This window comes from Nycticebus coucang, chromosome X (assembly GCF_027406575.1).
Source record: "Nycticebus coucang isolate mNycCou1 chromosome X, mNycCou1.pri, whole genome shotgun sequence".
Taxonomy (NCBI): Eukaryota; Metazoa; Chordata; class Mammalia; order Primates; family Lorisidae; genus Nycticebus; species Nycticebus coucang.
Genome location: NC_069804.1, coordinates 93112665 through 93401022, shown reverse-complemented (window position 1 = coordinate 93401022; position 288358 = coordinate 93112665). Strand labels below are relative to the sequence as shown.

At 37.0% G+C, this 288358-nt stretch overlaps 2 protein-coding genes across 4 annotated transcripts; one reads left to right on the top strand and one right to left on the bottom strand.

Moving 5' to 3' along the window:
• Positions 1-49455: 49455 nt before the first annotated feature.
• Positions 49456-198284, bottom strand: SH3BGRL (SH3 domain binding glutamate rich protein like). 2 transcript variants are annotated; one of them, XM_053580191.1, is made up of 4 exons: positions 198015-198283; positions 120241-120426; positions 119813-119893; positions 49456-49654 (listed from the first exon to the last, which is right to left on the bottom strand). In XM_053580191.1, the coding sequence occupies exons 1-4, from the start codon at positions 198057-198059 to the stop codon at positions 49589-49591; spliced, it is 378 nt and encodes a 125-aa protein (XP_053436166.1). In that variant the 5' UTR covers positions 198060-198283; the 3' UTR covers positions 49456-49588. The 2 variants fall into 2 exon arrangements, with proteins under 2 accessions (XP_053436166.1, XP_053436168.1); XM_053580193.1 differs by lacking the exon at positions 49456-49654 and adding an exon at positions 93696-95040 and having other exon boundaries at positions 198015-198284.
• A 57806-nt stretch (positions 198285-256090) lies between these two features.
• HMGN5 (high mobility group nucleosome binding domain 5) lies at positions 256091-264584 on the top strand. Of its 2 annotated transcripts, XM_053579968.1 has the most exons (6): positions 256091-256290; positions 258019-258048; positions 258599-258628; positions 259196-259249; positions 261465-261596; positions 262826-264584. In XM_053579968.1, exons 1-6 carry the CDS (start codon positions 256276-256278, stop codon positions 263483-263485), a joined length of 921 nt encoding a protein of 306 aa, XP_053435943.1. In that variant the 5' UTR covers positions 256091-256275; the 3' UTR covers positions 263486-264584. The 2 variants fall into 2 exon arrangements, with proteins under 2 accessions (XP_053435943.1, XP_053435944.1); XM_053579969.1 differs by lacking the exons at positions 258019-258048; positions 258599-258628 and having other exon boundaries at positions 262826-264583.
• The last annotated feature ends 23774 nt before the right edge of the window (positions 264585-288358 follow it).

The following is a 288358-nucleotide window of genomic DNA, read 5'->3' as shown; positions in this document are numbered from 1 at the left end:
CAGAGCCCTGCAACTTCATTTCAGTAAGAATGCGTTCCAAACTTTCCAATGTCTCCTGTAAGAATAAATGAAAGCCACCAAAATGAGAACAATCAAAAACTATTGATTTAGAGTTTGCTATAATAAGGGAGTGAGACCATAATTTTCATTTTTCAGAGACTCAAAGTCAAGCAGAAGAGTGGGGGAAAGTTATAATGGAAAAAATGGAAGGCTTCCTGTATGCTCTCATTGGAATCTTTGCTCATGGGGAAACAAGAGGAACATAACTATAAGTAGGGCATCCTATGTGATCAGTTAGGGGAGGATATTTGGCTTTCTCCAATTATTCCTATAATGGAAATAGCAAAAATTTGGGAATCTGGAAATTATTTATCAAGTATTGATCAAATCTTAGCAGTTTGAGGATGACTGCTAATAGGTTGTGGTTTGAATTCCTGGACAGTTTGTTACATGGGTTAAGGTTTGGCTTCCAGGTTAGATGTTTCAGTTTATGAATCAGAGCTTTATTATTATATAACAATTGGTTATGAAGCATATATATATTCAGTTTTTCACTTGGCTCTCAGAGATGCTGAAAATTAACTAAGTGTGACCCAGCAAATATGGAAGCTTTTAAATTCAGAAAATGAATTATGAGAGAACTTTGTGAACTAGATGACCAATAAGTAGATAGATATAAACTTATCAGTCACAGTTTAAAATGAATTTATTTTCAAAAATAGAGGCAAAACGGGCATTGCCTGTGGCTCAAAGGAGTAGGGTGCCAGCCTCATATGCTGGAAGTGGTGGGTTCAAACCCAGCCCCAGCCAAAAACTGCAAAAAAAAAAAAAAAAGAAATAGAGGCAATATATATAACATGCAAATATTTTTCTCTTTAACACATTCTTTCTCCAGCTTTCAGGCACTATGAAAACTAAAGATTGTCACTTAACAGAACAATGTTTACTGGAGTTGCCCATAGGGTTTTTAATCTGGTTATTATAAAATGTGTACTAATTTTGCAGATACATCATCCTGACAGCCACCCAATGAGTGCCTTTATCTCACTTCCCCTCCTAAATTCTATTTTATGGATAGGTGACTCCGATATAGATTCTCCAACTAAATCCCTGTAACCTATGAATGTTAGCTTATATGAAAAAAGGATCATCACAGATACAATTAAGGAATTAATTTAAGATGAAGCAATCATCCTGAATTATCCAGATGAGCCCCAAATCCAATAACAAGTATCCTTATAAAGGAAAGGCAGAGAAAGTTTAAACAGAGAGAGAAAGAGGCACTAGGACCATAGAGACAGAGACTGGAGTGATGTAGCCACATGCCTGGGGCTATATGGAACCAAAAGAAGATGAAACAGTCAAATAAATTGGCTATCTCCAGAGGAAAACCAGACTTGCTGACACCGTGATTTTAAACTTCTGGCCTCTAGTACTGTGAGAGATAAAAGTCTATTGCCTTAAGCCACCCAATTTGTCGTAACTTGTTATGAGATTCATACAAAACTAATACAACCATTCAGTATATCCTCTATGAGGCATTTGCACAAATGAAAACAGAAGAGATTGAATGGCAGGTCTATTTTTAGATATCTAAGTGTTCTACAAACATCTTTCCAAAACGAATATATTAATTTGCATTCCCACCAGCAGTGTAGAAGTGTTCCCTTACCTCCACATGCATGCCAACATCTCTGGTCTTGGGATTTTGTGATATGGGCTAATCTTACTGGAGTTAGATGATATCTCAAAGTAGTTTTGATTTGCATTTATCTGATGATTAAGGATTATGAGCATTTTTTCATATATCTGTAGGCCGTGTACCTGTCTTCTTCAGAGAAGTTTCTCTTTGGCGGCACCTGTGGCTCAAGGAGTAGGGCGCCGGTCCCATATGCCGGAGGTGGCGGGTTCAAACCTAGCCCCGGCCAAAAACCACAAAAAAAAAAAAAAAGAAAGAAAAGTTTCTCTTCAAGTCCCTTGCCCAGCCTGCGATGGGATCACTTGTTCTTTTTTTGCTTATACATTTGAGTTCTCTGTGGATTCTGGTTATTAAACCTTTGTCGGAGACATCACCTGCAAATATCTTCTACCATTCCGAGGGCTGTCTGCTTGCTTTATGTACTGTGTTCTAGAACACTTAGAGATCTAAAAATAGACCTGCCATTCAATCCTATAATTCCTCTACTAGGTATATACCCAGAAGACCAAAATCACATTATAACAAAGATATTTGCACCAGAATGTTTATTGCAGCCCAATTCATAATTGCTAAGTCATGGAAAAAGCCCAAGTGCCCATCGATCCACGAATGGATTAATAAATTGTGGTATATGTACACCATGGAATATTATGCAGCCTTAAAGAAAGATGGAGACTTTACCTCTTTCACGTTTACATGGATGGAGCTGGAACATATTCTTCTTAGTAAAGTATCTGAAGAATGGAAGAAGAAGTATCCAATGTACTCAGCCCTACTATGAAAGTAATTTATGACTTTCACATGAAAGCTATAACCCAGTTATAACCTAAGAATATGGGGAAGGGGGAGAGGGAGGGAGGGAGGGGGGAGGATGGACAGAGGGAGGGTGATTGGCGGGATTACACCTGCAGTGCATCTTTCAAAGGTACATGTGAAACTTAGTAAATGTAGAATATAAATGTCTTAACACAATAACTAAGAAAATGCCAGGAAGGCTATGTTAACCAGTGTGACGAAAATATGTCGAATGGTCTATAAAACCAGTGTATGGTGCCCCATGATCACATTAATATACACAGCTATAATTTAATTTAAAAAAAAAGAAAGAAAACAGAAGAGAATACAAATATCTGGTAGCACGGTTGAGGTAAAAAGAGAAAGAGAGATAAATGGGATAAATGTTTTGTTTTGTATATGTTTGTTTTAACTGCTTCTTACATTTAAGAAAATTTCTGAAAACACCAGTTGAGCAAAAGCTGATAGGACAGCAACTGCAGCCAATACATGTACAGGGAATACAGTCTTTGTAAAAAATAGAAACAATAGAAAAATTGACAACGGCAGCCTTCAAAAATTAAGAACAGTAAACGCTGAGGAAAAGGAAGAATATGATTTTCAAGGTAACAGCATTATAATATTCAAATATCAGTATCAAAATAAAATCATGAGAATACAAATAAATAATAAAGTATAGCCATTTGAAAGAAAAAAAATAAACTATACCCAAGAAAGACCAGACATTGGTCTTATTAGAAAATGACTTTAAATCAATTAGACACAAAAAGAGAGAGAGAATTAAAATGCATTCAAATTGGAAAGGATAAAAGAAAAGTCTCTTCATTAACAGATTACATAAGCATAAATGGAAAATGTAAAGAACTCCACAAAATGAATCATCTAGAGCTTAAGTTAATTTTGCAACATTGAAGGGTAACAGGTCAATACACGCACTCACAAAAACACTTGTGTTCCTATATGCTGGCAATAAGCAACTTGAAAAGGAAATTAAAAAAAAAATTCCACTTCCAATATCATCCAAAAGAATAACATACGTAGGAGTTAAGTTAACTTAGGAGGTAAAATACTTCTACAAGCATTCCAAATTGTATATGAAATCAGCACATAGTACCCCATAAATGCATTACTGTATACATGATCTACCTCTTTGTGACTGAATAAAAATAATAAAAAATAAAAAATAAAAAAATACTTATACACTAAGAACTCCCAATTTTGCCTGAAAAAAAAAAATTAAAGAAGACCTAAATAAATGGACATGCATTCTATATACATGGATTAGCAGAATCAATATTGTTTTTTGTTTGTTTTTTAATTTCAGATTAATATGAGGGTACAAATGTTTAGGTTACGTCATTTTCATTTCTAAAGTAAAGTTCAAGGTATTAGTTGAGCCCTTCACCAAGGGGGCAGGCTGAACACCCTCACATTGTACACATTAGGTTACATCTTGCTAATTACCCTCCCTCCTACGCCCTCTGGTCCCCTCTACTCCCTCCCCTCCCCCATGCTAGAATGTACTTGTGTTTTTCTTATATGTGGGCATACAGTTGTTTATATATTGGTATCACATTAGTATTGAGTATGTTTGATACTTCTTTTTTTATTATACTGATACTTTCTTAAGAAGAATGTGTTTCAACTCCAACAAGGTAAATGCAAAAGATGTAAAGTCTCCATCTTTTCTCATTGCTGAATAGTACTCCATGTTATACAAATGCCATACTTTGTTAATCCATGCATGGATTAATGGGCACTTGGATTACTTCTACATCTTGGCAACTGTGAAATGAGCTGTAATAAATATTTTAGTTCAAATGTCCTTGTGGTAATTTTTTTTTTCTTCTGGATAGATACCTAGTAATGAGATTTTGGAATCAAATGGAAGACCCACTTTTAGTTCTTTGAGAAGTCTTCATATTTCTTTTCATGGAGGTTGTATTAGTTTGCAATCCCAAAAGAAGTGCAGAAGTGCTCTCTTCTCTCTGAGTCCATGCCAGCATGTGCAGTTTCAAAATTTTGTGATGTGGGCTGATCTCACTGGAGTTAGGTGATACCTGAGTAGTTGTGATTTGCATTTCTCTGATGATTAGGGACTATGAGCTTTTCTTCATCTATTTGCTGGCCATTCATCTTCAGAGAAGTTTCTCTTCAAGTCTCTTTCCCACTTATAAATGGAGTTGTTTGCTTTTTTTTTGTTGACTAGTTTGGGTTCTTCGTAGATTCTAGTAATCAGCCCTTTGTCAGATTCATAGTATGCAATTATCATCTCCCTTTCTGAGTGGTTTGCTTTAGTTGTTGTACCAGTAGCTGTGCAGAAGGTTTTCAGATTGATCCCATTTATTTATTTTTTGTGTTGCTGTAATTGCCAAGGGGATCTTCTTTATAAAAGCCTTTCTCAGGCCTATTTTGTGGAGAGTTTCTCCCACACTTCCCTCTAAAAATTTTTATTGTTTCGTGTGGGGAAACGCTCAGGGAGCTACCCCCAACCACTTCTCCTCAAAACATTCTTTCCACCTAAACAGAAGTCACGAAACCCATGTATACTTTCCTTGTTACCAGCAAGTACACAGTTTTTCCTCTTTAAGGATGATTTCTACCCCATGTTCTGAGATTTACACACCTTGTTAAGATACTGTAAAAATAAAGCTGTTTCCATGGTTCAGGTGCTGGCTGCAGCCATCAGCTGCATTAGTTCTCTTGACACCATCATGTCTCTCGTCTCTTGTCTTTCTCTGTCTCTCTCTGTCTTGGCTTTATTTTTCCATTTCCCACCATTTCCACTCAGGTTAACTCTTCTTCCTCACTCAGGGTTGCAAGAGTTTGGTGTCTGAATTCTAAATCTTTTATCCAATGAGAGTTAATTTTTGTCAGTGGTGAGAGATGCAGATCCAGTTTTAGTCTTCTACATGTGGCTAACTAGTTCTCCCAGTACCATTGGTTAAATACAGATTCTTTTCCCCAGTGCATGCTTTTGTTCAGTTTATCAAAGATCAGAGGGTAATATGTGGCAGGGTTAATTTTTAGATTCTCTATTCTATTCCATATATCTATGTCTCTATTTTTGTGCCAGTACCATGCTGTTTGGATGACTATGTATTTGTTGTACAAACTGAAGTCTAGTAATATGATGCCTCCAGATTTGTTTTTATTTCTTAAAACTGTATTAGCTATACAGGAATTTTTTTGGTTCCATATAAAACTAAGTACTATTTTTTCTAGTTCTTCAAAGTACGATGTTCATGCCTTGATGAGGACATTTTAACAATGTTGATTCTTCCTAGCCACAAGCATCATATGTTCTTTCATTTGTTAATACCTTCTGTTACAGCTTTTCTCAGGGTTTCATAGTTCTCTTTATAGAAATCCCACACTTTCTTTTCTAGATATATTCCCAGGTATTTCATTTTCTTTCAAGCTACTATTGAAAGAAGAGTATTGTGTCTTTGATTTGGTTCTCAGCTTGGCTGTCATTGGTTTGTATGGAAACTACTGATTTGTGGATATTGATTTTGTATACCAAGACATTATTGTATTTCTTGATCACTTCTAAGAGCTTTGTAGTTGAATCCCTGGGGTTTTACAGGTATAAGATTGTATCGTCTTTAAAGATCAAGAATTTGACCTCCTTTGTCCCCATTTGAATACCCTCGACCTCCTTCTCTTGCCTGAATGTTTTGGCTAGGACTTCCAGCACTATGTTAAATAGCATTGGCAATAGTGGTCATCTTTGTCTGGGTTCCAGTTCTAAGTGGAAATGTTTTCAGTTCTACTTCATTAGTACAATATTGGCTGTAGGTTTGTTGTAGTCTGCTTTTATCAGTTTAAGAAATGTCCCACCTATGCCTATTTTCCTAAGTATTCTTGTCAGAAAAGGATGATGAAGTTTGTCAAATGCCTTTTCTGCATCAATTGATAGAATCATATGGTCATTGCTTTTGATTCTATTGATGTGGTGAATTGTATTTATGGAATTACATATGTTGAACCAACTGTGCATTCCTGGGATAAAACCCACTTGATCATCATGTATTGTTTTTAATGTGTAGCTGTATTCTGTTTGCTAGAATATTTTTGAGTCAGTATTCTGTTTGCTAGAATATTTTTGAGTCAGTATTCATTTAATGATATCGGCCTACATTTTTCCTTTTTTGTTGGGTCCTTTCCTGGTTTTGGAATCAAGGTGATATTTGCTTAATATAACATAAAGATGTTCAATATTTTGGAGTAATCACACAATTTTCTCAAGGAATATTCAGTTTCTGTTCTTTTTTCTGTCTCTTTGAATGATTGGATTAATTTGAAAGTCTTCTCTTCAATTTCTGAAATTCTTTCTTTTCTGCTTTACTCTATAACTGATGCTCTCTACTGTGTTTTGAAGCTCCTTGAATGACTTTCAATTCCATAAGCTCTGCTATATCTTTCCTAATTATGTCCAGATCCTTGGTGACTTTGTCTTTAATTTCACTAATTTCTTAAGATAACTTTTTGACCCTTTTTTGGATTTATTTATTCCATCTTCTCCTCAATTCCATTATTCTTATTTGCCATTCATATTTTGAATTCTATTTCTGATTTTTAAATAATTTATCTATGGATGCTATTTTCTACTGTATTTTCATTCTAATCTCTTAGGGGTAGTTGATCTGATTTTTTACGTTGAGGAATTCTTCTACTAGTTCCTCCCCATGTATATTTTCAGCTTATTTTTTTACATTAATTATATTTTTTAAGCTGAAATGTTATGTTTTCCTTAAATATTTTTTGAGAAACAATGTAAGTTTGTACCCTTATGTAGCACCCCAGAAACCTATTTGACAACTACAACTGGCAAGGTGATATCAGATCTGGAGGTCCCCCAATTTACAACCATTTCATCTATGAGCTGTAACTTATGCTTGTGGTCCTTCCCCCACAGTCTCACAAAGCTCCCTTTTGGGACTGTACTGTAAGAGTCTCTGAGGGCTGGCCTTGATTAGATAAGGTAAACTGGTTCTGTCTTGCTGTCAACCTGTCCTCCTCTTGGTTTAAAGCAGCCACCATATTTTGCTGGATTCCTATGGATTTCTCTCCTCCTGCCCAGATTGCTGGTCTTGGGAATCAAAGATGAATTCACAGACCACAAGCAAGCAGAAGCGATAGTTTATTAGAAGATGAGAAACTTCCAACACTAGACCTAATATCATTAATATAGCAATACTACCCAAAGTATTCCACAGATTTAAGCAATCAAAATTCCAATGATTTTTACCGTGTACAGAAATGGACAACTTCATACTCAAATTCATTAAAATTGCAAGGGGTTTCCAACAGCCAATTCAATATTTTTCTTTTTCATTTCCTTTTTTATATTTCAGAAAATTAAGATGTATACATCTTTTGTTTATATACTTTGTTTTTGTACAGATTGAGTCAAAATTATAAACATAAAGTGTGCCTTTCACCCAGAGAGTATACACTGTACTTAGTAGGTATGAATTTACATGTCCCCTTTTGCCCTCTCCTGTAGCTTGATTTTTGTTGAGATTTATCTCCATATGTACTCTTAAGTGTTGACCAATAAGTTGCAATGTGGTATTGAGTACCCATGATTATTTCTTCATGCTTGTGATGTTTCATGTATAAAACTGGTTTTCCAGTTTCCTCCAGGTTGTCCATAAAGACACTAGATTGCCATCTTTTATGGTTTAGTAGTACCCCACAGAATCCATATACCACATTTCATTAATCTATTCATGCATTAGTGGGCACTTGGGTTGTTTCCATGTCTTTGCAATTGTGAATTGTGTTGCTATAAATATTTGGGTGTAAGTGTTCTTTTTATAAAATGACCTTTATCTTTGGGTATATCCCCAGTAGTAGGATTTTTGTATGAAATGTTAGGTCTATTTTAAGTTCTTTGAGGTATCTCCATACAATTCACCATAGAGTTTTCACTAGTTGAAAGTCCAGCCAAAAGTGTATTAAGTGTTTCCTTTTCTCCTCATCAATGCCAGCATCTGCTGTTTTGGGACATTTTGATATGAGCCATTCTCTGGATTGTTTGAATTCAGAAGTTCAAGACTACCTTGAGCAAGAATGAGACCCTGTGTCTACTTAAAATAAAAAAAAAAACTATCTGTATATAGTGGTGCATATCTGTAGTCCCATCTACCTGGAAGGCTGAGACAAAAGGATTTATGAAGGCCAAGAGTTTGAGGTTCTCTGAGCTATGATGATGATATGGCACTAAACCCAAGGCAAAAATAATTAGACTCTGTCTTAAAAAAAAGAGTCATTCTCATTGGAGTTAGGTGATATCTCACTGTGGTTTTGATTTCTATTTCCCTAACCACTAGCTACATTGAGCATGTTTCCATGAGTTTGTTGGCCATTAGTAGATCTTCATTTGAAAAGCTTCTCTGTTCATGTCTTTTGCCTATTTTTCAATGGGGATTTTTGGTTGTTTCTCAATTATATTGTGGTTATCATTCTTTATCAGATGTGAATATTTTTTATTGTCTATTTGGTCTTTGATTAAGTCCTAAACTGTGCAGAAACTTTTCAATTTGATCAGGTCCCCATTTATTTATTTTTGTTGTTGCTGTGATTTCTTTTGGATTCTTCTTCATGCATTTTTTTGTCTAGGTCAATATTTATCAGAGATTTTTCAACATTACGTCTACAATTCTTACGGTTCCCATCTTAGTTTTAAGTCTTTTTCCATTGTGGATTAACTGTTGTGAGTAGTGTAGCTCCTGTTTAAATCTTTTAAATGTGGCTATCCAATCTTCCCAACATCATATATTGAACAGGGATTCTTTTCCTCAGTGTATGCTTTTATCTGTTTTGTAAACATTCAGTTGGGAATATAAGGATGCTTTTACCTTTCGGTTCTTTTGTTCTGATACATGGGTCTATAACTCTTTTGTCACAGTACCAGGGTGTTTAATTACTATACCTTGGTCACAGTACCATGGTGTTTGATTACTATATAGCTTGAAGTCTGCTAAAGTTATGTCTCATAATTTGTTCTTATTAGGTAAGTTTGTCTTGACTAGTAAGGGTCTTTTCTGGTTCCATATAAATCACAGAACTAATTTTTTCTAGATCAGAAAAAAAAATCGGTATTTTAATAATTGCACCAAATCTGTCAATCACTTTGTTTAGTATAGCTACTTTAATAATGTTAATTCTGCAAATCATGGGCATGGTATATTTTTACATCTGTTTATATCCTCAGTGATATCTTTCCTCGGTGTTTCATAATTATCTTTATAGAGGTCCTTCACCTCCTTTGTTAAGGATATTCCCAGGAATTTTATTTTCTTTCTTTTTATGGTTCTGAATCTTTTTATGTTTTTATTAAATCATAATTGTATACATTGATATGATCATGGGCCATCATACACTCTCTTCATAGACCATTTGACACACTTTCATCACAATGGTTAACATAGCCTTCCTGTCATTATCTCAGTTACTATGCCAAAACATTTACATTCTATATTTACCAAGTTTCGCAAATACCCCTGTAAGATGCACCACAGGTATGATCCCACCAAATCCCCTCCCTCTACCCACCACCCCCCTCCCTCCCCTCCCTTTCCCACTTCCCCCTATTGCTAGGTTGTAACTGGGTTATAGCTTTCATGTGAGAGCCCCAAATTAGTTTCATAGTAGGGCTGAGTACATTGGGTACTTTTTCTTCCATTCTTGAGATACTTTACTAAGAAGAATATGTTCCAGCTCCATCCATGTAAACATGAAAGAGGTAAAGTCTCCATCTTTCTTTAAGGCTGCATAATATTCCATGGTGTACATATACCACAATTTATTAATCCATTCGTGGATCGATGAGCACTTGGGCGTTTTCCATGAATTAGCAATTATGAATTGGGCTGCAATAAACATTCTGGTACAAATATCTTTGTTATGTTGTGATTTTTGGTCTTCTGGGTATATGCCTAGCAGAGGAATTACAGGATTGAATGGCAGATCTATTTTTAGATCTCTGAGTGCTCTCCATATATCTTTCCAAAAGGAATGTATTAATTTGCATTCCCACCTGCAGTGCAGAAGAGTTCCCTTTTCTCCACATCCACACCAACATCTCTGGTCTTGAGATTTTGTGATATAGGCTAGTCTCACTGGAGTTAGATGATATCTCAAAGTAGTTTTGATTTGCATTTCTCTGATAATTAAACATGATGAGCATTTTTTCATACGCCTGAAGGCCATGTGCCTGTCTTCTTCAGAGAAGTTTCTCTTCAAATCCCTTGCCCAGCATGTGTTGGGATCCCTTGTTTTTTTCTTGCTGATGCGTTTGAGTTCTCTGTGGATTCTGGTTATTAAACCGTTGTCAAAGATATACCCTGAAAATATCTTCTCCCATTCTGAGGGCTGTTTGTTTGCTTTACTTACTGTGTTCTTGGCTGTGCAGAAGCTTTTTGGTTTGATCAAGTCCCAGTAGTGTATTTTTGAAGCTGCTTCAATTGCCCAGGGGGGTTCTCCTCATAAAATACTCGCCCAGACCAATTTCTTCAAGGGTTTTCCCTGCACTCTCCTCTAGTATTTTTATAGTTTCATGTCTTAAGTTTAAATCTTTAATCCAATGAGAGTCTATCTTAGTTTATGGTGAAAGGTGTAGGTCCAATATCAGTCTTCTGCAGGTTGCCAGCCAGTTCACCCAACACCATTTGTTAAATAGGGAATCTTTACCCCACTGAATGTTTTTAAATGGCTTGTCAAAGATCAAATAGCGGTAAGTAGCTGGATTCATCTCTTGGTTCTCTATTCTGTTCCAGATATCTACTTCCCTGTTTTTGTGCCAATACCATGCTGTTTTGATCACTATCGATTTGTAGTAAAGTCTGAAGTCTGGTAGTGTGATTCCTCCTGTTTTGTTTTTATTTCTGAGTAATGTGTTGCTATTTGAGGTTTTTTCTGATTCCATATAAAACGAAGTATTGTTTTTTCAAGATCTTTAAAATATGACAGTGGAGCTTTCATAGGCAGTGCGTTGAAATTATATATTGCTTTCAGTAGTATGGACATTTTGATAATGTTGATTCTTCCCAGCCATGAGCATGGTATGTTTTTCCATTTGTTAACATTTTCAGCTGTTTCTTTTCTTAGAGTTTCATAGTTCTCTTTATAGACATCTTTCACGTCATTTGTTAGGTAAATTCCCAAACATTTCATCTTCTTTGGCACTACTGTGACTGGGATAGAGTCCTTAACTGCTTTTTCAACTTGACTGTTGTTGGTGTATATAAAGGCTACCAATTTATGGATGTTGATTTTGTAACCTGAGACTCTGCTGTATTCCTTGATCACTTCTAGGAGTTTTGCAGTAGAGTGCCTAGTGTTTTCCAGATACACAATTATATCATCTGCAAAGAGCGAAAGTTTGATCTCTTCTGACCCTATGTGGATACCCTGGATCACCTTTTCTTCCCTAATTGTGGTGGCTAAAACTTCCATTACAAAGTTGAAAAGCAATGGAGACAATGGGCAGCCTTGTCTGGTTCCTGATCTGTGTGGAAATGATTCCAATTTAACTCCATTCAATATGATATTGGCTGTGGGTTTGCTGTAGATGGCCTCTATCAGTTTAAGAAAAGTCCCTTCTAGACCAATTTTCTTGAGGTTCTGAACATGAAGGGATGCTGGATATTATCAAAAGCTTTTTCTGCATCAATTGAGAGAATCATATGATCTTTGTTTTTTAATTTGTTTATGTGCTAAATTACATTCATAGATTTACGTATATTGAACCAGCCTTGAGAACCTGGGATAAAACCAACTTGGTCATGATGTATAATTTGTTTGATGTGTTGCTGGATTCTGTTTGTTAGGATCTTGTTGAATATTTTTGCATCTATATTCATTAGTGATATTGGTCTATAATTTTCTTTTCTTGTTGGGTCTTTTCCTGGTTTGGGGATCAGGGTGATGTTTGCTTCATAGAACGTGTTGGGTAGTCTTCTTTCTTTTTTTACCTTTTGGAACAGGTTGAGTAATATAGGTACTAATTCCTGTTTAAAGGTTTGGTAGAATTCTGACGTGAAACCATCTGGTCCCGGGCTTTTATTTTAGGGAGATTTTGTATAGTTGATGCTATTTCTGAACTTGATATGGGTCTGTTCAACATTTCCACTTGATTCTGGCTAAGTCTCGGAAGGTGGCGTGCTTCCAAGTATCGGTCAATTACCTTCAGATTTTCATATTTCTGAGAATAAAGTTTCTTGTATTATTCATTAAGGATTTTTGGATTTCTGACAGGTCTGTTGTTTTTTCATCTTTGTTGTTTCTGATTGATGATATTAGAGATTGTACTCTTTTTTATTCTGATTAGGTTGGCCAGAGGTTTATCTATTTTATGGACCTTTTTAAAACACCAGCTTTTTGATTTATTGATCTGTTGTATTATTCTTTTATTTTCAATTTCATTTAGTTCTGCTCTAATTTTGGTTATTTCTTTAATTCTACTGGGTTTGGGGTTGGAATGTTCTTCCTTTTCCAGTTGCTTGAGATGTCCCATTAAGTTGTTAACTTCCTCTCTTTCTGTTCTCTTGAGGAAGGCTTGCCGTGCTATAAATTTCCCTCTTAGAACTGCCTTTGCGGTGTCCCAGAGGTTCTGATTGTTTCTGTCTTCATTGTTGTTTTGTTCCAAAAAATTGGTGATTTCTTTCTTAATCTCATCTCTGACCCAGCTATCATTCAGCATAAGGTTATTTAACTTCCATGTTTTTGTATGAGTATGCAGATTCCTGTTGTTACTCAATTCAAGTTTTATTCCATGATGGTCCAAGAAGATACAAGGAATAATTTCTATTCCTTTAAATTTAGTGAGGTTAGACTTGTGACCTAAGATGTGATCGATTTTGGAGTAAGTTCCATGGGCTGATGAGAAGTATGTGTATTCAGTTTTGTTGGGATGAAATGTTCTGTAGATGTCTGCTAAATCTAAATATTGGATGGTTAGGTTTAAATCTAAGATTTCTTTGCTCAGCTTGTTGCTGGAGGATCGATCCAACACTGCCAAAGGAGTGTTGAAATATCTGACGATTATGGAGCTGGAGGAAATCAAGTTACTCATGTCTGTTAGAGTTTCTCTTATAAATTGAGGTGCATTCTTTTTGGGTGCATAGATATTAATAATTGAGATCTCATCATATTAAGTTATTACCCTTAACAAATATGAAGTGACTATTCTTGTCCTTCCTTACTGTTGATGGTTTAAAGCCTACCGTATCTGCAAATAAAATTGCAACACCTGCTTTTTTCTGATTACCATTTGCCTGAAATAAGGTTGACCATCCTTTCACCCTGAGTCGGTATTTGTCTTTTAAGTTAAGATGTGACTCTTGTATGCAACAAATATCTGGCTTGCGTTTTTGTATCCAGTCAGCTAACCTATGCCTCTTTAGAGGACAGTTTAAGCCATTCACATTAATGGAGATTATTGATAAGTCTGGTGAAGTTTTGGGTATCGAGTTTTTCAAAACCTCTGTGGGCATTTTTAATCCTTTCACCAGTGTGGAATTTGGACTTTGATCCAATGTTTCTGAGTGAGTTTACTTTTGTGGTGTAAAATTGGGTTGGTCATTATGGAGGATAGGTCTGAGAATATCCTGAAGAGCTGTTTTACTTATGGCAAATTTTTTCAACATATGAATGTCATTGAAGTATTTAATTTCTCCATCATAAATGAAACTCAGTTTAGCTGGATACAAGATCCTGGGTTGAAAGTTATTTTGCTTTAGGAGATTAAAAGTTGATGTCCACCCTCTTCTGGCTTGAAAAGTTTCAGCAGAGAGTTCTGCAGTTTTTCTAATATTCTTTCCTTTGTACGTAATAGTTTTCTTTCACCGGGCTGCTTTGAGAATCTTCTCTTTCATGTTAACTTTAGGGAAGCTAATTATGATAGGCCTGGGGGATGACCTATTGGGGTTGAATTGTGATGGGGTTCTGAAGCTGTCTGCTATCTGAATTTCAGATTCTCTAGGCATGTCAGGAAAATTTTCTTTCAAAATTTCATGCAGAAGGGCCTCTGTGGCCTTTGAGGCCACTCCATCATTCTCCGAATTCCCAATTATTCGTATATTGCTTTTCTTCTAATTATCTGAGAGTTCTCTGAGTGAGTGATCCATTTTTGCTTTCCATTTCTCTTCCTCTTTGAGAGATTGGGAGCGTTCGAAGACTTTATCTTCAATGTCAGAAATCTTTTCTTCTGCTTGCTCCATTCTGTTGCTGAGGGATTCTACTGTATTTTTCATATCTTTGAGGGCTATAAATTCTTCAGTGTGTCTAAGTCTTTGGTGGTTTTGTCTTTAAATTTGTTAAATTCTTGTGACAACTTTTGAATTTCTCCTCGAATTCCTAATTCCATTTTATTAATCTTGTCTGCAATCCAAATTGTGAATTCGATTTCTGACATCTCAGCCAGTTGTTTATGAATGGGATCTTCAATCACATGTGCCGTATCTTTTCTTGGGGGGGTTGATCTATTCTGGTTATTCATTTTACCAGAGTTTTTCCGCTGATTCCACCCCATGTTTATTTTACTCCGTTTGATATTTCCCCTGGGGCTTTATCGAGGGCCTGTACAGTGTTGTGGCCTGAGAAACTAGGGCCCTGTCTTGTGTGGTGGGTCTAAAAGTGTTCTGTCTTGTTTTCAGCTGGTTTCTGTTCGATCCTATTGTAACGTTTACTCTGGCTTGAAGTCTCAGCTGTGTGGAAAAACCAGCAATTAAGTCACCCCGCCTGCCCCTCTCTGGCCCCAGTTGGAAAAGGAGAATCAAACCTTCCTACAACCGCACACCCAGGGCACCGCCTGAAAAGTCCTCAGTCTATTAGCCCAGTTCAAAAGGTCCAAATCAACTGTCTCAATCAGCACCTGTCTCGGGTGGGAGAGTTCAAGAGGTCTCTGGGAACTGGATCACAGGGGCCTGGTGACTCCTCTGACATGGCTCACCCCAGTGCAGCGTGGAGTCAGGAGGAGCCACCCAGCAAACAGAGCAGTCTGGGAAGGTTGATGTCTCCTTCCCCACTTTGCCCCTCCGTCGGACCCAGTCACTGTTATCTCTGCAGATGGCTAACCCAGTTGCCTGTAGTGAACAGATACCCCAGGGGTTTGCACCTGCCTGAATTGCAAGGAAGTCTGCCAGGCCCCTGCAGTCTGCCGCTATCTAGCAGGAGGAGATGGGGCCTGACATCTTTGAGTGCTTGATGCAGGTGTTGGGAGGGAGGTGTTCACTCAGGCTTTGCCTCGTCCCTGATTGATGTTGCTAACAGAACAGAACATAACAGACAACTTTGCGCTGTTCTGTCTCTGTTACGGCTAAAATCGCCTACAGAAGACGGGCTGTTCTGAGTTCAAACGTCTTTGCTGCTGGAGGTTTGTGTCCAATTACCTCTCTGAGTCGGCCCTGCCCTGGAACCTTCCCAGGTTTGTGAGCAGTGTCAGGCAAATCCTTTGCTCACTGGTGGCCTCCTCTGGTTGCCCAGGGAGACAGGGTGTGTGGCTTCAGAATATCCAGAATTGAGCCGTTTTGCTGTTAAAGAAAAAACAGCTGTCGATTTGCCTCCAGGAACTGCCGCTCTAGTGTGGGCACCCAGCTGACCCTTTTCTCCTCTGTCTCGCACCCCAGAGTCAGCACTGAGCAGCCGCAGTTTATGCTCTGTCCACACCCCTCAAGAGATCTCCCAAGAATCCGGACTCCTGGGTGGCAGGCCCTCAGGCCCCCGAGTGAGAGTGGGGGGAAGCTAGAGTTTCATTCGGTTTTATGCCTGGCCTTATTGTTGCCCTGGGAGGGCTGCTGCACCACACCGCAGGGAAGTGCCGCCAAGGCGTGACTCTCCCTCAGCCGAATGCCCTCTCCTCACTCGCATGTCTCAGAGTCAGCACTGACCAGTTGCGGCTCGGGCACTGTTCACTCCCCTCGAGAAATCACCCAAGGATCCGAACTCCTGAGGGACAGGCCCCCAGACCCCAAGTGAGAGTGGGGAGAAGCTAGAGTTTCATTCAGTTTTATGCCTGGCCATATTGATGCATGGGGAGGGCTGCTGCACCACACCGCAGGGACATGCCGCTGAGGCGTGACTCCCCCTTAGCCGGGTGCCCTCTCCACACTCACGTGCCTCAGAGTCAATGCTGACCAGTTGCAGCTCGGGTACTGTCCACTCCCCTTGAGAAATCACCCAAGAATCTGAACTCCTGGGGGACAGGCCTCCAGACCTCAGTGAGTGGGATGGGAGTTATGGGGATTCAGGGTTGCCAGCAAATGATTTTTAAAGTTTTATACAGTTTTATGCCTGGCAGGAGAATGCCTTGGCACCCTAGTAGGGGAGGTAGGTCCAGTTTTAAAAGGTCTCTCCCGTGGAGTGTAGTGGGAGGGCCTTTAATTTTGCCCGTTTGTTTAATTGTGGGGCTCTTGAGCCGGTCTCATGGGGAAGGGGAATCCCGTCCGCTTGGTGGTGGATTTTGTACCTTTTGTTTGCGTCCTTGTGATCACAGCTTGCCTCAGCGGTGTTGATGTACGTTCTTCAACCTTCTCTCTTGGTGTGGCTCAAATCTGCCAGGATACTTACTAAATTCCTGTCCCTTAAGTCTCCTTCTGGACGGGAGCCTCTGTTGAAAGCTGGCTTCAGTCCGCCATCTTGTCTCTAAGCATATCCAGGCATTTTATTTTCTTTGTTGCTACTGAGAAAAGTATTATGCCTTTTAATTTGATTCTCAGCTTGACTGTGTTGGCATATTTGAAAGGTACTGATCTGTGTACATTTCTTTTGTAGCCTAGACTTTACTAAATTTATGTATCAATTCTAGGAGTCCCTTGGTTGAATCTTTGAGATTTTCTAGATATAAAATAATGTCATCAGGAAAAAGCAATACTTTGACCTCTTGTTTTCCAATTTTGGTATACTTTATTTATTGCTCTTACCTTACTGCTCTGGTTAGAAATTCAAGCAGTATGTTGAACACAATTGAAAATTGTTGGCAATCTTATGTGGTTCAAGTTCTAAGCAGGAATGCTTTCAATTTTTCACCATTCAATATGAAGTTGACTGTGGATTTGTCAAAGATGGTTTAATAATTTTGAATGAAGTCCCATCTATGCCTATATTTTTCTTGTAATAAGAGTTCCAGATTTTTGTGTTCTATGCTTTTCTGCATCGATTAGAAAGATCATACGGTTCTTATTTTTGCATCTTTTTATGTTGTGGATTACATTTATAGATTTGTTTATGCTGAACCATCCTTGCTTCTCTGGAATGAAGCCCACTTGGATTGTGATAATTTATTTTTTGATGTGCAGCTGGTTTCAGTTTGATAATATTTTATTGAACATTTTTGCATTGATGTTCATAAGGGTTATTGGTCTATAGTTTTCTTTTATAGTTATGTCCTGTCCAAGCTTTGGTATTATGTATAAGGTGATTTTGGCTTCCTACTAGCAAGGTAGAGAGAATCTCTTCCTTTTCAATATTAAGGTATATTTTCTGCAGTATAGGTACAAGTTCTTCTTTGTAGGTTTGTTAACATTGAAGTGTGAATCTATCTGGTCTAGGACTTAATTTGCTGGAAAATTGTTTTTTAACTTTCAATTTTGGTGCTTGATATTGGTCTCTTAAGGAATTCTATACCTTCCTGATTGAGCCTAGGAAAGTTGTGTCATTACAAATATGTATCTATTTCTTCCATGTTTTCAAGTTTGTGACTATAAAGATTTTTATAGTATTCCTAGATAATATTTTTCATATCTATGATATCAGTTGTAATTTCACCTTTTTCATTTTTGATTGAACTTTTTAGGGTCCTTTCTCTTCTGTTTATGATTAATATAGCTAGAGGTTTGTTGATTTTCTTTATCTTTTCAAAGAAGCAATTTTTTTTAAGTCATTATTCCTTTGTGTATAGATTTTTTTTCTCAATTTAATTTTTTTTTGTTCTCAATGTAATTTAAGCCTTCTCTGATGTTAGTTATCTCTTTTCTTATGCTTGGACTGGCCTTCTCTTCCTTTTACATTTCCTTAAGATGATTCATTAGATTGTTTATTTGTGATGTTGCTGTATTTTGGATGTGAGCAGTTACTGCTATGAGTTTTCCTCTCTGGATTGCTTTTGCCGTATTCCACCAGTTTCAATAATGTGTGTCCCCATTATCACGTAGTTCAAAGAATTTTTTGATTTCCATATTTGCCTCCTCATTGACTTAGCTATCATTCAGCATTAGGTTGTTTCATTTATGTGATCTTGTGTATGGATGAGTATTTTTGCTCGAATTAATTTCTAGTTTTATTGCACTGTGCACTGAGAAGACACTTGGCATAATTTCTTTTTTTTTGAGCATGTATTGTTGCCTAGGATGTTATCAATTATAGATAATGTTCCAAAATCTGATGAAGAGTTCCTATATGTAATAGTTTGGGGGTAAGAATATTCTATAAATATCTGTCAGTCCCCTTTGTTGTAGAATTTTGTTTAAGTCCCTTCTTTGCTTATTTTCTGTTTGGAAGATCAGCCATGTTCTGTCAGTGGGACATTAAAGTCCTCAGAAATTATGGTTCTATCATTTTGTTTAAATTGAGTAGAATCGGGTTTATGAATCTGGGCACTCCTTTTTCAGGTGTATGTATATTTAGGATTGTTAAGTCTTCTTGTTGAATTGTTTCCTTTATCATTGTGTAATGACCATCTTTGTCCTTTTTTACTTTTGTTGATTTTAAGTTAATTCCCTCTGGTATAAGAATGGCTATACCTACATTCTTTTGGTTTCTATTTGCATGGAATATTGTCTTTCATATTTCACCATGAGTCTAAATGAGTCCTTATATATTAGAGGAGTTTCCTGGAAACAACCATGAAGACAATGCAGAAAATGACTAAATAAATTAAAATATTAAGAAAAACCAAACAGAATTTCTGGAAATAAATAATTCATTCAAGGAATTACAAAGCACAGTGGAAAGCTAGAAGAATAGGCTCAATAGGCAAAATAAAATATCTCTGAACTTGAAGATAATACCTATGTTAAATAAGTCAGTTGAAGAGAAGGAACAGAGAAATAAGAAAAATGAAAAAAAAACCTAACAATAAATGTAGGATAACGTAAAGAGGACAAACCTAAGAATCATAGGAATCCCTGAAGGTAAACAAGAAAATTCACAATGGTTGGATAATTTGTTTGAGGGAATCATTGAGAAAAATTTCCCAGGAATTGCTGGATATCTAATTATTCAGATATAAGAAGCACACATGAATTCCAGAAGATTCATCATAAAGAGGCAGTCACCACAGCATGTAATCATCAGGTTGGCCAAAGTGAACAAGAAAGAGTACTCCAGAAATCAGTTAAGGCCAAAACATCAGGTAACTGAAAATGGAAAACAAAACAGACTAACTGCTAACTTCTGGACTGACACTCTACAAGCCAGAAGGAAGTGGGGACCCATCCTCAGCCTTCTAAAACAGAATAATGACTAACCCAGAATCCTATATCCTACAAAACTAAATTTCCTATATGAGTGAGAAATAATTATTTTCCCAGGTAATGAATTGCTGAGGAAAATTGTGAAGACCAGACCTGCCTTATAGAAAGTACTCAGACCTGTGCTGTATAATTATCAGCCCCATAAACACCCACCAATGTAAAACTATCCAAAAGCTGAACTTCAGAGCCCAGATTCCACAATGGATCAAGAGATAAAATTAAGTAATAAGGACCTACCCGACAGGACAAACAGAAATTCACCACACATATAAATACTTTAAATGAATATGAATGGTTTGAAATCCCCACTGAAGAGATATAGCTTGACTGATTGGATAAAAAAAACATAAGCCAAGTATTTGCTGTCTCCAGGAAATAGCCAGTACAATCTTTAAAAGGAAGAACAAGTGGGCAGCACCTGTGGCTCAAAGGAGTAGGGTGCAAAGGAGTAGGGTGCCGGACCCATATGCCAGAGGTGGCCAGTTCAAATCCAGCCCCAGCCAAAAAACTGTGGAAAAAAAAATTGCAAAAAAAAAGAAGAAGAAGTGAAGGACTTACATTTCTCAATTTCAGAACTTACTGCAAAGGTATAGTAATCAAGTAAGGATAGATATAGACAAATGTAATTAAATTGGGGGCCCAGGCATAAATCTATGGTCAATTACATTTTTCCAAAGGTGCCAAAACTGTTTAGTGGAGAAATAATAGTCTTTTCAACACACAGTGCTGATACAACTTGATAGCCTCATGAAAAAAAATAAGAAATAAATATGGAGCCCTCCACCTCACACCATATACAAAAATTAAACTGAAAATAATCAAAGACACAAGCAGGGGGAGGCAAAATGGCCAACTGAAGCCAGCTTTCGGCAGAGGCTCCCATCCAGAGGGAGAAATAAGGCCAAAAATAACCTGATAAAGCAGAAGATTGGGAGCTGAGCTGAGAGAGAGGATTGATAGATTTGCATCGCCCCTCCTGCAAGAAGTTGGGACCCCAAGGAAACAAATTTAGGTACAAAACCTATCCCAAAGAGGATGGAAATCCTTCCTTTTCTCCCCCCCTCTAGGAGAGCATCTTGAGGTGAGTAGAGAACAGAGGACCTTTTGTTTCACCAAAGGGGAGAGAAAACTAAGGACTCCCTCCATGGAGAGATACTGCTGCAAGCCCAGACAGTCTCTTGCCTGGGTCGAAAGTTGATCTAATGTTCTCTCTACCTACCTGAACTCTCAATCCAACCAACCCTGTTCTCCTGGTGGTCTGGAAGACTACCCCCTGCAAAATCTGGAGCTTTTGGCAGATTTTTGCTAGGGCAGGGCACCTCATGAACTGTGAGGCAGTTACACTGAAACTATATTTTTGATAGAGCTAGGGAATCATAAAGGTAGAGAGGCTTGCCCCATGCTGGAAAGACTATAGCTTGGGATGTGCTATACCACGGGGGACCATGGCCCACTGGCTCCCTGGCTCAGAAGCCCAAAGTGGGCAACTCGGCTCCCTACCAGAATCCAGTGACCAGCTGTGGAAGCAGTGACTCCTGCCTGGCTCCTGTGACCCATGTGGCCCATTGGTGGTGACTTCAGCTGAGGACCTGCAACCCATGGCCTGCAGCCAGTGACTCCTGCCCTGCTCATGTGAGGCTGGGGCCTCTGCCCTTCAGCTATCACTCAGCTTCTGTGGCATGAGGTGGGGGATCAGCAGCTCCACCCTTCGGTTCCCTGCCTGGCTCCTGTGACCCTTGCGCCCATGGTAATGCCCTTCAGCTCCCACCAGTTCCTGTGAACTGCACACAACAGCACTCCAGATTGAGACACCAAACCCAATAGTGGCAGTGCCACCCCTAACAGTGGTGGTGGCTCCACAGTCCCTCACACTGGGGTCAAACAGAGCCAGCGGACCCCCACTGCCTAGATGCTGAAGTCCATTTAAACTCTCCCACCTTATCGGTGTTTGTGTTGACTGGAACAATTGGTTTGGAACTCTTGACCTGGACCAATAACCCAGGGACTCATCAAGGTTGTACCCTGGTTGTGTTGTCAGGGTGTGAGATTCTCCCTTTCCAGTTGTTGCCTGTGGGGGGACAGCGTGTCTTAGTTGCTAATATATCTCCACAGCTGATATTTCAGCCCAAAGCCACTGATTCCCTAGGATTCGACAGAGACTGGCTGAATACTGGATACCGCCATCTAGCCCCCCACACCAAGCAGGTCTCAAGAGTTTCAAGCTGTAGTTCTGAAGGGGACCCTTGTAATGCTCTAAGGGAAAAGCTGAAATTGCCAGCCCAAGTTCTTTGGTAAAATGCTGGTTAATTACAACACCAGGAGCCAATAACCCAGGGATTATTGCAAGAATAATCAATTATTATTCAATATCAATAATATTGATATTGATTATTCAATATCACCTTGCTAGATTCTCGAGCCAAATGGTGAAAAATAATCATGGAGCAGAATCTGCAGAAAAAGTCTGCCAACATGAATAATCACAGTAGATCACCTCCCCCAAGGAATGACAAAGGAGACACAACACAAGATCCCATTCACAAACAAATGGTTGAGATGTCAGGAATAAAATTCAGAATTTGGATTGCAAATAAGATGAACAGAATGGAGGTAAATCTGGAATTAGAAATTCAAGGAGCAAATCAAAAGTTGTCTCAAGAATTCAATGAATTCAAAGACAAAATCATCAAAGATTTTGACACAATGAGGCAATAACTTGCAGCCCTCAAATATCTGAGAAACACAGTAGAAACCCTCAGTGACAGAATAGAGCAGGCAGAAGAAAGGATCTCTGACATTGAAGACAAAACTTTTGAACACTCCCAAATGTTCAAAGAGGAAGAGAAGTGGAGAGCAAAAAATGGATCATTCTCTAAGAGAATTGTGGGACCACTACAAAAGAACAAACATTAACCTCATACGAATCAGTGAAGGAGAAGAGGATGGTCTGAGAGGCACGGATGCTCTACTCAAAGAGATAATTGAGGAGAACTTCCCAAGTATGGCAAGAGATGCTGAAATTCAGATCACAAACATTTTCAGAACCCCAACACAAATCAATCCAAATAAAGCTTTTCTGCACACATTATAATTAATTTCACCAAAGTTAATAGTAAGGAGAAAATCCTGCAAGAGGCCACACATAAGAAAATCATAACCTACAAGGGGAAGAATACTAGAATGACTGCCGAACTCTCTGCTGAAACTTTTCAAGCCAGAAGAGGATGGTCACTGACTTTCAATCTCCTAAAACAAAACAACTTTCAGCCCAGGATCCTGTATCCAGCTAAATTGAGCTTCATTTATGATGGTGAAGTTAAATACTTTAATGACATACACACGTTGAAGAAATTTGCCATAACCAAACCAGCTCTTCAAGATATCCTCAGACCCATCCTCCATAATGACCAGCATGATGCTCTACCACCAAAGTAAACTCACTCTGAAATTCTTGACCAAAACCCAATTTCCAAAGTGGTTAAAAGATTCAAAATGTCCACTAGACTTTTGAAAACATTGACACCCAAAATAGTAACAGGCTTGTCAATATTCTCAATTAATGTGAACCGCTTAAACTGTCCTCTTCAGAGGCACACGTTGGCTGACTGGATACAAAAACTCAGGCCATATATATGATGCATACAAGAATCTCATTTTACCTTAAAGGATAAATATAGACTCAGGGTGAAGGGATGGACATCTGTAATCCAGGCAAACTAAAATCAGAAGAAATCAGGGGTGGCAATTTTATTTGCAGATACACTAGGTTTTAAACCAACAAAAGTAAATAAAGACAAGGATGGTTGCTTCATATTTCTTAAGGGAAACTCTCAACATGATGAGATGTCAATTATTAACATTTATGTGCCCAAGTAGAATGTGCCTCAATTTATAAGGGAGACCGTAAAAGACAAGAGCAATTTAATACCTTCCAGCACCATAATAGTTGGAGATTTTAACACCCCTTTTCCAGTGTTGGATAGATCCTCCAATAAGAAACTAAGCAAATCAATTTTGGACTTAAACTTCACCATAAAACAATTGAATCTAACAGACATCTACAAAACATTTCTTTTTTTTTTAATTTTTTTATTAAATCATAACTGTATACAATGATATGATTATGGGGCATCATATACTCACTTCATAAACAAAAACATTTCATCCTAACAAAACTGAATACACATTCTTCTCATCAGCCCATGGTTCATCCTCCAAAATTGATCACATCTTAAGTCACAAGTATAACCTCAGCCAATTTGAAAGTATAGAAATTATTCAATGTATTTTCTCAGAACATTATGCAATAAAAGTTGAACTCACCAATAATAGGCATCTGCATATTCATACAAAGACATGGAAACTAAATAATCTTATACTGAACAATAGCTGGGTCATAGATGAAATGGAAGAAGGAAATTGCCAAATTTTTGGAACAAAACAATAATGAAGACACAAATTATAAGAATATGTGGGATACTGCAAAGGCAGTCCTAAGAGGGAAATTTATAGAGTTGCAAGCCTTCCTCAAGAGAACAGAAAGAGTGGAAGTCAATAATTTAATGGGACATCTCAAGCAACTGGAAAAAGGAACAACATTCCAACCCCAAACCCAGAAAAAGAAAAGAAATAAGTAAAATTAGAGCAGAATTAAATGGAATCGGAAATAAAAAAATTACTCAAAAAATCAATGAATGAAAAAGTTGTTTTTTTGAGAAATTTAACAAAATTGATAAACTTTTGGCCAAGCTAATCAAAAATAGAAAATTAAAGTTCATAATGTCATCAATCAGAAATGACAAAAGCAAAAGAACAATGGACACCTCGGAATTCAAAAAAATTCTTAATGAATATTACAAAAAAATATTTTCAGAAATATGAAAATCTGTAAGAAATTGACCAGTACTTGGTAGCACACCAACTTCCTAGACTTAATCAGAAGGAATTGCAAATACTGAAAAGACCTATATCAAGTACTGAAATAGAATCAATGATATAAAATCTCCCCAAAAGGAAGAGTCTGGGACAAGATGTCTTCACATCCGAATTCTACCAAATCTTTAAAGAGGAACTAGTACCCATATTACTTAACCTTTTCCAAAACATCAAAAAAGAAGAAATACTTCCCAACACATTCTATGAAGCAAATATTACCCCGATCCCCAAAATAGGAAAAGACCCAACAAGAAAAGAAAACTATACACCAATATATATATATATATATATATTTTTTTTTTTTTGTAGAGACAGAGTCTCACTTTATCGCCCTTCAGTAGAGTGCTGTGGCGTCACACAGCTCACAGCAACCCCCAACTCCTGGGCTTAAGCAATTCTCCTGCCTCAGCCTCCTGAGTAGCTGGGACTACAGGCACCTGCCACAATGCCTGGCTATTTTTTTGTTGCAGTTTGGCCGGGGTTGGGTTTGAACCCACCACCCTCGGTATATGGGGCCGGTGCCCTGCTCACTGAGCCACAGGCACCGCCCCTACACCAATATTTTTAATGAACATAGATGCAAAAATATTCAATAAGATCCTAGCAAACAGAATCCAGCAACACAACAAACAAATTATATACCATAACCAAGTACATTTTATCCCAGGGTCTGAAGGTTGGTTAAATATAAATAAATCTATACATACAATGCATTACATAAACAAATTAAAAAGCAAAGACCATGTGATTCTCTCAATAGATGCAGAAAAAGCTTTTGACAATATCCAGCATCCTTTCATAATCACTTAGGAAAATAGGCATAGAAAGGACTTTTCTTAAACTGATAGAGGTCATCTACAGCAAACCCACAGCCAATATCATACTGAATGGAGTAAAATTGAAAACATTTCAACTGACATTAGGAACCAGGCATGATTGCCCATTGTCTCCATTGCTTTTTAACGTTGTAATGGAAGTCTTAGCCACCATAATCAGGCAAGAGAAGGTGATTCAGGGTACACAAATTTGGTCAGAGGAAATCAAACTTTTACTCTTTGCTGATTATATAATATTATACCTAGAAAACCCCAGGGACTCAACCACAAACTCTCAGAAATGATCAAGGTATGCAGTAGTGTATCAGGGTATGAAATCAATACTCACAAATCAGTAGTTTTTATATATACCAAAAATAGTCAAAAAAAAAAAAAAACACTCAGGGGCTCTTTGACCTTTAGAGTTGTGCCAAAGAAGATGAAATATTTGGGAATTTACCTAACAAAAGATGTGAGAGATCTCTATAAAGAGAATTATAAAACTCTGAGAAAAGAAATAGCTGAAGATATAAACAAATGGAAAAATATTCCATGCTCATGGCTAGGAAGAATCAACATTAAAATGTCCATATTACCCAAAGCAATTAATAAATATAACGCAATCCCTATCAAAGCACCACCAGCATACTTTAAAGATCTGGAAAAAAACAGTACTTTCTTTTATATGGAACCAGAAAAAAACTCAAATAGCCAAGACATTACTCATAAATAAAAACGAATCAGGAAGAATCATGCTACCAGACTTCAAACTAGACTATAAATCTATAGTGATCAAAAAAGTATGGTATTTGCACAAAAATAGAGGTAGATATATAGAATAGAATTAAGAACAAAGTGATGAACCCAGACATTTATCGTCATTTGATTTTTGATAAACCCATCAAAAATGTAAATTTGGGGTGTAGCCCACCTCTCCCAAGCCACCAGGTGAGAGGAAAGGCGGTCTGGACCTTCCCTGTATGTGGATTATTGGAGTGGACAGACAGCTGGAGACGCCCAGCGAACTGGCGGTTTGCTATATATGAGGAGTAATTTAAAATCACAGACTCTATTGTAGAGATTCTTCCCTGCTCGGCCGTGCCGGCCAGCAGGCCCCTCCCCTACGGACGTCAGCAGCTTCTAAATGCTGACAAAATCCAATTGACAAATAATCCTGAACTGAGGGAGGCTTCTGAAAGGAGAGCCACTCAAAACCACGGGGAGCTGGGCAAACTGTTGGACAATTGAAGGGAAGGGATCCTGCCCAGGAAACAGACATTTTGAACTACCCAAAAGGGCGGGTACCTTTCTCCCAGGTGTTGGAGGGGGCTGGCGGTTCAGGCTGTGCAGCGAACTGGTGGGTGCCCATCCAAATGGGAAACTCTGATCCATAAAACTCAGAATAAGTCCCCCAAGCACTCCAACCACGGGAACCGGCTTGAAGCCTAGGACCTGGCTTTGGCGTCTGGAGCCACAAAGCTATTGAAGCCACAGACCGGCTTTGGATGCTCAAACAGCGGGAACCAGCTACAGGAGATAGAGCTGGGAGCCCGCCAAAGAAAGCGCTAACTCAGCAACGCTCCCCTTATGGCCAATTGCAGTCGCCAGTTTGCAAGGGAACCCCGTAACAGAGTGGAGGGACTTAGGAAGCGTGGACACCTGCATTGAGTGGGAAAGTCGGTCACAAGTGCTGTCTGGAAAAAGAACAGCCGAGGTTGCACAATTCTTAGGTGACAACCTTTTACAGAAATTCCACAATGGCCATCGGCCATGGAAGGTGGTTGCCATGGTAGTGGTATAAACTGTAAATCAGGTATAAGTCCGGTACCACTCACAGCGCCACCTGGCGACCAGAAAGTATATCGCAGTATGAATATATTCCTATGAAAGTTGATCACTACAGCAGACATATAGATATTTATAGGTGTATTTCTACGCACAAGAATATTTTTGGAGTTGTGTGTCTTTTTTTTGTTTGGTTTTGTTTTGGTTTTCGTGGGGTTTTTTTTGTTTCTTTTGTTTTGTTTTTGTCTTTTTTCCTCACGTTTTTCTTAGAGGAGATTTCAATAATTTTTTATTATTACCTTTTATATAGATATATATTTTATTTCTATGTCTTCTAATTTTAATTTCTTCTTTCTTCTCATTTAACATTCCTTCTAACACCATTTTTTTCTCTTTTTTTCTTTCTTTCAATTGTTTTACGATTATCACTATTTTTATTGCAGCTGTTCTTATATTGCTGTTGTCGTGGCTGTTGCCTGTATATCTATGTGTCTCCGTCTGTCTCTGCATCTATGGGCCCATGTGCCTGGTAACATTTGTATCTGCTTACTTGTTCATTTGGTCTCAATGAGCTTGGTCTTACAACCTGCAACTCTGAGCTCCAAACTCTCCCCTCCACTCTCTGTGATCTGGAGATCTTTCCCCCTCAAGAGTCCAGATTCTTGGGCGAACTCTCGAGAGGTATAGACTGCAGCTGGCCAGTGCTGACTCTGTAGCAAAGGAGCGAGAAGATGACGGTCGGCTGAGAGGGAATTACACTGGAGCGGTGGTGCCCCGAGGTACAGAGCAACAGCCGTCTTCAGCAATAACAAGGCCCACCCCCAGATATCCCATAGCCTCTCCTCCTGTCTTCCTGGGCAACCAGATGAGGCCGAGCATCTTCTCAGATGGCAACCACCATGGAACAGACCTGGGACAGAAACACAGGCCCCGTGAGTAAAGGGTTTTCCTGAGACGGTACCGACCTGGGTGGAACACGGGGACTAGAAAAAACATCCTCAGAGCCGGGAAATTCCCAGGGTGGGGCTGATCTAGAGGACTGCTCTACTGAGCCTAAGACGCACCTGGCCCTTAGCGGATCACCAGCCTATAGACAAAGGAGGCTAAGAGGCTACAGCCAACAACTGATTATGCTGTGAATACAAACCCGCAGGACCGAAGACAGGGCCTGAGGCAAAGGGTATGGGAACTCAATCAGCCTCTCCTCTGCAGAGGAATCTGGCAAAGTCAGAAAAAAACTTCCACAGGGTTGTTCCCTTCACTCAGTAACATAAACTAAGGGTGGGGCTGGAACTGAGTGAACACCTCCAGCCTCCATCAAGTGCCCGAGGTTGACAGGCCACACCACCCCCTGCTGGATAAAGACAGAGAATAGCGTCCTAGTTGAGCAGACACAGACTACCCTGTGACTTAGGTAGGTACAAAACCCTGGAGTATATGCTTACTGCAGACAACTGGCTGGGTCACAGCCCTGTGGGGCTAGCAGCGACTGGGTGTGACAGAGCTGCAAGGCGGGGAAGGAGGTATCAATCTTACCAGACTGACCTATTTACTGGTGGCTCTTCTTGACTCCACACAGCACTGGAGCAAGCCATTTTAGAGCAGTCACCAGACCCCTGTGATCCAGTTCCCAGGAACCTCTTGAACTCTCCCATCCGAGGCAGCTGCTGACTGAGACAACTGACTTGAACATTTTGAACTGAGTCACTCACCTAGGGACTATCCAGGTGGTGCCCTGGGTGTGTGGTTTTAGGAAGGTTTGATATTCCTTTTCCATTTGTTGCCTGTGGTGGGTGGGGTGACTTAATGGCTGGTATTTCTCCACAGCTGAGACTTCAACCCAGAGTAACTGTTTCACAAGGGTCACATAGAAACAAGCTGAAAACAAGTCAGAACCACTTAGCCCCTCTGCACAAAACAGGGCGCCAGTTTCTCAGGCCACAGCACTGCACGGGTCCTCAACAAAACACCAGAGGAAAATCAAAGAGAGTAAAATAATCAAGGGGCGGAATCAGCGGAAAAACTCTGGTAATATGAATAACCAGAATAGATCAACCCCCACAAGGAAAGATATGGCAGATGTAATTAAAGATCCCATTCACAAACAACTGGCTGAGATGTCAGAAATCGAATTCAGAATTCGGATGGCAAACAAGATTTAAAAAATGGAATTAGGAATTTGTGGAGAAATTCAAAAGCTGCCTCAAGAATTTAACGAATTTAAAGACAAAACCACCAAAGACTTAGACACACTGAAACAAGAATATGCAGCCCTCAAAGATATGAAAAATAAAGTAGAATCCCTTAGCAACAGAATGGACAAAGCAGAAGAAAGGATCTCCAACATCGAAGATAAAGTCTTTGAACGCTCCCAAACTCCCAAAGAGGAAGAGAAATGGAGAGCAAAAATGGATCACTCACTCAGAGAGCTCTGGGATAACTCGAAGAAGGCAAATATCTGTCTCATAGGAATTTCTGAAAAAGATGAAGTGACCTTACGGGGCACAGAGTCCCTTCTGCATGAAATTATGAAAGATAATTTTCCAGACATGCCTAGAGAACCTGAAATTCAGATAGCAGATAGCTTCAGAACCCCAGCACGACTCAACCCCAATAAGAAATTCCCCAGGCATATCATAATTAACTTCACTAAAGTTAATATGAAGGAGAAAATTCTCAAAGCGGCCAGGCAAAAGAAATCTATTACCTTCAAAGGGAAGAACATTAGAATGACTGTAAATCTCTCTGCTGAAACTTTTCAAGCCAGAAGAGAGTGGTCATCAACGTTTAATCTCCTCAACCAAAATAAACTTCAACTCCGGATCTGGTACCGAGCTAAACTGAGTTTCATTTATGATGGAGAAATTAAATACTTTAATGACATACCTATGCTAAGGAAATTTGCGATAACCAAACCAGATCTTCAGGATATTCTCAGACCTATCCTCCATAATAACGAACCCAATCTTATACCACAAAAGTAAACTCACTCAGAAACTTCTGATCAAACCCCAACTTCCACAATGGCAAAAGGATTAAAAATGCCCACTGAACTTTTGAAAAACTCAATATCCCAAATTTCACCAAACTTATCAATACTCTCCATTAATGTGAATGGCTTAAACTGCCCTCTAAAGAGACATAAGTTAGCTGACTGGATACAAAAACTCAGGCCAGACATTTGTTGCATACAAGAGTCACATCTTAACTTAAAAGACAAATACAGACTCAGGGTGAAAGGATGGTCATACATACTTCAGGAAAATGGTAACCAGAAAAAAGCTGGAGTTGAAATTTTATTTGTGGATACAATAGGCTTTAAACCAAAAAGTAAGAAAGAAAAAAAATGGTCACTTCCTATTTGTTAAGGGAAGACTCAATATCATGAGATTTCAATTATTAATATCTATGCACCCAACTAGAATGCACCTCAATTTATAAGAGAAACTCTAACAGACATGAGAAACTTGATTTCCTCCAACTCTATAATAGTCAGAGATTTTAACACTCCTTTGGCAGTGATGGATCGATCCTTCAACAAAAAGCTGAGTAAAGAAATTCTAGATTTAAATCTAACCATCCAGCATTTAGATTTAGCAGACATCTACAGAACATTTCATCCCAACATAACTGAATACACATACTTCTCATCAGCCCATGAAACTTACTCCAGAATTGATCACATCTTAGGTCACAAGTCTGACCTCAGTAAATGTAAAGGAATAGAAATTATTCCATGCATCTTCTCGGATCATCATGGAATAAAACTTGAGCTGAGTAACAACAGGAATCTGCATACACATACAAAAACATGGAAGTTAAATAACCTTATGTTGAATGATAACTGGGTCAGAGATGAGATCAAGAAGGAAATTGCCAAATTTCTGGAACAAAATGACAATGAAGACACGAACTATCAGAACCTCTGGGACACCGCAAAGGAGGTTCTAAGAGGGAAATTTATAGCACTGCAAGCCTTCCTCGGGAGAAAGGAAACAGAGGAAGTAAGCAACTTAATGGGACATCTCAAGAGACTGGAAATGGAAGAACATTCCAACCCCAAATCCAGTAGAAGAAAAGAAATAACCAAAATCAGAGCAGAACTAAATGAATTTGAAAACAAAAGAATAATACAACAGATCAATAAATCAAAAAGCTGGTTTTTTGAAAAGGTCAACAAAATAGATAAACAGTTGGCCAACCTAACCAGGAAAAAAAGAGTAAAATCTCTAACCTCATCAATCAGAAATAACAAAGACGGAATAACAACAGACTCCTCAGAAATCCAAAAAATCCTTAATGAATATTACAAGAAACTTTCCTCTCAGAAATACGAAAATCTGAAGGAAAATGACCATTACTTGGAAGGACGTCACCTTCCAAGACTTAACCAAAATCAAGTGGAAATATTGAACAGGCCCATATCAAGTTCGGAAATAACATCAAGCATACAAAATCTCCCCAAAAAGAAAAGCCTGGGACCAGATGGTTTTACCTCAGAATTCTACGAAACCTTTAAAGAGGAATTAGTACCTATATTACTCAACCTGTTCCAAAAGGTAGAAAAAGAAGGAAGACTTCCCAACACGTTCTATGAAGCAAACATCACCCTGATCCCCAAACCAGGAAAAGACCCAACAAGAAAAGAAAATTATAGACCAATATCACTAATGAATATAGATGCAAAAATATTCAACAAGATTCTAACAAACAGAATCCAGCAACATATCACACAAATCATACATCATGACAAGTCGTTTTTATCCCAGGATCTCAAAGCTGGTTCAATATACGTAAATCTTATAAATGTAATCCAGCACATAAACAAATTAAAAAACAAAGACCATATGATTCTCTCAATTGATGCAGAAAAAGCCTTTGATAACATCCAACATCCCCTCATGATCAGAACACTTAAGAAAATTGGTATAGAAGGGACATTTCTTAAACTGATAGAAACCATCTACAGGAAACCACAGCCAATATCATATTGAATGGAGTTAAATTGGAATCATTTCCACTCAGATCACGAACCAGACAAGGCTGCCCATTGTCTCCATTGCTCTTTAACATTGTAATGGAAGTTTCAACCACCACAATTAGGGAAGAAAAGGCGATCAAGGGTATCCACACAGGGTCAGAAGAGATCAAACTTTCACTCTTCACAGATGATATGATTGTATATCTGGAAAATACTAGGGAATGTACTACAAAACTCTTAGAAGTGATCAAGGAATACAGCAGTGTCTCAGGTTACAAAATCAACATTCATAAATCGGTAGCCTTTATATATACCAAAAATAGTCAAGTTGAAAAACAATTAAGGACTCTATCCCATTCATAGTAGTGCCAAAGAAGATGAAATACTTAGGAGTTTGTCTAAGAAAGGACGTGAAAGATCTATATAAAGAGAACTATGAAACTCTAAGAAAAGTGATAGCTGAGAATGTTAACAAATGGAAAAATATACCATGGTCATGGTTGGGAAGAATCAACATTGTTAAAATACTACCCAAAGCAATATATAATTTCAACGCAATCCCCGTTAAAGCTCCACTGTCATATTTTAAAGATCTTGAAAAAACAATACTTTGTTTTGTATGGAATCAGAAAAAAACTCGAATAGCCAAGACATTACTCAAAAATAAAAACAAAGCAGGAGGAATCATGCTACCAGACCTCAGACTATACTACAAATTAATAGTGATCAAAACAGCATGGTACTGGCACAAAAACAGAGAAGTAGATGTGTGGAACAGAATAGAGAACCAAGAGATGAATTGAGCTAATTACCATTATTTAATCTTTGACAAGCCAATTAAAAACATTCAGTGGGGAAAAGATTCCCTATTTAACAAATGGTGCTGGGTGAAATGACTGGCAACCGGTAGAGGACTGAAAGTGGACCCACACCTCTCAACATTAACTAACATAGACTCTCACTGGATTAAAGATTTCAACCTAAGACATGAAACTATAAAAATACTAGAAGAGAGTGCCGGGAAAACCCTTGAAGAAATTGGGTTGGGCGAGTTTTTTATGAGAAGGACCCCCTGGGCAATTGAAGCTGCTTCAAAAATACGCTATTGGAACTTGATCAAACTAAAAAGCCTCTGCACAGGCAAGAACACAGTAAGTAAAGCAAACAAACAGCCCTCAGAATGGGAGAACATATTTGCAGGTAATGTCTCCGACAAAGTTTTAATAACCAGAATCCACAGAGAACTCAAACGCATTGGCAAGAAAAGAACAAGGGATCCCATCGCAGGCTGGGCAAGGGACTTGAAAAGAAACTTCTCTGAAGAAGACAGGCGCACGGCCTTCAGACATGAAAAAATGCTCATCATCTTTATTCATCAGAGAAATGCAAATCAAAACTACTTTGAGATATCATCTAACTCCAGTGAGACTAGCCTATATCCCAAAATCCCAAGACCAGAGATGTTGGCGTGGATGTGGCGAAAAGGGAACACTTTTGCACTGCTGGTGGGAATGCAAATTAATACATTCCTTTTGCAAAGAGATATGGAGAACACTTAGAGATCTAAAAATAGATCTGCCATTCAATCCTGTCATCCCTCTACTGGGCATATACCCAGAAGACCAAAAATCACACCATAACAAAGATATTTGTATCAGAATGTTTATTGCAGCCCAATTCATAATTGCTAAGTCATGGAAAAAGCCCAAGTGCCCATCGATCCACAAATGGATTAATAAATTGTGGTATAAGTACACCATGGAATATTATGCAGCCTTAAAAAAGATGGAGACTTTACTGCTTTCATGTTTACATGGATGGAGCTGGAACATATTCTTCTTAGTAAAGTGTCTCAAGAATGGAAGAAAAAGTACCCAATGTACTAACCCTTATTATGAAACTAATGTAGGACCTTCACATGAAAGCTATAACCCAGTTACAATCTAAGAATAGGGAGAAGGGGGAAAGGGAGGGGAGGGAGGGGGGAGGAAGGTGGAGTGAGCGGGATTAATGGGATTACACCTGTGGTGCATCTTACAAGGGTATATGTGAATCCTAGTAAATGTAGAATGTAAAGGTCTCAGCAAAATACCTAAGAAAATGCTATGAAAGCTATGTTAACTAGTGTGATGAAAATGTGTCAAACGATCTATGAACCAAGTGTATGGTGCCCCATGATCATATTAATGTACACAGCTATGATTTAATACAAATTAAAAAAAGGAAAAAAAAATAAATGTAAATTTGGGGAAAGAATCCCTGTTTAACAAATGGTGCTGGGGGAATTGGCTGGCGACTTGTAGAAGACAGAAACTTGACCCATACCTCTCACCATTAACAAAAATTGACTCTCAGTGGATAAAATATTTAAACTTAAGACATGAAACTATAAAGATTCTTTAAACTTAAGACATGAAACTATAAAGACAGTACAGGAGAAACACTTGATTAAATTGGCCTGGTAGAATGCTTTATGAGGAGAACCCCCACCCCCCAGACAATTGAAGCAACACCAAAAATACATTACTGGGATCTTATCAAATTAAAAAGCTTCTGTAAGTAAAGCAAGCAGACAGCCCTCAGAATGGAAGAGGTTATTTGCAGGTTATGCTTCTGACAAAGGTTTGATAACCAGAATTTACAGAGATGTCAAACTTATTAATAAGAACAAAAAGAAGTAATCCCATTTCGTTATGGCAAGGAACTTGAACAGAAGCTTCTCTGAAGGTGCATGGCCTATAGACATGTGAAAATGTTTGTCATCTATAATCATCAGAGAAATGCAAATCAAAACCACTTTGAGGTATCATCTAACTCCCGTAAGAGTGGCTCACATAACAAAATCCCAGAACTGCAAATGTTGTTGTGTATGTGGGGAAAGTAGAACACTTCTGCACTGCTGGTTGGAGTGCAAGCTAATAATTCCCTTTTGGAAAGAAGTATGGAGAATACTCAGGGATTTAAAAGTAGACCTGCCATTTGATACCGCAATTCCTCTACTAGGTATATATCCAAAAGTCCAAAAATCACTTTACGACAAAAATATTTGCACCAGATTATTCATTGCAGCTCAATTCATAATAGCCATGTCATGGAAGAAGCCCAAGTCCCCATCAACCCATGAATGGATTAATAAATTGTGGTATATTTATACCAGGGAATATTGTGTAGCCTTAAAAGAAGATGGAGACTTAACCTCTTTTATATTTACATAGATGGAGCTGGAACATATCCTACTATCATATCACTAAGAATGGAAGAAAAAATACCCAATGTACTCAGTACTATTATGAAACCAATTTACAACCACTCACACTTTCATATGAAGAATAGATCACAACTATAGCCCAAGATGAAGGTGGGTGGAGGGTAGGATGGGAGGGGAGGGGGTAAGATAGAGAGAGCGGGAATGGTGGGATCACACCTATGGTGAATAATGCAAGGGTACATGTCGGATTTATTAGTATGGAATATAAATGTCTTAACACAATAATTAAGTAAATTAGATGATATAAGTATTTCTAATTCTATATGAAATAAGCATAATGTACCCCATAAATGCATTAATGTATACATGATATATGTTTATGATTTCATCAAAAAATTTAAAAAATCAAAGATACACATATAAGTGTTGACACCACAAACATCTCAACTAAACATAGGGATAGATAAATATCTTTAAATTAGGTAACAGTTTATTCTATGTAGTACCAAAATCACAAACAGCCAAAGAAGAAAATGGATAATAAGATTTCATCAAAACTTAAAATGAGTGTTCAGGGCAGCACCTGTGACTCAAAGGACTAAAGTGCTGGCCCAAAATGCCTGAGGTGGTGGATTCAAACGCAGCCCCGGCCAGAAATTGAAAAATAAAAACAAAAATGTGTGTTCATCAAAAGCCAAAATTGATGTGCAGAGGAGACAGCAGACAGAATGAGAGAAAATATTTGGGAATCATATTTCTGATAAAGGTGTGATATCCAGAATATATAAAGAACTCTATAACTCAACAACAAAGTGACAAAACAGCCATCATGTTGAAGAAATTTGCCATAACCAAATTAGTTGATCAGGATATTCTCAGACCTATCCTCTATAATGACAAGCCCAATCCTCTAACACACAAGTAAACTCACTCAGAAACTTTGATCAAACTCCAACTTCCACAGTGGCAAAGGGATTAAAAATGTCCACTGGACTTTTGAAAAACTTGATACCCAAAATTTTACCAGACTAATAAATATTCTCCAATAATGTGAACGGCTTAAACTGTCCTCTAAAGAGGCACAGGTTAGCTGACTGGATACAAAACTCAGGCCAGATATTTGCTGCATACAAGAGTCACATCTTACCTTAAAAGATAAATATAGACTCAGGATGAAAGGATGGCCATCCATATTTCACGCAAATGGTAATCAGAAAAAAGCAGGAGTTGCAATGCTATTTCAGAAACAATAGGCTTTAAACCAACAAAAGTAAGGAAAGATAAGAATGGTCACTTCATATTTGTTAAGGGTAATACTCAATATGATGAGATTTCAATTATTAATATCTATGCACCCAACCAGAATGTGCCTCAATTTATAAGAGAAACTCTAACAGACATGAGCAACTTGAACTGCTCCAGCTCCATAATAGTCAGAGATTTCAAAACTCCTTTGACAGTGTTGAATAGATCCTCCAATAAGAAGCTGAACAAAGAAATTTTAGATTTAAACCTAACCATCCAACATTTGGATTTATCAGACATCTACAGAACATTTCATCCCAACAAAACTGAATACACATACTTCTCATCAGCCCACAGAACATACTCCAAAAGCTATCACATATTAGGTCACAGGTCTAAACTCAGTAAATTTAAAGGAATAGAAATTATTCCTTGTATCTTCTCAGACCACCATGAAATAAAACTTGAACTCAGTAACAACAGGAATCTGGATACTCATACAAAAACATGGAAATTAAATAAACTTATGCTGAATGATAGCTGGGTCAGAGATGAGATTAAGAAAAACATTGCAAAATTTTTGGAACAAAATGACAATGAAGACATGAGTTATCAGAACCTCTGGGATACCACAAAGGCAGTCCTAAACAGGAAATTTATAGCACTGCAAGCCTTCCTCAAGAGAACAGAAAGAGAGGAAGTGAACAACTTAATGAGACATCTCAAGCAACTGGAAAAGGAAGAACATTCCAACCCCAAACCCAGTAGAAGGAAAGAAATAACCAAAATCAGAGCAGAATTAAATGAAATTGAAAACAAAAAAATTATACAACAGATCAATAAATCAAAAAGTTGGTTTTTTGAAAAGGCCAATAAAATAGATAAATCTTTGGCTTATCTAACTAGGAAAAAAAAGTAAACTCTCTAATTTCATAAATCTGAAACAACAAAGATGAAATAAAAACAGACTGCTCAGAAATTCAAAAATCCTTAATGAATATTACAAGAAATTTTATTCTCAGAAATATGAAAATCCGAAGGAAATTGACCAACACTTGGAAGCATGTCACCTTCCAAGACATAGCCAGAATCAAGTGGAAATGTTGAACAGGCCAATATCAAGTTCTGAAATAGCATCAACCATACAAAATCTCCCTAAAAAGAAAAGCCCGGGACAAGATGGCTTCACGTCAGAATTCTACGAAACCTTTAAAGAGGAACTAGCACCTATATTACTCAACCTGTTCCAAAATGTAGAAAAAGAAGGAAGACTACCCAACACGTTCTGTGAAACAAACATCACCCTGATCCCCAAACCAGGAAAAGACCCAACAAGAAAAGAAAATTATAGACCAATATCACTAATGAATATAGATGCAAAAACATTCAACAAGATCCTAACAAACAGAATCCAGCAACACATCAAACAAATTATACATCATGACCAAGTCAGTTTTATCCCAGGGTCTCAAGGCTGGTTCAATATACATAAATCTGTAAGCATAATTCAGCACATAAACAAATTAAAAAACAAAGACCATCTGTTTCTCTTGATTGATGCAGAAAAAACTTTTGATAATATACAGCATCCCTTCATGATCAGAACATTTAAGAAAATCGGTATAGAAGGGACATTTCTTAAACTGATAGAGTCCATGTACAGCAAACCCACAGCCAATATCATATTGAATGGAGTTAAATTGGAATCATTTCCACTCAGATCAGGAACCAGACAAGGCTGCCCATTGTCTCCACTGCTCTTTAACATTGTAATGGAAGTTTTAGCCATCGTAATTCGGGAAGAAAAGGCGATCAAGGGTATCTATATAGTATCAGAAGAGATTATACTTTCGCTCTTCACAGATGATATGATTGTATACCTGGAAAACACCAGGGATTCTGCAACAAAACTCTTAGAAGTGATCAAGGAATACAGCAGCATCTCAGGTTACAAAACCAACATTCATAAATCAGTAGCTTTATATATACCAACAACAGTCAAGCTCAAAAAACAGTTAAGGACTCTTACATTCACAGTAGTGCCAAAGAAGATGAAATACTTGGGCGTTTATCTAACAAAGGACGTGAAAGATCTTTATAAAGAGAACAATGAAACTTTAAGAAAAGAAATAGCTGAAAATGTTAACAAATGGAAAAACATACCATGTTCTTGGCTGGGAAGAATCAACATTGTTAAAATGTCCATACTACCCAAGCAATATACAATTTTAATGCAATCCTTATTAAAACTCCACTGTCATACTTAAAGATCTTGACAAAACAATACCTCATTTTATATGGAATCAGAAAATACCTCGAATAGCCAAGACATCACTCTGAAATAAAAACAAAGCAGGAGGAATCATGCTACTAGACCTCAGACTATACTATAAATCAATAGTGATCAAAACAGCATGGTACTGGCACAAAAATAGAGAAGTAGATGTCTGGAACAGAATAGAGAAACAAGAGATGAATCCAGCTACTTACCATTATTTGATCTTTGACAAGCCAATTAAAAACATTCAGTGGGGAATAGATTCCCTATTTAACAAATGGTGCTGGGTTAACTCGCTGGCATCCTGTAGAAGACTGAAACTGAACCCACACCTTTCACCATTAACTAAGATAGACTCTCTTAAATTAAAGAGTTAAACTTAAGACACGAAAGTATAAAAATACTAGAAGAGAGTGCAGGGAAAACCCTTGAAGAAATAGGTCTGGGTGAGTATTTTATATGGAGGACCCCCCAGGCAATTGAAGCAGCTTCAAAAGTACACTACTGGGATCTCATAAAACTGAAATGCTTCTGCACAGCCAAGAACACAGTAAGTAAAGCAAGCAAACAGCCCTCAGAATGGGAGAAGATATTTGCAGGTTATGTCTCCAACAAAGTTTTAATAACCAGAATCCACAGAGAACTCAAACGTATAAGCAAGAAAAGAACAAGTGATCCCATCACAGACTGAGCAAGGGACTTGAAGAGAAACTTCTCTGAATAAGACAGGTACACGGCCTCCAGACATATGACAAAATGCTCATCATACTTAATCATCAGAGAAATGCAAATCAAAACTACTTTGAGATATCATCTAACTCCAGTAAGATTAGCCCATATCACAAAATTCAAGCCCAGAGATGTTGGTGTGGATGTGGCGAAAAGGGAACACTTCTACACTGCTGGTGGGAATGCAAATTAATACATTCCTTTTGGAAAGATGTTTGGAGAACACTTAGAGATCTAAAAATAAATCTGCCATTCAATCCTGTAATTCCTCTACTAGGCATATACACAGAAGACAAAAAATCACATCATAACAAAGATATTCGTTCCAGAATATTTATTGCAGCCAAATTCATAATTGCTAAGTCATGGAAAAAGCCCAAGTGCCCATCGATCCACGAATGGATTAATAAATTGTGGTATATGTACACCATGGAATATTATGCAGTCTTAATGAAAGATGGAGACTTTACCTCTTTCATGTTTACATGGATGGAGCTGCAACATATTTTTCTTAGTAAAGTATCTGAAAAATGGAAGAAAAAGTATCCAATGTACTCAGCCCTACTATGAAACTAATTTATGGCTTTCACATGGAAGCTGTAACCCAGTTATAACCTAAGCATATGGGGAAGGGGGGAGGGCGAGGAGAGAGAGTGGAGGATGGGCGGAGGGAGGGTGATTGGTGGGATTACACCTGTGGTGCATCTTACAAGGGTACATGTGAAACTTAGTAAATGTAGAATATAAATGTCTTAATGCAATAACTAAGAAAATGCCAGGAAAGCTATGATAATCAGTGTGATGAAAGTGTGTCAAACGGTCTGTAAAACCTGTGTATGGTGCCCTATGATCGCATTAATGTACACAGCTATGTTTTAGTAATAAAAAAAAAATAAGAGGAAAGGAACTTGTGTTGGTATTTCTCTGAATAAGATATTCAAATTTTAAACAGACATATTAAGAGATGCTCAACACTGCTAGTCATTTGGAAAATCAAAATCATATTGATATAATACTCAATGGCTATTATTAAAGCACATGCCCACATGCAAAAAAAAAAAAAAAAAAAACAGATACTTACACATATTGGTGAGGATGTGGACAAATTGGAACCCTGTGCTCCTCTGGCAGGAATGCAAAATAGTGGTGCCATGGTGGAAAACATTTTGGCAGTTTCTCAAAATTTAAACAGAGATTTTCCATATGATTACTAGATATGCACTTCTACTTACACATCCATGTATATCCATGTTCATTGCAGCATTAATCACAATAGTCAAAAGGTGAGCACACTAAATGTCCATCATTGGATTAATGGATACAAAATTTTGGTATATACATGAAACAAAATATAATTCAGTCATAAATGGGTGAATTACTGACACGTGTTTGTCACTTACTGTATGATTCTATTTATACCATTGACAAAAATTTCTAGAATAGATACATTTATAGAGACACAATGTAGATAGCTGTTGGCCTAGAACTTGAAGGATGTGAGAATAGGGAGAATCAATATTGTGAAACCTGTGTTTGGATTATGTGAGGACATTTTTGCTTAACTGTGGTGGCAGATATCATGAAAATTATGCGCGGACCTTGTTTTTTTCTTTATTTTCACATCAGTGTTTGTTAGAGTTTACGTATTTAACATGTGGCCCAAGAAAACTCTTCTTCCAATATTCTGCAGAGAATAAAATGATTAGACACTCCTGGATGGGTGAGGGGTATTACTTTGATAAAAATAAATGGACAAACAATATGAAGCACAAAAAAGAAAAAAGAAAAAGATCTCAGCATAAAGTCTTGCCTGAGTTTCCAGTCCACTGTATAAAGTTTAGACTTCCAGTTATTTAAATAATTCATACACACACATAAACCTCTTATTTTTTCTATTTTTCTTTTTTGTGATGAACCCTGACTGACATAGATTTTGATACCAAGACTTGGTCTAGAGGAAGATTTTTGTTAATTTTTCTATTTGTTTATTTTTCTCTGGCTGAGAAAACTGTTCTTTTTCTTCTTTTTAATTCTTTATTAAATTATAACTGTGTACATTAATGCATTTATGAGGTACAATGTGATGATTTGATAAACAATGTGGAATGCTTACATCTAACTGATTAACATAATCATTTCATGGCTTACATATTTGTTGACTGTCTTACCAAAACTTTTCTTTTTTAACTGAAGAAATGTACATATTTTGTGGTATATAGTACGATGTTTTCTTAAGAATGAATTTTTCTGGTTTGGTTCTGGGGTTTCTGGAATTTGTTTTTTAACTTAATTAGATTTATAGGCATTAATGGCTCCATAGTCAGTGGTATAGAGGGCACTATTAGTCCAAGGCATAATGATCAGAAGAGATATGCAAATATGAGTGTGGTACACTGATAATCAAATATTTATGAAATTCGTGTTCTGGGTGTCCATGTATTTGACATTTTATAACATTTTGTCGAACTAATGAATCTAATGGTGTTGTCAGGCTGCTCCTAACTATAGTACAAAAACTAGGACAGGTAAATAAAATTTATAAAATTTATTTTTTAATTACAAATATATACTAGGAGATACACATGCATGCATAAAGATGTTTTATAATGATTGATGTAGATAGATTCATTTACATATAGAAGTTTATTTACTTATTTAGTAGATATAGGGTCTCACTTTTGCTCTGGCTGGTCTCAAACTCCTGAGCTCAAGTGATCCACACACCTGGGACATCCAGAGTGCTAGGATAACAGGAGTAAGCCACTATTCCTGGCCTATTTTATTTATTTTTTGAAACAGTGTTTCACTCTGTCATCCTGGGTTGACTGCCATGGTGTTATAGCTCTCAACAACCTCATACTCTTGGGCCCAAGAGGTCCTCTTACCTCAGCCTCCCAAGTAATGGGAACTACAGAAACCCACCACAATGCCCAGCTAGTTTTTCTATTTTTAGTAGAAACAGGGTCTTGATCTTCCTCATACTGAGCTCAAACTCGGGAGCTCAAGCAGACCTCCCACCTCAGCCTCCCAAGGCGCTAGGATTGCAGCTGTTAGCTATCTTGCCTGGCTTAGAGGTACATTTATTTATTTATGAGTTCGTGATCTAAGATACATTTCTTACTGAAAAGATCAATACCAAAATAATTTGAAAACCATTATTCAAATGTTGAGAAAAATGACTCAAACCTAAAGTTAAGTCTCTCTTTCAGACTGTGTGTGGGGGAGGTGAGATGGGACCTGTGACTGGTTAAGGAATATTTGGGGAGTCCATGGGGAGTCCAGGCCTCTTGAGTGTACCTCTAGGCCATGGTCCTCAAATTTGGCAAATAATAAATCTCCTTAAATTATTTTACAGAATATGGCTTCTTTTCCATCAGGAAGAATGGTGCCCAGATAGGCATCTCAGAAAAGACTCAGAGTCCCTAAAGGAGTAACCCCAACTCAGCACGGTACCAACATGGCCCTGGTATCTGACTCCAAAATCTCCTATGGTAGAAATGGTAAGTCCTCCTGAGTTTTGGGCCTCTCATTTTTGGTTGACAGTCCTTGGTTTATTTTGAGCTGATTCTTTTGCAAGGAATTTGTTGTTTGGGACGCTAATTTTGATTTGAAGGTGTATTTTATTTTATTATATTTTTATTAAGTCACTTGTACACAGATCATGAATACATTTATGTCGTAATGGGATTCAATGTGTTGATTATTTATACAAATTAGAGTGCTTACATCCTACTAATTAACATAGCCTTCACCTCATTTACACAATTACGGCCTTAAGACACTTGTTTTCTACACCAGATAGATCCAACTTGTACTTGCAATATGCTCCATAGGTGTGGTCCCCCATTAACCCTCCCTCTATCGACCAACCCGCCTCCCTTTCCCTCCTCTCCCCTTCCTTCTTTCATCCTAGACTATAGTTGTGATTCACCTTTCATATGAAAGTGTGAGTGATTATAAATTGGTTTCATAGTAATACTGAGTACATTGGATATATTTTTTCTTGGATATATTTTTTCCATTCCTGAGATACTTTACTAAGAAGAATATTTTCCAGCTCCATTCACGTAAACATAAAAGAGGTAAAGTCTCCATTTTCTCAATGCTGCATAGCATTCCATGGTAGACATATACCATAATTTATCAATTCATTCATGGGTCGATGGGTACTTGGGCTTCTTCCATGACTTGGCAATTATGAATTGAGCTGCAATGAACAATCTGATGCAAATAACTTTGTTGCCAAATGATTTTTGGTCTTTTGGATGTACACCTAGTAGAGGAATTGCAGGATCAAATGGCAGTTCTACATTTAGATCTCTAAGTATTCTCCAAACTTTTTTTCAAAAGGAACATACTAGGTTGCATTCCCACCAGAGTGCAGAAGTGTTCCCTTTTCTCCACATCCACACCAACATTGGTAGGTTTTGGATTTTGTGATGTGGGCTACTCTTACTGGAGGTAGATGGTATCTCAGAGTGGTTTTGGTTTGCATTTCTCTGATGATTAAAGATGACAAGAGTATTTTCATGTGTCTGTAGACCATGTGCCTGTCTTCTTGAGAGAAGCCTCTGTTCATTTGTCTTGCCCACAATGAAATGGGATCACTTGTATTTTTCTTAGTAATAAGTATGTGTTCTCTGTGGATTCTTGTTATTAGACCTTTGTGGGAAATATAACTTGCAAAAATTCTTTTCCATTCTGACGGATGTCTATTTGCTTTACTTAGTGTGTTCTTGGCAGTGCAGAAGATTTTTAATTTGATCATACCCCAGTAATGCATATTTGATGTTGCTTTAATTTCCAGGGGGGGTCCTCCTCATCAATTATTCTTCCAGGTCAATTTCTTCAAGTGTTTCCCCTGCACTCTCTCCAAGAATCTTTGTAGTTTCATGTCTTAAGTTCAAGTCTTTTAACCAGTGACAATCAATTTTTGTTAGAGGAGAAAGGTGTGGGTCCAGTTTCAGTCTTCTATAGGTCACCAGCCAATTCACCCAGCACCATTTGTTAAATAGGGAATCTTTCCCCCAATTTATACTTTTGATAGGCTTATCAAAGATCAAATGATGATAAGTGTCTGGGTTCACCACTTGGTATTAAATTCTGTTACACACATCTAGTCTCTATTTTTGTGCCAGTACCATGCTGTTTTGATCACTATCGATTTATACTATAGTCTAAAGTCTGGAAGCATGATTCCTCCTGATTTGTTTTTATTTCTGAGTAATGTCTTGGCTATTCAAGGTTTTTTCTATTTCCATATAAAATGAAGTATTAATTTTTCCAGGTCTTTAAAGTATGACAGAGATGCTTTAGTAGGGATTGCATTAAATCTGTATATTGCCTTAGGTAATATAGACATTTTAACAATATTGATTCTTCCTAGCCATGAGCATGGTATATTTTTCCATTTGTTAACATCTTCAGCTATTTCTTTTCTCAGAGTTTCACAGTTACCTTTATAGAGCTCTTTCACGTCCTTTGTTAGATACATTCTCAGATATTTCATCTTCTTTGGCACTATTGTAAAGAGAATAGAGTCCTTGATTGTTTTTCCCTTTGACTATTGTTGGTATATATAAAAGCTACAGATTTGAGTGTTAGTTTTGTATCCTGAGACATTGTTGTATTCCTAGATCACTTCTAGGAGTTTTGTAGTTGAGTCCCTGGGGTTTTCCAGATATATAATCATATCATCTGTGAAGAGTGACAGTTTAATCTCCTCTGGTCTTATCTGGATCCCCTTGATTGCCTTCTCTTTCCAGATTATGATGGCTAATACTTCCATTACAATGTTATAAAACAGTAGAGACAATGGACATCCTTGCCTGGTTCCTGATCTGAGTGGAAATGACTTCAGTTTTACTCCCTTCAATACGATATTGGCTGTGGATTTGCTGTAGATGGCCTCTATTAGTTTAAGAAACATTTCTTCTGTACCTATTTTCTTAAGCATTCTGATCAAAAAAGGATGCTGGATATCATCAAAAGCTTTTTCTGCATCAATGGAGAGAATTATATGGTCTTTGTTTTTTAATTTGTTTATGTGATATATTATATTTATGGATTTACATATATTGAACCATCTTTTGGACCCTTGGATGAAACCCACCCGGTTGTGATATATAATTTGTTTGATGTGTTGTTGGATTAATTTTGATAGGATCTTTCTGAATATTTTTGCATCAACATTCATTAGGGATATTGGTCTATAATTTTCATTTCTTGTTGAGTCTTTTCCTGGTTTGGGAATCAGGGTGATGTTTGTTTCATAGAATGTGTTGGAAATTATTTCTTATTTTTCTATGTTTTGGAAAAGGTTAAGTAATGTAGGTACTAGTTTCTTTTTAAAGGTTTGGTAGAATTCTGATGTGAAACCATCTGGTCCCAGGCTTTTCTTTTTTGGGAGATTTCTTATAGTTGATGCTATTTCAGAACTTTTTATAGGTTTGTTCATCATTTCCACTTCTTTCTGGCTAAGTCTAGTAAGTTGGAGTGTTTCCAAGTATTGATCTATTTCCTCCAGATTTTCATACTTCTGAGAATAGAATTTTATGTAATATTCATTAAGGATTTGATGAATTTCTGAGGAGACTATTAATATTTGGTCTTTATCATTTCTGATTGATGAAATTAGGGCTTTTACTCTCTTATTTCTGGTTAGTTTAGCCAAAGGTTTATCTATTTTATTGACCTTTTCAAAAAAACAACTTTTTGATTGATAGATCTGTTGTATAATTCTTTTGTTTTCAATTTCATTTATTTCTGCTCTATTTTTAGTTATTTCTTTTCTTCCGCTGGGTTTGGGGTGGAATTTTTTTTCCTTTTCTCATTGGTTGAGATGTCCCATTAAATTGTTGACTTTCTCTCTTTCAATTATTTTGAGGAAGGCTTTCATCGCTATGAATTTCCCTCTTAGGACGGCCTTTACAGTATCCCAAAGGTTCTGATAATTCGAGTCTTCATTATTGTTTTGTTCCAAAAATTTTCTCATTGTCTTCTTAATCTCATCTATGACCCAGCTATCATTCAGCATGAGGTTATTTAGTTTCCATGGTTTTGTATGAGTATGCGAATCTCTGTTTTTACTGAGTTCAACTTTTATTCTATGATGGTCCAAGAAAATACAAGGAATTATTTCTAGTCTTTTAAAGTTACTGAGGTTAGACTTGTGACCTAGGATGTGATCAATTTTGGAGGGTGATTCATGGAATGATGAGAAAAATGTGTACTCAGTTTTGTTAGGATGAAATGTTCTGTAGATGTCTGTTAAATACTACTGTTGAATGGTTAAGTTTAAGTCTAAAAATTCTTCACTTAGCTTCTTATTGGAGGATTAACGCCCAAGGGGTGTTAAGATCTCTGACTATTATGGTGCTGGAGGAAATGACATTGCTCATGTCTGTTAGAGTCTCTCTTATAAATTAAGTTGCATTCTGGTTGGGTACATTCCTCTGAGGGAATGGTTCATTTTTGTTCTCCATTTCTCTTCCTCTTTGAACATTTGGGAGCATTCAAAACAGTGTCAGAGATCCTTTCTTCTGCCTGCTTCATTTGGTTACTGAGGGATACTACTGTATTTCTCAAATCTTTGAGGGCTGCAGGTTGTTGCTTTCAATGTGTCAAAATCCTTCATGATTTTGTCTTTGAATTCATTGAATTCTTGAGACATCTTTTGAATTACTCCTTAAAATTCTAATTCCATCTTTACCTACATTCTGTTGATCTTATTTGCTATCCAAATTCTGAATTCAATTTATGACATCTCAGCCATTTGTTTATGAATGGGATCTTGTGCTGTGTCTGTCATATCATTCTTTGGAGGAATTGATCTACTCTGATTATTCATGTTGCCAGAGTTCTTCTGCTGATTCTGCCTCATGATTGGTTTTTGCCATTGGCTAGAAGAGCAGGTAAGGTGATATTGGATTGCAAGCTCCTGGAGTTGTGGTTAACCTGCCCTTTGTCAAGGATCTGGGACTGACAACTGCATCTTTTTCCCCTACAGTTTTGCAAAGGACCTGTACAGTATTACAGTCTGAGTCTGAGGAAATCTGCTTGGTGTGGTGGGGTTAGGTGGCACTGTCTTTTACTCAGCTTGTCCTTGTCCGATCCTAGTGGATCAGTGACTCTGGTATGAAGTCTCAGCTGTAGAGACATACAAGCAAATAAGACACCCCACCCCCCATGGACAACAACTGGAAGAGGAAAATCAACCCTTCCCATTACCACACAACCAGGGTACCACCCAAGAGGGTCCTTGGGTTATTGGCACAGGTTAGGAGTTCTAAACCAATTGACCCAGTCAGTACGAACTCTCAAGTGAGAGAGTTCGAAATGTCTCCAGCAACTAGATGGTGGAGGTCTACTGACTGCTCAAATTTGGCTTCCTCCAGTGCTCTGTGGAGTCAGAAAGGCCCACCCAGTAGCAGAGTTGAACCAGGGGGCTTTGTCTCATTCTCCACTATGCTCCTCATTCACAACCAGTCACTGGTGATCCCATAGGACTGAGGTTCTGATCCCTTCAATAAGCAGATGTGCTGGGGCTTTGTGCCTGTCAGAGTCAAAGGAAGGTCAATGCCCTCTCAGCCTGGCCACTACCCTCTGCCACCAACTGGCTAGGGGATCTGAGGCCTGCCTGCTTTGGGTACTCTGGTGAGTGTTCCACTTGAACTCAGTCTAATCTTGAGCGTAACAAGTCAGAAAATGGTTTTCTCCCTCAGCCACCCAGCTGCTCTAATACGCCTGTATCCCTATAGAGTGAGGTCTGGTTTCCTCTGGCAGTCCTCAGAGTTGGGGAGGTGTCTTTCCAAGATTAGACGCTGGTGGGATCATTGTATTGTTGCTGAATCTTTGTGGGAAGTGACCCTGCACAGCTTCCAGGTGACTGCCATAGCCAGGGAGTTAGCTATAGGAGAAGCTTTGGGAGTGTGGGGCACACAGATCCAGCAGCAGGGTGGGGGACTCTGCACACAGTTCTGGCAGTGCAGGGTGCCCAGTGACTTCATCAAAAAGAGTGCTAGGCCCACAAATTTGACAGTGCAGGGCATGGCACGGAGGCTCCAGCAGGGTGGAGCACAGGGCATGCGGTTCTAGCAGGGAGGTGGGAGGTGTGTGCGGCTCTAACAGGGTGAAGCATGCAGCTCTGGCTGGACTGAGCACAGGGCACTTGGTCCACCAGAGTCGGGGGCGCTTCTCATGAGCCTCCTGCCACAGTCTCTGTAGAGGTTAGGCTTCTGGTTCATCAGGCAAGGGGGTAAGGGTGGACTGGAAGTTCAGAATGGCACAGAAAATGTTAATTCATTTTTCCTGCCTGGGAAGAGAGTGCTCAGTGTCACAACAGGGTCCCTCTGGGGAATTAGTCCCCACTTCCTAAATCTCTCACACATGGGGTGAGACAAGAGGTCCTCAGTTCACCACTCACCTGTAGAAAACCTACAGGAGCAAACAAAGAGAAAGAAAAGACACAATTTTACTGGGGGAGGGGACAGAAACTTTTCCTTTGGGATGAATTTTGTACCTGAAGTTTGCTTTCTTGGAGTTGCAGCTTGCCTCAGCAAATGTGACCTGAAGTTATCACTCTTCTCTCTTGGCTCAGCTCCTAGTCTTCAGCTTAATTGGGTACTTTCTGGACATTATCCTTCCCTCTGAATGGGAGCTTCTGTCAAAGGCTGGCTCCAGTCGGCCATCTTGCCCTTCCCCTACAAAGGTACATTTTAAAGGGTCTTCTCCATTTCCTCTCCCCAAATTTATCTAAATTGGCTTAAGGATGGGAAAAAATCCTAAAAATGAGGAAAGAAAAGGATAAAAGCCCCCCTCAGTCACCCCATTTTGTTTTTGGAGCCTCCACTTACTTCTATTCAAGTTACGTTAAATGTAAAAATTCAAAGGCATATCAGGTTTCTAAGACTCCAGCTGGTTATGGATAATTCTTGTGCACAAATTTTCAATTTTTTATTAAAAGGCAAATCACTTCAAGAAAAATTCAGAGGCTGACCTGCCAACTATATAGTTAAAATACCTCTCTCTCTCTTTAATTTAATGTTAGATTTCTTTTCTGATGTTTGAGATAAAACTCATTGCTTATGATATCTGAACTTGAGAGGCTACCTGGAGATCTTGTAGCTAAAATGTAAACATTTACAAAAAAAGAACTCATTCTAAACCTGAAGAAATAAAAAGGCAAAGGAGGTTGTTTTTTTGTCGTTTGTTTTGTTTTAAATCAAACATCCATGGAAATTGCTTTACCCAAAACTTTGATCCATAGGCATAATTAGGTTACCTATTAGGCCAACTAAAGTTTTGCCTTATAAACAAGTTCTACTTTTATCCGAAGAAATTTGAATCTAATTCTCCTTCATAAACTGATAAGTTATGTTATATCTCATGACCAGAGTTCTAAAGTAGGATCTATTGGAACTTTGTGTGCATGTGTATATGAGTGTGTAGATATGTTTTGTGTATGCATATGTGTTATATTTTTCTGCCAACCCTTTTCTGAATAGACTTATAAATAAGAGAGTGCTCATAAGTTAATTAAACAAACCCATATGCTATTTCAGTCCACGTGAATTTAGTTACCTTTGGTAAATACACTGGATTTTTTAAAGGGTATTTTTAGTAAAATAACAGTAAAAATGTTCCAAAATTGTCAGCATACAATCTTCATGAATTTTCCTGGACATTTTTATATTTGTAAGGTATCAGGATTTGACACAACAATTATAAACTATAAACTTAGCCAATACCAAAATGATCTGTGTTTGCATGATTTTTTTAAATAGTAAGATAAATTTAACATCTTTGGTCAAATGATAATAGCTAAATTTTCTGAGTTATCAGCACAAATACCTATGTGTTTAAGGTTCTTAGTTGGTAAGAATGTATACTTGCCTAAACAAAAAGTATCATCAAGTTTGAATGAATGTAACATCAAGTAAGTAGAACACAAAAACCCAAATATAGTCTAGCAGGGTGGGAGGGGTGAGAAAAGAGAGGAGAGGGGAAGAGAGAGGGTAGTTGCTGGGAGGATGGAGGGCATATTTTTGAATCTCACCTTCTGTGCATAATACAAGAGTATATTTCAAATTAACTAAGAGTAAATTTTAAATGTCTTACAACAAAAAATAAGCAAGTGGGGTGATGGCATACTATGTTAATCAGTTTGATTTAAGCATTCCACATTGTATATCAAATGATCGCATTGTACACCATAAATGTATATAGCTATTATTTTAATTCACCTAACCCCAACAAGATTAGCCAATATCACAAAATCCTAAAGCTTCACATGCTGGTGCGGATGTGGAGAGAGGGGAACACTTTTATAGTGTTGGTGGGACTGCAAACTAATATAGCCTTTCTGGAAAGAAGTATGAAGAATTCTCAAAGATCTCAAATTAGATATCCCATTTGACCATGTAATCCCATTTGTTTAAACATTTAAAAAAATAACTCATTTTAAACCTGAAGAAATAAAAAGGCAAATGAGGTTGTTTTTTTTGTTGTTTGTTTTGTTTTAAATCAAAAACCAAACGGGATGACTGAGGGCGGGTTTTCTCCTTGTCTTTCCTCATCTAGAGGAAACTAGACATCTATCTAGAAGAAAAAAATTCATTTTATCATAAGGACATTTGCACTAGATTGTTTATATCAGCTCAATTTACAATTGTCAAGACATGCAAACAACCTAAATGCCCATCAACTCAGGAATGAATTAAAAAAATTGTGGTACATTCACAACAAGGAGTACTATTCAGCCATAAAAAATGGTGACTTAACATCTTTTGTAATATCCTGATTAGAGTTAAAATATATTCTTATTAGCAAAGTATCACAAAAATGGAAAAGCAATTATTCAAAGTATCCAATGTTAATATAAAGCCAGTCAATGATCTGATGAATGTTCATATAGGTGAAAAACTCATTTCAATTCAAGTTAGGAAAGGAGAAATTAAGAAGTGTGGGTGGGGTGCTCTCACTGAATGGGCAAGGGGTGGGCATGTTTGGCACACCTTCTGTGTGTGGGACATAACCACAAAAGGGACTCTACCTAACAAAATCAAATATTATGGTCAAAAAGTTATAAAAGCATCAAAATTATGGTCTGAAATACACATATTTAGAAATACATAACGTGTATTTCTAACTCACTCTATCTTTCATGTGCTAGTAACAGTACTGTTAGGAATTCAAAGCTGTCCTAGAAGTTGTAGTTATAAGAGTTTAAATTGGAAATTTTAATTTCCCCTTGGTTTCATCCACTTTTGATTTTTCTAGCTGATTATGTATACATTATGTTACTTTAGAAAAGTTTTTCCCTTGGAAGAAAAATCCTTAAACTGTGAACTTTATATAGTAATTTATTTTAAGATTAAAAAATATATATATTGCTAAAGTACAAAGAGGATCTCAAAACAATCTCACTCTTTAGAGGCACTGCATGTACTCAAGTTTATACTCAAGTTAGAAAATGTTTTAAAAACGCTTAATCCTAATCCTCATGTAAAAAAAAAAAAAAACTGATACTACTTTGTCATTGTTTGAGTTGCTAAGGATTGGTGCTGAAGGTTTTGGGTTTTTTTCTTTCAGTCTAAAGTTAAGTCATACTATGAATTTGGGGCTCAGAAAACTATCTTAAAATGAAGGCCTCAAAGATAAAAATTTCTAAACTTGTCCCATCTTCTTGCCTCTTGTTTGAATTCTTACCTGGAGTTAGTCATAGACATCAGACTCCCTCTTACCCAAGACAGGACATAAAATCCAGAAAAGCTTTTTCTGAAAGGTAGCTATAAAACCTAAAATTATTCTATGTATCTAGACATAAAGTAATAATCTAGCCTATTCTGTTTTACTATAAAACTGGTGGGGGGAGTAGGAAGATGGCCCACTGCAGGCAACTTTCACCAGAGGCTCCTGACTAGAAGGAGAGATTCTGAACAGATTTGGTCTCTGAAACTGAAGGAGGGAGATGAGATAGGAATGAAGATTAACAAGTACACATGATATCAGCTAAGGCAATCTGAAACTCCAGGAAAGAGGATCCTAGTGAACAAATTCCAGGTACAAAGACCATTGCCAGGAGGATGAGAGACCCCTCCCTGAAGTGGGAGGCTCACTGCATGCTCTCTGCAAGCAAGCAGGGGACAAAAGACATCTCATTTTACCCTATTGCTGAGAGCTGCTAAACACTGGGCCTCCTCCTCCAGAGAGGTCCCACATGTGAGGCTAGGCAGCATCCTGCCTGGCATAAAACTGAACAAATACTCTCCCTGCAATTCAAAATTCTCAGGCCACCCTTCCCTGCTTGCCTGATGGTCTGAAGGTCTACCCCCCAGAGTGTGTGGCCACTCTCTAGGAGTTCCAGGCATTATGCAGACAGCAGTGGGGAAATAGTGGCTCTACTGAAAGCAGGGGGTGGGTGCTGGAAGAGAGGGCCATTTGGGAGAAGGAAATGCAGGCAACATTGTGCTGCAGGCTGTGGCAATGATGCCTAATTTGGACTTTCCCAAGTAGGGCTACTGACGCCCATTTAGGGCTTTTCCGGGCAGGGAAGCTGAACCCCATTAGGACTTTTGAGGGTGGAACGACTGATCCCAGCTTCAGACTTTCTTGTGTGTGGGGGGGGTGCTGGCACTTGGTTTGCACTTTCAAGGACAGAGCTGCTGATGCTTGGTAGGAACTTCCAAGGGCGAAGCCACTAACTCCCAGGTGGGACTTTCAAGGATAGCCACTGATACCCTATTCGGATTTTTAAGGGTAGAGCAACTGATGCCTGATTTGGACTTTCAGGGGGTGGCACTGATGCCTGGTTTGGACTTTTAAGGGTCAAGCCTCTGGTACCTGGTTTGGACTCTCAAGTGCTAGGTGCTGACGCCATGTTTGTCCTTTCAATGGTGGGAAACTGATGCCTGGTTCAGTTTTACAAGGGTGGAAGTGCTGATGCCTCTGTCCTGACTGTGGCCAGCAATCTTTCCTGAATTGGTCATTCAACGGAGGGGACCAGGTTCCATGTCATTGGGTATGCTGCATGGAAATGTTTGTGTATTTCTACTATAGGGTAGTTGGAGATGTTTTGAACTCTCCCTACTGAGCAGTCATTATACTACCTGGGTCAATCTTTCTAGAATTTGTGACCTAGGTTGTCAGTGCTCATAGGTAATGGAAATGGTTAGAGTTCAGAGGTAATGCAAATAGTCAGTGCTCAGTGGTAATGATAATTGTAAGTGCTCAGTGTTAATGCAAATTGTTAGTGCTCAGTATTAATGCAAATGGTCAGCAGTTAGTGTTATCGCATGGGGTCCCCAAACTGGTAATCTGCCTAGGGCCCCATGGGAACTCAATCTGGCTCTGCAGACAGCCGAGGAGTAGGAAACCCAATTTAATTGCCAGTAAGTGCATTTATATTCCGATTGCTATTCAGTTGTGTATGATGTTGTATGTTGTGTGCTCTGTAAGCCCCGGTTCACACTGTTGGGATCTCCAAGCAGTGTGAGTTCAGCCATATGCTTGTATGGCTGAACTTACATTAGATTCAGAAGAAAAAAAGCATACATGTCTTCTTTTTTCCTGCAGTGGAATCTGATCACATGGGTCTTCTCACCCATGCGATCAGATTCCTGTGTGAGTTCACAGATCACAGTGCGGTTCACACAGGGTAGTGTGAACTGGAAAGGTGGTGGCAATCATGTCTGTTCCTGCACCACACCAGTGTGAGCCTAAGGTAAAAGCGGAGTTCCACCATATAGGCACTGGAGAAGCTGAAATGATGTGGACTGGCAAGGCTGCCTTGATGGACACTGATCAGACTGCATTGATGGGCACTTATCAGACAGCATTGATGGGCAGTGCATTCTATATGTCTCTGTGAGGGCAAAGTTATTGCTGGAATATTGTTTTTGGAGTGATTATATATATATATATATATACATATATATATATATATATATATACATATGTATGTATTTTACTAATAGCAATTTGGAATCCCTAGGAAACAATGATATCAAGAAAGAGAAAAATTGATGGAGTGTAGGATATTCAAAGAACAGTGGAATTATGATTACTTTTTCATGCAGTACAAGGAAAGAGCTGTGTGTTTGATATGCCAGAATATAGCATCTGTGTTCAAAGAATACAATTAGCGTCGACATTATCAAACTCAACATAAAGATAAATATGATAGTTTGGTCAGAGAAGTGAGAAAATATAAAATATTAAAACTGAAATATACGTTGACAACTCAGCAAAATACTTCAAAATACTTTTGTGAAGCAGAAACAGCTAAATACTTCATCACTGTGAGCAAGTTTTCAAGTTGTCAACCTAATAGTGTGCACTGGCAGACCATTCATGGAGGGAGAATTTGTTAAAGAATGCCTACTTTCTGTTGCCAAAGAGAAGTGTCCAGAGATGGCCGATTTATTTAGAACAGTGAGTCTTTCAGGACCCTTAATTATACGAAGGATTGAAGAAATGGGAGACAATTTGCATTAGCATTTGCAAAATTCCACAAAAAACCTTTCCTATTTTTCCTTGGCACTTGACGAAAGTAATTATGTTTGTGATTCTGCACAACTTCTAATTTTTATTTGTGGTACAAATGACTATTTCAAAGTCACAAAAGAGCTTGCTGCACTGTAAAGCATCAAAGGAACAACTACAGGAGAGGATATTTATGAAAAGGTTTGCCAAACTGTGAATAGTTTGGAGCTGGACTGGGCAAAACTAGCCAGTGTGACAACTGATGGTGCTCCTAGCATGGTAGGCTCTAAGAAAGAAGTAATTGCTCACATTAACCAAGAGATGGACAAACATAACCATCCAATAGCCATACACTGCCTCATCCACCAACAAGCGCTGTGTAGTAAATAACTGAAGTGGGAGTCTGTTATGAAAACTGTGGTATCTTATGTTAACTTTATTAGAGGTAATACACCAAACCACAGACAATTTTAGGAATTTCTGTCTGAGCTAAATGTTGCCTGTGAAGATGTTCCATACCACACAGAAGTCCATTGGCTGAGTTAAGGGAGAATTTTGAAACATTTCTATGACCTACTTCCACAGATTACAGCTTTTCTGCTTTCAAAAAACAAGTACCAGAACTCAATGATGCAGAATGGAAATGACACCTTGCCTTTCTGACAGATGTAACAGAGCTACTCAACAGTTTCAGTGTGCAACTTCAAGGAAAGGGGAAGCTCATCTGGGATATGCAATCACATGTGAAAGCACTTGAAATAAAATTAGGCCTCCTCATCAAACAAGTGAAGTAGGAAAATATCTGCCATCTCCCCACAACTCTAAATCTGTTAGTGGAAAATCCATTGGTTGCATTCCCAAATAAAACTTGTGTGGATTCACTAGAAAAGTTGCAAAAGGAGTTACAATTTAGATTTAAAGAGCTTCATCTCCGTGAACAGAACATACAGCTTTTTTGTATCCCATTTTCTAATGACACTGAAAATGTGGATAATATTTACCAAATGGAACTGGCTGAACTGCAGAATTGTGACTCTCTAAAAGACGCATTCAAGTCAAGCAGCCTTCCTTATTTCTATGCATCTCTCCCCTCTGAGACATATCCTAATCTCAGGAACCATGCACTCAAAATGGCAACCATCTTTGGTAGCACTTATGTCTGTGAACAGACTTTTTCCAGAATGAAACATCTGAAATCTCCAACTAGATCTAGACTAACTGATGAACACTTACATCACTTGTTACGACTAGCAGTGACAAATATGGAACCGGACATTGACCATCTCATTAGCCAAAAGCAGGCCCATAGTTCCCATTGAAATACTGGTAAGTTTGTTGATTTAACTTTACTTGTTCTTCATTTTAAATATTGTATTTGTTACCATTTTGGTTTTTTTACTTCAAAATAAGACATGTACAGTGTGCATAGAAATTTGTTCATAGTTGTTTTTTTTTTTTAAACTATAGTCTGTCCCTCCAATGGTCTGAGGGACAGTGAACTGGCCCCCTGTTTAAAAAGTTTGAGGACCCCTGTCCTAGACACATTGTGATTAACTTTGCCAAAGTTAGTAAGAAGGAGAAAATTCTGCAAGCAGTCAGACGTAAGAAAAGCATTACCTACAAAGGGACAAATATTAGAATGACTGCAAATTTCTCAGCCAAAACTTTTCAAGCAAGAAGAGGATGGTCATCAATGTTCAATCATCTAAAACAAAACAACTTTCAGCCCAGAATCCTGTATCCAGTTATATTGAGTTTCATTTGTGTTGGAGAAATCAAATAATTCGCTAACATACGCATGTGGAGGAAATTTTCCATAACTAAATCAGCTCTCCAAGATATTCTCAGACCCATTTTCCAAAATGACCAGCATAATGGTCTACCACCAGAGTAAACTAACGCAGAAATTATTGAATAAAACCTAACCACCAATGTGGTGAAGGGAATAAAAATATCCACTGGACGTTTGGAAAACATGACATCTATAATACATCTATAATACATGCTCATCAATTCTCTTAATTAATGTGAATGGCTTAAATTGTCCTTTAAAGAAGCACAGGGGGGCTGACTGGATAAAAAATCTCAGGCCAGATATCTTCTGAATACAAGAGTCTTGTATTACCATAGAGGATTTAAAAATAGACTCAGGGTGAAGGGATGGAAATCTGTAATGCAGGCCAAAGGAAATCAGAATAAACGGAGGGGTTTCAATTCTATTAGCAGATACAATAGGTTTTAAAATAACAAAGATAAGGAAAAATAAGGATGGACACTACATATTTGTCAAGGGAAACATTCAACATAAAGAGATTGACATAATTAATAACTATGCACCCTACCAGAATGCTCCTCAATTTATTAAGCAAATCCTAACAGATATAAACAATTTGATATCTTCTGGCATAATAAATGTTGGAGATTTTAACACCCCTTTGCTAGTTCTGGATAGATCCCCCAAGAAATAAATAAATAAATAAATAATGAACTTCAACTTGACCCTAGAACAAATGGACTCAACAAACATCTACAGAATATTTCAACCTAACAAAATTGAACACACATTCCTGTAAGTCAGCGGTTCTCAAACTCTGGGTCACAACCCATAGGAATTGTATTAAAAGATCATGGCATTAGGAAGATTTAGAACCATTGCTCTAAGTAATATATGGATTATCCTAGAAAATTGATCATATATTAGGACACAAATCTAGACTCAGAAAATTTAAAAGAATAGAAATTATTTGTTGTATCTTCTCAGACCATCACACTATGGTCTAAAGTTGAACTCAATAGCAATAGAAAACATCATACTCAAACTAAGCCATGGAAAACAAATAACCTTATGCTGAAGGATACTAGGATCAAAGATGAGATTAAAAATGAAATCACCAAATTTTTAGAACAAAATTACAATGAAGACACAAATTATCAAAACTTGTGGAATACTGCAAAGGTAGTCCTTAAAGAAATATTTATAGAGTTCAAAGCCTTCATAAAGAAAACAGAAAAAGAAGTCAACAACTTAATGGGTCATCTCAGGCAACTGGAAAAGGAAGAGCAATCCAACCCCAAACCCAGCTGAAGAAAAGAAATAACCAAAATTAGAGCAGAATAAATGAAATTGAAAATAAATGAATCATTCAAAAGATCAATAAACTAAAGTTTTTTTTTAATTAAGAAAATTGATAAACCTTTGGCTAAACTAACCAGAAACAGAAAAGAAAAATTTCTAATATCATTAATCACAAGTTATAAAGGAGAAATAACAACAGACAACTCAGAAATTCAAAAAATCCTCAATAATTACTACAAATAGCTCTATGTTCATAAATATAAAAATCTGGAGGAAATGGACCAATACCTGGAAGTGAGCCAACTTCCTAGACTCAGACAGAAAAAAATAGAAATTTTGAATAGACACATATGAAGCACTGAAAATACATTAACTATACAAAATCTCCCAAAGAAGAAAAGTCCAGGCCCAGATGACTTCACATCATAATTCTATGAAACCTTTAAAGAATAACTAGCACCTATATTACATAACCCTTTCCAAAACACAGAATAAAAAGGAATACTTCCCAAAACATTCTATGAAACAAATATCACTGTGAACTCCAAACCAGTAAAAGACCCAACAAAGAAAGAAAATGATAGACCAATATCATGAATGAATATCAATGAAAAAATATTCAAGAATATACTAGCAAACAGAATTCAATGACACATAAAAACAATGATAAACCATGACCGAGTTAGTTTTATCCCAGGGTTACAAGGTTTGTTCAACATACAAAAATCTATAAATATAATACATTACATAAATCAAATAAAACAAAGACCATACAATTCTCTCCACTGATGTAGAAAAAGCTTGATAATATGTACCATCATTTCATAATTAGAACACTTAATAAAATAGGCTTAGACATGATATTTCTTAAACTGATAGAGGGCATCTAAACCAAAAATGTTGTGAATATCATATTGAATGGAGTAAAATTAAAAACATTCCCACTCAGATCAGGAACTAGGCAAGGATGCCCACTGTCTCCACTGCTCTTCAACATAGTCATGGAAATATTAGCCATCACAATCAGGCAAGAGAAGGAGATCAAAGGTATCCAGATGGGGTCAAAGGAGATCAAACTCTTACTTTTTGTGGATGGCATGATCTTATACCAGGAAAACTCCAGGGACTCAAGTACAAAAATCCTAGAAGTGATCAAGGAATACAGCAGTGTTTCAGGACACAATATCAATAAATACAAATAGGTAGCTTTTATATATACCAATAATAGTCAAGCTGAAAATATAGTCAAGGACTCTATTCCTTTTACAGTGGTGCCAGAGAGGATCAAATACCTGGGAATTTACCTAACAACGGATGTGAAAGATGTTTATAAAGAGAATTGTAAAACTCTAAGAACAAAAAATAGCAGAAGTTGTTAACAAATGGAAAAACATACCATGCTCATGGCTAGCAAGAATCAACATTGTTAAAATGTCCATACTACCCAAAGCAATCTACAGATTTAGTGCAATCCCTATTAAAGCACCATTGTCATACTTTAAAGAGCTTGAAAAAATAGTACCTTGTTTTGTATGGAATCAGAAAAAAACATGAGTAGCCAATACATTATTCAGAGATAAAAGGAAATCAGGAGATATCACATTACCAGACTTCATGCTAAAGTCTATAGTGGTCAAAACAGCAAGGTATTGGTTCAGATTAGAGAGGTAGATATATGGAACAGAATAGAGAACCTAGAAATAAATCCGGCTACATACCATCATTTAATCTTTGATAAGCCTATCAAAAGTATTCATTGGGGAAAAGATTTCCTATTTAACAAATGGTTCTGAGTGAACAGGCTGGCGACCTGTAGAAGACTGAAATTGGATCCTCACCTTCCAGAATTAACAAAAATTGATTCTCACTGCATAAGAGATTATACTGAAGACATGAAACTATAAAAATACTAGAAGAGACTGCAGGGAAAATGGTTGAAGAAATTGGCCTAGGAGAATTTTTTTGTTGTTGTTTTTTTATTGCTGGGTATTCATTGAGGGTACAAAGAACCAGGTTACAATGATTGCATTTCTTTTTAATTCTGACTAATGTATTGTCTATTCGAGGTTTTTTTATGACTCCATATAAGACAAAGTACTATTTTTCAAATATCTTTAAAGTATGACAATGGTTCTTTAATACGGATTGCATTAAATCTGTAGATTGCTTTGGGTAGTATGGAAATTTTAACAATGTTGATTCTTCCCAGCCACGAACATGGTATGGTTTTTCACTTGTTAACATCTTCTGCTATTTATTTTCTCAGAGTTTCATAATTTTCTTTATAAAGATATTTAATGTCCTTTGTTAGGTAAATTCCCAGGTATATCTTCTTCTTTGGCACTACAGTAAAAGGAATAGAGTCCTTGACTATATTTTCAGCTTGACAATATATATAATATGGATTTGTATTCCTTGATATTGAATCCTGAAATACTGCTGCATTCCTTGATCACTTTTATGAATTTTGTAGTTGAGAACCTGGGACTTCCCAGGTATAGGATCAATAGGATCATATCACCTGCAAATAGTGAGAGGTTGATCTCCTCTGACCCTCTTTGAATACCACTGATTTTCATCTTTTGCCTGATTGTGTTGGCTAAGACTTCCATTATTATGTTGAATACCAGGGGATACAGTAGGCATCATTGCCTAGTTCCTGATATGAGTGGAAATGTTTTCATTTTTACTCCATTCAATATGATATTGGCTGTGGGTTTGCTGTAGATGGCCTCTATCAGTTTAAGAAATGTCCCATATAAGCCTACTTTCTTAATTTTTCTGATCATGACAGGATGCAGGATGTTATCAAACCTTTTGCTATATCAACCGAAGAGAATCATATGGTATTTATTTATTGTTTTATTTTATGTGATGTATTATATTTATAGATTTACAACCAACCTTGCATCATGGTACCAGACTTCAGGCTAAGTATAAATATATAGTGATAAAAACAACATGGTGCTGGCACAAAAATACAGAGGTCAATATATGGAACAGAATAGGGAATCAAGAGATGAACCTAACCACTTATTGTCATTTCATCAGTCATAAGCCTATCAAAAGCAAAAATTGGGGGGGAGGAGACAAGATGGCTGACTGAAGCCAGCTTTCCACAGAGGCTCCCGACCAGAAGGAGAGTTAAAGGACAAAAATTCAGCAAGTAACCTGGTGGATTTGAGCTGCACTAAGAGAGAAGGTTGAAGAATGCACGTCAACCCCACTGAGGTGACCTGCGACCACAAGGATACAGACAAAAGGTACAAAATACATCACCAAGTGGACGGGAGTCCCCCTCCCCCATGAGAATGGCATGGAGTGCCCTTCAAACAATTGGGCAGAGTTCAAAGGTCCTCCCAATACACTCCATGGGAGAACCCTCTAAACACTGGACCTACCTCCCCTACTTGGGTGCCATGGCATCCTCCTGCCACGCATAAAACTGTATCTATATGGAATTCTGAGCTCCCAGTGCTCCTCTCCACTCACACTGAGGTGTGGAGGCCAGTCCCCCAGGAGTTCAGAGTCTTGGGTGATTTATCAAGGGGTGTGGATGGTGCCTGGACTTCAGCTGGTTGGCCCCAGCTCTGGGGCACAGGAGTGAGGAGAGGACGGTCGGCAGAGAGGGGACCGCATCGGAGGGGCAGTACCCTGAGGCACAGTGCGACAGCCATCTTTTGGCGACAATACAGCCAGGCATAAAACTGTGTAAAACAGTGTGTGTTCTCTGCCTGCAAACCTGGCCTCCCAGCACTCCCCTCTGCTCTTGCTCCAAGGTCTGGAGGCCTGTTCCCCAGGAGTCCAGACTCTTGGGCAATTGCTCGAGGGGTGTAGACAGTGCCAGGGCTGCAGCCGGATGGCGCAGACTCTGGGGTAAGGGAGCGTAGAGAGGATGGCCAGCCAGAAGGGAGGTGCACCGGAGCAGTGGTCCCCGGAGGCATAAAACAGCAGCCCTCTTTTGCTAGCAATACGGCTTACTACCTAATATTCTGAAGCCACACCCCCTGTCTCCCTGGGCAACCAGAGATTGTGAATATAGGATGTGCCTGAGGCAACAACTACTTGGAAACCTGGGAAAGTCCCAGGGCGGGGCTGACACAGAGGTCCGCTTTACTGAACCTAAGACGCACCTGGCCCTCAGGGGATCGTCAGCCTACAGACAATACAAGAGCAAAGACAAGCTGATTTGGAACTCAATTCAGCTTCTCTTCTGCAGGGGAACCACAGAGTTGTTCTGTTCTGTTCTGTCAGTAACATTAATCAGGGGTGAGACTGGACCTGAGTGAAAACCCCCCCACATTCATCAAGCACCTGAGGTTGTCAGGCCTCACCTCCTCCTGCTAGAGAGAGGCAGAGCGCAACAGGCTGGAAGACTTCCTTGTGATTCAGGCAGGTGCAAACACCTGGAGTACCGGTTCACTACAGGCAACTGGGTCAGCCAACTGAAGGGCTATCAGTGACTGGGTGTGACAGTGGTGCAAGGTGGGTAAGGAGGCAGCAACCTTCCCAGACTGATCTATTGGCTGGGTGGCTCCTCCTGACTGTACACAGCACTGCAGCTAGCACCGGAGTAGTCACCAGAACCCTGTGATCCAGTTGCCAGAGACCTCTTAAAGTCTCTCACCCGAAACAGGTGCAGACTGACACAATTGATTTGGACCATTTGAACTGAACAAATCACCTGAGGAGAAATCAGGTGGTGCCCTGAGTGCACGGTGGTGGGAAGGTATTATTTTCCTTTTCCAATGGTTTGCCTGTGTGGGGCAGGGTGACTTAATTGCTGATATTTCTCCAAGCTGAGACTTCAATCCAGAGTATCTGTTTCACTAGGGTGGAACAGAAACCAGCTGAAAACAATACAGAACCACTTAGCCCAACCATACCAGACAGGGCCCCAGTTTCTCAGGCCACAACACTGTACAGGCCCTCGACAAAGCCCCAGGGGAAAAAAATCAAAGAGAGTAAAACAACCATTGGGCGGAATCAGCGGAAAAGCTCTGGTAACATGAATAACTAGAATAGATCAACCCCCCCAAGGAAAGATATGGCAGATGTAATTGAAGATCCCATTCATAAACAACAGGCTGAGATGACAAAAATTGAATTCAGAATTTGGATTGCAGACAAGATTAATAAAGTGGAATTAGGAATTCGAGGAGAAATTCAAAAGTTGTCTCAAGAAATTAACAAATTTAAAGACAAAACCTCCAAAGACTTAGATACACTGAAGCAAGATATAGCAGCCGTCAAGGATATGAAAAATACAGTAGAATCCCTCAGCAAACAGAATGGAGCAAGCAGAACAAAGGATTACTAACATTGAAGATAAAGCCTCTGAATGCTCCCAAACTCTCAAAGAGGAAGGGAAATGGAGAGAAAAAATGGATCATTCTCTCAGAGAGCTCTGGGATAATTCAAAGAAGGTCAATATATGAATCATTGGAGTTCCTGAAACAGATGAAGTGGCCTTGGTGGACACAGAGGCTCTTCTGCATGAAATTATGAAAGAGAATTTTCCAGAAAAGCCAAGAGATTCTGAAATTCAGATAGCACACAGTTTCAGAACCCCAGCCCGACTCAACCCCAATAAGACATCCCCCCGGGATATCATAATTAACTTCACTAAAGTTAATATGAAGGAGAAAATTCTAAAAGCTGCCAGGAGAAAGGAAACCATTACCAACAAAGGGAAGAATATTAGAATGAATGCTGATATCTCTGCTGAAACTTTCCTATCCAGAAGAGGATGCTCATCAACTTTTTTTTTTTAATTGTTGGGTATTCATTGAGGGTACAATAAGCCAGTTACACTGATTGCAATTGTTAGGTAAAGACCCTCTTGCAATCATGTCTTGCCCCCGTAAAGTGTGACACACACTAAGGCCCGACCCCCCTCCCTCCATCCCTCTTTCTGCTTCCCCCACCCATAAACTTAATGGTCATTAATTGTCCTCATATCAAGATTGAGTACATAGGATTCATGCTTCTCCACTCTTGTGATGCTTTACTAAGAATAATGTCTTCCATGTCCATCCAGGTTAATACGAAGGATGTAAAGTCTCCATTTTCTTAATGGCTGAATAGTATTCCATGGTATACATATACCACAGCTTGTTAATCCTTTCCTGGGTGGGTGGGCATTTAGGCTGTTTCCACATTTTGGCGATTGTAAATTGAGCTGCAATAAACAGTCTAGTACAAGTGTCCTTATGATAAAAGGATTTTTTTCCTTCTGGGTAGATGCCCAGTAATAGGATTGCAGGATCGAATGGGAGGTCTAGCTTGAGTGCTTTGAGGTTTCTCCATACTTCCTTCCAGAAAGGTTGTACTAGTTTGCAGTCCCACCAGCAGTGTAAAAGTGTTCCCTTCTCTCCACATCCACGCCAGCATCTGCAGTTTTGAGATTTTGTGATGTGGGCCATTCTCACTGGGGTTAGATGATATCTCAGGGTTGTTTTGATTTGCATTTCTCTAATATATAGAGATGATGAACATTTTTTCATGTGTTTGTTAGCCATTCGTCTGCCGTCTTTAGAGAAAGTTCTATTCATGTCTCTTGCCCATTGATATAAGGGATTGTTGGCTTCTTTCATGTGGATTAATTTGAGTTCTCTATAGATCCTAGTTATCAAGCTTTTGTCTGATTGAAAATATGCAAATATCCTTTCCCATTGTGTAGGTTGTCTCTTTGCTTTGGTTATTGTGTCCTTAGCTGTACAGAAGCTTTTCAGTTTAATGAAGTTCCATTTGTTTATTTTTGTTGTTGTTGCAATTGCCATGGCAGTCTTCTTCATGGAGTCTTTCCCCAGGCCAATATCTTCCAGTGTTTTTCCTATGCTTTCTTAGAGGATTTTTATTGTTTCATGCCTTAAGTTTAAGTCCTTTATCCATCTTGAATCAATTTTTGTGAGTGGGGAAAGGTGTGGGTCCAGTTTCAGTCTTTTACATGTAGACATCCAGTTCTCCCACACCATTTATTGAATAGGGAGTCTTTCCCCCAAGTTATGTTCTTATTTGGTTTATGAAAGATTAGGTGGTTATAAGATGTTAGTTTCATTTCTTGGTTTTCAATTCTATTCCAAGTGTCTATGTCTCTGTTTTTGTGCCAGTACCATGCTGTCTTGACCACTATGGCTTTGTAGTACAGACTAAAATCTGGTATGCTGATGCCCCCAGCTTTATTTTTATTACTAAGAACTGCCTTAGATATACGGGGTTTTTTTCTGGTTCCATACAAAACGCAGAATCATTTTTTCCAAATCTTGAAAGTACGATGTAGGTATTTTGATAGGAATGGCATAGAATAGGTAGATTGCTTTGGGAAGTATAGACATTTTAACAATGTTGATTCTTCCCATCCATGAGCATGGTATGTTCTTCCATTTGTTAATATCCTCTGCTATTTCCTTTCTGAGGATTTCATAGTTTTCTTTATAGAGGTCCTTCACCTCCTTCGTTAGGTATATTCCTAGGTATTTCATTTTCTTTGAAACTATGGTGAAGGGAGTTGTGTCCTTAATTAGCTTCTCATCTTGACTGTTATTGGTGTATACAAAGGCTACTGACTTGTGGACATTGATTTTATATCCTGAAACATTACTGTATTTTTTGATGACTTCTAGGAGTCTTGTGGTTGAGTCTTTGGGGTTCTCTAAGTATAAGATCATGTCATCAGCAAAGAGGGAGAGTTTGACCTCCTCTGCTCCCATTTGGATTCCCTTTATTTCCTTGTCTTGCCTAATTGTATTGGCTAGAACTTCCAGCACTACGTTGAATAGTAAAGGTGACAGAGGACAACCTTGTCTGGTTCCAGTTCTAAGAGGAAAAGCTTTCAGTTTTACTCCATTCAGTAAAATATTGGCTGTGGGTTTTTCATAGATAGCTTCAATCAGTTTTAGAAATGTGTCACCTATGCCTATACTCTTCAGTGTTCTAATTAGAAAAGGATGCTGGATTTTATCAAATGCTTTTTCTGCATCTATTGAGAGGATCATGTGATCTTTATTTTTGCCTCTGTTAATATGGTGGATAACGTTTATGGACTTGCATATGTTAAACCAGCCTTGCGTCCCTGGGATGAAGCCTACTTGATCATGATGAATGACTTTTTTGATGATAAGCTGTAATGTATTGGCTAGGATTTTGTTGAGAATTTTTCCATCTATATTCATGAGTGAGATTGGTCTGAAATTCTCCTTTTTGTTTGGGTCTTTTCCTGGTTTTGGTATCAGGGTGATGTTTGCTTCATAGAATGTGTTGGGGAAGATTCCTTCTTCCTCAGTTTTTTGGAATAATTTCTTCAGTACTGGAATAAGCTCTTCCTTGAAGGTTTGATAGAATTCTGGAGTGAAGCCATCTGGACCAGGGCATTTTTTAGTTGGAAGCTTTTTTATTGTTTCTTTGATCTCAGTGCTTGAAATTGGTCTGTTCAGGAGGTCTATTTCTTCCTGGCTAAGTCTAGGGAGAGGGTGTGATTCCAAATATTGATCCATTTCCTTCACATTGTCAAATTTCTGGGCATAGAGTTTCTGGTAGTATTCAGAGATGATCTCTTGTATCTCTGTGGGATCAGTCGTTATTTCCCCTTTATTGTTTCTGATTGAGGTTACTGGAGATTTTACTTTTCTATTTCTAGTTAGTCTGGCCAATGGTTTATCTATTTTATTTATTTTTTCAAAAAACCAACTCCTTGTTTCATTAATTTTCTGAATGATTCTTTTGTTTTCAATTTCATTGATCTCTGATTTGATTTTGGATATTTCTTTTCTTCTACTGAGTTTAGGCTTAGATTGTTCTTCTTTTTCCAATTCGATAAGATCTCTTGTGAGATTGTTGATGTGCTCTCTTTCTGTTTTTCCAATGTAGGTATCTAAAGCAATGAATTTTCGTCTCAAAACTGCTTTTGCAGTATCCCACAGGTGTTGGTAGCTTGTGTCTTCATTGTTGTTATGCTCGAGGAAGTTAATGATTTCCTGTTTTATTTCTTCCGGCACCCATCTGTTATTCAACAGAAGATTGTTTAATTTCCATGCCTTTGGTTGGGGTTGAGCATTTTTGTTAGAGTTGAGTTCCACCTTTAGTGCCTTATGGTCTGAGAAGATACAAGGTAAAATTTCAATTCTTTTGATTCTGTTGATATTTGTTTTGTGTCCCAGGATATGATCAATTTTGGAGAATGTTCCATGGGGTGATGAGAAGAATGTATATTCTTTATTTTGGGGGTGGAGTGTTCTATATGTGTCTATCAAGCATAGTTGTTCTAGGGTCTCATTTAAATCTCTTATATCTTTGTTTAATTTCTGTTTAGAGGATCTGTCCAGCTCTGTAAGTGGTGTGTTAAAGTCCCCTGTTATGATGGTATTATCAGGTATCATATTGCTCAGACTGAGTAAAGTCTGTGTCAAGAATCTGGGAGCATTTAAATTGGGTGCATAAATATTTAGAATTGAAATGTCTTCTTGTTGTAGTTTTCCCCTGACCAATAAAAAGTGACCATCTTTGTCTTTTTTGACTTTAGTTGCTTTAAATCCACATGTATCTGAAAATAAGATTGCAACTCCTCTTTTCTTCTGAATTCCATTTGCCTGAAAAATTGTCTTCCAACCCTTGACTCGGAGCTTTAATTTGTCTTTTGAAGCCAGGTGTGTTTCTTACAGACAGCAAATGGATGGCTTGTGTTTTTTAATCCAGTCAGCCAATCTATGTCTCTTCAGTGGGGAATTCAAGCCATTAACATTTATTGAGATAATGGATAAGTGTGGTAGTATTCTATTCGTCTTATTTGGTGAGAGTCCATTGCTTAGTTTTATCTTTTGCATCAGTGTGGAGGTTAGGTTCTGTCCTTTGATTTCTGAGTTCTTACTTTGCTGCTGATCCATTGTGGTGGTCAGTGTTCAGAACAGGTTGAAGTATTTCCTGTAGAGCTGGTCTTGTTGTGGCGAATTTCCTCAATGTTTGTATATCCGTAAATGATTTGATTTCTCCATCAATTTTTAAGCTTAGCTTAGCAGGGTACAGAATTCTGAGCTGAAAATTGTTCTGTTTAAGTAGATTAAAAGTAGATGACCATTGTCTTCTTGCTTGGAAATTTTCATTAGAGAAGTCTGCGGTCACTCTCATGGATTTGCCCCTGTAGGTCAACTGGCGCTTACTCCTGGCAGCTTGCAGAATCTTTTCTTTTGTCTTGACTTTGGACAGGTTCATCACAATGTGTCTTGGAGAAGCTCGGTTAGAGTTGAGGCGACCTGGGGTCCGATAGCCCTCTGACAGCAGTGTGTCAGAATCTTTGGTGATGTTTGGGAAATTTTCTTTTATAATATTCTCTAGTATGGCTTCCATTCCTCTGGGGCATTCTTCTTCCCCTTCTGGAATTCCTATAACTCGTATGTTGGAATGCTTCATAAAGTCCCATAATTCTGACAGTGAACGTTCTGCTTTCTCTCTCTTCTTTGCTGCCTCTTTTACTGTCTGAGTTATCTCAAGAACTTTGTCTTCTACCTCTGAAATTCTTTCTTCTGCATGGTCTAACCTGTCTCTGATACTTTCCATTGCATCTTTAAGTTCCCTAATTGACTGCTTCAGTTCCTTCAGGTCTGCTATATCCTTTTTATATTCTTAATATCGTTCATCTCTTATTTGATTCTGTTTTTGGCTTTCCTTTTGGTTATGTTCCACTTTATTAGCAATTTCCTTCATTGTTTCCATCATTTCTTTCATTGTTTTGAACATGTGTATTCTAAATTCCCTTTCTGTCATTCCTAACATTTCTTTACAGGTGGAATCATCTGCAGTAGCTACCTCATGGTCCCTTGGTGGGGTTGTTCTAGACTGGTTCTTCATGTTGCCTGGAGTTTTCTGCTGATTCTTCCTCATGAGTGTTTTCTTTTATCTGTTTCCTTGCCCTAATTTTCCTTTCACTTCCTCTTGCTCTTTAAGTTCTTGTGCCTGTGGACTAAGGGTTACAGGACCAGAAGGGTGAGAAGGTTGAATAGCAAAAAAGGGATGAAAGAAAGGAGGACCGAGTGATAAGAGAAAGAAAAGAAAGATAGAGAAAGGAGAGGGGGTGGGTATAAGGAATATTGACAAAAAGAAGAGAGGCACAGAAAGAGGGAGACAGGACAATATAGGTGTACAGTAGGGTACTTTAACACAACCTTAATAAACCCCACCTTCTGGGGGTGCCCAGTTTGGTGGTTCCCTTGAGGTCAGCAGCTCTTTGCTAACCTGATCAGACACAGTACCCCACCTCCACCAAGTAGAGAGGAAAGACAAAAATGCTATAAATCAAACCAAAACAAGCAAACAGAAAACTTTACGGGGATAAAATTGGGTGAAAAACCAAATGATAGCGGTAGAAACACTAGCAAAAATGAAGTTCTAGTTATTAAAAAAGGCAGCAATGGGAAATTATAATTAAACTAGAAAAATTGAGAGAGAAAAAGGGATCTGTATGGAAAAGATTGAAATTAAAAAACAAAAGAACATCCACAACGTCAAAATAAACAAAAAAAAAAAAAACAACCAAACCAAGAAAAAGAAAAAAATACACAGCCAAAAACATAGCAGTTTGTATATGTTATTGAATATTGTCTGGGCAACACGTGGTCCTCTGGGGTATGAGATGTTAATCACAGTTCTGATACGACTGGAGGCTGCTGATTTCTCAAACCCCAGCAGGTAGACACCCTAAATCTCTCTTCAGCCCACTTAAAAGGCACTTTGAACTTGTAAACTTGCTGAGCAGAAGCTTTCCCAGCTTTCTCGCTGGAATCACTGCTGAAGTGGCTATCCACTTACCCAGTGTGGCAAAACCAGTCTCACTCTGCCCCTGAGGGTTAGGGCTGCAAGGTGGCTCAGACCCCACCCTTAGGCTACTTGGTTGCTGGGTTACCAGTCCCACCCGTTTCTAGCTCTGCGACCCTGAGGGCGGAGTTTGCCAGGGCAGATCACTGACAATGGTTCCGTGTGACCCACCGCCAAACACTATTAGCTCCGTCTGGCTCAGTGACTCAGACTGGGACCCTAGACAGCGGCCAAAGTTCTCCGCACTCCCGCTCAGGCCCTCCCCAAGGCAGTTCAAGTCAGTGCCAAGTCCAAGGACACCAAAACAGTTCACAGGTAAGGCCTTTCTGGTTTGCAGTCTCGCTGCTACTGAACTTACAGTTGTGGCCGGGTTTAGATGGATTGAACACACGCGACCACTTGCCGGTTTTCCACTGTTTTAGTCTTCCTCTTGGGGTACAGAAGTCTCTCGCTGACTCCCTGTATCCTCATAGGAGTGATGATAGGCAGATCCCACCAGCCAGAGATGCCTGGAGTCCTATCTCCCCAGACTCACGGTGCCCAGATGCAAGGAAGCTGTTACTTGGCCGCCATCTTGCTCCGCCTCCCCAAATTTTCATATTTTGAATCAGATGAAAGCTTAATAACTTGGATGTACAGAGAGCTCAAATTAATCAACATGAAAAAAGCCAACAATCCCATGTAACAATGGGCAAGAGAGATGAATAGAACATTCTCTAAAGAAGACATATGAATGGCTAAGAAACTTGCAAAAATGCTTATCATCCCTAATTATTAGAGAAATGCAAATCAAAACCACCCTGAGATATCGTCTAACCCCAGAGAGAATTACCACATCTCAAAATCTCAAAACTGCAGATGCTGGCATGGACGTGGAGAGAAGGGAACACTTTTACACTACTAGTGGGACTGCAAACTAATACCTTTTTCGAAAAAAAAAAAATGGAGAACCCTCAAAGAACTCAAGCTAGACCTCCATTTGATCTTGCAATCCCATTACTGGGCATCTACCCAAATGGAAAAAAAAAATCCTTTTACCATAAGGACACTTGTGTTAGACTGTTTGTCACAACTCAATTTACAATCACAAAAATGTGGAAGCAGCCTAAGTGCCTACCAATCCAGGAATGAATTAATAAGCTGTGGTATTTGTATACCATGGAATACTATTCAGCCATTTAAATGATGTAGACTTTACATCTTTTGTATTAACCTGGATGGAAGTGGAACATATTCATCTTAGTAAGGCATCACAAGAATGGAGAAGCAAGAATCTCATGTACTCAACTCTGATATGAGAACAGTTAATGATCTAATACACAGTGGAAAAAGGGGAGAGCAGAGAGGAAAGGAGGGAGAGAGGTTGGGGTCCCGCACTCTCGGCATCAAGCCGCAGCGAGGTGGCGCTGTCCGCGCTGTAAGTGACGGAGTGCAGGTCTGTGCTCCCCGGAGCGAAGCCCCCAGCACCCCCAGTGTGCGCAGCAACAGAAATGTTGCCCAGCATGCCGTTTTCTATCGCATTAATCTAAGGGTATGGCTTTCTGTTACAATGTACGTGCATGTTAGACTGAATGTCTGTTTGTCCTAATAAGTAAGCAATAAGAATGAACACAAAGATAGCTGGTCCAGAAACAGCACAAAAAGTGTGACTGTGCCAGACTCAGTGGCTCCAAGTAAGCCTGCACAACAGAACTTTCCCACCATAAATGTCAGTGAGCTAAGACAATGCAGGCACAGCAAACAAGACGTTTAAACAAGATGTTCCAACACGACATGCACTATCACCACCTGCAGTAAAACTTTACTTAGAAAAACATCTTGCTTCACTAATTTTCATAAGTAATACAAATCAATAGAGTAGTTTAATGTTTAACAAACAATCAATTATGAATCAAAGTATAGTTACTAATAAGAGTAAAAATATATAGAAAATATATATAGAAGTAGTCAAGCATTATACGTAAAAGAATATGTCCAACTATTTTAAAAATAAGATTATAAGAAACTGAAAAGAGTTACAGAACTGAGAGAAGTTGTAAACCTTGACATTCCTGAAGAAGGAGTAAGCAGGTGTTACTGATAAATCACCTCCCTCCGGAAAGCAAAAACCTTGAAAACATGTAATGCATGATAAACCGCATATGCAGACACAAAGATAATTTATAAGCATAAGCAAAATAAAGATTGCATTGTTTGAACCTTGGAAAGAAAATGTATAAATACCAACATATACTCTCAGTAAAATTTGCAGCTGCTTCCTTCATCACATGCTGTGTGGCAGTCTGTCATTTTCCTGCGTCGACCTCTCAACCAACCTGCTCCGTTCTCCCTGATCTCCCTCGGACTGAGGCCCATCGACTCGGCGGTCCGCGGCATTGGGGTAAGGCAGCATTTCTCAACCTGTTCATTGTGACCCACAGGAACTGTATTAAAGGGCCGTGGCATTAGGAAGGTTGAGAACCACTGGCTAAAGTGGCTTCAGCGCTGGCTTTCCTGGTAAGGGAAAGCACTAACCACCGGCTTTCCCAGTAAGGGAAAGCAGAGAGGGAAGAAGTTTGTAGGAAGGGAAGAGCAGAGAGAGGGAAAAAGGGAGAGAGTAGTGGTTCTTGGTGTGTGACACACCTTTTCGGGGCAGGACACAATTATAAGAGGTACTTTACCTAACAAATGCAATCATTGTTTTTTTAAATTGTTTTATTAAATAATAACGGTGTAAATTATTGCATTTATGGGGTTAAATGTGATAATTTGATATACAGTGTGGAAAGCTTACATCAAACTTGTTAACATAACCAACACCTCACATACTTATTTGTTGTGGCAAGACATTTATACTCTACTCTTAATAGTTTTAAAATGTACCATTGCATTATGCATAATTGATGAGGTCCCACCAAATACCTTCCCTCTTCCCAACCTTCCACCTCCCCTCCCCTCTCCCTTTTCTTCCTTCTTTCTTCCTGGACTATAGTTTTGTTTTATCATTCATATGAAAGTGTAGTTGATTATATATTGGTTTCATAATAGTATTGAGTACAATGGATACTTTTTCTTCCATTCTTGAGATACTTTACTAAGAAGAAAATGTTTCAGCTTCATCCAGGTAAACATAAAAGATGTAAAGTCTCCATTTCTTAATGGCTGCGTAGTATGCCATGGTATACATATACCATAATTTGTTAATCCATTCAGGGTCAATGAGCACTTAGGCTACTTCCATGACTTGGCAGTTAATGAATTGGGCTGCAATGAATATTCTGGTGGAAATGTCTTTGTTGTAAAATTATTTACAACATCTGGCTATATACCTAATGGAGGTATTGCAGAATTGTATGGCAGGTCTACTTTTAGTTCTTTGAGTATTCTCCAAGCTTCTTTCCAAAAAGGTCATATTAGGTTGCATTCCCATCAGCAATGTATAAGTGTTCCCTTCACTCCACACCCACAACAACATCTGTAGTTTTGGGATTTTGTGATGTGGGATAACTTACTGGAGTTAGATGATATCTCAAAGTAGTTTTGACTTGCATTTCTCTGATGATTAAAGATGGTGAGCATTTTTTTTTTCATGTGTTTGTAGGTCAGGTGCCTGTCTTCTTCAGAGAAACTTCTATTCAAGCTTCTTGCCCACTAAGAAATGTAGTTACTTGTTCTTTTCTTATTGATTAGTTTGAGTTCTCTGTGGACTGTAGTTATTAGACCCTTATCAGAAACATAACCTGCAAAAATATTCTCCCACTCTGAAGGATGTCTGTTTGCTTTACAGAAGCTTTTTATTTTGAACAGATCCCAGTATTATATTTTTGGTGTTGCTTGAAATGCTAACGGAGCACTCCTCATAAGAAATTCTCCCAGATGAAATTCTTCAATCATCTTTTCTGTACTCTCTTCTAATATTTTTAATTTGCTTTCTTAATTTTAAAATTTTTACCAGTGTGAATTATTTTTTGTTAATGCTGAAAAGTGAGTGTCCAGTTTCAGTCTTCTACTGGTTGCCAGTCAGTTCAAACAGCACTATTTGATAATATGAAATCTTTCCCACAATTTTTGCTTTTTTTTTTATTAAATCACAGCTGTGTACATTGACATGATCACTAGTTTCACAGACGGTTTGACACACTTTCATCACACTGGTTCACATAGCCTTCCTGGCATTCTCTCAGTTACTGTGCAAAGACACTTACATTCCACATTTACCAACTTTCACGTATACCCTTGTAAGATGCAACGCTGGTGTAATCCCACCAATCCCCTTCCCTCTACCCACCTCCTCCCCCTCCAGTCCCTTTCCCCATTCCCCCTATTCTTAGGTTGTAACTGGGTTATAGTTTTCATGTGAAAACCTTAAATTAGTTTCATAGTAGGGCTGTGTACATTAGGTACTTTTTCTTCCATTCCTGAGATACTTTACTAAGAAGAATATGATCCAGTTCCATCCATGTAAACATGAAAGAGGTAAAGTTTCCATCTTTCTTTAATGCTGCATAATATTCCATGGTGTAAATATACCACAATTTATTAATCCATTCGTGGATCGATGGGAACTTGGGCTTTTCCCATGAATTAGCAATTATGAATTGGGCTGCAATAAATATTCTGGTACAAATATCGTTGTTATAATGTGAATTTGGTCTTCTGGGTATATGCCCAGTAGAGGGATTAGAGGATTGAATGGCAGATCTATTTTTAGATCTCTGAGTGTTCTCCATATCTCTTTCCAAAAGAAATGTATTAATTTGCATTCCCACCAGCACTGCAAAAGTGTTCCCTTTTCTCCACATCCACGCCAACATCTCTGGTCTTGGGATTTTGTGATATAGGCTAGTCTCACTAGAGTTAGACGATATCTCAAAGTAGTGTTGATTTGCATTTCTCTGATGATTAAAGATGATGAGCATTTTTTCATATGTCTGAAAGCCGCGCACCTGTCTTCTTCAGAGAAGTTTCTCCTCAAACCCCTTGCCTAGCCTGCGATGGGATCCCTTGTTCTTTTCTTGCTAATGTGTTTGAGTTCTCTGTGGATTCTGGTAATTAAACCTTTGTCAGAGACATAACTTTCAAATATCTTCTCACATTCTGAGGGCTCTTTGCTTGCTTTACTTACTGTGTTCTTCGCTGTGCAGAACATTTTAGTTTGATCAAGTCCCAGTTAGTGTATTTTTGAAGCTGCTTCAATTGCCCGGGGGGTCCTACTCATAAAATACTCGCCCAGACCAATTTCTTCAAGGGTTTTCCCTGCACTCTCTTCTAGTACTTTTATCATTTCATGTCTTAAGTTTAAATCTTTAATCCAGTGAGAGTCTATCGTAGTTAATGGTGAAAGGTGTGGGTCCAGTTTCAGTCTTCTGCAGGTTGCCAGCCAGTTCACCCAGCACCATTTGTTAAATAGGGCATCTTTTCCCCACTGAATGTTTTTAATTGGCTTGTCAAAGACTAAAACAATGCTAAGTGGTTGGATTAATCTCTTGGTTCTCTATTCTGTTCCAGACATCTACTTCTCTGTTTTTGTGCCACTACCATGCTGTATTGATCACTATCTATTTGTATTATAGTATGAGGTCTGGTAGTGCAATTCCTCCTGCTTTGTTTTTATTTCTGAGTAATGTCTTGGCTATTCGAGGTTTTTTCTGATTCCATATAAAACGGAGTATTGTTGTGTCAAGATCTTTAAAGTATGACAGTGGAGCTTTAATAGGGATTATGTTGAAATTGTATATTGCTTTGGGTAATATGGACATTTTAACAATGTTGATTCTTCCCAGCCATGAGCATGGTATATTTTTCCATTTGTTAACATTTTCAGCTATTTCTTTTCTTAGAGTTTCATACTTCTCTTTATAGAGATCTTTCATGTCCTTTGTTAGACAAATTCAAAAATATTTCATCTTATTTGGCACCACTGTGAATGGGATAGAGTCCTTACTGTTTTTTTCAACTTACTATTGTTGGTATATATAAAGGCTACCGATTTATGAATGTTGATTTTGTAACCTGAGACATTGTTGTATTCCATGATCACTTCTAAGAGTTTTGTTGTAGTGTCCCTAGTGTTTTCCAAATATACAATCATATCATCTGCGAAGAGCAAAAGTTTGATCTCTTCTGACCCTATATACATACCCTTGATCACACTTTCTTCCCAAATTGCGGTGGCTAAAACTTCCATTACAATGTTACAAAGCAGTGGAGACAATGGGCAGCCTTGTCTGGTTCCTGATATGAGGGAAAATGATTCCAATTTAACTCCATTCAATATGATATTGGCTGTCGGTTTGCTGTAGATGGCCTCTATCAGTTTAAGAAATGTACCTTCTATACCGATTTACTTAAGTGTTGTGATCATGAAGGAATGCTGTATATTATCAAAAGCTTTTTCTGCATCGATTGAGAGAATCATATTATGGTCTTTGTTTTTTAATTTGTTTATGTGCTGGATTACATTTATAGATTTACTTATATTGAACCAGCCTTGGGACCCTGGGATAAAACCGACTTGGTCATGATGTATAATTTGTTTGATGTGTTGCTGGATTCTGTTTGTTAGGATCGTGTAGAATGTTTTTTCATCTATATTCATTAGTGATATTGGTCTATAATTTTCTTTTCTTGTTGGGTCTTTTCCTGGTTTGGGGATCAGGGTGATGTTTGCTTCATAGAACGTGTTGGGTAGTCTTCCTTCTTTCTCTACCTTTTGGAACAGGTTGAGTAATATAGGTACTAATTCCTCTTTAAAGGTTTGGTAGAATTCTGACGTGAAATTATCTGGTCCCAGGCTTTTATTTTTAGGGAGAATTTGTATGGTTGATGTTATCTCCGAACTTGATATGGGCCTGTTCAACATTTCCACATGATTCTGCCTAAGTCTTGGAAGATGACGTGCTTCCAAGTATCGGTCAATTTCCTTCAGATTTTCATATTTCTGAGAATAAATTTCTTTTAATATTCATTAAGGATTTTTTGGATTTCTGAGGAGTCTGTTGTTATTTCGTCTTTGTTGCTTCTGATTGATGAGATTAGAGATTTTACTCTTTTTTTCCTGATTAGGTTGGCCAAAGGTTTATCTATTTTATTGACCTTTTCGAAAAACCAGCTTTTTGATTTATTGATCTGTTCTATTATTCTTTTGTTTTTAATTTCATTTAATTCTGCTCTAATTTTGGTTATTTCTTTTCCTCTACTGGGTTTGATGTTGGAATGTTCTTCCTTTTCCATTTGCTTGAGATGTCCTATTAAGTTGTTAACTTCCTCTCTTTCCGTTCTCTTGAGGAAGGCTTGCAGTGCTATCAATTTCCCTCTTAGAACTGCCTTTGCAGTGTCCCAGAGAGAGGTTCTGATAGTTCGTGTTTTCATTGTCATTTTGTTCAAAAAAAATTGGCGATTTCTTTCTTAATCTCATCTCTGACCCCGCTATCATTCAGCATAAGGTTATTTAACTTCCATGTTTTCGTATGAGTATGCAGATTCCTATTGTTACTCATCTCAAGTTTTATTCCATGGTGGTCCGAGAAGATGCATGGAATAATTTCTGTTCCTTTAAATTTACTGAGGTTAGTCTTTTGACCTAGGATGTGATTGATTCTGGAGTAAGTTCCATGGGCTGATTAGAAGTATGTGTATTCAGTTTTGTTGGGATGAAATGTTCTGTAAATGTCTGCTAAATCCAAATGTTGGATGGTTAGGTTTAAATCTAAGATTTGTTTGCTCAGCTTCTTGTTGGAGGATTGATCCAACACTGCCAAAGTAGTGTTGAAATCTCCAACTATTATGGAGCTGGAGGAAATCAAGTTTCTCTTGTCTGTTAGCGTTTGTCTTATAAATTGAGGTGTATTCTGGTTGGGTGCATAGATATTAATAATTGAAATCTTATCATATTGAGTATTACCCTTAAGAAATATGAAGTGACCATTCTTGTCCTTCCTTACTTTTGTTGGTTTAAAGCCTCTTGTATCTGCATATAAAATTGCAACACCTGCTTCTTTCTGATTACCATTTCCCTGAAATATGGATGACCATCCTTTTATCCTGGGTCTGTATTTGTCTTTTAAGTTGTGACTCGTGTATGCAACAAGGATCTGGCCTCAGTTTTTAGCCAGTCAGCTAACCTATGCCTCTTTAGAGGACAGTTTAAGCTGTTCGCATTAATGGAGAATATTGATGAGTCTGGGGAAATTTTGGGTATCAAGTTTTTCCAAAGTCCAGTGGGCAATTTTAATCCTTTCTCCAGTGTGGAAATTGGAGTTTGATACGAAGTTTCTGAATGAGTTTACTTTTGTAGTATAGGATTGGGTTGGTCATTATGGAGGATAGGTCTGAGAATATCCTGAAGAGATGGTATGGTTATGGCAAATTTCTTCAACATATGAATGTCATTAAAGTATTTAATATCTCCATCATAAATGAAACTCAGTTTAGCTGGATACAAGATCCTGGGTTGAAAGTTATTTTGCTTTAGGAGATTAAAAGTCGATGAGGGCGGAGCAAGATGGCGGCCGAGTAACACCTTCCTTGCATCTGGGCACCGTGAGTCTGGGGAGATAGGACTCCAGGCATCTCTGGCTGGTGGGATCTGCCTATCATCACTCCTATATGGATACAGGGAGTCAGCGAGAGACTTCTGGACCCCAAGAGGAGGACTAAAACAGTGGAAAACCGGCAAGTCGTCGCGTGTGTTCAATACATCTAAACCCGGCCACAACTGTAAGTTCAGTAGCAGCGAGACTGCAAACCAGAAAGGCCTTACCTGTGAACTGTTTTGGTGTCCTTGGACTTGGCACTGAGTTGAACTGCCTTGGGGAGGGCCTGAGCGGGAGTGCGGAGAACTTTGGCCGCTGTCTAGGGTCCCAGTCTGAGTCACTGAGCCAGACGGAGCTAATAGTGTTTGGCGGTGGGTCACACGGAACCATTGTCAGTGATCTGCCCTGGCAAACTCCGCCCTAAGGGTCGCAGAGCTAGAAACGGGTGGGAGCTGGTAACCCAGCAACCAAGTAGCCTAAGGGTGGGGTCTGAGCCACCTTGCAGCCCTAACCCTCAGGGGCAGAGTGAGACTGGTTTTGGCACACTGGGTAAGTGGATAGCCACTTCAGCAGTGATTCCAGCGAGAAAGCTGGGAAAGCTTCTGCTCAGCAAGTTTACAAGTTCAAAGTGCCTTTTAAGTGGGCTGAAGAGAGATTTAGGCTGTCTACTTGCTGAGGTTTGAGAAATCAGCAGCCTCCAGTCGTATCAGAACTGTGATTAACATCTCATACCCCAGAGGACCACGTGTTGCCCAGACAATATTCAATAACATATACAAACTGCTATGTTTTTGGCTGTGTATTTTTTTCTTTTTCTTGGTTTGGTTGTTTTTTTTTTTTTGTTTATTTTGACGTTGTGGATGTTCTTTTGTTTTTAAATTTCAATCTTTTCCATACAGATCCCTTTTTCTCTCTCAATTTTTCTAGTTTAATTATAATTTCCCATTGCTGCCTTTTTTAATAACTAGAACTTCATTTTTGCTAGTGTTTCTACCGCTATCATTTGGTTTTTCACCCAATTTTATCCCCGTAAAGTTTTCTGTTTGCTTGTTTTGGTTTGATTTATAGCATTTTTGTCTTTCCTCTCTACTTGGTGGAGGTGGGGTACTGTGTCTGATCAGGTTAGCAAAGAGCTGCTGACCTCAAGGGAACCACCAAACTGGGCACCCCCAGAAGGTGGGGTTTATTAAGGTTGTGTTAAAGTACCCTACTGTACACCTATATTGTCCTGTCTCCCTCTTTCTGTGCCTCTCTTCTTTTTGTCAATATTCCTTATACCCACCCCCTCTCCTTTCTCTATCTTTCTTTTCTTTCTCTTATCACTCGGTCCTCCTTTCTTTCATCCCTTTTTTGCTATTCAACCTTCTCACCCTTCTGGTCCTGTAACCCTTAGTCCACAGGCACAAGAACTTAAAGAGCAAGAGGAAGTGAAAGGAAAATTAGGGCAAGGAAACAGATAAAAGAAAACACTCATGAGGAAGAATCAGCAGAAAACTCCAGGCAACATGAAGAACCAGTCTAGAACAACCCCACCAAGGGACCATGAGGTAGCTACTGCAGATGATTCCACCTGTAAAGAAATGTTAGGAATGACAGAAAGGGAATTTAGAATACACATGTTCAAAACAATGAAAGAAATGATGGAAACAATGAAGGAAATTGCTAATAAAGTGGAACATAACCAAAAGGAAAGCCAAAAACAGAATCAAATAAGAGATGAACGATATTAAGAATATAAAAAGGATATAGCAGACCTGAAGGAACTGAAGCAGTCAATTAGGGAACTTAAAGATGCAATGGAAAGTATCAGAGACAGGTTAGACCATGCAGAAGAAAGAATTTCAGAGGTAGAAGACAAAGTTCTTGAGATAACTCAGACAGTAAAAGAGGCAGCAAAGAAGAGAGAGAAAGCAGAACGTTCACTGTCAGAATTATGGGACTTTATGAAGCATTCCAACATACGAGTTATAGGAATTCCAGAAGGGGAAGAAGAATGCCCCAGAGGAATGGAAGCCATACTAGAGAATATTATAAAAGAAAATTTCCCAAACATCACCAAAGATTCTGACACACTGCTGTCAGAGGGCTATCGGACCCCAGGTCGCCTCAACTCTAACCGAGCTTCTCCAAGACACATTGTGATGAACCTGTCCAAAGTCAAGACAAAAGAAAAGATTCTGCAAGCTGCCAGGAGTAAGCGCCAGTTGACCTACAGGGGCAAATCCATGAGAGTGACCGCAGACTTCTCTAATGAAAATTTCCAAGCAAGAAGACAATGGTCATCTACTTTTAATCTACTTAAACAGAACAATTTTCAGCTCAGAATTCTGTACCCTGCTAAGCTAAGCTTAAAAATTGATGGAGAAATCAAATCATTTACGGATATACAAACATTGAGGAAATTCGCCACAACAAGACCAGCTCTACAGGAAATACTTCAACCTGTTCTGAACACTGACCACCACAATGGATCAGCAGCAAAGTAAGAACTCAGAAATCAAAGGACAGAACCTAACCTCCACACTGATGCAAAAGATAAAACTAAGCAATGGACTCTCACCAAATAAGACGAATAGAATACTACCACACTTATCCATTATCTCAATAAATGTTAATGGCTTGAATTCCCCACTGAAGAGACATAGATTGGCTGACTGGATTAAAAAACACAAGCCATCCATTTGCTGTCTGTAAGAAACACACCTGGCTTCAAAAGACAAATTAAAGCTCCGAGTCAAGGGTTGGAAGACAATTTTTCAGGCAAATGGAATTCAGAAGAAAAGAGGAGTTGCAATCTTATTTTCAGATACATGTGGATTTAAAGCAACTAAAGTCAAAAAAGACAAAGATGGTCACTTTTTATTGGTCAGGGGAAAACTACAACAAGAAGACATTTCAATTCTAAATATTTATGCACCCAATTTAAATGCTCCCAGATTCTTGACACAGACCTTACTCAGTCTGAGCAATATGATACCTGATAATACCATCATAACAGGGGACTTTAACACACCACTTACAGAGCTGGACAGATCCTCTAAACAGAAATTAAACAAAGATATAAGAGATTTAAATGAGACCCTAGAACAACTATGCTTGATAGACACATATAGAACACTCCACCCCCAAAATAAAGAATATACATTCTTCTCATCACCCCATGGAACATTCTCCAAAATTGATCATATCCTGGGACACAAAACAAATATCAACAGAATCAAAAGAATTGAAATTTTACCTTGTATCTTCTCAGACCATAAGGCACTAAAGGTGGAACTCAACTCTAACAAAAATGCTCAACCCCAACCAAAGGCATGGAAATTAAACAATCTTCTGTTGAATAACAGATGGGTGCCGGAAGAAATAAAACAGGAAATCATTAACTTCCTCGAGCATAACAACAATGAAGACACAAGCTACCAACACCTGTGGGATACTGCAAAAGCAGTTTTGAGACGAAAATTCATTGCTTTAGATACCTACATTGGAAAAACAGAAAGAGAGCACATCAACAATCTCACAAGAGATCTTATCGAATTGGAAAAAGAAGAACAATCTAAGCCTAAACTCAGTAGAAGAAAAGAAATATCCAAAATCAAATCAGAGATCAATGAAATTGAAAACAAAAGAATCATTCAGAAAATTAATGAAACAAGGAGTTGGTTTTTTGAAAAAATAAATAAAATAGATAAACCATTGGCCAGACTAACTAGAAATAGAAAAGTAAAATCTCCAGTAACCTCAATCAGAAACAATAAAGGGGAAATAACGACTGATCCCACAGAGATACAAGAGATCATCTCTGAATACTACCAGAAACTCTATGCCCAGAAATTTGACAATGTGAAGGAAATGGATCAATATTTGGAATCACACCCTCTCCCTAGACTTAGCCAGGAAGAAATAGACCTCCTGAACAGACCAATTTCAAGCACTGAGATCAAAGAAACAATAAAAAAGCTTCCAACTAAAAAATGCCCTGGTCCAGATGGCTTCACTCCAGAATTCTATCAAACCTTCAAGGAAGAGCTTATTCCAGTACTGAAGAAATTATTCCAAAAAACTGAGGAAGAAGGAATCTTCCCCAACACATTCTATGAAGCAAACATCACCCTGATACCAAAACCAGGAAAAGACCCAAACAAAAAGGAGAATTTCAGACCAATCTCACTCATGAATATAGATGGAAAAATTCTCAACAAAATCCTAGCCAATACATTACAGCTTATCATCAAAAAAGTCATTCATCATGATCAAGTAGGCTTCATCCCAGGGACGCAAGGCTGGTTTAACATATGCAAGTCCATAAACGTTATCCACCATATTAACAGAGGCAAAAATAAAGATCACATGATCCTCTCAATAGATGCAGAAAAAGCATTTGATAAAATCCAGCATCCTTTTCTAATTAGAACACTGAAGAGTATAGGCATAGGTGACACATTTCTAAAACTGATTGAAGCTATCTATGAAAAACCCACAGCCAATATTTTACTGAATGGAGTAAAACTGAAAGCTTTTCCTCTTAGAACTGGAACCAGACAAGGTTGTCCTCTGTCACCTTTACTATTCAACGTAGTGCTGGAAGTTCTAGCCAATACAATTAGGCAAGACAAGGAAATAAAGGGAATCCAAATGGGAGCAGAGGAGGTCAAACTCTCCCTCTTTGCTGATGACATGATCTTATACTTAGAGAACCCCAAAGACTCAACCACAAGACTCCTAGAAGTCATCAAAAAATACAGTAATGTTTCAGGATATAAAATCAATGTCCACAAGTCAGTAGCCTTTGTATACACCAATAACAGTCAAGATGAGAAGCTAATTAAGGACACAACTCCCTTCACCATAGTTTCAAAGAAAATGAAATACCTAGGAATATACCTAACGAAGGAGGTGAAGGACCTCTATAAAGAAAACTATGAAATCCTCAGAAAGGAAATAGCAGAGGATATTAACAAATGGAAGAACATACCATGCTCATGGATGGGAAGAATCAACATTGTTAAAATGTCTATACTTCCCAAAGCAATCTACCTATTCTATGCCATTCCTATCAAAATACCTACATCGTACTTTCAAGATTTGGAAAAAATGATTCTGCGTTTTGTATGGAACCAGAAAAAAACCCCGTATATCTAAGGCAGTTCTTAGTAATAAAAATAAAGCTGGGGGCATCAGCATACCAGATTTTAGTCTGTACTACAAAGCCATAGTGGTCAAGACAGCATGGTACTGGCACAAAAACAGAGGCATAGACACTTGGAATAGAATTGAAAACCAAGAAATGAAACTAACATCTTATAACCACCTAATCTTTCATAAACCAAACAAGAACATAACTTGGGGGAAAGACTCCCTATTCAATAAATGGTGTGGGAGAACTGGATGTCTACATGTAAAAGACTGAAACTGGACCCACACCTTTCCCCACTCACAAAAATTGATTCAAGATGGATAAAGGACTTAAACTTAAGGCATGAAACAATAAAAATCCTCCAAGAAGGCATAGGAAAAACACTGGAAGATATTGGCCTGGGGAAAGACTCCATGAAGAAGACTGCCATGGCAATTGCAACAACAACAAAAATAAACAAATGGGACTTCATTAAACTGAAAAGCTTCTGTACAGCTAAGGACACAATAACCAAAGCAAAGAGACAACCTACACAATGGGAAAGGATATTTGCATATTTTCGATCAGACAAAAGCTTGATAACTAGGATCTATAGAGAACTCAAATTAATCCACATGAAAGAAGCCAACAATCCCTTATATAAATGGGCAAGAGACATGAATAGAACTTTCTCTAAAGACGGCAGACGAATGGCTAACAAACACATGAAAAAATGTTCATCATCTCTATATATTAGAGAAATGCAAATCAAAACAACCCTGAGATATCATCTAACCCCAGTGAGAATGGCCCACATCACAAAATCTCAAAACTGCAGATGCTGGCGTGGATGTGGAGAGAAGGGAACACTTTTACACTGCTGGTGGGACTGCAAACTAGTACAACCTTTCTGGAAGGAAGTATGGAGAAATCTCAAAGCACTCAAGCTAGACCTCCCATTTTATCTTGCAATCCCATTAGTGGGCATCTACCCAGAAGGAAAAAAATCCTTTTATCATAAGGACACTTGTACTAGACTGTTTATTGCAGCTCAATTTACAATCGCCAAAATGTGGAAACAGCCTAAATGCCCACCAACCCAGGAATGGATTAACAAGCTGTGGTATATGTATACCATGGAATACTATTCAGCCATTAAAAAAATGGAGACTTTACATCCTTCGTATTAACCTGGATGGAAGTGGAAGATATTATTCTTAGTAAAGCATCACAAGAATGGAGAAGCATGAATCCAATGTACTCAATCTTGATATGAGGACAATTAATGACAATTAAGGTTATGGGGGGAAGCAGAAAGAGGGATGGAGGGAGGGGGGTGGGGCCTTAGTGTGTGTCACACTTTATGGGGGCAAGACATGATTGCAAGAGGGAGTTTACCTAACAGTTGCAATCAGTGTAACTGGCTTATTGTACCCTCAATGAATCCCCAACAATAAAAAAAAAAAATGTTTAATAGCTAACAAATTCTACTTCTATTTCTATGTCTGTATATGTCATGTACATGTAATATTTCACTGCCAAAATATTCAAAAGATATCTAATTAATTGACTTTAAAAAAACAATAAGTGCTTACATCAAATATTATATCAAGAAAACAGAATAGAACTCAAATGTTTTTTATGTTCATGTAACTTTGGTAATATTTGATAAACAAAACTAGTTTTAACCCAGCAAAAGCAGTGTCAAATCTTGGGAAGGGGCTTTTCAGACACAATGTTTGCTTTCTCCTGAGATAAGGAATGCATCACTCTGTCATAATATGACTTTTTTCAGATTATTAAATACAGCTGTATATTTCTCATTATATATATAAAAACCAGAGTTCAAATGTTTAAAGGTTATAAAACTGCCACGTCTCTAATATTCCTAAATTTTGCTGGACTTGACTACAGGCTTATTTTCTTAGTTTTCAGCCTCTAAATTCTGAGCTCTAGATAGTTGGCTGTGATAAGGACCAAGAACATGTTCTCGGTGCCTAGGCCAGCAGCTACAAGGCACAGTCTAGCTCACACCACTCTACTTTCCTGCTCTAGCTTTGCCCCTTGGCTATTCTGGGAGAAACTGAACCCCCCGCAGTCTTCCTGCTTTCTGTTTCAATTCTGCACATGGTAAATAACTTAAGGACACAGGTAAGTCCTTCTCTTTGTAGCTGTCATTCATGCCACCTGACCATGTGAAACGTAGGACCGGGGAACACATAAGGATGGTGCCTATGTTGTCATTTCAGAACACTTGTCAGGAACTTTAAACCTTTAAAGTGATGTTATGTTAAGCTAGGTTGATAATCATAAAATGTCAAGTTATTTGTTAGAAACCATACTTCAGCTGTTTATGATTATTTGGGAAAACAAGTCTTTTCTCTTTCAAAGGATAAGATTTTTGCCTTTTAAAAGGCAAATGTTTGGCAAAGTGAATAATTAATTTTATAGTAAACTGTGATCTTGTTTTGCAAAAAAAATATATATTTTTTTGGGGGGGTGGGTAAGAATGCTTAAAAAGAATGGAAAATAGCATTGTGTAGGAAATGATCTTTTTTTATTATTAAATCATAGCTGTGTACATTAATGTGACCATGGGGCACCATACACTGGTTTTATAGACCGTTTGACACATTTCATCACACTGGTTAACATAGCCTTCCTGGCATTTTCTTAGTTATTGTGCTAAGATATTTATATTCTACATTTACTAAGTTTCACATGTACCCTTGAAAGATGCACCGAAGGTGTAATCCCACCAATCACCCTCCCTCTGCCCATCCTCCCCCCTCACTCCCCTCCTTCTCCCCCTTTCCCCTATTCTTAGGTTATAACTGAGTTATAGCTTTCATATGAAAGCCATAAATTAGTTTCATAGTAGGGCTGAGTACATTGGATACTTTTTCTTCCATTCTTGAGATACTTTACTAAGAAGAATATGTTCCAGCTTCATCCATGTAAACATGAAAGAGGTAAAGTCTCCATCTTTCTTTGAGGTTGCATAATATTCCATGGTGTACATATACCACAATTTATTAATCCATTCATGGATCGATGGACACTTGGGCTTTTTCCATGACTTAGCAATTGTGAATTGGGCTACAATAAACATTCTGGTACAAATATCTTTGTTATAATGTGATTTTTGGTCTTCTGGGTATATACCTAGTCGAGGAAATATACGATTGATACTGATTTCATCTCTTGGTTTTCTGATCAGTTCTATATGGCTATATTTCTATTTGTGCCAATATCATGCTGTTTTGATTACCTGTGGACTTGTAATATAGCTTGAATTCTTGCAGGTGGTTGCCAATGGCTTTGTTTTATTATCTAAGAATAGACTTGGATATACAGGATTATTTCTGGTTCTATACAAAACGAAGTACTATTTTTTCCACTTCTTCAAAATATGATGTTGGTGTTTAAATGGGGATGGCATTGAATCTATAGATTGCTTTGGGTAGAACAGACATGTTAATGTTGTTGATTTTTCCCAGGCAAGAGCATGGTATGTTCTTCCATTTGTTAATGTCTTCTGCTATTTCTTTTCTTAGGGGTTCACAATTACCTTTATAGAGATCCTTATCCTCTTTTGTTAGTTATATTCTTAAGTATTTCATTTTCTTTGAAACTACTCTGAAGGGAATTGTGTCTTTGATTTGCTTCCCATCTTGGCAGTTGTTGGCATATAAAAAGGCTACTGATTTGTGGACACTGATTTTATATCCTGAGACATTACTGTATTTCTTGATCACTTCCAGGAGTTTTGTGATTGAGTTTCTGGGGATTCCTAAGAATAAGATCATATCATCAGCAAAGAGCAAGAGTTTGACCTCCTCTGCCCCCATCTGGATGTCCTTCATGTTCTTTTCTTGCTTGATCACATTGGCTAAAGCTTCCAGAACTATGTTGAATAATAGTGACAATAGTGGCTATCCTAGTCTGGTTCCAGTTCTAAAGTGTAAAAGCTTTCACTTCTACTCTACTCAATATGATGTTATCTGTGTATTTGTCATAGATGGCTTCAATCACCTAAAAATAGGCATCTATACCTATTTTCTTAAGTGTTCTTGTTAAGAAACTGAATTTTTTCAAATGTTTTTTGTGCATCTATTGAAAAGATCATTTTGTATTTGTTTTTGCTTCTATTCATCATTGCCAGATGAAAGTAAGTTACTGTCCCCTGTTTAGTTCCAGCTGGTAGCTGTAAAGAATCTTAACCTTCTGCATAGATACAATCACATTCTGGAAACCTAAATGTAGTTTCTAAGATATCTTCCAGACCCAGAATTTCAGTAGATTGGTTAACACACCCAGACCAGAAACCTGTATCAAAAAATTGACTCAACAGGAATTGTGACCCCAGGAGCTGAAGGAAAACAAGAAGATAATTTTCACACCCCTATAATTTTGCCCTAAACTTAGCCTATTAGGAAACTTAATTACTTAATCTCCTGCCTGTCAAACTATCCTTAAAATCCTATCTCACCAATCCTCAGGGAGGTCATTTAAGAAATTCCTCCTGTCTCCCTGCTTAACACTATGCAGAATAAACTCTTTTTCTGTTGTAAACCCTGATGTCTCTGTGTATTGGCTTCCTCTTGGGCAGTAGGCAAATGAACTTTCTTGGACAGCAACAAATCTATACCTTCTCTGTTTTGTTTTTCTAAGTCATTTGTGCAGAGCATTTACCTCAAAATTATATTTTATAAAGCAGAATTTTTGATACCATAACAATCATAACATTAAACAAGATCATGATGTAATTTTTAAATTTAAGTAAATTAAAACAAGTGGTTGAATCTCAGAATTTTGGATTTTTATTCAATTCTTAATGCATAAATTTATTTTATATATGGCTACCTAAGGAGAGTTAAGTATAGAAGTACAGAAAAGGATAATACTTTTCAGCCTAACTTTTATGGTGATAGCACTGAAAGGCAAAAATGCAGATTTTGGAAGGCAGTTTGGAAGCAGAATTTCTTCTTTCTCAGGGGGCTTCAGACTTTTTCTGTAAAGGTCATAAATTGGATGGAGTCTGCTCTCCTTTTTGTAGAGGATAATTGGTTTCACAATGTTTATTGATTTAAATCCTAATCATATGTAAAAACAATACATTCACAGGAATATCTGGACTGCTTTTTGATCAAATGAATTGGCATCATGGCATAGTCCAGTGGACACATAAAATTAATCATCACACAAAATTCTCAGGGTTATTGTGAAGATTAAGAGAAATTAAGTGGGCAGAGCACCTAGCAAAGTGTTCAGAGTAGTTGTACAGCCTTCTGTTAGGTCACAATATAACAACTGGGATTTGGGTCAAGAAAAACAAGAAGTGGAAGATGCTCTCTATATGTTCTGAAGCAATTATGATTTACTCAAAAGTGAGGGAATGAAAATAAAGATGCTAAAAAGAGGACCTAATTATGTCTAATTCTTCCTCTACATTACCTAAGTAGTAATACAGATTAATACTTGAAGGATTTTAAAATTTTTAGTTTGTGAAATAATGTACTATGTTAAAACTTTTGAATTTGTGGTGGAAATAAAATATATTTTATTATGAAAGGTAACCATGCAGAGATTTTGTAGTGTTGAAGTGAGGAGAATGGCAAACCTTACCCAATTAACCTGAAGAAAATTAAAGAGTAATTTAAAGTTTCTGAAAGTTTTCCTAAAAGCATACAGTTGTATGCCTTTAGGAAGAAGATGATATCATATGCTAACTAATTTCCACAAAAAGAAATGAAGATATCAAAAATGGTAAACAAGAGGGTTAATATATGAATTTTTAAAATCTCATATTTGTGTTCTCCTTTCTTTCATAGATTTTTTAAAGACACGATATTATATGTAAGTATAAAAATTTAAAACAAATTACTGTTTGATTTGTAACATATATAGATTTAATATTTATAATTATAATAGCACAAAGAGTAGAAGAGGGAAGAGAGATTTTAGGAGTAAAATTTCTGTATCTCACTGGAATTAAGTGAATATAAATCTGAAGGCAATTTTAATAAAGAAAGTCATATTATAAGCTCTAGACAAAAATTGTAATGAAGACATTGATGCCAAAAATTGTATAATCCAGTTTAAAGTCTGATAATAACAAAACAGATAGGAAAAAAAAAAAACAAAATCCACTGTATAGTTTGTTTGAAAGATACACGTTATGTTCAAAGATAATCATTGGTTGAAAGTGAACAGAAATCAACAATTATAAGGACTAACTATACTAATATCACACACAAGATAGACTTTTAAAAAACAAAAAAGTTGATAAGTAAAACAGAAGTATTTTATAATGATTAAGTATCAATTAATGAAGAAGAAACAATTGTAAAAAATATATACAAACATAACAAAAGATCCTCCAAATAAATTAAGCAAAAACTTACAAAATTGAAGTGAGATGTAGCCACTTGAAACCATCTTTGAAACGCTCAAGCCACCACCACCAGGGCACTCATTCATTTCAAGTACACATAAAATACGATCCAGTATAGATCATGTTAGGCAATAAAACAAAACACAGCAAACTTAAAAGGACCGAAATCACAGAAAGTATGCTATCTAACCAAAACGGAACAAAATCAATAATCAAGAACAGAGGAAAATTGGAGAAATTCGCAACAGTTAACAATTTAAAAAGACCCTCTTAACTAGCCAATGGGTCAAAGAAGAAATAATAAAGAAAATTAGAAAATATCATTATGTTAATATAAATGAAAATTAAAGCACAACATATCAAAACTTATGGGATATAGTTAAAGCAGTATCTTGGAGTAAAAATTTTTGCAAAAGTTAATATGAAGGAAAAAATTCTGCAAGCAGCCAGGTATAAGAAAAGTCTTACCTACAAAGGAAAAAATATTAGATTGACTACAGATCTTTCAGCTGAAATTTTTCAAGCCAGAACAGTATGGTCATTGACATTTAATCTTCTTTTTTTATTAAGCCATAACTGTGTACATTAAGGCATTTATGGGGCACAATGTGCTGATTTGATATACAATGTGGAAAGCTTACATCAAACTTGTTAACATAACCATCACTTCACTTATTTATTTTGGTAAGACATTTATACTCTACTCTTAATAGTTTTGAAATGTATAATTGCATTACACCTTTAATCTTCTAAAACAAAACAACTTTCATTGTGTTCCACTAAACTAAGTTTCATTTGTTATGGAGAAATCAAACACTTTTCTGAAATCCATATGTTTAGGAAATTTGCCTTCACTAGACCAGCTCTCCAGGAAATACTCAGACCCATTTTTCATAATATTCAACGCAATGGCCTGTTCCCAAAGTAAACACACTGAGAATTTAAACAACAAAACTGAGATTTCACAGTGATGAAAGCATTGGAGTGAGGGGAGTGGGGCTTTGGTGTGTGCCACACCTTCTGGGGGCAAGACATGATTGTAAGAGGGACTTTACCTAACAAATGTAATCAGTGTAACCTGGCTTACTGTACCCTCAATGAATCCCCAACAATAAAAAATATATACATATTCACTGGACCTTTGAAAACAAAGACAACTAAAACATTACCATATCTATCACTTTACTCAATTAATGTGAATGGCTTAAATTCTCCTCTAAAGAGGCACCGGTTGGCTAACTAAATACAAAATCTCAGGCCTGGTATCTACAGCCTACAAGAAACTTATCTTACTTCAAAGGATAATGCAAGACTCAGGGTGAAGGGATGGTCACATATAATACAGGCAAATGGAAATCAGAAAAAAAAACAGGAGTTGCAATTTTATTTGTTGATACAATTAGATTTAAACCAACAAAAATAAGGAAAGATAAGGATGGACACTACATATTTGTCAAGGGAAACACTCAACATGAAGAAACTTCAACATTTATGCCCCTACCCGAATGCTCCTTGATTTATAAAACAAACCCTAATGGATCTGAACAATATAGCTTCCTGCACTATAATATTGGAGATTTTAGGACTCCTTTGGCTGTTCAGGATACATCCTTGAAGAAGAAACTAAACAAAGAAATAATGGACTTAAACTTGACCCTAGAACAAATGTACTTAACAGAAAATTACAGAACATTTGATCCTAATAAAACTAAATACACAGTCTTCTCATCAGCCCACAGATCATCCTCAAAAATTGATCATGTTGTAGGACACAAGTCTGACCTCAACAAATGCAAAATAATAGAAATTCTTGGTATCTTCTCAGACCATCATGGAATAAAAGTTGATCTTAACAGCAACAGAAACATTCATACTCAATGAAAGTCATGGAAACTAATTAACCTTAGGCTGAATGATAGCTCAAAGACGAGATTAAGAAGGAAATAATCTGATTTTTGGATCAAACTGATAATGAAGACACAAACTATAAAAACCTGTGGGATACTGTAAAGGCAGTCCTAAGAGCAAAATTTATAGCATTAGAAGCCTTCATCAAAAAAAAAAAAAAAAGAAAGAGAGGAAATCAGTGACTACTAGGCCTTCCCAAGCAACTGAAAAAGGAAGAACAATCCAACTCCAAACCCAGTAGAAGAAAATACATAACCAAAATTAAAGCAGAACTATATGAAATTGAAAACAAAAGGATCATTGAGAAGATCAACAAAACAAAAAGTTGGTTCTTTGGAAAGATTAATAAAATTGATGAACCTTTGGCTGGACTAACCAGAAACAGAAAAGTAAAATCTCTAATTAACTTCAAGCAAAAATGATAAAGGGGGTATAACAACAGATACCACAGACATTCAAACAATTTTCAATGATTACTACAAAAATCTCTATTCTCAGAAACATGAAAATCCGGAGGATATGGACCAATACTTGGAAGCACAGCACCTTCCTAGACTAAACCAGAAAGAATTAGAAATTTTGAATAGACCTATAACAAGCACTTACAAAGCAACAACTGTACAAAATCTTTCAAAAAAGTAAAGTCCAGAAGCAGATGGTTTCATATCAAAATTCTACTAAACCTTCAGAGAGCAACTAGTACCTATAATACATAAACTTTTCCACAACATAGAAAAAGAAGGAATCCTCCCCAACATATTCTCCAAAGCAAATATCACCTTGATCTCCAAACCAGGAAAGGACCCAACCAAGAAAGAAAATTATATTTTCTAGGCAAATATTTTAATAGTTCTTTAGAAAACTGACCTTAATATTTAGAATTTCACTTGCTTCTCTTGTATCTACCACACATATATGCCTCAGTTGACAAAATGACAATTTCAATTGAGGAAGACCTAAATCCAATCATTTACTTTAAGTATACATATATGTTAATTTTAATATATTGTCTAATAGATATAAAGATCAAAAATGCATCTTTTTTGAAGAATTCCTGTTTTTGACAGTGTTTGATATTCAATAAAAGTAAAAATGAACACACAGAATTTCCCAACTATCATCCATAGTGTTTAATAAAGCTCATGAAGCAATATTGGCTAAAAATATTTTTGAAGCATTTCTTATCATTTATTACAAAGCATCCTATTTTCTCTAGTTGTCTATAGCATGTTTCTAAACAAAATGATAGAATAGTTTGCCGCCATTCTGTATGGCTAAATTTAGAGCTCTAAAAAGGGAACGTAGGGAAAAAACTTGAATTATATTCAAATTGTTTTCTTTCTGTTATTTTCTGTTTCCTCCTTCTCACACTCTAAAAAATACATTACTCACCTAACATTACTATTATATTATTTAGAAACTCCAGGGACACATAAATCATGTTTCTAAAAGTATTAAGTTTATTTTAAAGCATCACATCAAGTTTGAATTTCAGTAAACAAAGCCATATCTTCATTTTAAGTTGATTTTGGCTAAGAATACAGACTTGCATACAACAGGTACAATAAAGTAAAGTAAAAGGTGTTTACTTTTAGTAATAAAATAGTATGTGCATGCGTGTGTGTGTGTATATATATATATATATATCTTCTGTGTAAGTGATTTAGGACATGTTTCTTGTCTTTTTAGAAGTGTTTAGAACTACTATTTTAAAAGTTGCCCTTTTTATTTGTTACTTGTGTTTTTGCCGGAATAGATGCATTAAAATATTCTCTTTGTTTTGATTAATGTACTCATACAATATATGCCTAAACTGAAATCAAGTGATCAGATATCTTAGAAATAATGACCTTCATGATCACAAGCTATTTTACAGGGGGGAGGGATCACTAAGATTTATTCAAAGAAAACCCAAGGAAAACTATCCTGGGCAGAGACTGCCAACCTATTTTATAATAAACAAAAGGTTTGAGCTCATTGAAGAGCATGCCATTTTTAACCTACTTATCCATTTCCACAATATACATGTGTGTATTTTACGAGGGGAAGAACTCAGAGACCTAATTCCATCTTAGCTGTGTAGTTAAATAAGGAAATTTTCAATGAATGCATGGCTTGATTTTTTTTTGGGGGGGTAGGCAGTCATCTATTCTTATCACTGAAATATGCAATTAAAGGCTACATTTAGAAGCCTGGAAAACTTGTGGTTCAGAACGCCAAAGTTTCATCTACAAAAGAATGGGAATGTTATATTTACTACAGGAAATTACAGTGCTTAACATATTATAAACAATTACCTGCAAGTAGTTTTAATCATAACAACATGACATCAAAAAAGGTACATATTTGTGTTCATTAAAATTAATGAGGTTATTTTGGTATAAGTGACAGATTATTTCTCTCTTCCCTATCTCCTTTTAAAACTCCTCAATACTGAGCTGCAGATATGAATACAAAAAAAAAGGTTAAGGGTGTTTTCTTATAAAATGAGTAATGTACATAAAATGCTCTGGCAGATAACATTATTGCACTATACCTACTAAAATTTTATGTTCATTTCTCATTCTCATCATCATAATGCTCACATTTTAATACATTTTAATTATATATTCATTTGTGTTCTTAGCATATGAAAACACCAATTAATCTATTGTTTCACCATTAAGCCTATCCTTTTTGAAGCCAAGATAATTCTGCTACTTTAGAAGAGCAATGGGGACTAGTTTTCAAGATGCTTAAGGCAGAATGTTTAAAACTCATGCTTGCTTCTTTGCTTGGGCTTCTGCTTCCTGAAAGGAAATTAAATAAAAAAAGAAGTTAAGATTATATAACACAGAGGAGATGCACATATATATTTTGGTTAGACTATATTAGCTCACATTACTAAGAATATTCAAAAGTTCCCAGAAAAGATTACTTAAAAAGTTCTTAATAGAAAAACCATAGAATAGAAACTGCTATCTTGAAACAGATATAGTAAAAGACTGCCTAATCATTACCAATAATTTGAAATAGTTGCATAAATGCAAGTGATTTACAGTTATAGTTGACATTTTATGTAAAATAGTGAACTGTTTCTTTCTGTGATTTTTTACAAAAACTGAGAACTCAGAAACATTGTTACCTAAAGTTTACAGTTAATTGAGTATGGTTAATTAAGGTTTAAATTACTTAGAAAATGTGCTGTTCGTTAAAATATCACTGGTTTATGTTTTATAACAGTACACATGGTAGCAGATCAGGACGTGTTTCTTCTCCTGTGAACTACAAGATACTCACTTCTAGCAGAGAAACTCTGACCTATGTGGGTGCTCTGGCGTCTAACAATACATGACACAAAATAAACATAAAGGAAAGTTTGTTGAACTGAAGATGAGTGACAAGTGTGCCTTTGGTGAAAGACTCATCAGATTAAGCATTGGCAAACCAACTGGGGTGTCCAGAACATGTGGAAACAAGCCATCCCTTACAGCCTCATTGGCATGCAACTGTGCAGATACCAAGGGATGCTAGATAATATCACTCTAAACACCTGTCACTAATTAATACTTGACAGTCTCAGAGAATCCAAGAACATCTGAATATTCCAAAATTAGTCTCTGATACTGTGTCCAAAAGAAAGGGAAAATCAAAAAGAGAAGATTTTACCCCAAAAAGGCAAAAATAAAGGAAAGAAATAATAAAGGACCCTATAATTCATTCTTAAAACACCCTTAAAAATCAGATAAAATTTACTACTGAATCACCTTCTAAAATATCTAGTTTAAAATAAAAAGTCCTGAAGCTTCTTTCGAACTTCTAACTTATTGTTTGGCTATAAAAAGGAATATATTGTAGATCTACGTTATGCATTGTGTTTTCTTTTTATAGAAAAAGCTTTAAGTAATTTGCACACACAATATATCAAATGTTATGCTAATACTCCTGAAAAGCCTTGCATATACAGTTTGGAGAAGCAGTAGTATAATACTGTGCCATAATGTGAAGGGCTTCTTTCTACCAGCACCTAAGTTACACCCTATAAATTTTTCTCATAATTCGTCAAAAACTCCATTGCTCTCAGGTATACTTACTAATGGAGGTTATTACTGACACAAACATCCAAAACAAAATTCAATTCAAAATTATTTTTAAATTTTCTTTAGAATGCATCATATTTAAAGTACTTTTCTGATTATATTTTATTCATCAAATACATAAATTGAACTTAAAGCCTTACTAGTACCTAAAAGTATATAGCTGATATTTATAGAATTGAGACCATACAATGAACCTGAGAAACTTAGAAGCAAGCATATGAGATGCTCCCCCCAACTCCTAATAAAAATATCATCCAATAAATGCACTGGTTTTGACTCAGATAATCTTGGGTTAAAACTCCAAGTCTGTTACTTATTATATATTTTTGAACAAATTCCTTAAATTAACTGAGTATCAGTTTCCTCATCTATAAAATAGTTCTAATGACATCTAGCTCACAGGTATGATGTAAGGATAAAATGAGATGTACCTGATGTGCGAAATTCATTGGTTGGCCCATAACAAGCATACCCTGTTTTCCCGAAAATAAGACATCCTCCGAAAATAAGACCTACTTACAGGAACGATAAGACATCCCCTGAAAATAAGACCTAGCGCATCTTTGGGAGCACACCTTAAAATAAGACGCTGTCTTATTTTCGGGGAAACAGGGTATTAGTATTGAGAACATTGGATAACTGCTTTTCCATTCTTGTGATACTTTACTAAAAAGAATGTGTTTCAATTCTATCCAGAATATTACAAAAGATGTGAAGTCACCATTATTTTTTATGGCTGAATAGTATTCCAAGATATGCATGTACCACAATTTGTTAATCCATTCCTGAGTTGATGGGCATGTAGGTTGTTTCCACATCTTGGCAATTGTAAATGGGGCTTCTATAAACAATCCAGTGCAAATGTCCTTATGATAAAATGATTTTTTTCTTCTGGGAAGATGCCTCATAATGGGATTGTGGGGTCAAATGGGATATCTAACCTGAGCTTTTTAAGGATTCTCCACACTTCTTTCCAAAGATGCAAACCAATGAAAACTATTTCAATAATTTTTAAATGTAAAGAGTATTCATGCTATTTAGAAAATAAAGAACGAGAGAAAACATGCATTTTAACTATGGTTCCTTTCAGTCTCCTTTTTATCTTATGCATAGATTTTAAATGTAATTAGAGTATTAATTATACTGTATAAGGAATTCTATAGCTCATCTAATATAGACTTTTACAAAATATCACTTTTTAGTCAGAACACAAGTTCATTCAGTGAATAAACTATTTTTATTGATCCTATAGTTGTACACTTAACTTGTTTCCAAAGCTCAGAATTATATACAGTATGATAATTTGATTTATAATTTTCATCTATGAAGTTTAGTCATTGGATGAATTGATATGGTTTATGCTCCTGTTAAATATTTAACTTTTTTTTCAAAGTCTTGAGACTATAAACAACATTTTGATTCATGGTTTTATCCATAAAGGTTTTTTCTGTATATAAGATTATTTCATTATACTTTTAATAACTAATTAAATTGGGCATTACTAATTACTGTGTGAAGAAATATGAAAATGTTAGAGGTTCTTGGCCCTTGGTAGAGTGCTCTGGCATCATAGCTTACAGCAACCTCAAACTCTTGGGCTCAAGCTATTCTCTTGCCTCAGCTTCCCAAGTAGCTATGAATATAGGTGTCCACCACAATTCCTGGCTATTTTTAGAGATGAGGTCTCACTCTGGCTCAGGCTGGTCTTTAACCTGTGAGCTCAGGAAACCCACCACCTTGGTCTCTCAGAATGCTGGGATTACAGGCATATTTTTTCATTCTGTTTTATACCACCACCTATAATATGTGGGAGATATATAGGTTGACTTCTCAGTGGAGTGCCCTGCCTCAATTCTGGGGGAACCAGGGGAAATGCCTGCTAGTCAGCAATTCCTGGGGGTTCTTTAGAATCACAAAAAAGGGAAAGAATCCAGAGGTGCCCACCTGCCTGGTCAGGACAGACTAGGTCCAAGCCTTTGAGAGTCAACAGACGGGTGGGATTAAACCCTGGGTTACATCCCCTACCTGAACAGAACTGCTTCTCTCTCACCCTCTATTTATATACATCACTGTTTACCAACCCCCTGCTCCTTATCCTAGCTTTCTCTCTATCCAGTCTTCCTGGGAACTTCGCATATGCACCTTTGTTAAAAATAAATAAAAACCTGAAGAAGCCAGAAAGAGGTTGCATTATCTTGGTCTATCAAGTCTGAGTTAGCATAAGCCATCTCTGGGCATCCTCAAACTTGTTTTTCCTTAAAAGTGGTGTTTAGTTGTTTCTAGTGTTGTTTTCCAGCTGGCATTCAAACTAGGTCGGGGTTTGTGCACATTAACTCCCTACAATAATAGAGCACTTGATTCCATGTACCCTTCCTAACAATGAGTGTTTTCTTTTTGCTGATTACATAGATGAAAACTACATCTCATTTTATCACATTTCTTTATCATCAGTGAACTTTTCCAATGTGGATCAATTAGCTGTGCTTCTGGGCAGCACCTGTGGCTCAGTGGGTAGGGCACTGGCCCCATATACCAAGGGTGGTGGGTTCGAATCCAGCCCCAGACAGACTACAACAACAACAACGACAAAAAAATAGCCGGGCAATGTGGTGGGTACCTGTAGTCCCAACTACTCAGGAGGCTGAGGCAGGAAAAAAAAAATTACCTGTGCTTCTTATTTGATATACTTTCTGTTCAACAAGTACTGTTAAAGAGGAAAAACTCTGGAAATCGACCTGAAGGGTAATAATATAACCATTCTGTTATTAAATTCATCACTCTTCATCTTGGAAAAAGCTATTAAATGCCCAGTGTGTCAGCTCCCTCTTTTATAGTCCTTCATACCATTCATTGTTCTTTTACTTTATTCCTACTCCAAGTCTTTAAACAATGATGAAAAATCCACTATAACAAAGCTGAATGCCTCCCCTATGGGCTCAATTCTAACTACATCTGGGTTCTTTATCAGCTCACTCCACCTACCTCCTAAACGTACTTTATATATGTGATTACATACACCTCTTTGCCCTACTAGGAATTAAGTTACACACCTGTCTGCCCTACTAGGGAGTAAGTGAATGCAGATGAAGGAACTAGGGAAGTTTCACCATAAAATATGATTCTTTGGTATAAAGAATATTTTGAATTGAAGGCAATTCATGATCAGAAAGCATTAGAAGAGGTCTTTCCTCTATCTACATACAACCTGAGTAACCTGATTGGGAATTAAGAGGGGCTCTGACTTCCTTATTACATGCTAATAGGCCTGGCCCAAGGTCATTTGAAGCACAATACTTGTCTCTCAGGTTAATCTGTAATTCATTTCACCCATCTACACATTACCCCTAGCAACCACATACTGCACCTATATTTTCCACATTCCCTCTCTTCCAAAAAGTATCTATAAATGCCTCTGACCATCACTGAGACTTTGAGTAATCATTCTTGTGGTTCACCCTCCATGTGTGTGGTATTTGGAAATAAACCTTTCTCTTCTTAATCTACCATAATAATGAGTTGCCCTTTCAGTGAACCAGATTGAGGGAAAAGGGCAGGTTTCACTGTGATACCTACAGTTTAGGTTGTTGGCAGGATCTCAAAGCCACTCTGCTCTCCCCAAAGCTGCTGCAGGAGGATTGGAACTCTGACACCAGTCAGCAGGTGGTAAGGTATTTTATTTACCAGTGAGGCTCCCAGTCTTCCTCACTGTGGTGTCCAGTTGAGCAGCATATGGTAAAAGATCTTTGTCCTTTCCATATTTAAGATTAATAAAAGAAACGTTTTTGTTGATGACTAGTGTTGTAAGTGACTCTAATATTGGGGTGTTTTGTCCTTTGTGGTGTATGAATATTCATGTTGTCTGATTTCATCTCCTCTCAGAAATACATTTTCATCTCTGCCTTTTGTTATTGCTTGTTTTTGTTTTGTTGCTTGTCTTTCTGTGTCCTTTTGTCTAAAGAGGGTTACCTTAGGGCAGAGCCCCCCACCAGCCCGTTGTTCAAACCAGCCCTGCATACTAGCCAGTTACACAGTTCTGGCTAATCAGGTGTCTTTTAAGATGAACTTTTGTTTCAGACTCTGAAACAAAAACCATATTAGGTTTCCCTCTTGTCCTGTTTTAGGTTCTGAACTTGACTTTGTAACCGAGGTGGAATTCTCTCCTCAGTCTCCACCACTCAGAGGACGTGTTTTGTTGGGAACACATCAGGTGGCCAGTCTGTTAAAGACTGGGAGTCCAGGAAGATTCTAAGCAACACACTGTGTGTACCAAACGTGTCTAGCACTGGGGAGTCAGTCTTTTGTCATTGCCTATTCTTTCATAAGTCTATTTCTAAGAGTAAATTTTTGGGAATCTTGGAAATGGCCTTTTCTATAAGGAGTCTTTGGGCCTTATAAAGAGGCATTGGACTGAGTTGCTTTTTGGAACAAATATACCATTGTGAATAATGGTCAAAGATGGATCCCTTAAACTGAAAGACTTCTAAATTTTCTTAAAACATTCAGGGATCTCTTATTTGAAATAATTACCTTATATTAATATAGAAATTAGACTAAAAGAAAAACACATAATTTTATGGCTAGACCTAAAGATTCTCCTGACAAAATTAAAGAGCAAATATGTAGTAGACCGTTCAGTTATAAGGAAAGGAGAAGTGAGAGCTAAGTTCAGAATTTTCAGTAATCATGAGAAACACCTTGGTGATAAGGGCATGGGGAAGGGTGTCAGCTCTAACACGAGAACATGAGAGCTCACGAGACAAGAATATTAGTGCCTGGCAGTCTTTACACCTATGGTGCTAAGAGCCACGAGGTCACCTCTATAAGAAGCTTTAGGAGAAAGCAGTCAGGGAGCACTCATTCTTTCATGGACCGCTCACTCTGACTCTTTTCCTTCTCCTGTCTGCAGAACAACACCAGCATGGTGTCTCTCTATGAAAGACTGCTAATATTCATTCTCTACTAAGACTGCTTTTCTCCCTCAAAGACTGTTTTTCTCTCTCTCTCTTCTGCTAAGATAATAGCATAGTGGTCCATGTCCAGACCTTAGAGAAGCCGGGGTCAGAGACCTGGCCAGTCATAGCCCCAACAAGTGGTGACCATGAAGGGACATGATAACTAGTGTCAGGAGTGGGAGAGTGGACAAGCCACTGAGATTCAGTGCATAAAGACCAGGAGGGAAAATAAGCCTCTAGCAAACAAAAAAAAAGAGAGAGAGGAAAAGATGGTAAAGAAATATATAAGAAGCTGAAACAGCTAACAACCTGCCTTCCTCATTTGGTTTCTTCCCTTCTGTCCTGCGCTTTCTCTTTCCAAATTTGAATTACCTCTTCTGTGGAGTGGCTTGTAACAAAGTTTCAATAAGCCCTGGGGGGGGGAAGCACATAAAAGCCTTTAGAAACAAAAGAGAAAGAGAAAATATAGACCAGGGGAATAAGAAGAACGTTTAGTAAACAAAAGCCTTTAACTCCAGGGTGAGAGAAGCCTGCTGCAGAAAAAATAAAAATAGTAAGGGAGGGAAGAAATACATAGAAAGTAAAAAGAAAAAGAGAAAAAAAGTTTGAGAATAGGTTTTAAGAGTTTATTAACTTAGGAAAATGAACCTTTAATTGCCGTCTCCCATATCAGCATCCACTCTTAGCAGGAAGTAGCTTTGGAACAATCAATGCCTCCTGTTCCTTTAAGGCAATAAAAGATTCAGTTTGAAAGGGAAAGATTGCAAAAAGCAAAAGAGAGGCTGATAGAAAAAAAAAAGTGCAAGAGAAATTATGGCAAATGAGATACAATAGTTAAAATATCAGTGTGAACAGGTAAATTACCAGATTAAGATCATGCCAGCTGAGATTAAACAGTTAAAAGATCAGATAGAACAGTTATATGATTGGATGAATGATCTTACAGTTGAAGCCAATAAATGCTATATCATCATGATAACTCAGATTAAGCAGTTAGATGATCAACTGAGAAATCCCCCAGTTAATATTGTTATGGCAATTGTTATGGCAACTCTGATTAAGCAGCTAGAAGATCAGCTGAGAAATCCTCCAGGTAAAATCAAATGCCATAAGTGTGGGAAGCTAGGCCATAAGAGAAAAGAATGTTAGAAAGGGAAAAGAACACCAAATGCCAAGGAAAAGGATGATTTCTCTTTTAGTGACCAAGGGAAACAAAGAATATGTAGACCTCCAGGTATATGCCCCAGGTGTAAAAGAGGGCTCCACTGGCCAAAAGAATGCCGCTCTCAATTTGATAAAGATGGAACACCCTTATTATAGGGAAATTATCAGTTAGGCCAGAATCAGGACCCACTGGTAAATAAAAAAATTAAAACAATGCTGTTTCACCTTCATTTCAAACTATTCGTGGAAAAACAATATTCATTCAATTCCATGCCATAGGAGTATCCTGCAGTCATGTGTCGACGTATGGTGCCCTAGCACAAAACTGTGGAAATTAAAACCAGACCAACAAACGACAATGGAGGAAAAATAAACTAACATTTTTTGTTGTACATTCAGCTATCTTGTGCCTATGGCCAGCAAATACTGTGCGACAAGTCCTAACAGAGGGCAGGTGGCGTCCCAAAGGGGAAATAGACACTCGGAGCAAAGTAAAGCCTTCATATTAATACAAGAGTGGGTGACAAAGGGTACTGCAAAATTGGAGAAGCGAACCTTTGTGTTAGGGAAACTCCATTAGAAATAAGTTCTGGATCCAACTAGCAAAGTAAAAATGCTGCAAGAAAAGCGGTGTCTTTGTGCACCCACTACAGAAAGCAGAAAGTGGCAGAAGGCAGTACTATTTGCCAGCCACTGAAGGCAGTAGCAGCAAGGGGCGGCAAAAAGACAAGATTCTTGTTCTAGGCTGCAGGATTTCTTGCTACCAAGGACTGTGAGTAATGGGACCTCTGGAAAGGCGGATTTTTCACCACCAAAGAACACAAGAAGCAAGACCTCTGGAAAGACAAAACTTTTAAAGTTGTAGGATCTTTTGCTATCAAAGACTGCGAGAGGCAGATCCTCTGGAAAGATCAAAAGATTCTCGCTTGCAAAGACCACAAGGATGCAGGGCTTTGGTTCGTCTGTAAATTCCTTCCATCAAAGATTTTCTTGTCTTGAAATGCCTTCAAAGAAATTAACATTATAATCTCCATATTTTCCCTAGCGACAGCTGAAGCTTGAATCTATATGGGGCTCTACCACTTAAAGAGCCCCTACCTGGAATTCTGAACTTTGAAAATCACCTTATATTCTATATTCTTTTGCCTAGGAAGAAAAGGGCTGGACAACAAGAACAAATACCCTTGCCATATTAGAAATTATTTTGTGTATACACAAAAAGAGGGGAAATGTAGTAGACCATATATCTTTAAGGAAATGAGAAGCAAGAGATAACTTGGGAACATTCAGTAATCATGATGAACACCTTGGTGATAAGGGCATGGGGAAGGGTTTTGACTGTAACACGATTAATACAAGAGCTTGCGAGATGAGAGCATTAGTGATTGGTAGTCTCTACACCTATGGTGCTAAGAGCCATGCAGTCACCTCTATAAGAAGCTGCAGGAAAAAGCAGTTGGGGAGCGTTCATTCTTTCAGGTACCACTCACACTTATCTTTCACTTCTCCTGCCCACAGAACGCCTGCACAGCGTCTCTCTATAAAAGACTGCTCAGAATCATTCTCTTACTAAGACTGCTTTGCTCCCGCAAAGACTGTTTCTCTCTCTTCCTTCTGCTCAGGAAAATAGCCCTTAGGCACCTAAGGGTAATTTTTCCTGAGCAAAATAATAGCATAGCGGTCTGTGTCCAGACCCTAGAGAAGCTGGGGCTGGAGACCTGGCCAATCCCAGGCCCTGACACAAACATCCAATTTAAAACAAACAATGAAACAAAAAAGAAATCTTTTGAATATTGCCCTGTAAGAATAATGATGGGCAAGTTTATTTCATAGCCTAATGATTAACATTCTATATTTTCATATCAACAACCCTAAGTTTGATTCTCGAGCATAGAATAAACCTGTTCTAGTTTGATATTTATAACTTATGCTATCCATTATTTCTTTTCTCCTCTATGAACAATTCTGGGTTTCTTATATTCTATATATATATATATGACTTTTAAATATTCATGTATAAATGATCAACTGAAAAGCCGAAACTCTACAAAATATGGCTGAAAAAAATTGTTACATTTTTGTTCATAAATTTTGTGGATCTTGTAAAAACTGTACTCCACCTCTTAAAATACTTCTTGCATCTTTAATTACATAATAACCTTAGTTAAAGCTTATTAGTTTTATTTATAAGATAAAAGTTCAGCTGTTTGTCCTTAGTAAAGTTTGCTCCATTCATCTTCACACTTTTCCACTCTTTCCTGTCTGTGGATCATAGAACTTTGGCCAATAAAAAGTGGCCAACTATTCAAACTGTATTTAAATAAGGCAAATATTGAGCTGAAGCCAATCCAACTGTTTTTATACCTCACTTTCTCTTTTCTGTCAATATGTCTTCTCAACATTAGAGTCTCTCTAAAATATATTGTTTGGGAAACTAAGTCTTTGTCAAAGAATAAGATTCTTGCCTTTTAAACCTTCTAATTATCAGTTTAGCCAAGTGAATAATTAACTTCATGTAAACTGTTACCCTGTTTTGTGAAAAGTGGTCTTCTGAGAGTAAGAAAAATTACACAAAGGAAAATGGCATTGTGTATGAAAAGATCTTGTGTGGTAAATTTTGTCCTTAAACAGAATGATTAATTAAGAAAATGAAAGACAGGGAAAACCAGAAGGTTTAGAATGTTTGTAAATTGTATGTGCAGGTTGAATAAGGCTCATATAAGAAAATTTGTGAAAAAAAATTTGCATGTCATCCAGATGACCATGTATTACCGTTAGAATCTTTTAGCCTATAATTCTATTTAAACAAATGATTTAAGTCTTTGATACTTGACAAAGCTTCCAAAACCCAAACTGTAAATTTGTCCTTTTGAAAAATTAAGACCACTGAAAGTCTGAGAAATATTTTAACCTTATTTGGTATGTTAAAAATGTATATAACATATTATAAAATATAAAATGGTGGTTAATTTACTGTAGATTATGTTTATATATGTTCTAGTATTATGAATTATTGGTCTGTCTTAGTGTATGATGTCAACAATAATTTTAATACATCTCAGAAAGTATTTTTATAACTGGCTAAATCCAAATTTTGTCCTTCAAAGAAAGTAGTAGAAAAGGCTGGAAAGTTCTCTTGAATTCAAATTTCTCATGACTTTGGAGATTAAACACCATTTGACTAAAAGCAAACTTCCAGAACTTCAAGTATAAAGCTAACGTGTCCATGAGTATTGCTAACCTAACTTCAAACAGAACAGAAATCTTTTACATAGAATCAAGCCGATTTGCTGTGATTTTTCTATTTGAAACATTGCTGATTCTTTCTGTGTTCTGTTTTCCAGAAATCAAGAAAACCGTTTTCTATTGTTTAAGCTATTTGTAGCTTTCAGCGATGTATGTACTTATGAGCAAAATTTGAAACATTTATCTTTTCCTCTCTCCTTGATTTTTCCATAATTTGGAAAACATTTGTAAAATTCTTAATTTCTGACAACAGTTATTGCATAAGGTCAAAAATAATCTGTTTTGTTATTAGGACACAATGAAAGTCACTGGTTATTTTACCAAGGCTTTTATTGGAATAGCACTTTAAGAGGTATCCAGATTACGTTAAGGCACTAAGGTTGACTTTATAAGATCAATAAAAAAGCCCATTAGAAAGACTGGCCAGATACTTCATCAATAACATTTCTTGATCTATGGTGAATAAAGAATGTCACTTTCTGACAGGTCTGGGAATCACAATTTGGTTTGGGACCTCAAAAGAAGAGGAATTTTCCCAATACATACAGGTATCTAATGTCACAGATGAAACCTGAGCTCATTGAAGGCTTTCAAGTCTAATTTGAGATTCCTTATATAAAAAGTTCCAGCAAAGCCAAATTTCTTTCTTTTTTTTAATTTTTTATACTTAGGTTTGTGATTCTTTCTTTTTTTAAATTAACATAGCTACTAATTAACTAGCTTTCACATCATTTACTTAATCATAGTGTTAAGACATTTGTGTTCTACACTTGATAGATTTGACATATATGCTTGCAACATGTTCTATAGTTGTGGTCCCACCATTAACCCACCCTCTATGGATCACACCCCTTCCTATCCCTCACCCCTTCCCTCCTTCATCCTGGGCTATAGTTGTGATTTATCATTCATATGAAAGTGTGAGTGATTATAAATTGGTTTCATAGTAGTACTGAGTACATTGGATATTTTTTTTCCAATCCTGAAATATTTTACTAAGAAGAATATTTTACAACTCTATCCATGTAAACATAAAAAAGGTAAAGTCTCCATCTATTTTTAATGCTGCATAGAATTCCATGGTACACATATAGCATAATTTATTAATCCATTCATAGGGAAATGGGCACTTGGGCTTCTTCCATGACTTGGCAATTATGAATTGAGCTTCAGTGAACAATCTGGTGCAAATATTTTTGTTGCAGAGTGATTTTTGGCCTTTTGTATATACACATAGTAGAGGAATTGCAGGATAAAATGGCAATTCTACATTCAGATCCCTGTGTGTTCTCCAAAGTTCTTTCCAAAAGAAATATACTAGCTTCCATTCCAACCAGCAGTGCAGAAGTGTTCCCTTTACTCCACATCCATGCCAACATCTGTAGTTTTGGGATTTTGTGGTGTGGGCTACTCTTACCGGAGTTAGATGATATCTCAAAGTGGTTTTAATTTGCATTTCTCTGATAATTAAAGATGATGGGCATTTTTTCATGAGTATACCATGCATCTGTCTCCTTCAGAGAAGTTTCTGTTAATGTCTCTTGCCCACAATGAAATGGGATCATTTGTTCTTTTATTTATTAGTAAGTTTGCATTCTCTGTGGATTCTGGTTATTGGACCTTTGTAGAAAATATAACCTGCAAAAAACCTTTCCCATTCTGAGGGCTGTCTACTTGCTTTACTTACTGTGTTCTTGGCAGAGCAGAAGCTTTTTAGTGTGATCATATCCCAGTAATGTATTTTTGATGTTGCTTCAATTGTCTGGGGGGTGTCCTCCTCATAAAGTATTCTCCCAGGTCAATTTTTTCAATTGTTTCCCCTGCACTCTTTCCAAGAATTTTTATGGTTTCATGTCTTAAGTTGAAGTCCTTTAACCAGTGAGAGTCAATTTTTATTAGAGAAGAAAGGTGTGGGTCCAGTTTAAGTCTTCTACAAGTTGCCAGCTAATTCACCCAGCACCATTTGTTAAATAGGGAATCATTTCTCCAATTTATATTTTCGATAGGATTATCAAAGATCAAATGATGATAAGTGTCTGGATTCATCTCTTGGTTTTCAATTCTGTTCCATAAATCTACCTTTCTAGTTTTGTGCCAGTACCATGCTGTTTTGATCACTATAGATTTATAGTATAGTCTGAAGTCTGGTAACGTAATTCCTCCTGATTTTTTTTTTTATTTCTGAGTAATGTCTTGGCCATTTGAGATTTTTTATGTTTCCATATAAAGTAAAGTACTAGTTTTTCCAGATCTTTAAAGTATGAGAGAGGTGCTTTAATAGGGACTGCATTAAATCTGTAGATTGCTTTGGGTAGTATAGACATTTTAATAATGTTGATTCTTCCCAGCCATGAGCATGGTATGTTTTTCCATTTGTGAATATCTTCAACTATTTTTCTTTTCTCGGAGTTTCATAGTTCTCTTTATAGAGATCTTTCACGTCCTTTGCTAGGTAAACTCCCAGATATTTCATTTTCTTTAGCACTACTGTAAAGGGAATAGAGACCTTGACTGTTTTCTCAGCTTGACTTTTGTTGGTATATATGAATGCTACTGATTTTTGAGTATTAATTTTGTATCCTGATATGCTACTGTATTACTTGATCACCTCTAGGTGGTTTGTAGTTGAGTCCCTGGGGTTTTCCAAATATACAATCATATCATCTGCGAAGAGTGACAGTTTAATCTCCTCTAATCTTATTTGGATACCCTTGATTGCCTTCTCATGCCTGATTGTGATGGCTAAGACTTCCATTACAATACTAAAAAGCAGTGGACACAATGGGCAACCTTGCTTGGTTCCTGATCTGAGTGGAAATGATTTCAATTTTACTCCATTCAATATAATATTGGCTGTGAGTTTGCTATAGATGGCCTCTATCAGTTTAAGAAATGTAGCTTCTATACCTATTTTCTTATGTGTTCTGATCAAGAAAGGATGCTATATATTATCAAAGCTTTTTCTTCATCAATTGAGAGAATCATATGGTCTTCATATGGTTTTTCATTTTGTTTATGTGATGTATTACATTCATATGGTTTTTCATTTTGTTTATGTGATGTATTATATTCATAGATTTACATATATTGAACCATCCTTTGGACACTGGGATGAATCCCACCTGGTCATGATGTCTAATATGTTTGATGTGTTGCTGGATTCTGTTTGCTAGGATCTTATTGAATATTTTTGCATCAATATTCATTAGAGAAATTGGTCTATAATTTCCTTTTCTTGTTGAGTCTTTTCCTGGTTTGGGTATCAGGGTGATGTTTGTTTCATAGAATGTGTTGGGAAGAATTCATTCTTTTTCTATGTTTTGGAAAAGGTTAAGTAATATAGGTACTAGTTCCTCTTTAAAGGGTTGGTAGAATTCTGATATGCAGCCATATGGTTCCGGGCTATCTTTTGTGGGAGATTTCTTATAGTTGATGCTATTTCAGAACTTGATAAAGGCTTGTTCAACATTACTATTTCTTTCTGGCTAAGTCTACGAAGGTGGCATATTTCCAAATATTGATCTACTTCCTTCAGATTTTCATACTTCTGAGAATAGAATGTTTTGTAATATTCATTAAGGATTTTTTTAATTTCTGAGGAGTCTGTTGTTATTTGGCCTTTATCATTTCCAATTGATGAAATTAGGAATTTTACTCTTTTATTTCTGGTTAGGTTAGCCAAAGGTTTATCTATTTTATGGACCTTTTCAAAAACCAACTTTTCAATTGATTGATTTTGTTTGTTTATTATTATTATTTTTGGTTTTCAATTTCATTTAATTTTGCTCTAATTTCAGTTATTTTATTTATTCTTCTGGGTTTAGGGTTGTAATGTTCTTCCTTTTCCAGTTGCTTGAGATAGCCCATTAAGTTGCTGACTTCCTCTCTTTCTGTTCTTTAGAGGAAGGCTTGCAATGCTATAAATTTCCCTGTCCTAATAATATCCCAGAGGTTCTGGTAATTCATGTCTTCATTATCATTTTGTTCCAAAATTTTGGTAATTTCCTTCTTAATCCCATCTAGGACCCAGCTTTCATTCAATATGAGGTTATAAATTTTCCATAATTTTGTACGAGTGTGCAGATTCCTGTTGTTACTGAGTTCAACTTTTATTCTATGATGGCCCATGAAAATACAAGGAATAATTTCTATTCCTTTAAATTTGCTGAGGTTAGACTTTGACCTAAGATGTGATCAATTTTGAAGTATGTTCCTTGGGATGATGAGAAGAATGTGTATTCAGTTTTGTTTAAGATGAAATGTTCTGTAGATATTTGTTAAATCCAGTTGTTGAAGGCTTAAGTTTAAGTCTAAAATTTCTTTGCTTAGTTTCTTATTGGAAGATCTATCCAACACTGCCAAAGGGGTGTGAAAAAAATTCTGACTTTTATGGTGCTGGGGGAAATCAAGTTGCTCATGTGAGTTACAGTCTCTCCTATAAATTGAGGCGCGTTCTGGTTGGGTTTACAAATGTTAATAATTGAAATCTCATCATGTTGAGTGTTGCCCTTAACAAATATGAAGTGACCATCCTTATCTTTCCTTACTGTTGTTCGTTTAAAGCCTATTGTATCTGCGAATAAAATTACAAAACCTGCTTTTTTCTGATTTCCATTTGCCTGAATTATAGATGACCATCCTTACACCGTAAGCCTATATTTATCGTGTAAGGTAAGATGAGATTCTTGTATGCAGCAGATATCTGGCCTGAGTTTTTGTATCCAGTCAGCTAACCTGTGCCTCTTTAGAGGACAATTTAAGCCATTCACATTAATTGAGAGTAGTGATAAGCCTAGTAGTATTTGGGGTATTGAGTTTTTCGAAAATGCAGTGAACATTTTTAATCCTTTCCCCACTATGGAAGTTGGAGTTTGATCCAAAAGTTTCTGAGTGAGCTTACTTTGGTGGTAGAGCATTGTGCTTGTCATTGTGGAGGATGGGTCTGAGAATATCCTGGATAGCTAGTTTCGTTATGACGAATTTCTACAGCATGTGAATGTCATTAAAATATTTAATTTCTCCATCATAAATGAAAGTAAGTTTAGCTGGATACAGGATCTTGGGTTAAAACAGGATCCTGGGTTAAAAGTTATTTTGTTTTAAGAGGTTTAATGTTGATGACCATCCTATTTTAGCTTAAAAAGTTTCAGCAGAGAGATTTTCAGTCATTCAAATATTTTTCTTTGCCTTGTAGGTTATGGTTTTCTTACATCTGCTTATAGAATTTTCTTCTTCATATTAACTTTGGTGAAGTAAAGTATAATGTGTCTAGGAGATGTTTTATTTGGATTGAGTCATCCTGAGGTTCTGAAACTATCTGCTATTTGGATACAGTATCTCTTGCCATGTTTGGTAAGTTCTCCTCTATTATCTCTTGGAGTAGAGCATCTGGGCCTTTTGAAGCAACCTCTTTCTCAGGCATTCCTAAAAGGCGAATGTTTGCTCTTCTGTAGTGGTCCCACAATTCTCTCAAGGAATGGTCTGTTTTTGGTCTCCACTTCTCTTCCCCTTTGAGCATTTGGGAGTGTTCAAAAGCTTTGTCTTCACTGTCAGAGATCCTTTCTTCTGCCTGCTCCATCCTGTTACTAAGAGATTCTACTGTATTTCTCAGATCTTTGAGAGCTGCAAGTTCTTGCCTCAATGTGTCAAAATCTTTGGTGATTTTGTCTTTGAATTCATTGAATTTTTGAAGCAACTTTTGAATTACTCCTTGAAATTCTAATTCCAACTTTACCTCCATTCTGTTGATCTTATTTGACATCCAAATTCTGAACTTGATTTATGACATCTTGGCCATTTGTTTATGAATGGGATTCATCTGGTGTGCCTGTTCTGTCATTTCTTGGGGGAGTTGATCTAGTCTGATTACTCACGTTTGCAGAGTTTTTCCACTGATTCTGCCCCATGATTATTTTTTGCTGTGTGGCTAGATGGGTAGGTAAGTTGAATTTGGATTGGGGGCTCCTGGAGTTGTGGTTACCCAGCCCTTTGCCAAGCATTTGGGCCTGGTGACTATAGCTTTTTCTTCTACAGCTTTGCAAAGGACTCATACACTATTATAGTCTGAGGCTCTGGGGACCTGCTTGGTGTGGTGAGGTTAGGTGGCTCTCTCATGTATTCAGCTGGTCTTTGTCTGATCTTAGTTGATCAGTGACTCTGTGTTGAAGTCTCAGCTGTGGAGAAATACAAGCAACTAAAACACTCAGCCCCCCATGGGCAACAATTGGAAAAGTAAAATCAACCTTTCCCATTTCCACACAACCAGGGTACCACCTGAGAGGGTGCTTGGGTAATTGGCCCAGGTTAGGAGTTCCAAACCAATTGACCCAGTCAGTACCAACTCTCAACTGGGAGAATTTAAAAGATCTCTAGCAACTAGATAGCAAAGGTCTACTGGCTGCTCAAATGTGGCTTGTTCCAGTGCTCTGTGGCGTCAGAAATGCCCATCCAGTAGCAGAGTTGGACCAGTGGGCTGGTATCTCTTTCCCCATCTTGCTCCTTTTTCATACCCCGTGACTGTTAACCCCACGGGGCTGTGGTCCTGCTCCCTCTAATAAGCAGATGTGCTAGGGCTTTGAACCTGCCAGAGTCAAAGGAAAGTCAATGCCCCCTCAGCCTGGCCCCCACCCTCTGCCACCAGCCGGCAGGGGAGCTGAGGCCTGTCTGCCTCAGGTACTCAATGGCAACTGGGCAGTGTTCCACCTGAGCTCAGTCTGAATCTGAGGATAACAATTTAGCAAATAATTTTCTCCCTCAGCCACCTCGCCTTTGACCCAGCCACTCCGCAGCACTGGTATCCCTATAGGGTGAGGTCTGGCTTCCTCTGGAAGTCTTCAGAATTGGGGAAGTATCTCTCCAAGATTAGACCCTGGCAAGATCACTCTATTGTTGATGAATCTTCATGGGAGGTGTCCCTATGGAGCTCCCACGTGGCTCCCATGGCCATGGAGGCAGCTGTATTGGTGGCTCCTGGAGCTCAGGGCACATGGCTCCAGCAGTTGGGCAGGGCACACAGCACGTGGTTCTGGCAGGGTGGGCAGGTGGTGGCTCTGGTAAGGTGGGGCACATGGTGCACGGCTCTGGCAGGGCAGGCACAGTGGCTCCAGCAGGGGCAGGTGCACAGTGAGTGGCTCTGGTAGGGTGGGGCGCATGGCTTGCACACCTCCTCCCACAGCTGGTTTGCACTTTCACAGAGCCAAGCCCAACAGCCTCCTCCCCTTTGTCTGCACTACTGCTGGGCTCACTGTCACAGTGCAGCTTTTCTACCATAGTCCTTGCAGTGCCCAGACCTGGCAATGAACTGCAGACATCTCACTATCTGAAGGGGTTAGGCTTCTGGACCATAAGGTGAGGGGGAAAGGTTGGACTAGAAGTTCAAAATGGCAGGGAAAACGTTAGTTCAACTTTCATGCCTGGCAAGAGAGTGCTCAGGGTCGCAGCAGGGTCCCTCTGGAGAAGTAGTCCCCATTTCCTGCAACTTTCTCCTGTGGGGTGAGATAAGAGGTCCTCAGTTCACTGCTCACCTGTAGAAAACCTCAGCAGAGGTGACGTGCAGCTTGGCTGTCAGTCTTCAGCTTTATTGGGTACTTTCTGGTCATTTTCCTTCCCTCTCAGCTTGGCTGTCAGTCTTCAGCTTTATTGGGTACTTTCTGGTCATTTTCCTTCCCTCTGGATGGGAGCTTCTGTCTAAAGCTGGCTCTAGTTGGCCATCTTGCCCCTCATCCAGGTCTTGCAAAGCCAATTTTAAAATGAAGAAAAGCCTCGATGGCTAATAGGCTAATAATTATTCTTGCTGCACTTTAATAATCAGACCCAGTATACTGAAATTACAATTTATTCTTGGCAATTAAATTAGTTCTGCTGTAATTTGTTTTTAGTAAAGTGAGAAATTAAAGAGAGAAAAATGGTTCAAAAAAAAAAAAAACTGCAGTTCTCCTGTATTAGATTCCGGCCTTGTCTACAAAGCCAGCTCAAAATGAGACATAGCTACTTAACTAAACATCTGTTAAACAGAATTAAGAGACTGGTATAAGAATATGGAATTATATACAGTAGTTATATTTGCTCTGAAGTCTTAAGGCTTAAGAAAGGTCGCCTGTTGGCTATACTGGAAAAATTCGTGCAATATTAAATGCTATCTATTGTGTCTATATAGATAACTCAGGAAAAATCAGAACCTGAATTAGAATTTCCCAGTAAGTGGTATGGCTATAACACAGCCTCATAAGTGGCCCCACACCCAAGTGATGTTCAGGAGTATTCACTTGAATTGGCCAGAACTTTTGATCAGTTCTGTAGGGACTCTTAAAACTAGATATTATCTTAAGGACTGTGCTAAAACTGTAAATAAGAATACTAATGTTCTCATTGTGCGAACCTTAACCTCGAAATCCAGAATTTGCAGATATTTGTAAGTAACTGCTACATGATTTCATTCTCTTACCCTGGACCAAACCTAAACTTTGTCCCTTTCAGCATAAGAAAGCCATAACGCCACAAACATATGTAAGGTAGCTGAGATCTGCAGAAGCCAGACGGGAGCCCTAGAGATTTCTATGAAAGACTGTGTGAAACATACAGACTGTCCAAACCATTGTATGAAGTCACAAGGGGGGAGAACAGGGGCCAATGGAGTAGAAATTAGATCAACTAAAAGCGTTCAAAAGGCTAAATGAAAAACTACAGACAGCTCTGATGCTAGGCCTCCCTGACATGGCCAAGGAGGGAAGAAATAGAACAGCTGAGGGAATGTCCACCCAGAATGTAGAATCCTGGGCAAGACCAGTTGCTTATCTCTATAAGCAACTTGACAGAGTCTTGAAATGATGTTCCCTATGCCTAACAACACTTGTAGACATTGTCAGGCTAGTGCAAGAGGCTGATAATTCGACTTTGGGACAAAACTCAAGAATCAGGGTACCATATGCAGTGGTCACTCTTATGAACACCAAAGGACACCATTGGTTGACCAACTCATGCCTGACTGAATATCAAAGCTTACTGTGTAAAAATCCAAGGTTGGTTCTAGACGTTGTATGCATGAGGCAAGCACTTAAGATAGAAGAAAAAAGAATATTATAAAGATTCTGGGGAGATACTTCTACATTCCCCTGTTGGTCACCCTTGTCAAGAAAGTCAGCCAGCATTGTGTGACATGCAACCAACACAATGATAAACAGGGACCATCCCTGCTGCCTGAAATTCAGTCCTACAGGGAAGGATTTTTCGAACATGTGCAAATTGACTATACTAAATTGTCCAGATGTGGAGGAAACCAGTACTTACTAGTTTTGGCCTGCATGTGCTCAGGATAGATGGAATCCATCTCCACCAGGCCTGAAGTAGTAAAAGTGTTGCCCAGATAAATAATACCATGGCTTAGCTTGCCATTCCAGATTGGATCTGACAACGGACCAGCCTCCATAACAGAGATAGTGCAAATGACAGCTAAAGCCTTAAACATCACCTAGAAATACCTGTGGCATAAAGTTCAGGCAGGGTAGAATGCATGAACAGAGTCATAAAAGCAAGAATAAGTAAACTCTGCCAGGATGCAAACCTTAATTAGGTACAGGCCTGATCACTGGTCTTGTTCGATATTAAATGCACCCCTTCTAAGAGGTCAGGGTACTCCCCTTATGAAATAATGTATACCAGGCCTCAACCGATCCTGTGCAATTTAGAAGGTGCTCCTAAAAGAACTGGGAGAGACTGAATTGAACAGGAACTTAGAAGCCCTAGGAAGAGAGGCAAAGAAGATCTCCACTTGGGTAATTAACCATATTTTGTTTATCTTTTGTGCATGTACACCCTTTCTTTCCAGGGGATCAAGTTTAGGTCACGATCTGAATCTGGTTCCCCTCAAACCAAGATAGAAGGGACCCTATACCGTCATCCAGACCACACCTACAGGAGGGAAGGTCAAAGGGATCGTCACCTGGATCCAGAACAACAGGCTGAAGAGAGCTTCACTGCCTCTGTGGGAAGAAAAACAGATCCAGCCGACCCCTGCAAGGTATCTTTTGAGGCAGTCAACATGTCCTGCTCTAGCCACATACTGGGAGCTGGCTGGTCAATGCATACCTAAAGCCTGAGGAAATTCCTCATGTGACTTATCTTAATTGCTCTTTGGACTTTGGAAAAGTGGGAGGGGAAATGTGATCTGTGCACCTACACCACTAAGATAGAATTCTTTCATAGCTTTTATGAATACAAAGGCACCCACAGGGGAAATTGCCCTCAGAATCTGACACAATATTCAATATGTGACACAGAGAAAGGCGAAAACTCATATGTATATTATAACCACACAAAGCCCCCCAACTACGGTACAATTAAGGCCTGGGTAGAGGACTAGAGAGGAGTCATTGTCCCTGAAATCTGAATGATGGGCCAGACCAGGAAAATAGGAAAGCCTACTAGCCATGTGACTCTGAAATACATTATAAACATACAAAACATGACATTATAAGATATCCCTTTGTATAATTCAAAGTTCTTTTCAATGCTCAGGATAGTTTTTCCAACATTTGAAACTTATGAAATTGAAAGAGCAATCATGAATCTGTCTGTAATAATAGAACAAGAGTTCAACATTGCCATGGCATTAGGAACACTTCAAGCAGAGGTTAATAGCCTAGCATCTGTTATAATTCAAAATCACCTCATCCTGGATGATTTGATGGCTCAACAAGGAGAAGTTTGTGCCATAATTGGAAAAAAATATATTGTTTTTATGTAAATAAATCAGGGAAAATAGGGATTGATCTACATCTCTTAAAGGAAAAGATAAATATTCCTCCTCAAATTAACAAAGCAAAACCATTCTATTGGACTGACCTATTCCCGGGAATGGGAGAGTGGTTTAATGTGGTGTAGGGAAATGTGCTTAGATCTGTTCTTTTTTGCTTATTCATTCTCATCCTAATTTCTGTTCTTGTATCTTTTTTCAAGCATCTTATTACTAAATTACTAACCTGCTATCTCTCTGCACAGTTACCAACTAAGTTCTTAATGTGTAAAACTTCTAGGGAAATTCCAGACAAGGAAAATGAAGGAGCTAAGGAAATTTCACCCCAAAATATGATTCCTTGGCATAAAGAATATTTTGAATTAAAGGTCATTCATGATCAAAAACATTGGAAGAAGCCTTTTCTCTATCTATGTAAAACCTGAGTAACCTGAGTGGGCTGCTGAATTCTTTATTACATGCTAATAGGCCTGGCCCCAAGGCCATTTGAAACACAATACCTGTCTCTCAGGTTAATTTATAAATCAATCTGTTTTCATCCATCTATATATCGCCCCTATCAACCACTTGCTGTACCAATGCTTTCCACGTTCTCCCCCTCCCTTACAAAATGCATCTATAAAGATCTCTGACCATCACTGAGACTCTGGGAACATTCTTGTCATTCCCCCCATGCACATGGTATTTGGAAATCAACCTTTCTCTTCTTAATCTATCATAATTGTGAGTTGATCATTCAGCAAACCAGATCAAGGGAAAAAGGAAGGTTTCACCATGATCCCTACACAGATCATAGACTTTTATTTTTATCTGTAATGCACTACCTATGACAATCCAAATACTATAAAAGATGAAATTTACTGATTAAAAAACCCACTAGCAATAAAATGACCTATAAAGCAGGAAAAATAGGCATCACACCTTTAAACCAGGTGGTTCTGATTCTTGATCTTAACTTACTCTTTAGCATATTTTCAACAGGTGAATAATTTAAGTTCTCCTCAAGGTTTTAATGTCCCAAGTTTTCTCTCACTCCTAGTAGGTAACTTTTCCTTCTACCTCACAATGAAGGTAAAACATATGCAAATGTGAACTTCCCTAAACCTTCCTAAACATTACAATTTCTCTATTTTTATCCTTCTCTCCCTATTCTCTCCACTCTCAGAACACTGCATTTCCTCTCATTCCCAAGGCTAACTCCTTCCCTGGATCACTCACTTTTATGTTTTCTCTGCAGCATCTACTTCATTTTCTAATCATTCACGTTAGAGGCCCCGAAAATAGATTTTAATCCTTTCCAGTTCTTGACAGGTACAAGCATCTCATTAATTGCTAAATCCTGTAATGTGAATTTTTTGTGCCTCCTAAATCCATCTTTCCCTTTCCAAGACTGCTCTCCTACGTTAGGCACTCTCAATCACTTTTCTACACTCTTAAGGTATCCTCTAATGGGTCTGTATTTATTATTTCATTCCTTTAATGTTTTACAATCTATAGCATTGCCAATTTTTTCTTCTTAAGACATAGATCAACTCACACCTTAAAATGCAGAAATAATAACATTGTCATCTTCATCTATTCCTTATTATGGCTTTTGGATGCCTGGAGAATATAAGCTGAATCTACCTAACACAAAAATCATAATCTGGCCCTAACTTATGTGGTCAAACTTACCTTCTAATACAGCCTCCTCTATGTAATATACCTATTATGGAGCAATGTTATACTATGCTCCCTGAATTCACCATCATGTGCAACTTCATCCTAATGCAATTGCTTTTGTTGCTGTTTCTGTGAAAGATGCCTTAGTATGACTTAATTATTTTAGAATCTCCAATAGTTCAAATGCTTCTCCCTCCATGAAACATTCCCCAGCTTCCTGATTAGGAATTTATGAGTATTTCTTCTGGACTTTTTATCATTTTGTTCACACCAACTTAGAAAATTTCCCACAGAATTTTTTGGATTATAATTACATGTACAAATATTTGCTGTATAATTATTTATATACATGTCCCTCACTAGGTTATGAACATTTTGAATGTAGGGACTATGCTGTTTTCACTGTATTTTCCCCACAATTAATGTCCAGTCAGTACTTGACCCTAAATGAATACTTTATGAATGAATAGATGAAAGAGTAAATTCTAATTTTAACTGAAGAGGAGGGAGTTATCACAGAAAACAGACTATCCTTTCTTTCATACTTCCTCTAATCTGCAGTAAACCTGATGACCTAACTTGGGTCTTGTTATTTAAACAAAATACCTTGTCTAACTTTTCTTACAATTCAAATTATACAAAGCTTAAAATATAATAATTTATCCTTGGTAAAATAAATTTTGATAAGGAAATACAATGATGAACATAACCTCTCAAAATTAAAGAAGGAACTAGGGTTTGAAGACTCTAACAAAAAATCATTTGATAAGAACGAAACATAAGGCTCAGTGCCCATAGCACAGTGGTTATGGCACCAGTCACTTACACTGAGGGTGGTGTGTTTGAACCCGGCCCAGGCCAGCTAAACAGCTGCAACAAAAATATAGCCGGGCATTGTAGTTGGTGCCTGTAGTCCCAGCTACATGGAAGGCTGAAGCAGGAGAATTGCTTGGGCCCAGGAGTTTGAGGTTGCTGTGAGCTGTGATGTCACAGAGCTCTACCAAGGGTGACAAAGTGAGACTTTGTCTTAAAAAAAAGAACAAAACATAAGATGATAGAGCAAAGGGAATATATTTTGATTAAGCCAGTTTATGTGGAAAAGATCTATTATAAAATGAAAAGGTATATTTGAAAATCTATAGCTTTGAAACATTTCATTAGATAGGCTATTTCCTTTTTATTTATTTCTTTATTTGGTCTCTCCTGGGAACACTGTCACTTGAAAAACTAATTTGTGTTGTCAGAAAAAATCCCAATTAATAGCAATTTAGTGACCAGTTTTGTAACTCAAATGCTCTTAGTTAACTTGAATGGATGACTCTATCATTTGCTCTCACACAAAGACAATAAATGCTGCCAAGGAGATTACCATGAACTAAGATGCTTGCTGTCAGTATAGAATCATGTGTGACAGATGAAATAATGGAGTCTTTAATACTGCTAACCACTTATTTGTGAATGGGTCAATGAGAAATTTGCTGCCTTGGAGAGCTCACTCCACCTATCTCCTAAACACATATTTCATATATGACTGTGCACTCCTATCTTCCCTATTGGGTATTAAATAATAAATACATTTCAGGGATTTTTATCTGTAATACACCACCCGTGACAATCTAAATAGGAAAAAAAAAAGTGAAACTCTTACTGATTAAAAAACCCAGCAGCAATCAAATAACCAATAAAACAGGAAAAATGGGTATCATACCTTTGAACCAGGTGGTGCTGTTAAGCCTAAAAAGGCATACACTGCATTATTTTCTCTGGCTTCAAAGAAGGCATCATAGTCCTTGATGAAAAGAATGCAAGAAAAATTAGCAACATGCAACCAACAAAGGAAAGAAAACAGGAGATTTATTCATAATAGACACACCAGAAACATAATTGTTGTGGCTAGAAACAAGATGAGAAAATGTAAAGTCAACTATGTGTCCAGGTAGCTGTACATTTACAGGTAGCTGTGTGAGTGTGTGTATCTGACTCATTCATTTAACTCCTAATAGAAGTCAAATGCTCCAGCTGCTTAGTGGCTGCAGATGAAAAATGTATACAAATTTGGAGGCGGTAATGAAAAGACTAGGGTGAATTTGGGACTATCTTTTTCAATAAACAAAAGAATTTAAATTGTTTTCTCACCCCACGGTACTGGCTTTCATTGAAAATCTGAGGTGGAAGGGGGTATCCTGTGGCTGGTCGATGGTTTGCAGGCACATTTTCTCTCATCCACTTCCGATTCTCTTCATTTGCTGCAATATCTTTTTCTTCGAATCTTATTTTGTTGGCTTCTAAGAAACCAAGCACATCTTGCTGTTTCTTCTTAATCTAGAACCCAAAGGATAAACAAACAAATTACGTAGCAAATGGCTTTTTTATTTTTATTTTTTAAATTCAACAAAAGTCAGTATTTTTGAGCTAGCAGAAATAAATTCAGACATGGAGCAAAATTTGTGGTTTAAGAAGATATGTGATTTTCCCTCTTTATTACTGTCTTGTTAATGATGTCTATAAATGAGTTGAGGAGCTTTTAGCCCACAAGTCCTTTTATCCCACTGAAAATTTTAATTATCTAATGATGCAGATGTAATACTAGTTAGTGCATATCAGTAATCTAAAGAAATGCAGTTAATTCAAAATCATGGGTAGTGTGAAGCTATGTTTTCTTCTGATTACCTACAAGCGTCTCTTAATCTCAGCCCTTATATAAAGTTTTTCCAAACTCCTTTATTTTGCTTCCCATCTTAACAAGCATCATATAGTCTACATAAATGAGTCTTGAGTAATTACACAAGGTTCAGTGTCACTTAAGTCTCAATTTCCATTGTTCAGAACAAAACTGAATAAGAAGATATAAGAGCTAGGCCTCTCTGTATCATAAGTTTGGAATATATTTGTACCACTCAATAGACCTTAGCATGTGCTGCTTAGGGTGTCTTTCAGATATGTCTGTGCTACTTCAACTTGATTAACAGGAAGAAATAAAATACTTGTTTTGTCTCTTCACCATACCTAGGAGAGAACTTTTAAAATGGTAAAATTCATACTCTTTAGTTATGTTTCTCTTTGGATATGCATGTCTTTCAGACTCTAAATCCATACATCTATAGTAATGTACCCATACTTAAAACTGTAATTTAACATTTCTGTGTGCAGGAGCACAACTAATAAGCAAGTTTCTTCATGGAGTCACACTAAAAAGACGCATGGGGCAGAAGCATCAAAAAATAAAATATAAAGCAATTCTGCAAGGGAGAATGAAAATGCAAAATACGAAACTCACATATATTCAAGCCCCCTCTAGGTTTATTCCTCCAAACTCCCCTTCCACACTGGCATGCATCCACAGAGGCTGTATTTTTATCCTTCTAAGTTTCATGTGACTGTGGTCAAATAATTTTCTCCATCATCATATAATCCCAGGAAAAACAATTTCAATTTCTTATGATAGAAACTGGAATTTTTAAAGGCCATTTATATTGTAGTACTGAATACCTGCTTTAAAGATCAGTTTTAATCCAGCAAAATGTGTTACAAGGAAATTTTGTGAATGAGGATTCTATTTCCTTACTGGCTTATAAAATCAAAATTTTGTTCCTAAATATAACATAATAGTTTTTAAAATTTGAGAAAAATCAATGTAAAAATCAATAAAAACATATATCTAGTGGACTAATGCACTTGATGGAAAATTCAAATAAATAAGTGATTTCAAATCTCCATTACATAGTAAGGAATTCAACCAATGTGAAGTCTGTTAAGTAATTTGTTGATTATTAGCATATTTACAAATTTGAACAGATATAACAGTATCTCATTAATATGATATTTTTAGGAGCCTAGCATTCCAACAGATTTTCCTTTTTGAATGAAAGAATATAACTAACACTCTAAGAACCACCAGAATGTCATTAGTCATATTTATGTAAGAAGACAAAAACAAGAGGACTTTTAAAATAAATGATTCTTTTAGGCTATCTTATTGAATGAGTACTATGTTGAAAACACCATTCACTATGCTAAGATGGTGGTCAGCCTGGTATCATTGGTCACGATAATATGCCTTCATTGAAGTTACCACCCTTCAGCTATCAGCTCTGGACCTCAAGCATTGCTCCCATGCTCAGAGATTGTTTAATGCCAAGTACATATGTCTCCTACAGTTTTCTACATCTTCATAAGGCTGAACAGAATGCACCATAATCATAATAGGTTCTGCTATGTCAACTATGAAAATTTGTTCAGATTTGAATCTTTGGGGAATGTAACAATTTTTTTTTCCAAACAATCTCTATAAGTCCAAAATTTCACATATTAACTTTATTTCCAAGAAAGGATATTTTATGTGTACAGAATGAATTGCCTTATATGACTACAGGCACATGTTCACTATAACATACCATAACAAGGTGGCATCTGGTGATGATAATTTCCTAAGTTCCTTAATGGAACTTAAAATAGAGACACAGTGAATAGATGTGAATAGATGTGACTGAAAACATACATTCTGAGAACAAATAGGAATGGGTGTCACAAGGGTTCATTAAATAATACAATTTAAATTTTCTACATAAAACGTGATTTTGGATCTAGACGGTTACTGGTAAACTTTTCAGCACACAGATGTATTTGCAAGTGGACAGTGGCAATTTCCACGAATTTAAATCAATCTTATTCAAAGAGTAAACACACCTTTCATCTCTACCCAAACAATGCCAAGTCATTTCTATATATATGTCAGGGATTTGAGATTCAGAGCATTATGCCCTCTGAAGACACAGAGTAGGACCCCTGAACAATTATTGCCTGAAAACACCTGCCTTCTTGCAACAAGCCTCAGTAAGCTTCCTGTCTGTCATGCGGAAAAGTCAAGTTTCTATTAAAAAAAGGAGACTTATACAGTTTCTGCTGTAGAAGGTGCCAGTGTGGATGCGGCAATTACCAAAGAAAAAACAAAACTTCACTAATGATACTACAAATGGGAAAACAAGAGATCTTTTCCATGAAAGAAAGTACCAACCTACCAGGAAACATTTAATCACGGTGGTGTTTTTGCTTTGTTTTATAGTCAATCTTTGACACATTTTCTTTACTGGCACTTAATAAACACAGAAATTCTGACTCCAATGCACAGAAATCAAAAATGATTGTCATAATTTTTACTTGATAACAATATTTCTTGGGTGCCTCTTAAGCAGCACCTAAATTACTAAGTTCTTTAAAAACGTTTCAAGAAAAATAACAATCCCTTTCCTTCTAGTTAGAAGGGTTAGACATAGACATATTTAAAAGTTAAATTACAACAAGGTATTTAAATAAGAAACTAAGACAACAATACAAGGTGAGAAGGGTCACTTGAACAACAAAGCCAATGAAAGAAAAGAGAATAAGCACTTATTGTTATTAGCAATGCTACCTAAACTAAGCTCAATAAGGACAGAACGAATGCTAGATTTTCCATACATCTATATTCCATGCAATCTATAGTTTGGGTAAAAGGAAGATGTGCTTAGTAAAGTTTATCATAACTAGCCAGTTGTAAAAAGTGAGTTCATAAAGGTGATAGCTTTTTACTTGAACAATGAAAGTACAATATTACAAAATAAATTTGTAAATTTTCAAAATGTATGCTCATTAATTTCTCCCACTAAATTCTTACACATAAATGAAATCTACAAATGAATAATTGTGTGGATTTGTACTGTGTCTTTCTAAAACAGGTTATAACGTGACCCAGTCAACTTCCTCAAGGAGAAATTCAGATACACATGCCCACCTGTGGTTGGCTCTCGTTATTTCAAGTGTTGCTCTAGAAAGGACCATTCAGCTTTTCAGGAAAGTAATGAATCTGCCTTTTCCTAGGCTGTGCCTAGGGATTTAACAGTGGGGAGGAAAAGGAGTGAACAAACAGCATTTACATCTGCCTGTCCAATCTTTTACTAGTTTCCTTAAAAATACATCTAAAGGGGGATGGATTATAAAAAGGAAATCAAATATTAAATTACAGTTAATCTGTTTTGCAGTGGACCAGTGAAACATTGCCACTGTGTAGTCCTTTAGTTACCAGAGAGATTTGTGTGAATTTTTAAACAAATACTATTGTGGGTCCTTAAGTCACTGGCTTCCTTTTGCTCAATCTTAGGAGACAACCACATGAGAGACAATTATTTTTAGTTTGTCAGTTTTGCAATATTTTCAAGCATGGTTTTGTCACAATCAGCCATGTAAAACCTGTAATTTGTATCTCTTTAATAACAAGCACCAAGTTTGGGTTAAGGTGAGTAAAAATTTTCTTATGGATCATCCACCTCCACTGCTGGCTCTCTGGAGTTCTCCTGACAGGTGTTCCAAGATATGTCAGCATGAGAGCACAAGCTAAGGTTTGCTATTTTACTGCTAATAAAAGAAAAAAAAAAGCTCTACTGTTATTTTTTCATATTTAGTTGCACTACTACAATCATATCTGAAGTACCATTTCTAAAGACATGTTAAGAGCTAAGTAATTTCAAGAACATATTCTAGTGTAAAAAGAGAAGAAAGTAGATATTTAAAGGTAGTTTCTCAAAGAGTTATATCTTCAGGTGGTCACAGTAGGGAAAGTATAGTCATGCCTTGTTTCTGGGTTAAGAAAGCTCTTTTTGACATTGAAATATCAGTTTTGAATAACCTTATCTATACAGCCCTTTCTTATTTGGAGCTGTTATCTGTCCATGTCTCTTTCTAAAGTCAGAAGGAATTTTAGTTTATCTCCCATTCCTTCAGAGATGGATTAACATTTAAATCCCGGTAAGACTGTGAAATAAGAAAATAATTTGGATGTATCATACTACCCTAATTGAAAATCTTCTTGATAAGTGAAACTCTACCATTACTTACTTGCTACTTCAGTCTTTACAGAAAGAGTAGACAGTATGCATATTTGTAGTGAAGGTAGGGACTCTGGAGAGAAGCAGGTGAGGAAGACAGTAAAGTTTGTTTTAGGATCTTGTCTAGAGAACAATGCAGTCTATACCTCCCGTTTGTCAAGAGATCAGTCATTTAATAGTCTTAAGTGGTTAAAGTTAGTGTGAAAGATATAAATTTTGTATTTTCATTTCTCAAAGAAACAGATAAGAAACTGCAAAGGTATCAGACCTTTCCTGTTCTTTCTTTCTTTCTTTTTTTTTTTTAACAAGCAATGTACCCATTACTTAATAAAAAACAAAACAGAACCCGCAACCCACGCCCACCCAGATCTCCATACCAGCGGCACCGTGACCCAGGACCCACGTCTGCCCTGACCAGTGACCCACACCTGCCAGGACTTCCATACAAGTGGCCCTGTGCCCTGCACCCCCAGAGGACCTACACAGGGTCACTCCCTACAAAGATCCAGCAACAATAGAGTGATCCCGCTAGGGTCTAATATTGGAGAGACACCTCCCCAACTCTGAGGACAGTCAGAGGCAATGGCAAAAAAAAATCATGAGGCAAAATCAACAGAAAAACTCTGGTAATATGAATAATCAGAGTAGATCAACTCCCCAAATGAACAATGGGGCAGACACAGCACAAGATCCCATGCACAAACAAATAGCTGAGATGTCAGAATTGGAATTCAGAATCCGGATAGCAAATAAGATCGAATTAGAATTCCAAGCAGTAACCCAAAAGATGTCTCAAGAATTCAACTAATTCAAAGACCAAATGACCAAAGATTTTGACACATTGAGACAAGAAGTTGGAGCCCTCAAAGATCTGAGAAACACAGTAGAATCCCTCAGTAACAGAATGGAGCAAGCTGAAGAAAGAATTTCTAACATTGAAGACAAAGCTTTCAAATGCTCCCAAACTCCCAAAGAGGAAGAGAAATGGAGGGCAAAAGCAGATCACTCTCTCAGAGAGCTCTGGGATAATATGAAGTAAAACCAATATTTGTCTTATAGGAATCCCAGAAAGCAACAAAGTGGCTTCACAAGGCATAGAGTCCCTTCTTCATGAGATTATGAAAGAGAACTTTCCAGATGCCAAGAGAATCTGAAATTGAGATAGCAGACAGTTTCAGAACTCCAGCACGTCTCAACCCAAATAAGACATCCCCCAGACACATCATAATCAATTTCACTAAAGTTAATACGAAGGAGAAAATTCTGAAAGCAGCCAAAAGAAAAAAAAAATATCCTACAAGGGGAAGAATATTAGAATAACTGCAGATCTCTCTGCTGAAACCTTTCAAGCTAGAAGAGGATGGTCATCGACTTTTAATCTCCTAAAACAAAATAACTTTCAACCCCAGATCCTGTATCCAGCTACACTGAGTTTCATTTATAATGGAGAAATTAAATACTTTAATGACATTCACATGTTGAAGAAATTTGCCATAACTAAACCAGCTCTCCAGGATATTCTCAGACCTATCCTCCATGAAGACCAGTGTAATCCTCCACCACAAAAGTAAACCCACCCACAAACTTTTGATCAAATTCCAACTTCCACAGTTGCAAAAGAATTAAAAATGTCCACGAGACTCTCGAAAGGCTTATCAATATTCTCAATTAATGTGAATGGTTTAAATTGTCCCCTAAAGAGGCACAGGTTGGCTGCCTGGATACAAAAACTTAAGCCAGATACCTGCTGCATACAAAAATCTCATCTTACATTAAAAGACAAATATATACTCAAGCCCTCAAAGATCTGAGAAACACAGTAGAATCCCTCAGTAACAGAATGGAGCAAGCAGAAGAAAGAATGGGATGGTCACCTATACTCCAGGCAAATGGAAAGCAGAAGAAAACAGGCATTGCAATCCTATTCACAGATGCAATAGGCTTTAAACCAACCAAAATAAGGAAAGATAAGGATGGACACTTCATATTTGTTTAAGGTAATACTCAATATTATGAGATTTCAATTATTAATATTTATGCACCCAACAAGAATGCACCTCAATTTATAAGAGAAACTCTAACAGACATGAGCAACTTGATTTCCTCCAGTTCCATTGTAGTTGGAGATTTTGACACCCTTTAGCAGTGCTGGATAGATCATCCAAAAAGAAGCTAAGCAAAAAAATTTTAGATATACACGTAACCATTCAACATCTGGAGTTAACAGACATCTACAGAACATTTCATCTCAACAAAACTGAATATACATTCTTCTCATCAGCCCACAGAACACACTCCAAAATCGATCACATCCTAGGCCACAAATCTAACCTCAGCAAATTAAAAAAAAATAAAAATTATTCCTTGCATCTTCTCAGACCATCATGGAATAAAAGTTGAACTCAATAACAACAGGAATCTGCATACCCATACAAAAACATGGAAGCTAAATAACCTTATGCTGATGTATAGATGGGTTATAGACAATATTAAGAAGGAAATCACCAAACTTTTGGAAAAAAACAATAATGAAGACACGAATCATCAGAACCTCTGGGATGCTGCAAAGGCAGTCCTAAGATGGAAATTTGTAGCCCAGCAAGCCTTCCACAAGAGAACGGAAAGAGAAGAAGTTAATAACTTAATGGGACATCTCAAGCAACTAGAGAAGAAAGAGCATTCCAATCCCATACCCAGCAGAAGAAAAGACATAACTAAAATCAGAGCAGAATTAAATGAAATTGAAAACAAAAGAATTATACAACAGATCAATAAATCCAAAAGTTGGTTTTTTGAAAAGATTAATAAAATAGATAAACCTTTGCCCAACCTCACCAGGAAAAGAAGAGTAAAATCTCTAATTTCATCAATCAGAAATGGTAAAGATGAAATAACAACAGACCCCTCAGAAATTCAAAAAATCCTTAATGAATATCACAGGTAACTTTACTCTCAGAAATATGAAAATCTGAAGGAAATTGACCAATACTTGGAAGTACGCCTCCTACCAAGACTTAGCCAGAACAAAGTGGAAATTTTGAACTGGCTGGGAACCTGTTAAAGACTGAAACTTGACCCACACCTTTCACCATTAACTAAGATACACTCTCACAGGATAAAAGATTTAAACTTAAAACATGAAACGATAAAAATACTTGAAGATCATGTAGGGAAATAGCATCATCTATACAAAATCTCCCTAAAAAGAAAAGCCCAGGACCAGATGGATTTACGTCAGAATTCTACCAAACCTTTAAAGAAGAACTAGTACCTATATTACTAAACCTCTTCCAAAATATAGAAAAAGAAGGAATACTAACCAACACATTCTATGAAGCAAACATCACCCTGATCGCTAAACCGGGGAGAGACCCAACAAGAAAAGAAAATTATAGACCAATATCACTAATGAATATTGATGCAAAAATACTCAATAAGATCCTAACAAACAGAATCAAACAACACATCAAAAAAATTATACACCATGACCAAGTGGGATTTATCCCAGGGTCTCAAGGCTGGTTCAAATATACATAAATCTATAAATGTAATTCACCACATACACAAACTAAAAAATAAAGACCATATTATTCTCTCAATTGATGCAGAAGAAGCTTTTGATAATATCCAGCATCCCAGGCGCCTGTAGTCCCAGCTACTCGGGAGGCTGAGGCAAGAGAATCACTTAAGCCCAGGAGTTGGAGGTTGCTGTAGGCTGTGTGAGGCCACAGCACTCTACCGAGGGCCATAAAGTGAGACTCTGTCTCTACAAAAAAAAAAAAAAGAAATGTCCCTTCTATACCAATTTTCTTAAGTATTCTGTTCATGAAGGGATGCTGGATTTTTTTTTTTTGGCATCACACAGCTCACAGCAACCTCCAACTCCTGGGCTTAAGCGATTCTCTTGCCTCAGCCTCCCAAGTAGCTGGGACTACAGGGGCCCACCACAACGCCCGGCTATTTTTTTTTTGGTTGCAGTTTGGCCAGGGCCGGGCTTGAACCCACCACCCTTGGTATATGGGGCCGGCGCCTTACCAACTGAGCCACAGGCGCCGCCCAGAAGGGACATTTCTTAAACTAATAGAGGCCATCTACAGCAAACCCACAGCAAATATTGTATTGAATGGAATTAAATTCAAATCATTTCCACTTAGACTGGGAACCAGGCAAGGTTGCACATAGTCTCTATTGCTCTTTAACATTATAATGGAAGTTATAGCCATTGTAATTATGGAAGAAAAGGTGATCAAAGGTATCCACATAGGGTCAGAGAGATCAAACTTTCAATCTTTGCAGATGACATGATCATATATCTGGAAAACACCAGGGACTCTACTACAAAACTTCTAGAAGTGATCAAGGAATACAGCAATGTCTCAGGCTACAAAATCAACACCCATAAATCTGTAGCTTTTATAAATACCAACAATAGCCAAGCCAAAAAAGCAGTCAAGTACTCTATTCCTTTCACAGTAGTGCCAAAGAAGATGAAATATTTGGAAGTATACCTAACAAAGGACGTGAAATACCTGTACAAAGAGAACTATGAAACTTTAAGAAAAGAAGTAGCTGAAAATGTTAACAAATGGAAATACATACCATGCTCATGGCTGTGAAGAATCAACATTGTTATAATGTCTATACTACCCAAAGCAATATATAATTTTAATACAATCCCTATTAAAGCTCCATTGTCATATTTTAAAGATCTTGAAAAAATAATACTTCGTTTTATATGGAATCAGAAAAAACCTCAAATAGCCAAGACATTACTCAGAAATAGAAACAAAGCAGGAGGAATCACACTAACAGACCTGAGACTGTTCTATAAATCAATAGTGATCAAAACGGCATGGTACTGGCAGAAAAACAGAGAGGTAGATGTCTGGAACAGAATAGAGAACCAAGAGATGAATCCAGCTACTTACCGTTATTTGATCTTTGACAAACCAATTAAAAACATTCAGTGGGGAAAAGATTCCCTATTTAACAAATGGTGCTGGGTGAACTGGCTGGGAACCTGTAAAAGACTGAAACTGGACCCAGACCTTTCACCATTAACTAAGATACACTCTCACAGGATAAAAGATTTAAACTTAAGACATGAAACTATAAAAATACTTGAAGATCGTGTAGGAAAACTCTTGAAGGAATCGGCCTGAGTGAATATTTTATGAGAAGGACTCCCCAGGCATTTGAAGCTGTATCAAAAATACATTACTGGGACCTAATCAAACTGAAAAGCTTCTGCACAGCCAAGAACATAGTAAGTAAGCAAGCAGACAGCCCTCAGAATAGGAGAAAATATTTGCAGGTTGTACCTCCAATAAAGGTTTTATAACCAGAATCCACAGAGAAGTCAAACGTATTAACAAGAACAAGTGATCCCATGTCAGGGTGGGCAAAGGACTTGAAGAGAAACTTCTCTAAAGAAGATAGAGGCATGATCTACATGCATATTATGAAGGAGAAGTACCTTTCTCATCCCATCATATCATAAGGAACATAATACCAACATGCTTTTTTTTTTTTTTTTTTGAGACAGGATTTCTGTTGCCAAATCCTGACAAGTGCAGTGGCATCTTCAAAGATAACTTCAACCTCAAACACCTGGGATTAGTCAATCCTCTTGGATCAGCCTTCTGAGTAGCTGGGACTATAGGCTCATGCACCACACCTGGTTTTTATTTATTTATTTAGTAGAGATGGTGTCTTGATATTGCCCAGTTGTGTATTAAACTCATCAAGTGATCCTCCTGCCTCACCCTTCCAAAGTGCTATAATTACAGGTGTAAGCCACCATGTCAGGCCCAAGACAATTTATCGATGATGGTACTAATCTTGATTACTTGGTTAAGGTACTGTCTGCCAGGTTTTTCTACTGTTTTTCCCCTTTCTGCCCTGTTTGGAGGTCAATAAATACAGAATACAGCTCACATTCAAGCAGTCAAGATCCTTCTTAAAAAATCCTACTGCATACTGGGAATCTGGTAACACTTTCTAGAGTTCCTAGGAAGTTTGAAACAAATCAGATGGCTATAATCAACAACCTATGAGAGCTTATTCAAATGTAATACACATCAGTCTCTGAGGCTGTCTGGGTTGAATTTTTCATAGTTCAACTTTATTTTAGATACATTTCTTCAAAGGAAATTATATGAATTGATCATGTCATATTAGACTGATGGGTTCTTTTAAATGTATTGTATAAAATTACGTTTATTAGTGAGGTTTAATTGTTTCAGCTTCCTTTTTCAATGTCAAATTATTTCTGCCATCCTTGAAGTACTAATGTTTGTAAATATGTCTCCATAACATTCCTTTTACCTAGGGTTTGAATGCAGGGAGATACTGTTAATGGTTAAAGTTTTCACACAGATTCTTATCTATCCCTCACTACCAAAGAAAGGCTTTATTCCCCAAAATATCACTTGGACATCCTAGAACAAAAGACAGAGTCTACAAAAATCTCCACAATCCAACAGAATACCTTAATGATAGCATATTTCATGGAAGGAAAGATAGTAACTGCTCTAATCAAAGCACAGAGGATTGAAGCTCAAATATTTTATAAGATGTGTACCCTTGGCCTCACAGAAGGTATGGGTCCATCCAGCAAAGAGAGATACTTTGGGGTGTCAGAAGATGCTCAGTAATAATTTCCAAATTCATGAAAATTTCAAGTTGTGGCTATGTTCTGAAAGACTTGGAGGTATAATATTTTCTCATCATTTATATTGATAACAGCTACCATATGTAGATGGCCAATTAAGTTATAGCAGCTGTAGTGGGTAGGTGCTTTACACATATTATTCCATTTAATCTTCACAATAGCCCCATAAAGTAAATATTATGACTTCCATTTTACAGATTAGAATACTGAGACTTTAAGAAGTTAAGCAAACTTACTCAAAGTCACAAAGAAAGTGGGTGGCAAGGGTGAAATTCAAAAGTAGATAACCCTAACTCCAAATACTAAGTTTGTTCTACTGTGTTTTCCTCATAAGATTTTGTATGAGTTTTTTCTTAAAAGATTTTCATATAAGGCAAACAACATGTTACAAAGAATAATATCACTTTTCAAGTGTTCTTGCTGTATAACTTGATTCTAACTTCTACTTATGACATGGTGATTTTACACCCTTTCTCATCCAAATGGGTATGTACAGAATTTAATCAAACTTTACATTATTATCAATAAAAATGTATAGAATACTCAACTTTAGTACTAGGATCTTCTGCTATTAGAAAGGGATCAGTGTTGGACAGCGCCTGTGTCTCAAAGGAGTAGGGCGCTGGCCCCATATGCCGGAGGTGGCGGGTTCAAACCCAGCCCCGGCCAAAAACTGCAACAAAACAAAACAAAACAAACAAATAAAAGGATCAGTGTTAGACCCTGCCTAGTTGTGTTAAGGGCTACCATTCAGTCAAGAATGTAGTTATTGAATATATACTTAGCTTCAAGGCTACTGTTCTTATCTTAATAGAAGAAAAAAAATAAAAGAAGGAAATTAGATGCTCTCAAGAAACTTTTAAACTATAATTTTAGGATTATAAATTCTATGGTCACAAATAATTTGAATGATGGAATCTAACCATGCCTTAATTAAAGTCTGGCCTCTTTCTGCTACAGTGAAGTAGGTAGATTCAAACTAGACTAGAAAGAAGAACCAGTGGGACACAGACCCCACTTTAGAGTATGTTAGCAAAAGGCTGTACAATTCTATACATATCAAGTACTTATGCATTACACCACATGTAATCTTACTGTCAAGTATAATATAATATAAGAATTATTATTTATTAAGTTCCTCCTATGGGCCAGGCACTGTACTAAAGTCTACGTGCTTCTTCTTCTTATTATTATTAAATTATAGCTGTGTACATTAATGCGATCATGGGGCACCATACACTGGTTTTATAGACTGTTTGACACATTTTCATCACACTGGTTAACATAGCCTTCCTGGCATTTTCTTAGTTATTGTGTTAAGACATTTACATTCTACATTTACTAAGTTTCACATATACTCTTGTAAGATGCACCACAGGTATATTCCCACCAATCACCCTCCCTCTGCTGCCCTCCCCCCTCCCTCCCCTCCCCTCCCTTTCCCCCTTCCCCCTATTCTTAGGTTATAACTGGGTTATAGCTTTCATGTGAAAGCCATAAATTCGTTTCATAGTAGGGCTGAGTACATTGGATACTTTTTTCTTCAATTCTTGAGATACTTTACTAAGAAGAATATGTTCCAGCTCCATCCATGTAAACATGAAAGAGGTAAAGTCTCCATCTTTCTTTAAGGCTGCATAATATTCCATGGTGTACATATACCACAATTTATTAATTCAATCCTATAATTCCTCTACTAGGTATATACCCAGAAGACCAAAAATCACATTATAACAAAGATATTTGCACCACAGTGTTTATCGCAGCCCAATTCATAATTGCTAATTCATGGAAAAAGCCCAAGTGTCCATTGATCTATGTGCTTATTTTAATTAGCCCAATAAACTTATGAGGCATTTGCTATTTTTTCATTCCAGGTTCACACATGAAGAAATTAATGCTCAGATGGATTAAAAATTTTTCTTCAAATCACACTTGCCCCAGCTCTGTCAGAGTAAAAAAGCACCATTTAAGTACTAAGCATACCAAATAACAAAATAATATCCTACTATACATGTTGTCTCATGACAATTAAACTGTATGTCAACTTAATTAAGTCCTGTTTAGAATAGTTATGGCTCATGATACTTTTGCATCATCTTTAATCCCAAATCTTGGCCTAAGGTAAGAACAAGAAATCTTATTATTTCAAGGGTATTACATGCAGAGTAATTTTTCTTAAATGAACCTTCTCTGTTTTCCCAATCTGAGCTTCTGTGATAATGAAACATTCTAAAAGCAATAAAAGCCACTCAGAACGTTAAGATTTGGTAAGAAAAAGTTACTGTAAAGAAGCATTCATACAAATTACAATGACTTTACAAAAAAAATGTATCTCCATTTGAAATGATTTTCATGTATTTGGACAAATAAAGTATGAATTAAAGAACATTCCAAAGTGCTTCCACACCAGTATTAGTGGTTTGTGAACATAGGTTGCTACAGAAAATGAGTGCTAAGAGTAAAATAGGATAATAGGTTCTGTAGACCGTCCTGGAAGCTTTGGAAGTACCCTTAAAGCAAAAGTCTTTCTTAAAAAAAATTACACTAACTGTTATAAGCAGGTACCAAAGCTAAATATTTGTGATAAGTACTAGTGCAACATATGTGTACCTTCTGTCCCATATATTTCAGACTAAGGTTGCACCAAAAATTTAAAAACAAACAAACCAATTCAATCCACCCCCACCTCTCCACTCTAATCACTATCATTATCAACCTAGTAAAGTGAGTTCCTACATAGATTTTATTCTTTAGAACATTGCCATAAAGAATCAAGGGAATGTGATGGGTTATAATGATCATTAATAGCCATAAAATGATGGTGACTTTATAGTCAGTAAAAATGTTCTCTAACTCACCACCTTCTCTATGCAACACAATTCTGCCAGTAAGGAAAGTTAATTGGACAATCCATGCCCTAGCTTCTAATTCGGGTCAGACAGATTCTCTAGTCAGCCTTCCAATATAAGGATAAGCAAAACTACAAATCTTCTAAACAGGCTGATGTGAGGTCACAAGGAAGGCATATGAGAACCAAATATAGTAGCTAAATTCTCCAGCTCACAATAGATAGCTTTTTATTAAAAAGAAAAAAAAATCCTGTAACCACAAACTCTAAACTATTAGTTCTTGAATCACAAGAAAAGTAATAAGCAATTAATCTATTTGTATTAGTGTTAACTGGATGACAATATAAGCCGGTCTACATTACCTTGTCTTTTTCTTTCTTTTCCTTTTCTACGTCAGGAAAGGCTGCTAAATTGGATACGTACAACAGCAGAGTACTATACATGAATAAATAAATTAGTTCAATCTTTCCCTACATTACCTTGTCTTTTTCTTTCTTTTCCTTTTCTACGGCAGGAAAGGCTGCTAAATTGGATACGTACAACAGCAGAGTACTATACATGAATAAATAAATTAGTTCAATCTTTCCCTGTACAGAAAGAAATACAGATTCACCAAGTGCTTCATGAAAAAAGCCTCTGACTTACTGTAAGGAAGGCACAGTCCGACATAGTGACCAGGAAAAATATCGACAGACCAGACTGTTTAGTATGAATGATTAAGTCCTGAGATCTATTTCCTTGATTTGAACTCCAGGGAAGAAAAAGTCCCTGAGAGTAGACCTTGTGGCCATGAAGAAAAGATAATCTCTCCTACTTCTCAATAACAGAAGCCCTGGATTAAGGGCAAATAAAGACTGTGTCTTGCTTTTCAGTGATCAGAGTTCCTATTAGCATTATCATATGCCTTGGCAATTTTGAAGGCTGTTAATTTAGTCCAAGTCAAATAAAATCAGAAGCATCTTAATAGCATGCACCAAGAGCCATGGAGACGTTTGTGTTCCTTGATCCAGTAATTTCACTTTTGGATTGCTAGTTTAAGTAAATAACGCAAAAGAGGCAGAATTGTATACCTGAGAAGATTATGCAACATTTTGTTATGTCTTGTTATTATTGATGTGTTTGTTTTCAGTAGTGGAAGTTTGAAACTTGCCTGCATATCCCACTATTTCAACATGGTTAAGTAAATATCTGGTGGTGTGACCAATTGACAAAATGCTACAAGAACACTGAAACTGACCACTGTAGATTACAAAGCAACAAAGAAAAATGTTTACCATATCAAAAGTGAAAAAGGAAGTCCATAGAATAACACATCTGGTCTAATTTCAACTGTGAAAAACAGAACTGTGTGTAATCTTTAAAGACTAACAGGAATTCAAGCATAATTATTATGACTGTTCAGAGATAGCAGAAATGAGTAATTGGCACCTCACTCAAGAGACCAGTTAAGCTATGTGGGGATCATGAGATTATGGTGATTTTACCTCCACACTTTTTCAGTAGTGTTATATTACTTTATACAATTTTTTAGAATCTGTTCACATATATTGAGTTTTTACTAGAGGCATCATGGTATAGTGTAAAGACCAGGGACAGAGATACCTATGGCAGAAGTATTCTAATGTGGCCCCTACATGATCTGAAACTCCCAGTGCTCAATCCACTGTATAATCCCTTCCCCTTCAGTGTGTGTAGGACCTGCTTCTTGCTTCCAACCAGTAGAATATGGCAAAGGTGATGAGGTGGTACTCTAATGATAATATGTTCTATTAGGCTTTTTCTAGAAGGCTTAGTAAATTAAATAAGGCTTTTTCTAGAAAACTCCCATTAGAGTTTCTGACTATAAAGCAGCAAGTTGCTAGGAGTACTACAGCCTCAAGGAAATGAATTCTTCCAACAACCATGTAAGCTTGAAAATGGATTTTTCCTTAGTGAAGCCTTCAAGGAAAAGTCAGTACTAACTGACACTTTGATTATAGTCATGCAGAGAACACATCTAAGCTCTGCCAAGACTCCTGATCCATAGATTCTGTCATACAATAAGTTTGTGTTATTTCAAACCACTAAATTGGTATTAATTTGCTACACACCATGGGAAATACAGAGACTGACTGACTTGAGTTTTGAATCTCAAATTATTCCATTTATCTATGTAAATAAGCAAGTTGATTAACCTCTATGACTCTCAAATTCCTCATCTATTAAGTGAGAGTAATAATACTTAATTTTCAGAATTGTCATATGGAGAAATACAGATAAGAGAAGCAAGGTGCCTATTGCACTGCCTACCACAAAACAGGCCAGACTGTACATTTTAAGCTCTCTCATGGCTCATCATGTTACCTAGTGCCTACTATCACATCTGACACATATCCAGTATTCTATAAATATGTAGTGAATGAATAAATAAATGAAAATGAACTCTAAAGGATTGGAAGCTACTATTTTAAATATACATCGAGAACTGTAGTTATACAAAATTGAGAGAGAATCTTTGTTCTCAAATTGTTAAAAACAATGAATGAAACCATAGTTCATTAACCATATCCAAGAAATACTTTGTAGGGAAGTATGATAGTGAAGGTATATAGATTAAGAACCATACTTTGGAATCAAACATAAGAAAATTCTACCTGCACAATTCAATATAACCTTTCTTAAAGTGTTATTAACATCAACAGAAACCACACAAGAGAATGATAAGCAATCCATGTAGTTGCTGGATAGTCACTATAAGGTAAGTGGTTTATAACTTGCTGGGCTGATGTTGAGCATTCATGAAGCCTTGTGAGTTTCCTTCCTCGAATTGTGGGGCTCTGAGAAAAAAGATGGGATACTTACTATGCCAAAAAAATGTATGAGGGGCCACTAGGAGACTAAATTATTACCAGAGAAACTAAAGAAGACATGTCAATCTATTGCATTTAAGTAAAACCTCTTAAGTGTTTTGCTCAGGAAAAAAAAAAAAAGTTGACTAAAGTAATAAATTATAACCTAATAATGGTCCATAAACTGTTTCTAATTTAAGATAGTCTAAAAAAAGTTGACTAGCAGTTCAATATTTTCAAGCAATACATTTCTTGAGCTCTAAAGTAAATTTCCGTTAAAAAAATTCTGTCTCAGGTGGCGCCTGTGGCTCAGTGAGTAGGGCGCTGGTCCCATATGCCGGAAGTGGCGGGTTCAAACCCAGCCCTGACCAAAAACCACAAAAAAAAAAAAAATTCTGTCACATTGTAAAATTGCTCTTTTTCTTAGCTTGTTCACACTACATGGCATCTATTAAACTACTCCAAAAGCAGTTACTACTCACAGTGGATAAATAAATTGGAAGAAATAGAAAAAGTACCAAGGTTAAATCAATCAGAACCTTCCCTATCCAAAACCTACTCAAGAACTCTAGCTAATATTCACTGTAACAATCTGCCAACATATGTTTCTGAGATAAGAGGAAGACTATGAACATTGTGAAACAATGAGTCACTGACGTACTCTCTGAAAATCCTCCAGATCATTCTATGAGAAGACAAATAATACCTACACAAAGACTCACACAAATTCTCAGAAATGCAATTCCTAATGATTTTAGGCTTAAATAAAATTATTTATCCATTTCTCTTTTTTTCAATGGGAAAGGAAGTTGTTTTTGCATATCTCCTTCTATATTTTCATCCTAGTAAAATATCCCAATGCTGGGACTCAATTCTCCACAATCTTAAGGCAATTCATTTTCAAATTCAAAGGTGGTATTCTGATGGCAATAAAAAAAGAAAGGGAGGAAAACAGAGAATGATTCAGAAAAGTTTGACTTATTGGTAATGGTATCATTCAAGTTGGGAGAGAATTATCAATATAACACCCACTGTGATGCAAACTATAAGATGCAGGAAAGACCTAGTGATCTAAAATTCTGAAAGAATTAGCTATAAAAATTACTCAGATATATAATGCAAAGATTTTGTAACTGCTGCTATTAGACATTTAATAAAATAAGAACTATTAAGGGTAAATAAATGAATGCAAATAAGTTGAATTGGGACATTTTATGCCATTTCCAAGAATTCAATCAATATGCCAAAGAATTATGATTCTTTAATGCTTTTGATTGTTTTGCTTCACAGTGGATATCAGGTTGAGATTCTCTCCTAGTTTGAGTGATACTATCAGCAATAGGTCAAATCTCCTCAAATTACTATTTACGTTTTGTTAACCTTCCTTTTGTTGCCACTTTAATATCACTTTTGACTTTGAAAAAGCCATTACCTTAAGATAGTTTTAATTTATTGAAAGAGAATTTAGCTTTAGAAAGGAGATATTTTACTGGGCTGAAAATAAGCAAGGTACAGGTAAAAACAGTGAAAACTTTGTCTAACTAAATAGCATGTTTTATTTCCTTCATGTAACGAGACAGATAGGCATGAATTTATTTTTTACACACTGAAAAAAATAAAGACAGCCATCTAATTAAAAACTAACCCTCAGTCACAGTCTATTCAGGGTAGAGATCTAAATGTCTTTATAAACCATAAGATTATTACAATTTATTTTCTCTTGAAAAGAATTTGTAATAATCTCTATAAAGAAATATATTACTAAATATTGATAACCATTCTAAAACTTGTTTATATCAATACTTCTTTAAGGTTACAGAGGCTCAGTTGGTAGATAAGTCTTCGTCTGTTTACTTTCACACAAAAAAAAACTTCATGTTCCTGGTCACCTTCTCTAGACTTTTCTGAAAAACTGTTAAACACATCTTGCCAATAGTAGGTCCATATCATAATCTTCACACCTAAAGGGCTGCCCATGACTACAGAAAACAAATTAAAAAAATAAACAAATACTACCTTTTCAGACTACTTTCGTTGCAGTACTTGTTTTCTTTGTTTTTTTTTATTTGTTTGCTTTTCTTTCTTCTCTATTGTTAGTAAAGTGATAAGATTTTACTACAAAAAATATATACATTTTCCTTCAAGCATCATGTCAACTCAAAGAATTCTGAACCCTGGCCAAAATGTAGTCAATTTATATAGTAAAAGAAACTAGTATGAAGCCTTAGCTGAGCAATGTGCCCGAGATGAACATTCCAGAGAACACTATGAATGTACTCCTAAACTCAAGACAATAAAACATGTTCCAAACTATGTGAGAAACTGTCATATATTACCTAAATAATTAAAAAATATAATAATCAAATGATCCACAAAGTTAACCAACTAGTAAACAAAAGATATTAAAACAAAAGGGGTTTAGATTACATAATTCTGTGGCCTCACCACCAAATTTCTGGGTGATTTAATAGGTACCACGGTAATTTGGACTATAATTACCAATAGCAACAGCATGCCCAGTACTAAGATCTACTGTCGATAATGGTAAAACCCAATATCCTGAAATAAAAATAATAATAAAAATTTCAGCGGCGCCTGTGGCTCAAAGGAGTAGAGCGCCAGCTCCATATGCCGGAGGTGGAGGGTTCAAACCCAGCCCCAGCCAAAATCTGCAAATAATAATAATAATAATAATAGGCATTTCAAATTTCAGTGTATATAAATAAATTTTATTAAAATAATAAAAAAGAATGAGTAAGTGTGCCACAGTTTTAAGGATACTGGCAGAAAACATGAGCCTCCTAAGCAACAGACACAGCAGTAGCTGGAGTATCAGCATTTTCCTATACCTGTCCCTTGATCCTCAATTTTAAAATAGTGAACCAGAGGACCAGGACAGAGAACCTGAAATTTTCAAACTTGGCAGTAAGAAAACTTACCCTTTGTTCTGGATGGAAACACTTCATTTTTCAAGACCAAAAGCACTTAGTACCTCTGCTGTCAAGATGTACATGAACGTGAGACCACTAGAAAATGTTCTGCCAATATTTAGCATTTACAAACTCTTTTGGCTATTACAGAACTCCTACTTTACAGGTTTCTTTTTTTACAGTTCTTATTTTACAGGTTTCTGAAGTAGAAGCCTGTCTGAACATCAAATGTAGTATTGGGTGATGAAAGCCAGTAATTTCAACACCTGATCAAATAAAAATGTGTGGGAATTTTAAAAATGTTTCTGGCCGGGCATGGTGGCTCAACCCTGTAATCTTAGCACTCTGGGAGGCCGAGGAGGGTGGATTGCTTGAGCTCAGGAGTTTGAAAGCAGCCTGAGCAAAAGCAAGACCCTGTCTTTGCTAAAAATAGAAAAAAAAACTGAGGCAAGAGGATTGCTTGAGCCCGAGTTGGAGGTTGCTGTGAGCTATGATGCCACAGCACTCTACCCAGGGTGACAGCTGGAGACTCTTTCTAAGAAACATAATAAAATGTTGATTCTTCCCAGCCATAAAAATGGCACGTTCTTCTGTATTTTTAAACATCTTTTGCTATTTCTTTTCTCAGGGTTTCATAGGACTCTTCAGAGATCCTTTACATCCTTTACATATTCTCAGGTATTTCTTTTCTTTGAAGCTACTGTGAAGGATTTTGTGTCTTTGATTTGATTTTCTTATTGACTGTTATTGGTGTATATGAAGGCTACTGATTTGTGGACATTGACATTGCATGGACCAGGGGTCCTCAAACTGCGGCCTGCGGGCCACATGAGGCAGTGTGATTGTATTTGTTCCCATTTTTTTGTTTGTTTGTTTTATTTCAAAATAAGATATGTGCAGTGTGCATAGGAATTTGTTCATAGATTTTTTTTTTTTAACTATAGTCCGGCCCTCCAGCGGTCTGAGGGACAGTGAACTGGCCCCCTGTTTAAAAAGTTTGAGGACCTCTGATTACTGTCCTCAGTTCTCCCCCTTCTTTCCCCTCCTCATCCTTCTAGTTTGTCTTAGTGAGAACTGAGTGCCTTAATTTCTTCTTCCTAAGATCTACCCACCCCTTCATTTCAACTACCTCAAGTTCACTTCAGTCCAATTTTCCTATTTCTGGATGGAAGACTGACAAAAACTGCTTGCAATATTTCTTTTCTCCTTCTTTTCCTAATCCTGGAGCCAATTGGCATCCATGTAATATATATATATTTTAAATATTTGTTGTTGTTGTTCTCTTGCTTTTTTTTCTTCCTTTTTGTTATTTTTCTATTTTTCTCATGTTTCTCTCATGACTGCCTTAGGAAACAAAGACATCTAGCACTCTCAGGGCCTGAAGCCAGCAGATTGTTTGAGCTCAAGAGTTTGAGACCAGCCTGAGTAAGTGAGAGATCCTGTCTCTACTAAAAAAGTAGAAAAACTAGCCAGGAATTGTGGTGGACACCTGTAGTCCCAGCTATTCAAGGGACTGGGGTAAAAGGATCACTAAAACCCAGGAATTTGAGATGAGCTCTGATGCCACAGCTCTCTACCCAGCATGACAGAAAGAGACTCTGTCTAAACAAACAAACTAACGAACAAAAAAGTCCAGGCAGTGGCTCACACCTGTAATCCTAGCACTCTGGGAGGCTGAGGCAGATGGATTGCTTGAGCTCACAAGTTTAAGACTAGCCGGAGCAAGAGTAAGACTCCCTCTCTAAAAAAGCATCCAGGTGTTGTGGTAGATGCCTGTAGTTCCAGATACTTGGGAACCTGAGGCAAGGAGATTGCTTGAGCCCAAGAGTTTGAGGTTGCTGTCAGCTAAAACGCCATGGCACTTTACCTAGGGTGACAAAGTGAAACTCTTTCCCCCCACCCTGAAGAAAAGAGAAGAAAACCAAAAAACCAAGATATCTTTGTTTTGTTTCATTTTGGTTATTGGACAGAGTCTTGCTCTGGGGCCTACACTGGAGTACCATGGAATTGGCCTGGCTCATACTTGCTTGAACTCCTGAGTTTGGGCAACCCTCCTCCTTCAGTCTGCTGATTGGCTGGACTGCAAGTCTCTGTCCTGACGCACAACTGATTTTTTCTGTATTTGGTGAAGATGGGCGGGGGTGGGGGGGCATGTCTCACTTTTGCTCAGGCAAGTCTTAAGTACCTAACCTTAGGGGATCTTCACACTCGGACCATCCGAAGAACTAGGATTGCTGTTGTATTGTTTGTTTTTTTCTCTTTTTTATTTCTTATATCATTCGCTTTCCTGCTCTTTTCTTTTCATTTCTCTTCCTTTAATCCATTTACCAAAATGCCATTTCAACATCAAAGCACAGAGACAAGGAAGACTAAGGAGTAGGAGGAAGTGAAAGAAGTTAAGACAACTAAGGAAACAAGAAGAAACCACAAATGAGGAGGAACCAACAAAAACAACAACAACAAAGACCTGGCAACATGAAAAATGACAGCAGATCAACCTCACCCCCCACCCCCAAGGAATCAGCTACTACAGATGTTCCCATCTATAAAGAAATCATGGAAATGACATAAAAGGAATTTAGAGTATAGATGGAGAAAATGACAAATGAGATTGAAGAAAAACTAGAAAAGCACCAAAAGGAAATCCAAAAGTTAACCCAAAAAATAAATGAAAGACATTAGGAAATTCAAAATGATATAACATAGTTTAAAGAATTGAAGGAATCATTCAGGGAGTTGAAAAATTCAGTACAAAGTTTCAATAATAGATTAAACCATGGAGAAGAATGAATCTTAGAAATTAGAGAGGCTAAGGTTCAAAGTTATCTGTCATTTAAGGAGGCAGAAAAGAAGAGAGTAAAAGCAGAGTAATCTCTTAGGATTATGGGTCTACACGAAGTGCACAAACATAAAAATTATAGCTATACCTGAAGGAGAACAAAGACCCAAAGGGGGGGGAGACAAGATGGCTGACTGAAGCCAGCTTTCCACAGAGGCTCCCATCCAGTAGGAGAGTTAAAGGACAAAAACTCAGCAAGTAACCTTGTGGATTTGAGCTGCACTAAGAGAGAAGGTTGAAGAACACACATCAACCCCGCTGAGGCGAGCTGCGACCACAAGGATACAAACAAAAGGTACAAAATCCATCACCAAACGGATGGGAGTCCCCTCCCCCATGAGAACAGCTCAGACTGCCCCACAATTGGGCAGAGTTCAAAGATCCTCCCACTACACTCCACGGGACAGACCCTCTAAAAACTGGAACTACCTCCCTTACTAGGGTGCCAGGGCATCCTCCTGCCAGGCATAAAACTGTATAAACTGTACATAGTCTCTACCTGGAATCTGAGCTCCCAGCGCTCCCCTCCACTCACACTGAGGTCTAGAAGCCAGTCCCCCAGGAGTTCAGAGTCTTGGGTGATTTCTCAAGGGGTGTGGATGGGGCCTCAACTGCAGCTGGGTGTGGACAGGACAGTCGGCAGAAAGGGGACTGCACCAGAGCGGCAGTTCCCTGAAGCACACTGCAACAGCCGCCTCTTGGTGACAATACGGCCAAGCATAAAACTGTGTAAAACTGTGTGTGTTCTCTGCCCGCAACCCCAGGCTCCCAGCGCTCCCTGCACTCCCCTCTGCTCTCGCTCCAAGGTCTGGAGGCCTGTCCCCCAGGAGTCCAGAATCTTGGGCGATTGCTCGAGGGGTATAGACAGTGCCGGGTTGCAGCCAGTCGGTGCAGACTCTGGGGCATGGGAGTGGAGAGAGGACAGTTGGCCGGAAGGAAGCTGCACTGGAGCAGCAGTTCCCTGAGGCATAAAACAGCAGCCCTCGTTTGCTAGCAATACAGCTCACTACCGAATATTCTGAAGCCACACCCCCTGTCTCCCTGGGCAACCACAGACTGTGAGTATAGGATTTGCCTGAGGCAACTGCAACTTGCAAACCAGAGAAACTCCCAGGGTGGGGCTGACCCAGAGGTCCTCTTTACTGAACCTAAGACGCACCTGGCCCTCAGGGAATCGTCAGCCTATAGACAATACAAGAGCAAAGACAAGCTGATTTGGAACTCAATACAGCTTCTCCTCTGCAGGGGAACCACAAAGTTGTTCTGTTCTGTCCTGTCCGTAACATTAATCAGGGGCGAGACTGGACCAGAGTGAAAAACACCCAAAATTCATCAAGTGCCCGAGGTTGTCAGGCCTCACCTCCTCCTGATAGAGAGAGACAGAGCGCAGTGGCCTGGCAGACTTTCTTGTGATTCAGGCAGGTGCAAACTCCTGGAGTACTGGTTCACTATAGGCAACTGGGTCAGCCAACTGCAGGGTTATCAGTGACTGGTGTGACAGTGATGCCAGGTGGGGAAGAAGGCAGAAACCTTCCCAGACTGATATATTGGCTGGGTGGCTCCTCCTGACTCCATGCAGCACTGGAGCAAGCCACACCAGACTAGTCACCAGACCCCTGTGATCAGTTCCCAGAGACCTCTTAAACTCTCTCACCCAAGACAGGTGCAGACTGAGACAATTGATTTGGACCTTTCGAACTGAACCAATCACCTGAGGACAAACCAAGTGGTGCCCTGGGTGCACAGTAGTAGACCCACACCTTTTACCCATTAACAAAAATTGACTCTCACTGGATGAAAGACTTAAACTTAAGACATGAACTGGATGAAAGACTTAAACTTAAGACATGAAACTATAAAGATTCTTAGAGAGAATGCAGGGGAAACACTTGAATAAATTGGCCTGAGAGAAAATTTTATGAGGAGGACCCCCAGGGCAATTGAAGCAATACCAAAAATACATTACTGGGATCTCATCAAACTAAAAAGCTTCTGCACTGCCAAGAACACACTAAGTAAACCAAGTAGACTGCCCTGAGAATGGGAGAGGATATTTGCAGGTTATGTTTCTGAGAAAGATCTGTTAACCAAAATTCACAGAGAACTCAAACTTATTAATAAGAAAAGAAGAAGTGATCCCATTTCACTATGGGCAAGAGACTTGAACAGAAGCTTCTCTGAAGAAGACAGGTGTATGGTCTACAGGCATATGAAAAAATGCTCATCATTTTTAATGGTCAGAGAAATGCAAATCAAAACCACTTTGAGATACCATCTAATTCCAGTAAGAGTAGCCCACATAACAAAATCCCAAAACTACAGATGTAGGCATGGATGTGATAAAAAGGGAACACTTCTGCACTGCTGGTGGGAATGCAAGCTAATGTGTTTCTTTTGGAAAGAAGTTTGGAGAACAGTCAGGGATCTAAAAGTATACCTGCCATTGGATCCTTCAATTCCTCTATTAGGAATATATACAAAAGACCAAAAATCACTTTGCAAAAAAGATATTTGCATCATATTATTCATTGCAGCTCAATTTGTAATAGCCAAGTCATGAAAGAAGTCCAAGTGCCCATCGACCCATGAATGGATTAATAAATTGTGGTATATGTATACCATGGAATACTATGAAGCCTTAGAAAAAGATGGAGACTTTACCTCTTTTATGTTTACATGGAGGGATCTGGAACATATTCTCCTAATTATCTCAAGAATGGAAGAAAAGGTATTCAATGTACTCAGTACTTCTATGAAACCAATTTATATTTAGTCACACTTTCTTATGAAAGATAGATCACAACTATAGCCTAGGATGAAGGAAAAAAATGGAGGGGGGAGAAAATGGAGGGGGGAGGTTTGATGGAGGGTAAACAGTGGGACCACACCTATGGAGCATATTGCAAGGGTACAAGTCAAATCTATCAAGTATAGGACATAAATGTCTTAACACAAAAATCAAGTAAATGAGGCAAAAGCTATATTAATTAGTTTGATGTATGCACTCCCAATTGTATGAAAAATCAACAAATTGTACTCCACATATGTATAAATGTATTCATTATATATGTGTATATGACTTAATAAAAAAATACATAAATAAAATAAGAAATAAAAATAAAACAAAAATAAAATACAGATTCTGTAAATAAAAAGTTCACTTATGAATAGAGTAGGCCAGGAAAAAGATAGACTCTCAGACCATGAAGACAACTCTTTCAAATTAACTCAGACATTCAAAAATAAAAAACAAAATTTAAAGGAATGAACAAAGATGACAAGAATATGGGATTATGTAAAACTTCCATATATAAGAATCATAGGAATGCCTTAAAAATGAAGAAAAAATGCACAAGAGGTGAAAAACCTATTTAGTGGATTAATTGAGGAAAACTTCCCAGGACTTAATAAAAATTTTGACACCCAGGTACAAGAAACCCAACAAACCCCTGGGAGATACATTGCAAAAGGTCAATCACAAAGACACATAGTCATAAGACTGGTCAAATTGATCATAAAGGAGGAACTCCTAGTCATGAAGTGAAAATACTAAGTAACTTACAAAGGAAAGCCCATCAGGTTAACTGCTGACTTCCCAGTGGAGACCTTACAAAACAGAAAGAATTAGTACCGTATCTTCAGTGTTCTAAAACAGAACAACTAACAGCCTAGAATTCTGTATCCAAAATAACTAAGTATCATACAGGAAAGAGAAACTAAGACTTTGCCAGACAAGTAAACACTGAGAGAATTTGTCAAGATCAAACTTGCTTTTCAGGAAATAGAAAAACTGCATTATACAATGACATGGATCAGCACAGTAGACATACACTAGTGGAAAACCACCCTAAAGCTGAACCTTACAGTCTATATAAAACAACAGCACAAGAGGTAAAACAAAGCAATAAGATACTGCTCAATAAGAAGAACAGCACACAGCATGCCATATATCAAGTTTATCAATAAACATGAACAGTCTGAATGCCCCACTCAAGTGAGACAGGCTGGTTGAATGGATAAAAAAACACAAGCCAAGTATCTGTTGTCTCCAGGAAATACTTCTAATCTGCAAAGACTCATACAGACTCAAAGTGATAGGATGAAAAATAAATATTCCATGCAAACAGGAACAAAGAACGCAGAACAAGCCATTCTCATCACAGATAAAATTGACTTTAAATCCACAATAGTAAAGGAAGAGAAACAGGATAATTATGTTATCATAAAGGAAGCTATTTAACAAGATATAACAATTCTAAATATTTATGCACCTAACACAAAACCATCGAGGTTCATAAAGCAAATTCTATCAGATCTAAACAGCAGCACTGATATTGCAACAATTTCAACACCCCACTGTCAGAACTACACAGATCATTCAAACAGAAAATTAAGAGAGAATACTGCACTTAAATGGGACTCTACACAAATGGGACTTAAATGGGCCAAACAGACATTTACAGAGGATTTAAAAAAAACTGTTGAATATCCACTCTTCTCATCAGAACATGGAACACTCTTTGAGATTGATCATATCTTAGGCCACAAAAGATGTATCAATTTTTTTTTAAAATAGAAATAATACCACATATATTCTCTCCAAACACAGTGGAATAAAACTAGAAATATACTTTAAGATAAACACTCAATTCTACATATAGTCGCAGAAATTAAATAACTTGATGATAAACAATTATTAGGCCAATAATGAAATTAAGATGGAAATCAAAATATTACTAGAACTGAATGACAAAGGGCACATAATGTATCAAAATCTATGAGATTAGTGAAAGCAGTCCTAAGGAGAAAATTCATAGCCACAAAAGCCTACATTAAAAAGAATAAAAGGTCACAATTAATATCTCAATGGCACACCTCAAGGACTTTGAATAGAAATAGCAATCCAAGCTTATTCCAGCAGAAGAAAAGAAATAGCTAAACTCAGAGCAGAACAAAACAAAATGTAAAACAAAACAATACAAAAGATGAATGAAACAAGTTATTTCCTTGAAAAGATAAGTAAAATAAAAGATAGACCTGTTGCTAGATTAAAGAGGAATAGAAGAGACCTAAATGAACTAACACAGAAATGAAAATGGAGACATTACATCTGATACCACAGAAATACAAAATATCATCTGTGAATATTATGAACATCACTATGTAAATAAACTCAAAAGCACAGATGAAATGGACAATTTCCTGGAAACACACAACCTCTACGACTCACTCAAAAAAAAAAAAAAAAAAGATTTCCTAAAGAGCTCACGAATGAGCAACGAGATTTAAGTAGCAATCAAAAAAATCTTCCAACAAAAAAGAAGCTCCAGGATGGACGGATTCATAGCCAATTTTAGCAGACTTACAGAGAAGACTTGGTACCCATACTACAGTAAATATTCCATAACATCATTAAGGAGGGAATCTCCCCTAACTCATTCTTAAATCCAGTATCACCTTTATGCCAAAGCTAGAAAAGAACATAACGCAAAAAGAAAACTACACTGATATTCATTATGAATACAGATAAAAAAAATCCTCAATAAAGTACAAACAATCCAAATTCAACAGCATGTCAATAACATAATTCACAATGATAAAGTGGACATCATCCCTGGGATGAAAGGATGGTTCAACATAGATGGAAATCAATAAATGTGATTCACTACATAACTAAAAGCAGAAAAAGAGACCATACGATCATCTCAATAGATATAGAAAACTCATTTGACTTACTTTTTCATGATAAAAACCCTTAAGAAACTATTAACAGAAGGAACATACCTCCAAAGTATAAACCCATATATGACAAACCCATAGGGAACAACATATTTAATGTGGAAAAGTTTAAAACATTCCTACTAAGAACTGGAATAAGACAGAGTGCCTACTGTTACCACTTCTGTTCAACACACTACTGTAATTCTAGACAGAGAAGACAGACAAGAGAAAGAAATTAAGGGTGTCCACATCAGGAAAGAGGAGGTCAAATTATCACCTTTTGCTGATGATACGATCTTAGATCTACAAAACCCCAAAGACTCTACAAGAGTCCCCCTGGAATTGATAAATAAATTCAAAAAGTCTCAGGTTACAAATTCCATGTAAGAAAATCCGTAGCATACCTATACACCAATAATAGACAAGCTGAGAGACAAATTAAAGACTCAATACCATTCACAATAACTACAAAAAATAATAATAATAAAGTATCTAGGAACATATGAAGTAGGTGAAAGACCTCTACAAAGACAACTATGAAACACTAAGGAAAGAAATCACAGATGACACAAACAAATAGAAAAATATGTAATGCTATTAGATCAGTAAAATCAACATTGTTAAAAAATCCCTACTACCAAAAGTGATTCACAGATCCAATGCAGCCCCCTTCAAAACACCAAAGTTGTATTTCACAGATCTAAACTAAAAAAACAAAAAAATCTACCCTTGGTCTAGAACCAGAAGGGAGCATTAACAATCAAAGCAGTCTTAAGAAAAAAAAAAAAAAAAAAAAAAAAAAAATATATATATATATATACATACATACATATAGATAGATGATAGATAGATAGATAGATAGATAGATAGATAGATAGATAGATAGATAGATAGATAGATATAAAATCTCTGGAGGGGGCTGGGGTCAGATGGCATCTCAGGGTGATTTTTATTTTGATTTGCATTTCTCTAATACATAGGGATGATGAACATTTTTTCATATGTTTGTTAGCCATTTGTCTGTCTTCTTTAGAGAAGGTTCTATTCATATCTCTTACCCATTGATATATGGGATTGTTGGCTTTTTCATGTGGATTAACTTGAGTTTTCTATATATCCTAGTTATCAAGCTTTTGTCTGATTGAAAATATGCAAATATCCTTTCCTATCCTGTAGGTTGTCAATTTGCTTTGGTTGTTGTCTCCTCAGCTGTACAGAAGCTTTTCAGTTTAATTAAGTCCAACCTGTTTATTTTTGCTGTTGTTGCAACTGCCACAGCAGTCTTCTTCATGAAGTCTTTCCCCAAGTCGATATCTTCCAGTGTTTTTCCTATGCTTTCTTTGAGGATTTTTATTCTTCCATGCCTTAAATTTAAGTCCTTTATCCATCTTGAATCAATTTTTGTGAGTGGAGAAAGGTGTGAGTCCAGTTTTCAGTTTATCCAGTTCTCCCAGCACCTTTTATTAAATAGGGAGTCTTTCCCCCAAGGTATGTTCTTGATTGGTTTATTGAAGATTAGGTGGTTGTAAGATGTTAGTTTCATTTCCTTGTTTTCTATCCAATTCCAAATGTCTATGTCTCTATTTTTGTACCATGCTGTCTTGACCACTATGGCTTTGCAATACAGCTGAAAATCTGGTATGGTGATGCCTCCAGTTTTGTTTTTATTACTAAGAACTGCCTTAGCTATACGGGGTTTTTTCTGGTTCCATACAAAACACAGAATCATTTTTTCCAAGTACTGAAAGTACAATGTTGGTATCTTAATAGGGATGGCATTGAATAGATAGATTGCTTTGGGAAGTATAGACATTTTAACAATGTTGATTCTTCCCAGCCATGAGCATGGTCTAAATTTAAAAAAAAAAAAAAATCTCTGGAGGGATCGTATTACCAAGCAAACTGCAAATTATTTAACAAGGCTATAGTAACCAAAATAGCATGGCACTGGCATGACACAGAATATAGAACCCATATATAAAACCATGCACAAACATCTAACTGATTTCTGGGACAGCAGATAACAATATATACTGGGAAAAAAGAAGGCTTACTCAATAAATGGTCCTGGGAGAACTGGATAGTCACATACAGAAGAATAAAACAGAACCTCTATCTTTCATCATCCACAAAAATTAATGCAAGATAGGCCAGGTGCGGTGACTCCCACCTATAATCCCAGCACTTGGGAGGCCCAGACAGGTGGATTGTCTGAGCTCACACGTTTGAGACCAGCCTGAGCCATAGTGAGACCCCATCTCTAAAAATAGCCAGGCATTGTAGTGGGTGCTTGTAATCCCAGCTACTTGGGAGGCTGAGGCAAGAGGAAAACTTGAATCCAAGAGTTTGAGGTTGCTGTGAGCTAGAATGCCATGGCACTCGACCAAGGGTGAGAAAGTGAGACTCTGTCTCAAAAAAAAAAAAAATAATAATGCAAGATAGATAAAAGACTTAAATCAAGGCAGAAAACCATAAGCATTCCAAACAAATGCAGGGGAAACTCTTCTACATATCAGCCTATGCAATGAATGTAGGAAAAAATCTCCAATGGCAATCACAGAAACAACAAAAATAAATAAATGGGACTTGATTGAATTCAAAAGCTTCTACACAGGTAATGAAATAATCAACAAAGAAAATAGACCACTTACAGAATGGGAGAAAATATTTGCAAGTTATACATCCAATAAAGGGCTAATAACTAGAATCTACAAAGAACTCAAACATATCATTAAGAAAACAACCAAATACATTAAGAAGTCATCAAAAGACATGAACAGAAACTGTTCCAAATAAGATAAGACAAATGGCCAAGAAGCATGAAAAAAATACACAATGTCACTAATCATCAAAGAAATGTAAATTAAAATGACAATGAGATATCACCTTACTCCACTTTGAATGGCTTTCATTACAAAGTCCAAAACAATAGATGCTGCCGTGGATACAGAGAGAAAGGAACACTTATACACTGTTGGTAGGGGTGCAAATCTCTGTGGAATTAGTACAATCTCTGTGGAAAACAGTATGGAGATTTTTCAAAGACTAAAAGTAGATCTAACGTTTTAGCAAGTAATCCCACTACTGGATATTTCTCCATAGAAAATAAATTCAATTTATCAAAAAGACTCCTGTACTCAAACATTTATTGTAACACAGTTTCCAAATGCCCATCAATTCATATGTGGATTAACAAAATGCAGTACACACATATACACCCAAACACACACACCATGGAATACTACTCAGCCCTAAAAAATAATGAATTAATGCCTTTTGCAATAATTTGGATGGAACTGGAGATCATTACCCAAAGTTAAGTATATAAAGAATGGAAAGCAAACGCCATATGTACTCACTAATAAATTAGAACTAATGAACACACATGTGCACAAAGGGAAGAAAAACTCAGTGGAAATTTAACAGGGCAGAAGGGGAGAGGCAAAATGGAGATGAAAAAAAAATATCGAATGGGTACAATGAACACTTTCTAGGTGATGTGCATTCTTATAACCCTGATTCAGGAATTACAAACGTAATCCGTGCAACCAAAATCATCTGCACCCCATATTTTGAAATTTAAAAACCAGCAATGTAATAAACAGTGTAATTTTTGGTATGAAAAAAAAATTCATATCCCTCAAGGGCTAGAGATCTTTAATAATTTTAGAGGGAGACAGAACTGGAAAAAAAAATGAAACTGAAAACTTGCAGTTTAGCCTCATCTAAGAACTTCACAATTTCCCTAAGTTCTTTTGCTGGCGAATACCAAATACAACCAGCCAGCTAGTTCAGTGGTGGATTTCAGAAAGAGAAGGCCTGCCCTACATTTTTTTTTCTCTCCTTTTATCTCTCATTTTGGAAAGATTTTTCTGTTTTTATTATCTATCCCACATAAATTTATCAAATAACACCTGAGATATACCCCCTTTTTTGATCTTATATAATTTTATTTTCAATTTTCTATACTTTTATTATTATTATTTTGTTTTGTTCTGATCTGTTTTAGTATTGGTCAATCTGTCTTCCATTTATGGGTCAGAGCCTCACTGTGAGGCCTGGTCTGTAGTGCCACAGCATTGGCCTCACTCAAGGAGACCTTGATACCCTGGTGTATGGGGTCCTTCTACCTTTGCGCTTTGGAAAGATAGTATTGGTAGATTTCCCACTGAGACATAGTGCTACTTTTTTCTTCTCTATTTAGTGGAGGTGGGTCTTGTGTTACTCATGCTTATAAGGAGCTCCTGAACTTGAGTGACCCACCCATCCCAGTTCACCAACGTCTGGGAATTGCTGGGTAGAACAAAACCCCCCTCCCAATACCACTATTATTCCTATCTCTCTCTTTCTGTGTTTCTCTTTTTTTTTTCAACCTTTCCTTATACCCACTCTTTTCTTTCTCTTTAATCTTTTTCTTTTTGCCCTTCTTCCTCTTCACTCTATTATTCTTTTTTGTTGTATATCAAAAGGACACTTTAACACCTAAGCACAGAGACAAAGTAATGTAAAGAGTAGAAGAAAGTGGGAAAAAAAAGTGAGTGAAGGAAGCAGAGAAGAAGAAAACATTCATGAGGAGGAACCATCAGAAAATCCTGGCAACATGAAAAACCAGAACAGATGCCATGATCCCCACAAGGCATCACGAAGTAGCTACTGCAGAGGATTCCACTCATAAAGAAACAATAGAAATGACAGAAAGGAAATTTACAATACATATGATAAAAACAATGAAAGCAAATTATGAGAAAGTGGAAAATAACCCATAGGAAATCCAAAAACAGAACCAAATAAGGGATGACAGATATGAAGAAAATAAACAGGAAATAGTAGAAGAACTTAAAGAATAGAAGGAGTCAATTAGGGAACTTAAACATACAGTAGAAAGTTTCAATAACAGATTATACCATGCAGAAGAATGAATCTCAGAGGTACAGGATAAAGCTCTTGAGCTAACCCAGGGCAGTTAAAGAGGCAAAAAGAAGAGAGAGAAAGCGGAATGTTCACCCAGAGAATTACGGGACTTCACGAATTATGCAAACATACAAGTTATAGGTACTTCAGAAGGGGAAGAAGAATGCCCCAGAGAAATGGAAGCCCTACTAGAAGATATCATAAGTGAAAATTTCCCAAATATCACCAAAGATTCCAACACACTCCTACTAAAGGAATTTTGAACCCCAGATCATCTCAACTCAAACAGAGCTTCTCCAAGACACACTGCCATGAACCTGTCCAAAGTGAAGATGAAACAGAAAATTCTGCAAGCAGCCAAGAGTAAGCACCAATTGACCTACAGGGGAAAAATCCATCAGGGTGACAGTGGACTTCTCAACTGAAACTTTTTGAACCAGAAAAGAATGGTTATCTACCTTTAACCTTCCAAAACAAAACAATTTTCAGCCCAAAATTGAATATCCTGCTAAGCTAAGCTTTAAAATTGATGGAGAAATAAAATCTTTCACTGATATGCAAACATGGAGAAAGTTTGACACAAGACAAGCTATATAGGAAATACTAGACCTATTCTCCACACTGAACATCACAATAGACCATCAGCAAAGTAAATGCTCGGAAATTAAAGGACAAAATCTACCTTCTATAATGACACAAAGGATAAAACCAAGTAGTGCCCTTTCACAAAATAAGATCAATAGCACACCACCACACTTACCAATTCTCTCAATGAATGTTACTGGCATGAATTCCCCACTGAAGAGGCAGAGGCTGGCTGATTGAATAAAAGAGCACAAGCCATCCATATGTTATCTCCAGGAAACAGCCTCAGGATGATGGGATGAAAAACAATGTTTCAGGCAAATGGAAATCAGAACAAAGGAGGGGTCAAAATCTTATTTTCGTACAAAAGTGGATTAAAAGAAACTAAAGGCAAAAAAGGCAAAGATGGACACTTCATACTGGTCAAGGGAACAATATAATAAAATGACATTTCAATTCCAAATATTTATGCACCCAATGTATATGTTCCCAGATTTATGAAACAGACCTTAATTGGGTTGAGCAATATGACAGTCTATAATCCCATAATACCAGGGGACTTTAAAATCCTCCTACAAAGCCGTATGGATCCTCTAAACCAGCAGTTCTCAACCTGAGGGTGGTGACCCACAGGAATTATATTAAAGGCTCACAGCATTAGGGAGGTTTAGAACCACTTCTCTAAACAGAAGCTAAACAAAGACAAAAGGGACTTAAACAAGACCCTAGAACAAATGGTGTTAATAGAAATGTACCGAAAACACCATCACAAAGCTAAAGAATATTTGTTCTCATAAGCCCATGGAATATTCTTCAAAATAGATCATATCTTAGGACACAAATAAAACCTCAACAAAATCAAAAGAACTGAAATTATGCCTTGTATTATCTCAGACCACAAGGCAATAAGGGTGGAACTCAACTCAAATAAAAATATTCATAGCTACACAAAGGCATGGAAACTGAATAACCTTATGCTGAATGACAGTTTGTTAAAAAAAATGATAACAAATGAAATAATTAACTTACTGGAGCATAACAACAATGAATACACAAGCTACCAAAATCTATAAAACACTGGAAAAAGCATTCCAAGGAAGTAAATTTATCACATTAGATGCCTGCATCTGAATAACAGAAAGAAAGCACACAATGAAGCTACTGAATCATCTTTAAAAATTGGAAATCCAAGAGCAATCCAATCTCAAACCTAGCAGAAGAAAAGAAATAGGGAAAATTAAGTCAGAAAAAAAAAAAGGAAATTGAAAACAAAAGAATCATTCACAAAATTAACGAAACAGAAAGTTGGTTCTTCAAGAAGATAAATCAATAAACCATTGGCTGGATTAACAAGATACAGGAAAGTAAAATCTTAATGTCCTGAATCAGAAATGAAAAGGGGAAAATAACAAGTGATACCATGATATACAAAAGATTATTGTTGACTACTACAAAAAACTCTATGTCCAGAAATTTGACAAAGTAGAGCAAATGGACAAATACCTGGAATCACGCCATCTCCCTAGACTTAACAAAGAAGAAATAGATCTCTTAAACAGAAAAATATCAAGCACTGATATTAAAGAAATAATTTTTAAAAAGCTTCCAACAGAAAAAGCCCTGGGAAAAATGGCTTCACACCAGAATTCTATCAAACCTTCAAAGATGTAACTATACTGCAGAACCTATTCCAAACATTGAGAAGGAAGGAACCTTCCTGAAAGGTTCTATAAAGCAAACATCTCCTTGATTCTAAAACAAGGAAAGAACACAGCTAAAAATAAGAATTAAAGACCAATTTAACTAATGAATAATGAGGGAAAAAAACTCAACAAAATCTCAGCTAATCGATTACAACTACACATTAAAAAAACTATATATCACAATCAAGTAGGCTTCATCCCAAGGATGCAAGCCTTGTTTAACATATGCAAATCCATAAATGTAATTCACCATATCAATAGAGTAAAAACAAAGAGCATATCATCCTCTAAATAGATGAAGAAAAAGCATTTGATAAAATTCAGCATCCTTTTCCAACAAGAACACTGAAGAAAATAGGCATAGGTGGCACATTTTGTAAGCTGATTGAAACCATCTAGGACAAACCTACAGCTAATACTATATTCAAATGAATAAAACTGAAAGCTTTTCCACTCAGAACTGGAACCAGACAAGGATGCCCTCTAGTTTCACTACCATTGAACATAATTCTGCAAGTTCTAGCCAATGCAATCAGGCCAGAAAAGGATATAAATGACATCCAAATGGGAGTAGGTGAGGTCAAAATCTTGCTCTTTACTGACAATATGATCTTATATTTAGAAAAACCCAGAGACTCAACCACAAGACTCCTAGAAGTAATCAAGAAATAAAGTAATGTCTCAGGGTCTAAAATCAATGTCCACAAATCAATAGCCTTTGTATATGCCAATAACACCCAAGTGAGAAGCAAATGAGGAAACAATTCCCCTCACAGTAGTTTCAAAGAAAATGAAATATTTAGGAATATACCTAACAAAAGATGTGAAAGACCTCTGCATAGAGAATTATGAAACCCTATATAAATAAACAGCAGAAGAATTAAGAAATGGAAGACTATACCATGCTCTTGGCTGGCAAGATTCAACTTTGCTAAAATGTCTATACTAGGTAAAGCAATCTATGGATTCAATGCAATCCCCATTAAAATACCTACATCATACTTTGAAGAATTGCATTAAATGGTCCTTCATTTGGTATGGAACCAGAACAAATATCATATAGCCAAGGTAATTCTTAGTAATAAAAACAAAGCCAGAAGTACCACTCTACAAGACTTTAGCTTAGTGTACAGTCATCAAAAAAGGATGATATTAGCACAAAAATAGAGATATAGTCATGTGGAACTGAACAGAAAACCAAGAGGTGAAACAAGTCTCTTTTTGCCATGTGATCTTTGATAAACCAAATAAAAGCATATAGTAGGGAGCAGAATCCCTATTCAACAAATGGTGCTGGGAGAGTTGGAAAACCACATGTAAAAGACTGAAACTGGACCCACATATTTACAAAAATTGACACAGGATGGATAAATAATTTAAATTTAAGGCCCCAAAAGATTAAAAATCTTAGAAGAAAGTGTGAGAAACATAGAAAAACTGTTGATGATGTTGGACTGGGGAAAGATTTTATGACAAAGACTTTAATGCCAATTACAACAAAAACAGCTAAGGACACAACAAGTGAAGTACAATGACAACCTTCCAAATGGGAAACATATTTGCATATTACAAATTTGAGAAATATTTGATAACTATTGTCTACAGAGAACTCAAATTAATCAAACCCCCCCCAAAAAAAGAAAGAAAGAAAAGAAAAAAAGAGAGAACAAACAACCTCATCTACCACTGGGCAAGAAATAGAAACAAAACCTTTTCTGATGAAGACAGATGAATAGAAAACAAACATTTGAAAAAGTGCTCATTATCCCTGATCATAAGAGAAATCCAAATCAAAACCACCCTGAGATAGCACCTAATGCTAGCCCACATCACAAAGTCTCAAAGCTGCAGAAGGTGGCATGGATCTGGAGAGAAGGCAATACTTTTACACTGTTGGGACTGCAAACTAATACAACCTCTTTGGAAGGAAGTACAGACAAGCTTCAAGGAACTCAAATTAGACCTCCCATTTGATCCTGCAATCCCACTACTAGGGATTTACCCAGAAGAAAACAAATTATTTTATCATAAGGACATTTACAATAGATTGTTTATCATAGCTTAATTTACAATCACCAAAATTGGATTGGAAACAGCCTAAAGGCCCACCAGCCCAGGAATATATTAACAAGCTATGGTATATGTATACCATGGAATACTATTCAGCCATTAAAGAGATGGAGACTTTACATCTTTTGCATTAACCTGGATGGAATTGAAACACATTCTTCTTAGTAAAGTATCACAAGAATGGAAAAGCAAGACTCCAATGTACTCAATACTTACATGAATCCAGTAGATGATCTAATACATGCACACATAAGTGAAAAACTCAAATCAATTCAAGGTGGGGGATGGGGGAATGAGGGATTAGGGAGAAGGGAGGAGAGATGGAAATTGGTGTGCTCCCACTTAATGAGCACAAATAATAAGGGACTCTACTCGACAACTGCAAACATGTAACCTAATCCTTTGTACCTTCAGATTAACCTGAAACAATTAAAAATGGGGGGGAAAAAATGAAGCCACTAATATAGACCTGCCAAAAGAGTCAGTACAAAATAAAACTTCCATAATTTCTGTATCATCCTGTGCCTTCCTGGCTTACCAGTTCAAATTCACACTTTCTTTACCAGCATTAACAGTATCTGACTTTTATTCTCCTTATTAGAATAACAATAATGTAAAACTCTGGGCATGAATACTGACTCTTCTGAATTACTGGCTATGTGACTTTGGGCAAGGTAGTCAAAGGATGTGAGAATTGGTTCTCTTATATGTATAATGGGCATTATATACCTATTTCATGATGATATCAGGACTAAATGAGACATTGAATGCAAAGTTCCTGATTTTGAGCAGGCATCTAAAAAGTATTCAGTAAACAGAAAATCTTTCCATGCCCTTTTACTTTTCCCCACCTACTCATTCTTTAAATGCAGGTCAAAATCTTATCCTCCTCAGAAAATATTTTATGTACACTGATTTCTCCTTTTACTAGACGTTTCTAGTCTGTGGTCTAGAGATCTCTGTAGAAAGGAGGGATAAGGAGGGACAAAAAAGTTATTGTAAAAGACCTACAAAGCTCTATGTGTACAAAACATTACTGTAGACTTAATAAAAAATAAGTCTTGCACTTATACAACTATTTTTCCAATTTATGTAGCAGCTGTTGTAAAAACTGAAACACAAATTCATTCCACAGTGTTACCACAGTCACTGTAGTTTTTTTATTATTTATTTTCTCAATTAATGGATAGTAAAAAATTCCATTACCATTATGGGAAATTTCCATATTCACACCAAGAGAAACTGAATCCTCGTACTGTATGTCGCTCTGTATTTGTATATTCTCCAGTGACAGGAGTGAAGCAGTTACCTCTATCACGAAATTTAAGTGAGTACCAAAAACCTCAGTAATCAGAGAAAATATTTTAAAGAAATATTTTAAAAATTAAAATTAATGGAAAAATATATTAAGAATAAAACCAGGGGTGGCACCTGTGGCTCAGTGAGTAGGGTGCTGGCCCCATATACCAAGGGTGGTGGGTTCAAACCCAGCCCCAGCCAAACTGCAACATAAAATAGCTGGGTGTTGTGGTGGGCACCTGTAGTCCCAGCTACTTGGGAGGCTGAGGCAAGAAAATCGCCTAAGCCCAGAAGCTGGAGGTTGCTGTGAGCTGTGTGACGCCATAGAACTCAACTGAGGGCGATAAAGTGAGACTCTGTCTCAAAAAAAAAAAAAAAAAGAATAAAATACCAAAATTTTACATAAAGATGTGATCATATAGGTCCAGGATTAGGGTGAGATGAATGAAGTGTCATGTAAGTGCAGATTAGATCTTGGTTCACAACATATTGAAGATTTCAGCCTGCACGACTAAAGGAGGAGGAAAGACTGGGTCATTATTTCAAAATATGAAAAATATGCAATATCTTAGCATCATATTCATTAAAATGTACAATTAAAACTCCAAAAGAGTAAGCTAATCTACGGATTGAGTGTTTGCATAAATAAATAGCTTCATTTGGCATGTGAAAGAGAGAGAGAGAAGGAATATGAACAGAGAGATGGGTATATGTGTTGAAAGTTTAAATTCAGGAACGGAAAAAGTTGGGGGAGGACCTGTGGCTCAATGAGGAGGGTGCTGGCCATATACCAGGGGTGGTGGGTTCAAGCCCATCCCCAGCCAAAACAGGGAGGGAAGGAGGGAAGGAGGGAAGGAGGGAAGGAGGGAAGGAGGGAAGGAGGGAAGGAGGGAAGGAAGGAAGGAAGGAAGGAAGGAAGGAAGGAAGGAACTGGGAGAGTATCAATTAAGTAGTAAAATCTCGCTGTTCAGACAGACTTTTACCAAGAACTACATTCAGAACTTAATCTTATTTAGTCATCACAACAATTTTGTGATGTACATGTACTAATATTACCCCATTCATTAACTGAATTTCAGAGAAAATTAAATGCCTTTCATAAGGTTTTGTACTTAGTAAAGGATTTCAGGCTCAATAAAATTTTATCCAGATATTCTTGTAATAATAATAACAAAAACAATGGATAGCATTATTGAACACTTAGTGTTTTAAGCACTTTGCTAACCATATTATCTCATTTAAACTTTATAACTGCCAGGTAAGTATCATTATCCCCAATTTTACTGAGGCTTAGAGATGCATGTATGTCTGTGTGCTTATATGTGTGTAGACACTAACATGTACATATAAGGAGAGAGATGGAGAGACAAATACACATATAAATATACATATGTGGACATGAATATGCAATATCTTAGCATCTACTATGTGAGAGGGATTATATTACCTACCAAACTCTCTTTTTCTCTCTCTTTCTCTCTCTCTTTTTTTTTTTTTAGAGACGGAGTCTCACTTTGGCATCTCACAGAGTGCAATGGCATCACAGCTCATAGCCACCTCCAGCTCTTGGGCTTAGGTGATTCTCTTGCCTCAGCCTCCCAAATAGCTGGGACTACAGGTATTGCCTACCACACTATCTTTTTGTTAAGCTATAACTTTTATCATTACTTTTTAATTTTTTTCAGATTGATATGAGGACATAAATGTTTATGTTACATCATTTTTATTTCTAAGGAAAGTTCAAGTTGTAACTAAGCCCTTCACCCAGAGGGTGAAGAATGTGTTTGAACTCCATTGAGGGAAACTTAAAAGATGTAAAGTCTCCATCTTTTCTTATAACTCAATAGTACTCCATGGTATACAGATACCATAGTTTGTTAATCCATTCAAAGGTTGATGGGCATTTGAGTTAATTCTGTGTCTTGGAAATTGTGAACTGAGCTGTAATAAACATTCTAGTGCAAATGTCCTTGTGGCAAAATGTTTGTTTGTTTGTTTGTTTTTTCTTCTGGGTAGATACCTAGGGTAGAAGGTCCCCTTTTAGTTCTTTGAGAATTCTCCATACTTCTTTCCCATATAGGTTATATTAGTTTGCAATCCCACCAGAAGTGCAAAAGTGTTCTCTTCTCCATGCCAGCAACTGCAGAGTGATCTACAGATTTAATGGAATCTCTATCAAAGCACTATCACCATACTTTGAAAACTTAAGAAAACAGTACGTCATTTCATATGAAACCAGATAAAACCCTGGATAGCCAATAAAATTTTAAGAAATAAAAATAAATCTGGAAGCATCACGTTACCAGTCTTCAGTTACACTACAAATTTATATGGTACTGGCAACAAAACAACATGATACTGGCACAAAAATAGAGACATATATCTATGGAACAGAATAGAAAACCTAGAGATGAACCCATCCACATATTTCTCTCTGATCTTTTATAAACCAAACAAAAGTATTCACTGCAGAAAAGAATATATATTTAATAAATGGTGCTGGAAGATCTGGTTACCATATGTACAACACTGAACCTAGATCCCCACCTCTCACACTGACAAAAATTGATACTTGCTGGATAAAATATTTAAATTTAAGACACAAAACAATAAAAATTCTAGAGGAAACTGTAGGAAAAACTCTTGACAATATTGGCCTGGAAAAAGACTATGAAAAAGACCACCTTGGCAATTGCAGCAACACCAAAAATAAATAAATGGGACATGATCAATCTTAAAAGCTTCTGCACAGCTAAGAGTACCACATCTAAAACAGACAGCCTTCAGAATGGGAGAAGATATTGCATGCTATGAATTTGACAAAGGTCTGATAACTAGAATCTACAGAGAACTCAAATTAATCAACAAGAAGAGAAAAAGTACCCCATTTCTAAGTGGGCAAGAGATTTGAACAGAAACATCTCTGAAGATGACAGACAAATGGCCAATAAGCACATGAAAAAATGCTTATTGTCCCTAATCATCAAATAAATGCAAATAAAAACCACTCTGAGATATCACCTAACTCCAGTGAGATTAGCCCACATCACAACACTTTTCTTTTTTAACTTCAACTGTTAAGAGTCCAGCTTTATACACAAAGCTGCCACTTTTACAAATAGGGTCTTCTAACAGCTTGATATTAGTCTTTATCTGACTGAGTTACACATACTATAAAGATCTGAAAGGTTCTTCTTAAGAGATATTACTGTTATAACCTGTGGAAACTAGTAAAAGCTGCAAAACCAAAACTGAAGAAGACTCTTGGAATCTAAATGGAAAATATTCACTTTTTAATCTCAAAACTATGATAGGTATCTTTCTTTTATTTTAACAGAAAATATGTGTCATTTTTCTATACCATCAATAAATTTTCCATTCTCCAACATCAACTGGGCACTTTGTAGTCTCTGCTACCCAGAAGGCTGAGGCAAGAGGATTGCTTGAGCTCAAGAGTTTGAGGTTACTGTGAGCTATGACGGCAAGTTACGGCAAGTTTGAATTTGGTCTGAGGCCCTGGTGGTTGCTGCAGCTATGAAGGCTGCAGTAGCTATGAAGGCTGCAGCTACAACAGCAGCAATAGTCTGCAGACAAGGAAGGCCTTACCTGTGGGTTGTTTTTTTGGACTTGGGCATTTGGTTTAGTTACCTTGGTAGACCTTGGGCGAGTGAGCAAGTGACTTTGAGTGGTGCAAAAGAGGCGAGGACTGAGCCACTGGGCCAGAACAGAGCTTTCATTGTAGGCCACACACAGTCATTGTGGGAGAGCTGTCCTGCAGGCTCGGCCCTCAGGGTCCCAGAGCAGGAGACCTTGGGCAAGTGACTTTGAACAGCAACCAGAGGCCTGGACTGAGACGCCATGGAAGAGCAAATATTTCATTGTTCGGCAGTGGGAGTGGTACCATCCAGTCTCAGCCCACAGGGGCATACAGCAAGGATAATTCTGGAGCACCTGATAAGTGAGCAGCCACTTCAGGAGAGATCCCAATGACACGTGCTTTCCTGGGAAAGCCTCTGCTTAGCCAAGGGTCATGGTTTGAAAAGGTCTATTAAGCAGGCTGAGGAAAGATTCAGGCTCTCAATCCTGTGGGATATGAGGGCAAAAACGTCAACAGAGGCCTCCAGTCGCCATCTTATACATCTATATCAGCACTTCTCACATGCCAGAAGATTACCTGCTGCCCAGGTAATATAATATTCAGCAATACACATATACATATGTTTTTGTTTTTTCTTTCTTTCTTTTTTTTCAACTTTTTTCCCTTAGATTTTTATTTTTTTCTTCATTTTTCTCATGTAAATATAACATAGTCTTGTGGAGTCTTGTGGTTGAGTCTTTGGGGTTCTCTAAGTGTAAGATCATATAGTCGGCAAAAAGGGAAAGTTTGACTTACTTGGACTCCATTTGGATGCCCTTTATTTCCTTCTCTTGCATAACTGTATTGGCTAGAACTTCCAGCACTACACTGAATAGTAGTGGTGATAGAGGACATGTTGGTCTTTTTTAAGTTTTGCTGTCAATTTCAGCTAGCTTTCACTCATCTTAGTTTGAAGTTTTGTTTTTTGTTTTTTAATTTTTCTTTCTTCCTTTACTGATTCTCTTGCCCTTTGCCTCCCAAGTAGCTGGGATTACAGGCATGCACCACAACGCCGGATTTTTTTTTTTAATTGGTAGAGAAGGGGTCTCACTCTGGCTCACTGTGGCTCATGCTGGACTCGAACCTCTGAGCTCAGGCCATCCACCCGCCTTGGCCTCCCACAGCATTAGGAATACAGACGTGAGTCACCACACCCGGCCAAGTTGGTCTTTTTAAAAAATAATAATAATAAATAAAATAGATAAACCTGTGGCCAGACGAAGTAGAAACAGAAAAGGAGAATCTCTAGTAACCTCAGTCAGAAACAATAAAGGTGAAATAACAACAGATGCCACAGAGACACAAGAGATTATCTCTGAATACTACAAGAAACTCTATGCCCAGAAATTTGATAACATGGAGGAAATTGATCAATACTTGGAATCATCCCCTTTCCCTAGACTTAACCAAGAAGAAATAGATCTCCTGAGCATACCAATTTTAAGCTCTGACATCTAAGAAACAGTATAAAATCTTCCAACAAAAAGAAATGCTGTGGTCCAGATGGCTTCACACCAGAATTCTATCAAATCTTCAAAGAAGAGCTTATACCCATACCATAGCAACTATTCAAAAAAATTGAGAAGGAATCTTCCCCAACATGCTCTATGAAGCAAACATCACCCTGAAAACAAAATCAGGAAAAGACCCAACCAAAAAGGAGAATTTCAGATCAATTTCTCTAATGAATATAGATGCAAAAATTCTCAATAAAATTCTAGCCAATAAACTACACCTTCTCGTTAAAAAAGTCATATATCATAATCAAGTAGGTTTCATCCCAGGAATGCAAGGCTGGTATAACATATGCAAGTCCAAAAACATAATCCACCATATCAAATAGAAGCAAAAACAAAAACCATATGGTCCTCTCAATAGATGGAGAAAAAGCATTCAATAAAATTCAGCTTCCTTTTCTAATCAGAACTCTGAAGAATATAGGCACATGTTGCACATTTCTTAAACTGATCAAAGCCATCTAGAACAAACCCACAGCTAATATTATACTGAATGGAGTTAAACTGAAAGCTTTTCCACTTAGAACTGTTCAAGATATCTTAATAAATGACATAATGACAACAACAACAAAAATATCTATATAGATATATATATATATAGATATATAAGTGAGATGTGTGTGTGTATATATATATATATTTAAAGACAGGGTCTCACTCTTGTTGTTCAGGCTGGTCTTGAACCTTGGGCCTCAATCAATCATCCTGGCTCACTTAATATTTTAATCCATGGCACCTCTATCTAGATATCATTGTTTTATTCCACTTAAAATACTATTATAAAAGTTTGAAAGGAATAATGCTATTTTAACAGAAAAACCTTGGTGCTAGAGGAAAATACATCCATGAGAACAACAGAGATCAACTACATTTTGATGATAATTAACTCTTAATAATAAGACAGCCATTTTTGCCACAGTTAAAACGTTTGTGGTGGGGAGAATCAGAAATATGTTTGTGGGGAGGGGAAGGGATAAAAAAGAATAAAATTATCTTTTAATGATTTGGTGGAAACCTATGGGGAATAATATTTCAATACTTAGCCTTTTTGCCATAAGGTTAGCCAAGACAAACATATTTGAATAGCTCCCGCACAGAAAATTGTCTCAAGAGGTGATCTCTATCAGATTTCATTGTAGCAGTAACATGAATTACATCCAAACTAAATAAAGCATATTGATACATAGAACCATGAACGAAATTTCAAATCAAACTGGAATCTTATTATAACACTTGGAAAAGAGATGAAAAGATCCAAGGAGAACAAGAAGAGAGCGACAAACATAAGACCATTGGAGTGATATAAATACAGGATTTAATCAATACAATTGAGATTTTTGTTAATTGTTTACACAGAAGATCAGGCCAATATGATCCAAAGGCAAAGGGGTTATATAGAGAAGTTTAAAAAAGCATTTTTCATATAATGAAAAAGGGAATTAAAGTGCTTTGCTTCAGAATCCCAAGATAACTGATAGAAATAGAATATGAAGCAACAAATCTTTAACTTGTTTTCATTACTACATTTGGCTTTAATAAGAACTGTGGGAAAATGACTATTAGAAATTTAATAACTATGGGGAAATGACTCTGAAAAATGTTGAAGTATAAGAAGAAAGTGAAAATTGTGCTTAGAATCTACTTCTCCAACCTTCTCTAGTAAAATGGCAGGAAAACTATATAAAAATTCAGCTGAAATGCCTGGATAGAACTGGAGCATATTATTCTTATTAAAGTATCTCAAGAATGGAAGAAAAAGTATCCAATGTACTCAATACTATCACGAAACCAATATATAACTACCTATACATTCATACAAATGATAAAACACAACTATAGTCCAGAAAGAAGGAGGGAAGAGGAGAGAGGGGGAGGTGCGGGAAGAGGCTGGGAGGAGGAAGGGTACTTGGTGGCACCTCACCTAATGTGCACAATGCAATGGTACATTTCAAAACTACTAAGAGTAGAGTATAAATGTCTTACCACAACAAATAAGTAAGTGAGGTGATGGTTATGTTAATCAGTTTGATGTACACATTTCACATTGTATATCAAATCAGCATACTGTACCCCGTAAATGCATTAATGTACACAGTTATGATTTAAAATAAGTAAATAAATAAATTATCACTGTTTTTAGAATAGTTAGTGAAATAAAGGATCATGTTCAAGGTGACTGTAAGAAGCAGGCAAAATATAACATATTTAGACACTTGATGGGGGAAGGAGAACACTGATTGCTGTAAGACATCTTAGCAACATGCAAGCAAGGAGTCCATAAAGTACCTCTGCCTTCGAACCCTTCAAATGTCTTCTTACTGGCATACCACATAACTATGTCACCTGAATTGACATTCCCATACTTTCTTCTTCATTCTGGCTCAGAACTAAAGCAATCTTTATTTCTGACCCTTTCCTTGCCCTTGAAAACCTGCGTCCACAGTTGAGTCCAATGAATAGCAACACATATTGTCTGAGTAAATGCATGAATTTGGGGATGAAAGTAAAATAATCCCAGCACAAATAATATTATAGATCTAGAATCAGCTGAACATATCTAGATAAGCTATTCAAATTTTCAACCCTGTACAAGGCTCTGCACTTGAACATGTCTTCCAAGTATGTACATGGTACATGTGTGAAAGCATGCTTTAGTTCCATGTAGAAGTACCGAACCAGAGCTCCATAATGTCTCCAATCTAGAATTTATTAATTTTACTTACATGGAGCCACAAACTTCTAATTTAATTATATTTATCTTCTTTATGAATTATAGTCTACAGATCCCAATTCAGCCCTGAAACTCCAAGGGGAGTTACCTGCCAACAGACCAGCTAATCCTATATTGCTTCTAGTGTTATGAAAGATATATTAGCATTAGAGAGAATGAGGACTAAATAAGGGTAAAGGACTAAATTGGGAAAAAAGATTAAATCAGTTATACTATTTTACGGCTAAAGTAACCTACATCATAACAAAAAGTTAAAGTAAAGAAAGAAATATTTTTGAAAGAGTCAAATTAGTCTTTCACTGAAGTTTGTCAAGTGGAGATAATGGAAATTATCCAGCTGTTCTTCATATTTCTCTGAGAAATATGACTTTCCTGCTTACTTTCTTACAAGTGTAATTTAAACTTGTCACTAAAAAAAAGACATTTTGCTACATGGTCAACATAGACCTTATAGTAAAGTAACTGAAACTAGTAAAAGCTTTCATACTTTACAGATGATGCTTTTTGAAGTAATTTGGATTTGTCTTGATAAAAATTATTAACCAAATACACTTAAATAGAAAAATATAAATATGTTTATTGAATTTCATTATTTCCAATCACAAATATTTATCTTCACTCCCAGTTACAATTTCCAAAACATTATCTCTTGAATATTTCAGCTACTAGTCATTGAGTTATTGATTTCTTTATTTTTTTTTTTTTTTTTTCAGTTTCTGGCCAGGGCTGGGTTTGAACCTGCCACCTCTGGCATATGGGGCCAGCATCCTACTCCTTTCAGCTCCACAGACACCACCCTCATTGAGTTATTTTAAGTTGATACTATACTAAAACAAATAATTGAGAATGATTTGATAAATCTAGGATGGGAAAATAGATAAGTATTTTTCAAGACAAAATTCCAGATCATTTGGCTTTATTCTTTTTTAATAGCTCTTGAACAATATAGATAAATAGATAGATAGTTTTTTTTGTTTTTGTTTTTGTTTTTTTGTTCTGAGACAGAGTCGTACTCTGTCACCCAGGCTAGAGTCTAAAGTTTCATAGACTTACAGTTCACAGCAATCTCAAACTCCTGGGTTCAAACAATCCTTCTCCCTCGGCCTTCCAAGACAGGTGTATACTACTACACCTGTCTATCTTAGTAGAGACAGGGTTTTGCTTTGCTAAGTCTGGTTGCCTTGTTTTTTTTTTTGTCGAGGCAGAGTTCTACCCTATGCCCTGAGCAGAGGGCAGTGGCGTCGGAGCTCACCGCAGCCTCGGACTCCGGCTGTGGGCACCCTGCTGCCTCAGCCTCCCGGGCCGCTGGGATTACAGGCGCTCGCCGCTGCGCCCGGCTGGGTTTTTCCATTTTTTTCACGAGTTGGGGTCTCACTCTCGCTCAGACAAGCCTCGAACTCCTGAGCTCAAGCAATCCTCCCGCCTCAGCCTCCCACAGTGCTGGGATTACAGGCGTGAGCCACCGCGCCCGGCAGCTTTGCTAAGTCTGGTCTCCGACTCCTGACCTCAAGCTATCCACCCAACCTCAGACTCATAAAGTGCTAGGATTACAGGCAAGAGCTTCTGTGCCCCAGACAGAAATCATATCATGGTATTATTTATTTATTTGTTTGTTTGTTTGTTTGTTTTTTGAGACAGAGTCTCACTATGCCACCCTTGGTAGAGTGCCATGGTGTCACAGCTCACTGCAACCTCAAACTCTAGGGATTAAATGATTCTCTTGCCTCAGCCTCCCAAGTACCTGGAACTACAGGCACCTGCTACAATGCCTGGCTATTTTTTCGCTGCAGCTGTCATTGTTGTTTAACAGGCCTGGGCCAGGTTCAAATCCGCCACCCTCTGTGTACGTGGCTGGTGCCATAGCCACTGAGCTACAGGTGCCAAGCCAAACTTTTTAACTCTTTTCAACTATCTTCCTTTTCCCTTACTCTCACCAAACTATTCAAATATTAGTCTATATACTCATCTCTTCCTCATTATGTACTCATCTTTTAACCATTTCAAGTGAAGCTGCTGTCTTCATTATTCCACCGAAACCATTTGTTTCTCAGGTCATTAATAATTTACATATTTCAAGGAAGGGGTAAGATGGCTGAAATAAATAAATAGTCTGAATGGAAGAACACTGACTCTCGCTGGCCACTCAGGTCACTCTCTTTGGAGGAAAACCCTGCACAGAATGTCCAAGCTCTGCAATCATACAAGTTCTCCTCTCAATTCAATGGTTACCAGGTATTTGGGCTCACAGAAGTGGAAAACATCCTAAGTAACTTGTCAGCTCACTGATCACCAAAAGAAGTTGGGAGGGAGAATGAGATTAACCATTACCCTTATCTATGCTCCAACTCTCTTTGTGTTTCATCCTCACCACTATCTTTTTTTCATCTTTCTTTTCTGCTTTCCAATTTTCCTTGGTGAGATCCCTGGAAGGCTCTGACACCTCTCTCTATGACCTACACTTGATCTACAACCTCTCTCAACTCTCCTTTATCTGAAACACTTCCTTCCCTCTGGGATGGTCCAGCAAGCATAAATCACTGACAGGAAGAAAAACTTTATAGCTCCTTGAAGCATCTATCAAGTGAATCAAACAAGTTGGGGCTGATTCTCACAAGTCTTGCATCATTCATCATATCAGAGAGTAAGCTGAAGTAAAGACATTAGGCTAGAAGCAACTCAAAGGGACACTGCTTTACAGAAGACAAAAGTGTCTAATTCTTACCCTAACCTTACAGAAATTGAAATTCAAAGAGTAGTTCTAAAGTTGTCTCAAGAAATTAAAGAATTCAACAGACAGCTGGAGATGCCCAGCAAACTGGCGGATTGCTATATATGAGGGACGATTGCAGTCGCCAGCTTGCAGTAGAACCTGGGAACAGAGTGGAAACACTTGGGAAGCGTGGACACCTGCACTGAGTAGGAAGGTGGATCACAAGTGCTGTCTGGAAAAGAACAGCCAAGGTTACATAATTCTTAGGTGACAAACTCTTGCAAAAATTCCAAAATGGTGATCGGCCATGGAAGTTGGTTACCATGGTAACAGTATAAACTGTAAATCAGGTATACACCTCGGAACCACTCACAGCGCCACTTGGTGTCCAGAAAGTATATTGCAGTATGAATATATTCCTAGACAGTTGATCCCTACAGCAGACATATAGATGTATAGGTATATTTCTGGGCGGCGCCTGTGGCTCAGTTGGAAGGGCGCCGGCCCCATATATCGAGGGTGGCGGGTTCAAACCCGGCCCCGGCCAAACTGCAACCAAAAAATAGCCGGGCGTTGTGGCAGGTGCCTGTAGTCCCAGCTACTCGGGAGGCTGAGGCAGGAGAATTGCTTGGGCCCAGGAGTTGGAGGTTGCTGTGAGCTGTGTGAGGCCACGTCACTCTACCGAGGGCCATAAAGTGAGACTCTGTCTCTACAAAAAAAAAAAAAAAAAAACACTATAGATGTATAGGTATATTTCTATATGCAAGAATCTTTTTGTAGTTGGTGCCTTTTTCTTTTGTTTTTTTTTGTTTGTTTTGTTTTTGCTTTTCATGTTTTTTTTTGTTTGTTTGTTTTTGTCTGTTTTTTCCTCACCATTTACTTAGAGGAGATTTCAATAATTTTTTATTATTACTTTTTATATAGATATATTTTTTATTTCTATGTCTTCTAATTTTAATTACTTCTTTCTTCTCATTTAACATTCCTAATAACACCACTTTTTTCTCTCTTTTTTTCCTTTCTTTCAATTATTTTACAATTATAACTATTTGTATTGCAGTTGTTCTTATATTGCTGTTCTCGTGGCTGTTACCTGTATGTCTATGTGTTTCCGTCTGTCTCTGTATCAATGGGCCCGTGTGCCTGGTAAAATTTGTATCTGTTTATTTGTTCATTTGGTCTCAATGAGCTTGGTGTTACGACCTGCAACTCTGAGCTCCTAACACTCCCCTCCACTCTCACTCTGTGATCTGGAGACATGCCCCCCCAGGAGCCCAGATTCTTGAGTGAACTCTCGAGAGGTGCAGACAGGACCTGGACTGCAGCTGGCCAGTGCTGACTCTGTAGCAAAGGAGCAAGAAGATGACGGTCGGCTAAGAGGGAATTACACTGGAGTGGTGGTGCCCCGAGGTGCACAGCAACAGCCATCTTCAGCAATAACAAGGCCCACCCCCAGATATCCCATAGCCTCTCCTCCTATCTTCCTGGGCAACCAGATGAGCCTGAGCATCTTCTCAGATGGCAACCACCATGGAACAGACCTGGGACTGAAACACAGGCCCCGTGAGTAAAGGGTTTGCCTGAGGCGGCACTGACCTGGGTGGAACACGGGGACTAGAAAACACAACCGCAGAGCCAGGAAACTCCCAAGGTGGGGCTGATCCAGAGGACCACTTTACTGAGCCTAAGACGCACCTGGCCCTCAGGGGATCATCAGCCTATAGACAAAGGAGGCCAAGAGGCTACAGCCAATAAATGATCGTACTGCAAATACAAACCCATAGGACTAAAGACAGGGCCTGAGGCACAGGTTCTGGGAACTCAAATCAGCCTCTTCTCTGCAGAAGAATCTAACAGAGTCAGAAACAAACTCCCACAGGGTTGTTCCCTTCACCCAGTAACATAAACTAAGGGTGGGGCTAGAACGGAGTGAACACCTCTAGCCTCCATCAATTGCCCGAGGTTGACAGGCCACATCACCCCCTGCTGGATAAAGACAGAGAGTAGCGGCCTAGAAGAGCAGACACAGACTACCCTGTGACTTAGGCAGGTGCAAACCCATGGAGTATCTGCTTACTGCAAACAACTGACTGGGTCACAGCCCTGTGGGGCTAGCAGCAACTGGGTGTGACAGAGCTTCAAGGTGGGGAAGGAGGCATCAATCTTCCCAGACTGATCTATTTACTGGGTGGCTCTTCCTGACTCCACGCAGAATTGGAGCAAGCCATATTAGAGCAGTCACCAGACCCCTGTGATCCAGTTCCCAAGGACCTCTTGAACTCTCCCACCCGAGGCAGCTGCTGACTGAGACAATTGATTTGGACCTTTTGAACTGAGTCACTCAACTAGGGACTATCCAGGTGATGCCCTGGGTATGTGTTGTAGGAAGGTTTGATTTTCCTTTTCCCTTTGTTGCCTGTAGTGGGTGGGGTGACTTAATTGCTGGTATTTCTCCAAAGCTGACACTTCAACCCAGAGTAACTGTTTCACTAGGGTCAAATATAAACCAGCCGAAAACAAGACAGAACCACTTAGCCCCTCTACACCAAACAGGGCCCCAGTTTCTCAGGCCACAGCACTGTATGGGTCCTCGACAAAACACTAGGGGAGAAATCAAAGGGAGTAAAACAATCATGGGGCGGAATGAGCGGAAAAAATCTGGTAACATGAATAACCAGAATAGATCAACCCCCCCCAGGGAAAGATATGCCAGATGTAATTGAAGATCCCATTCACAAACAACTAGCTGAGATGTCAGAAATCGAATTCGGAATTTGGATGGCAAACAAGATTAACAAAATGGAACTAGGAATTCATGGAGAAATTCAAAAGCTATCTCAAGAATTTAATGAATTTAAAGACAAAACCACCAAAGACTTAGACACACTGAAGCAAGAATTTGCAGCCCACAAAGATATGAAAAATACAGTAGAATCCCTTAGTAACAGAATGGAGCAAGCAGAAGAAAGGATCTCTGACATCGAAGATAAAGCCTTTCAATGCTCCCAAACTCTCAAAGAGGAAGAGAAATGGAGAGCAAAAATGGATCACTCTCTAAGAGAGCTCTGGGATAACTCAAAGAAGGCAAATATCCGACTCATAGGAATTCCTAAAACAGATGAAGTGGCCTCACTGGGCGCAGAGGCCCTTCTGCATGAAATTATGAAAGATAATTTTCCAGACACGCCTAGAGAACCTGAAATTCAGATAGCAGATAGCTTCAGAAGCCCAGCACGACTCAACCCCAATAAGACATCCCCCAGGCATATCATAATTAACTTCACTAAAGTTAATATGAAGGAGAAAATTCTCAAAGCGGCCAGGCGAAAGAAAAATATTACCTTCAAAGGGAAGAACATTAGAATGACTGCAGATATCGCTGATGAAACTTTTCAAGCCAGAAGAGGGTGATCATAAACGTTTAATCTCCTCAAGCAAAATAACTTTCAACCATGGATCTTGTACCCAGCTAAACTGAGTTTCATTTATGATGAACAAATTAAATACTTTAATGACATTCATATGCTAAAGAAATTTGCCATAACCAAACCAGCTCTTCAGGATATTCTCAGACCTATCCTCCATAATAACTAACCCAATCCTCTACTACAAAAGTAAACTCACTCAGAAACTTCTAATCAAACTCCAACTTCCACAATGGCAAAAGGATTAAAAATGCCCACTGGACATTCGAAAAACTCAATGCCCCACATTTCACCAAACTTATTAATACTCTCCATTAATGTGAATGGCTTAAACTGCCCTCTAAAGAGACATAGGTTAGCTGACTGGATACAAAAACTCAGGCCACACATTTGTTGCATACAACAGTCACATCTTAACTTAAAAGACAAATACAGATTCAGGGTGAAAGGATGGTCATCCATATTTAAGGCAAATGGTAACCAGAAAAAAGCCACTGTTGCAATTTTATTTGTGGATACAATAGGCTTTAAACCAACAAAAGTAAGGAAGGACAAAAATGGTCACTTCAAACTTGTTAGGGGTAAGACTCAATATGATGAGACTTCAATTATTAATATCTATGCACCCAACCAGAATGCACCTCAAATTTTCAGAGAAACTCTAACAGACATGAGAAACTTGATTTCCTCCAACTCTATAATAGTCAGAGATTTTAACACTCCTTTGGCAGAGATGGATCGATCCTCCAACAAAAAGCTGAGTAAAGAAATTCTAGATTTAAATCTAACCATCCAACATTTAGATTTAGCAGACAACTACACAACATTTCATCCCAACAAAACTGAATACACGTACTTCTCATCACCTCACGGAACTTACTCCAAAATCGATCACATCTTAGGTCACAAGTCTAACCTCAGTAAATTTAAAGGAACAGAAATTATTCCATGCATCTTCTCGGAACATCATAGAATAAAACTTGAGATGAGTAATAACAGGAATCTGCAAACTCATACAAAAACATGGAAGTTAAATAACCTCATGCTGAATGATAGCTGGGTCAGAGATGAGATCAGGAAGGAAATTGCCAAATTTCTGGAACAAAACGACAATGAAGACATGAATTATCAGAACCACTGGGACACCGCAAAGGCAGTTCTAAGAGGGAAATTTAGAGCACTGCAAGCCTTCCTCAGGAGAACGGAAAGAAAGGAAGTAAGCAACTTAATGGGACATCTCAAGAGACTGGAAATGGAAGAACACGCCAAGCCCAAATACAGTAGAAGAAAAGAAATAATCAAAATCATAGCAGAACTAAATGAAATTGAAAATAAAAGAATAATACAACAGATCAATAAATCTAAAAGCTGGTTTTTTGAAAAGGTCAACAAAATAGATAAACCTTTGGCCAACCTAATCAGGAAAAAAAGACTAAAATCTCTAATCTCATATATCAGAAATAACAAGGACGAAATAACAACAGACTCCCCAGAAATCCAAAAAATCCTTAATGAATATTACAAGAAACTTTACTCTCACAAATATGAAAATCTGAAGGAAATTAACCGTTACTTGGAAGCACGTCACCTTCCAAGACTTAACCAAAATCAAGTGGAAATGTTGAACAGGCCCATATAAAGTTCGGAAATAATATCAACCATACAAAATCTCCCCAAAAAGAAAAGCCCGGGACCAGATGGTTTTACATCAGAATTCTACCAAACCTTTAAAAAGGAATTAGGACCTATATTACTCAAACTGTTCCAAAAGGTACAAAAAGAAGGAAGACTACCCAACACGTTCTATGAAGCAAACATCACCCTGATCCCCAAACTAGGGGGAAAGGAAAGAAAATTATAGACCAATATCACTAATGAATATAGATGCAAAAATATTCAACAAGATTCTAACAAACAGAATGCAGCAACATATCAAACAAATCATACATCATCACCAAGTCTGTTTTATCCCAGGTCCTCAAGGCTGGTTCAATATAGGTAAATCTATAAATGTAATTCAGCACATAAACAAATTAAAAAACAAAGACCATATGATTCTCTCAATCGATGCAGAAAAAGCTTTTGATAACATCCAACGTCCCTTCATGATCAGAAAACTTAAGAAAATTGGTATAGAAGGGACATTTCTTAAACTGATAGAGGCCATCTACAGCAAACCCACAGCCAATATCATTTGAATGGAGTTAAATTGGAATCATTTCCACTCAGATCTGGAACCAGACAAGGCTGCCCATTGTCTCCATTGCTCTTTAACACTGTAATGGAAGTTTTAGCCACCGCAATTAGGGAAGCAAAGGTGATCAAGGGTATCCACATAGGGTCAGAAGAGATCAAACATTCGCTCTTCGCAGATGATATGATTGTATATCTGGAAAATACTAGGGACTCTACTAGAAAACTCTTAGAAGTGATCAAGGAATACAGCAGTGTCTCAGGTTACAAAATCAACATTCATAAATTGGTAACCTTTATATATACCAATGGTCAAGTTGAAAAAACTATTAAAGACTCTATCCCACTCACAGTAGTGCCAAAGAAGATGAAATACTTGGGAATTTATCTAACAAAGGACGTGAAAGATCTATGTAAAGAGAACTATGAAACTCTAAGAAAAGAGATAGCTGAGAATGTTAACAAATGGAAAAATATACCATGCTCATGGTTGGGAAGAATCAACATTGTTAAAATGTCCATACTACCCAAAGCAATATATAATTTCAATGCAATCCCCATTAAAGCTCCACTTTCATACTTTAGAGATCTTGAAAAAACAATACTTCATTTTATATGGAATCAGAAAAAAACTCGAAAAGCCAAGACATTACTCAAAAATAAAAACAAAGCAGGAGGAATCACGCTACCATACCTCAGACTATACTACAAATCGATAGTGATCAAAACAGCAGGGTATTGGCACAAAAACAGAGAAGTAGACATCTGGAACAGAATAGAGAACCAAGAGATGAATCCAGCTAATTACCGCTATTTAATCTTTGACAAGCCAATTAAAAACATTCAATGGGGAAAAGATTCCCTATTTAACAAATGGTGCTGGGTGAACTGGCTGGCAACCTGTAGAAGACTGAAACTGGACCCACACCTCTCACCATTAACCAAGATACACTCTCACTGGATTAAAGATTTAAACCTAAGACATGAAACTATAAAAATACTAGAAGAGAGTGCAGGGAAAACCCTGGAAGAAATTGGGTTGGGCGAGTTTTTCATGAGAAGGACCCCCGGGCCAATTGAAGCTGCTTCAAAAATACACTATTGGGACTTGATCAAACTAAAAAGCTTCTGCACAGCCAAGAACACAGTAAGTAAAGCAAGGAAACAGCCCTGGTTTGGGAAAAGATATTTGCAGATTATGTCTCCCACAAAGGTTTAATAACCAGAATCCACAGAGAACTCAAACGCATTAGCAAGAAAAGAACAAGGGATCCCATCACAGGCTGGGCAAAGGACTTGAAGAGAAACTTCTCTGAAGAAGACAGGCACACGGCCTTCAGACATATGAAAAAATGCTCATCATCTTTAATCATCAGAGAAATGCAAATCAAAACTACTTTGAGATATCATCTAACTCCAGTGAGACTAGCCTATATCACAAAATCCCAAGACCAGAGATGTTGGCGTGGATGTGGAGAAAAGGGAACACTTTTGCACTGCTGGTGGAATGCAAATTAATACACTCCTTTTGGAAAGAGATATGGAGAACACTTAGAGATCTAAAAATAGATCTGCCATTCAATCCTGTAATCCCTCTACTGGGCATATACCCAGAAGACCAAAAATCACATCATAAAAAAGATATTTGTATCAGAATATTTATTGCAGCCCTATTCATAATTGCTAAGTCATGGAAAAAGCCCAAGTGCCCATTGATCCACGAATGGATTAATGAATTGTGGTATATTTACACCATGGAATATTATGCAGCCTTAAACAAAGATGGAGACTTTACCTCTTTTATGTTTACATGGATGGAGCTGGAACATATTCTTCTTAGTAAAGTGTCTCAAGAATGGAAGCAAAAGTACCCAATGTACTCACCCTTATTATGAAACTAATGTAGGACCTTCACATGAAAGCTATAACCCAGTTACAATCTAAGAATAGGGAGAAGGGGGAAAGGGAGGGGAGGGAGGGGGAGGTAGATGGAAGGAGGGGGATTAATGGGATAACACCTGTGGTGCATCTTACAAGGGAATATGTGAATCCTAGTAAATGTGGAATGTAAAGGTCTTAGCAAAATAACTAAGAAAATGCCACAAATGCTATGTTAACTAGTGTGATGAAAATGTGTCAAACGGTCTATGATCCAAGTGTATGGTGCCCCATGATCATACTAATGTACACAGCTATGATTTAATAAAAAAATTAATTAATTAATTAATTAAAAAAGAAATTAATGAATTCAAAGACAAAGTCACCAAAAATATAGACATAATGAAAAAAGAGCAGAGCTCAAGGAAATGAAAAAGTTCTTCAAGGAGCTCCAAAATACAGTAGAATCCTTCAGTAATGGAATTTACCAGGCAGAAGAAAGTATCTCCAAAATTGAAGCTTTTGAACATTCTGAAATGCTCAAAAAGGCAGAAAAATGGAGAGCAAAAACTGATCATTCACTGAGAGAGTTGTGGGATCACTCCAAAAGATCAAACACTCATATTATAGAAATTCTTGAAGGAGTAGAGGATGGTCCTAAAGATACAGATGCTCTACTCCAAGAGATTATGGAGGAGAATTTCCCAAGCATTGCAAGAGATACAGAAATTAAGATAGTAGACAGTTTTAGAGCCCCAGCAAGACTCAATACAAATAAAGCATTTCCTAGACACATTGTAATTAACTTTGCCAAAGTTAAGATGAAGGAGAAAAATGCTACAAACAGCCAGACATAAGAAAAGCATTACTACAAAGGGAGACATATCAGAATGACTGCAGATCTCGTAGCCAAAAACTTTCAAACCAGAAGAGGATGATCATTGACCTTCAATCTCCTAAAACAAAACAACTTTCACCCCAGAATCCTGCATCCAGTGAAACTGACTTTTATATATGATGGAGAAATCAAAGATTTTAATGACTTTAATGACATACACATGTTGAAAAAATTTGCCATAACTAGGGCAGCACCTAAGGCTCAAAGGAGTAGAGCACCAGTCCCATACACCAGAAGTGGTGGATTCAAACCCAGCCCCAGACAAAAAAGAAAAAAAGAAAGAAAGAAAAAAACTGCAAAAAAAAAAAAACAAAGAAAGAAAAAAACTGCAAAAAACAAAAAAAAAAGAAAAAAGAAATTTGCCATAACTAAACCAGCTCGCCAGGATATTCTCGGACCCATCCTCCACAACAACCAGAACAATGCTTTACCACCAAAGTAAACTCACTTAGAAATTTTTGAACAATGCTCAACTTCCACAATGGTAAAAGGATTAAAAATGTCCACTGGACATTCAAAAACCACCCAAAACATTACCATGCTTATCAATTCCCTCAATTAATGTGAATGGTTTAAATTGTACTCTAAGGAGGCATAGGTTGGCTGACTGGACACATAAACTCAGACCAGAGATCTGCTGGATACAAGAATCTCATCTTAACTTAAAGGATAAAAATAGACTCAGGGATGGACACCTATAATAGAGGCAAATGGAAATCAGAAAAAAACTGGGGTTGCAATTTTATTTGCAGATGCAATTGGCTTTAAAAGCACAAATACAAAGAAAGATAAGTTTGGTCACTGCATATTTGTCAAGGGAAATACCCAATATTAAGAGATTTTGATAATTAACATTTATGCACTCTACCAGAATGTTCCTCAATTTATAAAGCCAACCCTAATAAATATGAACAAATTGATATATTTCTGCACTATGATAGTTGGAGATTTTAACACTCTTTTGACTGTTTTGGATAGATCCTTCAAGAAGAAACTAAACAAAGAAATATTAGACTTAAACCTTACCCTAGAACAAATGCACTTAACAGACCTCTAGAGAACATTTCATCCTAATAAAACTGAATATATATTCTTCTCATCAGCCCATGGATCATAATCCAAAATTGATCATAACTTAGCACACAATTCTAACCTCAGCAAAGTTAAAAGAATAGAAATTATTCCTTGTATCTTCTTATACCACCTTAGAATAAAAGTTGAACTCAATAGCAACAGGAATTCTTCATACTCAAACAAAGTCATGGAAACTAAATAATCTTAGCCTGAATGATAGCTGGGTGAAAGATGAAACTAAGAAGGAAATCACCAAATTTTTGGAACAAAATGATAATGAAGGCACAAATTATCAAAACATGTGGAATACTGCAAAGGCAGTCCTAAGAGGGAAATTCATACTATCAGAAACCTTCATCAAGAAAACAGAGAAGAAGCCTTAACTTAATGGGTCATCTCAAGCAACTGGAAAAGGAAGAATATGCCAACCCCAAACCCAACAGAAGAAAAGAAATAACCAAAATTAGGGCAGCATTATATGAAATTGAAAACAAAGAATCATTCAGAAGATAAATGAAACAAAAAGTTGGTTTTCGAAAAGATTAATAAAGTTGATAAACTTTCGGCCAACCTAAACAGAAACATAAAAGCAAAATCTCTGATATCATCTATCACAAACGACAAAGGAGAAATAACAACAGACACCTCAGAAATTTGAAAAATCCTCAATTATTACTACAAAAAACTCTATTCTCAGAAATATGAAAATCTGAAGGAAATGGGCCAATACTTGGAAGCACACCACATTCCTAGACTCAATCAGAAAGAACTGAAAATGTTGAATAAACCTATATTAAGCACTGAAATAGCATCTACTCTACTATATGAAATCTCCCAAAAAAGAAAAGTCCAGGACCAGATGGCTTCACATCTGAATTCTATCAAACCTTTAAGGATGAACTAGTACCTATATTATACAACTTTTTCAAAAGCATAGAAAAATAAGGAATATTTACCAACACATTCTATGAAGCAAATATCACCCTGATCCCCAAACCAGGAAAGGATCCAACAAAGAAAGAAAATCATACTCCAATATCATTAATGAATATTGATGCAAAAATATTCAATAAGATCTCAGCAAACGGAATTCAACAACACATCAAAAAAAATTATATACCATGATCAAGTTGTTTTTATCCCAGGGTTACAACATATGTAAATCTATAAACATAATACATCACACAAATATAATAAAAAAGACCACACGATTGTCTCAATTGATAAAGAAAAAGGTTTTGATAATATCCACCATCCTTTCATGATCAGAACACTTAAGAAAATAGGCATACATGGGGCATTTCTTAAACTGATAGAGGCCATCTACGGACAGTCAATATCATATTGAATGGAGTAAAACTGAAAATATTTTCTCTCAGATCAGGAACTAGGCAAAGATGCCCACTGTCTATACTGCTATTCTACACAGTAATGGAAGTCTTAGCTATCTCAATCAGGCAAGAGAAGGTGATCAAGTGTATCCAAATAGGGTCAAAGAAGTTCAAACTCTCACTCTTCACAGATGATATGATTTTATACCTGGAAAATCTCAGGGACTCAACTATAAAACTCTTAGAAGTGATCAAGGAATACAGCAGTGTCTCAGGATACAAAACCAATACTTACAAATCAGTGGCTTTTAAATATGCCAACAATAGTCAAGTTAAATATATAGTCAAGGACCCTATTCCTTTTACAGTAGTGCCAAAGAAGATGACATATCTGGGAATTTACCTAACAAAGGACGTGGAAGATCTCTGTAAAGAGGATTACAAAACTTTGAGAAAAGAAATAGCTGAAGATGTTAACAAATGAAAAAGCATACTCCATGCTCATGGCTGGGAAGAATCAATATGGTTAAAATGTCCAGACAACCCAAAGCAAAATACAGATTTAATACAATCCCTATTAAAGCACTATTGTCATACTTTAAAGAGCTTGAAAAAATAGTGCTTAATTTTATATGGAATCAGTAAAAAAACTTGAATAGCCAAGACATTACTCAGAAATAAAAACAAACCAGGAGGTATCACATTACCAGACTTCAGGCTATACTATAAATCTATAGTGATCAAAACAGCATGGTACTGGCACAAAAACAGTGATGTAGATTTATGGAACAGAGTAGAGAACCAAGAGATGAACCCAGCTACTTATCATCATTTGGTCTTTGATAAGCCAATCAAAAACATTCATTGGGGGAAAGACTCCCTATTTAACAAGTGGTGAGGGGTGAACTGGCTGGTGAGCTGTAGAAGACTGAAAATGGACCCTCACCTTTCACCATTAACAAAAATTGATTCTCTCTAGATAAAATATTTAAACTTAAGACATGAAACTATAAAAATCCTGGAAGAGAGTGCAGGGAAAACATTTGAAGAAGTTGGCCTGGGATAATATTTTATGAAGAAGACCCTCCCAGGTAATTGAACCAACACCAAAAATCCCATTACTGGGATCTAATCAAACTAAAAAGCTTCGGCATGGCCAAGAGCACAATAAGTGAAGCAAGCAGACAGCTTTCAGAATGGGCGAAGATATTTGCAGGTTATGTTTCCAAGGAAGGTCTGATAACTAGAATCCACAGAGAATTCAAACTAATCAATAAGAAAAGAACAAATAATCCCATTTCTATGTGGCAATAGACTTGAAGAGAAACTTCTCTGAAGAAGACAGAAGCATGGCTTACAAACACATGAAAAAATGCTCATCATCTTTAAACATCAGAGAAATGCAAATCAAAACCACTTTGAGAATCATCTAACTCCAGTAAGATTAGCCCACATAAAAGAATCCCAAAACTACAGATGTTAGCATGGATGCAGAGAGAAGTGAACACTTCTATACTGCTGGTGTGAATGCAAGCTAATACAACCTTTGTGGAAAGATGTTTGGAGAATACTCAAGGTACTAAAAGTAGACCTACCATTCAATCCTGCAATTCCTTTACTTGGTATATGCCTAGATGATCAAAAATCATTTTTCAACAGAGACATCTTCACCAGAAATTTTTATTTCAGCCCCATTCATAATTGCAAAGACATGGAAACAGCCCAAATGCCTATCAACCCATGAATGGATTAACACATTGTGGTATATGTGCACCAGGGAATACTATGCAGCCATAAAAAGATGGGGACTTCACATTTTTTTATGTTTACCTAGATGGAGCTGGAACATATTCTTCTTAGTAAAGTATCTCATGAATGGGGAAAAAAAAAATTGGTGTACTTATGAAATCAATAATCACCTACACATTCACATGAATGGTAAAACATAACTATAGTTCAGAAAGTAGAAGGGAAGAGGAGTGAGAGAGGAGGGGAGAGGGGAGGTGGGAAGATAGAGGGTATCTGGGGGCTCTCACCTAATGTGCATGATGCAATGGTACATTTCAAAACTACTGAGAAAAGAGTATAACTGTCTTACCACAACAAATAAGTAAGTGAGGTGATGGATATGTTAATTAGTTCAATGTAAGCATTTCACATGGTATATCAAATCAGTATACCAAACCCATAAATGCATCAATGTACAGAGTTATGATTTAATAAAAAAAAAATTGAATGTGGAAAGTTGAAAGCATTCCCACTAAGAAGCAGAACAAGACAAGAATGTCCACAGTCACTACTTCTATTCAACATAGTGCTAGATGTCCTAGCCACATAAATCAAAGTGAAAAATATTACGGGTATCCAAATCAGGAAAGATGAGGTCAAACTATCACTCTTTGCTGATACTATGATCTTATATCTGGAAATCCCCAAAGATTCAACCAATAGATAAATAAATTCAGCAAAATATCAGGATACAAAAATCAATGCACACAAATCAGTACCATTTCTATATACTAATGACATTCAAGCCACTAGTCAAATCAAACACTCAATATTATTCACAATAGCTACCCAAAAAATATCTATTAATATACTTAACAAAGAAAGTGAATGTCCTCTACAAGAACTATGGAACTCTGAAAAAGGAAATCACATAGAATACAAACAAATGGAAAAACATACCATGTTTGTGGACAGGTAGAAAAAACATTATTGAAATGTCCATACAACCCAAAGTTATTTACAAATTCAATGCAATCCCCAACAACAACAAAAAATAATAATTCTACATTTCATTTGTAAGTAGAAAAGAGCCCAAATAGCCAAAGCAATCTTAAGCAAAAGGAACAAATCTGGAGACATCCCATTACCAGAATTTAAACTATACTACAAGGTTATAGTATCCAAAATAGCATGATATTGGAACAAAAATACAGACAATGAGCAATAAAAAATAAGAGCATATGTAAATATAAAGTCATGCACATACAGCCAGCTGATATTTGAAAAGGAGTCAACAACGTACACTGAAGGAAAAAGAAAAAAAGACCTATTCAATACATGGCTCTAGGAATGTTGAATAGTCACATACAAAAAAATGAAAGAGGACCCCTACCTCTCACCACTCACAGAATATTAATTCAAGGTGGAGAAACCATTTAAATATAAGGCATTAAACCATAGGAATTCCAGAGTAAAATTTAGTAAAAGCTTTTCTAGATATTGTCCTAGGCAAGTAATTTATAACTAAGACTCTGGGCAATCGTGTCAACAACAAAAGTCAAAAAATGGGATTTGATTTATCTAAAAAGCCTCTGAACAGTTAAAGAAACATTCAACAGAGGAAACAGGTAACCTACATGTAGGATAATATTTAGAAATAAACATATCCTGCATCAAGCACACAAAGTGAACTCAGTGTGAGTTTAAAATGACTTGCTATTCTTCCAGAGGCTTAAGGGACCTGGGCCCCCATGGGACAAATGCAGAGTTGGCTTGCCTGGAGTTAAAAATTCCACAAATCCATTCTCTGAAGCTGTGCACCCCGTGAAGCCTGAGATCAAAGGGCATGCTGCCCTTCCTCAGAGATATTGGCCAGAGGGTTGATGTATATTAACAACATATTGTCAGAGGTCTATAGGTGCTCTTCCCTAAGGAAAAACACAGTCGTTACTTCATACTGAGTAAACTGAGTGAATGCTTGAAGATATTCTTCCATTAACTCTCTGTTCCCCTGTGGCTACTTTCTTCTTTATGATTTTGTTTAGACACCTGCCCAGAGGTTAGTCAGTATCTAGAAGAAGATGTTTACTGCAAAAGTGATTGTGTTGATGTGGTAACAAGATATTTCCTTTCAAGTTGATTTCAGATAAGTAAATTGAGGTAATGGTGAAACTAACAGATAATAGATTAAGTGTGTACATGACTAGAAAGGTATAAAATCAAGCCCCTAAATAAAGAACTTCACTACATGCCATCCCATCCTGTGTAGTCTCTTTCTTGACTTAATAATTACAGGAGCAAGTTTACATCCATGGCAAAGCTGCTGTTTGTTCACATCTCCGGTCACACAACACTACAGAATGGATACAAATATTTGCAAGCTACCAATCTGAAAAAGGGATAATAACCAGAATTTATAAAGAATTCAAGCAATCAAGAAGAAAACAAAACTCTCTATTTAAAAGTGGACAAAAGATGAGCAGAAGCTTCTTAAAAGAAGAGTGGCCAATAAATGTATGAAGAAATGCTTAACATCACAAATCATCAGAGAAATGCAAACTGAAATTACCACCTTACCCATTAAGAATGGCTTTTATTACAAAGTCCAAAAACAATAGATGCAGAGAGAAAGGAATGCTTATACACTTTTGGTGAGACCACAAATTAGTACAACCTCTAAGGAAAACAGTAGACCTACCTTTCAATCTAGCAATCCCAGTATTGGGTATTTATACAAAGGAAAAGATAACTTTTTATCAAAAAGACACCTACACTTGAATGTTTACCACAGCAAAGATGTGCAATCAACCCAAGTGCTCATCAATTCCTGAGTGTATTAATAAAATTTGGTATACATATACCATGTAGTACTTCTTAGATGTAAAAAATAAATTATACCTGTTTATAATTATCTTTTTTTTTTTTTTTTTTATGGAACTGGTGACCACTCTCCTAAGCTAAGTATCAAAAGAATGGAAAAACAAACACCAAATATACTCAGTATATTGTAACTAAACACAGAGTACACATGTGAACACAGGGATGCAAAACTCAGTAGAAATCAACAAGAAGAGAAGAGAGAAGAAGGGAGTGGGAACAACTAACCTAATGGGTACCATGAACACTATTTGAGCACACTTATCACCAGGACTCAAGCATTACACAAATGATCCATGAAACATTAAACATTTGTACCCCCTTAATATTTTGAAATTATAAAAATGTCCTTATTTTGAATTTAATTACCCTTTATCAGTTTTCATAATTCCTGAATGGCACTAGCAAACAATGATCACCTTACCTGTAAATTTTTCCCTACACTGGTTTCCATTACAGGATGCTACTGTGATCTTTCTTAATAAATCTTCCTGCTTCCTTTGCTCCTATTCCTTTCATAGTCTCCTTAATGTGAGAATTCACTAAAGTCCTTTCATTATCCTCAGCCCTCATCAGTTAATTCTGTAGCCCTCTATTCACCTGATTGTGTGATTCCTCCTTTCTGATGAGTTCATAGTTTCAAGCAACTCTGAATGAAAGATTCCCCTATCTACTTTCCACCCACCATATTTCTCAAACTCTGGTCACAGATTTCCCACTAGCAACTGCTAATCTTCACTTGGATGGCCTGTTTTGCACTTTAATTTAAAGAGGCCATCCATTCATACATCAACAAATATTTATTTAGAGACTTACCATGTTATAATTATATTCTGGATAATAAGAAATAGAAATGGTATATAAGTCGCAGCTCACTACTGTGTTGAATTATGAAATAGTATTGTTCTACAGTAGAGCTCTGCAAAGCATCATTAAGTTTTGAAGGTAAGGAAGAAAGCTAGGAAATAAAATATAAAATTTTGAACTGGCCTCAGGATCTGTTCTGTTAGGTACAAAAACCTGCCTTATGACATGAAACAGTTAATGTTGAATAGGCAATCTCTACAACTTAAAAAAATATTTAGAAAAAACATTATATGCTATTATATACAACAACATGCCATCTGTCTTTTATATCACACACTTTTATATAGAATAATGACTCACTATTAATCACATGCAATAATTTTTTTTTATATATTTTTACTAAAAAGAGAATTCATGCCTACCATTCCAACTTCAAATAATCGTATGACATCAAATGCTGGCCTTTTTACAAGTGTGGCTACGTAATTCAGTCATAATTACCTCATTCATTGGGAAAAAATCTAAATACTTTTCCTTTTAACTGTTTTTGCCACAACCCATGTTCTGATAATCCAAGGATTCAGATTTTGCTTATTTCTGATGCCAAATATCTTATTTTACCACTATCTGTTGAGCAAGATGGAATCTTATTTTGTGCTAGTGACTCTGTTTTAAGTGTTTTCTATATATTCTAAGCAATATGATTTTTATGCACTGTTTCCCTAGTTTTGTACATTACCTAAAAGTACAATTCTAAGACTTCCTTATCCAACCACATATGCAAGAAAAAATTAAAATGTATCACTGTAAATGAGTTATTTTCAAAAAGTAATTAGAAATTTATTTATAGTAAATCCACTTGGACATCCAGAGATAAATTATTTACACGAGTTTTTATTAGATCTTTTGGGTTTTCATGAAACCTATAATTACTCACTTTTTAACATACACACATGCCGTGTGGCTGGCATGACCTCTTCCAAGCAGTCCCTGACATTGGGTTGGTGTAAGGGTCACTTCACACCAACTAGAATGTGCACTTTAGTTCCTGAGTTTAACTTTTTGGTAGAATCATATTAAATCCAAAGTGAGATATACATTCCTCTCTCAAGCTTCCCATTCAGATCCTAATCATAAAACATGATTTCTCAGGGGATACAAACACCTACCAAACAAAACTCATTCTTCAATTTTAGCTTCAAAATCAAATCATAAATCCTCATCCTACCATGAAATGAATAAATGTTCAGTTATATTTTCTTCACAATATTTTTGTATTTACCTTTCAACATCCTCTTTTCCAAAAGAAGAAAAAAAAATACGTGAATTGCCTTTCTCTGGATATGTAGGTCGTGGTTCCTATGCAATCCCTTTAAAACTCACCAGATGTTTGCTTTTACACCTAGCAAACTCTCTAATCACCACCACCAACTCTTGTCATCCCTTAACATTGCTTAGTGTAATTTTAATACTTTTATTCTTAAATTATAAGTATAAATTCTCTGAAAATGTTTTACTCCAACTACCGTCTATTTTGAGATGCTCAAAGTATTTAGTTGATGCACAAGACCAATCATGTTTAAGTTCCTGAAAGTGTGAGATTAGCTTCTATAATTTTTAATAATGAATTTCCAGTAACAGAACTTATAGAAGCTTTCTTCCATGATACCCTTCATTTTTCTTATTCATATTTAGCTTATGAAAATAATGAGAGGCAATGAAAAGTTTTCATGACCTGCTCAAATCATGCAGGTGACAGCCAGTGACACATATCTGACCCTTAAAGCTAAGTGCTCCAGTTAAAAAGCTTACAATCTCTTCCACAAACAATTTATCTTATCTACTTTTCATTAAATTGCAAGAAAAATACAGGGTAATTTTCTTATTTGGGGAGAAAGTTACATGTTCAGCATTCTAACTAATACACTTAGATATTATATAGTAACTAATTTTCTTTTTTTTTGTAGAGACAGAGTCTCACTTTATGGCCCTCGGTAGATTGCTGTGGCCTCACACAGCTCACAGCAACCTCCAACTCCTGGGCTTAAGCGATTCTCTTGCCTCAGCCTGCCGAGTAGCTGGGACTACAGGCGCCCGCCACAACGCCCGGCTATTTGTTGGTTGCAGTTCAGCCGGGCCGGGTTTGAACCCACCACCCTCGGCATATGGGGCCGGCGCCTTACCCACCGAGCCACAGGCGTAACTGATTTTCTATTCTAAAGAATTCTAAGTTCTCTACTTGATGTAACAGACAACCAAGCTTATCCTTGCTATTTCAATAGACCAATTAATTAAGAAGTATTACTTATCATGTTCTAAGTTTATCAGAAAAGGATTATTGCAATGACTTGTAAATTAGTTTCAGAGCCACATTTGGAGTGGTTATTTAGTAAACATCCCCGGGCAGGGGTCCTCAAACGACAGCCCGCGGGCCACATGAGGCGGTGTGATTGTATTTGTTCCTGTTTTGTTTTTTTACTTCAAAATAAGATATGTGCAGTGTGCATAGGAATTTGTTCATAGTTTCTTTCTTTTTTTTTAAACTATAGTCCGAACTTCCAACGGTCTGAGGGACAGTGAATTGGCCCCCTGTTTAAAAAGTTTGAGGACCCCTGAACATGGTCTCCTTAATCAGACAGGTCTCCTTAATCAGACAAACCTGGGAGGTACTTTGCTAACTCTGTAAACTTGCTACCTCTTTGAGCCCGTATCTTCTTCCTAAAAATAGGGATAATAAGAATATTGGTTTCGGGCGGCGCCTGTGGCTCAAGGAGTAGGGCGCTGGTCCCATATGCCGGAGGTGGCGGGTTCAAACCCAGCCCCGGCCAAAAAAAAAAAAAAAAAAGAATATTGGTTTCATGTACATACATGTAAATTTATTACCACTGTGCCTAACATATTGTAAGTACTTAATGAATGATAGTTCTTACTATTATTATCAACTAAAGGTACAAATTTTGCATAAAAAATTAAAGTGAGATGATTTATGATATTTTCAACAAACTAAATAATTGTCTACACTTCCTTCTAAATCAACATTGAAATATACTGGAGAGAGCAGTTTTTAATATCATAAAACTGTGAGGCCAGAGTGACCCCATCTTATAAAAAGAACTAAAACTGACTTCTGACAGTTTCAAGATACCTCCCCTCCCCTTGCTTAACTGAGCTAACTGCTTGAGCAAACACATCCAGCAGAAACAGGAATATTAGCCTAAAGGTGCAAAACCTTGTAAAACCACAGTCCTGTCTTTGCACAACACCCAACCCCCCCTACAAATACCCCAAATTCCTACTCTATAGATTTAATCTTGCAAGTTCTACTTCTGTAATTCTACTTTGCTCCTAAGGACCCCCTCCCACCTTAAAGCATAATATCAAAGCCTTGTGCCCCTGCTTCTGGGGGTCAAGAGATCTTTAGGCATGAGCCTGCTCTTGACTACTGGTTAATAAAGAATCCTGTATTCAATTTGGCTTCAGTGTGCTGGCATATTCTCCAGAATTCCACTTGTGTCTTCTGGGCATAATAAAACTATTCTTAAGCATATACTTGCTATTAAAATTTTAATGCTGAAAAATATACTGCATTTATGACTGGATGAGGGGTGATAGTGAAATAGACAAAATTTTCTCATATAACAACTGTTTCCAAAGATGAATATTCTCTAGTGTTTAAAAGGTAAAGTTCTATTTGTCTTGATTCACTGCAGGAAATGCCCCAAGCAGAAATTATTGGCTCCACCTCAACTCTGTGATAAGGTTTTATTTCTCAAAAGAAAATGATGTTACTGGGCGATGCCTGTGGCTCAAAGGAGTAAGGTGCTGGCCCCATATGCAGTAGGTGGAGGATTCAAACCCAGCCACGGCTAAAAACTGCAAAAAAATAAAATAAAGAAAGAAAATGGTGTTACTAACCTCACTCTCAAGTGCAGGTTATGGGTGAGGACACATTTCCCTAGTTAGGAATCAACTTGACTTAAATGGCAAATGTGTTTCCAAATCATGTGACAGGATTTTAATGTAGTATTGACATAATTGCTATTCAACATCTATACAAAAGAGAATATGCAAATAACACAATGTTTAGGAGTGGATTCTAAAGTTAGAATAACCTCAGTTCTGATCTCAGCTCTGCCATTTCTAGTTCTTTAGTCTTGAGCAATGCGCCAAATGTTTCTGATCTTAAGAGATATTCTCTCCAATTACATAAAACTGATCTAATAGTAGAACTTATTTCACAATGTTATTGTAAGGATAAATTAAATGAGATAATGTATATAAAGTATTGGGCACAGTGCCTGACATATACAATGCATAACTAAGTGCTTGCCTTTACTGTTCCTATATCTAAATCTTGATCAGTGATGCTAATGAACAAACAAGTCCAGCAGCACTGAACACTTTAAATATACAGTCTTTAAATTTGTCATGGTGTTTTTATACATATACTTGATTTTTTTTCCCAATGTTCTGGCAATCCGAAACGTTCCAAACAAACTAATAAAGCCAAAATGTGAGGCCTATGCAAGAAAACAATCCCCTTGCTTAACAATCCTTTATGCTGGCCAAATACTTAGTCAGTTTGTCCCTCATATTAATAAAAAGCAGTCATCACAAATGAACTGCCCCTACTCTCTAAAAATATTTTTGTTTAATCTTGGTCTGGATTAGAGGAAGTAACTAAGTACTGTGCCTAAAAGGCTTCCCAGTGGGCTACAAAATAGAATTGAAAGTGAACAGATGGTCATACAGTTATCAATAGATTCTCTCTTAATCTATTTAATTTATAAATAAGAAATGGAATACAAAATGTATTGTTGATGATTTGGTTACAGTACAAAATATTTCTGTAAGCAATGCATGGTACACTGATGTTAACTAATGGTTAAAAATGTACAGTGCACATTTTAGAAATGGTTTTAAACATTAGCCACAGACTAATAGAACATTCAACCTGTTTGAATCTGTGGATTTAAATTATTTTGTTCCTTTGGGCTACCCACAGGGTGGATGGAATTTAAAGTTTATTGAACAAAACCCTTCCTCAAGAGTGTGTCTTTGTGATAAAGATGAACTCATCTTATCCTTCTCTCCTACTAGACTAAGAATTTTTCACTAAACTTCTACAATATGTTCTTCCCTAGAACCATTTGACATCTAAGCATCTTTTTAAGTGCCCAAGAATTATCCCCATTGATACCCCTGTTTTCCAAGCCTCTTTAAGTTGGGCCAAATTATTCCAATAGCTTTGCCCTTATTTCTGTGAGATTTATAAAATCAAATACCAACAGTTATGCACCAAGTTGAAGGCATTGATGCCGAATTTATGTTTTTCTCCTGTGAAAACTGCCATTTTCCACTATTAGAGGCATTCAAAAATCATGTACAGTCATTTAGTGAATGGTTTCTAATTTTGATCGTTTAAGTGAACAACTTATATGATCACTTTTAAACAGCATTTAAACAAACTTTGGCAGCTATGACAAATTCATCAAATCCAATGATGATGAGTATACATCAAATCCAATGTTCAGTTTATAAATACAGAGACAGAGCAGTGAAACATTATGTCACCTAAGATGCACTTACTTGAGACCCACCAAATTTAGAACTGTGGCTTACTATACTATATTCATGCTATACAAATGAAGAAAATATTGTGGCTACTGAGTGAATCATCATTTGGCGATCAAAGTTGTTTGTTTTATTCATCTGTCTTTGTAAATTGTGCGCTGACTATATTTAGTTTAATATATGGACAATCCAACCTACAACTAGCTTCTGTTTTAGCAGTTATAAAAGAGATCCTTTTACAAAAGTTACTCCATAACTAAAATCCCCAGAAACCTACCACAATGTTAAAATTTCTACACCAAAACACATACAGAATACACAGAGGCCATGAAATGGAGATCATTATGGAGCCAATGGAAAGAAGTATAGTGAAAAAAACCTCCTAAACCAGTTAAAATTCTCAAAGTTGCAATTATTCTAGCAACTCTGACCACAACCCAATGTCAATTTTTGTTAAAAGTTATTGCATACATGGTCATCAAGGATGAGGTTAAAAAAAGGAGGAAGAAAAGTTATTGTACTATACTAGGTTATACAGGTTCTGTATTTACTATTTCTTTTCCTTCCAATACAAACTGACAAGGCATTACAATGTCAAGAAACAAAACATGGTATATATACTACTGTGTTACAGTAGGTCAAAACATACATGAACAATTCTGAACAGACAATTTGGGCAGCGCCTATGGCTCAGTGAGTAGGGCACCCGCCCCATATGCCGAGGGTGGCGGGTTCAAACCTCAGCCCCGGCCAAATTGCAACAAAAAAATAGCCGGGTGTTGTGGCGGGCGCTTGTAGTCCCAGCTGCTTGGGAGGCTGAGACAAGAGAATCGCATAAGCCCAAGAGTTAGAGGTTGCTGTGAGCCGTGTGACATTATGGCACTCTACCCGAGGGCGGTACAGTGAGACTCTGTCTCCACAAAAAAAAAGAAAAAAGAAAAAAAAAAATGAACAGACGATTTGGAAGCTACATTCCTTCTGCAATGTTCCCATGAAGAGACACCACATTAAGGCCTGAAATTTTACACCTTGTCCTATACAAGACCAGTTCAAGCTTTCCAAATGTATTTGTCTTTTCTTATTTCCCTATTCTTGGGTGAATAGTCATTTATCCCACTTACTAACATTCCTTTAAACATAAAAGTCCTCATCCACAGTAGTTCCCCCACTTTTCTATTCCCCTCTGCATACATGCCTAGGCAACTCTTCTCCCACTTAGAACAATTATTCCTCCCCCTACCTCTTACCTTATGCTCACATTTATCTCCTTACACCTACTAACTGCTATGAATCACTGGGAAGACAGATTTCTTGGTAGTTAAGCACATATTTCTTGGATTTAACCGGCTTGTGCTGGCTTCAAACTGTGGTTTACTAGCTATGTGACCTTGAGAAAGTTGTTTAACTTCTATGAACCTGTGTACTATATTTCCTTCTCTGAAAAACAGAGATAATCATAGTACCTAATTCATATCATCAAGAAAAAATAAGGGCTCAGTGTCTGTTGCACAGTGGTTAGGACGCCAGCCACATACACTGAAGTTGGTGGGTTCGAACCCAGCTTGGGCCAGCTAAAACAATGATAACTGCAACAAAAATAGCCAGGCGTTGTGGGGGGTGCCTATAGTCTCAGCTACTTGGGAAGCTGGGGCAAGAGACTTGCTTAAGCCCGGGAATTTGAGGTTGCTGTGAACTTTGACGCCACAGCACTGTATTGAGGGTGACATACTGGGACTCTGCTTCAAAAAAAAAGACTATCTGGCACACTTAAGTGTTCCTACTTGCTATCATTACTATGGCTACCATCAAGAAATCCCAGGAAGGCTATGTTAACTAGTGTGACGAAAATGTGTCAAACGGTCTATGAACCAAGTGTATGGTGCCCCATGCTCAAACTAATGTACACAGCTATGATTTGATAAAAAAAAAAAAAAAGAAAGAAAGAAAGAAATCCATTGCACTGGTATGGGCAATGCAGCCAAAGCAAAAAATAGTCATACAGGAATATAGCAGAAAGAAAAGCTTCTCCACAGCAAAGGAAACAATCAACCAAGTTGAGAGACAACCTATAAAATGGGATAAAAATATCTGCAAACTATCCATTTGACAAGGTATTAATAACCAGACTATAAAAGAAACTTAAACAACTCAATAGGGAAAAAAACCTGATTTAGAAAATGGACAAATGATCTGAATAGACCTTTCACAAAGGAAAACATACAAAAAACCAACAAGTATATGAAAAACTGCTCGGAGAAATGCAAATCAAAATGACAATGTGATAAGATATCATTTTACCCTGATTAAAATAGCTATTATCAAAAAGTCAAAAAATAACAAATCAAAGAGATATCTTCATTTCATGTTTATTACAGAACTATTCACAATAGCCAGGATACGGTATGAACTTAAGTGTCCATCAATGGATACATGGCTAAAGAAAATGTTGTATAAATACACAATGAAATATTATTCATCTATAAAAAGAATACATTTCTGTCACTTGTAGCAACATGGATGGAACCAGAGGACATTGACTGAAACAAGTTAGGCACAGAAAGGCAAATATTAAATGTTCACAACTAATATCATGGAAGCAGAAGGATGTTTACTAAAAGCTGGGAAGTGTAGGAGGGAGAGAGGAATGAAAAGAAGTTGGTTAATGGGCACAAAAGTACAGATAGAAGGAATAAGTCCTAGTGCACAAAAGGGTGACTATAAACAATAATTTATTGTATAATTCAAAATAGCTAGAAGAGAATATTTGGAACACAAGAAAATGATAAATTCTTGAGGTAATGGATACCATAAATACCCTTATTTGATCCCCATAAATATGTACAATTATTATGTAGTAATAAAAAGTAAAAATAAATAAATACATTACAAAGACAAATTTATTTGCTTTAATTTCTAAACTTTTGAGAAGGGTTACTCCTCTATATTATGACAGAGCTGAGTACAAGTTTCAAAATTTGTTATTGCTTTTCTTTTTTTTTTAATTAGGCTATAAGGTACAGGGAGTTTTGAGAAATAAAATAAATTAATACTGTCTTATAAATTATCACAGATCCAGATCATCCCCTGCCCAGTATTATAGGTTATCTTTATGACACTGAATAGGAAGATCCAGAACAGAGAAATTAACAATCTAAAGCCAAGAAGTTATGAAAATCTCTTTAGATAACTACACTTAGTCACTTAACAGAAGCACGTCATTCTGGGTAATTGTTGAGTTCTGTCAGGAAGTTTACCCCAAAATTTGCTAAAAATGGAGAAGCAAGAATCCGTTGTACTCTATTCTAATATGAAGGCAGTAGATGATCTAATACAAGGTGGAGAGTAAGGGATGAGTGAGCAAGGAGAGGGGAGGAGAGGGAGGAATGGGGGGTTACAGTGTATGGCTCTTGGGAGTGGGACACAATTACAAGAGGAACTTGACCTAACAAATTCAATCAGTGTAACCTAATTCTCTGTACCATCAATGAATCCTAAACAATAAAAAATAAAATAAAATAAAATAAAACATGACAACAGTCTTAAAGAAAAACTTCAGTAATACAAACGGAAGAACACCTTTCTGAAGTACATCAACACTCCACTTATATTATAGAAGAGCTCTTCCTAAAGTGTACACACTTTGCACTGTTTGGGTGTTGCAAGGGTATATGTAGGATCTATCAAGTATAGGGTATAAATGTCTTAAGACAATAATTGAGTAAATGAAGTGAGGAATATATTAACTAGTGTGATGTAAGCATTCCAAATTGTATATGAAATCAACACATTGTACCCCTATAAACGTATTAATGTACAAATGATCTATGTGTTTATGACTTAATAAAAATAAATAAAATAAAATTACTATAAGATTATAATAAAGTGAGGACTCATTTTGGCAATATTTAGTGAATTTTGATAACATGTTAATATAAACGATGCTTATTGCAACAACAGACAAATCCTTAATAACCTAAAAGAAAAAAGTGAAACAAAACCCAAATACCATAAACACCTGCCAGTTGCATAGTGTTCAACAATAGAGTCCAATAAAGTAAGTAATAGAAAACAGTGTCCATTTCTAGGACTTTTATAAATTTAATTCTCAACAAAGAAAAAGGTGCAATTGTTCTTACTTGAATAGAAATTCTGAAAGCAGTTCCTTCTTTAATTTGCTTTTTGGGGAGGCATAGAAAAGGGAGAAAGCAAACAATAAACAGTAGTATTGAAATTGCATGGCTTCCAAAGGGAAACTAGCTGCCTGATTTGTTCAGTCTAATTAGGGGTTTAACTAAAGGCTTAATGCTGAATGGCTTAAATGAAACTTTATAATTATTGTATTATATTGAGACTCTGACCAACTCAAATTTTACTTTGAAATATCAGAATTAAATGTCTGAAAATAATGACCTAAGAGGCTCATAAAATGGGGTCTAAAGGAAATACAAAAGGTTTTCTTTTCTTCAACCTAAACTTACTCAAAAACTGTAGGATGACGTTTTCTAATATTTCAAAACTGTCTAAACATATCCACACATGGTGGCCAGAGAAGACAAAGTTCAGGGTCAAGGTTCTTGTAATTTATTCAGTTCAGTTCTATCTCAAATCCTCTTGAGTGTAGACAAAAAAATAAGCCAAACAAACACACAACCACCTGGAACAGCTGCTGCTCTAAAGCTCAAAAAGAGGGAGTAGGTTCCTACATCCTATATCCTAAACCCACATGTCTGCTCTTGCCATTGTTGGCTTTTCTCTCTTGTCTTGACAAACAGAGGTACTTTAATTTATCATGGACATACATTCAGCTTCCACCTGAGTTTCACCTATTCTCAACACAGCTGATAAAAAAAATATATATATATTTACTATTTATTTTATATATATATAATTCCAGGCTGGGTGCCCATAGCTCAGTGGTTAGGGTGCCAGCCACATGATCCTAGGCTGGTGGGTTCGAACCAGGCCGGGCCTGCTAAACCAACCAACCAACAAACAAAAAATAGGCGAGTGTGTGGTCAGCACCTGTAGTCCCAGCTACTCCGGGAGGCTGAGGCAAGAGAATGGCTTGAGCACAAGAGTTGGAGGTTGCTGTGAGCTATGATGCTGAGGTACCCTACTGAGGGTAACAAAATGAGACCCTTTCTTAAAAAAAAAAAAAAAAAAAGAGAGAGAGAGGGAGGGAGGGAGGGAGGGAGGGAGGGAGGGAGGGAGGGAGGGAGGGAGGGAGGGAGGGAGGGAGGGAGGGAGGGAGGGAGGGAGGGAGGGAGGGAGGGAGGGAGGGAGGGAGGAAGGAAGGAAGGAAGGAAGGAAGGAAGGAAGGAAGGAAGGAAGGAAGGAAGGAAGGAAGGAAGGAAGGAAGGAAGGAAGGAAGGAAGGAAGGAAGGAAGGAAGGAAGGAAGGAAGGAAGGAAGGAAGGAAGGAAGGAAGGAAGATTATTCTAAATTAAAAGCAAGTGAATCCTGCAGGGAGAGTGTCCTGTCATTTGTAGAAGCAGCAATTCAGGTTGCCACTACACAAGGAGCCACTTGATAGTGCCCTTTCAGGTTCTCAATATATTTGAAGCGATTAGAGAAGGTTAAAGGTACAATATTTTGAAAGAATTGAAAAAGTCTAAATGAGAGACAATATGGAGATAAAAATCAGATCTCTTGTCACATTAAGTTTTACAAAAATCAACTTCGTATCATTGTTACCAACTTCTCCTTCCATTTTGTCTAGTTCTAACAGGTCTTTAAACTGAATGAAGTTAAACACCTCATTTACACTCTCAAAATAACTCTATTACGGGGCATAACTCTCCAAACAATCCCAGTGCCCCAATAGGCCACCACTCAATCCCCATTAGTTACCACACGTGTACCCCCATCATTTACGAAAGTGTACTCCTTCTCCTCACTTCAGTACTTAGAGCATATTTTTCAAATGTCACACTCTTGAAACTCATCAGTATGTGACTTCACTACACTTCTTCGCCTATCTCTAAAGACTCTGTACCACCGTCTCCCATCTATTTAAACCCGGTAGCTTTCTTCATCCTTCGAAGAAGAAATGTGGCCCGAACTTCTGAGGCAAACAAAGCTAAACTCCATGGGAAAAAAATGAAAGCGATGCAACAAAGGAAAGAAGGAGGTGGGCTGGGGGATGCGTGTGTCTTCAGAAGGAGAAGCTGCCGAACAAACTTCTGCGCTTTAAGGAGTCTGGGACAGCAGAGGAATAGTGTGTAGAAAAACAACAAAAGTGGGCTCCCCACTCTCCTTACCGCAGTAGAGCCAGAGGAAGATGCAATATATACACGGATCACCATCCTGGGATCAGCAGCTGCTGTTGATTGAGTCTCGAAAAGGGCTGTGAAGCTGCTTCCACAATGGCTGGGATTGAGCTAGGAGCCAAACAGAGGTTGGTAGAAGAGGGTGGGGGAGGGAGAAAAGGAAACTGGCCAGAGCCCCGCCTCCGCCCTTAGCTGCTTTCTCTGAACTCCCAGAGCTACAGTCTCAGCCCCAAACTCCGGAAGGCACAGGGTCCTTGTTTGTACCATTTCTAAACTGCCTTTTTTTTTTTTTCTTAAGTAAGGAATCTCGAATAGCACCGCGAGATCTGTTGAAACTTTTATTTTTGACTGCTGCCTCCCAGAGAACATAAGAGGGGAAGAAGGAAAAAGAAAAAGGGATTGCTGAACTGAATTAAATTAGAATAAAGTACCTTTTTTCCCCACGGATACTCCAAGTCCGCACATAACTTCTACTCAGAAATGTAAGCAAATACGAAAGCAAATATTCCCAAAAGAGCAAATTCTCCGTTGAAAATCCACGTTCTTAAAGCCTTGCAGATTTTAAGACTCCTATTACGTAGTTACTTTTATGTTGTTAGCTGACTGGAGGAATTAGGCAATGAAATACTGAGCAATACCATAGAAAGGTGAAAAAAAATTTCAGGTTTCCCTAAGCCCAGAAACAAATTTGGATTTCTTTTTTGAGTTTTGTGTTATGTTAAAATAAGGACCCCTGCTTCTATGGAAATTTTCAGGAATCCTGATTCACAAGTGCAGGAATGGAGAGAAAAACTGCAACACACCACAAATAATTTAAATACTGTGTAAGAAAGTGAATGATTTTTGTTTCGTTTTGCTTTTTAACTGACTGATGAAATGGATTTTGAATCTTAAATTTCAGGGTATGTTGAAATGGTAAACAGAGATTGCAGATGGTTATTTGTAGCTCTAGGGAAATGAACAAATAATCCGTAAAGACAGGAACCTCATACTTCAAAGTGTGATTATGCCAAATGGACTGAAAAAAGAGCACTTATAAGATGAACTGAGAGTGCAAAGGAGTCAGTCACCTATCTTACTTCTTTACTTTTCTTCTGGAGTCTGTCCACCTACCCCATTCTAGTGTTTTACCACCTTTGCCTAGGCTCAATAGTTGCAACAGCTTCATAACTGTTCTCTGCCCATATGTTTTGCCTCCTCCAATCTATCTTAAATACTAATTCTAAATTAATCTTTTACATGTAATCCATACAACAGCCTTGAGAGGTGGGTACTATTATATCAATTTTACAGATGAAATATTGAAACTCAAGAAAATATGAAAATAAAAATCATATGGTTAGTAAATTCCGAAGTCAGGTCTTGAACTCAGGTCCAAACCACTACCAAACCTACCCTCGTAGCCCTCGTTGTTAACAAGCTGCCTGGAATAGTGAAAGTGTTCAAAAAATGTTAGCTGTTTTCATCTAAAAATAGCGGTTTCATACATCACTAAAAACAATGTAGGTGGGAATACTTAAGATAAAAAGTGTTAAAAGATAAAAATAAAGAAAAAATCATCATGCTAAAACTGGAAGAAATGCAAGCATAATTATCAACTTTCTTGGCTCTGGCAAGAGCCGTATTCCTTGACTTTTAATCATCTGCATTTTTTTTCTTCTATCACAATTTCTATCAGAGATGAATGCTAATAAATTGTTCTATATAAAATAAAACTATCAAACTAAAGATAAATTATAATTCTAAGGAGTCCTCATGATGCAGGACTAGGCAGCACAATGACCTGCTACCTTAGCCCTGGAAGTGTTGATGCTCCTGCAGATGGAGGAACCAGCTTGCTGGAAGGGCCGGACACCTGCAGGGGAAATGCTGGAAACTTGCTGTCTCTTCAAGGTGGACTTCTGACTGGTCAGTTTCATGGATGGCACCTTGCTGTCTCCTCCACATGCACTTCTGACTGGTGGATTTCCTGTCAGTTTCCAAGGCCTGAGATTTCACTGGACAGCTGGCTGTAACTGACAAGACCCACACCCTGGCAGAACAACCCCCCTGACACTATGTAAACCCTTGAGCAGAGAGCCTGAAGACAGACCTGGAAGAGGGAGCAGGAGAGCTTGTTCCCCTCCTGGGTTCTCTCTGCCAGGAAGTTTGGTTTTTGTAGTTGTAATTTTTGGTTTCTGTAAATAAATCCTGACTTACCACTGATCCTGTGGTCCATGGATTTATTCTTCAAATCACGGAGACCAAGAACCTGAAATTCCAGTATCACTCACTATAATCTGACCCCATATTGTTTATATCATCTTATCCTTTGCTTTCCCAAGCTTCCTTCCATAAGCATTGTTGGCCACCCACTGCAATCATCATACTTATGTTCACTTTCGTGCCTTTTCTCTTCCTGTTCCTTCATCAACTTCTCCCCACATCCTCATGCCCTTTTCTGACCACTCTACTTGTCTACCTCTTGACCTTTTCTAGATACAACAACCAAGAATATTTATACAAATGATAAGACAAAAGTAAGTCAGAGTGAGCTAGCTACCTTCATAATTACCAACATCAGTGCTATTGTTATTTTATCTTCTAGCCCACAAAATAAGCATTTTTTTCTTATACTATGTAGTACAACTTCCCTATTCTCAGTGGTGAACATGTACTCTATTTGGACCTATAGTCTTTTTTTTTAATATTAGTACCTATATTACAAAATTATTTACCTCCATTGAATTGAATGGCAGATTAGCCATGAGTTTAATGGGCCTTATCTGGAACTTTCAGAAATTGGGAGAATGATTACTTAAGTGTTTTTCTTTTAAGTATGATTGGATTGTATTAATCTAAGTGAAAATATCTCCAATAGGCTCAGTGCCTATAACTCAGCAACTAGGGCTCCAGCTACATACACCAGAACTGGTGGGTTTGAATCTGGCCCAGGCCTGCCAAAACAATGAGAATTACAACCAAAAAAAATAGTAGCCAGGTGTTGTGGTGGAAACCTGTGGTCCCAGCTACTTGGGAGACTGAGGCAAGAGAATCACTTAATCCCAAGAGTTTGAGGTTGCTATGAGCTGTGACATGAAGGCACTCTACCCAAGGGGACAGCTTGAGACTCTGTCTCAAAAAAAAAAATATATATATATCCAATAAGTTGATTTTGTACACAAAATATGTTGGTCCTTATTGATAGCACTTGGAATACATGGGGGACATTTCCAATATTTCTAACCTGGAAAATATCATTATGTACAATATTGGACTTGCTTCTCACTACATTCAGCCATTCCTGGAATGGATATTCTATAATGTTCATTTCTGCTTCATTTTAAGCCATCATAGGATAGTCCTATTAATCTTCTGAATGGTTTTTTGTTCTTGACTTCATTTAGTTCTGACTTAATCTTGGTTATTTATTTCCTTCTACTTAGTTTGGGATTGGATTGTTCTTCTTTTTCCAGTTCCTTGACATGACTCATTAGATAGTTGATTCATGGTCTTTCAGTCTCCTGGATGTGGGCATTTAACGTAATAAATTTCCCTCCTGGGACTGCTTTTGCAGTGTCCCACATGTTTTGTCCTTGTGGTTTTATTATTATTTTGTTCAAGGAATCTATCAATTTCCCTCATTATTTCCTCCTTGACCTAGCTATCATCAGCCAAAGGTTGTTTAGTTTCTATGACTTCACTGAAGGATGTTTGTTTCTGTTAGAATTGAGTTCTTCTTTTGTTCTGTTGGTCTATAAAGATACATGGTGTAATTTCAATTCTTTAAAATTGTTAAGGCTTTCTCTGTGTCCTAGGATATGATCAGTCTTGGAGAATGATCCAGAACCTGATAAGAACCTGTATTCAGTGGTAATGGGGTGAACTGTTCTATATATGTCTGTTAAGCCCATTTGACCTAGAGTTGTGTTTAAGTCCATCAATTCTTTGTTTAGTTTATGCTTATAGGATTAGTCCAGTTCTGTCAGCAGGGTGTTGAAGTCCCTCACAATTATGGTACTGTAGTATTCCATACTGTTCAAATAAAGTAAGGTTCATTTGATAAACTGGAGGTGTTAATGTTGGGTGCAAAAATATTTAGAATAGAAACATCTTCTTGTATTATTCCTATGACCATTATATAGTGTCCATCTTTGCCTTTCATTACTTTTGTAACTTTCAAGACAATTGTATCCCAAAAAAGGATTTCGACTGCTGCTTTCTCTTGGTTTCCATTTGCCTGAAATATATCAACAAGAAAAGTGGGCAACACACATGAACAGAATCTTTTCTAAAGAGGACAAATGGCCAATAAACACATGAAGAAAGCTCATTGTCCCTAATCATCAGAGAAATGAAGATTAGGTTATAACCTAATACCACTGAGAATATCCCACATCACGATTTCCCAAAGCTGCAGATAATGGTGTGGGTACAGAGAGAGGGTAACACTTATGCATTATTGGTAGGATTGCAAACTATTGTAGTCCTTTTGGAAATAAGGACAGATAATCCTTAGTAGACCTTCCATTTGATCCTGTAATTCCATTACTAGGTTTCTACTCAGGAGAAAAAAATCATTTTATCATAAGGACACCTGCACTAAAATGTTTAAAGCAATTCAAATCATAATCACAAAATTGTGGAAACAATCCAAGTGCCCATCAACATATGAATGGGTTAATATACAGCGATATATGTATAATATGAAATACTATTCAACCATAAAAAGGTGGAGACTTTTCCTCTTTTATATTTACCTCCATGGATTTGGAGAATATTCTCATAAATAAAGTATCTCAAGAACGCAAAAGCAAGTATCCAATGAACTTAATACTATTTTGAAACTAGTGGAGTAGCAACTGCAGTCCCAAATGAGAGAAAAACACAGTTAAATTCAAGAGGAGGGGAGGGGTTGAGGAAATTTAGTAAATTCTACATAACAAGTACAATGCAGGGGTATATGGCACACTTCCTGGGTGAAGGATTCAACTGCAACTCAGACTTTACCTTACAAATGCCAAAAATACATCCTAATTGTATGTACCATCATATTATTCCAAAATCCAAAAAAATAATAATCCCCTAAAACTACCTGCTTATATAATTGGACTTGAAAGGTTAATACTTGATTAAAGTAAAAATTATCAAAGGGTTTTGAAAAAGTATTTTGTATTTATTGTCTTAAGAAATCTACATATTAATTAAATGTTAATACTTATTTGGTGTGGAATAGTAATCTCACTGTGATTTTAATGAACATTTCCCTGATTATGAGGAAGTTGTGTACCTTATTGTCTATTTATTGCCATTTGGATATCTTCTTTGGTGGCATATCTGTTTAGAAATTTTGCTCATTTTTCTATTTGTTTGTTTTTCTATGTCTCTATTCTGAATAGAAGAATGTTGTCCCTTATTTGTTTCTGATAAATTCTACCAACCTGAGGCTTGACCTTTTTACATTTTAATGATATAATTTAATGAAAAATTGTTTTTAATTTTAAGTTAGTCCAATATCTCAATCTTTTCCTTTATGATTAGTGCTCTTTGGGAATTGTTTAAGAAATCTTTCCACAGATCCTATGGACATAAACATGTTCTCTCACATTCATTTATAAAAGCTTTATTGTGCTTCTTTTTACTTTTATATCTACAATTCATCTGGGACTGATTTGTGTAAGCTGTAAGAGATTGGTCAAGTTTAATTTTCCCCAAATAGATATACAATTTTTCTAGCACTAGAAATTGAAAAAAAAAAATATATATATCATTTTTCCCAGTGGTTTGTAATACCACATTTGTCAAAGATCAAATGGTTATATGTGTAGTATATGTCTGATTCATTTGTCTGTTTGTCTACCTTTGTGCCATTAAGACACTAATCTTAATTACTATACATTTAAATATCTTGAAATTTGATACAGAAAGTTCTTCTACTTTAGTCTTCTTTATCAAGTGTCTTGACTGTTCATAACCCTTTATATTTCCTTTTAAAAAAGTTATAATGTAAATGCAACATAGAAATACAGTTGATTTAGGTATACCATAATTTTTCTAAGCTCACGTGTTAATGCTAACAATTTATCTACATATTCTTTTGCATTTTCTACTTACACAATTATGTTAACCATAAAATGTTGGCTATATTTTTCCTTTCTAATATTACACCTTTATATTTATTTTCATTTCCTTATAGCAATACCACCTCCACAATACTCTTCACTTTTACCACTGCTGTATAACAAATAACCCCAAAGCTTATTGTCATGAAACATTCATTTTATTATACTCATGGGGTCATAAATACAGCCAGGGCACAGTGATTATTACTTATCTCTTCTTTATTATATCTTGGTCCTTAGGTGAAAAACCTTGAATGCTATAAGTCACTATACAGCTGGAGGCTGAAACTACCTGGAGGATCCTTTGTTCATGTGTCTGCTATCTGTGTTGAGACATAGTTCATATATCAAACTCAACTGTAAATGTTGACTGGAGTGCCTGCACATGATCTCACTATGTAACTTGGGCTTTCTCATGGCAGGGAAGCTTCAGATAGTTGATTTTTTCATAATGCAGCTAGCTCAGAGTCCAGCAGATGATGTAGAAACTATATTACCTTTTATGACCTTACCTCAGAAGTCACATAGCATCACTTCTCCACTGTTATATTCTAGAAACAAGGGAAACAAAACTTGAAGAAAAAAACAAAGGCACCTTTAAGGTGATGTGGGATTGCTCCAAAAGCAAAAATAATTTGTCTTTGAAATGAGATAACATCATCTAGAGCCTATTTTTAACTCAAGATCTAGCACTCAATCAAAAATAATACTGCTTTAAAAAATAGATGTATCTGAAAGCACAGATAGAAAATCATAAAAGCAGCCAAAAATAAAAAGACATATTACCACCAAAGGAACATAAATATAATGAGGGAGAATAATGGAAAGATAGATTCTATGTGCTGAAAGAATACAATTTTCAACATAAAATTCTGAAGACAACACAAATATTCCTTATAAACTATGTGGATTAAGTACATATTCCAATAAACAAAACTGAATTCTTCACCTGAAGTTCCACTGAAAGTATGTATTTCAGGCAAAAATTTTTAAAAGAGTATAGTTAGAATCTGAGAGATACAGAAAAGAGTGAAGACCCATGGAAATGATTCATATTTCAGTGAATCTGAAATGAGTAATGACTGCAAAACAATGATAATAATTTCTTGTCTGTTTAAAATATGTATAGAACAACAAGATGTGAGAAAATTTTAAAATTCTATTTGTAATTAGAACCTTCCCACAGTGTAAACTATAGGCCCAGATGGTTTCATTGGTAAATTATACAAAACGGTTAAGGAATTAATAATGCCAATTTACCCATGTTCTTCCAGATAATAGAAGAAAAGGGATAGTTTCCAATCATGTCTTGGTAAACTTAGCATTCATTTCAAAGCTTTATGAGGGGGTGGCGCCTGTGGCTCAGTGAGTAGGGTGCTGGTCCCATATGCTGGAGGTGATGGGTTCAAACCCAGCCCCGGCCAAAAAAAAAAAAAAAAAAAGCTTTATGAGTACATTACATTCAAAGAGATGAATAGGCCAATCTCATTTGAGTAGGGCGCTGGCCCCATATACCGAAGGTGGCGGGTTCAAACCCAGCCCCGGCCAAACTGCAACAAAAAAATAGCCGGGTGTTGTGGCGAGCGCCTGTAGTCCCAGCTGCTGGGGAGGCTGAGGCAAAAGAATCGCCTAAGCCCAAGAGCTGGAGGTTGCTGTGAGCCATGTGACGTCATGGCACTCTACCGAGGGCAGTAAAGTGAGACTCTGTCTTTACAAAAAAAAAAAAAAAAAAAAAAAAAAGGCAAAGTTGCTAAACAAAAGAATGTCAAACCAAGTCCAGTAGTATATAAAAGTGATAATATAGTACTTTATGATTGAGATTTTCTTTTCTTTTTTCTGTTGAGTATGCCATTCAGTTACTAATACCAGGAAAGTTTGGAACAGGAAAAAATATTGCCATGCAAAACAGTAAACCCAGAGCAACTTGTATGGGCTCTTTATTGTTAAGGAAATGTTCTAGTCTCAATGCCCATCATTACTGGCTGAGTGGAGATTAACAGGCTGCATGCAGAAGACTGCCATTTCCAACACTAAGAATTCAGGGTTAATTCAACATGTGAAAAGGGGTCAATGTAATGTGCCTCATTAACTGAAGGAAGGAGAAAAGCCATATGATCATCTCAATAGATGCAGTAAAGTAATTTGACTAATTAAATATTCCTTAATATTAAAAAATAGCAAACTTGAAATAGAAAGGAGATTCTTTAATGTGATAAAAAATATATGTGAAAGATAAACACCATACATAGTGGTGAAATATTCAAGTTTTTCCTCTGACGGTAGGATGAAACATAAATACCAATTCTTACCTTCTCTACTTAACATAGTGCTAGATATTATGGACAACACAGTAAGAACAAGAAAAAAACATATAATTATTGGAAGGGAACAAATTTAAATGCCATTAATTGTAAATAAAATACACATACATACATACATACATATATAGTTAAATTTATGAACTATTTTATATTTATTTATTTATTTATTTATTTTGCAGGTTTTGGCGAGAACTGGGCTTGAACTCGCCACCTCCGGCATATGGGGCAGGCGCCCTACTCCTTTGAGCCATAGGCACCACCCTATATAAACTATTTTCAATAATAAATAAATTCAGCAAGATATGTTTGTAATATCAATACATAAATAGAATGATATTCCATCACATTAACAAAAAACTTGAGAAATAAAATATTTTAAATACACCACTTAAAAATAACATAAAATATGCCAAAAGAGAAGAACAAAATTGGAGGACCATTATTATCTAATTTCAAGACTTAGTATAAAACTACAATAATCAAGACGATGTGGTAGTAGTGAAAAAATAGACATTTAGAACAATGGAACACAATAGAATGTAGAAAAAGACCCACATAAATACAATTAACTGACCTTTGACAAAGGAGCAGAGGCTATACAGTGAGGAAAAAGTGGTCTTTTCAACAAATGGTATTGGAACAACTTGATGGACAACCATGTGCAAAAACAAAATGAATCTAGACATAAGATTTACACTCATAACAGAAATAAACCAAAATGGATCACAGACCTAAATGTAAAATGCAAAACTGCAAAACTTCTAGAAGATAACAACAGGAGGAGATTTAGGTGGCCCAGAGTTTGGCAATAAATTTTTAGTTACAATAACAAAAGCGTGATCCATGAAAAAAAAATTGATGAGTTGAACATCATTAAAATGTCTGTTTGTTTGTTGGCCTGGAATAGGCAAATAGGGAAAGAAAGTAGAATGGTAGTTGATAAGGGCTGTTGCTGGGGGGTGGGGAAGGATAGGGGAATTGGGAGGCAAAGACCACAGGGTATGTGATTTCTTTTGAGGGTCATGAGGGTCATGAAAAGGTTCTAAATTTATTGTGACGATGCTTCCACAACTGAATACAGCACCACTAAAAATTATTGGAATGTACACTTTAAAGTGGTGAATTATATGATGTATGAATTATATTTTAATAAATTTTTTATCCCCCAAATTAAAATATTTGCTCTGCAAAAGATACTGTCAGGAGAATAAAAAGGATCCATAAACCAGAAGAAAATATCTACAAAATCCATAAATTATAAAGGACTTTTATCCAAAATAATCAAAGTACTTTAAAAATCTCAACAATAAGAAAGAAAACAACCAATTAAAAAATAGGTCAAAGATTTAACAGACACCTCACTAAAAAAAACATGCAGATGGCAAATGAGTATATTGAGTATACTCAACATCTTGTGTCATCAGAAAATACAAATTAAAACAACCATGTAATAATACTACACATCTATTAGAATGACCAAAATTCAGAAGACTGACTTCACATGATGGTGAGGATGTGGAGCAACAGGAACTCTCATTCGTTGCAGGTAGAAACGCAAAATGATATAGCCACTTTGGAAAACAGTTTGACAGTTTCTTACAAAACCAAACATATGCATACCAAATGATTCAGCATCGGTATTTACCCAAATGAAATAAAAACTTATGTCCAGGTGACGCCTGTAGCTCAGTGGGTAGAGTATCAACCACATACACCCAAGCTGATGGGTTCAAACCCGGACCGGGGCCTGCTAAACAACAATGACAACTGCAACAAAAAAATAGCCAGGTGCTGTGACAGGCACCTGTACTCCCAGCCACTTGGGAGGCTTAGGTAAGAGAATTGCTTAAGCCGAAGAGTTGGAGGTTGCTGTGAGTAGTGATGCCACAGCACTCTAAGGAGGGTGACATAGTGAGATGCTGTCTCAAAAAAAAAAAAAAAGAAAGAAAGAAAGAAAGAAAAAACTTACGTGCAGAAACCTGCATATGAATGTTAACAGTAGCTTTATTCATAATTGCCAAAACTTGGAAGTAACTAGGACGTTCTTCAGTACATGAAGAAATGTGGTATGTTAAGAAATAAAATTTTATTCAGCTCTAAAAGGAACTGAGCTTTCAAGAGATGAAAAGACATGGAAGAAACTTAAATCTGTATTATTAAGAGAAAAAAGCCAGTCTGAAAAGGCTACATACTATATGATTCCTATATGACACTTTGGAAAAGGCAAATCTATAAATATTGTAAAAAGGTCAGTGGCTTCCAGGAGTTGGGAGGAAAAGAAGAGATAAATAGGTAGAGCACAGAGAATTTGTAGGGCAACCAGACTACTCTGTATAATCCTATAATGGTGGCTACATGTCATTACAAATATATCCAAACCTATAGAATGTACAACACCAAGAGTGACCCCTAATGTTAGCTATGAACTTTTGGGTGATGATGTGTCAATATAGGTTCATTGATTTTTAACAAATGTACATCTTTCTTAGAATTCTGCTGTTTCATCATACAAATAAATTATATTCTTACATCAGCAGCCTTATAGAGCCTCTTTTCTTTGTTCTCAGTGAGATTACTAGTAGTCATTCATCAGTTTCATTTAATAATTTTTCTTAATACTTTTAGGTTGCTACTCCATGCCTCATAAAGCCTGAGAATTAGTCGAGAGTACTTCTATGATTTGGAAATGTTGCTTTTTTTTTTTTGGACCCACTAAGTCTCCTGTTGAAATTTGATCCCCAGTGACAGAGGTAGGGTCTAGTAGGAGGTGTTTGGTTAATGGGGGAAAATCTTGGATCCTTCAAGAATGGCTTGATGTAATTCTCAAGAGAGTGAATTCTCACTCATAGTTCCTATAGGGAATTGTTGAAAGTAGCCTGGCACCTCCTACTCTCTCTCTCATATTTTTTATTTTTTCCTCTCTCTATGTGATTCTTACTCTCTCTCTGGGTGATTTGTGGCTCCCCTTTGTCTTATGCCACGAGTAAAAGCAGCCTAGTCCCTCAACAGAGCAGATGCTGGTGCCATGGTTCTTGTACAGCCTGTAGAACTATGAGCCAAATAAACATCATTTCTTTATAAATTACTCAGTCTTAAGTATTCCTTTATAGCAACACAAAAGGACTACGAAAAGTACCATCTGTGAATAACAAGTCTGTAAGTATTTGGAGTGGGGTCATATTTACATACACACTAATAAACTGATGAATGCTACACTAGGTAAAGATACACTGTCAAAAAGAACACTTCTATTTCCATACTAAAAGACTGTAAATAAACTCTTTGCAGTGCTCATGATGTGCCAAGGAGTGTGGAAAGCCTTGTACATATGCATACAGTATTCCATTTAACTCTTCATAACAATCCTATGAAATAGCTATTATTATACTTATTTGACAGAGGATAAAACTTAGGCATGGTATTTAAGTAAACTGCTCAAGGTCACCAAACCAGTAAAGAGAGAAGCAATGTTTTAAAAGGAATGTTTTTTTAATTATATGTGTTTTAACTGCTACACTATACTGCCTCCCTGAGGACACAGATAATATTTTATTTGTCTCAGAATGCCTAGCATAGTAGTTGATCAAAAATATTTCCTAAATGAATGACTTTACTAAAAAAAATGAATTTCAGGTAATTCAATGGAGTTTCATTCAAAGAATCTATGTGCTCTAGGAAAATGTCTCATCAGTTGGAGAACTTTGATCTCCATTTATTAATGTAGTTCTGCTCTTGTTCTGCCTTGTTGTTCTGACAAGTTTATGGAAGTTTGTCTAAATAACATTAATGTCTTCCAAACTAAATATGTGAAATTCTAGGAAGTTAATATAAAGGGTATTTTAAGACAAGCTTAACAGTTTTAAGCATATCCTTTAATAAAAATGACTGTAGGGTGTATAAGTGTAATTTTAAAAATACCAATTTTGAAGGTTTTATTCTTATTTTTCTCTAATAAGACTTATTCTACTAGGAAATTGTCATCTTAGATATTATAGTATTAATATCATTTGCTAATTTACGTGGAATTATAGAAAAGATATTTCTAATTTTTAAAAGTTTCACTTTCCCATCCATCTGAACACCTACTATACCTCCAGGGATTCATAATCTCATAAAGACAAACAAATCTAAGTAAATAATTCTAATATAAGATACTAATAAATTCAACAAAATAGACACAAGAAAGATTCTATTTATTGCAAGGGTACATGTCAAATCTATTAAGAGTAGTGTATAAATGTCTTAACACAACGATTAAGTAAGTTGAGGTAAAGGCTATGTTAACCAGTTTGATGGAAGTCCTATAAATTGCATATAAAACCAGCACCTTGTACCCCATAAATGCAATAATGTACACAGTTGTTGTAATTTAATAAAAAAAAAAAAAAGAGAGAGAGATTCATCAAGACAAGGCAGATCTGAAAAGGTTACTTTTATTCAAAGACAATTTACTGAACAGCTACCTCTTGCCAAACTCTGCACTCTTTCTAAGAGACACAGAGATGCATTAAAACAATATTCCTACACTTAAGGGACTCGTAGGCTTGCAGGAGTAACAAGAGAAGAAACAAAAAAATATATATAGTGCTGACTGAAGAGTGTTACAGAGAACTGTGTATATAAAACAGACAAGATAAAATAGTGTAAGAGCACAGCAAAGGGAAAGTTTAAATATTCTTGGTAGAAATAAGGAAGGTTTGCTGAGGAGCTGACTTTTTAAAATTATTATTTATCTATATTATTTTGAATATGAAATACACTCATGTGATTCAAAATAAAGCAATATAACAAGTTTTATATAAAGAAGTTCCATTCCTATCCTCTCCCCATCTACGCTACTCCCTCCACCCCCTCCATTAACTGCTTTTATTCATTCTTGTGTTCTGTTAATACTTCAAGTGTTAATGTAAAAATAAGAAAATACAGTTATATATAATAATCATTTTCATTGTTTATTTATTAATATTGTACATTTCTAACTCTTCTAGTGGAGACTTTTTTTCAGAAGATAGTACACTATCTTTCAGAAGATAGTACACTTTCTTTGCTTTTTTTTCACTTAACTATATATCCTGAAATCTTCCCATGTCAATATAAATAGAGGTGATCCCCACTCATTATTTTTTTAAACAGATACATAGTATCTCTTGTATAAATGTACTATAACTTATTTAGCCAGTTGTTTAGTGATGGGCATTTAGGTTATTTACAATATTTTATTTATCCAAGCAATACACCAATAAATATGTTTGTACACATATTCATGTATATCTGTAGAGATCAATTCTCAGTAGAATTATTGAGCCAAAGGAGAAATTCATTTGTATTTTTAAAAAATATTACCAAATTATCCTCCATATGAACTGTTCTACCAAAATATATGAGAGTGCTTATTTCCTGAATCTTATTTGTGGAAATTATTTCTCATTGTATTTTAATATATATTTTTCTTTTTATGAGAAATATTGAACGTTTTTTACATGTATGTGGAATTTATACTCTTTTTTGTGAACTGCATATTTATGTCATTTTGTCATTTTCTATTGGATTGCTTATCTTTTTCTTATCAATTTCTAGAACCTCTTTACAAATTAGGAATATTCACTCTCATTGGTGATATCAGTTGTAAATATTTTTCCACCTAAAATTTTCACATGTAATTTAGAAAATTATGACAATTTTTTTCTTTTGTATATGAATAAGTTTTTATTTTTAAATTAATTGATATTGTTAATATTATATTTTTCCTTTGGTCTGGATTTTTAGACATAGTTTAAAAGGTCTGTTCTATCCCTAAATAATAAAGAAAAATCCACCCAAGTTTTCTTCTTGTCATTTTATAGCTTTTCTTTACATGTGTTTGTTCTGGGTGTTTGGTATACGGTACAACATTCACTTTATATCTATTCTCTTCTTTACTTTTTTTTTGAAATACTTTAAAGCAAGACAAATTCCAGACATTATATCAGATTACCCTTCAGTATGCATAGCTAACTAAAAAGACTTATTTTTCCACAAAACTACCATGTGATTATCATACCTACAGAATCAACAATAATCTCCTGATAGCATCTAATACCCAGGTTAGGTTAATGTTTTTAATTATCTCAAAGATATCCTTTTGTAGCTTTGTTTTTCTCATCAGTATGCAAAAAAAAATACACACATCATGTTTGGTTGTTAAGACTCTTAATTTTGTTTTATTCTATATGCTCTGATTTCCCGCTGTTACATACGCAAATTTAAGGAGCAGAGAGAGGGAACCAAAAGAGTGCAGTATTGCTCTTTGAAACTGGATTTAGAACCTCCTCAATTTCTTTTGGAAGAAGAAAGGATTTAAACAAATAAATTACACTTAGGTTTACTCTATCACATTTAATTTCAACAAGACACATAATTCATAAAAAGTAATTTGTTTTTGATAAATCTAAACTTTATGGAATTTAGAAGAATCCTAACCTAGGATTCTTCAAATAGTTCTTTGTGAACATACTTATCAGTTCTCATTTTATGTACTAATTTTTATATTTGAAATATTTTCCAACAAGAGGACAAAGTAATTTCAGTAATGTATCATAATTTGAGTACAGTACGTAAAATGACCCTGAACCAGTGTGGCTGGAGCGTAGTGATCAAGTATTGGAGTGACTTGAGAAGAGGTACAAAAAGAGAGGCAGACACAAAACGATATAGGGCTTATTTAGGCCATTAAGGATTTTGTTTTTCATCCTAAAAACAACAGGAAGTCATTGAAAGTTTTAAATTTGCAATTATAGACATTCAACTAGGAAAATTGTGAATATTTCTATGTGTGATTAACTAGCTCACATACAAATATACAGGGAATGTAAGCTGTTTGGATTTTATCAACCAGTATGTGAGTCAAAACTGAGCACATTATTAAAAACTGAGTAAATTATGTTATTGAGCCTGGAAACATAACATTACATTTCTGTCCACATTTCTACCAACTCTCAAAGTTTATACAGAACTAGAACTAACTTTCTACCTGACATATTCAGAGTTCAAAAGTTTCTATTTAAAAGAAAGTAAGTTATATTTATGAAAAAAGTAAAATTAATACAATCACTATCTTTTCAGAAGTAACTTCAGTGCCATTCATTTGCCTTTTCATTTACTTACAGTGCGCGCACATGTGCGCGTGTATTATTTTTCTGTGAAGAAAGCTGAAATTTCACTTAATATTCACTAAATGAGACTTAAGGTACTATCAATACATAAATGGGATGTTAAAATAAAAAACAGATTCCCCTGAACCATAATCACAATAACAATCCCAATAACACAATAACACTGAATCATGATAACAATATGCTATTGCAGCTATATACATTTTTCCACATTCGTTTTGATCTCTCTACCCTCTCGGAAGAGAATGTATTGTCACAGAGAGAATGTCAAGATTGAAGTCATTCACAACAGGATCACAAACCCAATTCTACCACATATTTGTAGTACATCTCAGAGTCCACCATCTTTCTGAGACCTTTTGTTCATGTACAAAATGGTTATAGTAGTACTTAATGTGTAGAATTGCTGTGGGGATTGAGTGAGATAGCTTATATAAAGCATCTGGCACACAGTAAATGAACAGTATAATTATGGTATGTTTATTTCTTTTCAAACGAGATCTCTGATCTCAAACTCCTGGGCTCAAGCAATCCTCCCACCCTAGCCTCCTAAGTATCTGAGATTATAGGCAGGTACCACTGCTTAGTAGTGATTTATTGTGGTATTTAATACCCTAATAATGGTAATTTTGGAAAATTTGAGATGCATTAACATTTATTAGTATACATATAACAGTTACCTAATAATGTCTCAGTGATAATTGATACATTTCATCGATGACATATCTTATTGATAATCTCTCATGGATAGTGTTGGAGGGATCATTCATTTTACTGTTTATACCCCTAGTGTATCCATTTATACTTTTATAAATTAGGCGGTTAACATCACTAGACAAAGTTATTATGCCTGCTTGTGCTTTACTTTCTTAATATATTCAGTTCTTTTTCTGTTATACATTTATTTTCTTACTAGAAAAGTAATATAACCATAAATTATTTTCTTTTCCCAGGCCACATCACCTTGTTTTGAGCTACACTGGATCCACTTGTTTTAAAAAATATCTAGTAACTGTTCTCCTTCACTCTACTCATGTACCCAGTACATCACAGATAACTAGTGGACATCTCTCAGATTTCATGTGCATCAGTCCTTTTGGCTGCTACATGATGAATCCTATTTTCTTCTTTTACTGGCTGTCCTAATGCCTCCTATGTAAAAAAAAAAATCTATGGACTCCATTGCCTTTTAAGGCACCACTCTCAACTAACGACTTGAAAGTTCTTGCTGCTGGTGGTACTTCTGGACATTTTTATATGGAGACTAATAACGTCTACTTCTCTTGGTTAGAATGGATATCTTGTATTGGATATCTTTTCCTCTCTTAATATATCTCTAGGACTAAAGAATGACTTCTTCTTCATTTCAAAGTATTAAGGGGATAAAAATGTTTTAGGTTACATGTAAGACTTTTATAATGCTTGAATTCTGGCTATTTGTGCCCATCACCCAAATAGTGTTCAGTGTACCCATTAGGTAGGTTGTTGAACTAAACTTCCCCCTTCAGTTTTCAATAATTTGCTCAGTTGTTTGAACAACTAAGGTAGTAAACAAAATTTTATATCTCAAATTTTCCAAAATTACCATTAGTAGAGTATTAAATAACACAATGAATCACTATTAAGCAGTGATACCTGCCTGTAATCTCAGACACTCGGGAAGCTAGGGTGGGAGGATTGATTGAACCCAAGAGTTTGAGATCAGAGATCTCGTTTCAAAAGAAATAAGCATACATACCCCTGCTTAATTTCCACTGAGTTTTGCCTTCCTCTGTGAACATGTGTTCACTGGTTAGTTCAAATTTAACAGCAAGTACATGTGGTATTTGTTTTTCTATTCTTGTGATATTTCACTAAGGAAAATGGCCACCAGTTCCATTCACGTTGTTACAGAAGATTCATTACATTTATGGCTAAGTAGTAGTCCATTGTATACATATACCACATTTTTAGTTATACATTCATGAATTGATGGACGACCCTGGAGTGAATGCAGAAAGAAAGGAACACTTATATTCTGTTGGTGAGCATGCAAAAAAAAAATGAGTTCTTATACATTAATTAAGTTAGTAACAAGTCCAACTGAAATATACTTATTCTATAATTGGAATCATGCTTTCTAATGGGGCTGATCTACTTTCTTTGAACTCATCTTGACTTCTTTGACTTTTCTTCCCCATGGACAAGTTCATTTCCAGGAGGTTCTTTGGCCCATCAGGTACCTAGAACCTTGGCATTGTTTTTCCAGCCAATTCTCTAAGTATGGCCATACATGTCAAAAGCCTAAATGGAACAGAGGTTGGGTGCATAGTGAGACACCTTACAACTTCCTTTTCCTTGAAAAAAACTCTGTAGCACATGCCACAGTCAATAAGGAGTTAACTCTTGCAATAATGGAAAAATAAGCAGGCCTTTATCTGGGCACACTAACCTTTTTTTACAAGCCAAAATTCTCAAATACCAAATATTCCTGTACTTTGTAACATCCTTTTCCAGAACAACTAGGGTAACAGAACAAAGGTTGGCTATAATCCAGATTTCAAGTTATCTGTGGTGTGAATTAGTATTATTTGTCAAGATGAGCACTTTTCCTTCACTTACTTATGAATTTTACCCTACAAACATAAGCCTTTAGGTTCTTTGTTTCTTTTTTAAAATTATTTTTTATTAAATCATAACTTTGTACATTGATGCATTTATGGGGTTCAGGGTACTGCTTCGATATACAATGTGAAATGTTTACATTTAACTAAGTAACACATCCATCACAATTATACTCATTTTTTAATAGTTTTGAAATGTACCATTGCATCATGTACATTAGGTGATGTCCCCCAAAATACTTCCCTCCTCCCATTTCCCCTCTCCCCTCCCTTCTCTGTCCTCTTCCCTTCAACTTTCTGGACTATAGTTATGCTGTGCCATTCATATGAGTATGTAGGTGGTTATACATTAATTTCATAGTAGTGTTGAGTACATTGGATACTTTTTTTTTTCCATTCTTGAGATACTTACTAAGAAGAATATGTTCCAGGTTCTTTGTTTCTTAGAGAAGTTCCCTAAGGTCTCTCTAGAAGAGCCACGTGTTCATTAGAACTGTCAATGGTATGAGTAGGCAGATTCCCTAGCTTATGATAACTACTCCAACCTCATTACTGATTCACTATCTTTTTTAGATTCTCTGTTTCCCATGGAAATCAGGCACAGTCCACTGTAAACTTTCCCTGGGCAAAGGATAGCCCCAACTACCAGCCTTAGTTCCTAAGCACTGAGCTCACTCACATTAAAAAAAAAAGGCTTTTCCCTGATTCATTTCTAGGCCATAGATTATAATCGTAGCCCCTCTGTGTCATATTCATTCCATTCTTTGTGAACTCTGTTATATAGGTAGTGGTATCATCACACTAGATGGAATTTTATACTAGACAGAGAGGATCAAAGTCTACAATAGTATTAATCATCCACCCTAAAGTCCCGAGTACTACACTTCAACACTGATGGCACCTCTGTGGGCCACACTGGTATTTCATTTGGGAATTTTCAGATGTAGTTTCTCACTTCATTTAGCCACATGCTATGTCAAACTTATTGAATCTCCATTCTCAACAGCTAATCCAAATTAGGGGTCTGTAGCCAGTCAGGACTTTTACAAAATGTCTAAAAATGAAGGGTTAAAAAAGTATTATTTTCTTAGAAACTTCATAGTCACTTGTTAAGAATGCCAATGTGCTGGGTCTATTAACACTGTTGCTCTGTCCCAACTCCCTGTTTTCTAGTATGTTCAGCAAAGTCCAATCATTTTTTTTTTAATTGTGAATCTCTTAAGAGTTACCATAGAGTGGTTCTATATTTTTGTGTACCTATTACTTGGAGTGCTATTAATAACAGCCTACATGTAGAGATATTTATTACATAAAGAAACTGTGATTCTTCCATCTAGACAACTGTGATTATAACCCTCGAATTTTGGTCATGGTAGGTGAAAGAATTGGTTTCCCTGAGTCTGCTCTCATGAGTACTGCTGTCTGGTTTTTAAAACAAGGAAACTTTGTTCATTAACTCTATGGGCCTGCCGTTAAGAATTGTTTCTAGATAGGCTGCCAAATATGGAGGCCTTTTGCATTATGCATAAATTTTACAGTGGATTTAATGTCTTCACTCCCCCTTGCCAAAACAAAACAAACAAACAAAAAAACTTCATGTCTAAATTAGTTCTGTTGTCTTTTCTCTTTTAATAGGCACAGTTATTGTCCAATGCTTTCACAAATACATGCTAATGTCTTCTGAGAAAAATCACATGTGTGAAACAAAATCAGATATTCTATTTACCTTCCAAAAACCTACTCAAAACCTGACAGAATACTTGACTTAGTACTTCTCAATTATATCATTCTTAAAGTAAAATCTTAGTCGTACCACAGAAATATTTTTCAAACTGCAGATCATAACCCCCAGCAAGTAAGGAAATTAATTCAGGTGGTCCTAAACAGCGTGCTGTTTTTTTTTTATATATATATAAAAGAATATATGTCACTTAGAAAAGTAATTATTTTGTGAAACTTTTATTTTGGTGTGTTATATATTTTGGTGTGTGCGTGTATGTTTGCTGAATAAAATTATAGAATGTATTTTGTCTGTGGAAATGGTCAAAAGACATTTGAAACCTACTATCATAGAAAAGTCACTAATTCCTAAGGCATGGAAGAAAAATCATTTTCTCTTAGCTCTTTATGCTATCCTATAAGTTGAGGTAGCAAGGGTTTATGAAGGCAAATATAACTGGCAGCTACTACAGATACTATATGTAGGTAGGCCTAAGTTTTCAAACATGTTTCCTTTCCCAGAGTATGTAGTATGTTATAACTCTTAAATAGATCTAATTTCCTCCATGGGGATAATTTTTATTCATATAGGGAGAGCACCTTAAGTGACATATGCGTATCTTTGATGCTAATCATGGCCCTCTAGCATAGACTGAAGCCTTTAAATTATAATCAAGGAACATCATCACCCACTTATGCCCAGTAATCTTAAATCTAATCTGAAAGTGATAGTCAGTGTCCTCTCAAAGACAGGCATGAGTTTGGAGACAGTAAAAACCAAGGTAGAATGTGGTATCCTGGAAGCTAGTGCCAGCAATGTTATTGAAATAACTATTTAGGACCTTGTTGTTCATGTATCTGGTAAGGTTGAGGCCAAGAATATATGAGCCTTTTATCTGGACTTCTCTGAGGTTCTTCTTTGCATGATTATCTCTTGAATAACAGCGTCACATAACTAGTTCTTTCCACAGATCTTTTCAAATAGGCTATATCCAGGTACCATGAGACTTTAAATATCAAGTATCTGTTGTATTCTAGTGCCTGCCAAAGGCATTGCAGTCGTTTAAATAGTTCATATAACCAACCACCTTTACATTAGGTGTTGTGAGGTGGCAGAAACTTCTACTTTTTCCAAATTATACTTTTTAAACTGATACAGATAATTTTTAAAATCTTCATCTGGCTACTTTTGTTCTTAGAGTATAATAGGCTTTCTAACAAGCCATGTTATACATATTGTATCTGGTCATAGTAACTATAAATATGATAATCCATGACCATTGAAAAATTTCTGGACTTTTCCTCGTTACCACAATAAGCAATGTATACAAATGGAAGGATTTTGTAATAATCCTATTAGTCAATTGTTCTTTAATATGATTTCTCAGATAATCGATCTCTGATAAAGCAATTCTAGATCAGTGACTATCAACTGGAGTTAATTTTGCCATTTAAGAGACATTTAGAAATGTCTGAAGACTCTTTTGGTTGTCACAGCTGGGGTAGTGTTGCTACTGGTATCTAATGGATACTGGGCAGAGAGGCCACTAAACATCATACAATATGTAGGGCAGTCCCCACCTCCCATACACACACACAGAATTATTTGGTCAAAAGTCTCAGTGGTGCTGATGTTGAATAATATTGTCCTGATCTTAATATTTGATCTTTAAATTTACTTAAATAATTCAAACTTATAGTGAATTATTATTTTTATGCCCCCTCTATTTATATAATGACAATACATAGCAATAATTCTGATTTTCCTTTTTAACATATTATTTTAATTCTCAGAACTTTAAGAGAACCTGAACTTAATATTAAGTTAATTTAGATCTTAAACTTGGAGTTTTCTATAATAATGCCCAGGAGAAATAAATAGAGATTGAGAGTTGTTTGTTTCTGTCTGTCCTACCTTCTGGTGAGCTAGTGTGTATAAGACAAGTAAGAGAAGTTTTGTTAAGAATCCATTACTAGTCTGCTGCTGGAAATAATATCCTGGGACTTGAAGAGGATAAAATTAATCTCAAGCAGTGTTATATACACCATCAGGGTTGATTAGTTTATCTCAATGGCTGACACGGAGGAAATACAACAAGTTCAAATTTAAATATGAAGAGCTTGAGATACCTATGAGTCATCAAGAAGAGATGTGAAGTAGGTAATTGAATATATCAAATTGAAAGTAGAAATAGAAATGTGGGCATCATCAGCTTATAGGTGGTAATTGAGGCTTTGGAAGTAGATGAGAACAGCTAAGGAAAAGGTATACATTAAGCAGAGAAAGTGATCTTTTCTCTGAACTTTCGCTGAACTCTCGGGTACCTCCACTTTTTGATGTCAGGAACTGGATCAGTCAAAGCCAATAATCTTTCCATTATATGAGACTATCTTCCAGACAAAGTTTCATCTAACCATTAAGTAAAATATTTTATTAAGTAACTGTTATATGCCAGGCACTATTGTCAGCATTTAGTATGCACCAGTGGGAAAAAATGACAAAAAAATTCAGATCTTAGGAGAGGTTATACTCTAGTGAGGTTTTCTTTTTTAATAATGAAACAAAGGCACCCTTTGATAGCTCAACTGGTAGAGTGGAAGACTGACTGTAAAGGTTATAAAAAACAAAACAAAACAGGGGTTCTAGAAGTCTTTCCTTCTATAAAGCCTCTGGCTCTCTGAGAACCTCAATTCCCCTACCTTCAATATTAGAAAAAAAAATTTAGATACCACCTAATTCTACTCTTCCTCCTATTCCAGCTTCTTGTTTGGTGTTTACATGTGACTTTAGATTTTCTACAAATTTGCCAATTACTTTGAACAAAAGATAAAGTAATGAAGAAATTAGGGAGGCTTTGACCTTGGATGAGAGGGAGTAGAAAAAATGTCCTACTAAAAGAAATGAGGAGCATTCATAATGAAATAAGTAACATCATAGACAGAAGTTCAGATAAATGGACAAAGAAATCTCAGTTTCTAGACGGACAAAATATAACAAAGATGAGGCAACATATCTGTATAATGTTTGAAAGGAGTGAGAATAAAATAATGGCTCTTGTTTGAAAATGGCAGCATTCATTAGGATAAATGGACAAAAAAATCTCAGTTCCTAGGTTGACACAATATAGCAAAGAAGAGACAACATAGCTAGCTACATTAGTATAGGAGGGAGTGAGGTTAAAGAGGTGGCTCTTGTTTGAAAACACCAGTGTTCATTAGAGGAAAGAAGATAAATTCACACAATCATCTTTCTGATTCTGTATCTTTTGTCAGAGTTTTACTCCCATCAGGCAAGAAACTGATGTGAGTCAGACCACATAATGAATACATTGAACTAAAATTTGATCATAAAACTTTAGACTTTCTCAGCACTTTTGAAATCACCATGTTATTTGAGGGGAGGGGGATCACTGATGAAAAGAGCCCAGTAACACTCAAAGACAGCTTTTCTGCTATTTCCTTAAAATAGCATTGATTATATGGGGGATTTATCTGCTTTGGTGCATCCCTGACATTTTTATATCAACCCAAAGGCCACTTTCAAAAAAATTTATGAACCCTTATGTGGCAACCCAACAAAACTCATAAAATAATTTCACATACTGATGACTTTTCAATGCCCATGACCACTGAGAATTTGAAGCCTATACAATAACCTATTTTAAGTATCGTGGGATAGTAGGATATCATCAGTGAATCTCAAATGGAGATCTCATAAGAATCTCCGAGGTTTGGGGGACATTGACAAAGTATAAACTCCCCTTTCCTATTCCCTGTAGATCATAATAGATACTTCTACTCTTACACCCAAAAGTCACTGCTGTAGTGAGACACTTTTACTTATGAGAAAGGGTTCCTCCTTTAGACATGTTAAGGTAGATATGTTGAAGTAGACTTATCTGTTTGAAATTTTTACTATATTTAATATAGTAAAATTTGTTGACAAATTTCAAGTCTAAGTTGTAATAAGTTTTCCATAGCAGTATTATTTCTAGACTAAAATAATTTGAATAACAAATTGTCAAAAGTCTGGAAATGGAATTCCTCAGCTGGAGTTGTTTAGTAGAAAAATTCTACCTATCTCGCTAGACTCTGGATTAGTAATGAAAAGTACTGGTTATTAGGTATTATTCCAGTTACTGTTGCTATGTAACAAACCTCCCAAACTCAGTGGCATACAACAACTAATTTCTTATGCTGACAGAGTCTGATTTAGGGTTAGGAATTTGGAAAGGACATAGGAGAGATAGGTTGTCTGTGCTCAACAATGGCTGGGGTCCTCACCTCAGAAGACTAAGTTTCACTCACTCCTATGTCTGGTGGTTGAGGCTTACTATCAGGTATGATCTCAGCTGGAGCTAACATCTGGACCACCTATGTGTGATCCTTTTATTTTTCTTTCTTTAATTTCAGGTTAATTTTAGGGTACAAAGAATTAGGTTACAATGTTTGCATGTGTTAGGTATAAACCCTGTTGTAGCTATGTCCCATTTCCAGAAGGTGCGCCATATACACTTACATTATTCCCATTAAGTGGGAGCACAACAACCCCCCTTCCTCCTCCTTTTTCCCTCCTCCTTCCTCCTCCCCACTTGTTGAATTGAATTGACTTTTTCTCTTGTGTGTACGAGTATTACATTGTCTACTGGCTTCATATTGGCATTGACTACATTGGATACTTGTTTCATGCAGTTTCTTGGACTTGGTCATAACATGGAGACTTGGTTCCAAGAGCAACTTGTGTCCAAACAGTCACAGAATGGAAGCTCTATCGCTTTTTGTGTCCTAACTTTGGAGGCCATATAGTGTCACGTGGGCCAAAGTCAAAGTCTTACTCATATTGAATGGAAAAGAAAATAGATATCAGTTATTGATGGAAGAAATGTCAAAGTCACATTTTAAGAACATGTGGGATTAGAGATATTGTCATATTCATCTTTAGAAACTACAATCTTCCAATATCTGCCACTGGCTATAAGAGTTAAGACCCTTTCCACAGGCAAAATATGCTGATCCCCTCCTCCAAGATGTCTAAACTAAATAGCATTATGACATAGTCCAACTCCTAGTTCTCATTATCTAAATAAGACCCAGGTGCAGATGAAGATCCTAAGGTTCGATTCTTTGGATACAGTTCTCTTTACTTGAAGACATGTAAACTAAAATCATAAGTTTTCAGCTCCACATATCCAACATACAATTGTAGAGGCAGGCCTGGAATAACTGCTATATACCCTCCTATGGAAATGAGAGGGTGAAATATATGAAGAATACAGCAATCACTAATCCATAACAATACTGAGATTTAGCAAGCCACATATTGCCAATTCATTGTTCTGTCTTACTGTTTAGGAGTTGCTCTGCATTGAGCCTCATTCTGCCTCTTGTTTCTTGGTTCCACCCTCTGTATCATCTTTCCTTTGTTTCATAAGAAAAAGTAGCTCATGTTTCCAGCTAAGTAGTTTTTTCAGTCTGCTTCCCCCTGTAGTAGTCTGGGAGTAAAAAGCACTCCCAGGATTGGGAGCATTTTACACCATCTCTATCGCTTGCAGTCCAACCTGATAAACAATTCCTTGGGAAACTTGGTGGGCTATCTATACACAAAATGATATCCAGTCCAATAGATAATAGCCACAATTAAAGGAAAACTCTATAGTTGTTTCTCACTTCATTTCCCTGTGAGACTGCTATGGTATAACTTCTTTGAACTTTATAGAAATCTTATCATTCAGAAAAAAAAAAAAAACTGAAATGTATGCCCTTAAGATCCAAAGACCTGAAAGGTCTTTTGTCTATCTGAAAGCTTCTAGGAGGAACTGGCTTACATCTTTTTGAGGTTTTAACAAAGGATCTTAAAATTCCAACCTGGTTTTGATCTTTGTTCTAATTTTTTTTTCTTTTTGGATTTTAGAATCACTATATGGAGAGGATAAAATATAATTATTTTAAAACTCACCAACTCATGGATTCTTTTAATAAGAGTTAATTCTTTACTTTTGCTTTTTATCATGTACAGTGAAAGATGCTAGGTGGCACTTTCAATATCTTTCCTATGCAACTCTATAGCTAGATCACCAAGTATACTAGGAATATATTCTGTTTTCCATGTTACTATAGAAGGATGTCATTAACCTTCTCTTACTGCAGAATAAGGGCCCCCTTTCCTTCAGCTTCAAATTTTCCTTAATTTCCCTTAAACCCCTCATCAACAGCCCTTCAGGATAGGCTTTTTTTCACTTCTTTCTTCAAGGTCCTTCATCTGTTGGCTGTTCCTAAAGTCATTGTCACACATTTTCAGGTTTTGTTACAGCAGCACTCTACTTACAGGTGTCAGATTACATTTCAGTTAATTATTGTTGAGTAACAAATCATCCCAAATACAGAGGCAAAAAAAAAAAAAAAAAAAAAAAAAAAAAAAAACAACAACCATATAATCATGCACACAAATTCCGTGGTTTAAGATTCTGGAAAGGACATAACAGAAGTATTTTATTTTTGTTCCATTATCCAAGGCCTCATCTGAGAATACTCAAAAACTGAGGGATAGAACCATTTCAAGTCTTATTCTTTCATATGTCTGGCAATTGGCATTAGCCATTGGCTGGTGCCCAAGGTGCAAACTGCTGGTCTTGTAGCTTCTCCATGTAGCTTATTTGAGACTTCATTTAAATACATCAATTTGAGGACACTCATCAGGAATAATCAGATCAATCAGAAAGCACAACTCATGTTTCACACAATGAATACTCTATTCCTGTGGCAATTCAAGTTCAAAATATGCCTTTACTAGGTATGCAGAACCCTAGGTGGAAACATTATCTTGTAACCTGAATAACACAAGGTAGCAGAGGCCACTTAACCCCAAGAGATCCTCTGCCCTAGAAATGGTATAGACATCCATCAGCAGTTGGAAGCAACTCATCAAATATGAACAGCTAGTACATGGTTACATATAACACTGTGTGAGATCCTCTGTGAAAGATATCAAAGGTGTAGACTGAACTGGGAGGACATTCTACAGAATAATTGGTTACAGGTTCAGCCTAAACTGTCTGCACATAGGTTATTTGCCTTTGATTGTCACATGGTTTTCGTAAGACACTGATAGTTAATTTGGGGGATTTATGTTAATCCTTTATCTGGAATAATACTCTTCAATGAATTGCAAATATTCCTGAGTCAAGGAATACCCGACAAATACTAAAGCTGCTAAGATATCCTTACCAAGGTTGATTTAAGATTGATAGTTGATATCACATTGTAAATACAATTTTAAATGAGGCCTCTTCATCTACTACAATATAAGAAGCATTATCTTTATAACTACAAATTTTTGTTGAATCAGGGTCTCACTCTGTTGCTTAGGCTAGTGTGCAGTGGCATTGTCATAGCTCACTGCAACCTCAAATGCCTGGGCTCAAGTGTTTCTCCCGCCTTAGCCTCCTGAGCACTTAGGACTTAAGGTTCATGCCATCCCCTGCCTAGATAATTATTATGATTATTCTGAAGATGGAATCTTGTTATATTTCTCAGCCTGGTCTCCAACTCCTGGCCTCAAGCAATCCTCCTACCTTCGCCTCCCAAAGTGCTAAGATTACAGGCATAAGCCACCAAGCCCAGCCCACAATTAGAAATATTAAATTCAATGGTTACCCTGCATTCCCTTAAGGTTTAGTTTGCATAAAACATATCTGAATGGCAAACAAAACACTCAAGTATTACAAGAAATCATATTTACATTTCAAATCTCACAGATCAATAAGGTATAGGGATTAGTTTTGCAGCAAAAAGTGCCACTTTAAAATTCATGTATTAAAAGTTATGCCTTTATCATTAATACATTTTAAACTATTAAAAACAGATAAACTTTTGGGTGGCACCTGTGGCTCAGTAAGTAGGGCACCGGCCCCATATACTGAGGGTGGCGAGTTTGAACCCGGCCCTGGCCAAACTGCAATAAAAAAAATAGCCGGGTGTTGTGGCAGGCACCTGTAGTCCCATCTACTCGGGAGGCTGAGGTAAGAGACTTGCCTAAGCTCAAGAGCTGGAGATTGCTGTGAGCTGTGACATCACAGCACTCTACCGAGGGCAACAAAGTGAGACTGTCTCTAAAAAAGAAAAAAAAATAGATAGACTTTCACAGATGGGTTAAATAGTAATCAAGAAAGACAAAACTATCCACACCCTAAAGCGAACATGACCATCACATTATGAAACCCATATTTCCAGAAGCACTACGTATATGGACATGGGTGAGGTTGCAGCAGTTGTGTAATCTTTTCATTAGGACATCTCTGGAAAGTAAGTAAATAATTTTCAGAAGAAAACCATCACAGACCTATTGGCTCTGTAATCAAACATCTTATTTCTACATGTCATAGCAATGCATCTGTAATAATTGGCCAGACATTTAATATCTCTTAAGAACATTTTCATTCATCTGGATTAGTTGGAATTCTTTGTATATCTTCATGAACATGCAGGCCTCAAAATTCTGAGCACAGCAGAACATTTAGATGGCCTGTCTGATGGAAGAGATATATAATCGGGTCATTCTACCCAGAGGTCCCTATGCCAGACCTATGTTGAATTGGTATTAGCACTCTAGAGGGTATATGACTTCCTGTTCATGAACATATGGTAATAATTCCATGGATAGCGCTAGACTCTGTGCAATTGCTCCAGTTGCTGGAAAAGATGTGCTATAGAATGATGCTGCCCTAAACATGACATTCCAGAAAGGATCTCCACCTCTTTATGTGAACAACTGTTATAGTTATCTAAGGTTGGCAGCCTTGAAAGTGTGTGTTTAGATAAAAGGCTACCTGTACACCTGGACCCATCTCTCAGTTTACATGCAGCCAAGACTGAGTGAATGCGCCAGCATAAAACAACTTCTTGCAGAAAATACGGCCAACTTTATGTACTGGTGTGTCAGGTTCACCAGGAGGAAATGCTGCAGCTATTCAGTAATGTTAAAATCAAGCAACCTCACTTCCTCTAGCTTCATCTCAAGTCAGGAGGAATCCTGGCTGCCTGTATATCTTGTCTATATATGCACACACTGACAGATTCCAAGGCATTGAAGAAATTAATAGTGGTCCAGCATACTCGACTCACTTCAAGTCTCCATCAGACTTAGGGCAAATATATAATGGGCATCTGATGCTAGAAGACATCCATTATCCATAAAAATCTACTAAGGCAGGAAAACCCAAGGACCTACTCATACTCACATTGGTACTTAGGCTCAAGTGGTTTAGGTGCATGACTGAAATAGCGCCAGGAGCATCCTTAACCATTAGTTTCATCTTGAACTACTGACAAGTAGTAATCCACAGGTTATTACTACTTGTATCAGATGAACCTGATTTGTCAAACATACTATAGCGTTCCAAAAAAAGAAATCAATCTACTGAGAAATCATCTTTCAGCAGAAGGAAGAGGAATTATTCTGTTCATTCAATTATTAAATAAGTAATTATTGAGCACTTACTTGGGATACAGTAGTGAGCAAAGCATACAAAAATCCTTGCATTCTGGAGGTTACATTTTAGAATAGGAGATAGAAATGAAACAAATAAATGCATAAATTATTGTATTAAAAAGTGACAAGTTCTATGGATATAAACCAAGGAAATGAATTGGGATTAGTTTTAAACATGAACATCAAGAAATATCTCACTGAGATAATAAAATTTATCAAGCAACTTGATTTTGAAGAAGCCTGAAGTGTAGGGCAGGGGAAAGAGGGATACAGAATTGGAAATTTCAATACTGATTTAAATTTTGGGCTGAAGCCTCAGTCATTATGATAAAAATAATTTAATCAGCAAAAAAACAAACAAAAAAATATAGCTGTTGCTGACATATGTTAACCCTGCTTCACTTCTCAGTATATCCTGGTCCACCCTGATCTAGAACACATTCACATAGTACAAACATCTGGTTCCATTACTATATTGGAGGTAAACTTATTGCAGAAAGATGCTAACCATTCAGTAGCCAATATGACCATTTAATTCCCGGGAAAAAATGACATTGAGTACTCTTTATAGGAGGACTCAACAAATTACAGTCCTTAAGCCAAACCTCACTGGATATCTTTTACTTAATTAAAATTTTTGGTGGGATAATTATAGAGTCATATGGAGGTGTAAAAAATAACAGAGTGATCCTAGTACTTTACCCAGTTTTCCCCAATATTAAGCCACATCTATCAAAACTGTATCACAAATGGGCTATTGACATGACACAATCCACTGATTTTATTCACATTTCTCCAGATTGTCATGTACGCATTTGTGTATGTATTAAATTCCTGCAATTTTATCACATGTGTAATTTTGTATGTAAACTATCACAGAATAGATACAAAAAATTCATTAACAAAAGGATTTCTTGTGTTTTGTTTTCACAAATACAATCCCATCTTCTTCCTGCCTCCCACCCTGTTCCTAATCCTGGACAATCACTAATCTGTTATTCATTTCTAAAATTTTATCATCTCACAAATGTTACATATTAATATATTAACAAAAGGATTTATAAAGTGTGTAAACTTTGTTGATTGGAAGCAGAGGAGGTCAAATTCTCACTCTCTGCCAATGATAATGATCTTATGCTTAGAGAATCCTGGAGACTCAACCATAGGACTCCTGGAAGTGATCAAGAAATACAGTAATGCCCCATGGTATAAAATTGATGTCAATAAATAAGTAGCCTTTGTATATGCCAACCACAGCCAAGTTGAGAAGATAATCAAAGACACAATTCCCTTCACAGTAACTTCAAAGAAACTGAAATAACTGGGAATATACCTAATAAGAGAGGTGAAGGACCACTACAAAGAGAATTATGAAACTCTATGCAAATAAATAGCAAAAAACATTAAGAAATGGAAGAACATTCTGTGCTCTTGGCTGGGAAGATTCAACATTGCTAAAATGTCTATACTATGTAAAACAATCTATGAATTCAATGCAATCCCCACTAAAATACCTACAACATACTTTGAAGAACTGCAAAAAATAGTCCTGTATTTGGTATGGAACCAGAAAAAATCTCAGATAGCCAAGGCAATTCTTAGTAATAAAAACAAAGCTGGAGGCATTAACTCTATCAGACTTTAGGTTATATTACAAGTCCATGGTCATCAAAACAGCACTGTATTGGCACAAAATAGAGACACAGACATAATGAATCGAGTAGAAAACCAAGAGATGAAACCAGTCTTTTCTAGCCATCTTATCTTTGATAAAGCAAATAAAATCATCAACTGGAGAAAAGAATCCCTATTCAGTAGATAGTGCTAGGACAACTGGATAACCACAGGTAAAAGAGTGAAACTGAACTTGCACATTTCAACAATTATAAAACTTGATTAAAAATCAACAAAAGACTTAAATATCAGACATGAGTCAATAAAAATCCTAGAAGAAAGTACGGGAAAAACTCTTGAAGATGTCTGCCTGGGGAAAGGTTTTATGAAGAAGATTTTTGTGTCAATTGAAATAACTACAAAAATAAACAAATGGGACTTAATTAAACTTAAAAGCTTCTGCACAGCTAAAGACACAACAAGAAAATATAGAACTTTCAGAATTGGAAAAGATTTGTATGTTATGAATCTGAGAAGGATTTGATAACTAGAATCTACAGAGAACTCAAATTAATCAACAAAAAAGAGCATAGAATCCTATCAACCACTGGGCAAGAGACAAGAAGGGAACCTTCTATGAGAAAGACAGACAAAAGGCTATGAAACATCATCCCTAATCATCAGAGAAATGCAAATCAAAACTACCCTGAGATATTACCTAATCGCAGTGAAAATAGCCCATATCAAAAAATCCCCAAGTTTCAGATGGTGGCACAAATGTGGAGAGAGGAGAACACTTTTACACTGTTGGTGGGACTGCAAACAAATACAGCCTCTTTGGAAGAACTATGGAAAAAACTGAAAGAACTCAAAGTAGACTTCCCATTTTATCCTGCAATCCCATTACTAGGCATCTACCAAGAAGAAAAAAATCATTTTGTCACAATGACATTTGTTCTAGATTCTTTATCAAAGCTTAATTTATAATTTCCAAGATGTGGAAACACCCTAAATACCCATCAACCCAGTAATGAATTAACAAACTATGATAAATGTATACCATGGAATACTATTCAGCCATAAAGAAGATGGAGAATTTACATCTTTTGTATTAACCCAGATGGAGTTGAAACACATTCTTCTTATTAAAGTATCACAAGAATGGAAAAGCAAACATTCAATGTACTCAATGCTAATACAAAGCCAGTAGATGATCTAATGCATGCCCACATAAGGGAAAAACTCAATTCAATTCAAGTGGGGGGAGGGGAATAAAAGATGTGGGAGAGGGGAGTAAGGGAGGGTACTGGTGGTAATGGGCACAATATAAGTGTATATGGCACACTTTTTGGGTGTGGGACACAACTACAAGAGGGACTGTACCTAACATATGCATGTATATATATACATATCTTGTTTTTAATAAACGCAAATGCGTATATTGTAACCTAGCTGTACCCTCACATTAACTTGAAATAAAAAAAAATTAAATTAAAAAATTCGTCTGGCTAAGTCAGAATTCACTTCAAACCAACTTCAGGAGGAGAATGACAAAGAGGTTGAATCTTGAACTAAGAATTAGGGAGGCCAAAGATGGCACAAAAGCATCAAACCAAGAGAAGGGCTGAAAGTAAACAGGGAAGTGAGTAAGCCAGGGAGAGAGCAGAGGTCAGAGAGAGGGAAAGGCAGGAAATGCACTCATTTGAAAAATCATGTGCTGTCCTTTTAAACTGGTTTATAATCTTTTCTGTGCTCCCAAAGCCCCCTGGCTTCCATCTATCTTATTATTTTGCATCTAGTAGGATAAATATCTATTTATTTTCTATGTCTTCTCACTGGAATGTGAGATGTAAGAAGGCAAAGACCATTAACTTCACGTGTATTCCAGTAATTGATATAAATGGTACAATAATGTAATAAATATATATTGAATGAATAAAAAAATTCTTATTTTGTTTTATTTTATTTCCATAGAGATTTTCCCATAGACTCATGGGATATATAGAACCTTCATTTAGTTTTCATTCATTTGGAAATTTCCATGTTTATTTCTCCTTATTGACTTTTAATTTGATTTTATTATAGTTAGAGAACATGCTGTATCTTTCCTATCCGTTTTCATTTGTTCAGGTGTGTCTTATTGGCCTGAGTATGATTTATCTCCATGAATGTACAATAAGTACTTTAAATAATTTACATTTTGCTGTTTTGAGATGCAAAGTTTGATATGTGTTGATCAGATTTTATTGGTTGATCATATTGTTCAGTTCTTTAAAATTGATGACTTTCTGTCTAGTTTTTCTATCATTTGATAAGGATAGTATGTTAACTACACTTATGGGTTTGTCTCTTTCTCTATTCAGCTCTGTTAGGTTTTGTTTCATGTATTTGTTTTGGGGCTCTAATGTTTGATGCATACACACACATGATCATTATGTCTTCCTGGTGACTTGATGCTGTTATCATTATGTAATGTCCCCCTATCTTTAGTAATTTCTTTACTCTGGAGTCTACTTTAGTGGATACTAATGTGGTAACTCTCACCTTTTTATAATTTCTGTTTACATGATGTATCTTTTCCATTTTTTTTTTTATTAAATCATAACTGTATACAATGATATGATTATGGGGCATCATACACTCACTTCATAAACCATTTGACACATTTTTATCACAGTGGTTAACATAGCCTTTCCGGCGTTATCTCAGATACTGTGCCAAAACATTTACATTCTACATTTACAAAGTTTCGCAAATACCCCTGTAATATGCACCACAGGTGTGATCCCACCGATTCCCCTCCCTCTACCCACCCCCCCATTTCCCACTTCCCCCTATTGTTAAGTTGTAGCTGGGTTATAGCTTTCATGTGAGAGTCCCAAATTAGTTTCATAGTAGGGCTGTGTACATTGGGTATTTTTTCTTCCATTCTTGGGATACTTTACTAAGAAGAATATGTTCCAGCTCCATCCATGTAAACATGAAAGAGGTAAAGTCTCCATCTTTCTTTAAGGCTGCATAGTATTCCATGGTATACATATACCACAATTTATTAATCCATTCGTGGATCGATGGGCACTTGGGCTTTTTCCATGACTTAGCTATTATGAATTGGGCTGCAATAAACATTCTGGTACAAATATCTTTGTTATGTTGTGATTCTTGGTCTTCTGGGTATATGCCCAGCAGAGGAATTACAGGATTGAATGGCAGATCTATTTTTAGATCTCTGAGTGTTCTCCATATATCTTTCCAAAAGGAATGTATTAATTTGCATTCCCACCAGCAGTGCAGAAGTGTTCCCTTTTCTCCGCATCCACGCCAACATCTCTGGTCTTGAGATTTTGTGATATAGGCTAGTCTCATTGGAGTTAGATGATATCTCAAAGTAGTTTTGATTTGCATTTCTCTGATGATTAAAGATGATGAGCATTTTTTCATATGTCTGAAGGCCGTGCGCCTGTCTTCTTCAGAGAAGTTTCTCTTCAAATCCCTTGCCCAGCCTGCGATGGGATCCCTTGTTTTTTTCTTGCTGATGCGTTTGAGTTCTCTGTGGATTCTGGTTATTAAACCTTTGTCAGAGTTATACCCTGCAAATATCTTCTCCCATTCTGAGGGCTGTCTGCTTGCTCTGCTTACTGTGTTCTTAGCTGTGCAGAAGCTTTTTAGTTTGATCAAGTCCCACTAGTGTATTTTTGAAGCTGCTTCAATTGCCCGGGGGGTTCTCCTCATGAAATACTCACCCAGACCAATTTCTTCAAGGGTTTTCCCTGCATTCTCCTCTAGTATTTTTATAGTTTCATGTCTTAAGTTTAAATCTTTAATCCAATGAGACTCTATCTTAGTTAATGGTGAAAGGTGTGGGTCCAATTTCAGTCTTCTGCAGGTTGCCAGCCAGTTCACCCAGCACCATTTGTTAAATAGGGAATCTTTTCCCCACTGAATGTTTTTAATTGGCTTGTCAAAAATCAAATAGCGGTAAGTAGCTGGATTCATCTCTTGGTTCTCTATTCTATTCCAGATATCTACTTCTCTGTTTTTGTGCCAATACCATGCTGTTTTGATCACTATCGATTTGTAGTAAAGTCTGAGGTCTGGTAGTGTGATTCCTCCTGTTTTGTTTTTATTTCTGAGTAATGTCTTGGCTATTCGAGGTTTTTTCTGATTCCATATAAAACGAAGTAATGTTTTTTCAAGATCTTTAAAATATGACAGTGGAGCTTTAATAGGGAGTGCGTTGAAATTATATATTGCTTTGGGTAGTATGGACATTTTAATAATGTTGATTCTTCCCAGCCATGAGCATGGTATGTTTTTCCATTCGTTAACATTTTCAGCTATTTCTTTTCTTAGAGTTTCATAGTTCTCTTTATAGAGATCTTTCACGTCTTTTGTTAGGTAAATTCCCAAATATTTCATCTTCTTTGGCACTACTGTGAATGGGATAGAGTCCTTAACTGCTTTTTCAATTTGACTGTTGTTGGTGTATATAAAGGCTACCGACTTATGAATGTTGATTTTGTAACCTGAGACGCTGCTGTATTCCTTTATCACTTCTAGGAGTTTTGTAGTAGAGTCCCTAGTGTTTTCCAGATACACAATCATATCATCTGCGAAGAGCGAGAGTTTGATCTCTTCTGACCCTATATGGATACCCTAGATCGCCTTTTCTTCCCTAATTGCGGTGGCTAACACTTCCATTACAATGTTGAAAAGCAATGGAGACAATGGGCAGCCTTGTCTGGTTCCTGATCTGAGTGGAAATGATTCCAATTTAACTCCATTCAATATGATATTGGCTGTGGGTTTGCTGTAGATAGCCTCTATCAGTTTAAGAAAAGTCCCTTCTAGACCAATTTTCTTGAGTGTTCTGATCATGAAGGGATGCTGGATATTATCAAAAGCTTTTTCTGCATCAATTGAGAGAATCATATGGTCTTTGTTTTTTAATTTGTTTATGTGCTGAATTACATTTATAGATTTACGTATATTGAACCAGCCTTGACACCCTGGGATAAAACCAACTTGGTCATGATGTATAATTTGTTTGATGTGTTGCTGGATTCTGTTTGTTAGAATCTTGTTGAATATTTTTGCATCTATATTCATTAGTGATATTGGTCTATAATTTTCTTTTCTTGTTGGGTCTTTTCCTGGTTTGGGGATCAGGGTGATTTTTGCTTCATAGAACGTGTTGGGTAGTCTTCCTTCTTTTTCTACATTTTGGAACAGGTTGAGTAGTATAGGTACTAATTCCTCTTTAAAGGTTTGGTAGAATTCTGACGTGAAACCATCTGGTCCTGGGCTTTTCTTTTAAGGGAGGTTTTGTATAGTTGATGCTATTTCTGAACTTGATATGGGTCTGTTCAACATTTCCACTTGATTCTGGTTAAGTCTTGGAAGGTGGCGTGCTTCCAAGTATCGGTCTATTTCCTTCATATTTTCATATTTCTGAGAATAAAGTTTCTTGTAATATTCATTAAGGATTTTTTGGATTTCTGATGAGTCTGTGGTTATTTCGTCTTTGTTGTTTCTGATTGATGATATTAGAGATTTTACTCTTTTTTTCCTGATTAGGTTGGCCAGAGGTTTATCTATTTTATTGACCTTTTCAAAAAACCAGCTTTTTGATTTACTGATCTGTTGTATTATTCTTTTGTTTTCAATTTCATTTAATTCTGCTCTAATTTTGGTTATTTCTTTTCTTCTACTGGGTTTGGGGTTGGAATGTTCTTCCTTTTCCAGTTGCGTGAGATGTCCCATTAAGTTGTTAACTTCCTCTCTTTCCGTTCTCTTGAGGAAGGCTTGCAGTGCTATAAATTTCCCTCTTAGAACTGCCTTTGCAGTGTCCCAGAGGTTCTGATAGTTTGTGTCTTCATTGTCGTTTTGTACCAAAAAATTGGCGATTTCTTTCTTAATCTCATCCCTGACCCAGCTATCATTCAGCATAAGGTTATTTAACTTCCATGTTTTTGTATGGGTATGCAGATTCCTGTTGTTACTCAATTCAAGTTTTATTCCATGATGGTCCGAGAAGATGCATGGAATAATTTCTATTCCTTTAAATTTACTGAGGTTAGACTTGTGACCTAAAATGTGATCAATTTTGGAGTAAGTTCCGTGGGCTGATGAGAAGTATGTGTATTCAGTTTTTTTGGGATGAAATGTTCTGTAGATGTCTGCTAAATCTAAATATTGGATGGTTAGGTTTAAATCTAAGATTTCTTTGCTCAGCTTCTTTCTGGAGGATCGATCCAACACTGCCAAGGGAGTGTTGAAATCTCCAATGATTATGGAGCTGGAGGAAATCAAGTTACTCATGTCTGTTAGAGTTTCTCTTATAAATTGAGGTGCATTCTGGTTGGGTGCATAGATATTAATAATTGAGATCTCGTCATATTGAGTATTACCCTTAACAAATATGAAGTGACCATTCTTGTCCTTCCTTACTTTTGATGGTTTAAAGCCTACTGTATCTGCAAATAAAATTGCAACACCTGCTTTTTTCTGATTACCATTTGCCTGAAATATGGATGACCATCCTTTCACCCTGAGTCTGTATTTGTCTTTTAAGTTGAGATGTGACTCTTGTATGCAACAAATATCTGGCTTGAGTTTTTGTATCCAGTCAGCTAACCTACGCCTCTTTAGAGGACAGTTTAAGCCATTCACATTGATGGAGAGTATTGATAAGTCTGGTGGAATTTTGGGTATCGAGTTTTTCAAAGGTCAAGTGGACGTTTTTAATCCTTTCGCCAGTGTGGAAGTTGGAGTTTGATCCGAAGTTTCTGAGTGAGTTTACTTTTGTGGTATAGGATTGGGTTGGTCATTGTGGAGGATAGGTCTGAGAACATCCTGAAGAGCTGGTTTACTTATGGCAAATTTTTTCAACATATGAATGTCATTGAAGTATTTAATTTCTCCATCATAGATGAAACTCAGTTTAGCTGGATACAAGATCCTGGGTTGAAAGTTTTTTTGCTTTAAGAGATTAAAAGTTGATGACTAGGCTCTTCTTGCTTGAAAAGTTTCAGCAGACAGATCTGCAGTTATTCTAATGTTCTTACCTTTGTACGTTATAGTTTTCTTTCGCCGGACTGCTTTGAGAATCTTCTCTTTCATGTTAACTTTAGTGAAGCTAATTATGATATGTCTGGGAGATGGCTTATTGGGGTTGAATCGTGTTGGGGTTCTGAAGCTGTCTGCTATCTGAATTTCAGATTCTCTAGGCATGTCTGGAAAATTTTCTTTCATAATTTCATGTAGAAGGGCCTCTGTGCCCTTGGCAGCTACTTCATCGTTCTCCGAAATTCCTATAACCCTTATGTTGTTTTTTTTCGAATTATCTGAGAGTTCTCTGAGTGAGTGATCCGTTTTTGCTCTCCATTTCTCTTCCTCTTTGAGAGATTGGGAGCATTCGAAGACTTTATCTCCAATGTCAGAAATCCTTTCTTCTGCTTGCTCCATTCTGTTACTGAGGGATTCTACTGTATTTTTCATATCTTTGAGGGCTGTAAGTTCTTGTTTCTGTGTGTCTAAGTCTTTGATGGTTTTGTCTTTAAATTCGTTAAATTCTTGAGACAATTTTTGAATTTCTCCTCGAATTCCTAATTCCATTTTATTAATCTTGTCTGCAAACCAAATTCTGAATTCGACTTCTGACATCTCAGCCAGTTGTTTATGAATGGGATCTTCAATCACATCTGCCGTATCTTTTCTTGGGGGGGTTGATCTATTCTGGTTATTCATGTTACCAGAGTTTTTCCGCTGATTCCGCCCCATGGTTTACTCCCTTTGGTTTTTCCCCTGGGGTTTTATCGAGGGCCCGTACAGTGTTGTGGCCTGAGAAACTGGGGCCCTGTCTGGTGTGGTGGAGCAAAGTGGTTCTGTCTTGTTTTCAGCTGGTTTCTGTTCGATCCTATTGCAACTTCTACTCTGGCTTGAGGTCTCAGCTGTGTGGAAAAATCAGCAATTAAGTCACCCCACCTGCCCACCTCTGGCCCCAGTTGGAAAAGGAGAATCAAACCTTCCTACAATCGCACACCCAGGGCACCGCCTGTAAAGTCCTCAGTCTATTAGCCCAGTTCAAAAGGTCCGAATCAACTGTCTCAATCGGCACTTGTCTCGGGTGGAAGGGTTCAAGAGGTCTCTGGGAACTGGATCACAGGGGCCTGGTGACTCCTCTGACACAGCTCACCCCAGTGCAGCGTGGAGTCAGGAGGAGCCACCCAGCAAACAGAGCAGTCTGGGAAGGTTGACGTCTCCTTCCCCACTTTGCCCCTCCGTCGGACCCAGTCACTGGTATCTCTGCAGATGGCTAACTCAGTTGCCTGCAGTGAACAGACACTCCAGGAGTTTGCACCTGCCTGAATCGCAAGGAAGTCTGCCAGGCCCCCGCAGACTGCCGCTATCTAGCAGGAGGAGATGGGGCCTGACATCTTTGAGTGTTTGATGCAGGTGATGGGAAGGAGGTGTTCACTCAGGCTTAGCCTCGACCCTGATGGATGCTGCTAACAGAACAGAACAGAACAGACAACTTTGTGAGGTTCTGTCTCTGTTCCTGTCGTCGCCTACAGAAGACGGGCTGTTTTGAGTTCAAATGTCTTTGCTGCTGGAGAATTGCGTCTGAACACCTCTCTGGGTCGGCCCCACCCTGGAAACTTCCCGGGTTTGTGAGCAGTCACTGGTTGCCCAGGGAGACATGGGGTGTGGCCTCAGAATATCCAGAAGTGAGCGTTCTGCCGTTAAAGAAAAAACGGCTGTTGATCTACCTCCAGGGAACTGCTGCTCTGGTGTGGGCACTCAGGCGACCCTTTTCTCCTCTGTCCCGCGCCCCAGAGTCAGCACTGAGCGGCCGCAGTTTGTGCTGGGTCCACACCCCTTAAGAGATCCCCCAAGAATCAGAACTCTTGGGGGATGGGCCCCCAGACCCCGATTGGGAGTGGGGGGGGAAGCTAGAGTTTCATTCAGTTTTATGCAATACTACGGTCCGGGGAGGGCTCCTGCACTGCACCGCAGGGAAGTGCCGCCAAGGCTTGATTTCCCCTCAGCAGAGTGCCCTCTCCTCGCTCACGTATCCCAGAGTCAGCGCTGACCTGACGCAGCTCAGGCACTGTGCACTCCCCTCGAGAAATCACCCAAGGAGCCGAACTCCTGGGGGATAGGCCCTCAGACCCCGAGTGAGAGTAGGGGTTCTCAGCTCTCAGCGGGGAGGGCAGAGTCTTATTTAGTCTTGTGCCCGGGGAGGGCTCCTGCTCTGCACCGCAGGGAAGTGTCGCCAAGGCTTGATTTCCCCTCAGCAGAGTGCCCTCTCCTCGCTCACGTATCCCAGAGTCAGCGCTGACCTGGCGCAGCTCAGGCACTGTGCACTCCCCTCGAGAAATCACCCAAGGAGCCGAACTCCTGGGGGATAGGCCCTCAGACCCCGAGTGAGAGTAGGGGCTCTCAGCTCTCAGCGGGGAGGGCAGAGTCTTATTCAGTCTTGTGCCCGGGGAGGGCTCCTGCACTGCACCGCAGGGAAGTGCCGCCAAGGCTTGATTTCCCCTCAGCAGAGTGCCCTCTCCTCGCTCACGTATCCCAGAGTCAGCGCTGACCTGAGGCAGCTCAGGCACTGTGCACTCCCCTCGAGAAATCACCCAAGGAGCCGAACTCCTGGGGGATAGGCCCTCAGACCCCGAGTGAGAGTAGGGGCTCTCAGCTCTCAGCGGGGAGGGCAGAGTCTTATTCAGTCTTGTGCCCGGGGAGGGCTCCTGCACTGCACCGCAGGGAAGTGCCGCCAAGGCTTGATTTCCCCTCAGCAGAGTGCCCTCTCCTCGCTCACGTATCCCAGAGTCAGTGCTGACCTGACGCAGCTCAGGCACTGTGCACTCCCCTCGCGAAATCACCCAAGGAGCCGAACTCCTGGGGGATAGGCCCTCAGACCCCGAGTGAGAGTAGGGGCTCTCAGCTCTCAGCGGGGAGGGCAGAGTCTTATTCAGTCTTGTGCCCGGGGAGGGTTGGTGCACTGCACCGCAGGGAAGTGCCGCGAGGCGTGACTCCCCCTCAGCCCAGTGCCCTCTCCTCACTTGCGTGCCTCAGAGTCAATGCTGACCAGTCGCAACTCGGGGACTGTCCACTCCCCTTGAGAAATCACCGAAGGATCCGAATTCCTGGGGGACAGGCCTCCAGACCTCAGTGGGTGGGAGGGGAGCACCGGGGGTTCAGGGTTGCTGGCAAAGGATTCCCAAAGTTTTATTCAGCCCTATGTCCGGCAGGAGAACGCCACGGCACCCCAGTAGGGGAGGTAGGTCCAGTTTTTAGAAGGTCTCTCCCGTGGAGTGGAGTGGGAGGGCCTTTAATTTCTGCCCGCTTGTTCAATTGTGGGGCTCATGAGCCGGTCTCATGGGGGAGGGGGACTCCCGTCCGCTTGGTGGTGGATTTTGTACCTTTTGTTTGCGTCCTTGTGATCACAACTTGCCTCAGCGGTGTTGATGTGCGTTCTTCAGCCTTCTCTCTTGGTGAGGCTCAAGTCCACCAGGATACTTACTATTCCTGTCCCTTAACTCTCCTTCTGGACGGGAGCCTTTGTTGAAAGCTGGCTTCAGTCCGCCATCTTGTCTCCCCTCCTTTTCCATTTTTTAAAACTTTCAACCTAAACCTACCTATGTCATTGCATTTTTTTAAACCTTTATTTATTTATTTATTTATTATTAAATTATAGCTGTGTACATTAATGCAATCATGGGGCACCATACACTGGTTTTATATACCATTTAACATATTTTCATCACACTGGTTAACATAGCCTTCCTGGCATTTTCTTAGTTATTGTGTTGAGACATTTACATCCTACATTTTAACCTTAAGTGTAAACAGTCTAAATTTAGCAATCAAAAGATAGAGATTGTCAGAGTGTATTTAAAAAATGAACCAGCTCTATGCTGTTTATAAGAAAATCACTTTAAATTCAATGACATGTACCCTTGTAAGATGTTATTGAATTTAAAGTGAGTTTCTTGTAAATAGCATAAAGCTGGGTCATTTTTTAAAAACACTCTAACAATCTCTATCTTTTGATTGCTAAATTTAGACTGTTTACATTTAAGGTTATTATTGATATGTTAGAACTTAGTCTGCTATTCCGTTGTTTGTTTTCTTTGGTTCTCAGTTCTTCTTTTTCTCTTTTCTTTCCTTACTAAGATGATTACTTGAACATACTTTAGGACTCTATCTTGAGTTATTTATCGTGTTTTTGAGTGTACATTTTGTATAGTTTTCATGGAGGTTGCTTTAGGTATTACAATATACATGTTGACTTACCATAGTCTCCTGGTTTCAAAATTATATTACTTTCAGTGAAGTATGGAAACTATGCTTACACTGAGGTCCTTTTACCTTCCCTGCTTTTAAAATATCATTGTCTTGAACATCAGAGGATATGTACTTTTATTTTAATAATAAAACATGATTTTTAAATATCATGAGGAAAAATATAATCTATTGTATGTGTTCATATTTCTTTTTAACAGCCTTATTATGATATCGGTCAGATATCATATAATTCACTCATTTAAAGTGTAAAATGCAACACTTTTTGTATAACAGGGTTATGCAACAATCACTCTGTCTTAGTCCATTTTCAGTTACTATAACAAAATAGTCTATGTTGGGTAATTTATAAAGATAAAATGTTCTGGAGGATAGAAAGTTCAAGATTAGGTAGATGCATCTAGTGAGGACTTTTTGCAGCTTCACAGCATGTCAGAAAAGCAGAAAGGGAAGTGGCCATTTGCAAAGAGAAATGAAACAGAAGAGGCTGGTCTTCTTTATAACAATCCAGTCTCACAAGAACTAATCCAGTCTTCTGAGATCTAATGTAATCTCCTGAGGGGAAAAAAAAAATTCTACTTTAACCTAATCACATTGTAAAGCCCCACCTCTCCAAGGCCATTACATTGGCAATTAAATTCAATGTGAGATTTTTGAGGGACAAACCATATCCAAACCATAGCACACCTCAGTTATTTTTACAGTATTTTTTCCTGTAGAATGAAAATTCATAGTTATTGTATTAAGACATTTATATTCTACATTTACTAAGTTTCACATGTACCCTTGTAAGATGCACCATAGAAGAAAATGCCAGGAAGGCTACGTTAACCAGTGTGATGAAAATATGTCAAATGGTCTATAAAACCAGTGTATGGTGCCCCATGATTGCATGATTTAATAATAAAATAATAAAAAATAAAATAAAATTTAAAAAAACAAAGAAAATTCATGATAATTAGCACTTTTTCTTCATTTCTGCAAGTTCCCTCTTCCTGTAAACTCCAAGTGACCACTCATATATTTTTTTGTCTCTATAGATTTGCCTTTCCTAGATATTTCACATATATGAAATCAAGTCATTTGTAGTCTTTTTGTTACTGGTTTCCTTAACTATATAATCTTTTAAAGATGTGTCCATATTGTAGCTTATATCACTACTTTATTTTTTTCTACTGCTGGAAATATTCCGTTGTATTGGTATGCCAAATTTTGCTTATCCATTTATCAGTTGGTTTACTTGTGAGATATAATGAACAATGCTGCGGCAAACATTTGTGCATAAGTTTATCTGTGAGTGTATGCTTTTATTCCTTTCTGGTATATATCCAGGAGTGGAATTGCTGAGTCATATCAAATACTTTTTCATTTGTAAATTCGGCTATTTGTATTTTTATTATTGAATTTAAAGGGTTCTTTATATATTATGAATAAAAGTCCCTTATCATATGTGTGGGTTCATTGTGTGAGTTTTCTTTTCACTTTATTGATAACAATTTGCAGCACAAAATAATTAAGTTTGAATCCAATTTATCTGTTTTTCTTTTTATTGCTTGTGTTTATGGTGTTGTATCTAAGAAACAATTGTCTAACTCAAGGTCATAAAAGTTTACTCCTTTTTTATTATAAGAATTGTGTTGTTTTGGCTGTTACATTTAGGTCTGTGACCCATTTTGAGTTAATTTTTTGTTTTATGATGTGGAGAAGGCATTCACTTTCATTTGTTTGTATGTGAATGTGTACTTTTTCCAGTGCCTTTGTTGAAAAGAGTATTTTGCCTACCAAATTTTCCTTGAAACCTTGTTAAAAATCACTTGACCATAAATGTAATGGTTTCTTTTAAACTCTCAATTCTATTACATTGATCTATAAGTCTCTCCCTATGCCACTGTCTTCATTAATGTTGCTTTGTAATGAGTTTTGAAATTGAGAACTCTGAGTCCTTCAACTTTTATTCTTATTTTCCAATAGTACTTTGGCCATCCTATGTCCCTTTAATTACCACATGAATTTAGATCAGTGTTTTTCAAACTTTTTTATCTCATAGCATACTTGGCCCTATAGTTAAACTTCCATGACACACTTAAACTATGTTGATAAAAAAAACAGTAAAAACTATGTACTTACTGTGCTTTGAACGTCTTTCAAAAATTATTTAATTAATAATCTTTAGAAATTTTTGAAGCACACCTAAGATCCAGCACACTGGATGAAAATCACTCATTTAGAGATTGTATTGAATATGAAGATCAATTGGGAGATGAGATGGGGATAGAGGAGAATGAAGAGTTGTTCGTAATAGGTAAAAGTTTATTTGGGGGGCCATTTAAATGTCCTAAAGTCAATTGTAGTGATGATTGCACAACTCTATAAATACACAAAAATACTGAATTATGCATGAAATGAGTCAATTGTATTATGTGTATATTATGTCTCAATAAAGCTTCCCAATGAAATAAATCTAATGATGAAATTTTTCCATAAGGACACTTGCACTAGACTGTTTATTGCAGCTCAATTTACAATAGCCAAAAGGTGGAAACAGCCTAAATACCCACCAACCCAGGAATGGATTAACAAGCTCTTGTATATGTATACCATGGAATACTATTCAGCCACTAAAAAAAAAAAAAAAAATGGAGACTTTACATCTTTTGTATTAACCTGGATGGAAATGGAACACATTATTCTTAGTAAAGCATCACAAGAATGGAGAAGCAAGAATCTTACGTACTTACTCAAGTCTGACATGAGGATAATTAATGACCTAGTACATGTTGGGGGTGGGGGATGGGGACAGCAGAGAAACAGAAGGAGGGAGGGTGTGAGGGGGTCACAGGGTGTGGTACACCTTTTGAGAGGCGAGACACAAGGGTCCCATCACTTCTCAGCCTTTTGACTAAAATCAAGTGTAGTACAAGTATAAGAGGGTCTTTATACAACAAATGCAATCAATGTAACCTGGTTCTTTGCACCCTAATGAATCCCTAACAATAAAAAAAAGAAATTTCTAACTATGTTATCATAAATTTAAAATCATAATTACATCATAAAAAATCAAACATTAAATTCAAAACTCATTGTAACACTCATGTTCAGTACAAAATCAAATAATAGTGCCCAACGTCATTATGAAGTTCCTAAACTGGCTGTAATGAATGCTTGTAACCAAAGAGCACAATAATACAAATTGAGAAATGCGAGTACAGCACATAGCAGGATTTCTAACAGACTAAAATTCAACATTTAGTCAGCTGCTATGTTTATATTACACAAGTTTTATAATCTGCATAAGCAATGTTTTCTAATGTCACTCTTGCTTTCCATATGTAAATACATTCATATATTCATCTTTAATAGATTAATTCAATTTTTGTATTTAAGGAAAACAAACTTAGACATTCTCATGCTCATTATAACAAAAAATATAATGGAAATTTAATTTACTGAAAACCTAATCTTTTTATGTTTAACCCGCCAAACAACGATGGCTGCAACCAAAAAATAGCTGGGCATTGTGGCAGGCACCTGCAGTCCCAGCTACTTGGGAGGCAGAGGCAGGAGAATCGCTTGAGCTCAGGAGTTGGAAGTTGCTGTGAGCTGTGATGCCATAGCACTCTGCCCAGAGTGACAGCTTGAGGCTCTGTCTCAAAAAAAAAAAAAAAAAAAAAAACAATTGAAAAATTAAAGTAATTGGCAACAAATCTATTATGTTAAGAAGATAATGATTTTAACTTTTCATATGTCAGTGAAATTATGTGCCATAAATATAAATAGTATATAAGCTACATGTTTGCAGTCTTGTTTAATAAACATCTTGTGAAAGGAGGCTAAATTATTACATAAATCAGCTATCTGTTCCATAGCTGCCCTTGCTTTTCTATAATGGTAGCTGGTAAGTTCATATTTTCTATTCATGCTGAGTACTCATAAAGTCTTACCCAATCACAGCATAGTTCCTTTGCAGGGGTTTACCTGATTATATTCAATACAATGTCCCACTTCTCTCTAGTTAAGGAAGAAAAAAGAAAAGAAATGTCATTCATTTAGTACCATCTGGGAAATACATATCCTAAATAGACAGCAAATTATCCAGTTATATAAAAAAACCAAGCAGCTGCAGTGAGCCCTGGGAGCAATACCAGTGTCAATAGTAGAGTAATTCTTCTCAATCTGTAGACACAGTACCATTGGTGGTCCAAAGATAATTTGAGAGGACACATTGGCAAATATTTTAATAGTCATGTATTTGTTTTTATGTGTATTATGAAAAATAAATAATTATGTCATCATATATGTATTTTAATAAATATTACTCCTTATTTTTTTAGACATAGTCTTTCTCTGTCACCTAAGTTAGAATGCAGTTAGATGATCATAGCTCACAGCAGCCTCAAACTCTTGGGTTCAAGTGATCCTCTTACCTCAGCCTCCAAAGTAGCTGGGACTAAAATTAGCCCCACCTTAGGTGATTCTCTCGCCTCAACCTCCCAAGTAGCTGGGACTATAGGTGCCCGCCACAATGTCCAGCTGTTTTGTTGTTGCAGTTTGGCTGAGGCCAGGTTCGAACCCACCACCCTCGGTATATGGGGCCAGCACCCTACCCACTAAGCATTAGCGCCACCCAGCAAACAATAGTTTTAACAGCTTTTCTTCTGATGTCCAGTCCTTCATTCTTTTAATATAAAAATATGATAAAATTGTCAATATTTTTATGTCATTAAGGTTTTTTCCCCCACAAACTTTGTAATTGAAATTCTTTTAGTCTTTGCATACTTGATGGTATCTATGTCAATATTGATTGGGTAATTATGGATAGAAATCTGACACTAATTTAAAATTTAGTCTGCCCCTTTTCAAAAAAAGTGATTACCTTCTGAGTAGTGATTGTAATGAAATCACGTATGGTTAGAAACTAAAGGTCTCAGCAAAATAACTAAGAAAATGCTATGAAAGCTATGTTAACTAGTGTGATGAAAATGTGTCAAATGATCTATGAACCAATTGTATGGTGCCCCATGATCATATTAATGTACACAGCTATGATTTAATAAAAATAAAAAAAGAAAAAAAAAGAAACTAACCAAATATGTCTAAAATGGACAAAAATCTACCCTTTCACCAAACCAATATTTTTCTAAGAGCAATATCACTTTATGTTATGGGTTAGACAATGTTGGAACTCCTTAAATTAAAAGTCACCTAATTAAATCTTTCTGTTATAGTCCATGACCAAAATGTGGGGAAAATAACCTATAGTGTGATGTATTTAGGATTTATATATTTAACCACTTATTTGTCTGTGAAGCAGTATTCCTGACTAGAGTTGGTTTTAAGATCAATTTTAATTTCTATTTTAGTCTTTCTGCTATTCCTACCATGGATGCCTTTTGTCAGAGACTAATAAATGTTTTGTGACAGTCATTAGAATGTACAAATGTACTGCTGCTTCTTTTTGTGGAAAGGATATGAGAATGCTTAATTTCTTGAGGATTGCTAAAGGTGTGCAGAAGTTGAGAATCTGAAAATTAAAATGATCATTAAACATAAAAAAAGACTTACATATATTTTACCATAATTTAAAAATAATCTTCATAAAAATTTCAAGTTCTGTGCAACACAAACTGCCATCAAGGAAAGTTGAAGGACGTGACAATCTGTGGGCAAAATAGTTGCAATTCATGATAAAACACTAATTTCCTTTATGTAAAGTGTATGACAGTTCATTAATAAAGAAAGAAAAAAAGACCAACTCAGAAGATGAGAAAAGTTGGCCAGGTGTAGTGCCTCATGCCTGTAATCCTAGCACTTTGGGAGTCCAAGGTGGGAGGACTGCTTGAGCTCAGGAGTTTGAGACCAGCCTGAGAAAGAGTGAGACCTTGTCTCTACTAAAAATGAAAAACTGAGGCAAGAGGATCGCTTGAGCCCAAGAGTTTGAGGTTGCTGTGAACTGTGACACCCTGGTACTCTACCAAGGGCAACAAAGTGAGACTCAAGAAAATAAAAAAATAAAATTAAAAAAAATTATTTTTAACAAAGGAAATATAAATGGCTCTAAAATATGTGAAAAGGTACATAACATCACTTACACTAATTGTTTTGCCATCCTTCAGATTACTAAAGATAACAGTGCCATGATTGCATTAATGTACACAGCTATGATTTAATAAAAAAAAGATAACAGTGGAAATAAAATTAGCCCCACCACAACTGGCTAATTTTTAAATTTGGGGTAGATATCATTTTCAGTATAAAATAATTAAGTTTGAAGTCCAACTTATCTGTTTCTATTTTATTGCTTGTGTTCATGGTATTATATCTAAGGAACAAATGCCTAACTCAAGGTCATGTAAAGGATTCCCCCCACACCTGGCTAATTTTTAAATTTTTGGTAGAGGTGGAGTCTTGTTATGTTGTTCAAGCTTCTCTTCAACTCCTTGGTTCAAGCAATCCTTCTGCCTCAGCCTTCCAATGTTCTGAAGATACTGATGTGAACCACAGTACCTGCCAAAAATGTTATCTTTTCAGAATTAGTAAAAATTATAGAATTATTGGAAATACCTCAACTTGGAATACTCATCCCTCATTTTGTCCTTACCTCTTCTGTAAGTCCTTTCCTGACCTTACACCCAGTGTGAGTAGTTTTTTACTGTGACACTCATACTATTTTGTACATATCTCAGTTATATTACATTTCATATTACAATGTAATTTTAATAGGCACGCCTATATCTAGTAGATTGAGAAATCCTCAAGAATTAGAGTCAAATCTCACATCTTTATATCTTTAGCCCCTGATACTGTGGCTTGACCATGGTAAGTGCTCGATGAACATTTGTGAAATGAGCGCGTGAGAATTACAGCTGTGATCAGAATAATTATTTCTACAAGCATTGATCTAGTAGCCATTTCTCAGCTTGAGGAAAGATGGCACTGTTTCCCAGGGAAAGCTGGAAATTTAGAACTGTAAGACAGGAAACCAAACAGAATTCTCTATATGATTAATTGCATTAGCAACATTTTATATCCTGAGTTTTCCTATAATAATGAATTTTTGAACTAAGATCCAAAAGCAGAATTACTGAAAAAAAAAGTTAAAAGAAATGAAATGTTATTTTAAAAGCATAGATTTTGTAGTCAAACTAATCTAAACCTGAATTCTTGCTAAACAAATACTAGCTGAATCAGCTATAAACAGAATATCAGAGATAATTCATACAAAGCTTAACAAAGTATCTGGCACATAGTTAGCCCCCAACAAATGTACGATGTTATTGTTAGTTTAATCTGGAGAAAACTAGGGAGCATTTTACTGATAATCTCTAAGTGGTAACTCTGTGAGGTCTTACCTAAGAGAAAAATATAAAGAAGTCCTGTTTCACCATCATACCTTGTTTCCATTCCTATCTCAACTCCCTCTCATGATAGTATTATTATCATAACCATCCCAACTTATGTAAAAAACCAGTCTAAAGCATGCCTGGTATTTCTCTCTAAAGCTCCTGGTATAGATCTTTTCTATACAAGGAAAAATAAATTATTTTCTAATTCACACTTTCCTAGTGGGAAGGAGATAACTGTTTGTAATTTATAAGCTTTTTCAACCAGTTTCTGCTAGGTTAAAGAGTAAATTACAATGTTTTCAAGTCGGGCAAATAATTAAGCAGAGAAGGCGACAGTTATTCAGTGTACTTTGTTGGAAAAATTACAGGCCTAAATTTAAAGAAGGAGATCCAATTTCTGTTCTTAATTTTGCTAATAACTTACTTAGAAAGCTTAGGCAAGTCATTTCATTGCTTATAGGACTCAACATCCTCATCTGTGAATGGTAAGTTCTATGCTGAGACTCTGGCTCACATTTTGTAATAATAAATAAATAAAACTGTAACCTCACTCATGCCTTAAGCCAAATAAATTCTAGAGTATCAAATAAACATTTAAGCATAAAAGTGAAACTACATAATTTCTGCAGAGAAGTGTGAATGGACATGTCTATGTTTTTGGAATAGGGAAATTCTAAAAGAAAACACAACTGAGAAACCATAAAGAAAAATTGATAAGACTACATAAAAACTTAATTTTTCCATTTGGAAACAAATAACCCTATAAAAAGCTCAAAAGATAACAGAAAAAAATTGAATGGAAAAATAAATGATATGGTCAAACCATTCACACAAAAGGAATACAAAAAGATCATGAAGTATATAAAAAGATGTTTAACTTCACTTATAATTAAATATATGCAAATAGGAGATACTTCAATCAAATTTATAAAAGTTAATACATTTTCATATAACAAATGCTGTTCAAGGAAAGGGAAGTGAGTATGCTTCTGTGTTAGTGAAAGTGTAAATGGGTGTTGCTCCCCAGTGTTGGTTCTTGCCACCTGTCTCTGAGATAGTTCTGTTACAATATTCTCAGAGATGACTCTCTCACAATATTTCTACTATCTAATTTGGGATCCCACATCCATGTTTTAGTCTGAGACACTATATGTAAATAGGTACATTGGTCTTAACTTCACTCCCATCCCCTCCTCTGCCATATAGAATGAGGTTGACCATTTCCTCAGATGGCAATGTCCTGCCTCTCACGTCCTTCTGTGTTTCTCTCTCCAAACCCTCTTAGGCTTTATTACAAAGTATTTACAGCCTTTCACTCTTTTGGTTCTCTCTCTTATGCTTACAGTTTTATTTATTTATGTTTTTATTTTATTTGGTACCTCTGAACAGAGTGGACACAGTTTGAGAAAAAAATGTGATAATTGAGTATGCTCATTTGCTTGAATGGTTGCTCATTCTAATATAAAACATAATTTTCCATGTTTTAAATAGGTGGGAAATAAATTAAGCATGTCAGGTATAGTTTAACAAAGGAAGTGAATAAAGACTGACAATAAAAAGAGAATAAAAGCAAAGAATGATTCCTTAGAAAAAAGGTAAACAAGTGTAAGGGTAACCTCACAATAAATGTTTTCCAACATGTCCTTAGAGTGCAAGAACACAGACATGAATACATTACAAATAATCCCCCAAAAAGTGACTCTTACAAGATAATTCCTTGATGATTCTTCTCCTGTGGATCTTCCTTTTTCTCTTCCTTTCTGCATTCTTTCTTTGGAGCATTTTAAGACTGAATACCTTTGTTGCATGTAAGTTTTTGCATTTGTGATCTTGAAGAAATATACATTTAGTGTTAACAATACCATAGATTGCTGATTACCTTTAAAAAAATCTACTTGAGTTTTACTACTATATCAGAACATTCATATGTACAGTTTGATTAAATAAAACTAGTTTTAACTGCATCTTATCCCACTTTAAATATGTCAAAATTAAACAAGATCCAATTAATAGCCAATTTCAAGTGCATCTTACAAGGGTACATGTGAAACTTAGTAAATGTGGAATATAAATGTCTTAACGCAATAACTAAGAAAATGCCAGGAAGGCTACGTTAACTGGTATGATGAAAATGTGTCAAACTGTTTATAAAACCAGTGTGTGGTGCCACATGATCGCATTAATGTACACAGCAATAATTTAATAATAATAAAATAAAATAAATAAATTTGTAGAGTTATAAGAAGCTTATAAAATCATCTTATAAGTAAGTCTCTAAAAAGTGAATGAAGGCCAAAAACAGAAAAAGGGAAAAATATTCTAGCTTGATGCAAACTTAGGAAAATCAGTTCCTCTGGGCATCTCAAAAATCTAGAATTTAACTTTAGTCTCTGTTAAAATGGCATCAGTTTACCAAATTGAGTTTTTTTCTTAATTAACATGTTTGTGTCTGACACACAACACATTTGACAGGTCACCACTATTTTCTCAGTGAAGGGTAATTGTTTACCCTCACTGATGGACAGTTAGAGTACACAGAAAAACCTAGCTTTTATTGAAAATTGGCTCTCTTCTCATACAGGCAGCCCAGGGCATTATCAATTCTTGTATTATTTCTTTTCACAAGGGTAATCAGCATTAGTAAGCTTTCTAAAAAGTTAGAAGTCTGAAGCATTAAGTAATCTTAAGCCAAAATATAATTGCTTTAAATTAAAGACATCATTGTTTCAATATGTTATAACATTCACATAACTTGTAGAAGTGTCACAATCCACATTTTATTATTTTACAATATATGGCTTAATATATGTGCTTTTATGAGATAAGGCTGAAGACAAAACACTAGAAAAATATAAATTTCATATGTTTTATATTTCATGCCAAAACATAGATATTAACCAGACCAAAAATACAAATTAAGTTCAACACATAGAATTTAGTAAATTTCTTGGAAATTTGCTAAGAGAATAGAGTTTATGTGCTCTTATCACAAAAAAAAAATTAACTATTTTGTTTATCGATATGTTGATTTGCTTTACTACACTAATCATCTCACTTTGTATATGTATATCAAAACATGTCATTTGGTAATAAAAATATTTGCGCCAGATTGTTCATTACAGCTTAATTCATAATTGCCAAGTCATGGAAGAATCCCAAGGGCCCATCAACCCATGAATGAATTAATAAATTGTGGTATATGTATACCATAGAATACTATGCAGTATTAAAAAAATGGAGACTTTACCTCTTTTATGTTTATATGCATGGAGCTGGAAAATATTCTTCTTAGTAAAGTATCTCAGGAATGGAAAGAAAATATTCAATGTCTTCAGTATTACTGTGAAACCAATTTATAACCACTCACACTTGTATATGAAGAATAAAACACAACTATAGCCCAGGATGAAGGTGGGAAGGGGATGGAGAGGGGAAGGGAGGTAGGGTGAGTCGATAGAGGGAGGGTTAGTAGGGGGACCACGCCTATGGATCATATCGCAAGTACAAGTTGGATCAATCAGGTGTAGAACACAGATGTCTTAATGGTGTAATTGGGTAAATGAGGTGAAGGATATGTTAATTAGTAGGATGTAAGCACTCCAATTTGTACAAATAATCAACACATTGAATCCCATAATGGCATAAATGTGTTTATGATGTATGTACAAATGACTTAATAAAAAATGTATATTTTAAATATTACAATTAATTTTTTTAGTTTAAAAGATTAAAATGTGTTTAAAAATAAACAAACTTAAGGGAAGCAGAAATATTTATAACTAAAGTGAGAAAGTTTGAAAACCTTTTTAAGCAAATGAGGAAACCTACTTGAAGTTAGATCTTCAATTAACGCTTAGGCAATGAGAAAGCTCATTGCAATTTTATTTGAAATCCTCTTTGCTGGAAAAAGAAAAAGGGATAATTTGGCAAGTATTTGAAAAATTCAGGGTTAAAAACTCACATTCCCTGGAATTACCCTAGACCAAACTGAAGAAAAAAGCTAACAAAAAGAGTAAGATAAAAGTGTGATTTCTCTCCCTTGAAGTTTCTGCTTTCCTGAAGTAGTAGAAAACGGGTTAGAGGATACAATTTTGAGACCATAGATAAATGGAGAATCCAGTGAATAATCAGAAAGTTATATCTTAAGTGGATTAATGACCAGAGTCTCTTCTTGAGTATTGAAATCACTGTATGGAATAAAATTGGTAATTACCAAATATGCCATGTAGTCACTAATATTTCTGTAAGTTATATAATTGTTAATAAAAACAACAGATAAAATTTTTCCTATAAAAGTAAAAAAATCCATTTTTAATAGATGATCTTGGACAAATCATTTAAACTCTCTGGGATTGGGTTTACATGTTTGCGTTCCAAGGGTATTGAAGTAGAAAATCTCTAGATGTCTCCTCTAAGCCTGAATTTCGAAAAGCCTAAAGGTAGCATTCTTTTAAATTAGAACTTCAAAAGTAGATCAAAATTTTGCAATTAGGAGAGTAAAATTTATTACAGTTTTTCCTCTAGAAATCTATATTTATTTTTACCATTGGAAGTATATGTTTCAGATCCATCATATCAGGGGTCACTCATTAATTTAGTATTTTATTAAACTTTGGACTGTTACAGATAAATATAGGGAATAGGAAGCTTTGAGTCCTAAGAAACACAGTTTTTCCAGAGACAGACTCAGTTATGTGCCATCATAAACAATGTAAATAAATTCCTCTTATCAATCTTAAACAAATCTAGGAAATAAGTTCATTAGTGTATATAGATCACTGAAGACTTATAATTATTGGCCAATGAGAATGACAGGCAACAATATATGTAAAACACAGTACTTTTAATTATATGCTAGAAGTCTTGCATTATTATTTTCTAACAATAGTACATAATTTTACAAATTTTATTTTTTAAAAATGCATCAGGAATAATAATGGTAATGAATGAGGCCAAAATTAAATATGTTAACAGGAAAAAGAAAATACTGATTACTAATTAATTAGTATTTTTGAGATCCTATTGGATGCAAAGCAGTGCATCTAGAATACTTTTAAATAAGCCTCACACATATACTTTTAAACTATAAATATACAGAACATTTGAAGACGTTCTTTATCTTAATTGTCTAGCATCCCTTTTGTCACACATACTCTTAATATTTTTTGATTCTCTGTCTCAATCATTTTAATGTTGGTGTCTTTAAGCTATAATTTTTCATATCTTCCTATGTCATTTCCAACTGGTTATCAGATGGACATGCTACAGCATCTATAGGTTTTGAGAGTGGTAGTAGGCATGCTTAATAGCCACAGGAAACTAGGGAGTCCTATGAAGTGTTTATCAATAAACTTCCATATTCAGTAAGAAATAAAAAAAGAGAAACAAACCAATGTAAAATTAAGGGAAAAAAGTGGTGGAATAAAAAGTTTCACTTTGACAATTACACAAAAATAACCCTTCAAATCTGGAATAATTTTTAAATTTTAGAAAAATAGTTTGTAAAGGTAGTAAATTCTGCAGAAGGCATGTAGGGTGTCATGTGCTGAGAAAATATTTTGCAAAAGAGAATAAGTATATGTTAAGTTTGAATCAATGGGAAGAATGAATGGGGAAAAAGAAAAAATCATGCTTTCTCATTGTGTGTGAGTGGTACAATATAAACTCTATAGTTTAACAAGAGGGAGGGATTGCTTAAGATTTAAATGATTAGGGAAGGTTTTTGTCAAAGAGGTGATATTTGGATGGGATTTTAGCTGTTTGATAGACATTTGCTAGGTAAGGATATATATGACAATGGGACTTCAGTCAGAGGCAATAATATAGCATAGGCAGAGCCTAAACCTGGTGCAAAGAACTATCGTGATTAATGGTTTAAAAGAAAACACGGGGGGATGAAGTTTGGGATCAGAAAACAAAAGAATGTTTCACACTTAGAAAACTGTCTCATGCATGTATGACTATTTTTTTAGATATAAATCACAGTTGCAACAAGTTAGACTGTAAGATGGAAAAACTGACAGCTTAAGAGGAATTCTAGAGCTCATTGATCTGCACATTTTGCCTTGCCTCCAACCTCTGAGCTTTACCTCCCAAGGCTCAATACGATCATTTGTTTCAACTCACTTGGACTCCGCATTCTGTTCCCTGAACAAGTACAAACTTTTCCTGCCAGTGTTTGCTGTAACAATCTATGCAACAGTTCAGAGCCAAACAAAATACCTCCTCCACAACCAAAGCCTTCACCAATTATTTTAGTCCTAAAAGATCCTTCCATCCTATTTTATTATTGAATTTAGGTTACACCACTCAGATAATATAAGCAACCATGATTTGTGAATATGTATGGACATGTTTGCTCTATCCTACAAAATTATAAAAATTCTTAAAAGCAGAAACTGTATAATGCAACTTGGCATGCCACAGGTTTTGCATTTTCATAAGCTAGTATACAAAATCGAAATCAAAGCAGTACAATAATGCTAAATAAGAATTTGTTGAATGAATGCATACCATTGCTGACACATTATCAATCCCTTCATTTTCCCTCTTTATCCTCATGAGACATTCTTTTTTTTCTTTTTTATTAAATCATAGCTGTGTACATCAATGCAATCATGAGGTACAATGTGCTGTTTTTATACACAAGTTGAAATATTTTCATCAAACTGGTTAACATAGCCTTCACGGCATTTTCTTAGTTATTGTGTTTTTATTGAATCCACTTTTTATGCCTACCTTTTAACTCTTGAAAAATAATTGAAACATATCTTGATTCATCCAATAATGCTTTCACACTAAGGATAAAAAAGAGGCATAAAGGGCATCTAGGGAAAGCTCCAACTACTGTGGGCAAAGGAAGCAATTTAAATGTCTTTCTGACTTACCTACTTGAATCAGAATGCAATATAAAATTGGGGAAGGGAAAATGAGCTGCATTTAGGCCGTTTTATCCTACCTGATCTCTTAAATTACACACTATAGGTGCTGGGGAAGAATGGGAAAAAAAAAAAAAGATGAGTTTTTCTGTTAGATTGCATTTTAGTTTGAATTGATGGTTTGGCATTCTGGTGAAGCTATAGCATTTATCTTTTAAACTGATACCAGTTCTTTTAATCCACATGAACACAGAAACGGTTCTTCCTAAAGTGACTGTTGAAAAGGTTAACTTTCTTTTTTGATTAACCTTCCAAAATAGGGATGTGAGCTGTTGTTACAACACTTTTAAATGCTGTAACATTTAAAAGCATGGCACATTTGAGAAAGTGCTATGGGGACCTGGATCCCCCGTTTTTAGCCTGTTTCCAGATATCTTAATCGCCAATCCCCATCCCAAACCTTTAATCTCAGGAACCGACATTGGCAAACAGCTAGAAACATGTCTTAGAGTGGAAAACCGTATAAACTTTAGTATGACAAGGCAGATGGTTTCCGTAGGCAAAAAATGTAAGAGGTCGCCTAAAAACTCAGTAATGAAGATAAATACTTTAATATAGTATTTTTAAAAGATCAAAATCAATGCAAGAAGTCCATGATAAATAAAATATCAAAAAGTTAAATAAAGTCAGAATCTTACCTTGCACTTGCACAATTCACCTCACTCATCTCACCCTAATTTCCAGTTTTGGGCACAACCTTAAATTTTGTACCAGAGATCAGAACCTCAATCTTATGCCAGTCCAGGCTGAGTCTTAAGCACTTTCATACATGACACGTTCTTGAGTCCCTTCACTAAATGCCATCTTTGGATTAAAAAAATTCATTTTATAAGTTCTTTTCTTCTGGATAGATCTCTGCCATTACTAACTTGCCGCGGGATCTCACTGAATTCTTGGTGGACTCTCTCCAAGTGTTATAATAATGTTTAACTGGCATCCCCACCTCCAGGGGTCTTCTGCTTTGTCAGCTCCCAATTTTGTTGCTAATTTCCACCTGCAGGAGACTAGCCGTTTTGGCACCCTCCTGGATCCAGGACCACCATTCTGCTTTGGCAGGAAGTTCTCACACCAGAGAAACATTCCCCTTATTTCCACTCTCCCACCAACGGTATCAAAACATTTTCCACGACTGGAAAGAGGGAAAGGTGAGGGTTTTGGAGACTGTGGAGAAAGCAACAGTTTGTGGCTTTTGCCAGTCATTACAGATAAAAGAGAAACAAATGAACAAAAACACTCTAGCTTTCCCATCCATCCTGCGCCTGGGCACAAAACTGTCTACTAAGACCACGTGTTCCTCCACCCTACCAGCTGTTGGAGCTGGCAGCATACTAGGGTTTGTGGCAAGTCCACAGGCCACGCCCCAGAAAGACGACCACTTGCCCTTATTGGCCTAAGAGCTTGTCACTCCACTCTGGCTCCCACTCCTGGTAACCATTCACGTAGTTTGGTTGCAGCGTCTTGGTGTGTTTAATGTTGCCAATAACGAGGTCTCTCTCTCGCTCTCGCTTTTTTTTTTTTTTTTTTTTTGAGGCGAATATCGGTTCTGCTGCATTAGTTCATTGAAAACTGAGTTGCTCTCCTGAGCGACCACGCAGAAATTGCTTTGGCTTTTTTTTTTTTTTTTTTTTTTCTGCTGACTGTTAAGATCTCCTGTAAGGAACTGCAACAATGCCCAAAAGAAAGGTAAGTGAAATGGAAAGACAGAATGGAGATTGGCTGCTGAAATACATATTCTCTAATAGGCAGATTTTTTTTTAAAAGCGTTTGGACTTCTAGTTCAATTTTGTGATGTGCTGAAGTGGAAGAGAAGGGAAGCGCAAAGAGCAGTTGGTGTAAGGTTAAGTATGGTCTTTCACGCAACTGGTAGTTCACTTTTGGCGTGTTTTGTTTAAGGGAAAGAATCGCTTGTGAGGTGTCTCCATGCTGAATTACAAACAGCCATAGCGCCTACCTCACTCCCCTTTCCTCCGCTTATCCTATTGGAGAACACTTCTCCCAACCACGCTTCCAGGCACCAGTATCTTCCTCTGCCTCTGGCTTTTCTCGGGGAACTGTCCTGTTAAGGAAAGGAAAGCCACAGCTTTATTCTGTATTTGCCTTTGTTCTTCCCGTTTTCTTTTTTCTTTTTCTTCCCTCCTCCACTTCTTGTCAGGCCAGATGGCAATGCAATGGTAATCCTGTGCCATTAGGCGGCGCAGACTTCAAACTGTCCTAGAGAAAAAAGAGATTCATCGCTTTAATTAGAAACTTCAGGGCTGAGCTGTCTGGCGCTCTCCAAGCTCTTCAGCTAAAGATGGAAAAGTGATAGAGAGTTATGAGTCTGATAAACCATTGTTAACACTGGAGTAGCATGGATTTATTTTAGACTTGCAGAATGTCTAAAATGAACTGTTAAAGGGCTCCTGGTCTTCTGTAAAACCTCGCTTTACAATTCCTGACTCCTCTCAGAATGAAAATAAATTCACGCTCAGTTTTTTTATTCCTCAGTCCCTTGAAAATGAAATCGAAATCAGTTTCACTACTTAGCAAAATCATAAAACACTGCTAATGTAAGACATTGTGGATATTTTTGTATTATTTCTATTACTGTCTGTCTTCCCTATTCCTAGAACGTAGGAGTAAAACTGAAATTTCTCCGTTTTCTGGAGAATTGTACAAAAGCTTGATAATTCCCAGACTAAATGGCTGCTCAGATACGGAAAGCAATCTATTCTAACTACCAGCCCCCTTCCTGAGATTCCTGTCACTGTACTTTTCTAGGCTTGTGAGGTCTGTAGTCGGCCTTGCAATTTACAGAACTGACAGCAAACTTGTAGCAGGTAGTGGCGGGAAGTTTTAAAATCCGAAGCCTGCTTCTCAGAATAAAACACTGACATTGTAACAAAGAGCCCCGCCCCCCGATAAAGCATTGTGGGGGCTGTAGTTCTTGTATGCAGAACATGGAGAGAATAGTCCAGAGTCAGTGGCAAGAGAAAGATAGCTAGTTGCCCAGCAAACATAAAGAAAAAGAGACCTGGAAATTGCCCGAAGCTCTGCCTTCATTTGGCCTGCCGCCATCCCCCTTTATTTGTGGGCTTTAACACGTGTCTACCGAGCAGGTGGATTTCAAGATTAGAATAGTTTTGCCTTAGGAGATGTAATTTATACAAAAGGATAAAATTGACTATCACTTGAATAAACTGATAATTTGAATGCATTCAAGTATGCACTTGCATCTTTGTGCACATTTGCACATTAGTAGAGGATATGGCTTCTAGAAAACAACTTGGGGATGCTTGAACAGGAACCCAGGAAAAAGTCATAAGCTCTTTTATTACAACTGTAATCCATAGGCAATATTTTCTGATTTAAACATTTATACCAATGACCTTATTTCTGTGTGTGTGTGTCTTTTTTCTTTCATCTGTATAGGCTGCAGGTCAAGGTGATATAAGGCAGGAGGTGAGTTTTAGTTTTCGAATATATCCAAAAAAAGTCCGTACGTTTTATGAACTGGAGACCCTTAAGTAGAAAAAAATAGATGCTGGCCAATGTATTTGTACTGTATGAGTACTAATATGATATGCCAATGAAGCTCTCTGAAAAATATAGACTTTAAAACTCCAAGCTTCATGGAATGTAAGACCTTATTGTGCTTGTTAATATCTAAGGTGAGCTTCTCCCTTTTAAGCAAAATAATAGTTTTGTTAGTTGGCAAGAAGGGGCTATATTTTCATTTGTAAAAGTGCTCCTTCCTACTAGCCATTGTGTTAATTTAGCCTAGCAACTTAAAGCTAATTTATGATTTTTTTTTTTAAATTTAGTGTATGAAGAATCCACAGCAGGGAGAATAAAATCTTATATTTCTACTATTGTGTTTTCTGTGTTCACAATTGCATTTTTAGTGGCAATATGTAGTGTTACACCAAATATTTTCATCACAATAAAAAATAATTCTAGTTTTGTGTCATCCTTAATTCTCTTAACTGATGATTTATTTTTTTGCTTATAGCCAAAGAGAAGATCAGCTAGACTGTCTGCTGTAAGTAGTCCTTTTGAAAGGGAGCCCAGGCTAGGCGAGGTGGCACAGGCCTCTAGTGGCTAGCACTCTGGGAGGCACAGGGGGTTGATCACTTGAGCTCAGGAGCTGGAGAGCAACCTGAGCAAGAACCAGACCCAACCCATTCTGTACTAAGAAAACTAGCTGGGCTGTAGCAGGCACCTGTAGTCCAAGCTACTGGAGAGGCTGAGGAAAGAGGATCACTTTAGCCCAAGAATTTGATATTGCTTTGCGCTATGACGCCACCAGTTCTACCACAGGCAATAGAGTCAGAATCTGTCTCAAAAAATAACAAAATAAAAATAAAAAACACTAAAAAAGCCCATGCATTATGAAATATAATTTAAAAATTCAGGGAATCCTGAATAATTTAAGCTTTATTTTTGAAGTTTTAAGAAGTTGACACCAAAAAACATGTTTTTTTCCTAATGCTCAGTTTGAATCATACCCATTTATTTTAATTCAGAGATTGAATGTTATTGTCAGTGTTCTTTCCTTAGATAGGACTTCTTATTTTTCTTTTCCCAAAACATATGGTTTTTGATTCAGATGCCTGTGCCTATTATACCAGAGCTGAAGCCCAAAAGATCATCAACTCCGAGGGTAAGTATTCAACTTGGAATGTCGAAAGAAAATTGCTGTTCTTCAGAAATAATTTTTGAACAGGCATACAACAAATTATTTTTCTTTATTTTTTTGTTCAGTTATTAATAAGCCGTATAGTGCAGATAAGTCATTTGGATGGGGAATATTTGTTCCTGTTTTGTGATCATATATTCTATTTTGGCATTTTTATTGGTAAATACCAAGCAATTTCAGTTGGATAGACACATTAAATACACTTGCCTTGAATATCATATAGTCACAACGCTCTTTTCTGAGACAACAAAGGTAACGTACTCAATATTAATGTAAAACCAATAGAGAAATAACTATATACCCACACTAGACAAAAACGCAAGCATATTCAAGTGGGGGGAGGAAAAAGGGGGCCAAGAGAAGGAGCCAGGTGAATTGGTGAATTCTCACCTAATGTTCACAGTGTAAGGGTTTACAGCACACCCCTTGGGTGAACGGCTAATCTACAACTTGAACTTTACCTTAGAAAGGAAAACAATGTAACCTAATCATTTGTACTCTCATATTAATCTTAAATTTAAGAAAGGGTGTAAACTATAGTAATCAAAGCAGGGCTTTGTAATAATAGTAGTAACTAACATTTAATACTTTTATAGTTTGCACAGTGCTTTCACATACATTATTTTTAAATGGTCATAGTTGATTTCATATAGATTTCTATGCTCTAATGTTGTGGCTAAAGACATGGAAAAAAGGAATAATATCAATAGTAAATTCACTGTTAATTGCTTAATATATAAAATATTTTAAGGATTGGTTGAATGTATAAAGTCATATGAGGTTAAAGCTATTAAGAACATTAGATATCACCTAATCCCATCATTTATTAGCCAAAGAAACTGCTTAACCATCAAGGTGTTCATAAAATGCTTTGAAATCTTTGAATAAAAGATTGCTAAAACTAGAGCAATTGCAGTTTTCTTAAGTTACAACAGAAAAGAAAATTTATTTTTTTCTCTTTTAACTTTTAAAGTTCACCATTTTATTCAGTTTATAAGTTGAACAATAAAGATATATTGTTTTATTTTATAAAGAGAAAACATTGCTAGACTAAAACAGATAAATACTTTACCCTCTTTGGCTTTCTGTTTCTTACATGTTAAAAGAGTAATAACTTATATTTGTATTGCAATTCACAGTTTCTAAAGCAATATCACACATATCTTCTAATTTGCTCCTTATCCCTGTGAAATGGGTGGCATTACTCAATTTTTACATATGGAAAAAAAGCCTCAAAGAGATATATGCTTTTGCCCAAGATTACATCACATACATGGCATATGCGGAATTCAAACACAGGTTTTCTAGCCCCTTAATCCAGTGGACTTTCCACTGTATGTACACTTAGGCAAAAGGTTGTCTTGGTAAAGAAATCATGATTTAAATTATTTCTAACTTGTAGACACAAAGATTAAAGCACCTATATCAACAAGTGCTCTCTTTTAAATATATCAAAATTGATACTCTAACATAGAATTTCTCTTAATTATCACCAGTGGAAACTTTAAAATCAACAAAATCTGGTTGCTAATAATTAGACTTAACAGAGATACACTGACTCTGCCTAGTCAGAGAGAGTTAATTTATAAATCTATGGTGGTGCCTTTGGCTCAGTGGGTAGGGCACCAGCCCCATATACCAAGGGTGATAAGTTCGAACCTGGTCACGACCAAACTGCAACAAAAAATAGCAGGGCATTGTGGCAGGTGCCTGTAGTTCCACCTACTCGGGAGGCTGAGGCAAGAGAATCGCCTAAGCCCAGGAGTTGGAGATTGCTGTGAGCTGTGACACCATGGCACTCCACCAAGGGCGATAAAATAAGACACTGTCTCTAAAAATAATAATAATAATAATAATAATAATAATAATAACATAAATCTAACCTGATGCTAGTAATTTGCCCTTCGTAGCCTCTAGTTAACATTCTAATTGGTTGTTTTTCATCTATATCACTCAACTTAATAGAAAATTTATTTGATTCATATCAGGGGAAATTGTTCATTTTTAATGGTAGTTTAGGTTTACAAGGAAGCTGGAAGTATGAGATAATGTTCTTGATATCGTGTTTATGTATAGTATTTCAGTAAATTTTTAATGAAAACTGGTAAAATAATTTTGGACATTTAATTAGTGCAGCATTTAAATTCTGTGTTTATTTATTTTTCATAATTCTGGATAGAAAATAAAGACAAAAAATGATACAGTGGAAAAAAACACAGATACAAATATCAAAGCAGTTGCTGAAACCAAGCAAGAAGAGGTTGTTAAAGAAGAATACAACAATGAAAATGGAGAAGCTAAAATCATAGAGGTATCTTACAATATTAACAGATTTGTTCATTTGAAAGTTTAACAATGGGTACAACTGAAAGTCTTATTTGCATTTAGTTTAAAGGTTGAGAAACATTAAATGAGAAGTTGTTCTGTATTACAATAGTATCTAAAGGGAAAAAATGAATTTAAAAAACCACAATTTAAAGATACTAATACTGGGATCAGTGGCTTTGGATTGCTATCCCTAGGACAATACCATTGATCAACTGATCATAACTCAGTACTGACATAATAACCCACTTACTAAATGCAGACCAGTCCTATTCCTCTTGTCAGCATGTAGGCTATTTGTAGCCTCCTTTCTGAGAACATATGGTTCTTTTATTTCTTCTACAGATGGGAAAAATATATATATGTGTGTGTGTGTATGTACGTTTTTAATAGGTCTGGGTTTGCATATTTAATGCATACAACACTTCCAGGTATTGTAGTAAAACACCGAAAATGTACAATTGTGACCAAATCTACAAACCAAACATGTACGTATATGGCAAATATTTTGTAAGTAGTCTTATGATATCTAGTACAGGACTTTACAAGTAATTTAATAAAAACCCCAGGTCAGGCACAGTGACTCAGCCTGTAATCCTAGCACTCTGGGCGGCTGAGACAGGTGGATTGATTGAGCTCCCAAGTTTGAGACCAGCCTGAGCAAAAGCAAGACACTGTTTCTACTAAAAATAGAAAAACTGAGGCAAGAGAATCACTTGAGCCCAAGCTGGAGGTTGCTGTGAGCTATGACACCATGGTATCTACCCCATGCAACAGCTTGAGATTCTGTCTCAAAATGTAAATAAATAAAACCTCAAATCTTATCATTATGGAAGACAAAATGTGTTACTTTCCCCAGGACTATATTTTGTCTATGTGTATGATCCTTATTGATAATTTCTTATATATAATACCTCTATGTTCTTTATGTATTATTTATCTTCATATTTAGAATGAAAATTATTTACACAAGCTTTTCTTAATTTATTGTTTCTAATATCTATTTATGGGTGTTTGTATGGAGATATTTTAATTAATGTTATTTCTTAGAATACTTTCTTCATGATATGGTATTTTTGAGGCATTTTCCAAGAGGAAGATTATTCTTATAAATGAAATACTATTTTTTCCATAAACTAGACATAATCTACTCTAAATATTTAGGGGAGACACATCCAAATTTACAGAGAATTTTTTTATTCACTGTACATCTAGGCACCATCTTCTGAAAAAGAAATTGAGGAGATAGAAGAAGAAAAAATTGAAGATGTTGAAAAAGAGAGAAGAGAAAAGAAAGAAGCAATGGCCACAGAAGGAAAAGAAGATCAGAAAGGAGATGAGGAAAATCTAAGGAAAGAAGAAGAGAAAGGAGAAGATGGAGAAGATGAAAAAGAAGAGAAAAATGAAGAAGGTAAAGAAGAAAGTGGAAAGGAGGACAAATATGGAAATAAGAAAGGAGAAGATGGTAAAGAAGTCAATAAAGAGAGTGAAGATGGAAAAGAGGGAAAATATAAAAAAGAGAGAGAAGACATAAAAGAGAAAGGAGATGGAAAACAGAATGAAGATGAAAAAGAGGATGAAGATGGAGAAAAAGACAGAAAAGACAAAGGAGCTAAAAAAGAGGAAAAAGACAGAAAAAGCAAAGAAAAAGATGAAGAGGAAGATGGAAAGGAAGAAAAAGGTGGAAATGAGGAAGAAGCCGGAAAAGAAGAGGAAGAAGGAAAAGAGGAAAAAGAAGGAAAAGAGAAAGATGGAAAAGAAGAAAATGGAAAAGGAGATAGGAAACAGAAAGAAGATGAAAACAAAGCTGAAGTTGGAAAAGAAGCCAAAAAAGAAGAGCTGGAAGAAGAAAATGGGGAAAAGATGAGTCTCTGAATATTGTTTAAAACTGCCTTATATAGTTTCATAATTTGGTAATATGTACCTTCATGTGTTAATGTTAATAGAGATAAATATTTTTATCAAATATTTTATAAACACAGTTTTTCTTTAGAAACAATTTAATTTTAGAACATCTTCATACTGATTTATTAAGTAGTCACAAAATTTCTAACATGAAACCTTTGTAAACTTTGTAATTATAGGAGTTGAATATATGGAAAAAATATGATTTTAACTTTTGTCAGTTAATTCTGTTTTGTGTAAGTTATGTTATTAAATCTTTGAATTTTAATTTTACTCCTATACATGGTATAATTTAACAAAATGGAGGATCCCAAAGGAAAGAGTTTCATCCAACAGTATTGTGGTTCTCTGGGTTGCTATAAAAAGGGTGATCTATTTTCATGTAATACAACTAGTGATACTTACCTTTCCCAAATATAACTTTATTATTGCCTTGGGAAAAAATAAAGTTGTATTCCCATTTTTAAAAAGAAACATAAATGTTTCAGATTGATAGTTTTGATTATTTGTGTATGCACAAAATTTTACTGGATTTGATTTATCTTAATAAAAAGATTCTTCAAAGATAATTGAGATTTGTTATATCTTCAAAAATGTAGTTAGAAGAATATTATAATGCCTTATTTTTCTATTATAATATTTATGAAAACATTTAAATTTTTTGCTGGGATAAAATTAACGCTAAGTTCACCATTTTAATTATTTCAAAGTGTACAACTCATTGACTTTTTGGTATATTCACAACTTTGTGCCCAATGTCTAATTCCTGAGCATTTCCATCACCCAAATAAGAAACAACATACCAAATAGCAATCTCTCCCTATTTCACTCCACTCCATCCCTCACCCTTTAGTCCTGGCAGTCACTAATATGCTTTCTGCCTCTATGGGTTTGCCTATTTGGGACATTTCATACAAGTGGAATCAAACAATAAACATGTGACCTTTTGCGTCTGCCTTCTTTTCAGGTTCATCCATGTTGTAAAATGTATTATTAGATCAGGTTCTTGAATTATGCCATTTCAATCAACATCATTTCACTATAGAGTTGAGAAAAAAAGTTATTTGTGTACTCCAGTTTCCTCCCACATTCCAAACGTGTGTGTGTGTGTTAGGTGAATTGGCACATCTAAATGGTCTCACTGTGAGTGAATATGGCTGTGTTTATGAGTGCACCTTGTGACTGAATAGAGTTGGTTCCTACCTTGTGCTCTGAGCTGCACAGGAGCATAGACTCCACACAGCTGCAACCCTCAACTAGAATAAGTGGAGAAATAATTATTTTTCTTTTTTAAAATAATCTTTCTTAAATATCTGCATAAATCACATTTATTTCAATGTCTAATATTAGAAATGTTTTGGTATTTATGTAGAAGTTACATAATGATGATGTTTTGTGAACAGAAATATGCTCTAGGAACTTAATTCTTGTTAATATCAATCAGCCTGTGGTGAAACTGGTTTCCTTATATGTTGTTTTGCTTAAAATAACAGTTTCTGAGAACCTGTTGGCATTGAAGACTTCTTGTATTTCATTCCTTTTTATGGCTGAATAATATTCCATTATATCAACATACCACAATTTGTTTATTGATGGAAATTGAGGTTGCTTTCATGTTTTTTTTCTCAATATAAATAATGCTGCTATGAGCATTCATATACAAGTTTTTGTGTAGATGTATTATTACATTTCTCCTGAGTGAAATATCTAGTAGTAAAACCACTGGATTTTCTAATAATTCTGTTTATCTTTTTGAGGAACTTCTAGACTTCTATAAAGTTGCTTCAAAATTATATATTCCCACCAACAATATATGAGAGTTCTAATTTCTCCTCATCTTTGCCAACACTTATTATCATCTGCATTTTATTATAACCATCATAATAGGATGATTTGGGTGTGAAAAAATATTATGAGTTTGACTTGCATTTATCTAATGATGTTGAGAATCTTCTTGTGTGCTTGTTAGCCATTTGCATAACTTTTTTGGAGAAATGTCTATTCAAATATTTTGCCCATTCTAAAGTGGGTTGTCTTTTCAGCATTGAGTTGCAAAGATGGATATATCTTACACACAAGATCCTTATCAGATATATTATTTCCAGAATTTTTTCCTCATTTTGTAGTTTTCTTTTCACCTTCTTGATATTATCTTTTGATGCACAAAAGTTTTTAATTTTCATGAAGATCAGTTAATCTATTCTTTTCTTTTATAGCTTATATTTTTGGTGGCATATCTAAGAATCTTGCCAAACTCCAGGTCACTGAGATGTATACCTATGTTTCTTTCTAAGAGTTTTATACATTTGTATCATACATTTATTTCTTTGGTAAGTTTTGTGTTAATTTTTGTATATGATGTGAAGTAGGGATCAACCTTCAACTACATGTCACTATCCATTTGTCCAGACACTTTATTGAAAAGACTATTCTTTCCCTCACTGAGTGGTCTTAACACCCATGTCAAAATCAATGAACCACTAATATATGAGTTTGTTTCTGGACTCTGATTTCTATACCATTGATATATGTCTATCTTTATGTCAATACCACACTTTTGATTATCATGTAGTAAGTTTTGACATCAGAAAGTGTGAGCTCTGCAACTTTGTCCTTGGATATTCAGGGTCCTTGGAAATTCCACGTGAGTTTTAGAATCAGCTTGTCTGTTTCTTAAAAAAAAGATGGGGGGCAATTTAAGTTTTGATTGTGATTTCAGTGAATATGCAGATCAATTTAAGGACTCTCACTTATTAGCAGTACTAAATCTTCCAATCTATGAACATGGACTGTCTTTCCATTTATTTAGGTCTCTAATTTTTTTCTACAATATTTTGTAGTTTTTTGTCCACAAGTATCCCACCACTCCTAAGTTAAATTTATTCCTAAGTATTATATTCTTGATTATGTAGATGGAATTCTTTTTTGTTTATTCCCACTCTGGGCCATTCATTGTTAGGGTATAGAATTAGAACTAATTATTATATATTGAACTTGTAGTCTTGTAATTTTGCTGAACTCATTTATTAGCTGTAATAGGCATTTTGTGTAATTTCCAGGGCTTTATATTTATAAGATCACATCATCCATGAGTAGAAATTTTACTTCTTACTTTCCAATTTGGATGCCTTTGTTCCTTTTTCTGGCCTAATTGTCCTGGCTTTAAAAAGACTTCACAAATACTATGAATTCTAAAGGAGATGCATAAAATGCATTAAGTCTAGCTTTCAAACCATTAACCTCTGACTCCACGTTTCTCAGGGCTGGCAAGTCCTATACCATTTCATACCTTATCTTAAAACTTACTACAATACTGTAGTAATCAAAACCAACCCAAAAGAACTGTCTAAAAGTAAATCCATAATTTCCAGGATTTGAACTATGTTATGCTTCCTCACAAATAGGAAAACCCACAAATCATTTTACCCAATAAGATTTTGGATTTTTTGTTTTGTTTTGTTTTGTTTTGTAAAAATAATCTTAGAAATCCAACAAGAAAAGGTAAGTTACTCAGTAGTGTCACAACTTAGATTCTTTAATTCATTTAGTCTATGCATATCAATTAGGTAGTAAGATTATGTCAGCAAAGAAAGCAGGAGTCTTCCTTGCCCTCAGAGAATTTATAGTCCAACAAAATAAATCAATATATTTTAATCATACAAGTAACTATACAACTGCAACTTCTTTAATGCTATAGAGCAATATCAAGGTATCCAAAAGAAAGTATGGCAGAATCCTGGAAGAAGATTGTACTTGCAGATGGTTAGCAGTACCAATTTTCATGTAATGTGACTTTTAACCCACTCATCCAAACATAACTGATCTCAGTTGGGAAATTCTCACTTGAGGTTTCTCATATGGATACAAGCACATAGTGGCTAGGACTAGAATCAACTAAAGGTCTAACTAATCAGACATTTAAGATGAGTTCTGTAATCACATGTCTAGCACTTTTGCTGGTATGATTTTACATATGTTCAGCTTGGACTTCATTACAGCTTAGTAGCCTCAGAATAGGACAACTTCTTATATTGTGATTGGCTGCCCCCAGAATGTATGTTCTGAAAGACCCAGGCACATGTCTCAAAGCTTCTAATGACCTAGCCTGAAAAACTACATATCACTTCTGTCACATTTTATTGATCATAAAGCAAATCAGAAGGTCAGCTAGATTTCAAGGAAAAGAAAATAGACAAAGGAGCAAATATGGAGAAACATGGTTCATTGGGGAGCCACCTTCGGCTATCTCATTTCTTCCTTTTCACCATTCTCCATTTTTACAATTCCTACTAGATGAATGTTGGACCTTGTAGATTCATTCCTTATTTTATTTTTGAATTTAATTTATTTATTTTTCATTATTGTATTTTATTTTGTTCACATTCTATTTACTAGAAAAAAATAATTCCTTATTTAAAAAAAATATTTTCTCTCCTATTTTGTCTCAGTCTTTTTTCTTTTAGAATATGTACTTAAATTTACATACAACTTATTTACTAAATTTTTTTTTCTTTTTTTTATTAAATCATAACTGTATACAATGATATGATTATGGGGCATCATACACTCACTTCATAAACCATTTAACAAATTTTTATCACAGTGGTTAACATAGCCTTTCCGGCGTTATCTCAGTTAGTGTGCCAAGACATTTACATTCTACCTTTACCAAGTTTCGCAACTACCCCTGTAATATGCACCACAGGTGTGATCCCACCGATTCCCCTCCCTCTACACACCCCCCTTTCCCCCTATTGTTAAGTTGTAGCTGGGTTATAGCTTTCATGTGAGAGTCCCAAATTAGTTTCATAGTAGGGCTGTGTACATTGGGTATTTTTTCTTCCATTCTTGGGATACTTTACTAAGAAGAATATGTTCCAGCTCCATCCATGTAAACATGAAAGAGGTAAAGTCTCCATCTTTCTTTAAGGCTGCATAGTATTCCATGGTATACATATACCACAATTTATTAATCCATTCGTGGATCGATGGGCACTTGGGCTTTTTCCATGACTTAGCTATTATGAATTGGGCTGCAATAAACATTCTGGTACAAATATCTTTGTTATGTTGTGATTTTTGGTCTTCTGGGTATATGCCCAGCAGAGGAATTACAGGATTGAATGGCAGATCTATTTTTAGTTCTCTGAGTGTTCTCCATATATCTTTCCAAAAGGAATGTATTAATTTGCATTCCCACCAGCAGTGAAGAAGTGTTCCCTTTTCTCCGCATCCACGCCAACATCTCTGGTCTTGAGATTTTGTGATATAGGCTAGTCTCATTGGAGTTAGATGATATCTCAAAAGTAGTTTTGATTTGCATTTCTCTGATGATTAAAGATGATGAGCATTTTTTCATATGTCTGAAGGCCGCGCGCCTGTCTTCTTCAGAGAAGTTTCTCTTCAAATCCCTTGCCCAGCCTGCGATGGGATCCCTTGTTTTTTTCTTGCTGATGCGTTTGAGTTCTCTGTGGATTCTCGTTATTAAACCTTTGTCAGAGATATACCCTGCAAATATCTTCTCCCATTCTGAGGGCTGTCTGCTTGCTCTGCTTACTGTGTTCTTAGCTGTGCAGAAGCTTTTTAGTTTGATTAAGTCCCAGTAGTGTATTTTTGAAGCTGCTTCAATTGCCCGGGGGGTTCTCCTCATGAAATACTCACCCAGACCAATTTCTTCAAGGGTTTTCCCTGCATTCTCCTCTAGTACTTTATAGTTTCATGTCTTAAGTTTAAAGCTTTAATCCAATGAGAGTCTATCTTAGTTAATGGTGAAAGGTGTGGGTCCAATTTCAGTCTTCTGCAGGTTGCCAGCCAGTTCACCCAGCACCATTTGTTAAATAGGGAATCTTTTCCCCACTGAATGTTTTTAGTTGGCTTGTCAAAAATCAAATAGCGGTAAGTAGCTGGATTCATCTCTTGGTTCTCTATTCTGTTCCAGATATCTACTTCTCTGTTTTTGTGCCAATACCATGCTGTTTTGATCACTATCGATTTGTAGTAAAGTCTGAGGTCTGGTAGTGTGATTCCTCCTGTTTTGTTTTTATTTCTGAGTAATGTCTTGGCTATTCGAGGTTTTTTCTGATTCCATATAAAACGAAGTAATGTTTTTTCAAGATCTTTAAAATATGAGAGTGGAGCTTTAATAGGGAGTGCGTTGAAATTATATATTGCTTTGGGTAGTATGGACATTTTGGTAATGTTGATTCTTCCTAGCCATGAGCATGGTATGTTTTTCCATTTGTTAACATTTTCAGCTATTTCTTTTCTTAGAGTTTCATAGTTCTCTTTATAGAGATTTTTCACGTCTTTTGTTAGGTAAATTCCCAAATATTTCATCTTCTTTGGCACTACTGTGAATGGGATAGAGTCCTTAACTGCTTTTTCAATTCGACTGTTGTTGGTGTATATAAAGGCTACCGATTTATGAATGTTGATTTTGTAACCTGAGACGCTGCTGTATTCCTTGATCACTTCTAGGAGTTTTGTAGTAGAGTCCCTAGTGTTTTCCAGATACACAATCATATCATCTGCGAAGAGCGAGAGTTTGATCTCTTCTGACCCTATATGGATACCCTTGATCGCCTTTTCTTCCCTAATTGCGGTGGCTAAAACTTCCATTACAATGTTGAAAAGCAATGGAGACAATGGGCAGCCTTGTCTGGTTCCTGATCTGAGTGGAAATGATTCCAATTTAACTCCATTCAATATGATATTGGCTGTGGGTTTGCTGTAGATAGCCTCTATCAGTTTAAGAAAAGTCCCTTCTAGACCAATTTTCTTGAGTGTTCTGATCATGAAGGGATGCTGGATATTATCAAAAGCTTTTTCTGCATCAATTGAGAGAATCATATGGTCTTTGTTTTTTAATTTGTTTATGTGCTGAATTACATTTATAGATTTACGTATATTGAACCAGCCTTGAGACCCTGGGATAAAACCAACTTGGTCATGATGTATAATTTGTTTGATGTGTTGCTGGATTCTGTTTGTTAGGATCTTGTTGAATATTTTTGCATCTATATTCATTAGTGATATTGGTCTATAATTTTCTTTTCTTGTTGGGTCTTTTCCTGGTTTGGGGATCAGGGTGATGTTTGCTTCATAGAACGTGTTGGGTAGTCTTCCTCGTTTTTCTACATTTTGGAACAGGTTGAGTAATATAGGTACTAATTCCTCTTTAAAGGTTTGGTAGAATTCTGACGTGAAACCATCTGGTCCCGGGCTTTTCTTTTTAGGGAGGTTTTGTATAGTTGATGCTATTTCTGAACTTGATATAGGTCTGTTCAACATTTCCACTTGATTCTGGTTAAGTCTTGGAAGGTGGCGTGCTTCCAAGTATCGGTCTATTTCCTTCAGATTTTCATATTTCTGAGAATAAAGTTTCTTGTAATATTCATTAAGGATTTTTTGGATTTCTGATGAGTCTGTGGTTATTTCATCTTTGTTGTTTCTGATTGATGATATTAGAGATTTTACTCTTTTTTTCCTGATTAGGTTGGCCAGAGGTTTATCTATTTTATTGACCTTTTCAAAAAAACAGCTTTTTGATTTATTGATCCGTTGTATTATTCTTTTTTTTTCAATTTCATTTAATTCTGCTCTAATTTTGGTTATTTCTTTTCTTCTACTGGGTTTGGGGTTGGAATGTTCTTCCTTTGCCAGTGGCGTGAGATGTCCCATTAAGTTATTAACTTCCTCTCTTTCCGTTCTCTTGAGGAAGGCTTGCAGTGCTATAAATTTCCCTCTTAGAACTGCCTTTGCAGTTTCCCAGAGGTTCTGATATTGTGTCTTCATTGTCATTTTGTTCCAAAAAATTGGTGATTTCTTTCTTAATCTCATCTCTGACCCAGCTATCATTCAGCATAAGGTTATTTAACTTCCATGTTTTTGTATGGGTATGCAGATTCCTGTTGTTACTCAATTCAAGTTTTATTCCATGATGGTCCGAGAAGATGCATGGAATAATTTCTATTCCTTTAAATTTACTGAGGTTAGACTTGTGACCTAAAATGTGATCAATTTTGGAGTAAGTTCCGTGGGCTGATGAGAAGTATGTGTATTCAGTTTTTTTGGGATGAAATGTTCTGTAGATGTCTGCTAAATCTAAATATTGGATGGTTAGGTTTAAATCTAAGATTTCTTTGCTCAGCTTCTTTCTGGAGGATCGATCCAACACTGCCAAGGGAGTGTTGAAATCTCCAACGATTATGGAGCTGGAGGAAATCAAGTTACTCATGTCTGTTAGAGTTTCTCTTATAAATTGAGGTGCATTCTGGTTGGGTGCATAGATATTAATAATTGAGATCTCGTCATATTGAGTATTACCCTTAACAAATATGAAGTGACCATTCTTGTCCTTCCTTACTTTTGATGGTTTAAAGCCTACTGTATCTGCAAATAAAATTGCAACACCTGCTTTTTTCTGATTACCATTTGCCTGAAATATGGATGACCATCCTTTCACCCTGAGTCTGTATTTGTCTTTTAAGTTGAGATGTGACTCTTGTATGCAACAAATATCTGGCTTGAGTTTTTGTATCCAGTCAGCTAACCTATGCCTCTTTAGAGGACAGTTTAAGCCATTCACATTGATGGAGAGTATTGATAAGTCTGGTGGAATTTTGGGTATCGAGTTTTTCAAAGGTCCAGTGGACATTTTTAATCCTTTCGCCAGTGTGGAAGTTGGAGTTTGATCCGAAGTTTCTGAGTGAGTTTACTTTGGTGGTATGGGATTGGGTTGGTCATTGTGGAGGATAGGTCTGAGAACATCCTGAAGAGCTGGTTTACTTATGACAAATTTTTTCAACATATGAATGTCATTGAAGTATTTAATTTCTCCATCATAGATGAAACTCAGTTTAGCTGGATACAAGATCCTGGGTTGAAAGTTTTTTTGCTTTAGGAGACTAAAAGTTGATGACCAGCCTCTTCTTGCTTGAAAAGTTTCAGCAGAGAGATCTGCAGTTATTCTAATATTCTTACCTTTGTACGTTATAGTTTTCTTTCGCCGGGCTGCTTTGAGAATCTTCTCTTTAATGTTAACTTTAGTGAAACTAATTATGATATGTCTGGGAGATGGCTTATTGGGGTTGAATCGTGCTGGGGTTCTGAAGCTGTCTGCTATCTGAATTTCAGATTCTCTAGGCATGTCTGGAAAATTTTCTTTCATAATTTCATGTAGAAGGGCCTCTGTGCCCTTGGCAGCCACTTCATCATTCTCCGAAATTCCTATAACCCTTATGTTGTTTTTTTTCGAATTATCTGAGAGTTCTCTGAGTGAGTGATCCGTTTTTGCTCTCCATTTCTCTTCCTCTTTGAGAGATTGGGAGCGTTCGAAGACTTTATCTTCAATGTCAGAAATCCTTTCTTCTGCTTGCTCCATTCTGTTACTGAGGGATTCTACTGTATTTTTCATATCCTTGAGGGCTGTAAGTTCTTGTTTCAGTGTGTCTAAGTCTTTGGTGGTTTTGTCTTTAAATTCGTTAAATTCTTGAGACAATTTTTGAATTTCTCCTCGAATTCCTAATTCCATTTTATTAATCTTGTCTGCAAACCAAATTCTGAATTCGACTTCTGACATCTCAGCCAGTTGTTTATGAATGGGATCTTCAATCACATCTGCCGTATCTTTTCTTGGGGCGGTTGATCTATTCTGGTTATTCATGTTACCAGAGTTTTTCCACTGATTCTACCCCATGGTTTACTCCCTCTGTTTTTTCCCCTGGGGTTTTATCGAGGGCCCGTACAGTGTTGTGGCCTGAGAAACTGGGGCCCTGTCTGGTGTGGTGGAGCAAAGTGGTTCTGTCTTGCTTTCAGCTGGTTTCTGTTCGATCCTATTGCAACTTCTACTCTGGCTTGAAGTCTCAGCTGTGTGGAAAAATCAGCAATTAAGTCACTCCGCCTTCCCACCTCTGGCCCCAGTTGGAAAAGGAGAATCAAACCTTCCTACAATCGCACACCCAGGGCACCGCCTGAAAAGTCCTCAGTCTATTAGCCCAGTTCAAAAGGTCCGAATCAACTGTCTCAATCGGCCCTTGTCTCGGGTGGAAGGGTTCAAGAGGTCTCTGGGAACTGGATCACAGGGGCCTGGTGACTCCTCTGACACAGCTCACCCCAGTGCAGCGTGGAGTCAGGAGGAGCCACCCAGCAAATAGAGCAGTCTGGGAAGTTTGACGTCTCCTTCCCCACTTTGCCCCTCCGTCGGACCCAGTCACTGGTATCTCTGCAGATGGCTAACCCAGTTGCCTGCCGTGAACAGACACTCCAGGCGTTTGCACCTGCCTGAATCGCAAGGAAGTCTGCCAGGCCCCCGCAGACTGCCGCTATCTAGCAGGAGGAGATGGGGCCTGACATCTTTGAGTGTTTGATGCAGGTGATGGGAAGGAGGTGTTCACTCAGGCTTAGCCCCGTCCCTGATGGATGCTGCTAACAGAACAGAACAGAACAGACAACTTTGTGAGGTTCTGTCTCTGTTCCTGTCGTCACCTACAGAAGACGGGCTGTTTTGAGTTCAAACGTCTTTGCTGCAGGAGAATTGCATCTGAACACCTCTCTGGGTCGGCCCCGCCCTGGAAGCTTCCCGGGTTTGTGAGCCGTGTCACCGTGTCACCGGTGGCCTCCTCTGGTTGCCCAGAGAGACGGGGGTGTGGCCTCAGAATATCCAGAAGTGAGCGTTCTGCCGTTAAAGAAAAAACGGCTGTTGATCTACCTCCAGGGAACTGCTGCTCTGGTGTGGGCACTCAGGCAACCCTTTTCTCCTCTGTCCCGCGCCCCAGAGTCAGCACTGAGCGGCCGCCGTTTGTGCTGGTTCCACACCCCTTAAGAGATCCCCCAAGAATCAGAACTCTTGGGGGATGGGCCCCCAGACCCCGATTGGGAGTGGGGGAGGGAAGCTAGAGTTTCATTCAGTTTTACGCAATACTACGGTCCGGGGAGGGCTCCTGCACTGCACCGCAGGGAAGTGCCGCCAAGGCTTGATTTCCCCTCAGCAGAGTGCCCTCTCCTCGCTCACGTGTCCCAGAGTCAGCGCTGACCTGACGCAGCTCAGGCACTGTGCACTCCCCTTGAGAAATCACCCAAGGATCCGAACTCCGGGGGATAGGCCCTCAGACCCTGAGTGAGAGTAGGGGTTCTCAGTTCTCAGCAGGGAGGCCAGAGTCTTATTCAGTCTTGGGCCCCGTATGCCCGGGGAGGGTTGGTGCACTGCACCGCAGGGAAGTGCCGCGAGGCGTGACTCCCCCTCAGCCCAATGCCCTCTCCTCACTCGCGCATCTCAGAGTCAATGCTGACCAGTCGCAATTCGGGGTCTGTCCACTCCCCTTGAGAAATCACCCAAGGATCCGAAGTCCTGGGGGACAGGCCTCCAGACCTCAGTGGGCTGGAGGGGAGCGCCGGGGATTCAGGGTTGCCGGCAAAGGATTCCCAAAGTTTTATTCAGCCCTATGTCCGGCAGGAGAACGCCACGGCACCCCAGTAGGGGAGGTAGGTCCAGTTTTTAGAAGTTCTCTCCCGTTGAGTGTAGTGGGAGGGCCTTTAATTTCTGCCCGCTTTTTCTATTGTGGGGCTCTTGAGCCGGTCTCATGGGGGAGGGGGACTGCCGTCCGCTTGGTGGTGGATTTTGTACCTTTTATTTGCGTCCTTGTGATCACAACTTGCCTCAGCGGTGTTGATGTGCGTTCTTCAGCCTTCTCTCTTGGTGAGGCTGAAGTCCACCAGGATACTTACTAAATTCCTGTCCCTTAACTCTCCTTCTGGACGGGAGCCTTTGTTGAAAGCTGGCTTCAGTCCGCCATCTTGTCTCCCCTCCTCCCCTTATTTACTAAATTTTATATTTATTTTATTTTTATTTGCAAAAGCTCTTCCTTATTCTATGATTTTATTTTTTTCACATATTTCAATTTGTGTTCCTTGATATAACATTTTTATCCCCGTTTTCCTCTGGTGTTAATTTTACAATAGTTTGGTGCAGTTGTTTGTTTTGTTAATTTTAAAGTTTTCTATCCCTTGGATTATTATATTTCCTACAAGGTCCTCACCCCATCCCATTTTAGTTTGTTTTGGACTTCTGCTTTCATATTAGATCCTTTCTTCAAATTCCTGGTGATTTAAGACACTTAATATTCAGATTTAAAGATGGGAAAATAAAAAATTTGTCCGAGTAGAGCTTATCAACTAATGATACCAAGAAATGTTTTGTAGGAATCTGGCCATTTCATATGCATGATGAAATGATCAGTACCATTCTCCATGGACATCTTCTCTTCAGCTAGAAAGTTTCTCTAGAAAGGAATACTCCAAACTACTGTCTGGGCATATAAGCTTGAATATAGCTATTTTGAAAACTTAAGAAAAAAGGTGAGCTATGGGTCTCTGTGTTAGTTTTTTGCTTCTATAAATAGAACCAATAGTACACATATGGATATAAAAAGAGAGGTATTTATAAAAAGAGATATATATGTGTACAGAAACATATTTATTAATAGGAATAGACACATATGATGATGTATATTAACAAGTCCTAATCTGCAGTATGGTTCACCATTCTCAAGATACAGAGGAGCCAGTGGTGCAGTTGCAATCCAAAGGCCAGCAGGCAAAGACCCTGGAGAGCCAATAGTCCAGATAAAATCCAAAGTTAGAATGTGGGAGAATTACCTCTTCCTCTGGGAGGTGAGTCCTTTTGCTCTATTTAGGCCTTCAGATGATTAGATAAGCACTCTCACATTCTGGAGAGCAATATGCTTACTCAAAGTTACCAATTTAAGTCTTAATTTCATCCGAAACACCCTCAAAATTGATACATAAAATTAGCCATCACAGTCTCATGGATTAATATGTAAGCATTCAACTAATTTATCATGATGTTTTTAAAAAATCACCTTACTCCTTTCCTTCGTTGTATCTGATATCACTGAGTTCACAGTCATTTACTTGCAAACTCTTTAGAGACTAGACTTTCAGACAATGGCTGCTGTGCCCATTTGAATATGTCAGAAGTGATGCAGTACCAATTTTAGGCCTGGATTTCAATACAGAGTTTCTCAAACTTCACACTATAGAAATTTTGAGCTGAGTAATTTTTTGCTATATGAGGCTCTCCTTTTCATTGTAGGATGTCCCACAGTATCCCTGGCCTCTATTAACCAGTTGTCAGTTATACTCTTCCTCCACTTTGCTTAACTAAAAAATACCTTGGGGTATTTCCAAGTAATCTACAGGTGATAACTACTGATTTTAAAAGATAAGTGACTTCTGCTTTCTATTTCTAGGAACATTGAACATGTGCTCTGGAAAAAGCCAGTCTCTGTGTGAGAAATCTGACTACCCTAATATGATCATGCTATGAGGAAGTCTACATACAGAGAGAGACCCTCTGGTGCCCCTCAGCTGTTTTAAACATTCTTGCTGAGGTGTCAGACATACAGATTAAAAAAGACATCTTGTGTGGTTAGCCAGGTAAGTCTTCAGATGAATTCTAACCCTAGCTTATCTCACTATCTAACTGTGGCCACAAGAGGGACTCCAAATGAGAACCAGTTAGCTGATACCTGTCAATCCACAGAATTTTCAGAGATAATAATACTTTTTTTTTTTTTTTTACTTTAAGCCACTAAATTTTAGAATGGTTTGTCATAAAATAATAAGAAAATGGAACAGAAATCAATACTTTTAGGGCTAAATCATCTGAGATTCTGGATTAAAGGGATCCACTAAGTGCTCAGCATAAGGAATTTTAAAGAAAGGAAATACATATGTCAAGGTACAAACATCATACAAAAATTTTAGAGCATTATAGATGAAAATAACAGTCTAAAAGTTTATATGTTTATATTCTTTCTCCCTGCTTTGTCACATACATACACCCACACCTATACCACAGAAATCATGTCAAAGGAAACAGAATGGCACAGGACTTCTCAACAGCAAAGCTGGAAGCTTAATGACAATGAGTCAAGTTTTCAAAATTATTAGATAAGGTAATTTGCAACCTAGAATTCTATAAGTAGATAATTTATAAATTGGGTATTGGAGTATAGTTAGAATATTTTTTTCTTTTTTGCAGTTTTTTGTCCAGGGCTGGGTTTGAACCTGCCACCTCCAGCATATGAGACCAGCACCCTACTCCTTTGAGCCACAGGCGCTGCTCCAATTAGAATATTTTCATACATGTAAAGTATCAAAAATTGTGTCTCTTATGTGCTCTCTCAGAAATATTAAAAATGAAATTTTTCATTATGTGAACTGTGAAGACTTTATTTTGTCAAAGAAATTATATGGAGTATTTTTTCTTTCTATGGGAATTATCTTATATTAGCATCATCTTGAAAGGGTTTAGGATGAATTCTAAACCAAATAAAATATATGGGAGTAAGTTTTAAGTTAGTCATCAAAGATCCTCTTAAGTTTGTGCTTCTTGAGGTAATCAGAGTTCTTAGATTGCTTCTATACCCATTGGCTAAGATCAGAAGAAAATACCTGTCAGTGTTAATTTTAATATTCCATTTTTTCCATTTTGAAATATAAAGAATGAATTCTTCCCTTTCAGGTGGATGAAGAAAGCAAGCCTGAAGACAAGTGTTAACAGAACAGAGAAATACACCCAAAGAGTATGGTGACAAATATGGAAGCATTCTTGCATTTGTATTTCATGCCAAGCAAGATCATCACTGATTCCCTGAAAGAGGAGTAGGAAAGGGAGCTTGGAGGCCATAAAATATATGTGTGTTCACAATAACTAAAATTACTTCAGATACCCAAAAAATTCTTAGCACATTCTTTAATCATCTAATCAAACATGGAGAAGGACTTGGGACATGGGAAATAACCAGATGAGAGGGAAAGACAGCACTAGAATAGCCTAATTATAGTCACCTAGTCAACTTCATATTCATAATTGCAGAAATTATACCTACCCCATCAATATTACATAAAAGATGCATCAGCCAGCTAATTGCTCCAAATAAATTTTCATTATAATGTAGCCAATTCACTCCCAGTGTAACACTCCAATAATGTATGCCATGAACATGGATGAAGAAGGGTCTACATGACCAATGAGAACTTTAAGATTGGAAGATCACATTAATAAGTGTTTCAGAATCCCAATGAGGAAAATTAGAAGATGGTTCCAAAATAGAGGCATACAAGCAAGCTGATTGTACTTCTCCACAGAAAACCGAAGTTCCAAGATTATAACCATAAGTATCCTGGAAATAAAATATGATAGTAAAAAGTTCCCAGGGCCACAGAGAAGTGAAATAACTCTGAAAAGACTTCCTTTTTTTCCCTTTAGTCTGCCAAACTTCAGTGCAGAAAATCCTACCCTAACTTAAAGTTTTACACTTTAAAAAAGAGATTGAGGTCGACAACCAGATTCTCCATCACTTTGGGTTTCCAAATGGGAGACTTGTCCCTGTGTCAAATCACAAGAAGCATTAGGAATACATGAAGAGAGAAATATTCCTGAGAACTGTCAGAGACAATGATGGCAGACAGGACTACCATTCCCAGCTCCAGAAATTATGCTCTATATCTTGACTAAAGGAGACACAACGTCAGAGTGGTTATTCAGCACCAGCAGGCTATAGAAGGTTTCTTCACAGGTTCCCTGGGTTCAGATCCCTAGCCAACCTCACACCGCTTGGATACCTTCTTTGGGGCCTTCCGAATTTAAGATGGGCAACAGCCTGATTGTTTACAAGAAACAAGACAAGCCTAGCTTAAAGGCACCACCTAGTGCCAGAATGGAAGCAATGACATAGTGGAAAAGAAAAGAATAAAAAGAGAAAGACAGAAACAAATAATCAGTAATCAAACATACCCAATAAAAATAAAGTCTATTTGCACTAGAATGTTCATCACAGCTCAATTCACAATCACCAAGATGTGGCATTAAAAAAAGTGCCCATTAATTGATGAATGGATTAATAAACTGTGATATTTGTATGCCATGGAATACTATTCAGCCACAAAAATGATGGAGACTTTACATCTTTTTTATTTACCTAGATGGAGTTAAAGCACACTCTTCTTAGTAAAGTATCACAAGAATGAAATAGCAAGTATTCAGTGTAGGTAAAATTAATATGAATTCAATAGATAAACAACTACACTGCCATGTGAGAGAAAAACAAACTGAAGTGTGGGGAGAGGACAGGAGGGAATGGGGAGAGAGAAGAAGGGAGGGTGATTAATAATCTCCCACTTAATGGGCACATTGTAAGTGTATATAGTTCACCCCCTAGGAGAAGTGCTCAACTACGTCTTGAACTGTACCTAACAAACACAAATAATGTAACTTAATGATTTGTACACTCATTTTAATAGGAAATAAATAAAAATATAAAATAGTATAAAAAATAAACAAGCAACAAAATGACAGTAGTAAGTCCTTACTTACCAATAATAGCGCTGAATGTAAACGGACTTACTTCTCTAATTAAAAGTCATATAAAGACTAATGTCTAAAGAAACAAGACCCAAATATATGATGCCTATAAGAAACTCATTCACTTACAAAGATACATATAGACTGAAAGCAAAGAGGTGGTAAAAGATATTCCCCTCATTTAGAAACTAAAAAAGAGCAGGAGTAGCTATATTTATGTCCAAGAAAATATACTTCAAATCAAAGGCTGTAAAAAATGACAAAGAAGGACAATCCCTCACTCTCCTTCTTTCCCACTTGGGCCTGGCAGAATGGCTCCTGCAAAGAAGGGTGGGGAGAAGAAGAAGGACTGGTCTGCCATCAACCAGGTGGTGACTCAAGAATACACCATCAATATTTACAAGTGTATCCATGGAGTGGGCTTCAAAAAGTGTGCCCCTTGGGCACTCGAAGAGATCTGGGAAATTTGCCATGAAAGAGATGGGAACTCCAGATGTGCACACTGATACCAGGCTCAACAAAGCTGTCTGGGCTAAAGACATAGGAATGTTCCATACCGTATCTATGTGCAATTGTCCAGAAAATGCAATGAAGATGAAGATTTACCAAACAAGCTCTATACTTTTGTTACCTATGTACCTGTTAACATTTTCAAAAGTCTATAGACAGTCAACGTGATGAGAACTGGTGATTGTCAGACACATCAAATAAAGTTATAAAATCACAAAAAAAATGACAAAGAAGGAAACCATATAACGATAAAGGAGTTAATTCATCAAGAAGATATAAAACTTATAAATATCTATGTACCCAAGACTGGAACTCTGAAGAGTATGAAGAACTCTGAAGATATAAAAGAACAGATCAACCACATACTCAGTAATGGATAGATTATTTAGACCAACACTCCACAGGAAAACATCAAAGTTAAACTAAATACCAGATCAAGGAGGCCTAACTGATATTTCTAGAACATTTAACCCAACTGCTGAAGAATAAACTTCAGCACATGGAACATTCTTCAGAATGGACAGAATTTTAGGCCACAGAAAAATTTAAACAAATTTTAAAAAGTAAAAAATATATAAAGTATATTTTATGACCACAATGAAATAAAGCTTGAAATCAATAATAAGATGAAACTTGGAAAATGCACAAACACATGAAAATTAAACAACATGCCGTTGAATGATCAAGGTGCTACCAAAGAAATTAAGGATGAAATATAAAAATTTCTTCAAACAAATAAAAATGGAAATTTTGCAGGTGGAGCATGATGGCGGACAGGACGGACATGTAGCCCACCTCTCCAAAGTCATCAGGTGAGAGGAAAAGTGGTCTGGACCTTTCCCACGCATGGATTATTGGTGTGGATGGACAGCTGGAGATGCTCAGTGAATTGGCGGATTGCTGTTTATGAGGGGTAATTTAAAACCACAGACTCTGTTATAGAGATTTTTCCCTGTTTGGCCGTGCTGGCCAGCAGGCCCCTCCCTTATGGAGGACAGCAGCTTGCAAATGCTGACAAAACCCAACTGACAAATATTTATTCCTGAACCGAGGGTGGCATCCGAAAGGAGAGCCACTCAAAACCACGGGGAGCTGGGCAATCTGATGGAAAATTGAAGGGAGGGGATCAGGACAGGGAAACAGACATTTTGAACTATCTGAAATGGCAGGCGTCTTCCCCCAGAACAACAGAAGTGATTGAATAGACAGGAGCATTCCTGAAGGAGAATGTTGGAGGGGGTTGGAGGTTCAGGCTGCGTGGCGAACTGGTGGGTCCTGATTCAAAAGGGAAACTCTAAACCATAAAACTCAGAATAAGGTCCCCAAGCGCTCCAGCCCTGGAAACTGACTGCAGCTGTGGGGCCAGCAACCGTGCCAGCTGCCAGCAACTGGGCGGGCCAGCAGCAGCACCCTCCCCCACAGCCGATTGCAGTCACCAGTTTGTAGGAGAACATGGAAGCAGAGTGTAAAGATTTGGGAAGTGTGGACTCCTGCTCTGAGTGGGGAGGTCGGACAGAAGAGCTGTCTGGAGTAGAACAGCTGAGGTTGCACAATAGTTAGGTGATAAACTTTTACAGAAACTCCAAAATGGCCATGGGCCAAGGAGGGTGGTTACCATGGTACCAGTATAAACTGTGAATCAGGTATAAGCCTGGGAACCACTCACAGCGCCACCTAGTGTCCAGAAAGCATATTGCATTATAAATATATTACTACGAAAGTTGATCCCTATCATACATATAGATGTATATTTCTACATATATACAAGAATAATATTTTTGTGGTTGGTACCTTTTCTTTTTCTTTTCTCTTTTTCTTTTTTCTTTGTTCTGTTTTTTTTCTCACCATTTTCTTGGGGGAGCTATTGTTAATTTATTATTTTTTTATAGATATATTTTTATTTCTATTTTTTTCTATTTTTAATTTCTCCTTTCGTCTCTTTTAACTTTTCTATGAACACTACGTTTTTCTTTTTTTTCAATTATTTTATGATTATCTATTTTTATTATAGTAGTTTTTTGTTGTTGTCGTGTGTTGTGTCTGTATGTCTATGTGTCTCCATCTGTTCATGCATCTATGGACTTGTGTGTTTGGTAGCCTTTATATCTGTTTATTTGCTCATTTGGTCTCAATGAGCTTGGTGTTACGACCTGCAATTCTGAGCTCCCAGCACTCCCCTCCACTCTCACTCTGAGGTCTGGATACCTGTCCCCCAGGAGTCCAGATTCTTGGGTGATTTCTCAAGAGCTATAGACAGGACCTGGACTGCAGCTGGACAGTGTGGATTCTGCAGCATGGGAGTGAGGAGACGACGGTCAGCTGAGAGGGAATCATGCTGGAGCGGTGGTACCCCAAGGTACAGAGCAACAGCCATCTTTAGCAATAACAAGGTCCACCCCTGGATATCCCGAAGCCGCTCCGCCTGTCTCCCTGGGAAACCAGAGGAGGCTGGGAATCTTCTCAGATGGCAACCACCATGGAACAGACCTGGGACTGAAACACAGGCCATGTGAGTAAATGGTTTTCCTGAGGTGGTAATGGCCTGGGTGGAATGGAGGGACCAGAAAATGCATGAGCAGAGCCAGGAAACTCCCAGGGCAGGGCTTATCCAGAGGACCACTTTACTGAGCCTAAGACACACCTGGCCCTCAGGGGATCATCAACATTTAGACAAAGGAGGACAGGAGGCTACAGTTGACAACCAACCCTGCTGAAAATACAAACCTGCAGGTGTAAAGACAGGGCCTGAGGCACAGGTTCTGGGAACTCAAAGCAGTCCCTCTTCTGCAGAGGAATTTAGCAGGGTTAGAAACAAACTCCCACAGGGTTGTTCTGTTCTGCCAGTAACATCAATCCAGGGTGGGGCTGGAACTGAGTGAACACCCCCCAGCCTCCATCAAACACCGAGGTAGACAGGCCTCACCACCACCTGCTGGGTAGAGGTAGAGAGCAGTGGCCTGGATGAGCAGATACAGACTTCCTTGTGATTGAGGCAGGTGCAAACCTCTGGAGTATCTGCTTACTGGAGACAACTGACTGGGTCACAGCCCTGCGAGGCTAGCAGTCACTGTGTGTGACAGAGCTGCAAGGTGGGGAAGGAGACATCAACCTTCCCAGATTAATCTATTTGCTAGGTGGGTCCTCCAGAGTTCACAGAGCACCAGAGTCAGTCATATTTGAGTTGTCACCAGACTCCTGCATTCCAGTTGACAGAGACCTTTTAAACTCTCCCACTGGAGACAGGTGCTGACTGAGACAATTGATTTGGACATTTTGAACTGAGTGAATCGCCTAAAGACTATTCAAGTGGTGCCCTGGGTGTGTGGTTGTAGGAAGGTTTGATTTTCCTTTTCAAATTGTTGCCTGTGGGGAGCAGGGTGACTTAATTGCTGACATTTCTCCACAGCTGATACTTCAACCCAGAGAAACTGTTTCATTAGGGGTGAACAGAGACCAGCTGAAAACAAGACAGAAACACTTAGCCCCACCATATCAAATAGGTCCCAAACATCTCAGGGTGCAGCACAGCAAGGGTAATTGACAAGGCTCCAGGGGAAAAATCAAAGGGTGTAAAGTAATCATGGGGCACAATCAGTGAAAAAACTCTGGTAACATGAATAACCAGAATAGCTCAAGACCCCCAACCAAGGAAACATATGGCAGATATAACTGAAGATCCCATTCATAAACAGCTGGCCGAGATGTCAGAAATTGAATTCAGAATATGGATTTCAAAGAAGATTAACAGAGTGGAGGAAAATTTGGAATTAGAAATCCGAAGAGCAATTCAAAAGTCAGAATTAGTAATTCAAGGAGAAATTCAAAAATTGTCTTAAGAATTTAACGAATTTAAAGACAAAACCACCAAAGACTTAGACACACTGAAGCAAGAATTTGCAGCCCTCAAAGATCTGAAAAACACAGTAGAATTCCTAAGTAACAGACTGGACCAGGCAGAAGAAAGAATTTCTGACATTGAAGATAAGGCATTTGAACGTTCCAAAACTCTCAAAGAAGAAGAGAAATGGAGAGCAAAAACTGTTCATTCTCTCAGAGAGCTCTGGGATAATTTGAAGAAGGCTAATATCCGCCTCACTGGAATCCCTGAAAGTGATGAAGTGGCCTTGCAAGGCACAGAGGCCCTTCTGCAGGAAATTATGAAAGAAAAATTTCCAGATATATCAAGAGAGTCTGAAATCCAGATAGCAGACAGTTTCAGAACCCCAGCACGACTCAATCTGAATAAGACATCCCCCAGGCATATCATAATTAACTTCACCAGTGTCAATATGAAGGAGAAACTTCTGAAAGCAGCTAGAAGCAAGAAATCTATTACCTACAAAGGGAAGAATATTAGAATGACTGCAGATCACTCTGCTGAAACCTTTCAAGCCAGAAGAGGGTGGTCATCGACTTTTAATCTCCTAAAGCAAAATAACTTGTATCCAGCTATACTGAGTTTAATTTATGATGGATAAATTAAATAATTTAATGACATTCATATGTTAAAGAAATTTGCCATAACCAAACCTGTTCTCCAGGATATTCTCAGACCTATCCTCCATAATGACCACCCCAATCCTCTACCACAAAAATAAACTCACTCAGAAACTTTTGATCATACTCCAACTTCCACAATGGTGAAAGGATTAAAATTTTCCACTGGACTTTCAAAAAACCCGATACCCAAAATTTTACCAGATCTATCAATATTCTCCATTAATGTGAATGGTTTAAACAGTCCTCTAAAGAGGCACATGTTAGCTGACTGGATACAAAAATTCCAGATATCAGCTGCATAAAAGAATCACATCTTACCTTAAAAGATAAATATAGACTCAGGGTGAAAGGATGGTTGTCCATATTTCAGGCGAATGGTAATCAGAAAAACGCAGGTGTTGCAACTCTATTTGCTGACACAATAGAGTTACTTTTTAAGAGTTTACTTTTTAAGCCAACAAAAGTAAAGAAAGATAAGAATGGTCACTACATATTTAAGGGTAATACTCAACATGATAAGATATAAATTATGAATATTTATGCACAAAACTAGAATGTGCCTCAATTTATAAGAGAAACTCTAACAGACATGAGCAACTTGATTTCCTCCAGCTCCATAATAGTCAGAGATTTCAACACTCCTCTGGCAGTGTTGGATAGATACTCCAATAAGAAGCTGAGCAAAGAAATTTTAGATTTAAACCTAACCATCCAACATTTGGATTTAGCAGACATCTACAGAATATTTCATCCCAACAAAACTGAATACACATGCTTCTCCTCAGCCCAGGGAACATACTTCAAAATCAATCACATCTTAGGTCACAAGTCTAACCTCAGTAAATTTAAAGGAATATAAATCATTCCGTGCAACCTCTCAGACCACCATGGAATAAAATTTCAACTCATTAACAACATGAATCTGAACTCATACAAAAACATCAAGTTAAATAACCTTATGCTGAATTATAGCTGGGTCAGAGAAGAGATTAAGAAGGAAATACCAAATTTTTGGAACGAAATGACAATGAAGACAAGAACTATCAGAACCTCTAGGACACTGCAAGGCAGTTCTAAGAGGGAAATTTATAGCACTGCAAGCCTTCCTCAAGAGAACGGAAAGAGAGGAAGTTAACAACTTAATGGGTCATCACAAGCAACAGAAAAAGGAAGAACATTCCAACCGTAAATCCGGTAGAAGAAAAGAAATAACAAAAATCAGAGCAGAATTAAATGAAATTGAAAACAAAAGAATAATACAACAGATCAATAAATCAAAAAGTTGTTTTTTTGAAAAGGTCAATAAAATAGATAAGGCTTTGGCTAACCTAACCAGGAAAAAAAGAGTAAAATCTCTAATTTCATCAATGAGAAATGACAAAGATGAAATAACAACAGACTCCTCAGAAATTCAAAAAATCCTTAATGAATATCACAAGAAAATGTATTCTCAGAAATATAAAAATCTGAAGGAAATTGACCAATACTTGGAAGCACGTCACCTTCCAAGAGTAAGCCAGAATCAAGTGGCAACGTTGAACAGGCCAATATCAAGTTCTGAAATAGCATCAACCATATGAGATCTCCCTAAAAAGAAAAGCCTGGGACCAGATGGCTTCACATCAGAATTCTACCAAACCTTTAAAGAGGAATTAATACCTATATTACTCAACTTGTTCCAAATGTAGAAAAAGAAGGAAGATTACCCAACACATTCCATGAAGCAAACATCACCCTGAACCCCAAACCAGGAAAAGACCCAACAAGAAAAGAAAATTATAGACCAATATCACTACTGAATATAGATGCAAAAATATTCAACAAGATTCTAACAAAAAGAATCCAGCAACATATCAAACAAATTATACATCACGACCAAGTTGGTTTTATCCCAGGGTCTCAAGGCTGGTTCAATATACGTAAATCTATAAGTATAATTCAGCACATAAACAAATTAAAAAACAAAGACCATATGATTCTCTCAATTGATGCAGAAAAAGCTTTTGGTAATACACAGCATCCCTTCATAATCACAACACTTAAGAAAATCGGTATAGAAGGGACATTTCTTAAACCGATAGAGTCCATATACAGCAAACCCACACCCAATATCGTATTGAATGGAGTTAAACTGAAATCATTTCCACTCAGATCAGGAACTAGACAAGGCTGTCCATTGTCTCCATTGCTCTTTATCATTGTGATGGAAATTTTAGCCATCGCAAGTAGGGAAGAAAAGGCGATCAAGTGTATCCATATAGGGTCAGAAGAGATCAAACTTTAGCTCTTCACAGATGATATTTTTGTATATCTGGAAAACACCAGGGATTCTACTACAAAACTTTTAGAAGTGATCAAGAAATACAGCAGCATCTCAGGTTACAAAATCAACATTCATATATCCATCGCCTTTATATATACCAACAATAGGCAAGCTGAAAAACCAGTTAAGGACTCTATTCCGTTCACAGAAGTGCCAAAGAAGATGAAATATTTGGTAGTATATCTAACAAAAGACGTGAAAGATCTCTATAAAGAGAACTATGAAACTCTAAGAAAAGAAATAGCTGAAAACGTCAACAAATGTAAAAACATACTATGCTAATGGCTGGGAAGAATCAACATTTTTAAAATGTCCGTGCTACCCAAAGCAATATACAATTTTAATGCAATCCCTATTAAAGCCCCGCTGTCATACTTTAAAGATCTTGAAAAAATAATACTTAGTTTTATATGGAATCAAGGAAAACCTCAAATAGCCAAGACACTACTCATAAATAAAAGCAAAGCAGGAGGAATTACGCTACCAGAATTCAGACTATGCTATGAATCTATAGTGATCAAAACAGCATGGTACTAGCACAAAAACAGAGAAGTAGATGTCTTGAACAGAATAGAGAACCAAGAGATGAATCAGGCTACTTACTGTTATCTTATCTTTGACAAGCCAATTAAAAACATTCAGTGGGGACAAGATTCCCTATGTAACAAATGGTGCTGGGTGAACTGGCTGGCAACCTGTAGAAGAATTAAACTGGACCCACACCTTTCACCATTAACTAAGATAGACTCTCACTGGATTAAAGATTTAAACTTAAGACATGAGATTATAAAAATACTAGAAGAGAGTGCAGGGAGAACCCTTGAAGAAATCGGTCTGGGTGAATATTTTATGAGGGGGACCCCCCGGGCAATTGAAGCTGCTTCAAAAATACACTACTGGGACATGATCAAACTAAGAAACTTCTGCACAGCCAAGAACACAGTAAGTAAAGCAAGCAAACAGCCCTCAGAATGTGAGAAGATATTTGCAGGTTATGTCTTTGACAAAGGTTTAATAACCAGAATCCACAGAGAACTCAAACATATAAGCAAGAAAAGAACAAGTGATCCCATCACAGGCTGGGGAAGGGACTTGAAGAGAAACTTCTCTGAAGAAGACAGGT

What these genes read in the sequence shown, in the direction of transcription:
- HMGN5 (XM_053579968.1), top strand. An exon ending in AAGGTGATATAAGGCAGGAG is followed by an intron (nt 258,049 to 258,598) that starts GTGAGTTTTAGT and finishes TTTTGCTTATAG; the next exon opens with CCAAAGAGAAGATCAGCTAG. An exon ending in GAGAAGCTAAAATCATAGAG is followed by an intron (nt 261,597 to 262,825) that starts GTATCTTACAAT and finishes CTGTACATCTAG; the next exon opens with GCACCATCTTCTGAAAAAGA.
- SH3BGRL (XM_053580191.1), bottom strand. Translation starts at nt 198,059, where the DNA reads ATGGTGATCCGTGTATATATTGCATCTTCCTCTGGCTCTACTGCG. An exon ending in CTTCCTCTGGCTCTACTGCG is followed by an intron (nt 120,427 to 198,014) that starts GTAAGGAGAGTG and finishes TTTGGGTTCTAG; the next exon opens with ATTAAGAAGAAACAGCAAGA. An exon ending in CAGCACCACCTGGTTCAAAG is followed by an intron (nt 49,655 to 119,812) that starts GTATGATACCCA and finishes GTACCTTTGTAG; the next exon opens with GGGAAGGGCAAGATGGCCGA.